At 50.4% G+C, this 283980-nt stretch overlaps 8 protein-coding genes and 1 long non-coding RNA gene across 10 annotated transcripts; 7 read left to right on the top strand and 2 right to left on the bottom strand.

The window, feature by feature from the left end:
* Positions 1-2512: 2512 nt before the first annotated feature.
* On the bottom strand, positions 2513-52300 carry PLCB2 (phospholipase C beta 2; the record flags this gene model as incomplete). The annotated part of the gene is made up of 32 exons (XM_082484811.1): positions 2513-2877; positions 3511-3597; positions 10108-10165; positions 11086-11181; positions 13346-13422; positions 14117-14285; positions 14527-14737; positions 16245-16298; positions 17962-18058; positions 18156-18241; positions 19250-19354; positions 19623-19722; positions 20826-20990; positions 21434-21588; positions 22640-22764; positions 23192-23276; positions 24184-24280; positions 25039-25136; positions 25995-26166; positions 27573-27657; positions 28069-28151; positions 30448-30605; positions 30921-31067; positions 31265-31431; positions 32124-32224; positions 32819-32894; positions 35451-35504; positions 36140-36219; positions 36921-37061; positions 45587-45655; positions 48060-48137; positions 52217-52300. 32 exons carry the CDS (start codon positions 52298-52300, stop codon positions 2605-2607), a joined length of 3633 nt encoding a protein of 1210 aa, XP_082340937.1. The 3' UTR covers positions 2513-2604.
* Positions 52301-66954: 14654 nt separating this feature from the next.
* On the top strand, positions 66955-68111 carry INAFM2 (InaF motif containing 2). The gene has a single exon (XM_082485851.1). It carries the CDS (start codon positions 67098-67100, stop codon positions 67533-67535), a length of 438 nt encoding a protein of 145 aa, XP_082341977.1. The 5' UTR covers positions 66955-67097; the 3' UTR covers positions 67536-68111.
* A 7840-nt stretch (positions 68112-75951) lies between these two features.
* On the bottom strand, positions 75952-125384 carry CCDC9B (coiled-coil domain containing 9B). Its single transcript, XM_082485166.1, has 13 exons — positions 125311-125384; positions 120799-120912; positions 119480-119584; positions 118089-118253; positions 108034-108183; positions 98507-98581; positions 95712-95896; positions 94256-94317; positions 93689-93742; positions 93136-93241; positions 86248-86305; positions 85058-85875; positions 75952-76044 (listed from the first exon to the last, which is right to left on the bottom strand). Exons 1-12 carry the CDS (start codon positions 125329-125331, stop codon positions 85090-85092), a joined length of 1881 nt encoding a protein of 626 aa, XP_082341292.1. The 5' UTR covers positions 125332-125384; the 3' UTR covers positions 75952-76044; positions 85058-85089.
* Positions 125385-142242: 16858 nt separating this feature from the next.
* Positions 142243-162735, top strand: DISP2 (dispatched RND transporter family member 2; the record flags this gene model as incomplete). Its single annotated transcript, XM_082485850.1, has 8 exons — positions 142243-142322; positions 150797-151243; positions 153647-153676; positions 155797-155920; positions 156915-157030; positions 157502-157620; positions 158588-158685; positions 159316-162735. 8 exons carry the CDS (start codon positions 142243-142245, stop codon positions 162733-162735), a joined length of 4434 nt encoding a protein of 1477 aa, XP_082341976.1.
* A 1825-nt stretch (positions 162736-164560) lies between these two features.
* On the top strand, positions 164561-170268 carry KNSTRN (kinetochore localized astrin (SPAG5) binding protein; the record flags this gene model as incomplete). The annotated part of the gene is made up of 8 exons (XM_082485800.1): positions 164561-164624; positions 165702-165834; positions 166170-166226; positions 166456-166555; positions 168253-168367; positions 168680-168741; positions 168885-168959; positions 169854-170268. The coding sequence occupies 8 exons, from the start codon at positions 164561-164563 to the stop codon at positions 169983-169985; spliced, it is 738 nt and encodes a 245-aa protein (XP_082341926.1). The 3' UTR covers positions 169986-170268.
* A 162-nt stretch (positions 170269-170430) lies between these two features.
* IVD (isovaleryl-CoA dehydrogenase) lies at positions 170431-188246 on the top strand. 2 transcript variants are annotated; one of them, XR_014269294.1, is made up of 13 exons: positions 170431-170580; positions 172869-172958; positions 175034-175085; positions 177873-178042; positions 179522-179615; positions 180082-180218; positions 180464-180560; positions 183144-183237; positions 184453-184534; positions 184920-185024; positions 185668-185740; positions 185872-187723; positions 187757-188246. XR_014269294.1 is itself a non-coding variant. In XM_082484854.1 (12 exons), the coding sequence occupies exons 1-12, from the start codon at positions 170434-170436 to the stop codon at positions 186003-186005; spliced, it is 1275 nt and encodes a 424-aa protein (XP_082340980.1). In that variant the 5' UTR covers positions 170431-170433; the 3' UTR covers positions 186006-188246. The 2 variants fall into 2 exon arrangements, 1 of the variants encoding a protein (XP_082340980.1); XM_082484854.1 differs by having other exon boundaries at positions 185872-188246.
* Positions 188247-239812: 51566 nt separating this feature from the next.
* On the top strand, positions 239813-252707 carry BAHD1 (bromo adjacent homology domain containing 1). Its single transcript, XM_082485338.1, has 6 exons — positions 239813-241457; positions 244894-245255; positions 247223-247382; positions 248389-248465; positions 250863-250954; positions 252299-252707. The coding sequence occupies exons 1-6, from the start codon at positions 239822-239824 to the stop codon at positions 252486-252488; spliced, it is 2517 nt and encodes an 838-aa protein (XP_082341464.1). The 5' UTR covers positions 239813-239821; the 3' UTR covers positions 252489-252707.
* An 8389-nt stretch (positions 252708-261096) lies between these two features.
* LOC309673621 lies at positions 261097-263009 on the top strand. Its single transcript, XR_014269328.1, has 3 exons — positions 261097-261156; positions 262429-262510; positions 262955-263009. It is a non-coding gene; the product is annotated as an uncharacterized lncRNA (long non-coding RNA).
* Positions 263010-267913: 4904 nt separating this feature from the next.
* Positions 267914-270121, top strand: CHST14 (carbohydrate sulfotransferase 14; the record flags this gene model as incomplete). Its single annotated transcript, XM_082485528.1, has 1 exon — positions 267914-270121. The coding sequence occupies one exon, from the start codon at positions 267914-267916 to the stop codon at positions 269006-269008; it is 1095 nt and encodes a 364-aa protein (XP_082341654.1). The 3' UTR covers positions 269009-270121.
* Between the last annotated feature and the right edge of the window lie 13859 nt (positions 270122-283980).

The raw sequence follows: 283980 nt of genomic DNA, 5'->3' as shown, positions 1-283980 counted from the left end.
TTTAAAGATGCTCTGCCCTCTGCAGCGCTGTAAGGCAGCACCATGAGGCGGCTCGAACGGCCAAATAAACACCCTGAGGGTTTCATCAGTGCAAGGTTCGTCTCAAGGCGGCTGGTGGGAAGACTTGCAGTTGTCGTAGATCAATTGCAGGCTGAGGTTTGGGGGTCCCGCCCCCTTTGGCTTCAGCAGGTTTAGGGGGTTTTGTTGTAGTTTTCTTTGTTGTTTTCTTAAAACAATATGGAAGATTTAACCTAGAGTATCTTATCTCTAGGATAAGCATTTGTAATAGAACAGTTGCAGTTCCCATTCTCTTTTGTATCCCTTTCACCTCTTTTACTGAAATCTTGCTGTTTACAAATGTCTGACTGGAGAGGGTTGACTGTTGATGTGTTTTTGTGGGGTGGGGGCAGTAGTGAAATTGTGAAATCTGGTGACCACAAGTGCCCAGTTTGGCAGCTCCCTGTGACCGGGTGCCAGTACACTTTGGCAGGACAAACGCCAGCTCCTGGGCTAACGGTATTTCAGGATGTGATAGGAGGAATGCCAGGATGTGGCTACTCTGTACTGAATTATTGCTATTTCCTGCTTTTTAGGATCCGTAAGCAAAGTCTGTCTTAAATGCTGCTAGGAAAAGAGTTGGACCATATGTTTCCAGTTCCTTCCTTCTGGATAAGTGAAAATGTGCTGTGTCAAAGCTGTTCAGTGCACAAGGTCATACAGCAGGTGAGAGAAAGTATGTATGGAGGCAGAGGAGCATCGATGCAAGTTCTGCAGTCCCAAAACAAGGCTCTGCTGCCCTAGAAAGTGCAAGTGTAAAGATGCTAAGAGGAACCTGCCCCTCCTCTGTTGCAAGACAAGACCAAGACAGTGGGACCCGGGACCTCCTGGCGTGCTTGGCTGGCGGGGTTTGGGTTGGTGCAGCCAGGCAGCAGTGTATGCGCTATGGCGCAAAGAGGCTGAGGGCCATTCGCCCTTCGAAGCGGTGTGGCCAGGCAATTTTCAGTAGCATTTGGCAGTGGAATGACACTCACTTCTTATGCCACCGAAGCAGGGGGCTGCTGTTAATTACAGGTGGACATACTGCACAGAGAAATGAGGAGTGACCAAAGCTTTGAGTTATGCCGTACTCCTGCAATGGGAGAGCAGAGTGTAGTCTTCCCCCCCTCAAGGTCCTACAGAACATGGATATTTGAGCAATTATTTGCTTTTCCCAGCAGCAAGGAACAGATTCTACAGATCACTGCTAAGCTCTCTGTTGTCATTAACTGGCATGGCAGCACGTTTAAAAAACAAAACAAAACAAAACCCCAACCCAACTCAAGAGAACTATTCTCTGCTATTTGAATTGATAATTCAATGTGTTTTCTTATGAGCTGTACTCAACTTTCTGTGTAAGGGTATTTTACAGCCAGTGTAACTACCTGGCGCCGTATTTGAGCAACAAAATTACTTTCAAACAGTTCAGGAATTTTGTTAACTGTTGTTATCCTAAGCCCGTAATATGGACCTAATTTAGCTTCATGAGAAAAAGTTTCAGTAAAGCTCTAAAAATGTCAAATTGCTTTAGATAAGAACTGTGCAAGTGTTTTTGTAATAGCTGGAACAATTGATGGGGCTCTTCAGGTCGTTGTAGTATGCATTATAACTGCCCGAGGAGCCTGCTCAAGACTGGCAGGGTCTTCAGGAGATATGGATCCAGATCTGAGAACATGCCTGAAGGCCTGTGAGAGTCAAAGTTAGACTTGAGAGTGAGAGTCAGCCCCTGGGAATAAGGGGAGGTTAGAAAGAAAAGAAAGAAGAAACACTACCGTGCAGGTAATGCCCATTTCCAGAGATGCAAGCGTTGGTTTATGTTGTGTGGATACCTGTGTACTGAAAGCTGTCCTCACCTCGCTGGGGGGGGATCAATTAAAAAGCTAACATTATTTGTGTCAGGAAGTGGCACACTGACAAAAAAATGGTATGAGGTTCTATCAGACTGACTGCCTATAACCAGAGGCTGTGACTGCATTAGCAGGTAGTGGTGCCAGAAGGAACACCGCTTTAGAAGACAACAGTTTTTGTGGAGCATCTGCCACCCACACTTACACGTATTTCAGTAGGGTTTATTCTGGGGTAGCTCTCAGCTGGTAGGAGCATATTGGGTGGGCTACCGGAGAGTGTCTTGCAGTTAAACTTCATTCAAATGGGGTCTAGTGCTGAGAGCACTCTCAAGTGATGTGTGTGATAAATGATGAGGGGAACTTATTCTAAAAACCGAAGTCTGAATCCAGACTAAAGTATTAATGTAGATGCTGCTGTGAATGCCAACAACGAGCTTGTCTCCAGCCACAGGCCCTTCCACGCTGCTTAAATACCTCAGTGCGAAGGCTGTGGAAGACAGAGAGCAAAGCACTCTCTGAAGGGTGATCTCTTCAGACTGCTTCCGATGTCTAATAACATCAGTTATTAGACCGATGTAATAATAAAGTAGTACAGTCCTGAGGGATTTCAGGAGTTCCCCAGAGTGGAAAGGGATAGTAGTAGTTTGTCAAGCTGGTCTTTAACTTCACAATATACCTCCATAAACCTTCTTGAAATGGAACAGTAAGTAAGGGAAGCATCTCATAATACGCTTTCTTCAATCTCGACATCTGCTTCAGCTCCTGGGGGCTCCAGCGTGGCTATTGTAAGCCTCGACACCTCTGCCACTGGGATCTTTTCTTCCAGTTGTTCTGTAGAGCTTTGTTGTCCCTCAGGAACACTCTGAACTGCTTCCTTCTGGGTCTCTGGCTCTCCAGGAAAGCCTGCTTTGGCATAGTTCTTCACCACCTCCTGCACCTCCATATTCAGACCTCTCAACTTCTCCTCATACTCTGCCAGTGCCTCCTGCTGGAGCTGCAAACAGAGACCTCAAATCATTCTCCAAACACAGGTGTCAGGCTGAGAATGGTATAAAAACTGCTCTGAGACATTAATAATGAAATGTTAGCACTTCACAATTTTGGTCTCAACCCTATATTGAATGACTTGGCTCTAACCCCTGGGCAGTCTTTGGCTTCCCTGAAGATGTAAATCAGCAATAGTCTCCGCTTTCATTAATCTGATTTGCACCACAGTTTGCTGAATTGGGACTGCACGTTTGCCGCGTATCAACCCTGAAAGAGCACGAGTGCGTTTTGAGAGTTTGAGGACCTCAGGGATGAGATTCATCTCCTCTAAAAATGCATTTCCACCACACTTTAAATTTAGGGGCTTTTGTATGCTCAGATGAATGCTAGTGCTGGCACAGGGAGTGTAGGAGTGCAGCACCTCTGACTTAGAGCTGTGTAGGCTCCTGTAGAACCACCTTCCAAGTCATTCATTTTCTCAGCATACTGAGGAGTGGGCGTCTGAAGCGCGCGCGTGAGTGTTTGGAGGATGAGTGTAGCATCAATTACAGAATGCGCACGGAAGACTGATCCCCTGCAGCGTTTTGGATTTACTGTGCTGAGAAACAGCATTGACCCCAAACTTCATCTTTGCCTTTACCTGACTTTCTTTCTCCTTGATTGTTCTCAGATTATCTGCCTGCTTCTCTTCCAGTTTCTGCTGATACCTGGCTGTCTTTTCTGTCACCTTTAAAAAGAACAAATTAAAAAAACCCACTCATATTTAAGTTTTTATCAACAAATGCTTTAGCCATCCCCAGCTTGTAACGGCAAGGCACAGGGTTATAGAGCACACGCCAAAGTATCCCCCTCATTCCCAATTCGGAACAGTTTCTGCTGGCTCCAAGTTATTTGTGCAGTACTTGCGACTCTGAACTCCAGTGCTAAGGAAGCACTGCGAGATTGCACACAGACACGCATGGACACGCACACAGACACGCACGCACAGACAGACGCCCACAGACCTGCACGCACACGGACACACACGCATGTAGACACAGACAGACGCACACAGACACACACGCATGTAGACACAGACAGACGCACACAGACACACGCATGTAGACACAGACAGACGCACACAGACACACACGCATGTAGACACAGACAGACGCACACAGACACACACGCATGTAGACACAGACAGACGCACACAGACACACACGCATGTAGACACAGACAGACGCACACAGACACACACGCATGTAGACACAGACAGACGCACACAGACACACACGCATGTAGACACAGACAGACGCACACAGACACACACGCATGTAGACACAGACAGACGCACACAGACACACACGCATGTAGACACAGACAGACGCACACAGACACACGCATGTAGACACAGACGCACACAGACACACACGCATGTAGACACAGACAGACGCACACAGACACACACGCATGTAGACACAGACGCACACAGACACACGCATGTAGACACAGACGCACACAGACACACGCATGTAGACACAGACAGACGCACACAGACACACACGCATGTAGACACAGACGCACACAGACACACACGCATGTAGACACAGACAGACGCACACAGACACACACGCATGTAGACACAGACGCACACAGACACACGCATGTAGACACAGACAGACGCACACAGACACACACGCATGTAGACACAGACGCACACAGACACACACGCATGTAGACACAGACAGACGCACACAGACACACACGCATGTAGACACAGACAGACGCACACAGACACACACGCATGTAGACACAGACGCACACAGACACACACGCATGTAGACACAGACGCACACAGACACACACGCATGTAGACACAGACGCACACAGACACACACGCATGTAGACACAGACGCACACAGACACACACGCATGTAGACACAGACGCACACAGACACACACGCATGTAGACACAGACGCACACAGACACACACGCATGTAGACACAGACGCACACAGACACACACGCATGTAGACACAGACGCACACAGACACACACGCATGTAGACACAGACGCACACAGACACACACGCATGTAGACACAGACGCACACAGACACACACGCATGTAGACACAGACGCACACAGACACACACGCATGTAGACACAGACGCACACAGACACACACGCATGTAGACACAGACGCACACAGACACACACGCATGTAGACACAGACGCACACAGACACACACGCATGTAGACACAGACGCACACAGACACACACGCATGTAGACACAGACGCACACAGACACACACGCATGTAGACACAGACGCACACAGACACACACGCATGTAGACACAGACGCACACAGACACACACGCATGTAGACACAGACGCACACAGACACACACGCATGTAGACACAGACGCACACAGACACACACGCATGTAGACACAGACAGACGCACACAGACACACACGCATGTAGACACAGACAGACGCACACAGACACACACGCATGTAGACACAGACGCACACAGACACACACGCATGTAGACACAGACAGACGCACACAGACACACACGCATGTAGACACAGACAGACGCACACAGACACACACGCATGTAGACACAGACAGACGCACACAGACACACACGCATGTAGACACAGACAGACGCACACAGACACACACGCATGTAGACACAGACAGACGCACACAGACACACACGCATGTAGACACAGACAGACGCACACAGACACACACGCATGTAGACACAGACAGACGCACACAGACACACACGCATGTAGACACAGACAGACGCACACAGACACACACGCATGTAGACACAGACAGACGCACACAGACACACACGCATGTAGACACAGACAGACAGACGCACACAGACACACACGCATGTAGACACAGACAGACAGACGCACACAGACACACACGCATGTAGACACAGACAGACAGACGCACACAGACACACACGCATGTAGACACAGACAGACAGACGCACACAGACACACACGCATGTAGACACAGACAGACAGACGCACACATAGATGCCCACGGACACGCACACGCAGACACGCACGCCCACAGACATACACACACAGGCAGACACACACACACATAGATGCCCACGGACACGCACACGCAGACACGCACGCCCACAGACATACACACAGGCACACAGGTAGACACACACACACAGACAGACGCCCACGGACGGACACGCACACGCAGACATACACACACGCACACAGGTAGACACACACACACAGACAGACGCCCACGGACGGACACGCACACGCAGACATACACACACGCACACAGGTAGACACACACACATAGACAGACGCCCACGGACGGACGCAGACACGCACGCCCACAGACATACACACACGCACACAGGTAGACACACACACATAGACAGACGCCCACGGACGGACGCAGACACGCAGACACGCACGCCCACAGACATACACACACGCACACAGGTAGACACACACACATAGACAGACGCCCACGGACGGACACGCACACGCAGACACGCACGCCCACAGACATACACACAGGCACACAGGTAGACACACACACACAGACAGATGCCCATGGACGGACACGCACACGCATGCCCACAGACATACACACAGGCACACAGGTATACACACACACACACACAGACGCCCATGGACACGCAGACACGCACGCCCACAGACACACACACACGCACACAGGTAGACACACACACAGAGACAGACGCCCATGGACACGCAGACACGCACGCCCACAGACATACACACACGCACACAGGTAGACACACACACAGAGACAGACGCCCACGGACGGACACGCACACGCAGACACGCACGCCCACAGACATACACACACGCACACAGGTAGACACACACACAGAGACAGACGCCCACGGACGGACACGCACACGCAGACACGCACGCCCACAGACATACACACAGGCACACAGGTAGACACACACACACAGACAGACGCCCATGGACGGACACGCACACGCATGCCCACAGACATACACACAGGCACACAGGTAGACACACACACACACACAGACGCCCATGGACACGCAGACACGCACGCCCACAGACACACACACACGCACACAGGTAGACACACACACAGAGACAGACGCCCATGGACACGCAGACACGCACGCCCACAGACATACACACACGCACACAGGTAGACACACACAGAGAGACAGACGCCCATGGACACACACACGCAGACACGCACGCCCACAGACATACACACACGCACACAGGTAGACACACACATAGACAGACGCCCACAGACATACACACACGCAGTCACGCACGCCCACAGACATACACACACACATAGACAGACGCACAGATGCACACAGACACACGCCTGCACACAAACATACATGCACACAAACATACATGCACACAGACACACATGGACAGACACCCGCAGACACGCATGCCCACAGGCATGCATGCACGCAGACATGCACGCATACAGATGCACGCACAGACACGCACCTGCAGACACGCACGCGCACAGATGCGGAGACAGATGCGCAGGTGCGCACACAGACACGCACGCGCACACAGACATGCACGCGCACAGACACGTGCACGGACACGCACGCACACAGATGCGCAGAGACACGCATGCACAGAGACATGCACGCACAGACAGATGCGCACAGACACGCACGCGCACAGACACGCACGCAGACATGCACGCAGAGACACACGCACAGACACGCAGGTACAGACATGCACACGGACACGCACGCACAGACACACATGGTCAGACAGATGCATGCACAGACACACGCACACAGACACATGCACGCAGATGAGCACGCACAGACATATGCACACGGACAGACGCACACAGACAGACGCACACACACGCACACACACTGACATGCAGATGCGCATGCACGCGCACACACGCACACACATGCACGCACTGACATGCAGACGCGCATGCACGCACACACACGCGCATACAGACATGCACGCACTGACATGCAGACGTGCACGCGCACACAGACATGCACACACTGACATGCAGACGCACACGCACGCACACGTGCACACAGACATGCACACACTGACATGCAGGCACGCACGCACACGCGCACACAGACATGCACACACTGACATGCAGGCACGCACGCACACGCGCACACAGACATGCACACACTGACATGCAGACGCGCACGCACGCACGCGCGCACACAGACATGCACACACTGACATGCAGACGCGCATGCACGCACACACACAGACATGCACACACCGACATGCAGACGCGCATGCACACACATGCATGCACTGACATGCAGATGCGCATGCACGCGCACACACGCACACAGACATGCACGCACTGACATGCAGATGCGCATGCACGCACACGCGCACACAGACATGCACGCACTGACATGCAGACGCGCATGCACGCACGCACACGCGCACACAGACATGCACGCACTGACATGCAGACGCGCATGCACGCACACACACGCGCATACAGACATGCACGCACTGACATGCAGACGCGCACGCACGCACACGCGCACACAGACATGCACACACTGACATGCAGACGCGCACGCACACACACGCGCACACAGACATGCACACACTGACATGCAGGCACGCACGCACACGCGCACACAGACATGCACACACTGACATGCAGATGCGCATGCACGCACACACACGCACACACACAGACATGCACACACCGACATGCAGACGCGCATGCACGCACACACTGACATGCAGACGCGCATGCACACACACGCACACACTGACATGCAGACACGCATGCACGCACACACGCACACACTGCCATGCAGACGCACATGCACGCACACACTGACATGCAGACGCGCATGCACGCACACACGCACACACTGACATGCAGACGCGCATGCACGCACACACTGACATGCAGACGCGAATGCACGCACACACACGCACACACACAGCCATACACACACTGACATGCAGACGCGCATGCACGCACACATGCACACACTGACATGCAGACGCGCATGCACGCACACGCACACACTGACATGCAGACGCGCATGCACGCACACACACGCACACACTGACATGCAGACGCGCATGCACGCACACACGCACACACTGCCATGCAGACGCACATGCACGCACACACTGACATGCAGACGCGCATGCACGCACACACGCACACACTGACATGCAGACGCGAATGCACGCACACACACGCACACACACAGCCATACACACACTGACACGCAGACGCGCATGCACGCACACACTGACATGCAGACGCGCATGCACGCACACACACGCACACACTGACATGCCGACGCGCATGCACGCACACACACGCACACACTGACATGCAGACGCGCATGCACGCACACACGCACACACTGACATGCAGACGCGAATGCACGCACACAGACATACACACACTGACATGCAGACGCGCATGCATGCACACACACACACACTGACATGCAGACGCGCATGCACGCACACACTGACATGCAGACGCGCATGCACGCACACACACACTGACATGCAGACGCGCATGCGCACACACACGCACACACTGACATGCAGACGCGCATGCACACACACACGCACACACTGACATGCAGACGCGCATGCACGCACACGCACACAGACGCACGCACGCAGACACACACACAGAGACACACACAGAGACATGCACACAGACGCACGCACGCAGACACACACACAGACACGCATGGACAGACAGATGCACACGGACAGACACGGACGCACAGACACACACGCACAAACATGCGCAGTCTGCTCCCCAAGGGGATGGCTCTCTGAAGGGCAGAGATGAGAGCCTTAGGGTCTCTTCTTTTGCAAAATTTTGCAGTGGGGGTACACTGCTTCAAAAAAATCCCTGCCTTAGAAACGCAAAATATTCTGGACAGCTCTGTTTGCAGTGCATCTCTGACCAGGTGGGAGGATGGACTAGACCCTTACGGACCTGCGGGATTTTAGTAAGGGTAGTAGCTGTCTTCTGCTGCACTTTGGCTGTCTGGATTACACACTCAGCGTCCTCGATGCAGTAGCCATTTAATGGGCTGTAAATGCTTCAGAGCACTCGTGCTCTGTCTGAGACATGCTGATGATGTACACCAGACACTCCTACTTTGCAGAAACAGAGATGCTGTGGCAGATTGTCACAGGAGAACTTACCAATTTGATTGTTTGCACCACTTCCTGAATGTGAGAGTTATTAATTTCTTTCTTCAACCTTTAAAGAAAGGAAATGTAAAAAAACCTATAATCCATCTGTTACCTTTATATAAAACCTGTTTATCAATACTGATAAAGTGCCATACAGTAAGCCAAGACTGCCCGTACCCACACAGACAGCTAAGTGTGTTACATTCTCATAGCGTCCTCCCACATTGAGAGGGTGCTATAATTTTAGGAAAGGCAAATAAACACTATTCAAATCGGACTGAGACATAAGCCAACTAATTGAATGCAAAATTCTATTTTTTTCCCCGCTTTACAGCAGCAAAAACCCCTTGCTATGAGCTGGAAGCAAAGGCGGTAGCATACCCTCTTCTGTACCCTTGAACACGTGAAGCTGTTGCAACTGACTCATATCATGCAGTACTTGAGGACACAGGCTCAGTACCCCACTATTAGTTTTATAACAATGTGAATGGGAAGGAAGGCTGCAGCCATTATATGCCTAAACACAACCTCTTAAGCGAGAGGACTGCTGAAACAGATCACCCCAGATTTTAGAGAGGCCGGGGAAGACCTGCCTTTGATTCTCGGGGGAGATAAATACCCACCAAGGCATAAGGGTAGGCAGGAAGTATTTGGAAGTGCTCTTAGGCTTCAGCTGAAGGGACTGAAAGGTGTATCGTCACATCAGTAAGACGCTTACATACAACATAAGAGAGCCAAAGAGATGGGTGCATGGGAGGTTTGTCTTCAAGATACAACTTCTCCATCTCTAATAACCTCCCCCTGCATTTCCATATAAGCTCCTACTCCCTGTGGCGGGGCAGGGGGCATTTCTAAGGCACTACTCCTCTCAGGCTATTCCAAAGTCCAGTAAGTGAAACCAATCTTGCAGACTGCCTTACCCAAACAAACGAAGCCTATGGAGAAAGCTCCAGAAGCCACCAAGCCTATTAACATCTACCCCAGTACCTCTCTTGAGCAGCCTTGTCACTAGTATTCCGCATCATGGTTTGGATTCGGTCCACTCTCTTTGCCTCCAGCTTCTTCTTAATGTCTTTAATATTGCTGTGGAGAGAAAAGAGTGCTGTGAGCGACAGGACTGATTACAAACCCCAGAGACTGAAACAGTGCTCCACATTTACTCTCTGGAGTGCTCTATGCTCCAGAAGAGCAAAGTTTGAGTGATTGTGCAGAAGAAAGCCCTAAGTCTTGAGAATATTTTAAGTCCTGTAACATTTTCTTTTTTTTTTTTTTTTTTTTTTAAGTGAGTCATAACAAAAGCACAGGAGAAAATAGATGGTATACACGTGTTATATAATTAGGTTGTACTGTGTACCTACATTGGGTTCCTCTGGACCAGCAGGAGATGTGCTGAAAGTACTTAGGCTGCTAAATGAAAAAGAAAAAAAAAGAAAAAAGAAGGAACTACATGGCTGTATAGGAGAGCTAAGAAGAAGACCTGAAGCAAGCAGAAAGGCGCATACCTATGGGATGTGACTTGCAAAGCAGAAACCATAAACACTTAAAAGGCATTTGATCAATTAATAGGAAAGATGAAAGACCAAAATCCAGAAAACCTCAGCACTGTGTGCCCCTGACTGAGGCATACGGAGCCATCAAACATGCTAACTGCAGGCCAGAGAACGTGCCAAGACAGCCGGAGGAAGGTGTTGGCGCCAGAGCACAGGAGGCTGCTGGCACACTGCCACTGCTTCACCCTGGCCAGCCACGAACCAAGTGATTACCACAGCACAGCTCCTGAGGCCGATGTAAGACTGGCCGTGGCATTGCGGCCCGTCGCTCTGCTGTCCTGCCTCCAACAGTGGAAGGACCACATGCTTAAGTGAAGCGTAAGAAAGACCAAGCATAGGGTAATTTTTCCCTCCTCCACCTTCCCAGTTTCCCACCTATCCTCCAGCTCTACTTTTGGACTTCCCAGCTCCTTGCCCTGAGAGGAAAAGAACTGAATTGAGATGCTGTGTGACAGAAGTACTCCCCAAGAACTTCACTGGCTGCCCCACATATCTTCTCTTGCGAAAAACAGTAATCGTATCTCTATTCTTCTTCTCCATACCATTCATGATTTTACACACTCCTGTCACATCCCCCTCAATCATCTGTTCTCCAAGCTGAGTCCTATTTAATTTCTTTTCTTACTCCTCACTGCTGACGCTCCTTGCCACCCCCTCCTTGCTCTTTCAAAGCTTGGTGTTCGATGGCATACTGAAAAGGTGACTGCACTATGGGATAGGTCTAGTGGCATAATGCTGACTTTGAATCTTTCTTTTTCCATACAATTCCAAAAATTCTGTTTGCCACTTTAGGCACTGCAGAACTGTGGATGATGAGCTGTTTCAGAGAAGTACAGCAGCTGAAGATCTCTTTCCTGAGTGACAATAGCTCATCCCTGTGTACAGTTGAGCTATGGTGGGTTTTTTCCATTCACATTATTTTGGATTTATTCATACTGAATTTAACTGCTATTTTATTGCCTGTTGCTCAAGATCTTTAAATCTTTCTGGAGCTCCTCAAAGCCAGCTGTGACTGTACTAAATGACATGGTATTGTTAGCAAACCATTACCTAGCTACTCCACCTGTTTTTCTTAGTCTTGTCTGAATATGCAGATCTGCTGAGAGAAACAATCTGTCTTGATGGAGGACATGAAAAGAGGAAGTTTTGCCTGACTTAGCAACTAAAAGCTGAGAGAGGATTTAATAGGAAGGAGGAATGAGTGAGGATTTTAGCTTCAGGACAATGTTACTGAAAGAACAAATGGATAAATGCCTGGCTAGAAATTGGTGAATTGATTCTGCCAGTTTAAGTACCGGAGCCAAGATGCTCAATTCACTTGGAAGACTGAGCTGATCGGTCCCTGGAAGGGATTACGTGATGTACTGACTACAGCACATAGTGATGACATCCAGTGACCAGCAGCCTTCTCAATCTTTCTGAATTAGTCAGTTGAGGCTACTTACTGCAGCTTGAGCGCTAGTACCCTGTTTGGTGCCTCGTGGCATGAACGCTGTTCTGGAGATCGCAAGACAAGAGGTGTCTTCCCACCACTGCCACTGTGTGAGACGCTCTGTCGCATCTCACCGAAGTAAAAGAAACGCTTCTCTTCCCCTGTATTTGCTCGCTGTCTGTAGTACAGTGCTTTGAGATCTAGCAGAAAATGCTAACCCCAGATAACAGCTACACATTATTAGTTATTCAAATATTAAGCTTACCTTTCTGATGACTCCTTCAGTGCCTTCAGCTCAGCTGTCTGCCTCTCTCTGGCTAGCTCTATTATCTTGGTAATTTGCTGTTCAAGGGATGAAAGCACGATCAAAACCAAATAAACCAAGATGAGACACAGCACACCATCCGTATCTAATTAGCACCAGATTCACCTGTCTCTTGCAAAGCTTGTATTTTATCAGCCTGGATGCGGGAACGGCTGCTCTGTTCCCACACTCATCTGTCCTGGATGAATGACAGCTCTGAGCCTGGTTGCCCCTACAGCATGTCTTTAACGATGGTTGCCACTGGTGAACCTGCGGGGCTTCCACATACCTGTGTGTCACCCTAGCTCTGACGGTACAGCATCGACCAGGGAGCCGTGAGAAGCGTGGTACAGCCTCATGTACCCAGTGCTCCTAGAGAGCTGGCACCTGGCAGCACACGAAGCCGATAAACGCCGTGTTAACCCCAAGCTAAGCTATCGGAAGAGTTTAAGCAGATGGAGCCTGATGTGCTCCAGGACTGCTTCTCAATTTTTTTCAAATTGCAGACCTTTAAAAAAAACATTTCTGCTGGATTTTTATAGCTTCTAACAAATAAGCATCACTGTCTACATTCTCAATTATCTTGCACGGACCTGACAATTGCTCTGAGGGGTGTTTTCTGCCCTATGGCCACAATTCCAGTCTCACAGTTTAGTGGGGAACTTGGTTTTCCAGGCTGTCCTTGCAGGGCTCTCCTAGACTACGTTTTCTGTTGACACTTGCAGTCCTTACCTCTGTGGCGTGCTGCTCTTTCTTTCTTCGAATCCCGTCATGGTGTTCCTCCCCCAGTTGGATGAGGTCCATCTCCAGCCTCTCCCTCAGTTCCGTAACTCGGCTATCAATGCTTTCTGCCATTTCTACAGGATTTGCACATGTACCAATGTCACCTGTTGTCAAACTCCTGCAGAACAGATACAGCAGCTGTGCTGCTTCTAGAGATGCTGAAACAATCCTGACCTTCCTACCCACCCCTCAGTGGGAACATCCGACACTGTATAAACCCAGGGAGACGTGGATGCCTGCACCACTCCATGCTTCCTTCAGAGAAGGGCAGCCCGTGTTTCTCTTGGGGATCCCTCTGCTTTGGGCAGGGGAGGTGACCCATGGGGCAGGCCCTGCTGGAGACCCTGTGCCATATTTACCTCTTCTTCTGGGTTTTCCTAGCATGCAGCATCCTTTTCTTGCCTCCATAGAAGCCAGGCTCCAAAAACAGCACAGAATATTTCTGCAGCAGCTCCTCCCTCCGTTTACTTCCTTTCCGCTCCAGCTCCCTCAGTTCCTTCTCCTGCCTCTTCAGCAGCTTCAGAAAGACCTTAATCTGCTGCAGTTCTTCAAGGCTGGCTGTCTGAGGCTCTAAAATACAAAATAAAGAGAGGCTTTTTTCTCTCACCCAACATTTCTCAACCTGCTGCGATGCCTTTTGGGGTCAGACAGATTTTTTCAGAGCTTCATTCAGCTTTTCATCCCTCTTTTCAGCATCACACGCAGCTCAGTTCACCATCTGGTGGATGCCTGGCATGGGGATGGCCAAAATTGCTGCCCTGTGGTATTTTGGCCAGAGGAACGCACCAGTGATGATGTGCCAGTCTGTCTGTCTTGTGCCTTGCACCCTTTTCCGCAATTCTAAGTATCCCAAAGATAGCACAATTGTTAAGCTAGTTGGCAGCTCTAATCATAAGGGAAAAGCTTTTTTATTTCATTACTGATTTTTTTTCAAAACTGAGTTACAATGACAGGTGCTTTCATCCCTTCCAGGTGTAACGCCTGGCACTTATTCAGTTGTGAGGAATAAATGAAAGGGCTTTTGAGGCAGATGAAAATGAGAGGGGAAGGATGCCCGTGAACTGTTGGGAGAACTTGTTATCTGGCAGTAGCGAGTCAGTCAGATGTGGTTATCTGTAGCAGAAACACTACAGGGAGTTATCTTCTCAGGAGAAGTAACTTTTTTTTTTTGGCTTGGAATGGGTAAAAATTAACAGAACTTGTGGGTGTGCCTGCAACACAATGCTGTGCTGTGCCGGATCAACTCCTTCCAAAAGGCTCATACTGAGGAAATACAAGGAACGGCTTAAATGCAAGTCTAGACTCTCAAACCAGAGCCCATTGTGCTTCCATATTATGTGATGCTTTTTACCAGAATACATATTTAAAGTAATCATAGCTCTGTCTGGGGGAACATTTTTCTTCAGGAATAACTTTTAAAAACAAAACTTTGGCAACCTATCCTGAGTGCAACAGGTTTACTCTTGTGCCTTCAGTTTTGTTGTATAATTAGGCACGCTGGTTATTAGTGTTTTGTATTGATTTGTATCACGCTGCATTAAGACACAGAGAAGCAGGTGCACAATACATTCTTACAGAGGGTGCACATGTGCTCAAGACTCCCTGTGGCCACATCACCTCTGGTTTAGTCACGGTAAAGGAACCATCCAATCTGGCCAGAGCAGACTTGCTGCAGTGTTGCTGCAACCACTGGCCGCAGAGGGCTAAATCTGGAGCAGACCAAAGCTCTTCTGACCTACCTGTGCAGATGACAGTGCCTCAGCTTCTGTAATGCACAGACCATGGCAACTTCAAGCCGGTTTACTCCTTGAGACCTGCTGTGAGCTCAATCCCGGCCTGAGAGCTCGCCACACACTGTGGCAATTGTCAAAATGGGCAAATGGTGCCACAGGCAGGGAAACTGGGTCCCTGAGCCCAAAGATTCATGTGGTTTGTCTTTAGTGCTGGCTACAACAGGCAGGGTTGGGTCAGGTCTTTTTTAATTTGCAAAACAGGCTTCATCTCTATTGCAGAGAACAATTGGGCAGAGAGGGATCGTAAGACGACTGACAGCCCATGTGAACAGCACGAGAGTTACCTGCAATCTGCATCACTTCTATCACATTTTCATCCTTGGCGAAAGCTGCTGCTCCTGAAATCACAAAAGATGTTTCTGTTTATGTTCTATCTTGGATCTTCAGGTTGAAGACAGACAGTAGAGAGTTCATCGAGAACACGGGCCACATGAAGGATGCTGGTGTGAATATGAAGGAATTAATTAAGCTGCTGAGATGCTTAAGTGCTTGGGAACTTTGTTAACAGGCACAGTAGAAAGGCAAGAGGATTCTTTGCCTTGCCAGAGAAAAAGGACATTTGCTTTGTATTAGCTGAATATTGCTAGTGAAGATTTGGCACACGTAAACTTGTTTTGATTAGGTGAGAAGGACGTTCTGGTCTGAAATTTGAGAAAACTGATTGTTTTGATAGCAACATATTTGAAAGGACACTAATCACGTTGATACAATTAATACAGAAGAAACACTAATTAGCTGTCAATTACTATAAAACACAAGAGAGGAGAATGAGGTTATCTAAGTGTGTGGTAGGGGACATGCTCTTACCTAACCTGAAATTGTTTTATCAGTTACTTTGGATTAGCAGCACGTTTGAGGAACATTCCTTCTGGCATTTGCACCAATACCACACATTTAACGTTTGTTGGCTCTCTTGTTTTGTAAGGCCAAGAAAGTGTCAGTATGAAAGGAACAAACATACTGTTAGGAAGATCTTTCTCTGCTAGAGCTTCTTTAAACCTAGGAATAAATGCTGACTTTGTCTTTTGATTTCTATTAAAGCAAATCCATAACTTTTTTTCAACTCGTGACTGGTCATAGTTAAGTAGCCCTTATTACGTTAATGGTCAAAACACAGGACTGTGCTTCGTTCCCGCTCTTGTAGAATGCCAAATGTGGGATCTGTTCACTCTGAAATTGTAATGGATCTTATAACGAGTTTAGTGTTCATCTGAGCTGATGAATATAATTACTAATCTTTAAAGCTCCCAAGTATTATACAACTGGACACTGGTACAAGCACAGTTTCATAAGACACAGAGTTTTCAGGGGGATCTAAACATACTTAAAATGTCAGGAATCAACAGCAATCTACAGAAAGAGACCCTTGAAAAGAACAACAAAGAGCAGTGAGGTATTATGGGATAAAGCCAAGCCAGATCTTAAAACCTTTGCCTCTCAAATACCCAGAATTATCGTGTCTTTGACCAAAATCAATATCCAACCTCCAATTTCACACTTAAGATGAGAGACTACATCTCTGCCACAGGCCACTTTGTCCTTGGAGAGTGGTTTCCTCTTATTGTAGTTATCTCCTGGGAACTCTGTGCTGAACTTGGAAAACTGAGGTCACCTACAGAGTCCTCAGCAGATGTGCAAGACAGTCCAGGAAACAGCAGCACTACCCCAATACGTTAGCCCTGCCTTGGAGGGGAAAGACGATGTTCATGCCAGTTGGGCCTTCAGCTTGCTTCCTCGTATTCTCAGCAGATAACCGAAGCTACTTGCCTGTTGTGGAGTAAAAGCAGCGTGCACATCACACTCACTCCAGCCCAAGAGTCAGGGGATAACTACAACTTTTGCCATTAACGACAAGCACCAAAATTTAAGTTGGTGACTTGGCCTGAGAGGTTCTGACCCCACTACTGAGGATCTTCAGCCTCCAGCACTGTCTCTTTCCAGCCTTTTGAGTGTACAGGCTTTCCCTTCTACTTTTAGCTCAACCCATGCCCACAGCTTTACCTGCAGGCCCATTAGAAAGAGGAGCGCTGAATTTCCCAGTGGAGTCTGGTATCCCGTTAGTTTCAGCAGATGGGAAGTTCCTCTGCGTGCCAAACCTCTAAAACAAAGATCAGAGATAAAGCAAAGCTCTATTATTTCAGGCTGAATTCATGCAACATCTTCTAAAGACAATGACAGAACTGGGAAAAACTTACCTCCACCGAGCCATCTTTCAGCTTAACTGATCTCTTGTCTTGCAGACTGAAGAACTTAATGGGGTTGGAGAGAGCAATAGTCAGATCTAGAAACAAAGAGGAGATCTTTACTCAGATTATCAAATAACTCATTGCACTCTGATTTTCCTTGCCTTCTGCTTTCCTTCCTGGCCTAGGACAGGAAATTGTGGAGAAGGGATATTTTGTATTCTCGACTTCTAACAACAAAAGGAGGGGACCGTCTTTACCTCAGTCCCTTTCTGAGGCGATGGCTCACAGCTGATGCTCAGGGCAGCTCTATGAAGCTGAAAAGAGCATACTTCTCCCAAAATCCAAAGCCAGGTTAAGACTTCCCTAACCTGCACAGCTCCTTGCTCCAATTCCAGTCCAATGCTGTATAAACTTCGTCTTTTTTACAAGTATGTGTTAAAACCGTCAATTTCACAGGATTTCCCCCATGAATGAGGTTCATTTGTATGAACACAGGGGAAGAGAGAGTAAACATGAGAAGTATTCAGGAGAACTTGTGTGGCTGATGCTGTTACATTCTGCATGGCTTTGTTCATGATCATTAAAAAGTTCTGTTGTTAATACCTCCAGTGGGGCTTCTTTCCTGATTCATCTCTTGCTGTTTGACCATCCCCTTTTTAAAGGAAGATCACCATTATCTCAGTACCAGCAAGAATCTCCCTCTCTTCACACGGGGAAGAGGAAAACTCCTGTGCTCCCTAAAACCCTATTCTTGTCAGTCCCTGATAGTTATCACCTCTTTGCTCACAGAAACCTCTCCCTGCCTCTGAATAAAAGTAGTAAAAAGACTGACCCATTCCAAACCAGAGAGACAGTTACATCTGCACTGCAGGTCAGGCGTGTGTGCCTCGGCCCATATGGGGAACCAGTCACACTTACAGTGCATGCATCCGCTCTTCTGGTGAAAGCAAGGGTGTGACAGGATGCTGGCGTGTGCTCATGTCCCACCCTGACGAGGAATTGAGGGTGCAGCAGGAAAGCACCCCCCGGGCTGGAAAAATGCTTCTGGATCACAGTTTGGACAAAGCCAGAGCACCCCCCACGCACACTGCAATGCGTACTACCTGCCCAAGCATCAGGAACGTAGTCCTTTATTTCCAGGTACACAAACAGAGAAGGCATGGTGAGCGGCATGTTACTTTCGCTGCGGAGACAAATGTGGTGATAGCCTGAAAACAAAGCAGAAGAGGTAAGCTGACAGAATCTGTCCTTTCTTGTCTGTGTTCCAACAGTAAAACAAAGTCTCTCTTTACAGGAGGGAATGGTGAACATATTATGGAATTAAGCTAAGGCTATAACAAGATGAATTTGAAGGCTCCACTGCCTACAGGAATGGAGATTATGTAACAAAATATGCAGATGTTTGTATCTTCTTCACAGCTTCCAATGCATAGGTCTCAAGGGCACAAAAGCTGAAGGGATTTCCACAAAATTTACCTGAGTGCACTGCAATAACGGGAATGACACGATGACCGATGAACTTCCCTCCTTCCTCCCAAGCCACAATTTTGAGAGACGCCAACTCAGGCATCATGATCTAAGGAAAAAAAAGAGTAAGGCACCAGGGTCCTCACCTCTTAACTCCTAACAGCATACTGGCTTCACTAAGTAGAACTTTACTCTCTCCGCCTTCCACCAAAACAACAATACCATCTCTCTAAGGGAGTCACTGTCTATTTCTGCATCTTGTAAATTAAGGCTACAGTTTATCACAGACACAAATGAATTGACAGAAACGCCACAAAACACAGGCTTCCCAGAGGAGAGATTGCAAGGGATCACAAGAGGGCAGTCCACCTAAAGAAAAAACGGGGCAACAATCCCCCAAACCACAGCTTCCATGAAGCAGTTCACCAGAGCAGGGATTGAACTCGGCAGGATAATTTAGGAAGAGTGGTAACTTTGCCATAAGGGCTCTTGCCTTCCTTCTTACCCGTTTTCTTCTGCCATAAAATGAACTAAAAATTATTCTGCCAGAACTGCAGCCTGAAAAGTGTTTTCTGAAATGAGGATAATATTTATCTACCACATTGCAAGGAGGCTGAAAATATCTGCTATTTCACAGTGTGCTTGACAGAGGTGAATTGTGTAATGTATTTTTTTGCTCCTGCAGAAAGGCCAAACATTACTATCACCTTTGTCTTAACTTCCCCGTACCCTGTAGCTGGATTAGTGACCACTGAATTCTTGTGGACAAACAGAACAGCTTTCTGTATTCTGGCACAACTGAAAACCTCCCTCTGGTCCTATTACTTCTTCAGTTCGTCTGTTTCTCATTTACAATTTAACCACAGACATACAGTTCCTTTCTGCTTCCTGGTGCTTGAAATTTTCAAAGCTGATTAGTCAATTCAGTCTGAAGTGCATCACAAATGGGAGACTTTTGATGCCTGTTATTTCCAGAAATGTTCCCAGCTACTTCTTGTCTGTTCAGGGAAATATTGATGGAGAGTTGTTTTGGATATTGTTGTTTGGATGTTATCTGAGAAAGCAACACCTAATGCTTTGTGTGTCTAAAGCCATGACCAAGATCTCCAGAAGGGAGTCCCTTTTGTTGTCGCTGACCTCTCAAGAGGCAGTGCTTATGGCCAACAGGATCTTTAAGGATCCTCTGTCTAAATTACTATCAAATGTTATTACCTTTTCAAAAACAAAAGCCTCCTCTTTCCATACAGGGTTAATGGAATTGGCAGTGGAAGTCAGTTTGGTTCTGTATTTGCGTTTCGTGTCCCTTGGCAACCCAAACAGCTCTACTTCCACATATGTCTTCACACTGCGGTCTGAGAGGAACTGACCAGAGAGTATCTATGAACAAGCAGAAATGTAATTAGAAACTGCTGAAAAGAATAAAAGAGAAGAACACACCCATACCTTCACCCCAAAGTCACTCTCCCACCCCAAAACATCTTTTCCGCTGCAGCTTCCAACCCACAACAGGCTTTTTCTTTTACCTCCACCCATGTTTCTTGCTTCAGCACTTCCTCCAACCTCCTCCCTCCCCACCATCGCAGCCTTGGCTTCTTCTGTGTGGCAGATGCTAATTTTCCATTTTCATGCGATTATGATTAATTTAAAATAGTGAAAAGACTGGGAGTCGCCATGGTAACGCTCTCCCACAGGACTCTCGGGGTTCATTTGCCACTAAGAACCCTACTGGGTAATAAATAGCGGGGACATAGATGCCAGTTATATACATGGTGCCAGGAACTGGCTGTCAGGGGAGGAACAGCACCGTGGTTTGTACTTGCCGTGACAGACAGGGTACTTGCCACCACCACATCAATGCGGTCCACAGAGAAGGGGTCAAACTGCTTGTCTGGACGCCGCATGAATTCATGCTTAAGCAGATAGCCACACTGTCCGTTGAACTCAAACAGAGCCATGTTCTGCTGCATGGGGACATCTGAGAGAGGAACACAATAAGAAAAATTTCTGTGGGACCTCATCAGGTGGCTTGTGTGCCACAAGTGAGCTGAAAGATGCTGTACTTTCACAGTCCCTGCTAGCCAAAGGCTCACAAAGCCATCTCAAAAACTAATTAAGCCTCTCAGCACCCTACAGGGAAAAATATTACAGCAGCTGTTGTAAGAAAGGTAAGTCGTTTGCTTATGATTGCACCATAAGTCATGAGTAGAACTAAATTAAAACCTACTTTAAGAAGTACCTATTTTTGGGTGTGAAATAAATCGTTGTCTGAACCCCTCTACTCCCCCCTTTCATTTTGGGTCTCCTCTCAGTCCATCTTCTCCTCTGCCACTTCTCTTGAAAACATGGTCTTGTGGTTTCTGCACCTGTCTTCAGTATGATATCCTCTTCATAACCAATCTCTCACTCTCTCTCTTTTTTAAGTTGTTTCTTTTTTTCTCCTACTGATCCTACAGCTAGTCTCCCACACTCTCTATACCTAAGGCACAGAGGAAGGAAGAGGGGTAAGGAATGGCTTTCTCTAGAGGCTTTTCTTTGTCTCCTTCTCATGCTGGTTGTGCCACAAGGAAAGGCCCTCCTTCCCTGTTCAGGTCAAAATACTGGAAATAATAGCATAGAGGGGCTGGTCCTGCAGCCAGATGGAGCTCTGCCCGCTGCCCTGCCGAAGAGGAAGCAGCTCAGGGAAAGCAGGAGCTTCTGATGCATTTGTGCTCATTATTTAGCCCGACACCACGTTACTGGACAGGCAGAGATGGTACCCAGACACTGGGTGACAGCAAGTCCACGTGTGTGCACAGAGGTGTAGGACTGGCATCCCGGACTCTGTGTGCCAGGTTTGTGCTGGGCCTAGAAAAGTGCTTCTGGTCTGGGGGAGACTAAGTAAAAGAACACCACCCCTTTGGGAGAAGGCACGTGGAATAAATGCATACAGGGAAACAGCAGTGGTAGGAAATAGCAGCGAAGGAAGAGAGTGAACATGAGCACACAGCCTCAGCCACTCAGAAGCTGGAGGACAATGTGACACTCACCCATGGTCTGGAAGTTGAGTGCCACCATCTGACAGCCGACATTCCAGAACATCTGGGGCATGTAATTAGAGGAGTCCATCCGGGTGCCTTTGGGGTAAATCCGGCTCATCTGTCGCTTGTTATATCTACAGTTGCTGTATTGGAAACAAGTCTGGAGCACTCCTTGTGTACCCTGGGGCGAGCTCACATATTCAGATTATGAAAATTGTTTAAGCTCTGCTACCAAATGCTCAGAGCCTTCCAGACAAGAAGTAAGAGAGGCCCTGGCAGCAACAGGCTCCTTTCCCATACCCTTTCCACTTAAGGACAGGCATCTGTCAGCCTTGGCGTTCACCACAGTAGGGTGCAGCCTGTCAAGAATCTCTGTGAACAGCCCCCAAGCCACCCTGGAAGATGCCACGTCCCACCCGCACACTTATATCTCTGATGAAGAGCCTACTAGGTCCTGAAACCAGAAGGCAGTTGGATATGCCTCAGCCATACCCATGCTTCGGATTAGCTCTTGTACTCCATACAACCAACTGCACTGGACAAAGGTCGCCAAAAGGATACTCTACAAACTGCACAGGGAACTTGGTTAGCAGATCGTAAGCCTTCAACTCAGTGAAGGAAGAGATGACATAACTGCGGTTCTTCTCTAGAAACAGAAGATAAGAAAGCATTTAGAAGAAAGGCATGCCCAGCCCCCACTTTGTGTGCAGGGCCTGATGGCCCGAAGCAGCACTTGGGCTCTTTATTCCCACTTTCTACCAGGTGCTGTTTTCTATCAAGGCAATTTACCTTTCTCCGGTCCCTTGAAAAGGGACTGAAAAATAATACTCCATAAAAGGTGATCTGTTTCTACCAGGGAGACAATGGTTGTGCACTACAGGACAGGAACTTCATGGAGTACAGACAGGATGGGCTCACAAAGCTTCAATGGCAATAATTTTGCCCATATATTCCTGGATTTCAGTGACATTTAGAGAATAGCTCCTGCCTGAAGTTTTAGTTCCAAGTGAATCCAAATATTCAAAGTCTTGCACAAAGTTCTTTATTTTGTCAAGTTTCCCTTTCTTCACTCCCCTATTTTTTTATTTTTCTTTTCTTTCTTTCAAACCAGTACACTCAAAGCTAGACCCAAATGTGGGAACTGTTTAGAGGAACCTCTTGTGTATAAAGAAATTGCGTGCATTTTCAGCATTAGAGATGCTTCTCTTTCCAGTCACCACAGGAGAGGAAGGCCAGTCACATACATTAAGAATAGCTGGGCATGCCCACAGAGATGTCACTAGCCTCTAGGCTGTTTCCTTTCATCCTTACAGGTATAACTGGGAGCAGTATCTGACATAGCCCTGTCTTCTCCTTACCAATTCCTTACTACAGGCAGGAGGACAGAAGGGAAGTGTACGAGACATCCCACGTGTTGTGGGAGAGAGAGAACACAACAGAAAATGGGTGAAAGGAAGTCACAAAGGCAGGTGGAGAACAGCAGCAGCTGAAAGCACCACTCTCCTGGCCATACAGAAATACTTGGGATTTTGAAAGGACTGGGTTTGACTTACGGGCAGAGACTTCAAAGGAGTCAAATTTGATAGGCTGTATGTAATTAACTAGGCTGGACATTTCCTCATACGCTGTCACCTCCAAACCAGCAGTGCCCTGAGCAGAAAACAAAATCCAAGAGAAAACAGATGGTGAGACCTTTCCTAGAGATGAAACAAAACACACTTGGGCTTCACAATCACAGAACTCTGGTGGCTGCTCCGACCAGAGCACACCGGTTTCTTTGGCTTCCCGGTCCTACAATTACATTGTGGGCAGTGTAGTCAGGGGCACAGAGTTTCTAAGTAGCTTGGAAACAAAACGAAACTGAGGCATATGGAATGGTACCAGTATGTAAGAAGCCCAGGACCTCTTTAACCTCTCAAGGCATGGAGTCTGGGACAAACCAGGAACATTGTTTTCCCTCCTCTCTGAGTGATACTAGGAGATGGAAATGGGAAATGCATTTTTTTTTTATTATTTAAGGTAATGCTGATCTCCTCCTTCCCCCTTCAGCGGCAGCACTTCATGTTTCAGTAACAACTTTTATCAGACTAAGGCTAAGCCTCTCCAAACACCCTGAAGGCAAACAATTATCTCCAAATCATGCAGAATATCAAAGGCAGAGCCAGAAATAATAACTGTTCTGCCATATTCTCTATGCTTGCAACATAATTTCTCTTATTCAATTTCTCCTGCAAAAGTCGTGTTGCATGGGGGAAGGAAAGCCATAGCTGGTCATAGCACTGTTCACTCCCCTTTGCATTTTGGGTTCATCTCTATTCAATATGGTGAGGCCCTGGAGAAAACTGGAGGCCAGAAAAAAAAAAAAAAAAAACAAACTAGAAAAGGAACAGAAACAAGAGTGACAGTACCTCATCTGACTGCATCTTTTTAATTTCCTCTTCATCCAGGTTTCCAAGATGTTCATACTCTTCCTCTGGTTCCTCTTCAGCCACATCACCTGCCCATACTAAGCACACACAGCCCTCATCAGCAGTACGTAGCAGCAGCACACTGAGACAAGACACTGAAGATTGCTGGCAAGGGAGAGCTCTGCAAATCCTCAGCATCAAGTCATGCAGGAATGAGAAGTGGAAAAATCATACAATTTTATTAGCCAAATCCAAATACGAACTAGCACACTCTGGACTAGCACACTCAAGGGACCGAATCATTCCTCCTGCAGGCTTCCCTCATACCCCAAGAGTGACAATCACAGCGCTGTTTACCCCACCAAGGTCGCACACATTCATGGGAATAAATGTCCATTTTTAGGTGCTCTGTAGCGGCGCTCACCTTGTCTTCATATCACTTCATGTGCTCCTACCATGACAGGGACTGAAAATTCACTGTTCTACCATAGGTTCCCCGAGCCCAAGAGGTGACAGCCTTGAGACTGGAGGAGGGGAGGAGAGTGGGGCTGAAGGTTCTATAAACCTTCAAGAACCTCACAGTGAAGAAATAGGCCATGATGAATTTGTGGTTATCAGAGAGCTACAAGCAGTAAAAAATTATCCACTCTTCCACGAAACAAATAGCCACTGTGTATCAATGAATTACCAACTTGTGCAGCCACATGCCTCAGAGGAGGCAGAAGAGCTGACTGATGGGCAGGGCATAAGTTGATTGTCTTTTTTGGTTGGAATGAAGAGTATGAAAATATTCTGAAGATTTAATTGCTCTTCAAAGCTTAAGCTGCTTCTTGAGATAACCGAATTAATGACTGGTATTGGCTTGCCTCAAGCTAGTATTGGGTGATTTGGAAGGTCTCCAGTGGGCCAGACTTGCTCATCTAGCTATACTAGTCCCATTTTCCCTTCAGACATACCAGTATCTTCAACATCCGTTGGCATTGGCTGCTCGATGATTTCTGGTTCCACATTCCTCCCTTTCTTCAAAGAGTTCTGCCTCTTCCCAGATATAGATTGGTTCTTTTTGTTCTTAATCAAGATTTTCCCTAAGAGATCCTTAGGACTCGGCAAAGGAACTCCTGGCTTCAGCTGCAACAGATAAACTTCATACTAAATTTGCATGACAAAGACAGAATTCAAACACTCATCTCTCCTGTCTCTCCCAGTACCATTCCTCTGGCCACTTACTGGTGCATGAACACATCTCTCACCCATTGTATACTTTAATTTCTCCATCTGCCAGCGTACCCCACTCTATCTACATGACTTTTTTCTACGTCTTCAGTTTCATTTCAGGCTTTTTGCACCTCTCAGCCCTCTCATGTTCTGCTGCCTGCACATGCCATCCTGTTCTCAGCCACCCATCCTGCACCACAGCTAAAAAAACCATCTACATGGCCCGAAGGCATCCACACACCTCTGGTTTTCACATTCCACCTATTCCACCTACTTCTCTCATTATCCCAGAGCCCCAGTCCTAGATCAGCACTCAGGCCATATTTAAACACTCTGCCTGCAGCAGATTTGAAAAAAAGATCCCAGAGTAGGTGGCTCAAGACAAGGATGTGTGACTCAGACTGCTTCTCGACCTACACTCCCCCTGTAACAGATAGCATCAGGCCTATTAATAATTTAGATAATACCCTGAACTGTTTCTCCTCACCCACCCTCCCTGTTTCTCCCCATTGCCTGGACAAGGAGAATTTGGACAGCTTTGGACAGTGGGCCACTGCTCATTTGCTCACTGCTTCCTTTCACCTCTTCTTTTGATCTCAGTGCCTGAAAATAGATGCTTGGGCTAGGTGTCTCAGCTCCCCTCTCCACTACGTATGCTAAGGAACTGCCTCATGCTTTGCAGAACCCAGACACTGTCTGTTATTTGTAAATCAGTGTCCATTAACACGGCAGCTGAAGTTGCAGCGTGCATGGGGATCACCAAAGACGTCATTGTGTCCACAAAAAACATGCTTGTACAAATAAGCTCTTGACTAGGGACAAGCAGATGGGGACCTTTACTCAGCTACTCTCGAGCACAAAGCTGTGCGTGTCACTGGCCTGCCCATCTGTGCCTGGAAGGGAGTATTTCCAGGTCGGTAACAGGAATTGAGATGCACTGATAGGAAGAGCCTGAAATGCTACTAAGCCCTTGTTCCTGTTTCTTTCCAACGCCAATGCTGGCAGACAGATTTGAAACAGTACTGTGTACAAAAATACACTGACGACTTGGTTACCTAGAGCTCCATTTCCAAAGCCACTCAGGTCGCATAGCGTTAAATAAGAGCAGAGTCAGAGAAGTGCTTAGAAAAACCTCTGCGACTGAGAGGTCTTCCATCCACTTACTATGTTGCGCACCCCTACGAACCAGACTTATTTGTCCATGGCATCACCTTCTCTTTCACAGTCCTTGTATCTGTTGTGGCATCTCCTAGCACCAGGAGTGAACATTTTTTTCAGAAAGACCTCTCCACCAGCCTCCTTACCCAACTTCCACTTACTGGGTATTTTTCCAGCGGCTCTGTCAGCAGCATATCTCCAAATATGGTTCGGCAGTACTCGGCCATCTTCGCCTGCTGCTTGGGCCTAACAAAAAAAGGGATCAAGCAGGAGTGATCAGGAAACCAGATGACCAAATCCAGAACTTAGCATGAACAACCATCTCGAGATCTATGTACTCGAGTTGGAAAACCATCTCTTGCCTTCACCCAGACAGCTATGCAGATCTTGAAGTCCCTTCCCAGGCCAACTCCCGTTTGTTCATACTCTGCCATCCCGAGCTAAAAGGCTGCACAATTGTGGTCACTCTCACTCTGCAGCTTATGGCTCATCTTTCAGCTCTGACCCACCTTCGGTTGCTTCAGAAATGTCAACTGATGTTTCATTTCAGCTCAGGCACTCATTGAAACCCCAGCAGCACGTGCCTGCATACTTTCTGCTCTGGACAACAGAGAACACACTTCTCCCACATCTGGTCCCCAGTCACCAGATACTCACGAGTCCACATGGTTCTCAAAGGACAGGATGACAGGGTAGAGAGATGTTTTAAAAGCACTTTCTGCAATGGCCTCAATGGCATCCTAAAGGAGAAGCATAAAGGAGAAGCAATGGTCAGAGAATAGATCAGCACTTGTTAGTAAGAGCCATGCAGCTGACCTCCCACTGAATGGACCCCCAGGTTTCAGATCTCCAAAATGATCATCATCAGGGGCTTCTCTTTGAAGTGACTAATCTTCTTTTTCATACCCGCCCAGATTTCCAGCTCCAGAGGATACAACATGCAGCTAAACTCAGTAGCTTGCATAAAAAAGGAAGCTGAAGATGTAGGAATATGAGTTTTTATTTTTCTTACATAGTTCAGTGTATACATAAATGAATGTGAAATCATCTAGTCATAAAGGCAAGTCACTGTCCCGTGCACTTTAAATTGGTAGAGAAAGGTGTATGCAGCACCAGATTAAACTGCTTCAAACTTTATTTATATCTACCTCCGAACCTGTCTGATTTTCTGTCATTTCACCTGCTTATGAAATCCTTCTGTCTAGCAGCAGAGAAAACTGGAATGTTCAGTAACCAGCAGTGCTGACATTTCAAATGCAAATACCATGGAAACGTTCTCAGCATTAACGATGTAAGAAAAAATAATTGTATTTTCCCCAAGTCCCTGTTAAACTGCCACAAACTTTCCACTATTTTCTTTTCTGGTGCTGCTAATTGACATGGTAAAGAAATGTCATTTGCTCCTTAGCGATGACAGTCCCTTACTCCCCCCAAAATCCTGGTTCAGTGTGACCTTAGCGCTGAGGGAGGCTGCCACAGCTGCTCCTCCATGGACCACTTGAACTTTCGATCACAGAAACCTGCAAGGTTCAGAGGAGGAAAAGCTACAGGAAAAGCTACTAAAAGGCTACAGGCAATGGCAGAAAAGGGAGAGAGGTATGGAAGGAAAGATCTACGTATTATGTAAAACTAAAACCTGGGCACATGCTGCGTTAACAGGTTATAATTTCCTTGAGGTACCGTCACATGCTTTAGCAGAACTCTGCAATTACAGCAGCTACAGCCGTCATTATTTCTGCTATCTGTAGTGAACTGCTGTGCAAAAAGCAGCAGTGGTACTACAGGATTTGGGAAATTACTAACACGGAATATGACAATATCTCTGATCTTAAGGATTGGGTTTTCTTTTTTGCCCCCACATAAATATTTTAGTAACAGTGAAGCATGGGAACTGGGGTAAGATATGGAATAAGAATAAATAGCTTTAAAAAGAATCTAAAGTGCGTCTGCCTGTTGGCAGCAGCTGTGTAAAGGAGCGTGGAAAAATAAGTGTGATGCATTGATTTTTAACCTGCAAGCTGTTTATAACTTCTGTGGTTAAATGCCCTGTATTTCCAAGGGAGAAGTAGGCTTTGCACTGTGCTTTGGATGCCTGGGAGCCGAATCCTGAGGGAAGCCATCTGCCCAGTGTGCTAGAGGGCAGCTGCTCCACTGAACACATTCCACACACTCATGTAATTAGGAAGGACTGAAACCTATTCCTCCAAAGCACCACGTGAGGCTGTAAGCACAGAAACCTGCTGTAGACCACTTAGAAGATAAACTAATTTTAACTGTTTGTTTTCTAAAAGTCATCTTGTTTGTTTCTCCGATACACCCATCCATAAATGGACCATCCTCATGCATCCTCTGTCTATACATCCATCTTGCTGCACAGCCCTGTGTAAGCAGGCACATCTACTCAGCCATCTCTCCATCGCTTCTACCCGACTGCCCGCATTTCCCTCATTCATTCATTCATCTTCATCCACCTAACAACCTCTCTTCTGGTCTTCCCACTCCAAAAATGTACACAAACTCCAACCTATTGCATATTTGTTCATAGAATCATAGAATAGTTTGGGTAGGAAGGGACCTTTAAAGGTCACCTAGTCCAACCCCCATGCAATGAGCATGGAATGTTCTCAGATAGGAGGGAGCAAAAGGTATGCTGAAGCTGAGTCAAGATGATGGCCTTGGGAGGAGCCACTGAAGACCAAGGATCCTTCCTGATGACTACTGTGAACCTCTGTGGTCTAGCGCAACCTGCAGCCCCCAGCCAGGGCAGCACTTTCAGAGACAGAACATGCTTCCTCCTGCAGTACCTGTGAGTTACCTCAGCATCTCTGATTCCCACTGTCAGCGTCTGGGTGTCAGCTTTCATTCTGTCTACACATTCATTCACTTGTCATCTTGCCATCAATCTTTCCTCTCAAACATCTTTGCCCTCAGCCCACCCGTGTGACAATTCCCTCAGCCAGCCTCCTCAGACAGACGTTGGTCTAAAACCAAGCAGGGGAAAGCACGTGTGGAGAAAACTCAAAACTCTTTCCATACCTTGAAGAGGATCTCAGTTGTCATGGTGAACCCGTGAGTGATGATCGGTTCCTCATCCGGGGGACGGCCCTTCCAGCAATCCAGCTCCACGCAGCGGCAGCCAGCCAGCAGCGTCTGGCGGTACATTTCAGGAGACGAGATACCAGAAAACTGACCAGCTGGAGGAGAGCAGGAGGGAGGCTCGACGTTAGCTATTCATGTGGGACACTTTCTGCATAAACAGGAGCAACAGAACTCTCTGCCATCCTTGAGCAGGTTTAAGTGCAGACCGACAAGATGTTTTAGGTTACAGGGTGACATTTCTTTTCCTACATAGCATTTAAGTGCAAAGCCCCTCGGAGTGCATTACAGCCCTCAGCCCTCCAAACTTCAGGGCAGATACATCTGCCCGACTGATTGCCGGTATCATTCATCCACCGCTGGTGGTGGTACCTGCGTGTTGGAGCTGAGGCAGACTCTGGGACTGCCCATACCTGTTAAATACGTATTGTGCGATGAATTGATGAAGTAGTGTGAGAGCGGCTGGGTCATGTCCTGGTACAGCACCAATTTGTCCAGTGCTATGACATTGTTCTCAGGGCCACAGAGAAACCAGACCATCCCCTCTGGAGACAACTGCCCTACATGGAAAACAAAGCTGTTGATAGTACCAAAGCAAAATGGTTCTGGCACCTCCTTGCCAGTGCATTGCAGCACAGGGACCTGAGAGAACACGGTGACTGCTCCCCTGGGAACGTAAGGGTAGCAGAACATGCAAGATCCTCTGCTATTTTCATACTACCTCTATAGCAAGACTTTTGGGCTGAAGACGACTCACCTCTCTGGATGTTAATCCCGCTGGGCTCATACTTCTCTATCAGGCTCTGCACCTGCTCAGGTTTGGCTGGTGGGAAAAGGATGTCATTGAGGCGAGAGTCTCGCTGCTTCTTGTTGATAAACTTTGCCAAGTGCTCCTTGGTCATGTAGGGCTTTGCTTTTAAATGGCTGAGGTGAGAGAGTTACAGAGGAGCAGAGGTAAGGCCTGTGTGTTACACAGAAAACGTTTGCACAAAAGAGAGGTTGGTCCTTCCTCAGGTTAGCAATGGGTGTCCACCTCCCTGCGCCCACAAATTTCTGTTTTGTCTACATTTCTTCCTGTAAACAATGCTTCCCACTACGGCCTTTCTTCTTCCTAACTAATTCAGTACTGTGAAAAGGTTGTGCTGAGCACCAAGCATATTTTGAGCCTCTGACCTGAACTCTAAAAGGACCTAAATTTCAGAGCACACAGAACGCTTGCCCTGTGAGATAACGCCCATTTAAGAAGTCCCAGATTTAGCTACTTGAAAAAAAAGGCACTGGCTACTCATGAGGATCTATGGTTCTCACGCTGTACCTGGCCTTGTCTGGGGCTAGGCACAAGCACTATCACATTAGCGTGACCTATTGCTGACCTGGAATCGCCCCCCGGGTGGTGACAGTTAAGAGTCTCTGCAGCACAGGGAGGTCTCATCTTTTTATTTGGGCTGTAAGCGAAAGTGTTAAGTGCGCGGGCACTGTTTCAAGACCTGGGTTCTTGCCCTTCTAAGGCTTGAGATCAGACAAACCACATAGCATAAAGTCCCCTTGCCTCTCCTTTTTGCCTTTCTTTTGCCACAAAAGATCAAGTTCTCTGCTGTGGCTTGAGGGAAACTTACTGTGAGGTAAATATCTCATCAATCTCAGGCCGTGGACACAGATTCATGAGGAAAGTTTTATACACGGTCTCAGGGAAGTCCTCTGGGTTGATGGCATCATTCTGAGAATGCAATAAAGACACGTCAGCATCACAAACCCATGACGGCTTTTACCCACAGCCCAGCACTTGTTTGTGACAATGCAAGTAAGCGGCTGCAACACCTGGAAAGGTGTTTAGGAAAGATCAGATGGAGTGCAGAAGCACCATGATGCCCTATTTCAGAATGGACAGTTATTTAAACTTTCCCTCGGTGCCTCTTGTGTGATGGAATAAAGTTAAAGCTTGATGCAGTGGGAGGAGCTCTCAGAGGCCTGGATTGTACTCTGTGGGTTGGCAGAAGCACCAAGATGTTTAACCATCAGATCTGTTGCTTCAAAGAGCAGACAGTGAAAAAGGCGGCAGGGAACGTGCGGCTTCTTGTGCCGCACAGTGCAAGTGATGGAGTTCCAAGCGTTACTGTAATACAAACAGTAAGAATTGATCCTAGCAGGCGTGCAGTTAGGGCATGGCAGGTAGTGGTAAGGAAAAGGTTTTACAGCAACTAAGAGCAACTGGGCTAATGATTTTTTCATAGCCAAGGGCATCACAGTCAGGGTAGGCAAAATGATCATTCTCAAACTAGCGAGACCTTTGGCTACCTAGCGAAACCCTTACCTTGCCCTTTGGAAGATGACAAGCGCTTAATGCTGCTTCCACCCTCTTCCTGTCTGCAGGAAACATCTGGAAAATACTGACCAGACAGGGAAAAAAGAAATCACCAGTGTAGCAGGATTGAAGTCAGAAAGCCTGGGTTTGGGTGGCTGGGTGCTGCAGCCAGAGTGCACGACGCTCAAAATGCAGAGTGAAGGAGACTGACAAGAAGACCGTAAACTTGAAGCAGAGAAGACAGTGTTTCTCCAAGGGAGTAACTGATCTACCAAGTCTTATAAACCTACACCGGATTTTTCGACTGCTGCCTTAATACAGAAATTCTGTATTTCTGCTATGGGCTCTGTAAGAGCCCGGTCACTAACCTGCATCAGCTTACTCTTGAAATCCCTCTTCATTGTCTTTCCCCTGCCCCTCTTGGAGGTGCCCCTGCAGTAGCAGACCTCGTGCCACAAATTCCCCAGGTCGCTTCCCCCCACAAGACACTATCCCATGGCTACCGCTGGCATTAGCAAGGAATAACGTTGTAGTCAAGACAACATTCAAAAAAAGCAAACAAATATTGTGCACATTTGCTGCTTTAAAAGAAGGCAAAATTTTCTGGAACAAAAAGCTTTCCGTGAATTCAGGGAACAAACTCATTACACAGGCAAAGAAGCTATACTACATGATGGAACCACAAAAGTCTGCTGCTGCAGAAACCAAAGCTCCAATTTTGAAAGCTGGGTACTGGTCTGCAGGGCAAAATTAACTTGGTTAAGCCTTCAGCTTAAAGCAGCCTCTTTACTGCACTGTGGAATAGTAACAATAACGGAACTCTCCTTACTTTCAGAATATCCCAGTCAGCAGCAGTGAGGTCTCCTCCGTGGATAAATTTAGATGTCAGCTCTATTAAGCTCCTGGCATCACAGGTGCTCACAGCCAAAAAGGGGAACAAAAAGTGCCAAATGTGTTGATAGGTGGAAAAGTGTTCAGTGGGAGCTGCAGCAGACTTATGCAAACTCAGTGCATATTGGTTCCCAAACTGCCCTTTGCAAGGCAAAAACTGCAGCAGCCTTGTTATGATTCAAAAGGGATTTAAATGGCTAAAGAGAAAGCAGATGCTCAGTGGAATTTTCAGAAGAATTCAGTCATGGAGTTTTTAAAGCCTTACACATACCTGCACCTGAAGATGCTGAATATTTTTATAAATCTGGCTCTTAATCTGGACTATTTAATGGTCTAATGCTTTACACAATAAAGCATTTTTACCACTCTAAGAAAAGCAGACCAGGGCATTGAAAAGAGGTACAACCTGTACCAGGTATTTTTTCTAGCTTATTTCAGAATAAGCTGTTTTCCCCCTGCAATAATGCTACCTTGCTTGCATTTTAAAGATCAATTCAAAGTACTCTTCCCTAGTGTGAGTTATTCATTAAAGACCTATACATTTTTAAAAGCCCTTTGATGAATACACTGTTTCTGACAAAATGAAATTCTGCTGGTTGGTGGTTTAGAAAACAAACAACAAAAATGTTTATTGTTGAATAATGATCAGCCATCCAGGAGCCCATTTAGCCAGCACAGACTTAATCTAGAATCGTTATGCAATATAACACGCAGTAGGCAGCATATTTATTACAGGTGATTAGCGCTTGCCTCTTGTGATGCCATAACACAGCATAAACCTAGAAGCAGAGTGGTTCAAAACTTCCCAGTGAATACCCAGAAATGCGCTATCTGCAGGTCCTTATTCTTAAAACAAATTATGCCCCCAAAAGGGAATTCAACTGCAGCCTTTTGTCACTCTATGAGTTGAATCAACATGGAGGAGCCATAGGATCAGCCACGGAGCGATTTTACTAGGGAAGACACTGAGCGGGACAAAATCACTTCTAGATTCATGCCATGCAGCACAAGGGAGAAGTAATAGGCCAGTCTTCACTTCAGCAAAGCAACCTTGGCTTATTCTAATGGCAGTCCTACCCTGATGCACAAGGCCAACCCTGGAGACAGTGAAGGGCAAATCTCCACTGTTCTGTACTTGAACCAGCATTAACACTGGTCCAGGGGTCTGCCCTCAAAGGCAGTTTCCCCTCTCATGCCCATCCAGAGTAAAGCCTGAGGGCAGCAGAATTACACCAGTGGAGAACAGCTGTAGTGGTCACACATGAAGAAAGGAGACAAGTGAAAGCACCGGACCCCTACCTTCAGGTTAGCTGAGGAGTCAAGTAAAAAAGTTCTCCAAATACAGGACTCCTTATATGAAAGATAAAATAAGTCCTACACCTCATCCACCTTTCAACTGAGGTTTGCAAAACAATCTGATATCAGAATTTTACTGAAGTTGCTGGGTTTTGTTGATTATTTCTTGGCAACAGCCAGGAAGTGAAATCCATGGCTGTTTAATGCAATTTCTTGCTGTAGATGAAGCCCACAAAAGGTCTCCTTTGCAGACCCAAATTACGTCCCAGGCGCTTCCTTGGGAGGAACATAGGTGCAGTAGGAGTCCTCTCAGGGCCTGAATCCAGAGGGAATGATCTCCAACTCTTAGGTACAGAAAGAGCAGGCAGCTGAAGCCATTGGGCAGCCATCCCCTTACCAGCTGCTCTGCCTTTAGTCTGACTGAGCACCCAATAAAACAAATATCCATACTTACTTCCTGACAGGAATCTTTCCCTCTGCGTTAAGCTGCATCTTCAGCTTCACCAGGCTGTGGAAAAACCACAAGATTATGAAAATGCACCTGTACAATCTTAGAGGTCCTATTAAGTAAGGAGAAAGAAAAAATATGCAATTGGGAAAACAATCTAACAGTTAACTGAAAAATCACAGTCTTACAGACCACCAGCTTAACCTCAGACAGAACCTGTTCCTGTTTCTTTGGAAGGAGAAGCAAGCAAATAATAAGAGCTTAGACATCAGTAAGATTATGCTGAAACATAAAATACAGATGAGATAATGATATCTAATATGATTTAGTATTCCCTCAGCGATCCCAGGTTGCCAACCAAACAATATTACAGAGCAAAGAAAAAGAGGCAGCACTTTGTTGAAGTGAGTGCTGTGACTGCGGTGGGAGACACATTTGAGGCTCAGAATTTCAGTTTGTGTAATACCACGTGTGTGCTTGACCAGCTCAAGCACTTCTGTGCCAGTCAGTAGTCACGCAACATATGGCCCAACTGCCAACCCCCTGCCTGTGCCCTGGGGCTCCTGTGCTGACACAGGACTTGTTTCGGAGGCTGCCAAAGGACCTGGATGCTAAGAAGCCTTTTCTTTATAGTACAGACAGAAAGAGCAGCACAGGAATGTTTCAGAGAACAACATTTGTCAGAAATCACTTACATTTTCTCTAGGAAGGTGTACCGAGAAGCGTTGTATGTGAGGGGATTCCGAACAATGGCCATAATATCCTCAGCCCAGCTCTGGGAACAAAGGTACAAACAAGGCAGAGGCAGTTGGGCATTATGGAACTGCACCAAGAAGTACACAGCAACAAACATGGAAAGGGCATAGAACCATAGAATGGTTTGGGTTGGAAGGGACCTTTAAAGATCATCTAGTCCAGTCCCCTGCCCTGGGCAGGGACACCTTCCAGCAGCCCAGGTTGCTCCAAGCCCTGTCCAACCTGGCCTTGAACACCACAGCTTCTCTGGGCAACCTGGGCCAGGGGCTCACCACCCTCAGAGTGAAAAATTTCTTCCTTACATCCACTCTGAATCTACCCTTTTTCAATTATAAAACCATTACCCCTTGTCCTGTCACTACAGGCCTTGGTAAAAAGGCCTGTCCCAGTAATGCTGTATCACGTTCCTACTGCCTGTACATACTAGCAGCTAAAACTGTTCCACCGAGTCTTCTCAGCTGTCTGTTTATCCATACAAAGCACATGAAGGACAAAAATGACATATTCAATTTCTTCCACTGGTCCTCCTCCATGCAGGGCAGAAATTTCTAGAATTATGGAGGTACCGCAGCTTACTGGAACATAAACCCACTTGTTTATAACTTTACCAGTAACACTGACAGGGTTCAGTTCCCTGTCTCCCTCTCTCCTTTCCCGCTCCCCCTTTAATGCCCCAATCCCTAGTGTTCCCCAGTGCCTCCTTGCCCTCAGACTCAGTACCTTGCCAACATTCTCCTTGTAGGACACAAAGTTATGGAAAGTGAGGTCCACCATGTCAGGGCCAGATACAATAGTCAGAGTCTTAAGCAGGAAGGTGCTGTGAGGGTAATCCAAGTTAAAAACCTCTCGGAGCTTCTGGCACTGCAAAAGAAACAGAACAGATGGGGATGAAGGGAGAATGAGGCAAACTGCACTTGGAAAAAAACAGAACCCAATCCAAACATTGACCCAAATTCACAGCAAGCTTTTCAAGGGTTGCAAAATTGTTTAATGTGATCTTCCTTTTCTTGGCTTTCCTTATTTTTCATCTTTATTCTGGAGCCTGCATTACCCGGATGCTCTACGGAATAAAACATTGTGACTAACATCACTGCACAAACATGCCATTTTGGTCTGAAAAAAGTAAAAGTTGGAGACTGCTCTTAAAGAAATGCCTTCTGAAACTTCAGCCTGAGCTTGCAGACAAGCAGATGACTATTTGGCCTGCTCATACCAGAGGTGCATAACCAGGTTATTGCAGCCATCCGTTTGTCAATACACACGCTAAGAAGGTGTGATATCTTTTGCTGTAACCTCCCTCCACCACAAGAAAGATGTTGTTTGGGACCCAGAAGGTCTACCAGCTTTAGACCTGATTACCGGAGGGATGGACTCTCTCCCTCCCAGTCACATTTTCTGCCGGTTGTCAGTTGCTAGAAGTGTTTTTTTCCATAGCAATTGCAGTATCCTATAGCAATGGCTCACCAGAGATTTGTTTTGTTAAGTATAAGGCTCATCTGATTAGTCATGCTTGGATTTCATCACCATATGAAAGTATTTATAGAATCTCTTTAAATTATTTAGCATTTTCTGCATTCCTATGTAAGGCGTCACTAAGCCAAGGTATCCTGGAGTTGCACTGATGGTCACTATTTATAATGAAGAGATAAAATTCCCACGTCCTAGAATAAAGCACAGCAATTCATTATCTAAAGTGCAGGATAAATGCATACTAAAGCATACTGGGAGGCTGTGAGAACATCTGCTCCTTCAGAAACTAAGGGCAAAATTCATGATGTGGGATTGTTGGCAGAGCAGGTCAGACTCGGAAGTTTAACTGGAGCTGGATTGTGAGCTCTCGCTGTAGGCACAAACCTGTAGTTAGACACATGGCTGAGTTACTGCCTTTCAACAAGTTAAAACATCGGTAACACCACAACACATTAGATATCACATTAACTTCAGCAGAAGAGGTTTTAACTAAATTACCTTTGTGTTTGCTATAAACTTAGAGCACGTACAAAGTCAGTCGCTGCAGTTCAGCTCGTGTGTAGTGACTGGTTAAGCTGGTGCTAACTAGACAATGTCTGAATCCTTGCAAGTTGAAGAAAGCAAACTCCCTGATCCAAGACTTCCACGGACCTCAATTTAGCCCAAACCAACTAAAAACCCCTGTATGTAATCATCTGTTTGCATCCCATTGTGATTCAAATGGAAGCAATTCCATTTCTGCCGCAGAATTTCTCTTTACATTTGGACTGCAATAGCAGAAACTCCAAACCAGCTCAGCTTCAGGCATTCTTCTGTGTCTGCACCATGTCACACACACAGCTGCATATATATTTCGTAAGGAGCTCTGCAGACTTTTTTCCACTGCATTTTTCTAAATTTCTGGAGCATTTGCAATTTTAACACATCTGTAGCAAACAGGCATCTTTAGGAAAAACAGGATGGGCTGGATTAGAACTCAAGATCTGACTGCTGTCTCTCACTTCATAAAAGCAACTCTCTGCAAGGGTAACTGAGACCTGTACAATCCGGGAGCGTTTGGAGGGAAAGAAGGGGAAAAGCCGTCAGCCACCCAGATTTTCCTATTTTCTGATAGCTAGGGAATTTCTAAAATGCCTCATTTTTGCTTCGCAAGCAATTTTCTTTCGCAGAAGCGAGCAGCACCCGCATACCCACACCTCCTTTCCATGCTCACAGCAACTCCATGATGGATTTTAACTTTTCATTACGAGTGGCAAAGTGTTAGGATTTTAACTTCAAATTTAACCTCATCTTGCAAACCCACTGGCATTTGTTCAGCTTCCTTACCTCTAGTGTTGTAAATTATATGAAGTTAAGACAATAGAGAACTTGTGGTTTATGCTGAACTCATTTCCTGTATTTGTTACAGCCCAGCTCCTCCCAGCCCTTCCTTCTCAACACTCTGGTGTCATCTGGCTTTCCAGCAGCACGCTCTGTTCATGCTATGTCCCTCACAAGCTGAATGCCGCATCAGAGCTTCTGCCTTTACCTAGCTGCGCTCCGCCACACAAACCTGACACACACAGTGTGTGGCAACGGCCTGATATCTGATCACCTTCTCGGAAGCTGTTCTTCATGGTTAGCCTTAGCCTGCACAGCTTTTAAATGCCATGCCCTTTATCAGTGTTAACTCACGACACCTCCCAACACCTTGGTGAAGTTGATAGCTTCATTTTATGAGAAGCAAACAGCAGCAGGGAGAAGAAAGGGTGATCTTGTCAGGGATCTAAACTGGGTCGTATTTTCCCAGTGACTGACTCCCTGCCTGGCCATAAACAAGGCACTCGCTTACTTTGTGCTGCCTGCGTTACATGGGGATTATCTCCCTCACAGGAAAAATGCAGGGATGTCGGCATAGCACTGAATGAAGATGGTCAGAGAAGACCAGAGACTGTGTCCAAGGGCATAGAACCTGATGCCACAGCTCCTTTATAACCTGCACTCCCTTCGCACCTTGTGCTGCAGCATCACTACATTATTACTTGGTGTCACGTTGCAGGTGGCCATAGAGGAAAAATAGGAATTGCTCCATGAAAAGCAGGACGACCGTATTAACCATGCAAATTAGAGGAAGGGAAACGTGCTTAGGAAATCCACTTAAAAAAACCCAAACAAACAAACAGAAAACAACCCACCAGCAGAGTGGCTGAAATACAGATTCAGCTTGCATTTCACTTCCCTCCCTCCTGATTTCCCTAAAATCCTCATCTGTGCAAACCAGATTCATAGTCCAGAGAAAAGCAAATTCTCATGCAAATATAAACAAAGAGGCAAGCCTAACGCAAGAGACGGAGAGAGACAGAACTTTACTTGAAACGGGATACAGCTGAATGATAGCCAGGATTTACCACAGCTGCACGCACACACTGCACTGACAATTTAGTATCTTCACGAACCACGCTACACGATGCAGCGCTTGTGGTATTAGAAGACAGCACTTGACAACGAGTCTTCTCTTTAAGAGAAGAAAGGTCTTGTTTGGTTGCCAGAAGGGGAGCACCAAAGATTATTCAAATGCCTTCGGCTCTGCAGATAATGCTCATGTCCTCGTTAGCAGCACTGCTGCATCGTGGGATTCAGGAACCAGACCGATCCGATGGCTGTGAAGGGGGGAGAGCTGTCCTGCCACCGTCTGCACCGCAGGGCCAGCCCGCCTCTGCTCCAAGCTTCGCAGTGAGACGAGGCAGAAAACAAATACGCAGATGAAGCACTCTCCGCTCTCATTGCTGTCTTATCTAAAGGAACCGGAAAATGCAGCAGCACACAGATTCACATGGCACAAAATAACCCGCGGCATTCTGGAATTGAGCAGGAACAGACTGTGAGGGAGAGATGCAGACTGCATCCTCAGTAACTTCTGTCCCTGTGGTCTAAGAGCTTAGAGATGGAAGAGGCAGAAGGAGGGCCCAGCATGGCAAAAAAAGCCATTATTCAGATGTGACTGTTTCCTTGCTCAGCCCCTGCTCCACTATTTATAAATCCTTTGCAAGCCACAGGCTTCTACCCGCTTTTCTCCTGCATGCACACATATCAGTTTGTCTCCATACAGCTTCTTGTGATCACTCTTATTTGGAGGCCTGAACCTCAGACTCTGGTTAGTTCCACCCTGTGCTCAGCCCCATTGCCGAATCCCCACCGCAGAGCTGAGATGATGCTCAAATCCCCAGAGCTGCCGCCTTCCCCCCCATGATGCAGCAGAACAACTGCCCACCCACGATGTGTTTATAGTCCACAGCTCAGCCCTCTGCTCAGCTCCGAGTGCAACGTGAGTGCTCCCTGCACTGGTGGTTCCTAAACATGCCTCATTCCTACTTTATCATCTTAAAATACAATGTGTGAAATACAAGGGAGAAAATTGTACCAAGGTATGTGTTCAGTTCAGAGTCTGCATCTCTGGGTTCAGTAACAACAAAATGAGTATGGAGGATGAAAGTGTTTTATAATCATGACAATCAGAAAATACAGCTTCTGTTTTTATGAAAAATTATGCTTGTTTCAAAGCCAATGCCTGCTGAACTGTCTAAACAAAACCCAAGATGAAGCCAACAGCCCAGCAGTCTGGCTCAAAGCATCATGTATTTTGGTCCTAATTATTACATTCTCTGTCAGTGTTCTGGGGTCTTGGTGCGTCAGAAAAAAAAAAAAAAAAAACTAAACCAAAAAGGAGCAGCCGTTATTGTTCCTTGTTACTCAAAGGAAAACACAGAATTGCACTGTAAATAACATCTTGATCTGCTTCGGCATGCTGCTGAACTACATTCAATAGCTTTTTATCTTGTCTCATTTATGTTCAAAGTCCCTGATAATTCTTATCTTTATTACTCTTGAACATGTGCCAAAGTTAATTCTGCCCTGTCTGTAAAAAAAAAAATTCCATCAAGAAAAAACACTGCAGAACACCAAGTAGCTCTCAAAGAAAGTAAAGCAAAGGGGAAGAGAAGGGGAAACCTGCACACACACAGAAGTCATGGGAGGACTGTAAGGCTGTGTGCATGCTTATGTGCTAACATGCCAAGGGGCGAGCACTGGGAGGGGGGCAGAAGAGAGGAGAGTGTTTCTTACAGGGAGCACACTGTCCCTCACCTTCAGCCAGGCTCAGTTCCAGGAATCCTTTCTTTCTGGGGCAAACAGCAGTGGCCCTTCTCATTGGAGGTGGCTCCTACTGCTGCCAGCCCTTAGCGACTCGTCCCTTTTTCAATGCCAGGCTTACTGCGCTGGGCACCACAGGCCGCCTACTCCCTAAACACTAGGCAGTGGCAGGAAGGGGTCCCACCAGTCCCTGCCTGCCGGCTTGCAGGGACAATGCTGAGACCTGTACTGGCAAGGGAGTGTGTATGACAGCAGGGCTTTTCAGAAGTGGTTTCTGCATGGGCGCTTTGGTGTTATTCTTGCTGTGCATAGAGCTTTCTGCATTCCTTTGAGCAAATTCTGTTCTCAGGAAAGCCACCTGAACATGCAGCAGAGGGCTTTAAGCAAGCCCTATTGAAGCATCGGGGATAGTACAGCCATGTGGAAATAAGAAATTCCCAGGACTGATGGCACATCTCTCCCACCATTTTGGTTCAATGGCCATTTCAGTGCCCACACAAGACTCCCCATCATCCCATAAGAGAAAGGCAGATAAGGAGCCAGCCTAGTGCCTTTTACTACGTGTTGTCATAGAAGTGTCAGAAAATGTCCTGAAATAAAAAGATGACTTATATTAAATAGGTCTCTGTGAAATGCAGAATTCAAAAAGCACAGCAGAGGTTGTCATGAAATGCATCGCTTCTGCCTGTTGAGAATACTTAATAAATCACTTGGTGCTTGACCTTTGCTCCTTTGTAAAAAATGAGCTGTAGCCAGTTCCCAGGACTGTAAAACGCTGTCTCTGGCCTATTACAATGGTTAGAATACACCAGGTCAGACCACAGATCCATCCAGATGCCTGGGGAAAAGTAGAACAGGGCAAATGCAACGATACTTCCCCGACACATTTCTGCAGCTTCCAGCAATTTATGATTCAGCAAATTCCTAAACCAGAGGCATTAGCTTGCATTTAATAACTCTCAAAGGGCATTTCCTTCTTGTCCTGACTTTTTAAACTCGCCTATGTTTTCATGACTTGTGCAGGAAGGTATCCCACAGCGCAGCAACATGACATGTAACAGCAGCACCTCCTTCTGCTGGTACTGAACCTGCCTTTGGAAAATTCCACTTGAATCACACTGGGAGAAACACTGAGCAACCGCTTTGTGCTCATCTTCTCCATTCAGCTCCCGATTTTACAGCACTCCACGATACCCCTCACATCCCACTCATCTTTTTTTTTGGCCAGACTACAGTCCCTGCCTGCTCACATGCTCCTCCTACAGCAGCCATTTCATTCTTTTATTAATCTTGCTGCTCTTCTCTAGCGTCTCCAGGTCTTTGTCTCATTTGAGATGAGGACACTGGAAATGCACAGAAATATGGGTGCATTCAGGGTGTACACAGTGGCATGATTTCCTAATTCTTTTCTTGTAATTCCTAACACAACTTTTTTGAGCAAATATTACTGATTGGTGCATTGGTATTTTACCATACCCTCACGATCTTTTTTCTGAGTAGCAATAGTCAACTCAGAGCCTGTTATTACAGAAAATTAGGATCTTTTTTTTTCCTTCTGTGTGCATTGCTAATTTTTATCTGTACTAAATTTTATCACTTATTAGATCATCCAGTCAATTGGCAATTCAAGGTCTTTCTGCAAATCAGCCCTTATTTTATTACCCCAAATAACTTGGAACCATTGGCAAACTTTGTGTTGTCTCCATACGCCTGTTACGCAGGTCACGTATGAACACACAGTATGTCACAGGCCCAAGCATGGATCTTTCTGGGAGTCTACTGGTTCTCTTCTCCCAAGAGACCTTTTTCTTATCCTCCAGCAGCAGTTTTTCCATGTAAAGATGTCCTCTCTTATTCTGTTTTTTAAGAGCCTTCCCTTATTATGGGACTCACACAGGCTGCTCTCCAATTTTATTGGAAAGATTTTTAAAGCTAATTATTGGAACATAGTCACTGCTTCCCTCTCCTCTTCTGCTTTTTGCTAGCCTGGTACTGCTCATGAATTTCCTCATTCTTTTCACAAACTTCTTTGCGTTTTCATTAAAAATCTCTTCTAAAAGGAGTCTTTAGTTTTTCTCTGGATATGGAATGTGGTCATCCCAAAACTGTACTGTGAATTACTCTTAAAAACCTGCAGTTGGCCTTGTTTCCAGAGCAATTCCTTGTTTGTGAGCAGGGGCTCATTACAGAAAGATGCTATTTGAGTAGAAATTCCTTTTGTCTAGCAGCAACTCTGACACTGCACTTGTGCTGGCATGTTTCTCCTGGTACTCTCCAATTAGTCTTCCTTAACTAATTACTAAAATCGAGGACATTTTTCTCCTGCCTGCTGCCACTAGGAGGACATCCACCTACAGCCTCAGTACTTAACACCATCAATTTATAATCTATATCAAAGCTGAATTCATTTTGTAAACAGGTTATTCCTGAAGTTTATCACCCTGTATCTCATGCCTCTCCTTTAAGTTGGCCTTTTCCTTAGTGAATTCTGTCTGGAGTGCAGCACCCAGCTCTACCAGTGCCAAATACTTCACTCTCTTAAAAAAAAAAGCTTTTTTTTTTTTTTTTTTTCAAAAAGAGCTTTTTTTTCAAACAATATTCCCATAAAAAAAGTTACAAAGTTCTAGGCTTGTTGAAAACTCAAATACATTTCATTCTAGTGAATTTCCAAGAAGAAACAGTTTCTCAGAAGTAATTACAATTTTTAAGAATTGTGCGTGATAGGTACTGTTCTACAGAGCTCTGCTGTGCCTTTAGCACCCACTTCATTACGTTCTTTTGAGAAACATCAGTCTTGGGGAGCTCTGAACAGACATTTTCAGAGCAGTAGTAAGAAAACAGCCGTACTACTTACGCAAAGAGGCTGCTCGAGTCTCTCAGTATATATTGCAAAATCTTCCCCTTTTGCGTTAGTCTGAGGATCACCTATGTTACCACATGGAGCCATTATCTTTACTCCTTTGTTTCCTTTTCACATTCTAGCTTTACTTCAATTTTCTTCTTGCCTTTCCCATACATGGAAAAGTTAAAAACAAACAAAAAACAGACCCCCCAAAAAAGTCCTAACAAGGACAACTTTGCTGCAGGAAGCTTAAATTATGACTGAAACCAAGAACAAAGCCATAATCATGCGCTTCCCTTAGTCTGCCACCCTGCAAGGAGACAATTTAAAATAATTTAGGAAAAAAAAAAAAAAACCCACTATTTTTTCTGCAACTACATTTTCTTTCCTTTAAAGGGAAAAAACTCCACCACACCGCATTGGAATCTGACTGTAACGACAGGTTTGTAGCTGCCTTGACCCAGCCTGTGCGTCTTTGCACAGGGGAGCAGCTCCAGTGACTCAGTACAGCAGCACCACCAGTCCCCTGCAGGACCTCCCTTTCTTGCTCAGTGAACATAGGGGCCAGGCCAGGATTAAAGCCAGCCAGATGCACAGCAGAGGGGAGAACCCAGCCACTGTGCACAACAGAAAGTGGGCCTTTTGCAGGGCACCTCAAAGGGGAATTGTTGTTTCCCTAGCTTTCTGGCACGTTCTTTCCAACAAGCTCATGTACCATAGTCTGGACGTGCCTTTCTTTTGGGAGCACAGAGGACTCCTGGGGAGTTCAGGGACAAGAGTAAAGAGGGCTTTTCTATATTTACATAGTTGTGATGTAAGGAGACGGGGTCCTCTCCACTGTCTTGTAACAGAAAGCCAGGGTAAACCACCTCAGCTTATGCCAAAGCCCTAGGCAGCCTTGACTTTCCCATATAAACAACCAGCAGAAATGAAGCTATGCACTCACCTTGGGGATTTTGGCAAATCGCCCTACTCTGGTATCTCGGATGCTGGTTATATCCAAAATTTCAATTTCCTACAACAGAACAAGAACAAGGAAGGTGAAGAAAAGAGTAAGGAAAGAAATCCATTGCAGAGCCCCCAGAAGCTGCAAAGCAGGTCTCTACCAGTGCCCTTCACTGGGGAAGGGCTCTCCCACCAGGAACAACGCAGACAGGGAAACATCGGCTGCTGATACGCCAAGCGGCAGGCTGGCTGGTGTGGCGGTGGTCTATAGCACTGTGCTCTTCGGGCAAGGTCAGAGGCTCAGTGGGTTTGCTATGAGAGGGAGTGTATGATATGCATACAGGTTTCTATGGGGAAACTCTACCCCAGTTACAGTCCATGCATTAATACAACCCACTGGTGTTCTCAGCCTGCCTTCTGCCTCCATGCATTCAATACAGAGCAGCTGAGCTGGAAGGCAGGCAGGACCACCTCTCCCCAGGTCACTCCCAGCAGACCTTCACCTAATCTGTTCTGAAGCAATTTCCACAGAGGACATTCCACAACCTTCTCTAGGCAGCCCACTCCATGTCCTCACTACTGGCTAGTTGTCATGTTTATTTTGTTTGTTCTTTTAATATCCAGCATGAATTTCCTTCCTCCGTTACTAATTTGCCTGCTCACTATGGATCTGGAGAACAAATTATACTTGTTGCAGCAGATAATATTACTTTCCAAGACCACAACAAGGAACAACGTGGATACCATGTCTTCTGGCTGTATCCCCATTTTATTGTCAAGCGGGATGGAACTTTTACTCCTAATCCCACTCCTTTCTGAAACCCTAGCACAAACACAGTGCAGTTTTTCTTCCTTGCTGTTCATGACAAGCAGATCTTAAGGAGTCAGCCAAAGATTAGTAAGCCACACAAATTCAACAAACTACTGACCATACCCCACCATGCTCTGTATCAGCCCATCTCTTGACCCTGGTTGCTGTGCTCATGACAGCCTGCACATGACCTTCGTGAGCCTGCCCCAGCTCCCTCTGACAGCCAGTATTTGCCTACCACCCTTCTCGCCAGCTCACACTGTCTGCAGCTTCCCTCAGAGAACAGGGAAGATGCCAGACAAGTGCTTCCCCAAGGATGTAAACCAGGCTGTTGCTCCACCATGGCTCTCAAATTTGTTTAGTTTATTTTAGGTGCTAATCAATGGCATTTTCCAGGAATATGAGACACCCCCCTAGTCTGGGTTTCCTCATGTCAGCTATGCTTCCTTACCCCAGCCCCTTTCCCAGGTAATTAAATCCCTCGTGCCACTAACCCAGTGAAATATCTCACTTTCAATGGGCAATAACAGCTCCCCTTGCCCCATTTTGTGCACCTCCTCCTGTGCTACCACTTCTTCCTGCTGTCTGGCTGGAACCCTTACAGCAAAAATTCTACTGCCAGGAGCGGACCTTGGAAGGGGAACGAGTGTGACTGAGATGGCTGGAAGGAGAGCACATCTCCTAGAGGAATGCGAATTTCCTGTCAACCTCATAACACTATGTTCTTGGATGATATGGCTGTGTGGCAGTGCCTTTCCCCCACTGGCACTGGGGCACAATCTTCTGAGAAGGCAGAGCTCACCAAAACACATCAGGTCTCTTGGCCAGGACACGCTGTGCAGGACTACGGTCTCTGTCTCTTTATCTACCATGCCTCTTCAGCATGTAGGTCACGAGGAGGAAGTAGAGCTGAACCACAGCTCTGCTCTGGAAAGCAGAAGTAAGCCCAGCCTTCCACCTCCAGTCAGCCAGATCTCTCCACCCCTTGGTGCTACTCATCAGTGGGGAACTGAATTCTCTTTCCTAAATTTGTTGCCTCTCTCTCTGCTCCAGCAGCCAGCATCCTGCTGTTTGCTTCCAGCAATGTGCACACATCACCCTGGCCCGAGAGGACCACAACTCACTCTCCAGACTTGATGCAGTCTCTACATCGCTACGGTCACTGCTCTTTATTATTAAAATCTCCAAAACATCAATAAGTCAGTTAATTACAACACAGGCTGCACATAAGGTATGCGTTAGCTGAAGCTGCATACATTTAATTGCATACATCCAGCCATTTTCTTTCCAACTGCACCGTTACACTGGTTGGGATAATCTTTTAGCTTGCTCAGTAACAGGGATATCAATACCATTGCTCTCTGTGAAGTCCTTTGAAGCACATCTCATGAACTTTGCAGGTATAAGACTGCCAGCGTGACAAGCTCAAAAAGGTCATGCTTATCTCTGGCATGTTTGCAGCTTAATTTCCTGCTCTTTTCTGGAACTCTGAAGACAAATCTACCATTGAATAAGCATGAGACTCCCAGGTGCTTTGCAGACAGTTTCTTGCTAAGTGGAATGCATGTGGTAGCTTGCAGAATTTGAGCACCTACGGTGTTTTAATCTCGCGCAAACTTGAACTGGCTATTTGAAGACCAAGCAGTGAACTCTTAGCACTCACCTTACTCTGATATGTCCAGTATAAGTAAAAGCCCTTTGGATCCACTCGAAGAATCACAGGAGAAGCACTTGCTGTTTCCTGACCAAAAAAACAACAACAACAAAACCAAACAAACAAAAAAAAAAACCAAAAAAACACAGAAGAAAGAAGGTTAGCACCTTACATGACTTGGAGAACCCATCATGGGACATAAGGTTCCCAGTTCAAATATAGACCCAGTCGGGTGAATCATCCTCTATGATTTATGGAAATGAACCAGATGACTTAGTACATCTCCAGAGTAACAGTGTGAGGCTAGGGAAGACGATCTCTGCTGAAGCCTGGGTCTCACCTAACACTGTGCATTTGGTTGGAACAACTCTCCTGGAGCTTCTATACAATGAATTAAGAGAAGAAAGTACCTGTAGATGGATGCAATTGTTTGTTTCCTTCCAAGGCACCTACTTTGTTCTGTGAGCTCCAGAAGGAGCCTAGGCCAAGCAGAGACAGCATTCATCCCTGGCATCTACCATCCGGGAGCCTATACTCATGCCAGTCATCTGGGCTCTCTTTATAGAGAATGTGGCCTAGCTGGGAAGGTTCAAGGAGGTGTCCATCAAATACAGCAGATGAGCCTGCTTTAGGTGGTGATTCTTAAAACTCCATGGACTAGCTCTACACAGACTATAAAAAGAAGCAGCTACTTAACACCAATGCTACAGGCACAAAGTTAACATGAAATAATTTGAGGCTGATCCTGAACTGCATACAACAGGGGGACCCTCCAGCTCAGAACCAAGGTGTACGCTGCAGAGGAGACACGGGCTGCTGTGAGGCTGTGTACGTCGCCTCTGCGTAATTACACTGCTTCTGCATTTTCAGTTAAGGACAACTTCACAGACATTTTCAAGACAACATCCATTCCCATCTCACATGCAAGCCTGTGCTAAGAGATGAATTAGCATGAGCTCTTTGGAGACAGAGATAAAGAATGCTTGGTGCCTCTGCTTGGGCACCAGCCCATTTGCTCATTCAGTCTAGATGACTCCTCGCTGCACTTGACCTCGGGTGCCGCAGAAGATAGGATCATAAGGCCTATCAGCCATTTCCAGGAAGGCTTCAAATTCAATTCAGGAAGTTGAAATACCCAGCTACTGAAATGAAACCAGTAATGGAATTTGGAAGTTGTATTTGTCACTTGGCCTTGAGTTCTTCAGTTTGTTATTGAACTGATACTTCACTCCAGTGTGTCTGTATTTCCAGATTCAGTATTCTTCATTACAGTAAACTGCCCATGCCACAGTGCATTGTATGTTCTCCTTTTACTCACTACTGCCTTTCTAACACTGTACTAGGGACAACGCTGATCTGCACAGCATCATGCCCATGTTCCCAGAGCTCTCGGTTAGCTCCCTGACCACTTGCCACAAGCAATGAAAAGCAAAACAGGTACCGTAGTACTACTACTGAGTATTGTGCCATGTTTCTAGAAAAACTTTATCTCCTCCGAAGCAGCTTTCTTGAAAGCTAGCTGAGGCTGCAATACGGCCTGCTAACAGCTGGCCTCCTGATCAGGGACATGGACAGCCACGGGGTGTAGGCAGACTTTCCTAAGGGGTGGCTCCTTGCAACAAGTGCGATGGTGAATTCCACAGAAGATGGTCTGGCAGCCAAACTGGCTGCTGCTCACACTATGGAGTTCAATTCCAGGGCAGAAAGCAAGTGTTGTCTGGTAAAATCCTGTAATACATAACCTTTCAAGGATAGAAAACATTTTTGCTTGTACTTAGAGGGTTAAGAGTCAGCACAGAGCCAGATCCATAGGCATCTGCTCAGCTTAAGAGGTCAGCTGCAATGTTGTGCCCTACCTGAGGTTTCGAAAGGGTTCCCAAGCCAGTTCTCAAAATGAACTATCATCCATGTAGTAGGACTTAACCTCCTTAGTCTGGCTGGCAGCCCCAGCTTGCTGGATGCTAAACAAAGCACAGCAGAGAGTTGCTCTTTACCCCAAGATGTTGTAAGTAACTCAGTGGGACAGTTCAGAACCGTGCAGCCTGTCAGAGATGCCACTGCACTCCCCTCTAGACAATACATTACAAATGCTGAACACAGTGCAGGCACTACAGAAAAAGTGTGGTTTTGCTTTACTCAAAAAAACTGTTGGGTACAGTGAAGGGCACAGTCCAGCCCCAAACTATACAGTGATGTAAGGAGCTAATCTGATCTACCTTCATTCCTTTGCCTCAAATATTGTGGAAGGAGTTCAAAACTATTACCAACAGCATGGCCAGGTCAATTCAAAGAGTGAGACAAAAAAAAAAAAAATAAAATGCAGGACCACGACCTCCGAAGAACTGCTTTTACCCTGACCCTCCACTAACAATGCTGCAGCCTGGAGCTCTTGCCATCGTCCTTTGCAGCCTGCTCTTACTGCGGAGTGGGAAAGTACGATGAGACGGAACAGTGTGACCAGAACAGCCCACTTGTGGAGGAGGCTTTCATTACTGTTGGAGGTCAAGTCTGTAAACTACTTAGTAGTTACAGGCAACCTTTTAGGAATGTTTACAAATATGTAAACCTTCGGAACAGGGAAAAGTCCACACAGGACTTCAGCTCCCTGACTCCTATGGTTGCAGCAGCAAATAAACACTCGGTGGGCCTTGGAAGCCCAGCTGGATTCATCTTGGGTTTCAAGGGAACCTAACTATCCCAGGAATTTCCAATGAAGTACTTAAAAGCTTCAAGTTTGGGGGAAAAGGGGTCTCCAAGGACTGAGTATGGAAAGTCAGCAGCAATTTTAAACAAGTTTGGCTACTGTTATTCTCAGAAACCAAATCCCTGTTCAAATTCAAAGACGACATGGGCATTCTGCAGTCAGTGGCCCCACTGGAAAGAATGGGAAGGCTGCGCTTTCCAGCATACCCCCAGGTCATCCTCCTGTTTACGTACAGCTAGTACAGTAACTGCCCAGTCATGACCCAACCTGTATTCCTCAGCATCCATCCTTTCCATCAGCTGTATATTACACTGCTTTCTCATTCTCAGTGCCACTGGACCACCCCTGCTTGTGCTGCACACAAGGGATCTACCTCCCCAGCACACACCGCCTTGGGACTTAAAACTGTTCCAGCTTTACGCCCACAAAAGGAAGAACTGATCCCTCCTGCATTGCTGCTGGAGGCTCCTTCTAATGTGTCTCATTTGCGATACCACATCAAATGTTTCCCCCAGATCTTGGTGAATAATCATAACCCAGCCTGCCCCCTGTTTTATGAACAATCATGCTCGATAGCAGACAATTCCGACTCCAGACAAAATGGATGAGCAGCTGCTGTCCTCTTGCTCAGGTATGTGGGTATTAGAAGGAATACTCTTTTGTCGTCTTAGAAACTGAGGAAAGGGGCTATCGCACTCAAATTAACCTCTCCTCTTCTGCTGTTCCACACTTTCTTCCCCTTACAATGAAAGGCAGAGGCTGCAAACCAGGTGTTTTGAAGATACAAGAGGACACCGAGTTGGAGAGAGAAAAGTAGCTTTCTGCAGCACCCTGCACAGCTCGGCACTGTTAAAGCACAGGCCCCTCACTGCTCGGGCACTGCTGGCTTGGTAGCTCACAGACCCACAAGCGGGCAGGCGTGGGAGGGCATGGCTCACCCTCTGATCCACTCCAGCAACAAGGCCATAAGAGGAAGCGACTTGGAGCCTGGTTTCCTCTCCATCTGCAGAGCACAGAGTCTGCTCGGCTCTGGAGTAAATCCTGCCCCTCACACTCCTCCAGACATGTCCGAATGCAGCGCGTGCCTCTTGCCCCAAGCTGGCTGCCAGCAGTGACTGCCTTCCTGAGGGCTGGCTCACAGAGACAGGACCCCCAGGTCCTACACCAGAGAAGCTGCGACACAGACCAAGTGGCACACTCCATTTACTTCCAGCCTCCACAATAACAAGAGGTGCAGAAGCCACATCACCAACCCCTAACAATAAGCCCTTTGTTTTTAGCCCTCAGCTCTTCTCAGTTCACTCTCCCTATCCAGACATCGCTGCTCTCAGGTATGACGCACAATGTTCTATCCCTCCCACCAAACACATGCTCCCAGCCTCCCCACAAACCCTGACCAAAACACGGTATCTGCCCTGCCACCACGCATACAATCTAGCAAAGCAAAAACCCCGGTACTCACATCATCCCATTTGATGAAGCGCTCACCCTTGGATAGATACTCCTTCACCTCCGGGGGCTGCAGGACAGGGGTAAGCATTGACATTCTGTCCCGCAGATGCACTCCTCAGCTACCAGAAGCAATAGCAGCTGCAAAGCTTGCTCCTCCTTGGCCCCCTCTCCTCTATCTCTGCCTCTCACATGGTAGGGCTCTCTGCCATTGCCACTGTTGGCATCAGAAAGCAAACAGCCTCTTATATCCCAGCCAAATTTAGGAGGGGCAGGGACAGGCAGGCGAGGACCGATGAATCTGCATTGTAAATCAACAGGTCTCCAAGCAAGCACGAGAAGCTCAGCCCAAGGTCACCTAGAGGAAAGCTTGCGATGGGTTGAGATGCCCGCGTGGGCAGTCATGCACACACGCCGTCTCTCCAGGAGGGACCTACTCCTCGGAGTCGTACTTGTGAAGCGCAGGGTTCGTAGCACTTCCGCAACTGAACTTCCTTAAATGTTCTCTTTGACGAAGTGCAGGCATTGCCAGCCGACACTCAAACTATTTCAGCAGATGTGGTTACGGAACAGCTCAGGCTTTGGCTACAAGCAGACTGCCCCCTTCATGCGACAGGCCAAATACCACATAAAATAAACTTATTCCTTGCTCCGGACAGACTCCATTTCTGGGGCCACTTGCTGCACTGTCCAGTCTAACTTTTTTCCCTTCTCTTATGGGTTCTTCTGAATGTGAACCTCAAAAGTGAGACAGACCAGCAGAGCAGATGGAAATTCCACAGACAGATGAAATAAAACATTCACAAGAATCTTTCTGAACTGCAATACTCTCCAGATTCACTTAGGTCTACTGCAGATGCTCTGGGAACACAGAATGAGAGACGTGCAAGGTGGGGGATTACAATGATGAAGCCACAGGGAAGTGACAGAAAGCAGAGCAGAAGGTTAATGGCAAACAGTGAAAACAGCTCCCTGCTCCTGACCTTGGAATGAAGGCATTACATGTGGACAGCAGAGGAGAAAAGGAGCTCTGGTGGCAGAGCTCCTTTAGTCTGAGGGTGGTGAGCCCCTGGCGCAGGTTGCCCAGAGAAGCTGTGGCTGCCCCATCCCTGGAGGTGTTCAAGGCCAGGTTGGATGGGGCTTGGAGCAACCTGGGCTGGGGGGAAGTGTCCCTGCCCAGGGCAGGGGGTTGAAACTAGATGAGCTTTAAGGTCCCTTCCAACTCTAACCATTCTGTGATCTATGTGCACTGGCTAACCAGGAGAGTGGCTTGTGAAAGACATTGGCAAGGTTAATTTTAGTCAAAAACACAGAGCCCCACAACTAATTAGAAGTAGAGATAACTGCGCTACACTTGCTATAATATGATTCCCAGCCACACAGTGGGAATTCATCCTTGTGGTCTCCTATGAAAGTCAAGGTGTGGCACTTGCCATGGCTCAAGAAGGACAAGACGCTGTCAATAGTAGTACAGGTTCTCTGAGAAGGGTGGTCAAAGAAACTCCCACTGCACAAAGGGAGCCAGCTGTGTGGTTTTGTTGCTTCTTTCCCACCTCTGACTTACCCAGTTTGATAAGGCCCGCATTTCAAAGCGGTTTGGACAGTCAGGGGAAGGAATCCTAAGGGCATTCTCAAATGTCAGTGGCATGAGGCAGGAGAGATTAAGTGGACCTGTAGCAACTGCTCTAGCTGTAAAAAAATCAAAGATGGCAGCAATTATCAGCGGGATGCCTGCTGCAGAAACAGAGAACCCTGAACAAACCTAACATCCTTTGTACATGTCTTTCAAGAGTTTATCTGCCTGGCAAACTGGAAGTAAGAGAGCTTCTACATTTCCAGCTACCACCAAGTTTTCTGCATTTACTAAATTGTTTTGTAAGGCACCGTGCTTTCTAAGAATTAGCTAGCAAGCTAAGGCTGTTGGCTCTATTTTACTAGGGCAGCAAGCTGAGGTGGCTTACGTGTAGCTGTGCTTACTCAGTATCAGGGCTGAGACCAGGGACACAGGAATCTATCACCTCCAGTCTCATAACAAAGCCACATGTGTGGTATTAAGCTTCCTTTGCACGTGCAAAGTGAGAGGTGCTTCTCAGGCAGCCCGCTGACAGAGCACTGGAGTACTCCAGGCCCAGCCAAGACAGTACCACCAGGACCCCCCCAGAAAACGCTGTTACTCTCAAGCGGCAGATGACAGGGTCTGCCCAGGTCCCAAAGCCTCAGCTGGAAGCGCTGAGGGATTTCAGGAACAGCCTGGGACTTGGCACAAATACCAGTGAAACTCCAGGCACTGCTAGATGGGTTTTGTCCTGTGCTCTTGTAAGCAGCTTAGGAACAGACCCTGAGGCCTGTTATATAGAGAAAGCCCATGGGAGCATAGGAGGCTGCAGTGAGGAGTGAAAGTTTTCTCTTCTCTCACCTGATCCCTTCTCTGCAAGGCCAGAGTGGTTTCAAGGCTGCTTAACTTAGGGAGCAGCTGTGAAAAGGATAAAGAGCATCGATCCTGCTCAGAAGTACTGCAGCCCTCCTGCCTGCTGCAACCCAGAACGCACTGAAGGAAGGCCTTGAGGATCCCAGCGGTGAAGAAGCAAAAGGTGGGACGAGCTTTGCCACATGGTACTGCCAAGAGCAGAGGGACTGCAGGTGAGATCAGGCAGTCACAGCTATTGGTTCCAGTGGCCCATCTGGTATTTACGGCAGTTATTATAGCTTCATGAGCCATGTCTGCATCCTGCCAGAACCAGGGCCTCATGGAAAGGCTGCATTCTGTCCTGCATTCTCTCAGATCTGGATATTTAATGGATTTGTCTCATCAACAAACCTAAAGTAAGTAAGAATCCTACCACAGCTTTACTTGCTTGTCACTTGAGGTCAGCTTTCCCCAAGAGACAAAACAATAAATTAAAAAAAAACTGAAAAAATGAAGAGCAGCGCCCAAGCTAGCAGCTGTCCTGTGAGGCTGTTGATGTTGTGCAGCACTATGCAGCCAAGATCCCCACTTGCATAAAGATGGTCACAAAAGCTGAAGCTCACTTCCTTTTGCATAACCCAACCTCCTTATCTTTCATTTCACACTCCTTGTCTATGTGGGAGCTTCTGTCCTTTGCATGAAGAGATGGCTGATTGAACAGCGATAGAATAAAGCAGCAGTCCTGCCCTCTGCTGAAAGCTCTGGTATCAGAGCAGGCAGAAGCAGCAGCACTTTCAGCAGTATTTATGCCAACCACCTTTTATTTTCTTTTTCCTCCAAGGCCCATCACCCAGTGTATACTTATCCTACATCCCTTCTGTTCAGGGTCCCCTGCCTTCTTTGCTTTCATCCCTCACCTTCACCACTGTACGTCCCACCACCCAAAAGTTTTGATATGCAAAAGTTTCCTTTTTTTTTTTTGCTGGAGGCTCTTCCTTATCTCCATGTCCTATCTATTCAGCAGTCTCAGCCTCCCACAAAGTGCATGCAAAGCAAGGTAGCTAGCATTACCCTTCCATGATTTTACAAGATAGGGTCTGTAGACAGTGATTTAAGCCACACTGTCTATTAAACCACCTTGACTGGATGGCTCCCGAGGTCTAGCAAATTACTTTCTAGCCTCAACCCCAACCTATTCCTAGCACACACAAAATCTGTAAGAAATCTATTCCAGCATTGTTCCATTATAATTATACTTTGCAATGTGTAATACTGTCCTCTAGTGAACAGCTATGATATTGCACACAGCCTAAATTTAGCATTGCCAAACACCAGTAATAAATTCACAGCTAAGCAAAACTGAGTCCATCCTGCTGCTCCCTTTCCTACTCTGCCCTCTGAGCCCTGGAAATCCTGAAGGGATTAATGACGCTGTCAGGACCACAAAGGTCCTCACCACCCCTGGAGAGAACTGCTGCGTGTGTGTGCTGGGGCATGTTTTGTGTCCTACTTTAAGCCCAAACCACAAAAGCCGAGGATTCGTGACAGCTCTCTGCTGACAGCATGACTCTTCAACTTGATCTGCAAAACTCAGAGGGCAGCGCACTGCAGCACAGGAAGACAAGTGGCCACGGATGCCACCATACCATAAAAGCAGTGAGGTCTGGTGTAAAAAAACCCAGAAAACAATCTGACCAACCACTGAGACATTGTCAGGTCCACAATTAACTGTTCCCTGGGCAGAAATATGCAGCAGGAATATGTTACCCTTACAGCGCTCTGCTGGCTTTCTGCGTATTTCCAAACTGCAGAGCTGAGTGCTGCAAGCAGGCTCACACACTGTTTAAACATCTTATACATTCCTGCAGTACAAAAATAATCGCTATACAGGGATGACTGAACCATGTGATTCCTGATTGCTAGCAAAAGAATGAAACTTTCCAAGACGGGTCATTAACAGAAGAGCAAGGAGGATGAAGAACAGCAGCACACCAGACAGAACATGCCCATCTCCTGTTATCTTGCAGTAATGGAGCAGAAAGAACAGGAAAGCAAATTCTACCAAATCTGGAGGTGAATCCATCTAATCGCCCCACTTAGTACTACTGCAATACTTCTGCCATACTGACATCCCCATTGCTTCCGCTTCTCACACTCAGGCTACTAGACCAGAATATTTCAGTGGGAAAGCGACCTGCAGCAATCATCTAGTGCAACTGACTGAGCAACTGAGGGCTGACCAGAAGTTAAAGCATATTATTAAGGCCATTGTCCAAATGCCTCTTAAACACTGACAGGCATGGGGCATCGACCACCTCTCTAGGAAGCCTGTTGCAGTTCTACAACCTGGACTTTACTCAACTTCCCTTGGTTGAGCATAAATTTTTTTCAACTTGTGAGAAGGTCAGATCCTAAAGCACATTTTACAAGTGCCATCTTCTATGGAAGGTCCAAAGCAGCAAACCCAGCTGCCACAGTAACTGCGTCTGCCTGGTGAGTCAAGTCCAGAAGAGCACAGTCCCCTCGGTCAGATCACAGAGAACAAGGTATTACTTCAGCTGCAGCTCAGGGGGCTTTGAAGATCAAGGTCAACTTCTTAAACTGACATACCATGGAGATAGTACCTGGGGCAAGACACAAACCTAATAAATTATTATTCCTGAAGCATCAGCCCTCATTGTGAAAAAGAATGAAGAGCGAGCTCTCCGATACACAACAGCTTTGACTCAAAGCATTCAGGGTGTAGGAAAAAACAAGATCCACTGGAGAGCGGAACATTTCTTGCCCCATCCAGATAAGAGCCCAACCCAGAGCCTGGGTGCAGACAAAGGCAGTAAGCATGCTTTGACTTTTCCCCTTGAGAGAGCTCTGAGGCAGGACCATCTTAATCCTCTTAATGCAGGATTTCCAGGGTAAAGTAGCAGATTAATCCAGTCTTCAGGGCAGAACTGAGTCCCCGCTTCCCCGAGAGCGGGCATGTCTGCATGTGTGGGTCCAGAAAGATGAGAGCTCTTTAGCTGAGAAGCAAAGGCTATCAGCTTGGTTCCAGCATCCAGCTAGGGCAGGTAATGTGGCCTTCAGCCCACAGATGGCTTTTTGTCAGCACAAATGCATAGTTTTCTATGTGGATTTAGACAACTGCATCCATACGTGTAAGCCCCAATGCACTGACTTTAAAAGCCAAAGCATCCCAATGAATCCTATTCAAGAGACAGAGGCTCCCATCCCACACTACCTCCTGGTGCAGCACTATTCAGACTCAAGCATGAAAAAACAATAATAAAAAAACCAACCCTATAAACCTTCTTTGCACTGCCCCTACCAGCTAATTCCAAGTTAAAGCAATCTCAGGCTGCTACCCCAAAATCACTCTGCCTACCCAGCTAATGGAGCTGAACAGGTTTCTGCCATGATCTTCCCTGGCCCATTCATAAACTTCAGTTCTCTACACACTAGACCAAAAATCTGCTGTAGCGATACCCAGCCTCCACCTTCCACTATTCCCCTCCTCACCACAAAGGCCTTTGCACACTATATTCCAAACCCTTCACCTCCTTGAAGTGAAATAAGCTTGTGAAGCAATGACATATTCAAGTTTAGTCCTGCAGGAAGGAATGCATTTTCCATCAGAGGCTGTAAAGGGAAAGTCTGGTAGGTTCGCAGCCTCTACTGTTTTAAGTGAATAGTGCAAAATCAGAGATTCACAAGCTTTTTGGGCCTTGGACCACTTTCAGCCTGCACAAATTTCTCACTAACCACCACCTAGATAGTTGAAGCTGTTGGAAAAAAAAAAAAGTCTCAAAAGGCACAATGGCTCCTCAGCCCCTGGAAGCCATCAAGTGAAGCTGATTTACACCAGTAACACCCCCGGCAACTGTAAGGATGAAGCTAAAGGTGTCTGAAGTGGCAAAACCTCATCCAGGCACTGTCCCTTTGATAACCACCTGTGGATGGGAAGAGGGTTTTACATCAGATCCTAAAGAGATGAGACCCATTTTGTTCACTTCTGCAGAGAGGTTTGCTGTCTTGACACATCACTGCTGCCCATAACACTGCTGTGTACACAGGCAGATCATGGACTCAGCCCAGTGCCATTAACTAATGAGCGCATGAATACACACACAGCATGGCCATCGCTTCCTTCCATTGCTGCTCTCCAAGAGACTGCCTTACCAGGAACTGCCCTTCTTTTTACCTTGTTTATTGTTATTTGTGCTTTTTACACAGCTTTTCTAGCTCTGATGTGTACAATCAGTACAGTATATTTTAAATCATCTCCTGTCTTTCAAGAGGTCAAAATTAAATCTTGAAAACGATTTTTTATTTCATCACATTATCAAACAGTGAACAAACAACATGCAAACACACAAAATGACTGCAGTTTTCTTGGAAAAGAGCTCTCTAGGAAACATTTAACACTGTGTGCAACTCCAGCCACGCTTTCTTTGTAAGTCAGATAACCATGGGAACAGGAAAGAGCAGCAAGTGGAATGGAAATCACTACCAGAGCACAAGGACGGTCTCGTACTAGGTCATTCTGTGGCATTCATGGTGTATGAGTGGCCAAAGGCAGTGGCCCGTTCGTGAACTACACTGACAAATACCAGGCTGGGGGTACTGGTGGGAACAGTGAAGGCTCAAGGTGTATCAGAGGCGGCTTCTGTCTAATGAGATATGTTCACCAAAAGCATTGCAGCTTCCCAGATATAAACACCAGCTCTCACACGTGCCACCTTGTTAGTACTCAGGGCACACACAAGTGGGTTAGAAGTTATGTTTGGTTCATTCTACAGTTCCCACTTTGTGGTCTTTGAAATCCCAGTAAACAAGCCACAGTTGGTCCCCAGGCTTTCACGACCTCCATAGGATTTTTCAGCTGACAAAGATGCATGCATTGTGGTCCATGGAAAATTGAGGAATAATATTGCTACATAACCAACACCATTTGGACACCTCTGCTGGAAATGTATACACCCAGAAGAGTGGATGGTTATCAAACCACCAGATCTGGAAGAAGCATTTTCCAGACCAGAACGGCCAGTGGTTTGTAATACAAGATTTAAAGATTTATCTGAAGACAACACAGCATTAATATGGAATCCCACTTAAGCTCATTGCCAACAAATCTTCTCGCTTTCCACAGGTGTACAACATAACATAGCAGGACTGAATTTTCTGCTGACATTTTCCATGCTTTCTGCTCCTGGAAGCATCAGAACAGCCTCTCTCCTAGGACCTTATAGCTCCATTTCCAGTCACAGCCTGAACCAGGATGGCAGCAGTGTGAAAGCAGTAAGATGTACCGAGTAAGAATCAGCTCCAGCAGCACCGGGAGAGGTTTCAGGCTGCTATTTTAATTCAGTTAAATAACCCTCCCTTGCACAGGGTTATCAACATGAGTCCAGCACACTTTCCTCATTCAGCTACCAAAGCCAAGCACACAGAAACAGAGAAAGTTAAAAAGTAACTGCTGCTTTTGATCTTTTTTTTTCCTGCAAGGAAAAGCTACTGTGAGATCAGGGAGCATTATCACATTCAAAGCTATGTTATTTTAACTAGGGTGAAAACCCATGATGACCTCATATGTAAAAGAATCTTCTTGGATCTTTAAAGCAGTTAAAGTTTCATGTTGCCTTACTGTAACTCAGCAAGGACCCAAAGTTAAGCTAAGTCAAGCTAACTTTGAAGAACGGGCAAGCTGTTTGGTCTAACCAGGAGCTTGGCTGCATTAAGAGCCAGCCCCAGAGATGGCTGGAACCATCATGCACAGTGAACTACTGAAAAAGCACCCTTCTCCATCCTGGGAAAAAAACCCCAAACTATCCCAGATTGAAACAGCAGTGACCCAGGCTAAACCAGGATCACTTCAGCTCCAGGGCTGCATCATGAGATCGTGCATAAGGCTTTCCAAGAAAATCCTGTTCCAGTGCTTGCAGAGGCAATCACAAGTTGGTGCAACTCTGAATAGTGCTGTGATTCTGCAAACGTTATAGGTTCTATTTTCAGACAACCTATGTCAGTGCTCTCTCATACATACATGTGAGCAAATACTATACATGTATGTATATCTGCATGCAGCAGGGAGAAGCACAAGTCATACACATTAATTCTCCACACATAAAGGTGGGCAAGTTCAGCTCCTTCAGACCATGAAAATCAGAGGCAAAGAAGCACAGTCAGATTACATGACCATTAATCATCACTGTCCTATTGCTTGAAAAGTGGTGGTTATTTTTGAAATACAGCCCTTGGGACCTTGTTCAGATGTTAAGTGTGTGGGGGTGTGTGTACATGCACGTTTCTTCCTTGCAAATTGAGCAGTGAAGCGCTGTTTTTTGACACTAGGTTCCTGCGCAGATACAGTCACAACCAACACAGACAGCACAGGTTCACACCCAAAGAGAAACTTTTTAAATAGAAGCCCCCAACATTCACCCTCTTAGAGTCCTAAACCTAGTGAAATGAGGGCAACTTTCCTCTCCACAGACTGATGTGTGAAACCTACAGCTCAGAGCACTGGGAACCTCTGGGACCAGAGCTTCACCTTCCAGCAAATGGCAAGGTTCTCGTTTCAGTGAATGCCCAGGGCACTGTCAAGACCTTGTCAGCCTTTTCTCAGTTTCAGAAACATGTCATGGGAACAACAGGCCAAAGACAATTCAGGTTAACAGAACTCTCTGCCTCCAGAAAGCTGACTGAGATCAGTCTCCACTCAGCAGTGCACCAAACCTCAAGTTACACCAAATAAAAGCAGAGCTTCCAAAATACTGTTAACAGCTCTGCCGTAAAGCTTGCCAGGTGGTTGTCCCCACCCCAGAGTCAGAACCACTGCCTACATACAGAAGTTTCTAAACATTAAAACAAACCAATAAATCCTTTTCAGACATACTTTTCACTCTCTCAGGATTTTTCCCACCAAGGAAACACTCACTGTCCAAGGCTCTCTCGCATGTAGGACATACTCTTCATACCATGCAGACAGTTCGCAGGATAATAAAATGGCTCAACATGGGCCTCATCAAGTTGATGATACAAGGTTGAAGCTGCTGATGCATCGCTACCCCGAGCTACCAGCTTTCTGCCCAAGGCCTCTTATCCTGAGCAAAACCAGACCTCTTGCTGTTGTATCTCAAATTCAGCATCACTTCTACCATCTTCCCACCCACCCTGTAACCTCTGCAGATCACTTTTCAAGTCAGCGCAAGACAGTGGGTTGTGCAAATTTCACTTACCACAGCTAAATCAGAAGCTGAAGGAATTAAAAGAACATCCCCAGCCTCCCCCCATCTGTTACTGGATTAACAAGAGAGACAGCACCTTCCCACATAAGACAGAGGAGATTTTGAAGTGTAAGAGAAAAATGCCAGAGAACAGAATCTGATTCCCTGCAGGCTCCAAACAAGAGACAGAACAACAGTGTGAAATAAGACATATTTCCTTTAGAATAGCAGAAAACAGAGCATGAAAGATTGTCCCCCGTCAAGAGTAGAGACATTCTCTATGACAGAAGGCTCAAGCCGAGCAAAATATTTGCTCAAGGACTTCAGCCAAGAAAAAGAGATTAAATTAAACATATCTATTCCATCCTCTAAACATTAGGAGGCAGGTAGAAAGACCTCATCCATCTCTCCCTTCACAATGTGCTCACAAATGTGACCAAGGAGACAGTATAAAGTTTAAAAAGCAACACGGCCAATAAAAAAAAGTTGCAATTCTTTAGGAAGCCTATAATCTGCCTGCAGAAGTTGTGCTGCCAGGGCGGACACCATGAACAAAAACCAGGGCCAGGGTTCAGACAAGAGAGTATACAACATCACAGTAGTGAATGATGATTTTAGAATTACACAGACTAACTAGGCAGGGTAATGAAGCTGCACACCTGACAGAATAAGCCATCATTTGTACAGTGTTGCATCAGATTGCCTCCTAATGACAGGGCACAGGAAGGAAAGGCAGAGTAGCTGCCTTTGCTGAATCAAAAGCACGGGGGCAACGGAACTGTGGGAAGCCATCCAGCCCTTGTCCTGGGGCAGGATCAGCTGTGACATTTTTCAGCTCTGACAGACAGTAGTTCAGGGAGCTTCAGGAGGCCTCCGTTAACAGTGGAGGCTCAACCACCTCCCAGGCAATGCAATCCAGTGTTTCACTATTCTCAGAAGCAAGGTCTGTACAGAGGTAATATCTTAGGCCAATAATCTTCCCTTAATTAAGTCCTCTCTGTCCTGAAGCACTAGATACTATCCACTGACTCTGAACATGGGAAATCAATAATACAAGTTTATTTAGCTACATCCTTCAGGGGCCCTTGGAGAGCAAACAAACATCCCACTGCAACAGGTAGCAGCAGAATTCAAGCAATGCTGTTCAGTCAGGTAGGTGGAACACCCGATCTTCAACAATCTGTCTCAGCACTCGGGTTTTCAACTAAACACAGGCATAAGGCAGTAAGTAACAGGGTCACAAGTAAACAAGTTTCCTAGTGGACCCTCAGGCAAGAGAAGTAAAAACATTAGAGAAGCTTATAAACCATAGGACCCTGAAGAGTACGGTGCTTGGACTGTCCCGGGAGAAAGGCTTGATGCTCAAGGGCTACACTCCGCTGGCAGGTCCTGTCCCAGGGCACATCACATGCCCTTGACTCCATTTGTCTTGGGCAAGGGATCTCTTTTGATATTTTTGCCTAAAGAACACAGAGAGAACTAATTTGCAAGCTTTGTCTAGTGTCTGACACATTCACTGACTTTACAAGACCTCTGAGCTCTGCACCCCAGAGCTCTATTTCTGCACCACAGAAGCCTGCTCAACGCACAGCTTGGTATTTCTGCTAAAACCCAGCAGACAAAGAAAATACCATTATTGCAGCTCTGGTCTCCTGGCTCTCATCTGCCTTTATGGGTGGTTGTTAGCAAGGAACTAAGTTTAGGAACAGAAGGCACACGCCTTCTGGCAGCTGCCTGCACTTGAACAAAAGGACCTGGAGAGAAACTCACACCCATTTATTTGTTCACAGTAAAAATTGGGAAGGCAGGAAAGAGTAACTCATGCCAAATTATCTACTGCCACATTTTCTAGCTGGAGCAGCTTTAGTTGCTCCTAGAATCTACATTCAAATGACACAAGGTGTAGTGGGATCTCAACCACACCACACTCGCTACCTTTGCTAGGACTGCTTCTACAACCTTAGTCAATCCAGTCTGCCAAGACCTCCGCTGATAGAAAAGGAGTGCTATTAACCATTGGATTTATAAACGGAGCTTTGGTCAGCAGAGGGGAAAAAAAAAAAACCAAAACAAAACAGCAGCAGTAAAAGAGCAGCCAATCATTTGCACAGAGATTAAGAAGGATAGGTTTACTTCCCAGCAGAGGGGAAAACTAATTTGGGGGACATAGGACTAAGATACACAGCTATAACTGCTTTTTATTACATTGATCCCTCCCATCTCACTGTTACCTTCTGTGCCTATTTCCTGTATAACCTGCTGACTCTTTTAAACACCATTTATCAAACTCAACAGAATATACAGTTGAATACCTAGCAACACCAGGGCTCTGATTTTTGGCTACCCTCTTCTAGAGACTACAACGGGGTTGAGTTAAGCAATAACGTAGCATGTAGCATCTCCAAGGCCAGACTTAAAATGCAGGAAGGCAACATGGACTAGACAAGCATCAGGCAAAAACGGTCAGGGTCTCATTCAGCCTCAAAGGAACTGCCTGTGTATGTCAATCATCTCCCCTAAAGTTCCAGCAATGGAATTAAGGAAGAGCACAGGGAAAAGTCTTGTGATAGACAGTAATTCATCATCCTTTCACCAGAGGAAATGATAAATTGTATATCGGTAGCAACAACAGATATCACAGACAGCGTAAGGCTTTGGAATGAACCAATTTCTGCACAGGTGATTTGAGGAAGAACTGTGAGTGGACACAGACAAAAGCCCAGTGAGGCTTTGCCTCTGCCCATCTTTGCAACATTCAATAGCAGGAAGACAAAGGCCAGCGAGAACGTGAGTACAGATCAGTTGGATTAAAAAACAAGCTGAAGGTCTAAGAAATCATGCTAGACAAAAAAGGTCCAATCTCAATCTTAAAATACTCTGTAGCACAGAAACCAAAAATCTCTGGCCTCAAAATAAAAAGCTTGGTGACATATGTAAAGCAGAGTAAAGGTGTGCTCAAGTCCTCATCAAGTTACAGAATTATTCTCTTAACTGCAAAGAAAAGATGGAGCAGCAGACAGCTACTGAATGAAATATGAGAAGCAAAGGGAGAAGGGATTGGAGCAAACCCATCACCGAGAGAAAACAGCCTGAAAAATTAGTAGAAAATCCATTTTGTAGGAATTGCTATAAATCCAAACATACCTATTAACTTAAAACATATACAGCCCTAGACAATTTGTGTATAGAATCTATAGAATTCTGAAGATGTATTTCTATGACTCTGGAAAGCTTTGTCAGGAGGATGCCATCAGTTCATACTATTCAGGTGTGCAAAATTTGACTTCAAGAGGAAGAATGAAGCCAGGTGTAATAAATCAGGGCAAGAACAAGAAGGGGGCCCACAGAAGAGTCATAATACCCACCAACAAATTTTTCCTAGACATACTGGGTTACAGCAACATTTCATGAAAATTAAATATTTCACAAGGATAGAGCATGTCATTAGCTGTAGAATCACAGAATCACTTGGGTTAGAAGGGACCTTTAAAAATCATCTAGTCCAATCCCACTGCCACAGGCAATAAGCCCCCTCTGCCCTGAAGGGGCAGTGAAATCACCGCTTCCCTTGCCATTGCTGCCAAGGCAGCCACAGTGGGATCCGCTCACTTCTGTATCTATGCTGCATAGCCATGATTTATATTACTGATTATATATGATTTATACTGCTGAGGCCAAAAGACAGAGCTGGTAGCACACCATCACACCCTTTAGCCCTTCCCTCCAGGCAAGGGCAGGGTCTGGATACAGAACATCTCATGTCTGCATAGCTGCTCTCTCCCCAAAAAAGTTTAGTCCTTAAAATTCCTTTACCCTTGTAAGAATAATCAGGCAGAGTGCCCAGCCACTCCTCTCTGAGGGGCTTCCCAGCCCCCTTCAGAAGGCTCCCTTTGCTGCTGGACACCAGGAGCTCCCTGCCATGCTCAGCTGAGGGTCACTGTGCACAGATCATCACTGCAGTGCCAACTTCCACCTGCATACAGCAGCCCTGCAGCTTTTAGTCAACAGAATCCACCACTTTTCCAAGAATTCCAGTTATTCTGAAGTTGCTCCATTTTATTCCCTAACATATTTTCTGCTCCAGTAGTCTTCCTCAGAGCTGCAAGCTTCATACAAAACCTCAGGAGGTTTTCCCTTTCTCTCCCAACCATCCACATTGTTCCTGCTATCGAGTGCACAAATAAAATGCTACTATTAATTCAAAACTCACTCACTTCTGATGCCTTTCTGGCCAACAGTCACTTCTCCAGCTGCTGTGAGCCTCTCTCAGTGCTGCAGCTCCTTGTTTACAAGAGGTTTTTTGCTGCAACACACCTGACTGACCTAAGATTTAAGGGAGAGAGAAAGTGACGGTAAGAGGAGCAACTGAGTCATTCTCAAAAGTAACCATCTTGCACCATAAAGAAAAAAATTTAAGAGACTAACCCATACCCTTGAACAGTGTTTCAGCTCTCTTCACACTAACACAATATAATACTTTTGTAAGGGCCTAACATATGGGGAATCAGGTCAATCCAAACCCCAACAGCAATAACGTGGCTTTGGAATACCTCAGTAGGTTTGGGATCAGCCCGGTTTGACGGGAACTAAATGGCTCTCTCTCCAAAAACTGCTGCTTAGCCAGGGAATCCCCCAAGCTGCACAGGAGGCGCAGGCAGCACCACGTACCTGCAGGTGGGGAGCGAGGGAGGCCCGAGGAGCGACCACCAGCGCGGAGAGAAAGCAGAGAGGCCATTCCCGGCCCTCTCTCCCCTCACGTCTCTGCCAGGAGCCTTCCTCGCGCTCACCCCTCCTCTGCTCACGGAGCCCCGAACCTCAGCCCGGCCGGGGGGGGATGCCGCCCGCCCGCCCCACAGGCCCCGCAGGGCAGGGGGGCTCCGGCGGGCGGGCAGAGCCGCCGGGGTGAGGAGGACAGCACCCCGCCGCCATGGCCGCCTCACGCCCCCTCAGCGGCGCCCAACGGCCGCGCACGCGCAGCGACCCCACCCCGCTCCCCTGGCGCGAGGAGGGGCGGGGGAAGTAGCGCAGGGGGCCATCGCCCCTTTAACCAGCGCCCTCGCCAACCCCCGCCGGGCGGCGTTGCCCCTTTAAGCTCCGCCCCTCGCCCCCGCCCGCGGCCGGCGGAGCCGCCGGAGCAGCGCGGGCCGCGGCGCGAGGCGGCGGCGGGCAGCGGCATGTCCTGAGGCGGCGGCGGCGGCGGCGGCGGGAGCCGGGGCGGGCCCACCACGGAGGGGTCGGTAGAGCAGCGGGCCAAGGGCCGGGCCCCCATGAAGGAGAAGGAGGCGGGGGCGGAGCGGGGCAAGCCCGCCACTTACACCGGGGACAAGAAGGCGCGCATGGCGGCCAAGACCAACAAGAAGTGGGTGCGCCTGGCCACCGTGCTGGCCTACGTCCTCTCCGTCTCGCTGGCCGCCATCGTCCTCGCCGTCTACTACAGCCTCATCTGGCAGCCGGTGCGCGGCGGCGGCGGCGGCTCCTCCGGCTCCGGCCCGGCCGCCGCCACCTCGCAGCCCCGCGCCGCGCCGCCGCCGGGCCCTGCAGCCGCCCAGCCGCCCGCCGGACCGGCGCAGGAGGCGCCGCCGCCGACGGGCCCCGACCCCGACCCCGGCCTCGCCGACACCGACCCCGACCGCCCGGACGTATCGCCGCCGCCGGGGGCCGATTCGGGCGCCGCCGCGCTGCGCCGGGTGCGGGGCAGCCCCTGAGGCGGCCGGCAGCCATCGCCCCCCGTCCCCCGGCCGGGCGGGAAGACGGGCCCGGCGGACTGCGGGGAGAGGGGGGGCGGGGGAGACCGGCGCCGCCCCGGGGGCTCTGCCGGGGCCCGGAGGAGGGCGATGCGGCGGCGGGGGACGGCGACGAGGCGGCCCCGGCGCGGAGGAGCCCCGAAGAGCTCCGGCTGGAGACTGAGCCGGTCCCGGGGGTCGGCGGGGGAAGGAAACGTGCGGACTTGGTAGAACTGCGGTATCTTCCTCCCCCACCCCACCCCCCGTTTTTCCTAGAAAAGGGAATTCTGTGGCTTCGTTTTTCTCCTCACCAGGGCTAGCTTCTCCCTGCATTGAATTCCTGCGCTATTTATGCCCGTCTGTTACCTATAAAAGGATATCGGTGTCCAAAAATCCTCACTATTTACAGGATCAGCTGGGAACAATAAGAATTTAGAGGCTGTAATCCATTGTTTAGGTAAAACCGGTTTTGTTTAACAATGAGCATAAACTTATTTAAAAACATGTGAAAGGTAAATTGACTTGTTTACTATATTAAAATATTTTCCCAATATGAAAGTCTCGGTAACACAGTATATTCTCTTTGGTGGTGGGAAGAGGATTTGGGCAGAATGTCGAAGTGGAAGGGCTCTCTGGGTAGCAGAAATGGTTTGCCCGCTGTAATGGGCGACTGTGGCATATAACGTTGATTATTTGTCGTTGGTCTCCTTAGGTGAGGCTGGAGAAACCTCCATACATGCCTGATTCCCATTAATCGGGGCAGCTAAGCGTTGGTGGTCAAAGGTGTGATCTTCCCTGAGAGAAGCGGTGGGTGCCCATGGGCGGCCGTGGCCGTGTGCTGCCAGGTGCTTCGTGCCTTGTCCGTTTGTGTGGGACGGCTGAGCAGACAGACCCTCACGGTACCATCGGGAGGTAGGTCTGTGCCAGCCACCTCGAGGTGTGCCCTGGGCAGGCTCTCCTCCCAGCTTGATGTTTTCCTGCCCTGTAGTCTTCCGACGTGTTCCGCATGGCTCTGCTCATTGATGAGCTGTGCAAAATCGTGTCCTCTAATGACTGTAGGATGTGGGCTGTCAACTAGGAAACTGTAAGACCTCTGTCATTCTAAGCAGCTGCTTCTCAGATTGATGGTGTCGGTTGAACGCCTTAACTGTGAGGCTGCCGGGCTATTCCGCATCCCTGTGAAATGATCCTAGGAGTTCAGATTTCCTCTGCTGAGGGATAAAAATGCACTCTAATGTGGTGTACGTAATTCAGTTGTCCAAATCACAAAGGTACTGTAAAATATGGAACTTTACTTTTTTAAAGTTGGGAGGCAAAATAGCTGTTTCATAGCTAAATCAGTGTGCTTTGGACTGGTGGCGTTGCGTTAAGCCTGTGTCAGCTGCGCATTCCTTTACAGCTGCTGTTAAAGGTAGAAACCAGGAGCAGAGGGCTTCCAGAAAGGAATTAGGCAAAAGGAGGGAGCAGTTTGGGTGTGATCTTCCACTCTCCTTTTCCATTTTCTGGAGAGCATGCAGGGAAGTCCGTATGTTGTTAATGCACTAAAAGAGAAGGCGAGCTGGTGGGAAAGGAAGAAGACCATGCTTAGTCATTTTAGCCAAAAGCATGCATAGGGTCATTTGCACCTTTCTGCAGGGCAGGTGGAAGAGCTGCTGAAGGAGCCGAAAGCCTGGCGCTGCTGTAGCAGGCGGCTGCCCTGCCACCCTGTCACCTCCTGAGCTGCTTCTAGGGCTGAGGGTGTCCTGGCAGCAGCACCAGGTCGTGGCTTTGGCCACAGGGTTGGCTGGGTTTAGCCCTGCCTGTGTCCGTTCTGTAGCAGCGGGTGATGTGGGTCCCGCGGCAGTTCTGCCTGCAGTATGCCAATACCTGTTCGTGGGGCTGCTGCACGCACTCGGTAGCTCTGCGCCCTGGTGATAACGATGCTGTTTGCTCTCCTTCGTATACAGCTGTGGTTGTAGAGGGAAGGGCTTTCTGCAGCTCTCTGACGGAGGAATGAGTAAAAGAGAAACAAAATAGGCTCACTGTTTGGTGCTAGTTGAGTTTAGGCTGTTTCTTGGCTCCGGTGCTAAACGCAGAACCAGTTGGGAAGCGTCTCTGGGAGGGAGCATGTGTTTAACTTTTTAAATCTTTGAAGATAAATAAAAGCTGGGTGGAATTACACAGAGGCTGGGATTTTTCTGATCCTGGCCTGCAGCTCAGAACTGGTGAATCTGTAGTGGCTTTGAACAGTTTGTCCGACGTTTGCTGGATGTACCCGGCCTCCTGGCATTTTTCACTTTAAATATAATTGCTCTCAGAAGACTAATAGAGCATGGCTGCGTAGAGCAGATGGAAGAGGAAGTGAATTGAATTAAATGGGCTGCATGGCCCTCTTCCAGCCTGTCATGTAACTGCGGAGAGACGCCTCGTATTCGGGAGCAGGAACAACTTAAAGCTCTTCACCTGGTTTGTGGTTTTGTGGTGAAGGATCTTTGGGGCAGCGACAGCGACAGCGTTCAGATCCGCTTCCTCAGTGGAAATAGACCCATTGCTGATGGTTGCCTCCCTTTCTGGTGCTAAAAATAGCTGATGAGCCAGTGCTAAGATGGTTGTGGCTGTCTTCATTCCTGTAGGAAAGTGCAGGCTTGATGATGAGTTCCCAGACTGTGTTTTTGCATCTTCTCCTCTGCTGACAAATTGAGATGCAAGTGAAACGCTTCTATTTCTGTCCCTCTTACAACTGCCTTTGGAGCATCCTCTTACTTCACTACTGTCGTACTAAGCGTGCAAGGGTGGGGGGAAGCTCTGGCTTGTAAAGATGGAGCATGGACCACTGGCCTGATGGCCAGGAAGCTTTTGCGATTTGAGCAGCTGTTTTCCAAAGCCCTTTTGGACCGAGATTCTTCAGCTAAAATCTCTTCTACCTCCTTTTCCTAGCCAGGAATCATTGTTCTCCAGAGGGAAACATGTTCCCCGTGAGATACTACTGTTGCCAGCCTGCAATGAGCCAGGCTCTGTGCTTCTCTTTGTGGCAGGCTGTCCAAGGAATCAGTGACTAAGTGCATTTTGCAAATACTTCTAGGAACAAAAGTGGCTCGTCTGGACTGGTTTCTAGGTGTAAGCTAACTTTTTAAAATTCAGGGTATTCAGGATTTCTCGGGAAGTAGGTTGGCTGCAACAGATAACAGCTGGATTGTCACCTTGGACTGTGAATTTTTGCATTATGTTGCCATCGTTGTACTGAGACAGGCATCTGCATCTGAACATAATTTTTTAGTGCCCTAAAATGGTGTGGTCACTACTCCTGGGTAAAGCTGAGGTTTAAAAGGCAGACTGTCTTGTTATCTGTTGTGTTACTTCAGCTCCGATTCAGTCTTTCCCTTCATTGCTCCTCAAAGAAAAAAAAAAATCAGTTCACTTAGTGTAATTGTATCAGGCAAGATAAGGCACAGGCTTCTGTGTTGCTTCCTAGATAGAAATCGCTGTAACCTTGTGATTTGTAACGTTATTTCGTTAGAATTGCTGGAGAGGGCTGTTCCCTTTACACAGATGCTGTCCTGCATGGTACTTGCAGACAGAACTGTGTCGTATTTCCAGTGTGTGCAGATCTGTGTGAAAGGGAGTTGTCTGGAATTCAGGTTGGACGAAGAAGATAGACACAAGTGAAGTGTTGGGCCCTTTGCTTTAGTCATATAAGGCAGTTAAAGTCAAAATCTGGAACTGTGGGATGCTCCTGTAAAAGCATGATGGTTGGAATAGGGGTGTCTGTGCTGGGTTTTTTTTTTTTGTTTTACTTCTATTTTTATTGATTAAACATGCTAATAATCCTGTAAGGCCAGCTTTCCTCCAAGCTTTGAGTCTCTGTATTATTTAGGGCCCGAGTTCCATATTTTTGTCCTCTAAGAGCCTTTAAAAAATGATGGCACAGAGCACAGAAGTCACGATACATTTGTGCTTCAGGTGCAGCTTAGTTCTGAAACGCGGTGACAGAATGCATCGTTGCCCAGTGTCAAGGGAAGGTAAATACCACAGTAGCGTTGATTTTCCAGTTCCTAATCACAGTAATCGCTTAAGAGGATGGAGAGAAGACCAGATCATGTTCTGCTTTTCCTTTCTGACTGAGAAGAGTCTCATGAGGGAGGAATCGAACTTCTTGTGAGAAAATTTCTGCTAATCCTGCCTTGCCCGGCTCTTAGTGGTGACCTTCCAGCACTGCATAACACTGCCTCTGCCGAGATCCTTACTGAAGGGTCTGAACTGCAGGCTCTGTCAAATGGAAGCGCTCCCTAAAAGGAGGGGGAATAAGTGAAGAATTATTAATGATGTCCAGTCAAAGGTGTATCTAGATCGGAGGGTGTTTTTTGAACCTTCTTGGTTCCTTCCTTGCACATGGGTGCCTCTGGCCTTACATCTCTTTACTGATGTATAATACTTGCCCTCTGCCTGTACACGCTGGTCTTGTCCTATTGAGCTCAATTTGTTCAAGGAGAGCACGTTTGGTGTAACTCACGTGCTGAGGGACCAGAGGGAAGAGAAATAGCTGGAAAAAAAGTTACTGGAGCATGTAATAAGCTCCAGCAGCCGGCTCACATTTTCATCTTCTAAAAGCTACCTTTTCCCTACGTGTCTTCTCTCGTGCTCTCAGCTGAGGTAACGCATGCATCTTACCCCGTGTTCCTGGGACAGGGTGGTGTTTCTGACAAGGGAGGTGGTGTTATTTTTACTCCAGATCTCAGCTTCATTCACAAGTGTAACCGAAAAGCAGTCTTGCGGTGTAGTGCTGGTAACAAAACCAGTGGCTGCTTCTGGGTATCGGGGATCTCCTTCAGAGGAGTCAAAACTAATCTCAGTGGGCTGCTCTGGAGAGGGGAATGGTGTAAGAAACAGCCGTACCTGAGCTGGAGCATAAAGCTGGGAAGGCGAAGCTTGAGTTCTTGCTATGCCACATGTGTTTGGAGGCGGTTTTGGGAGAGCCTCGTCTCTGGTCAGCTGTTGTGTGGCTGCACTAAGCTGGTGTGATCGGGAAATGGCTGCGGACCTGCTGACGCGTTAGCTTTGCCTGCCGGTACCTGCGGGGTGTGCGAGCCTGTGAACTGGGCGAGTGGCTGTGGTACCACCTTTCTGGGGGGAGGCAGCAGGTGGTGTTTGGAACTTCATAGCAGTGCCGGACCCTGCTCCTCCTCGGGGCTTCTGATCGATTTAAAAAGCTTTCCACATAACTTAAAAAGCACTAACTACTGTATTACACACTTGAAATACAAACATTTCTGACTAAATGCCAGTTTAGCTTCAGGCTCCTATGCCATTTCCAACCAATTTATCTGGAAGGGAACTGGTGTGGAACATCGGTGACTGTTTCTGTTACTTCTAGTTCTAGACTCTGCATAGGGGCGGTACTTGTTTGCGATCTGTGGGGTGTGCTCCCGCCGGAGGTATTCGACTTGTTGAGATGGGAACAGAGAGACGGAACTTCTGTCAAGATTTTATGTTGTTGCCTCCTGCAGTAATTGGGCTCAGGAAAGCTTTGGAAACTCCACCTTTATCCAGATGTACTTTTTTGTCCTTGGCTTAAAGTTTTTAAACTGATCTCTCTGTACAAGAGCTGATTCACTACTCTGAAATCAATTTTGATAGGAATTTTAGCTACAGAGTGGCTGTGTTGAAATGGATGGTAAATTTTGCCAACTAGCAGAGTGTCTGGTGGCAAGCTGTTGCTTTGGCTTAAAGAAAAGGTGTTCTGCCTGAGGAGTCACTGCTGCTTTCCGGTTGTCTGGAAGAGCTAGAATAACTTTCACAAAATCCCTGCTGGGAGGAAACAGGTACCTCTACAGGAGGTGACTTTGCGCTCTCTGAGCTGCCATCACGTTTACTTGCAAGAAAAGTGCTGTGGCAATGAGGCAGCTGTGATGCCCCTGAAAAAGTGAGCCTTGTGTTACGATGCATGCTGTCGTCCCGGCGGTGAGCTTTGCAGGCGAGTTAGCTCAGCTTGCCCAAGAGTTAAGCGCTTTCCTAAGGAGTAGGCAATCTGAATTGGAGCTGTTGCTCTAAAAAGCAGAGATCACTGATTCAATTCAGAAAACTCTGCATATGGGACTGAGAAACGAAGAAACTGGAGCTTTGTCCTCATTACAACTTTTATTTCATATAAATAATCCCCCTACATCAGATTTTTCAACTTGTCAGTCTTTTCTCTCGCTGTAAAGAAGAAACAGCTAGCCACAGTTTTGTGAAAAATTGCAATCCAGGCACCAAGCAAAGTGCGTTCGAGCAAAGTGTTAATGAGCAGGAAAAAATTACACTTTAGAACAGGCACTATCTGTACAGTCCATCCCTGGAGCTTGGTACAGGCTCAGTCCTTCCTGAGCATCATTAAATGCAAAGTTACTTGGATATGCGGGAGAAAAAGGAGGGAATAGGGAAAAGTGATGGTTTTCCTTTCAAAAAGGAGTCTAGGGCATAAGATACAGAAACAATTGTAGTTGGGCTTTTTATCTCTACCACTAAGTGCTGGACCAGGGGCACTGAGAAAGGCTCTGTCTGCCTGGCTGTGCTGAGGTCCGCAGCTCCTGATCTGAGCCCCTTCCACGCAGACCGTGAGGCAAGGCAGTTCCTGGTATGTGCTGGTAATGACTCAGTCTGACGGGACCAAGATTGAGGTCAGAGACCTGATGTAAAAAAAAATAATAAATTAAAAAAATTAAACCATTGTGAGCAGGTTTTTGAGCCAGTCAGATAAGGAACACCAGCCTTTCACAGTGATGGAGAATCTCCAGGACCTGGAGCAGTTTTACGATCTGGCTTTTATCTATCTGTTCTTTTATCTGTTGGATAAGTCCAAATAAACCCATTGTGAGCTTTGGTGGGGTGAAGATGTTTCTACTGATAAAACATGAAAGCTGCACGCTCTGTTTCTTGATAATACCTCGTCTGAAGCCAGTAAACTCTCTTGAATTTGGCATGTAGAGGAAGCTCCCAGGCTTGTCCTTCAGGAGATAGGTGCTGTGGATCTAAGTTACGTGGAAAAACAAAATGTTTATCTGTGCAAATATTAGTTTATTAAACCAGCGTACAGTATTTCAGTCCACACATGCCAACCTTATCACCAAGGCAGTCTGCCGTTTTGGTTAGCGAATGCATCCTGCAATGAAATCCGACAAATCTCCACGCATACATGTCTGCACATACGTTTACTCCTGCATCCAGTTTTAGAGCAGTGCTTCCAAATGAGGGTGATATCCTCTCTGCTCTGTCATTCAGAAGTCAGAAATTATGTTGTGTTATTCCTTGTGCTTGCTTTCTGCCTTCTCCTTAATTGGTAGCCCTATTTCAGCTCAGTCCTAGTTTGCTGTGAATCTCTTAGCTGCTCGGAAGCCCAAGCAGCTGGGATTCTTGCACGTTTATGCTTGTAAATGCTCATCCAGATCCTCGATTTGAAAGGTGTCTTTAAGGCCAGGTCAGAATGTCTGTGTGGCAGCTTCCAGGGGAACTGCTGCCCTCTTATTCAAGCACAAGGCTATGAAAGGCACAACCAGGGAGGTGAAAGCGCTTGATAGGAAGCCTTCAACCTTCAGCTCCCATTTGGCCTGGGTCCTGCTGCCAACGCCGTTGTGCAGTGTGGTGGAGAAGGAAGATTATTGCATTTGTGCTGTCCTCCTCCTTGGTAAATACAGCTGCAAGTATCTCCAGTTACTGTAGCCTTAGGAAGCGGGCACGGTGTTTTGCGGAGCTGCATATGTACTGGCTCAGCCTAGTAGCCCCCTTCCTTAGAAAAAAGCACAGCTGATGGCTGATTCAACCTCTGCTGCTTGTGCCCTACTACATCTAACAGGAGGAGGAAGCAAGCTTTTAAAGGGTGAAATGCTGTGGTTGATGTGTGCTTGTCAAAAGCACCCGCGCCCCACAATGTGACTCAAGACTGCTCCATCCCCTTTGCGCCCCGCAACCCATGCAACTACCATACCTCTCTGCCAACACATCAACCACATACAAACCTCTTGCACAGGAGCTGCTCTGAACGCTGCTTTTTCATCCACCTACTGAACTACAACGTAACGCCTCTCACCCTCTCTCCTACTGCTCTGGCACAGCCCCTGCTGCCCTCGCGGCACGGTTCCTCCCCGGCCTCTGGGGGAGGGAACGGGAGGGGGGTGCCCAGAAACCAAAATCTTAACTTTAAACAGAATTAGTTATTAAATAAAATAAAGTGCATCCAGTAGACATTTCATTGGCTTGCCACACAGCTGCAATATTGGCAAAACAAATGCAAAAGATAAGTGACGGTGTTTTCTTTGTAGGTTGGGAGTGTGTGTAGCCTCCCCCGTCCTTCGGCATAGGGAAGGGTGATGCCAAACCTGTGAGCAGGAAAGGGGGTGGTGACGGGGACCCCACGTGTTGTGAGTGGGTGCTGAAGGGTACGGGGTGGGTGCTGAAAGCTGATTTCATAGAAGGTCAAAGAGCGAGGATGAGCTTGTGCTCCTCTTCTCCTCTCATCCACCACCTTCAGCACATTATCCTGTGGAAGGAGCAGAGACAGCAGAGGGATTATCAGTCTTTAGGGACCTGCTGAGCAGTAAATTAAAAATGTCTGCTGAGTTTCAACCTGACCTTCCTGCACGGCTTGGGCTGCTTGGGGGGGTGCTGCCAAGGCATAACCCACATACCTGTCTGCTAAACCCCATGGGAGCAATGCCGGGGCTCCGCGGTCCGGGGGATGAACAGAACCTATGAGTCTGGATGAAACACACTCCCAATCCTCCTCTGGGTTAGGTGAGGCTACTTCACTCTCTTCTTTTGTCTCAAGAATGATAGCTTTCACATGCTTTTGTGTGTGCTTGCACAGCACCTGGAGCAACAAGAGGCGGGGCTGATTTTGGGCAGGGCTTTGTGTCCCTCTTGTGAAAGCCGCCTGGGGGTGCAGCGCTTGTGTTGGCCAAGGGCAGAAGGGTCTAGCGGCTTTCCTGGAGAGAAACACTAACCCGCGAGTGGAGCCTGCTGTCCTGTAGCTGCCTCCAGACCAAGATATGTTGATTTTAATCGAGAAAGGCAGACTTTTTTTTCTTTTCCCTGCAGTTGCCAGATGCTTGGATGCTGCTCAGAATTGCTGAGCTGGCATTTTCCTGCCTCCATGTTTAAATCCACAGATCCACCTTTTGCTGGTGGAGATTTCAGCACCGAAAGCTCACAAGAAAGGGCAGAAGGGGGATATGAAAAGAAGAACAGATGAAAAACCACGAAGGCAGGGGAAGCGATAGTAAGCTAGGCTCACACGAAAAGGAAACTTCTAAACGAATCATTTAAGGACACAGCCACGGATGTCTAATAAGGAACGGCACTGAAATCACACCCGAGGTACAGAAATAATCGATGCGATGTACAGTGGAAAGGAGATTCTAAGACTTACTGGAGACATTTTTCATTGTCCTGTATGTGTGCAAGGGATGGGGCTGGCCGTATCCTGCGGCCGAGGGGGGGCTCGGTGCTGCAGCAGCACACTTCTGGGATTTAACACTATTGGGAAGGGCTGGGAAGCAGATTTTCAGAGTTGTGCCTGGTGGTGCAAATATTGTAAAATCTGTTTTTGCAAGTCTGAACTGACTCCAGAGCTAGCTCTGTTTATCGTTAATCTATTTTATTATTAATGGTTTTGAAAGTCTCTTTGACAGCCCTGTGCTGTTAGTGCTGGTAGACGATTCTGTTTCCCATTGTGCAATATTATCCTTTCAATACAGACACCTTCCTTCTGTGCATGAGCGAGTCTTTACAGCCAAGACACCGGTGGGCTTTAAAGTCATTACTTCTTGGAGTAATTAGGCATAGTGATTAGCATTTCTCTCATTTCACACTGGATCCGCTTTTCCATGCATAACTGAAGGGCCAATGGGAGATCGACAGGCTGTGGGCTGGTATGACTGTTGGGAGTCGGGGCGCAGGAGAGTGGTGCTGCCTTTCACCCTGCCATCGGCAGCGAGGGGGTGCAGTGCCACGTTCCCTCCCTGTGTCACGGTCACAGGAGAGGATGGATGCAGGTAGGTGGTCTGTCTCAAAAGCCCCATCCGCCTCACATTTCCCAGCCCGGCAGTGGGACGTCACTGGGATGGTTGTCACAGCCAAGCCAACAACAGTCCGTTGCAGGAGGTACTGGGTAAAGCTGCCGTGGGGGTGGATGTACGCGCAGTCCCTGCAGACTGCAGCTGACTGGAGCTGATGAAAGGGAAATTTGGGCCTTCTTCCTTCAGCTGAGATTAGCACTATCCATCCTCTGCTTGGGTTGGACGATGCAATTTTGTTGGGTCTCTCCTGGGGCAGGCCCAGTGTTCCCAGAGACAATTTTGTTCTTAGTGTATCACTCAGACGGTCTTATGACGTACCACACGACAAACCAGGACATGACGTGTAAGGACCTGCTGTTAGACATCGTTACACCAGATCTTCTCACTTAGCTTTTTTTAAATTGATATATATATCTGCTGTTCCAACACACAGTAAGGCCAGAAAAAGACTGGTAGGATCATGAGACGTCTTCTCCTACCTAGCACAGGCCACCGGACATCCTTGAATTAATTCCCATTTGAACTAGAACTGATGGATTTAAGGAGGGGGGGAAATCCTAATCCTGTCTATATTTGCCACTGGTAGAAAAATTATCCCTGCAACCCTTGATGAGTTTAAATATGTAAAGACAGTCTTTGGTGGAGATTCCTGTTGGAGCGGTTTAAGATCTTACCATTCTCTACAGTCTACCTGTTCTGAGCAGCAAAGCAGGCAGAAGGGAGGGCGCCTGTGTCCCTTGCAGGGCAGACCACCACGCAGTGTATTTATCTCTAACTCCTTTTCATCTGGGGTTTACATTAAGGGGGTTAACACAAGCGGATGAGGTATGGGCACACACTCCCTTCTGCCAGCTCTGCGGTAACAGCAACAACCCCAGGCTACAAGACGCGGTGAGCGGCTCCGTTTTCAGTGTTCAGAATGGCAACAGAGCCGTGAATTGCGTTCAGCCTTGTTACGCTTCAGTAAGTAGCCCTAAGGAAGTATAGGTGCTTCTGTCTGTGACTCTCAATGCTTTAACAGCTTCTAATAGTTCCTTCTCTCCAGAAGTCACCGTGATAAACCAAAAAACACACAGAAGCTCTTGCAAAATGCCAGGGAAATTCAGGAGTAAAAAGGGGTTTCCAGATGGGCTGGGTGCGCTAATTCTGTCGGGTGTCAGTGAAAGCATCTGTGTTGACAGTGGTCACCAACTTTGACAGAAGCATACACAACTCTGTCATCAGACTCGTGCTGCTGCTGTCACAAGCACCACATTACCTAATCCCTGCCAGAAGCGTGCTGGTCAGGCCAGCCTCAAAGGTGACAAGTGTCCCTGCTTCAACCACAGCACGCTTCCAAGTCATCTCTCCTCTGACGGGTAGTAGCCTTTCTCCAATTTTCCCATATTTATTCACGGGCTTCCTCAATACATTGATTCTTGCACCAGCATTGTTTTCTGGCTTGGATGTTTCTTCTCCTTCACTGGTGTTTACTACTCCACTGTATTTATAGAGATCACAACTCCATCACTTTCTGCCTTCAATTTACTAGACTAAACAACAATTCCCTGAACATCCCAGGAGTCCTTCCCTGTGCTTCTTCAGTCCGAGTACATTTCTCCTGAACCATTCTCATATAATCCCTGTGTTTTCCCATGTTAATAGTATTTTCCCATGTCGTGCCACGGGAAAGGCTTTCCATAACCACAGAGGTATGAAGATAACTGTGTCAAGTCCTGTATCTACCGCTCCCTAATTCTGCATGAGGACTAAACTCTCCACTTTGGTAGCAGATGTTACTAAGATGTGCTCTGGGAATGTGAAATGCCCATAGCGTGACGGTGGGCTCCAGAGGGTGGTGTGGGAATGTGTAATGCCCATAGCGTGACGGTGGGCTCCAGAGGGTGGTGTGGGCTGCAGGAAGGACCAGGGAGGCCAATGCTATTCAAGTCAAGTCCTTGAGACCTCAGCCTGCCAGTCCTAGGCCAACGCCCAAGACGTAACAGATGGTATCTTCTTGTCTCTTGAACCTTGGGGAAACTGGTATGTGTTCCGGTAGTTCCGTAACTGCATGGAGAAGTGTTGGTTTCTGCTTGTACTGCTTCCTGCACCAACCTTTAGCGCTGGTTTGCATCAGAAAGCCGACCCCTTCTGACCTCCTCGATCCTGCAGCACACAGGCCCTGCCTGCCCCACTCCTGTTTACGTCAGCCGGAGCTGCGAGGTCAGAAGTTCCCTGGAGCTGCTCTGGAAATCTACCCCCAGCTGCATTTTCTCTAAAGATGTTAAGATTAATTTTCTCAAGAGAATTCAGGGAAAAGCTTCTGTGGTTTTTGTGCATGGTTTACTTCTCTGGGACTTGTTGGACATTCTCCAGGGATTCCAGTCCTGCACTTCGGGTAAATATTTACTCCTTGTTATTTGAAGCAAAGGATGAAAGCCCCACCACCACCACACTTTGCACAGCATCTCCAGCTAGTTTGAAGGTGCTGGAGATTTTTTGTGCCATAAATAGACATTAGCGGTGGAAGCTGTGAAACCTGCATGGCGGCTGCTTGCTGCAAGGGGCTGCTCTTCTGCAGAAATGGATGGGCAGCGAAATCTGCACATTAATGTGTGTGGGACATGGGCCCCCCAAAGCCCAGCAGCAGGGCACGTGGAGAGGATATTGTTACCCATTACTGATGTTTACTACCACCACAGATACCTGCCTTGCTTTGGGACGTGCAAGATCCATGATCAGAGGGCACGTCCCTGCCATCAGGTGAAGTGACCTGGTACAGGATTTTCTACTTAATGGAAATTCCACAATATAAACTTTTTAATGGAATGATATTTTTACATTCCTTTCGGGGTTGATAGGTTGTATTTTGCAAAATCACACCATCTGTTTCAACACTGATTTTCCAAAAATTGCACCGTATCAAAACTGAATCACCAGTATTTAAAAACATAACATTAAAATTTTCTGTTTTGAAAAGGTTTAACGAGGGCTCCAGTTTGGGTTTTATGAAATACAAAATGTTGAAGCAGAGACATTTCTGGTACACGCATAGCATTTGTCAAACCTGCATTTTCACAAAAATCCCATCTCACTGGGAAGTTACCTGCTACCTCCTGGCAGGAAATTATTGCCCGGTCTTGATAACCCATGACAGTGCATCCCTCCAGATGCTTCTCCTTAAGGATGGTCGGATCACGTGGGTCCTGGTTACAATAATCATCTTCCTTTTTTTGCTACAAACTCTCTGTCCTCCAAGACAGCAGTCATTCAGACTCTGTATAATTTGGATTCTCGGCACAGACTTGGCTCTGTTTTCTACCAGGCACTTCAGGGCATTCCCCAGTACAACGTCCACTAGTTACATGGACACCAAACACAGTAAAGGCTTCCTGCTGGCCTGGATTTACCAAGACAGAGCTGCTCAGTACCTCCTGGAGCCCTGCACAACAACCACCCATTTACCTTCCCACATGAAGGCCTTCATCTGCAGACAACTTGTGTTACCATTGTTCACGCACCGCGGGGTGAGAAACACCCCCCCTTCCTCTGCTGCAGTGGGATAATCTTGTAATTGTCTTGGCCTGACCCCAGATCAGCACTAGACACAAAAGGAATAAATGAACTTTTAATTTTGCGTTCTAACAAGAAGGTGCAGCTCTTGGTTTAACGCTTGATCTTATTGCTCTTTCAGCTTCCTGAACGATGGTCTTTCCCTGGTTCGTGCCAAACCTAGCTCTGCCCGGTAATGCTGCACTTTATATTAGGCTGAAAAAGGCAGAATCATTAACCTGCCACGTGCGGTCACATTCATGAAGGGACTCCAGCTGATGCAGCAATGTTTCCCTCCAGGATGGCCACACCTATTAAGTCCCTTTGTGGGCCATATGCAATGGCTTTGCTGAATGCAGGTTTCCCGTGGGTCGCATTTTGGGCAATCCGTGCCCTAGAGCATCGTCTGGAGTCAGCTGCAGGCATCAGGCTCAAGCCAAAAAACCAAATAGAAAACCCCGCCAAGGGTTCAAACACATCTCAAACGGGGCCAATCCTGAAGGATCTGGTTCCACAGAATTGCTGTGAAATAACACTTCAGGGACAATTACATGAAAATAAAGTAGAGCTTTGCAGCTTTTTATACATACCGTGTAAAACTAACTAAAACTAATCTGTCTGTAGAGCACTAGGAAACAGAAGCCAAGGGAGAAGGGAAGGGACTGTTACCAGCCGGCGGTTATTTATGACTGCCATCTGTGTCATTACGCAGCCTGTCATGTTGATTTGGGAACTTCAAAGCAACAGCAGGAATAGACACGAGACCTTTTCGCTCCAAACACACTGACAACTTAACCGACTTGAGCCAAGTGAGCTTTTGCTTTTTTGGTTGTTGTTGTTGTGGTTGTCATTGTTGCTATTTTGTTGCTCCTAGGAGCCCTGCTGTCACGCCATGCAGATGAACTGTCCTGGTTGTGCTGAGCTAGTGCTAGAGAAATCCAGGTCTCGCGGGGCTTTTTTGTCTGCCAAGGGATGTACCGGACAAACTGGACACAGGGAGCAGACAGTTAAAGACAGGTCCCTCTGTCTTCCTCTCGGCTCTTCTCCCCACTACAAATAAATCATGGCAGAATTCACTCTGTCTGCAAGTGATCTTGTTTGGGAAAGCCAACCCTGACAGTGGTCTGTCACTGGTGCAAAGGGAGAGGTCAAATTGCTTTGTGGTGACTTCAGCGGATGGGAGGTGACAATGATGCCTGAGAACATCATTAAAGACTATCAGCCAAGCAGCACTCATGCGCTCATTCCCTAAATGCTCCTGCAGTCAATGCAATGAAAAAAAAAACCAACAGAAGAACCCCATTGCTGAGATGAGGGATACAGAATCTGCTGCACTGGCTCACCCCAGCACCTCCGTGGGTGCCCTGCCAGCGAGAACGGCTTAACCATTAGGGAAAACTTCTCCACTGAAAGGGTTATCAAAGATTGGGACAGGCTGCCCAGGGAAGTGATTGAATTGCCATCCTTGGATGTGTTTAAAAGCCATCTAGATATGGTGCTGAGGGACGTGGTTTAGAATTGGGTCCGGTAGAGTTAGGTAACGGTTGGACTTGATGATCTTAAAGGTCTTTTCCACCATAATGATTCTGTGATTCTATAAAAGTCAGAGGCTCGAGAGGAAAGTGCAAGAAACCTTCAGATGAAACAATCACAGACCAGTGTGCTCAAAGAGATTAAGTCATTTATGTCTTTGCTGTGAATTAGTGATTGTTTTAAGGACTAAAAAGAATGAAAATGCATCCTCTTGGTGTAAGATTTGATGTGGCTGTGCCTATTCCTGTGATGCTACCACAGGTCAGTGCTGCCACTTTTGGCTAAAGGCCGACTCTCCCCAAGTGACCTGCTGTCATATCCTGCACAGGGCTCACCTGGAATCTGAAGCATCTGCTAAATTACAGGAAATAACAGAAAAGGAAACCATCTTGCTTTAATTTCTCTGCATCAAAAGGTGGTATCTGATGCTAAGCGCTGGAAATTCACCTTAAACTGTTTGGGAAAGAGGACAGTGAGGCAGGAACATGCTCTTTTGGGGGGCATGATCAGGCAAGGGGAAATGGTCATTGCAGACAGGAGGGAGACAGATGGGAAGGCAGGCAGGATGAAATGGTACATGGTAACTGGGGCACCAGTTAGCCCCTCCTTTTTCCCCAGCATCACTACACTTGGTGTTTCCCAAGCAATAAATACTTCCAGAGAGCAATACCAGTCTCAAGTTCCAGCTTAGCCAAGCAGAAACGTGAGTGCTTAAGTGCAAACACCAGTTTAAGTCGCCTTCTCTTCTCCAAGGCATAACGCTATGTTTATAATTAAGCCTGCCTTAATGAATTCAGTGAGGAGTGATGGAGTGAAGAGCCATGCTGAAGTGGACTCAGCAAAAAACCATAGGAATCTCCATTGCTGAAAATGGACTACTGTAATTTATTGTTTCCTCTTAGCAGGTGTCTAATTAATGACTACTTTTCTCACTCGGGATAACTTTAATTCCTTCATCCTCTACTTTGGGGGGGATTTTTGGTGGATTGGAGAGGCATGGCCTGGACAGTAAACTCCTGCTATGTGCATCCAAGTGTCTCAACATTTTCCTAAATGCTGTTGGAATTAATTTCTCTCACTTGAAGGAATTTTAGTTCAAACACAGAACCAGCTCCTGCTGGTTCTTGGTGTTTTGTCTTCTTTCAATAGCTGTAACGCTTGCGCTTCTCCATGCCTTTTGTATAGTATTGGATTATAGCGAAAGTCTTTTTGTTAGCAGCTTAACCGCTTCATCCCTAAGCTCATTTGTGCCTCTGGGATGAATACTAAGCAATACCCGGTGACAAGCTGCTGGGTCAGGGTCTGAAGAAAAGCCTGCTGGAATCGGGGAAAGGCGCTTGGTGGGGCGATCTGCCTGCCTAGCTTTAAGCAGCTAATTGCCTGAAGTGCCTACTTATGGAATATAGCTGCTGCCTCTCTGCTTAAAAGATCAAGCCAGGAGTATCCCGAGAGCATTTCAGGCGTTAGGCAAGCAGGACTGCGATCTGGAAGTGCTCATCTCTCTCCTTTGAAGAGAAACAGAGCTCAGATCTTAGGTTAGGTGCTTCTGAGCTCAGACTGAATGAGGTGGGGTGAATTGCAACCTTACTGCCTAACCTGGTGGTAGGATCACATCCTGACTTACTGGTCTGATCCAGCACCTGTGGTATGATATCCTCATCTGTGTGTGACTGCCTGGAAAAACATGTCTTGCAAAGGAAACTGCCAAAGAGCCCCTACACTCTCTCTTTGCCCCTTCCTCCTAATTTCTACCTTATTTTTCTGCCTATCATACTTTGTTCTTTCTCCTGGCTGTTCTTGTCGTGCATTTGCCTTTCTGGAAGAAACTTCTTTGTTGAGTAAAACCTGGAGCATTGCTACATAACCAGATCTGTTCTTCCTCCTTTCTGTTTGGTTCATAGGCCTTTTCAACAGGAACCATCTCACCCTTTGTATTTATATGCTGCCTTGCACGTTAGTGTTACCACATGTATCATTCAAAGTGTAGTGTTCACAGATCTACTGGGAAGAGAATCCTTCTTCAAACTATTGTCCACAAGGTGGGCCTCTATAGCTTTGCAAGTGTTTTGGGAAAGGGACTATGCTGACCTCAAGTTATTCTAGTTGCCATCACCCCAGAGACAGAAATAAATTCATCCTGCTATCCTTGCTGATAGTTTGTGCCCTAATTAATGCATGTCACCAACCAGACTCAGCAGTCCAGTTTTCTGTCCAAATTTTCCTGTCTGACTTTCCACTGCTTCCCCATCCGCTCCAGGGCAGGTCTTTGTGATGCCCAGACTACCTGAGGGATCCATCTCACTGTTAATGAACACTTCTGGATAGTTATCTGGTATGATGCTGTGACGTACTATGGCTGAGAGCATTAACGGGATAACAAACACACCATGGGGAGCAGGGTCAGGAACTCACCTTCTGTCTCAGGCAAGCCGGTGCAATCTTTGCTAGTTGAGAGTGTCCCCACTGTCCTTGTCCTTGCAATCCTCAGGCTGGTCCCCTTCTCTGGACTGTGATTTTGCTGTGTCCTGCTCAGACACAACAGTCTTGTCAGAGTTGGCTTTCCCTGGGGGCAAAGGCTCTCCTCTGTGTTCAGTGCCTTCAGCATCTTCACCTCCTTTCAGTGCAAGTGTTTGCCCCTGAAGGGCAGTGTCTTGGGTCACTTCCTCCCCTCTTTTTCTCACCAGCTGTCCTTGACCTGCATCCAGTCTGTCTCCCGCTGCTGCGTCAAGCTTTCCTCCATGGCCGTTTGAGGACTGCTCAGTGGATTCCTGTTCTGAAGCTGTGTTTTTCTCTAAGCCAGCTCCATCTAAATTCGCCCCCTTGGGCGATGACAAGGTCTCCTCGCTGCCGTGCCTGGTGGCTTGCACAGTGCTTGGAAGGCTGCTCTGTGAAGCAGTGCTGTTAGTGCTCTCCTTCTCCTGGGAGATGTCAGCAGTGCCAGGCTTCCCAATGGCATCTTCCCCAATGCTTTTCTTACTTGGCTTGGGCCCTGGCTCCGAGTCACCTGTGCTGGCCACAGACACCTCCATGCTGAAGCCCTTCACTCCTCTCTGCTCCTCCTTCTGGCCATTGTGGGCAGACTGGACCTTTCTGCTTTGTAGCCTTTGTGATGAGGAGGCCCCATGATCTTGGAGGCTTGGCTGTTTCACCTTCTCCTCCAGCTCATCTGTGCAGTTCTCTTCCACCCCTTCCTCACCTCTGCTCTTCCGCTTGTCCATACCAAAGCTCCTCTGAGAAAAGGAGGAGATATTTAGTTCAGCTTATTAAAATATTAGTACATGGTATTCCTTGTCTATGACAGTTCCCAAACCTTGGGGAAAAAATTTTGGAGGCCGTTAAAGGAAGAATAAGGATGTAGATGGAGAAGAGAAGTGTTCAGGGACCAGAATAAGTGGGGTTGTGCTGACAGAGGGCCAGTGCAAGAAGTGAAGTTGCTCTTACATCATGCCGTGAGATCTGGTTGGTGACTCTCCATCACTCTGGAGAGTGCTAATGGGGTCCATTTACCCCAACACAGCTCTGCACTGGCTGAGAGCCTCCAACTTTCCTGATAGCGCATATTCGAGAAAAGTCAGCAGCCAGCCTTGACCTCATGAACTCACCTGGCTGTCAAGGTCATCCTTCAGAAAAGACATGTCCTCGCCTTCTTTTGCATCCCATCTGTCAAGAAAAAAAAATATCAGAATGTAGGCCTTCAAGTTCTCACATGGCAAAGCCACCCTCCCTGCCTGACACCTGGGTAGGAATTTCTACTAGGGCCACACATTCCTCATCTGAGCCCCTTGGCCAGGCAACGAGAGATAAAGGTGGCAGACATAACTGGTCCAGTTTGTTTTGGCATCTGCAAAGCACTCAGCCCATCCAGAGACACTCATCTAAGACCACTAAATCTTAATGAACTGGTTGTTATAATTCTAAATATAATGAAAACATAAAATCCAATTGCCAGAACAGACATTTGTCATTAGATTAATAAGATATACGGTTTTCTTATGCTGATGTCCGCCTCACTCCTGTCCTGCTTGCCCAAGCGTCCCAGATCTCCCCAATGGCAGACATAGAGGCAGATGGTGAAGGATAAAATTGCTCAGAAGTAGTCTGGGAGATTGGAGACATTGGCACGTGCAAGCAGACTGCAAGAATGGCCATAAGGATCAGACTGAAGGTCCAGCTAGCCCAGGCTCTCTTCCCCTCTCAGCAACACTAGCAGATGCTTAGGGTAGAGGGCAAATGCATTTAACACCCCACCCCCACCCCCCCCCAGTACCCTACCCAGCTTCCAGAAATGTGCAGCTCTGGGATTTCCCGAGCCTGAGATGGTATCTCTGTGTTGAGTCATGCTTAGTAGACAGTCTCTTCCAAGGATTTGTGTAAGTGCATTTTGGCCCCATAATAAGTTTGCAGCAGCTACAACATCCTGTGCCAAAGAGGGCTTAGTTAAAGGCTGCATGACGAACTGCTTTCTTTCACTTGTTTGAATTTGCTAGGGTGAATATAAATCTGAATTTGTCCATGCAGTGCTGCTGGGCAGGGAGGGGTCTTAGTAACCCTCACCTTCTCGTATGTGTGCTTGGTGATTACATTCCCTCCCCTTCCCCAACATTTTATATATATACACACATATACAGACACACACACATATATAAAATATACACGTATTTCTCCCTCTCCTATGCTCTTAAAACACAACATGTGCAAAGGTGTGTGAGATTTAATTCTTCTCTAGACACGTGCTGCTGGGCTTACCAGCCTCTTCATTTGGCAAATTCGTGCCAAGATACAAAAAATGAAACAGCACATTGAGGTGACTGCAGACTCAGGTGTTTCCAGAAGCAAATGTTTTACAGTGACCCCATATGCCCTTGTGAAAATCGTGTGGTAATTACCACCAAGGCTCCACCATACAATCACACTAAGCTGCTTCACGCTGTCTTTTTATCTAGCAAAGTCCTTAGGGCAGAAGTGAACTGCATTTCTAAGCGCCTCAAGGCTCTCTCAGAGTGTAGAGTTGGGTACAGTGTCTGTAATAAGCCAGAGGGTGAAGCAGCTTGGAGCAGTCCTATAGGGCTTGGTGACAGACCCAGTGCCCAAACCACAGCCTTGTCCTGAATGCAAGGTAGGTCCCCGCCACCAGCTGTGCCAGCTCCAACCGCACCAGGGCCCCTTTTCCTGGAAGCAGCCCCCACCACTGGGCTTGTATTTTCAGGGGTGCCCTGTGAGCGCCCTGAAAGTCAGGCTGTATGGGTAGAGCTCATCATACATAGTCAACCATGTTAAATTTCAGCATGTGCTGCCCTCATGATCAATTCCCCTCTGCCTGTGGGGCCAATGACTGCTTTCCCCAGACAGATACCTAAACAGAGGAATGACTTGCTGACTGGAGGTTTCTGTGTATTAATCACTAAGCTGCAACGAAAATACTCAGCTCATTCCCTAGCATGGCTAGTTCTATCCATGATAGATGTTCATCAGGAACTTGGCTCCAAAGTCTTTACTGGGTAAGGTGCTGATGGAAGTCACCACCAGATGCTCCAAGCGGATTTTAACCACTGTTGTTGGGTTGCTTGGACTTCAATGGGAGAGGAGTCTCTAAGTGATAAAGGGCAGATACAAGCAAAGGTAAGGAATATTCAGCACCACAAAGGCTCCCTGAGCTGAGGTTTGAAATAAGAGGAAAAGCTTCCGGAATGGCTCTTCCCAAAGAGAAGCAGTGGAGCAAAGGATGCTCTCCCAGCTTCAGAGACAAGATTACATGACCAGAGAGTCACAGAATCCCTTCTATATCAACACAGGACACAAAGATGCAATGAAGAGGAGATAAGAAAAATAAAAGTCCATGAGGAGAGGTGGATGGGCAGAAGGAGAGCTATTCTAAAGTGATTCTGGCAGGATGGAGCAACTGGATAGTGCTGAGGGAGGTGTCTGTGCTGCAGCAGATAAATGTTCGGCTTCCTCATTTCCCCTGATATTCCCAGGTACACAGGTGAAGGTGAGGACTTCCTGGCATGACTCCGTGTTCCAGCTACTCACATCAGTAGTGTTTAAGATATTTCTTTGTAGTTTTAAATGAACCATGATTTTCCAGTCTAGTAGCTGATAAATATGAAGTACTGAAGCACAGCAAACAAGAATGAAAAAAAAAAATAAAAATCATTAATCAAGACACCTTCTAGCCTTATTTCTAATGGAGGATGTTCAGGGAGCAGTACGATATATTGTTTCACTGTGAGACAAAATGAGAAAAAAAAATAAAAAGAACAAGAATAAAGAATGTCTCTGTGGCGATAATAGTATATAACATTTTATAATTTCATCAGCAAGAGAATTTAGGCATCTAAAAAGGATTCTAGCACCAGCCATTCTGTAACCTTAAAGCCTTTAAATGGATATGAATAATATCCTGCTTGAACCCAGCAGCCCTAGAGGAGTTAGATGCACTAAAAAGCCCCCAAGCCTCTGCACTGGAGACACCAACATGTACTGGCAAATATACCTTCTGTTGTTGTCAGAGAAGGAACAGGCTGCGGAAGCCTATGACACGCCAGGCATCCTCCCTGCAACACATCCTCCCTGCAACACATCCTCCCTGCAACACATCCTCCAGGCTTCCCAACAGACGGTGCTAAACCCCGCTGTGTAACCTGGCTAGCTGACCTTCCCTTCTCCCCAGATAAAGAATGGATCCCAGACACCACTGTCACTTTGAACTGGTTGACGTCGCTGCTGTGCTTTGAATTCTGATATGCTTCAAGCAGGCGTGTCTGAGGCACAAGGGATCGTAAGTGTGCTGGACCCACTGCATGAATCTCCTGCTAATGGGGTGAGGAGACAAAAGCAAGGGAATCCTACTATGTTATTACAGCAGGTAAAAGTGCTGATACCCAGGTATAACCCTAGTCGGTTTGAAATGATGCTAACCGTCCTAGCTGCTGGCAGAGAGGAGGCTGCCTTCAGTGGCCTCTCCAAGCTCTGGAGCAGAAGAGGCAGAGACCACTGCAGGAAGAGACTCCGAGGGCTGCTAATCAGGGGCAGCCCAACGAGAAGTCATCAAACAGCGCTCCAAGCTGGCCAGTCAGAGGCTCTGAGGCAGTCTGTACAAAACATTAAGTCCCAGCCCAATATTATTTCTTTGAATTTCTGCCATAAGACAGCTAGCCAAAGCATTCCTTCTGGGCATGGCTGAGAGCTCAGCATAGAAGGAAAAAGAAATGGCTCAAGACCCTGTTACGATTTCTGGAAACTAGTCAGCATCTGCCTGTCACAGGCACACTTTGGGGCATAAGTCAACCTTTGCCAAGGAGGAGGAGAGGAGATGGATATAAGGGAGTGGGCAGGCTCTCACCCCTTCCCCTGGGTCTGAGCAGGGCAGAGAGGGAGCGCTGGACTCTGACCCATGGGCTGTGGTGAGGAGGGAGCAGATCATCGCATGATCCATCTGTCCACACTGCCTATAAAAGGGAAGCAACAAACTCTTTGTCCATTCCAAGAAGCCGCTCAAAATCAGCACTGCTCTTCCGTTTACAGTCTATTCCCAGCACACTCTTAACCAGCCATATGCATCCAAACTGTTCAGCTAAAACATCCACGGAGCAGAAAAGGATGACTGCGTTAGGATTAAACTTTAAGATTAAACTCTGGAAAGCATGAGGTTTATCATCTCATTAAGTCTTTCTATCATCATCATTGTTTTCTGAAGCCTCTCCTTATATTTTGCTGCTTGGGAGGAAGCACAGGGGTGGGTCACATCTGGATGAGATAACTTGCTTATACACCTGACTCTCCCTGAATGGCCCTGAGATGCATCCCAGCTCTCGTGGTGAGACTGGGCACGGCCAACAGCTGAAGATGTGACCAAGACATGAGAAACCAGACACGCCACCACCTGAAGCTCCCAAGGAAACCTCCTCTGCGCCTTCCCACCTCCCCAGGCCCTGAAATGCAGGGAAACAAAAGACTCCAGTAGGAAGGAGAGAAAAAGGAAGAAAATGATCTTTGCAGTGGGTATAACTCACGTTTCCAGCAAACACTGACATAAACCATGAGTTGCTTGTTCTGTGTGATTTCTTCCAGCCCTTGGGAGCACTAAGCATCTCTCCCACAATGAGACACAATCTGCTCTGCAGCAATAAGGTGTCCCATGAACCCTTCTCAAAGCAGAGGGGATGGCACGAGATGTGCATTTTAAAGGAACAGATGGATCAAAGTCCAAAGGAAATGTGTCTCGGGAAACGGTGTTCTCTGATTAGCTTGGAGGAGACCTAGGCAACTAGTAATAATGATCCAGTTCAGTTCAGAGGGAAGTAGAGACAGCAATGCTGCATCAGTAGCCTTCCCCTTAAATCCAGTTTAGCCCAGAACTGATGTGTGATTTTAGCAAAGCTGTATTCCAAAAGAAGTACTATCTTTTAGAAAGGATGAGGTCCTAAAGTCAGGTCATTTGTGGCCATTACAAATCTTACAACCAGCGCCAGGGTAGTAGTGTCTGCCCAACAGCTGCCTGTGCTTTAACTTCTTACATATAGTATCAGGTGGATATATTTTTTTCCTTTTGTTTCTCTTCTCCAGTGCAGCTGTTGAAGTAATTCCTGTGCATAAATTTTCTTTCTATGTCTCTCTCTGTCCCCCTCCCTGTCCTCATTTTTTAGTTCTTCCCTCAGTGCTTTGTAGCCCATCACTTTTAAAATTTTATTCTTGTTTCCCTCTGTCCAGCTCCTTGTCTCTGTTTTTTCAAATTCTTCCCTCTCTGCCCTGTAGCCTGTTGATTTTAAATTTTATTTCTGCATGTCTCTCTGGCCAGCTCCCTGTTCCTCTTGTTACTATCGCAAAACCCCAAATTTCAGTGGCAAACCTCAGAAGCAGAGCCACACTTATTCCTGAGGGTAGCTGTTGAGGTCTGGGAGTTTGGTTTGGCCCTAATGGGTTGGCAGCTTCAAGTGGGGCAGAACCGTGTAATCACTGCATCTTTCATAGTTTTGAACAGCAACGTTCAGCCTGCAGTCTGAAGCCTTCTAAGGTATTCATCAAAAGCAACAACATAAAGCAAATCTATTGGCATGCCCATCCTGCACATCGTCTGGGAACTGCTGTAATTCCGTGGTGCTGCAGCCAGCAGCTGGGGGAGAGCGAGCATGAGCACAGCTCCTCATCAGCTTTTCTTTACCGAGTATGTTTTATTTGGTATGGAGCTGAAGAATGGAAAGGGGTGGAATGTAACTTACAAACAAAGCTAACTTGATTATTTGCATCTGTTGAGCCCATTCTTCATCAATTTATCAGATTTAAATTTAATTTTAAAAAGTATGATTAACTAACGGGGCTTAGGAAGACAGAAGATAACCCATCTTTATGCTGTAAGTAGATTCCCAGTCCACAGCTTAACTAGCTGAGAGTTACGGCTGCTCAGGTGCATTTCCTCAAAGCACAGCCACTGCAAACAAAAGCAACGTCAAAAAAAACCTCCAGGCTCAATACAGTGCCAGGCTCTGCGTATTAGACCTACTACTGTCCTGGCACAGCAGAATCCTGCACACGCAGCCCCTGCCTAACACTCTTCACTTCAGCCAAGTAACAGCAAGCAGCAGCTGACCTCCAACTAACTAATTTCTTCTGGGTAATGCTGTGAGTACCCCTGTGAAACACGTATCTGTTTATGCGGCTGTTTAACTGTGTGGTCATAACTGACCTGGATGGTTGAAGAATGCTAACATTAAAAGCTACCAGAATGGTTTTGTGTTCTGGATAAATGAAGAGGCTTGGGGTATGTAATCAACTCCTCATTCTTCTGTTGCCCGCTAAAGGGCATGGCAGTGCTGTGAAGACGATTAGTGTTATTAAACCGTCAGTGTGGCTCCAGGAAACTGGAGACTGCACTGAAATTTAATTATGGAGAGCAGCAGGGGAGGGGGGGGGCCCTGGGAGGATGTGGGCGAACCTGTAAAATGCACTTAGTTTTGCTGATATTCTGAAATTACTTCTGTGCAAATTACCGTATTGCTGCGTGCTGCCCACAGCTGGCAGGAGCAGGCCACTTCCCTCCTCACATCTTTAAGAACAGTCATTTAAGAAGAAAAGACCTCTGTAGTACAGTATCAATCCTAATGACTGTTTGTTCGGTTGGGAACTATCTTTGGAGCCTGCTCCTCCGTATCAGCAGTACCTGGAGGTCGGATAAGATGTGTTCAAAAGCTTGCCGGGGCATGTGCCGGCGCTACCCAAACCTGGTCACAGAGTCACCCTGCCCCCCCGGGCTGTTCCGCAGAGAGCTGATGCAGCGGCACAGTACAGCGATGATGCACCCCACAAGTGCCACAAACCCCACTAAGTAAAGTCCTGCCAGACATGGTCCCAGCCAACGTGAACTTCTCTGAAAAGACAGCGTTGTGGAACCATACTTCTTTTTTGTCTGTCCCTCTTCACAGTCAGGCAAGGAATGAGACCTGGGCATGTATATCACAAGCACTAGTTGGTGGCACTGCTGCCAGCCTCCTTACCTTCTGGCTCTGCCCGTCAGTCTGTCCTTTCCTTTGGCTCGGCTGCTCACAGCAGGTACTGCTTTCGCACCAGGATCGCTCACATTCACTCCATGCTGTCCTCCACCTAGAAGACAGGTTGGCAATGCCATGCAAGAGCAGGCAGAACCAGTTGATGGACCACTGGAGGGGCCAACATCCTTCTATCACTGGAAAGTACGTCTGAAGGGGAAGCCTCTGAAGCTGTATGCATACTGTATGTATATTTTCTAAAGTAATAAATACAAATTGAGAATGTAGGGGTGTTTCTCCTGCATTTTTTATTCCAATTATAACTTTAAATCTTATTCCTTGGATACTGTCTCCCTTGTGCTGTTCTTAGAAGACTTGTTCTTGTTCCCCCTTGCCAGACAGCACAGACCGTACCACACAGCTATGACAGCAGCCAGGCGGTATGTCCCCAAAAGGCACTGCAAATCTGCCAGAGTGCCTGGAGAGAAATCTGTCCGTGAGGGCATATCAGAAGTGCTGACGTTTAGTGGGGAAACGCAACCGAGTCGTGTGGTTTACTCACCTCTCCCGTCGGGAGGAAAGGACCTGTGCTGGAATTTCCTTGCATTTCTTCCCCCTGGAAGAACAAAGCAAAGCATGCATGAAAGTAAGTGAGGTTCTGTAAGAGACAAGCAGCAGAAAGCCTGACGTTCAAATAGGGTGTCACAAGGGAAAGCTTTGTTCTGCCAGTCCATCTCCTGAGAAACAGGAGTCATGATGGACTTATGCTAGTAAAGAAGCCAGCATGTGCCACAGGGATCAGAGATGATGAGCTCTGGAATAGGATTGCCTCTCAAACCAGTGTTTGGGAACGGAGGCAGTGCTGAGCCTCCATATTGTGTCGTACAAGGTTACAGAAGCCACTGCTCTCCCTGGGAAGGTAAAAAGCACTAGCACCCAAATGCTCGAATCCCATCCCTTGAGCGCTCTGCAAGGCACAGAGGGCTGAGGCCCCAACACTGCGCTCAGAGGCGTTTGCCCAGGAAAGCACAGCTTCACAACTGACAGCCACGACAGCTGCTGTGGCACTGGGATGCACACGATCAGCATTCACTAGCGTCAGGACAAAGTCTAGGTGTCCCTTGCCAACCTTTCTTATTGCTGGGATTATCCAAGGCTGGCTCCCCATCCTTAACAAAGTCCTCTTCAAACCTGCAGGTTAAAAACAGGCATTGTCAGACCTGACGGTTCTCCTCCAGTGTGCAAAAGCGTGGGCAGGAGACCTTGAGACGACGCAGGCTCCAGCCTTCGGCCCTTCTGCACCTGCCCACTGGCAAATATGTGCAGGTCTATCAGCAGGAGCTGAAACTGCATGCACTAACCAGGAGAAATGAGGCTGTGAGGCAATTCTACCCCAAAGGAGAACCTCTAAAACCTTTACATCAGTACCCATATGTATACATATAATTCTATGAACATCCACGAAGCCTATAGATGCCTGTAGTGTAGCCGTACCATGCTCAGATGCAGCTTTCCCAAGCTTCTAAACACATTCTGAAGTAGTTTCAGGACTTGTGATCTCAGATTAGATCTGTGCATCAGACTCGTTTGGTTGGTTTCTAATCCTGCTTGTTTTGTAATATGGCTTTTCTTTTAAAAATTGGTATACAGGAGAACAGTAGGGCTCAGAGCTGTCTTGCCAGCAAAACTCAGCACCCACGTAAGTCAATTCACCTCTAATTACTGGGGTCTCAGTGACTGAAAATCTATGTATTTGGTTCCATTCCTCAGCCAAAAGATTGTCCCATACATCTGCCCTGTACAAACTCTTTTATCAGCAAACCTATTTAACACCCCCTACCATCACACCCTATAAACCCTTATCCTGCTGCAGGTGCTAAGTGATCCTCCAAGGCTGGTGTGACCCAGCCGAACAAGCACAGTTAGAGGGACAGTGTTTAAAGCAGGGAAGTGTCAGACTCCATTAAGAGCTCTCCCACATTGCTGTCCCCAGCATTTCCCCCACATCATATAGGGTGGCCCTTTGAAGTGATCCTCTAACACCACAGTGCCTGAACGGGCTGAATTTGAGGTTTGGAGGATTTAGGCATGTTGGCCCATCCTGTGATCGAAAAAGAGAAACAAGCAGGGCAGTGAGAAAACCTGTGCACTAGCAACACAAGTTTGTCCATCCCTGTCTTTAGAGGAGCACCTGCACCCTCCTGCCATTGGATTTGTCCATGTGGAGATGGAGGTGTGGAGATGGAGAGGATCCTCCAGATGTAGACTGAGCAGTGATTCACACTCCCCTCCCTCCCACAGTCCATGTCCTGCTAGGAACAAAGGCAGGCAACCTTTGTCAGCACACAGTATCTCCTATCAGGTAGGAGACCTCACGTCAGAAAGAAAATAGGAGAATCACTCTAATATCTGGTCCCACTGATAGACACGATCCGGAGGAGAAAGAGACAGCAATGTGGATTTGGTCAGGGAGAGGCACATGACAGCATGGGATTTGATCAGCAGTACATATCTGCACAGGATCCCATCACTGGCTTTAGATGGCCTGCTGCAGACAAACCACCCCAGGACTGTGGAAGACCTACATGTGCTCTGACTTCTCCACATCCCAAGCCCGGCGCCACTCGCCCTTCGCGTTCTTGTGACGTGCCAGTCGTTCCAGGTCAATCTGATCTCGCTCCCTCTTCCAGCGTATGTATTCTGAGCGTTCCCGTCCAGTCATGGGGAAACTCAGGTCTCCAGGGTTCTTCTGGACTGACTTCCCACCATCCTAGGGGAGGCAAAAGAGCTTACTGTTAATAAAAATGTCTGAAATGGCTGCATTCAGCGTACTTTGTACTGTCACCACCAGAAATGCTCAGTAATAGTTGAAAACAACTTGGAGCAAGGTTAGCTTGTCTCTCTCAAGTGATGTGCACATAGAAGGGCTCTGCTTTACCCATAGCCTAAATACACTGGTCCCAGAGTTGGCTGACTTTAAGAGAGGGAACCTGAGGCAGGAAGAATTACACGGCTTCCTTGGAGCCACACCGTAAACCCACGGCTGGATCAGAACAAGCAACCATTCCCTCTCAGGGATATTCAATAATGATAATTTGTGGCAACATATTTCTGAAAAGTTGTTGCACTTCATCCAGACTACATGAATAGTGTTACATTTCAAAGGATTAACACTGCTTCCACCTAACCCCCTGGATTTTGCCATCTAGATACAGCTCTCTTGCCTTAATGAGATGGGGCTTCACTGCTGTTTCCCCAACCTGAACCACAATGTTTCTTTGGTTCTTGTAGTAATTTCTAACCTCCTCATCTATGAAGCAGCTGCCATAAGATGTAACTTTTCATTCTAGACATTCAGTACCCGATTACAAACTTTTGAAGCATGCCCCTGTAAATCTGTGTGCAAATGGCCACTGGATTGATTTGCCTCATTTGAACTTGCAGTCGTTCTAACTGCAGGCATAAATTAGACAGCAGCTTTTACCTGCTGTGTTCCTGCTCACCTGAAGGTTTTAAAACCAAACGTGCTCAATTTTTCCTGGAAGAGGCACTTTGCTAAAGCTTACTTATGGCACATAGTTAGTTCCTGGAGTGCTTGCAACATCTCCCAACAGAGTTTGAAAGGTCGAACTCTCATAAAAGATGCACCGGGCTGATAAATCCCCCCACCTGAAGACTTTGGGGCACTTTAATCAAAGTTATGCCTATGAAATCCTTCACACTGACAGGGTCAAGAAGGAAGACAGCCTTCTGGGACCACCAGGCCTCCACAGGAGCCCACGGTCACAGGGCAAGTATCAAGAGCAGCATCCTTGGAGTGAAGGGGCTCTTCACTTTCATTGCTTTCAGCCTCTTGGTTTATCACTCCTCCTCATGATGAGCTAGTTAAGGGCTGCCACTGTTCAAAAATTTAAAGCTGAATGAAAAGATAGTTCAGAGCTGATGGAGCATGTGAAGAGGGAGAGGTGGGTAAGCCAGCTGTCAGGTTAGCGGACACGGTGGAAACAGGAGCCAACTGGCTGTGGTATGTCGTCAAGCAACGCTGCGTAGCGAATAGCTTAGTGCAGAGCTGAGTCCTGGGGTGCTAATTACCAGCAGATAATTCATCACTTCATACACGTGCCCTTCCACACCAGCCAACCTCACCCCTTCCCCAAACAGGAATTAACTCCTCAGCATTGCACTGCTGTTAAAAGCAGAGCAGCGGGGAAGGAGTGACTGAAAGCCCCGTTACCAAGGAGACTCACCTACGTGGGCCGGAGATGGGGTGGCAGTAATTGCTCCTCCATTCGTTAGCTGGCAGGAGCTGGGGAACCTGAGACTGCATCCTCAAGAAGGGAGAGATGAGGTCCACAAAAAGGTAAGGCACACCAGGGGAAAGCAAGGACAAGCACTGGTCCATGGGTTGGGGCACAGGCCTGGAGATGCCCCCTACAGCTTCCAGCCCCATGGCACAGCAAGGCAGCGTGGGTTCTGCCACGATGGATCCTGATGCACCCATAGGTGAGCAGCTTGCCAGAGCTGAGCAGCACACAGCTTGTGAGAGCAGGGTTCAGCCTCCAGAGCTTGAGGATAAGGAAAGCGCCCTGCCCCGCTACCTTCACCCTTTGCAAAGGGGAAGCCAAAGGTGAGGAAAAGACTGAGGCTGGTGCCCGTGCTCTTGCGTGGGTAGATGCAGAGGTAGAGCAGAGGGAGCTGGTCCCCAACCAGGGACTCAGCTCAGTTGCAGTATAGCTGCAGTTAGCTGGACCAGAAGGCTATTGTACTCCCTCTTTTCTGCTCTGAGGGGGGGCTCAGCTGGAATTAAGATTTAAAAGCCCATCTGTGTCCTCCTAATGAATCATGTTGAGGTGGGGCTATTCAATTTGTGCTTCATTAATTAACAGCATCTGCAGGCTCGAGGGAGCCAGCATGTCCTCCAGGGTTTGCATTAAACAGTCAGTGGGAAGGCCTGTGCTTTAATTTACCTCCATCCTATTCACCTCCTGCTGGATCGAGGAGCTGTAGCTAATATGACCTGAGCCTTTCAACCCACAAGGAAATGTTTTTGGGAGAGAAACCAGCTAGGGCTCTGCTGCAGCGAGGGTGAGCATGTGTTACCCCTTGTAACATCCCTGCTGCTGTGCTAGGGACTTAAGCAGCCAGGACAAGGTGAGAAGGGCAGGTCCCTGTCACCCCTTTCCAGAGCTGCTTTGCTTCAGGTGTGTTAGCTGCTCAGCAAAGCTTTGGATGACAAGAGGGATGAACGGTGAGGATCAAATCAGAGCACATTGCTGCTTCCTTTAGGACTGAGGCAACTCTTACTGGTGGGGAGGCACACCTTACTGGTTTCTTCTTCCAAGACAAGGCTCCCCCTAAAGGCACGCAGGGCCAAACTCACCTTCCGGCTGTGCTCGTTTTCTGGGCCTCTGTCGCTGTCTGATCTCCTCTTCTCTGCTGTTCTCCTCTCCTCTGCCTGCAACAGCACAGACACAGGAATTATGTCAAGGATTAAGCAAGGACTCCTGCCAGGGGAGTCAGTGCCTGACCCTGTGCCCACCAGAACATATAAGAACTGCCTAGAAAATGTCAGCAAAAGAGGAAAGATTGTTTTTTGGGACCCTCAATCAAACTGATGCGGGGAAAAAAACAGAAGTCAGAAAGTAAGGGAAGTAGAGAAAAGCAAGAAAAACGGATGTGTTCCCACAGGTCCCTCCTCCTCCCAAGGCAGAGGTGTCCTGTACAGTCCCATTTCTTTCCAAGGCAGACCAGGTTTCAGGTACCTTTTCAGATTGGGGCCAAGGACTCAGCTGAGCATTCACCTGTACAAGAGCCGGGAGCCTGTATAGGATGCAGCTAAAAGCCAGCAAGGTAAAGTTGGGGGTGATTTTTGTCCCTGTCAAACACAGTGCCCTTCTACCAAGGTCCCTCCCCACTTCCACTGGGTTTAGCCATGCTGCCACCACAATGGCAAGCTCTGCTCTAGTGTTGATATCCCCCTGCCTGGTAGGAGGTGAAAATTAGCCCTTCTGTCCTAATGAACTACAGACACTAAACACAAGGCATGCCATGGGCCAGGCATTTCTCTGCCCCTATGTGAGACTGATAATACAGACACAGCCATGTCCAACAGAGTGGGATCACAGTGGGTCTCAGCAAAATAGCCTGCAGAGCGTAAGTATCTTTTAAGAAAGGCTTTCTGCCCTGGTTAGACAGTATTGTCGGGGCATCACCGGGAGGGCTTTGCGCTGTTGCATGTGCCAGGCAGATGAGGGCAGGGTACCAGCCTGCCCCCCACGCTGCTGAGCCCCTTAGGGCAGGGGTTGGTGCTTGCTCAGGGCTCGGCCACTTGTCCCACTCCCACCCAGACGCTGCCATAGCACGTGATTTGCAGCACGGCGGCTGCCAAGTGGCACAGCATTTATCACAGCTGCCTCCCCCTGTTTTGTAACCGTACATGGCAGCCCTGGGGCTGCCTCGCACAAGCACTGCCACGAGCGGTGAGTGGAGAGGCCCCAGCGTGCTGCAGCCCAGCCAGGGCATCCCCAAATTCCCGTCCCTGCTGAACCACTACAGGGCCGGGGAGCATGTGGGGCTGAGATTATCATGCTACCGTTCTGCACTGCCAAGCAAAACTGAAATACAAAGAGGAAAGTCAGCACAAACTGCCAGGTCAGCCGTTCGAGAAAGCGTCAGTGTGGTGAGGTCCAACCCAGGCTGGAAACAGGACTTTTATTCCAGTCATTTGCCAGCCTCAGGTTTAGCCCAGCATTAGGTGGCTGGATGTGTGAAACTTGGGATATGAGTCTCAATACCCACCAGCTCTGCTCAACCTCCCAAAGCAACTCATCCCCGCTGCAGCCTGCTCCCACGTACCCGGTGGGATTGTGCAGGGAGTTGGGGGTGGTCTTTTTGGGGACTGTCCACATATGCTAAATCTGAAGCAGGTGGGAAGCGTGATCATATAGGCAGTACTCATGGATGCTGCCCTCAGTGCACAACAGCTTCCCTGGTCTGACTGGTGTGAAGTTGGTGTAGCTCCAGTACAGGTGGAAGTTCATGTTAACAGATCCTGGGAAATAGTGAGGAAGATGTTAGCTATATTGTCTTAGGATTTCTCAGCAAACATTTGGGAAAAAATGCAGAGGGATATGTGCCCAGAGAAGCCACCCCTCACCATAACCTGGCTTGTTGCAAAACAGCGCAGGATATGGTGAAAGATGATACTGGGTATTTATTTTGAAAGGTTGCTGCAAAAACTTATGTAACCAGAAAATGCTCCCTTCAGGCTCAAAGACGACTGCTCGTGCATCACCATTTGAAGAATCTAGTAGCCAGAGTTCTAACAAGTCTCCGCAGCCCCAAACTGAGACCTTGTGTTTACGGAGAGATTAAAACAGCAGAAACCTGCTGTTTTAAGTCTGCTTATTTGAGGAGGCTGGCTGGGGAGCGAGGTGCAGACGGATGTTAGCCTTTACAGCAGCTGTACAAGAAACTCGCCATTTTAGAAAGAGTACAAAGGAGCCAGCTGCTGCAGAAGAGCTGGAGCCCCTTCGTCCCTGGGGGAAACCTCGTGTGGGAGGAGAGACAGGAGAGAAGGAGCACGGATTGCCTCAGAAATGCTAAAGACAGCTCATAACTGATGGGGAAACTGAGGCAGGGAGCTGCATGGGTGTGCTTATTGTTTCATCTGAGTCTGCATACTTCTCATGCAGGCTCATGCAAAGAATGATTCAGTCTGGAGCCTTTACAATGCCAGACTGTGTCCCTGAAGACGGGAACCGGAAAGCCAGAGCATCTGCACAGCCGGAGCGCTGAGCCAGGGTGTGCATAAGCTGCAGGGGGGGAGCAGTGTGCCTCTGCCTGCCTGCAGCCCAGCGCAGCTTGACTTCAGCCCTGCCTCCGCCAAGCCTAGAGCGAGCCTGCGCCCAGGAAACGTGCTGGGACGGCCTGGCTGAGGGACTGTGCTGCAGCTCGCGAGACGCAGGAGAAGACGTAGCTCTTGCATGGCTGACCAGTGCCGGAGACCTGCAACCCAGAGCCTGTCCTGTTTTGGGCACCAGCTCTTCGGTGCACACGACTCATCGCTCTGTCACAGGGACACTGTACAGCTCTCCATCCTTTTACACCCCTCACTCAAAGCCAGGCTGCCTTTTTCCTTAGTCTGCTTCTATTTTTGCCTCTCAAAGGGCACTGTCGAAAAGACAGAGGACCAAAAAAATCCGGTTCTCTTCTCCCAGGAAAGCAGGTCTGAACTGTGCAGTTAAGAAAACATGGTTAGCTTTGCTTTTGCACTGGCGCAGGAGCAGATTTTTCGCAGTTGCTCCGTGCTGCCCCAGAGCTGCTGTTAGCCTGTTATGACACACCCAGGGCCATAGGGAAGCAAAACATGTTTTTCTCCTCCTTCCTCCTCTCCGCCCCCAAAATTATGAAATATGACAATGACATTATCATCTCGTAGTTTAACTGTTCCTGCACAGCAGGGGAAGAGATGTGAGGAAGGAACAGAAACCTAAAGTAGGCAGAGAAGATTACGTTTGTTTATCATGAGATTCATGCAAGGATTTCTCTGTTTCTGAGACACAGAATGGTCCAGGCCAGGGGAGGGCAGAGCCTGCTCCTAACCAGGATACGGCCCTGGGATCCCAAATGCTTTCTGCTGCTGGGTTTGTCTGACCTCCCGAGGTACATATACTCAGCTAATGTTAATGTGCAATGGTGATGATGCTGATGCCATTATCCAGCCATGTTAAGCATTGTTTTGTACGAACAGTTCTCCAAACAAAAAGCTTTGACAGGCTTCGATATCTCTGAGCTACTTCATTGTCGTCTTATTTTAAAAATAAGTACCAACAGATGTGTTAAATTAATCATTTGGTACCCACTTCTCCAGGCACCAGAACTGGCATGTTGGCACCAGAACTGGCATTTCTTCTGCAGGAGGAGATTTTGTAAGAGCTTAAGGCTGGTTTTCCAGTGCTCGGATCCTCCACTGGGCAGGATTTTTGAAACTAGTACATGAGAAGATATTTTTTTCTAACTCTTGAAAAATCTGCCTACTAATTGTGCTGCCTGAAGGGAGCTAAAGACTTTTCAGACACCTTTTCTGCCTATCTTCCCCTCCCATCTGCAGTGTAAAAGCAAGTGTTTCTCCTGCCACAGGTTTGGTTCCTCTCCCATGTGAGCACCGGAGTAAACTCATCTGTGTAAGTCCCTGAAAACAGCTTTTGTGTCTCTTGATTACAAACAGTCATTTCTGATATACCATCCTGGGAAACTCTGTTAATAAAAGGACAATTTAAAAGCCCTGAAGCCCTATCAACTGTCCATTTAAAAGATGATTTGTAACCTGCTAATTAACCATTGTACTCCACTGGTCCAGGGCTGCCAGCTTGCAGCTCTAATGCATTAATGATCCTGAAACATTGCCAGAGCATGGAGTGGCTTTTTAGGAAAACTGGTGCTAAACATTAGGCATTATCCCCGGCCCTGCTTGCAGATTTAGGGGCAGCCAGGCAGAGGTGGGAAGAAAGGTCCCAGAAGTGGCACCTCCAAGCCAGCAGCAGCGCTGGAGGGTGTGAAGTTGCATGAGTAGAGCGATGTGCTCAGGCTAATTCATGCTGCAAGGAGAGAGGATAATTTCGTCCCTCTAGCCCTCTGTGCTAACACAGAGTGAAAGAGTCTTTCACTGGGTAGAAAAAACCAGGCTGCAAGATGACACGGTGATATAAGGCACTGGGGCTGTTTTGGAAAAGAAAATCATGAGAACAGCTTTTTTTTTACCTTGTGTTTCCTCTTGGCAACCTCTGCCACAGCTGTGTGCTGCCAGCTGCGATATGGTCTGGGACTGACAGCATGGTGCTCGCTAGAAGCACCAAGGGCAGCAAGAAGGGGAGTAATTTTTTTTTTTTTCAATTGAACTTCATCATGAATAACAGTAGAGAAAAATGTGGGATAAAAAGAATGCCCATCAAATGTTCTAATAGGATAAATTTAGCAAGTGTGGAGAGGAGGACGCAATTTTGACAGTGGCCAGGCTACGGGATGTTACCAAAGGGGGAATGATGGATGTGATCCTCTCTCCTCGGCACCACAGGCTTCTGGGGGGGGGGGGGAGGACACAAATAACCCAGCACGAGCAGGGAACCAGCTGGGGCACGAGGTGAAAAAACCCAAAGGATGGACCATGCTGGGCTAATAAGGGAGGCTGATAGCTAATGCTTGAATTGGGGATCTCAGCTCAGGTTCTAACACACAGCTTCTCAGATGACAAAGTGATATCCCATCAGGCTCTCCCAGTAGTTGATCAATTTGGGGATAAAACCGAAGTTTCTCTTTTGGATTAACAACTAATTAAAGGATAGAAAACAAAAAGTGGCAAGTAAATGCCAGTTTCCACAGTAGAAGATTAGCAGGGGTGTGCCACTGGAACATGTGCTGCTCAACATGCTCATAAATGGTCTGGAAAAGGAGCTGAATAGAGAGATGACAGTTTGCTGATGATACTAAATCATCCAGGGCAAAGAATGTAATTTGCCAGGAAAGAGCCGCAAAAGATCTCTTGACATTGAATGCCTGCATCATAAAATTACAGATGAAATTCAATATCAATAATACAAAATAACTCACATGGAGAAAAATGCCCCCTCTTATATATACACACACAGTAATGAAGCCTGAACTATGATTAACGCTCAGGAATGAAATTTTGGTGTTATTGTGACTAGTTCTCTGAAAATGTTAGCTCAATTATTTAGAAAAATAGCAAAGAAAATGTGAAGTTGTTGGGAGAAGAATAGAGAACAAGCCAGAAACATTGTTATGTCACTGAGTACATCCACAAGAGCCCACAGCTTGAATACCATGTACAGTTCTGGTCTTCTTGTATTAAAAGAATATAGTAAAAATAACAAAGGCACAAACGAGGACAAAGACAGTGATCAAAAACACAGAACTACTTCCTCACCACACACGTCTCAATAGGGTCAGTCTCTTAAGCCTGCAGAAGACATGGCTGAGGGGAGATGTGAAGTGGGTCGATAAAATCATTTGTGCTTTGGGAAAGTGACCAGGGGATGATCGATGCACCGCTTCCCGTGACGCAGAAACAAGTGGAGTTATCAGGTAACAAGTTTGAAGAAAAAGAAGGGATGCACATTTCAACACAGCACGTCACTTAACATTGCAGCTCCTGGCTGGAGATGTTGTGGGGAATAAAGTTTAGATGGACTCAAAAAACCCCAAAAAAGACTAGAATTCAGGCAATGAAAAGCCTGTCAAGGAGAAAGATGCTGTTCTTGGCAGAAGAGGTCCCTAACTTGGGGGCCGGTGAGTATAGGAGGGGAGGGATGACTGCAGGCTTCCCTGGTCTTCTGCTCTTTCCCTGACGCTGTGCTGCTGGCTGCTGCTGCAGACACTTGGTGTTAGTGCAAACTGCTGCACTGACACTCTTGCTAGTGCACGGCCCTCACTGGGCAGGTCCCAGCTCGCCTGCAGTGCTGGGGTGGCTTTGGGTTGCAGAGCCCACCAGGGAAGGTTTCCCTGTTTGCCAGCTTTCCTGGAGTGATGCAGCACGGAGCCACTCAGCATTGCTCACGTGCTTGTTGGCACCACAGCTAGGAGGGCAGAGGCATGCTGTAACCTTGTCTGGGGGGGGAACTGAAGCCCAGGGCTGCCAGGGTTTGTGGATGCTGTGACCCCAACAGTGCTGGTGGGATTTGGCCTCCATTTCCAAAAGAAATCGCTGCATTCAACATCCCTGTGACACACATGGAGTTCTGCAGACTAAAATTATTTAATACAGCATTTTACATATTTTTGTATTAGTAACTCTGATGTGCTCTCTGCACTGCAGTCTTCCAGTGCCTCTTGGAGAAACACATCGCTCAGAGGCACAGCACGTGAGACAGACTTGCCTGGTTTCAATTTTTCAAGCACTATCACTACCAGTAAAAAGAAGCACTTGTTTAAAACACTAATCCTTAACGCAGCTTGGGAACAGCTGAAGTGACAGGGTGGGCCAGACCAAATCTCCCTTGACTCAACCAGCCCAAGCTGGCATGACGTGTGAGATGCCAATGTGACCTGTCACTTCAGGCCCCATCTGCTTCTGTCACTGATCCTGAGAAAAGGTTGACCGAGTGTGGATGGAAGAAAGTAGCTTGCAGAGGTGACCGTGAAATCCAACCATTTAACTCTCTTACAGCCACATCCTTTGAGTCATGTTGTAAGGTCCCTGTGTGCTGAGCGCTGGTTTTTGGCCTGTCTGTTGTAGCTGTTGTCTGAAGTTACACAATTAAAATAGTAATACGAAGATAGCTTCATTAACTAGGGATGGAACAGGACATGGTCAGTCTAGAGAAAGCACCAGGAACAAGGAAGCCTCCTGAGCTCAGCTGGACTCTGAAACATATCCAGCTGGTAACAGGTATTGGAAACTAGAGTTTCAAACACTTTTATATCTTTTTCTAAATTGTAAGAGGAATCCAAAGAACAACAACAAATACTCCCATGAAAGCCCATTTTTAAAATAAGCTCATGAACACGCTCTTCCAGCCCCTCCATTTCCCAGCCGTGGGAGGTGTGCTCTGTGGCAGCCCCTGTGCTTGCTCCCTGCCCCCTGTGCAGGCTGGGCGAGCACGTGGTCCCGAAAGCACCCTGCCTCCCATTCTGCTCTCTGTGAGCTTCCAAGAGGCTGGGGGAGGTATGCTTCAAAGCTCAGTAACAGAAAGCAGGGGACAGTTTTTCTGTGCCAGCAAGAAGCACAATGCTATCGCTAAATGGGTCTTGCCAGCGATGTTAGTCCAAGACTGCTGTTGAGCCAGGCTATCTGTCCAGCCAGAAGACCTGGTGATCAAGCAAAACCAGTCTTTCTTTTCAGTCTTAAGTAATACTGAGGGCATATACTGCTCCTCGGTAGTGTTATTCGATAGCTAGAGTTCCATGAAGCCTCTGTGGCTTTCCTGTGCTACTGACAGAGATCCTTCTCTCATTCAGCCAAGGTGTGAAGGCACCAAATGGCTCTGCACAGTCCTTCTCCCTGTGGACATCAGCACCAGCAGGCTCTTGTCCAGCACCTAGGAGCCCTCCCTCGCAGCCCCCTGCTGCTAGAAGAGTGCCTGAGCTTCAGTCCAACCCTCTGCCAACTGAGCGACTGGGTTTGGACTAAACAATAAAGAAAAACGGGAAGACTTTAAATGAATTTGGTATCTGAGGAGGAGCAGCATAGAGTTGTTGCATTCCTTGGAATTATCAGGATTAGCTTCTAGCCCAAGCTGTGTGAAGGAGACCACTGTGGTTATGTACAATTGAGGAAAGGAGGGCTGACAGGGTGATGCAAGCTCCTTGCACTGCTGTATGGAGGTAATTGCATTCATTGGGAATGAGTCTAAATGAATGAGCTTAAATGAATGGCAGCACAGTGGGAGCTGAAAGTAGCACGAGAAAGACCCAAGACACCAACCTCTGCTGAATCACCAAAATCAAAACTGCCAGGCATTAGGGACTTCACACCCTCTTTGCCAGCCTACAATTCAAAGCATCAGATCTTCAGTGGTTCATGTGAAAAGGTGTAGGCAGATATGACTTTAAGCCAGCACAGCTGTAGGCCTGTTCTCATACACACTCTGAATCTAACTGCTGCAGGGCCCATATGAGCAAGGCATCACCAAAACCACACACGTGAACCCTCAGTCTCAGATTTAATGTTCTATAATAAAAGCATATGAGGTATTAGCGTTTCCAGGGCTGTCCGTACACCTTTAAAACAGGGCTCAGCATCTGAAGCCAAAATCTAGGCGCTCCTCCTGCTGTTCTCTCCTAGCACAGACCCAGCCTTGATGACCTCAGAGATAAGTACTTAAACAAGCCCAGCAAGAGCAGAAGTGGAGACACTTGCCCTGCACAGGACAGAATTATATTGACAGCCTCAAGGACACCTACAGCACAGGCATGGTCAGGCCACTCTCATCCCACCATCACGTCTAGGTGTGTCCGTGATGCCTAGACTGAAACGGGCAACATCTGCCACATGAACCTCTGGTGAATGGATAGTGGCCCAATCAGGCAGCCTATATGGGGCATTTTATGGCATTCAAAAAACTGCTTGGTAGCCATGAGAAAGGAGCACACAGGCTTTCAGAGCCTGGGTAAACTCTGGAGAGCAGGAAAAGCTGAAGATTAACGTGGGCAGTTAGCAGATGGTTGGCTGCTGTCCCGGAGAGGGTGCTGCATAGGTCTCCCAGCGCTCCTGGGTGTGTTTGGCAGCTACACTAAGTGTTGTTTTCCTTCACAGTCTTTGCTGACCCTGTTTGCTGCCGGCATTCTTACTTATCTGTGCAAACTCTCAAATAGGAAAATATCACATGCCGCCGTGTGTGTAAAGAGGAAGGTATTTGCAAAGAAGTATTTGAAATATGTTTCAAAGATTAACAAAGTTCAGCCAGCTCACCCAGTAGGTTATGGCCAGGCACAGCAGAATTTGGGTTCAGAAGCAGATATTGCCCAGCACTGCTAACTTTTAAGTCATGCAGTGCATCAAGAGGATAGCGCTCCTGACTCAACCTGCTGTATGGCCACAAAATGAAGTTGGTAGGAGACAGGAGGTGAGATTCGTGACCCATATCTGGCAGTGCTTTCATCGATCCTTCCAAAACAGCATCTGATACTTCTTATGGACCCAGTACGTTTAAGAGCCTGCTAGCTCTAGCTAGGATCACAGAGAAGGGAAAAGATTGTAGCCTTTCCTCTTCCACAGTGATGGAAGCCAGAGAATTTTATGGTGATAAGCTCCACACTATTAATATATAGTCTCTCCCAATGTTCTATCACTGGGCTAGCTCCTAATCTGTCCCCATGGCCATTCTTATGCCAGCAGAACTAGTGGATGCTACTGATACAATGCAGTCCGGTCATTCGCAATGAACTTACTTTTTCCTTGTTATCCATGGTGATGGCAATCTGCATTCTTCTCCCCCGGCGGAAAGCCACCAAATGGTCTGTCTCTTCTTCACTCAGGTCTGGCACTCTGCCTGGGCCAGGGAAGCACTCGGTGCGTTTCTCACTGACAATCCGCTTGCCCTGGAAAGGACAGCATGGGTTAATGATACCTCCACTAGCCCTGTGAAGTGCCTTTCCGAGGAGAGTGGCCATCCCCAAATTGCACAGGACTTTGGTCTGGCAGAACAGAAACACGACCCAGATAGTTTATAAAGCCTTGGTTTATAAAGCTGCCAGCCTAGATACTTTAAGGGACATGTAATATTACATAGGCACATTTAACCGAGAACAACTTAGGTAGGGTGGGATTTGCCCTGTTCAGATGCTTTGCAGCATGAACACCGATTGACGTTTTATTTTAGACAGGCGAACCATCTTGCATTTGTGTCTTTGAAATAAACGCGAACTTGTCCTTTCACCAAACAACATGTCCCAATAAAACGTGAGGCTACAGTGGAGCAGAAGCCTAGAGGGTGAAAGAGAAGGGAAACAGCGGTGTTCTCTCCAGCCTTGCCCACAAAGCAGTTACTACCTTGAACTGTATTAATACTTGATAATGTATCATCTTCATAGTCATTGTGCGTTCATATTTCTGGAATGATTTATTCCACAGTGGAATAGTTTAGAAAAACTGATACATAAACTCCTCGAACAAGGGCAGTTTACCCCTTTCAGATATTATTTCCAGCTGTCTGTATCAGTTCATGACTTTACTGCATGGATTTTCATCTGGTTCTTATTTTGTTAATTAGCTTTGTTGCTGGCTGAGCTCCTGCCAGTGCCCTCAGCCGTCACTTCCATAAAATGAGCACATCTTTTGTACAAAAATACATACTTTTTCTCATTTAAAAGTATCATCTTTCACTTCCATCATGTGCCTTTTTATTTTTGCCTTACAAGGAAATGGGAGACATAATAAGTCATCTCCATCTCTATTTCTGATCTTTTTCTTTTCTCTTCATCTGTACGATCCCTCTGCTCATTTTTACCAGGGATGAACAAACCTCAGAAGCTTCCCTCTCTAAAGGATGGTGTATTTTCCTCTGTTTTTCTCCCTGGACTTCCACACATACTGGAGTCTCGATTTCAAAGGAGCTCAAAATCTCCAAGTAAACTTCAGTGAAACTTGGGAACACAGCACACACTGACCTTTCATTTGTATGGAAGTTTTGCAAGCATCAGTGAATTTGCCATGACATACGATATCAAGATGTCTCGCATTAGCCTCATCTTCACTCGGCTCTGCCAGAAGTGCAGATGTTAGTCTGGAGGGAGACTTGCTGTAGACAACCTCCGTCAGCAAGACCTTTTTTATCACTTGTCCAGTCATCGAGCTTCCTAACACATGATAAATGTTTTAGGAGGTACTGGAGTATTTCCAGCCTCAGACCTTCGGTCTCTGGTTTACTCTTCTTTCACATCTGTGTAATTTTGCTGTCTCAGCAGAGACAGTTCTTGAGTTAGTCTGATGCATGCTAGAGGAGGAGTGGGTCCCTGCACTGCTGTTGGTTCCGTCAGCCACAGCTGTGGGACGTGGTGGGAACCTTTTTATACATTGCCTTGTGTATGTATAGCTCTGGGTTTAGGTTTCAGCTGTAGCTCCTAACAAGTTTTGCTGCCCTTAGTAGGACCCTTGCTATTTCTGCTTTTCTTGAAATAAGTGAAGCCACATGTTGTGTTCAAAGCAAGGATCTGCTGCCAATCTGTTCAATGCCATTCTAGTACTTTCCCTGTTGTTCTCTATGTTTGTGTCAATGCAGCCTCCTACTTTGACTGCTGCTGAGGACCAACATCTGTGAGCCATCCCCAGAGATGTCAAGATCTTTTTCCTGAGAGAGTAAAATCTAATAGTCAAGAGAATAGGCAATCATTTAAATATGGAGTACAACTGTCTTGGCATCTACCACAGCCAGACATTTAGGTGTGCTTTTACCTGCCACCAGGATATATGTCCTGGAAAAGTCCACATACCTGTAAACTGTGAGCTGTTTTAAAGGCTTTAGTCTATGTATCTGTCTTAAGAAGGATATAATTTTATCAGAGACTAGGCAGAGCCAGAAAGTTCAAAGCAGAATCTAAAGTGCTCTGAAATCCTAGTTTTACTCCCCCTCCATGAATAGGGAATGCTACGCTGTCCTTAATTACCCATCCCACTGCAGTCACAACATTACAAGTAATTGCATTACTGCTCTGTTCCTAAAATAAAGTCAGAAGTGGTTGAAGATGTGAAGGTCAATGGCAGTTTTGGCAGCAGTGACCAGAAGAGAGTGGATTTTAGGAGCCTGAGAGCAGTAAGGAAGGCAAGCAGCAGACTAAAGACCATGGCCTTCAGGAGAGCAGGTGTCGACTTGTTCAGGGAACTGGTAGGCAGGATCCTGTGGGAAGCTGTCTTGCAGGGGGAAGGATCCCAGGATTCAATCAATCCCTGGTTGATTTTCATGGAGAAGGCACAAGAACATAAGGAAGGACTTCCTGTTGCACAAGAAGATGAGCAGGTGTGGAAAGAGGCCAGCTTGGCTGAGCAGGGAGCTCCTGGTTGAACTTAAATGCAAAAAGGGAGCGTGTGGGAGGTGGAAAGGGACAGGCTCTCAAGGAAGTTTACAGCAGCAGGACCTGGGCATGCAGGGATGGAGTGAGGAAAGCCAAAGCTCAGGTGGAGTTGAAACAAGTGAGAGACGTGAAGGTCAGCAAGAAAGACTTCTGTGGATACATTAGCAGCAAAGAAAGTTGAAGAAAGCTGTAGGCCTGCTGCTGAATGGGGTGACACAGTGCATGGAAAAGACTGCTTACTCCATGCCTTCTTTGCCTTGGTCTTTTACTGGCAATGTCTGCTCTCTACCTCCCAAGTCCCTAACCTAGCGGCAGAGTCAGAAATGCTTCACTCACTCCCTCTGCACCCTGGAAGATTCAATTAGGGACTGTTTAAATAAAGTAAGAAGGTGGGACTAGGTGGGCTGCATCCAGGGGTGCTGAGGGTGTAGGCTGATAGCACCGTCAGGCTGCTTTCTACTGCTTAACATCTTCTTTGGTGATCTGGATAATAGCACAGACTACACCTCTGTCAAGTTCATGGGTGACACCAAGCTGATACGCTGGAGGATGGTACTGTCGTTCAGAAGGATCTTGACAAGGTGGAGGAGGGTTAACAAAAATAAATGACAAGTCCTGTACCTGGGACAAAAGAACCCCGAAGAATCCCATGCCTCGCTACAGGCAGGGGCCCAGCTGGCTGGGAGCAGCCCTACAGAAGTACTTTGGGAGCCTGGTGGGCAAGAACTTGACCATAAGTAAAGAGAGAGGAAGGCTTGTTCCTCACTTGGTTCCATTAGCACAAGGACAGACATCAGGTTGAGGGAAGCGATTATTTCCCTCTGTCTGGGCCACACTTGAAGCATTGTGTCCCATTTCCCTTCAACGCAAGATGAGAGAGGTATAAACAAATTGGAAAGAGTCTAGCGGAGAGTAACCGAGATGGTTACAGGGCTGGAGCACAGGATGCACATGGTGAGGCTGCATTTGTTAAGTCTGAAGAGAGGAGAAAAGGCAAAGAGGGAACCTAATTACAGTATTCCTCCATCTGAAAAGGTGTTATGAAGAGAACAGAGTCCAACTCCTCTTGGAGGTACACAGACACAACCTGCCACAAGGCGAAGTACAATGGGAATTAAGGGAAAAAAAAGTCACAATGGTGGTAGTCAAACACTTGAAAAGAGGTGCCCAAAAAGGCTGTGAAATCTCCATCACCAGAGATTTTAAGAACTGGATTGGACTCAGCCCTGAGCAACCTGAGATAACTGAAGGTAACTTTTTAGCAGGGGATCAGAATAGATGTCCTCCAGAGGTCCCATCCCACCTCAGCTATTTTATGATTCTATTATCATGCCCAAGGCTGCAGCCTGCTTCAACCATGAAGTAAAACTTATTCAGGTTTTACATCTGTATATGTGTGTGTATATGCACACATGCATGTGAGAAGATGTATGCAAGTAATGGGTTTAATACACAAGTATGAATTTAGTGATTTTGCATGTTTTCTGCAGCTCTGGCTTTTACACACCTAGAACTGGGTAGTACAGACCAGAATTCAGGATTAGTCAGCCACGAAGCTCAGGAGCACCTAGGTCTTGGCTTTTAAGTGGCACCTGCTTCCGAATGACTGAATCACATCAGGTCCAAAGGTAACATATTTCCATTGCCAGAATTATTAGCCAATGCAAACACAGGATGTTTTAAAATGAAAAGAATATTTCAAATCCTGTTTATGTTCTATGATTCATACATTTTATTCTTAAATTTCACCAAAACTGGAGACTGGCATTAGAATGGTCAGCATAGGATTCCTGCTTGCAGTCGAAGAAACCAATGTGTTTTTTCTTTATGTCAGTGCAAATCAATATTAATGGATGTGGGTGGAAGAAAAATTAACCTTGTGAATAGACTATCTTGTTTAGTATTTCAGACCACAGAGCTGCGCTGGATAATTTGAAGCTGCAAATTTCTCCTGCCATCCCCTCTGGGTTCATGGGGCAACGTCTGTGGCCACAAGAGTATCCTCTGGTCTCATTCATGTTGGCAGTTATGCTGAGATGATCTAGTAGCTCAGAGATACAGTATTAATATGGTCATTTTAGGAAGTTACTGTGTATCGGCACTAGCAGGCCACGCTGGTGCTCTTACCTTGTGATAAACACAGGAAGATTCAGTTTTATTTAACTCTTCCATTAAAGACTATGCAAATAGACACCTCTTATAGGGTAGCTTGCAAAGTTATGCTAACAGAATCACGTGCCTTCCAGATATGGGAACAAACACTTCCCATTGTGATGAAGAGGTAGTGAAAACCACAATCTCGTCAGCCACTCTGAAAACCTGAGCCTTCCTATTTAAACTTTCTCCCACAGCTAGAAAGGACGAAGTGATACGCATCATTGTGTGTGCTTCACAGTTCCCCTTTATACGGAAAACTAAACTCTTTCTTATGCCTGGAGACATGGAAGAAAAGGGCTTAGCAGTTTTTTGAGGCCCTCTACACATCATGGGCCTGTGACTTAACCCTAAAAATGTCAGTGGAGTCACACAAGGGACAAATACAGCCTCCTTGTTTTGGAGTTGGTGTATGCAAGACTGCACCTCTCCTCTTTCTCTCCCCACACTAGCCTCTCCTCTTATGAAAACCTGTTCCTCGTTCATGTCTTTTGGGGAGGAGGGCTCCGTAAAGCAATCTGGGCAATTGCCCAAAGTAATCTGTAAAGCAATTTTCCAGGAAAGAATCTCTTTCTTTTCCGCAGCACCTGTCTCCCTGGCAGCAAGCCCCCAGCCGAGGAGGCTGCCTGCTGCCACCCGGGAACTCTGCAGCCCAAGCAAGGCACTGCTGTTTCCTCAACACACAGTCCCCACAAAGGACAGTGTTCTCCCACTGTAAGAGCCAAGCTCTTGGGAATCGCGGGAATGACTCAAATTAGACCCTCCTGTACAGGGTCCAGTCCTGCATGACTGTAGTATATTTGGGGAAGAGCTGAGATCTGCTGACATCCTCTGAAGGCAGCCGGACACAGTATGCCTGGCAGAATAGGCTCTTCACTGCTTGCTGTCCTGTCTCCCTGCTCTATTTGTAGCATCATTCAGAGGCTGAAAATATGGTCTGGCTTTGCTTTGGGACTACTGAATCGCTCGAGCCCGGTAGATACTTCGGTGCTGAAGCTGTACATTGCTTTGCTCTTCAATGGTTATAATTCCCAGGAATTATATTTGCTCCAGGGATAATCCTGAGTTTCCTGGGATATTCAAGGCACTAAATCTTCCCTCCTTTAAGCCCTGAGCAGGCACGTACAGTAATCCTAGGGGGTACTGCTGAGGTTAGTTAATGAACTGGAGAGCTGGGCTCGCTCTGCCCTAAAGAGAGCACCAATACAAGGTGTTTAGCATTCTAGTTAATATTTTTTTTAATTATGAAAGTAAGCCCAGAGATGACTTAACAAGGTAATAGCAAGCTATTAATCCATAACTTGTACATCAAACATTAATTCTAGCTTAAGTCAACAGCTGTTCCCTAGAGTTCTTCACTGTTTAGGTGGTGACGGCCTGTCCTTTAGACAAATAACATGGTCACAAATAACTTTTGCTGGGGGGGCCCAGCACCAGGGGGGTATGTTTGGAAGACGACTTCATTGCTTACTATCTCAGAAAGTCCTTCCTGAGGAGGTACGTGGCCCCTGAGTCAAAGCAACAGCAAAACCACTACCTGAAAGCCTGAAAACCAATGCAGAGGACCTTGTACCCACATACCATGAGCAGGACGAAAGCCTTAAAGAGCACTAGTAGATTTACAAGGAGGCGGCACCTTCCTTGGGCCATTAGATGCTAAACGCCACAGTGGGAAGGCTGGCACATTGGCAAAGCCATTAATCCCTGCAGTTTATTGAGCAGATGGCAAGGAAGACTCAGAGGCTGATGCAGGAAATAACTATTTAGCAGAGCTGTGATAGCTAGACCCGTACAGGCTGGGAGACCACCAGCTTTCCTAGGCAGTACCCTCTTTCCCTCCCTCCCTCCCCATATTGCTTCTGGCTAAGATGCAACGCCTGAAGGCACATTCTGCTTAATGTGCTGTCCTGGTTTGAGATAGAACAGAATCAATTTTCTTTCCAGTGATTTTACTTTTCAGTTAAGTCTCTTCTAACTAACCGCCCTCTCTGAAACTAAGGACACATTTTTCCATGACATGTGCTGACATGTGTCTACTTTTGCTTGTTTATTGTTTTAAGAATATCAGTGATTTCCTAGATTGCTCATCCCACATTGGGAAATCCTGGCCCTCGGTGGGCTAGCTCCCGAAGCGAGGGATGGCAGATGAGGAGAGTGCCCATGAAGAGCCAACGGGAACAGAGAGCGGGGCCCAACCAGCTGGCAGTGCTGGCAGAGCCACCTCTTCCCCGCCACAGGGCCTGTCCTGGCTCACTCACTGCCCGCAGGAGATGTGAGACTGGCACTGGCTATTTAGCTGCAGTCAGACAAACCTTCACTGCTTCCCTTGTCGCATTTCACTGAGAAACTGTCAACTGAAAAGTGCCCACCTTCTGTCTGAGGCATACCCCAGACTGCAAAGGTAGCCTTAAAAATGCCCATCTGAGGAGCGTCAGGAAAAAGAACATGGGGAACAAAGGAAAACCCTAAACTTCTGTCTAGTTCATGCCATTTCCCAGCTGTCTTTCCTTTTGGGCTTCTCCCTGCAGTGATTTGTGATATTTAGGATTGAATGTGAATGGTTTTCTGCACAGCCCAGCTACTCTGTTGCTTGAGCCTTGGAACAGTCATAGGAAGGATGGTGATGGCCCGTTTAGTCATCTCAGTATCACCGAGCAAGTCTCTTCAGGGACGCCTGGTGAATCCTTGCTCACTGGGAAGCTGAAGCAAATTATCTGCCTTCTCTTTTAATCTTCAGCAGCCCAGGGGATGCCTTAACAGGGCAGCAGCAACAAATAAGCTTGTATTTCATGTGATATCAAATACAATTTTGTCCAAAATCCTAACAATTTTTCCCTCTCACCCATTAGTCCCATGCTTTTCCTACTCATCCATTTAGAGAACTATATTTAAAGTAACTAAAGGAAGGTTCTGGATTGATGCTACTGGAACATTCACCAATAAATCAGTTTTCCTCTGTCATCAAGTCAGGCTGCTGGGTTGTGCTTTACACTAACACTCGGGAGACCTTGCAGGGCTGCTACAGCCTGTGAAAGGTGTTTAATGCAAGCAAATTCATATATACCATACAACAGGGAACTTATGGAGAGTTTCCATGGAGGTCTGTATTTCCAGCAGAAAAATCTGAGAGGTCTATTAATTGGCCATGCTGAAAAACCCTGGCACAGAGTTTAAGACAGCAATGCAATTTAGCTGCCAGTGCTTTGCGCTAATACAAATCCCCATCCAGGACTTGAATTCTGAGCTACAGATCACGGAAACGGCTCCAGGGGACACAGCCTGCCTGCGAGAGCCACTCACTCTGCAAATGGAATTGCTTCAAATATAAGCCCCCCATGCAGAGCTGCATAGCTATGAGAAACCTTGGAGAAGACTCTCAAATATCTCATTGGTAATAAGTTCAGTCAGTAATGAGGACGGTTAGATGTCTATGTAACCTCTATTCTAAGAAAAAACAGATTTTTTCCCCTTACATCAGGAGGTTGGTTGGTTATGCTGGAATGAGATTACATCTGAAGGGGATGTTTGCGCTACCGGTAATCTATCTGGAACAAAGGAAATAAGAAGCCTCGGTCCCTTTCTCCTGAAAAATCATTCTGAAAGGTGCATTATTTCCTAAATGATTCAGTTCCTTCAAGGTAACATATAATGACTTTATAATGGCAGTGATTGTGGCCTATTTCTTCATGGAAAGAAAGGGTAACTAGGTCACAGAGAAACAGAAATGAAAAGGCATTCGAGGCACAAAATCAGAAAAATATTTCCAAGCTTTCTCAGAGGGAGAAATGTCTTTTTTCCTTTGTTTACAGCCAAGGTTTTCAGCACTCCTACCCCAAAGCGCCAGGGTAGCAGGAAGGATGGGGTTTTGCTTCATTACCCTGGGGAATGTCTTTGGCTTGGACCTCAGTTCAAAAAAGTCCATTCTCATTTTGTGGGCCAAGCACGTTGCTGTGCCTAAAAGGGGACCCAGGGGAGCACCATTTGCTGCCACCGTTTCCTTTTCCCAGTGCTGCTGTGGTGGAGTCAGGCGCTGACCTTGTCCGCTCCAATGTCTCAGCGAGGTGCAGGGCCAGCTGAGGCTTTCTGCCTCTGTCACATTGGCACGGTCAGCGCAAAGGGGCTGTGCTCATCTGGGTGTTGTGTCTCCCATTGGCTCACTGGTGTCTCATTAGTCTTAATAAATAGATAAGATTGCCTCTTGTATTCTTTTGAAACATATTCAACAGCAAGAAATATCATCTGCAGCAATAATCTCCCTCCAGAGACTCACTAACTGGAGAGCTTCTCTGTGCTCCCATACAGGTGAATCTGTGCACGCAGATACTATGTTGTTTCCAAAGAAGGTGGCACCTCTGACCTTTGTTCCTATTTTTTTCAGTGGTCAAACTCACAGACTCCAGTAAGAATAAGATCAGTCCCCTGGGATATACTCCAAGTGAAGAAAACAGGAGCGTGAAACTCATACAGGCACGTACTTCCTTGGACATGGTGCCAATACCAACTGCCAAAGTTTTATCAAACCCTTCTTGGCAAATAACTCCCGACATGCTAAAGCTGCCACGAGGATGCTTTGATCATTATATCTAGATGCCCAGACTCCACAAGGGACAGGGTAGCGCCCAGGAGGGGATGCTTTGGGATTTAAAAAATGAAGTAGCATTTCCAATTACTTTTGCTGTTTTGCAGAATTTTTAATTAAGTCTGCAAATACTGTGTCTCACTTTCTGCTCATCACATTGGCAACCGCAATAGATACCCACGTCACTCTGTTCTTTTTTCTGTGTTTAGGACTTTCTGGAATACAGCATCAGGGAGAAATGATGCTGGTTTTACCACCAAACATCACTGCCTCCCTGGGAATAGCTGAGGAGCAACATAGCTAAATCTGTCCAAGCTCCCACTTATTTCCATCCCCTTTCCAGGCACAGCGACACAGTTTAACAAACCCGCTGGTGGACCAGGAGGGCAATAAGGTGACTGATCTTTCAGAAAGGGAACTGGATACACATGGCTGGATGGAGCCGCTGGGAGGTTTAGCGAGCCTGGGGGCTGGTTCCTGTGAATCAGACACGGGGAGGAAAGTGCGTGGCAACTCGAGATGAAGACTGACGCTGTGCTGAAGGATTGACAAATGAGAGAAAAGGAGCGAGAAGGGAACTATTCCCTTTGGAGATGAGACACCGGGGGACACGCTGAGCAGAAAGCTCAACTGAGAGGCAGAACAGCAGCTCCTTTGTAAGTCAAGAGGCTGCAGTGTAAGAGGAATCCTCTTCCCTGCTCACCTTAGCTTTGTTGTCCATGGTAACAGCCAGCTGCATCCTCTTCCCCATCCTGAACGTGAACATATGATCTGCTTCTTCCTCCTCCTCCTCTTCCTCACTGCCAATGCCAAACCCAGGGCTCGTAGGACAGGGACTCCCCCATTTCTCGCTCACAATCCTTTTGTCCTGGAAAACGAATCACTTCTGTCAGCAAATCCAGGCACCTCGGCTCACCAATGCGATTCCCTTCCCCAAACACACCTGCACGCGAGGAGGGAGGCCAGCTACAGAAAAGGCAGGCCTTGCCCCAAGGAAGCTTTCTGTGCCCGGCGCAGTGCCATGACATTCCTAGGGAACAAGGGTCTCGTTGTCTGCTCAGCAGCAAAACCCTCAATTACAGCGGGTCTGGAAAATCCTTTGCACTTACAAATCTGACATTTCAGACTAAAATGCCAGAGTTATAGGAAACAAATGTTATCCTCATCTCTTTCTGCAGCACTCTGAGTTAGATCAGGAAAGCCTAAGTCCTGATGGAGATGGCCTTGGAAGCCAAGTGGATGGCTCCTGAGGGTGGTGCTCACCATCGAGAGGGCTGGGCTATCTTGTCCATAGTGTTCAGTCTGGGTAATTGCATCTTTCAGGTCCTGTATGAGAGAAAAACGTGTGCAACAGAGCACCTCCAGAGAAAAGCAAGGGCCGGGGCATGGTTGAGATGTGAGCAATGCACTAGCCTGGATCTAACAACCCATGCTGACTGCATGGAAGGAGGGTGAGCTGGCTTAGCAAGCTCCGCACTTGCTCTGGCAGCGGACTTCACCCAAGGGTTAAAGCAGGACTGGCTGGGTGGTTTACCAAGCCGCACTCTGCCAGGAGGGGTGGACAGGGCTTGTCAGACACAGATTTGGTCCAGTTAGGAAGGAAGCCTGGGATTTGCAGCATTTTCCCCAGTTGTAGGAAGCCCCAAAGCAACCAAGGGCTACTTGCTTTGCTCACTCACAAAGCCTAAGGAGACCATGACTTTGCCCAGCCTACAGGCATCCTCAGAGGCATTCCTGATGCCTCCAATGACACTCATACACCTGATAGGTTCTGCCTATGTATTTGCTGCAATATTCACACGTGGGACCCATCCAGGGCCAAATGTGCCTGTTCACACATTCATTTATTTGTCTGTTAATTCTGCCTGCTTGGGTACAGGCGCCTGGGCACAGCTGGAAAACTATGTTGATCAGTTAAAATCACTTTGAGCACACATCTCTGCAGAGTTTTTACATCCTTTTTTGAGGGCTTAGGAACTATGTCCCATGCCTGAAAAAGCTTTGCTGTAAAGGCTGTTCCTTTCAGAAATGTCACTTAGCTGAGACAGGACTGGAGTGAGAGCTGGCCAGTGGTGAAGGAGAGGCAGCACTTACGTTGTGAGCCTTGGTGATAGTAATAGTGAGTCCATCTTGCTTGGGTCTCCTGGAGGTAACAGCCATTCCCTCTTGCTCAGCTCGCTTTTTGTCCTCTTCTATTTCCTGAAACACATATATCCTCATCATCAGCTGGTACCTGGATGTCTACAGATGTTGTCCGGTTTTCTGTTTAGGATTTCTCCCAAATGAGCCCACTTATAAGGGGGACCGACTTGTGTCCCATCCATGTGCCCTTGGAAGGGGTCACAGGCAGCTGTGACCTGTATTACCTGTCCCTCTGCCACAGGCACCTTAGTAAATCTCTTGTTGACTCAGAGTGTCCACTGTGGTCTCAGCACACGCAATGCGAAGCAAGCACAGAGTACAGGGGTCCCTTTCTGACAGGCAGGGAAGATGATCAGTTTGAGGTTCATGAAAGATTGGGTATAGGACATGTGGAGAGGCTGGAAGACACACCAGGCCTGCAGAAAGGGAGGGCTGTGCATGGGAGCCATGGTCCCTGTGCCAGTCTGGGGTGCCAAGGGAAGGTGGCTGAGATCTGGCTATTTACTAGGCAGCTTCTTCTAGAAGCCAAGTGGTGGTGGCAGGGAGGTAGCATTTCACACAGGGGTGAGAGTTCCTCTCCCCAGCTGCTGGTGGCATTCAACCTTTCTCATAGCTTTCCACTATGTACCATTTTTTGCTGCCACCAGCAAAGGTCCAAAATGGCATCAATGGTATGAAAGGAACTGCCTTCTAAGCAAGACCCAGCCCAGAGCACTACTCAGTCTTTCAGCTCTGGATCCAAGACACAAAGTGTGCCCTGGCTCTTTGTCAAACTCAAGACTGCCTACCCAGTGGCAAATGTTAAAGAGCCCCTAAAACCAAGTGGCCTTGGGCACAGGCAGGAGAGTAACCCAGACAAGCCAAGCGGGACCCTTCTTCCCTGATAGGGAAGATAAACCTATCAAATGTCCTGAAGATGCAACCTCCTACGCATCCAAGAGGATAAGCACGAGGCACTGGGAAGGACAGATGGGGAAAACGTCGGGAGAATATGGGGTGAAAGGGTGGGAAAGGTGTGGTGCAGACAGAGGAAGATGGTAGGGCAAGAGGAGATGCTGCAGCAGGAAGGTAAGCATCAGCGAGCCTGCTTTCCAACGCAATTCAGGAGCCCTAGCTAAAGGCAGAACCCTGCCCACCTGCTCCGAATGATTTCTGAGGTTAAAATGTTATCTACGTAACAAAGTCACTCCGACACTGCTCACCATTTTCTTTACACTGCAAGTTGAGGACTCCAAAATGGAGCTGGGGAAGGTCAGAACCTGCAGACTCACCTGGTATCTTCGTATGAGTGCTTCATTCTTTTTCCGCAAAGCCAGGATTTTCTTATCAAGTTCAACATCTTTCTGCTCTTTCTTCCTTAACACTGCATCATCCACAGCAGCATCCTGAAAACAGAAGGAGCAAAGATCTTCTCAGACATTGCACCAACAGGAGGAAAACTGCTCCTGTTTGGACAGGGTGGGAAGCGAAGAGTCTTTCCCCACCATTTCTCCCCTTGGTCCTCCATTAAAAAGAATACTGTATCTTGTGAACTGATTTTTTCCTGACAGAATTGACCTTTTCTTTTCTTACAATTTTTGTTCAGCAATGAGGTAGTTAGAGCAAAAAGCTGATGTCTCACTTTGATGGCTGTCGGTAGGCTTCAGAGTTAACATGCTGCTTAGTTCCATGCAGTAAATGACACCTCTCTCTACTGTTGGTTCAGGTGTTCTCAGGCACATCAGTTCCCCTCCATTTACATTCAGAGAACACCTTGGTTACCACAGGGGATATCAAATTGGATTTTTAGAATTCTAGTGACAGCAGTGTCTCGTGAAAATTAATGCTGAGGAGTATCAACTCACTGCAGCAAGCTGATCCATATCGTCTAGACTGCCTGGTATTTGCATGAAGAGCAAGGTGGCAAGGCTAAGATCTCCTAGGCACTACAGGTTTATTTTTAAACAGCATTTTTGTGCTCTCTTTGTCAGCATGGCATCTGCATGCTGCAGAGATCTCATATTCCCTCTCCTCCGCTCACCCAGAGAGCTGGATGAGACAAAGTGAGACTGGGGAGGGGAGGAAAGGAACCCCAAATCTCTGAGCAGGCATTGCATGCTTGGATATCTGTTTTGCTGGGATTGCAACTCTAACCACCTACAGGCTACCCCCAGCCTGCCGCCTTTGACAGTTGGCCCTGTGCAGTAAGTCTGCCACAGGAGCACTACAGCAAATCCAGCTGCCGTGCATGATGCATATTGCCCACAGTGACGGCAAAGTTTGGAGGAATCGAGAAGCAAATGGAGCAAAATCATCACCCATCTCACTACAACTAGATGTTGCTCCTGCAGGTGACCCTCAGGGTTGTGTCCCTGTGAAGTGCAAACAGCCAGCGCACGGCGGAAAGGCATATTGATGGTCCCCAAGGGCTCGCAAAGAGGTTCACGTGTGCCAACGTCCTCTGCGGTGCTGCACATGCCCATCCTGGCCCCATCCTTGCCCTGGACCTGTCGAGGTCTCTGGGGCTGGTGTCAGACCCTGCTTCAGGGCACCTCAGCCCCCAGCCGTACCCCAGGGCAGGGAGAGGGACTTGCCCGGGAAAAGCTGCGCCCCACCTCCAACCCCTCTGCCAGCGCCCACCCGGTGCTAACCTGACAGCCGCTACAGGCAGGAGCGGTTTTTCCTTCATTAATCATGACATAGCAGGTGTGACCTCCTTCGGGGAAGGATACGTCAGGGGCCAGCCACGGCAGCTGGGGACACGGGATCTGGGTCTGACGCCCGCCGTGCCCTGGGTGCCTTCCTGCTGGTGGTGAGCCAGGCAACCAGGCTCCCCAGGGTCCAGCCTTCAGTGGTAGCCAACGGGCTTGCAAAGCCCTTCTCCTGGGAAGGAAGGGTTTGTCCTGGAGCTGCCTTTTGCCTGGTCCTAATGAGGTCACCAGAGGAAAAACTGGAGCAGTGGAGGTCTGGAGGAGGGGATGGAGAGGTGCTGGCTAACACAGCCCTTCTGAAACCGAGCAAACATGCAGCGAGAAGCCCAAGGCTTGAAGGCAAAGAGTAAAACCAGAGATGCTATAGCCCAGGGTAAGGAAAGCCTTTAACTCTGCAACGTGTTCCCAGCTATGTTTGTGAACTCTACCCAGTGACGTAGAGGGGCTCCAGCCTCCTGAAGATGTATATGTTTATAGTGTGCCAGTGCATTAAATGAGGCAGAATTCAGGTGTTGTGAAACTTGATTTTTGTGCGTCATGTAGCTTTTTGCCAGGGTGGGAATATCCTGCCTATCTGAAAGCACGGGATTTTAGATGAGCTGTAGGAATTACCTCCTTAACATGGGAAAGATTCCAGCTACCTGGGTGCTGGGCACCAAGTAAGAATGTGGGCACGTTTGATCAGCTGGCCCTTCGGAAAATACTTTATGGAAATTCAGCCAGGGGTGAGCATCACTGCTCTTCCAAAAGTGTCACAGGCCTCCTGGGAACCAGGGCTGCAAACGTCCCCAGTGTGCATGGCCAGCGCTCATCTTCAAAGGAAGGGATCCAGCTGCTGAATCACCGCACATCCCTGCAACACTAGATCTTCCTTTCAAGAGCCTCACATGAAAAAACACCCCAAAGCTAACTACATTTTGGCTCTGATGAAGCAGATCTGTGCTTGATCTGCAAATAACAGGGCCATGGATGGGGGAAGAAGTCTGCATACATAATGTTCTTTGGAGAAAAGGGACTAAAGGTTGAAAACGTGCTGCCATCACAGAGGTGTGCTGGATGTCAGGAACCAGAGAGGGGAAAGGCAGGAGAACCAGTTTGCTAAAGCAGACCTCAGATCCTGCACAAGCGCATCTTCACTCCTATCCCCAGGGAGGGGTATTTTATCAGTGCTGATTTAACAGCCCTTGCCGAGGGCCGCTCTGCCAGGACACAGGCACGCATTTGTGTTCAGGTGCAACAACAGGGACATTTAAACCGCCTCTGCACATTCTCCTGCTGGACAATGGGATTTTGTCAAGGTCTGCGGGAGAGTGAAACATGCATTTCCATTGCCATCAATCAACTGGGTATGCGACATGTGAGTATATTGTATATGTGGGTGGATACACTTTCATGGCCATTTTGCAAGGCTGATTAAAGCTGAATTCGGTGTTTACCTGAACAGAAGCTATTCTGTGAGCACTAAATTGGCAGGTTCGCTGTTTGCCAAGTGCTGGGGTGTTGGCTGCTTGAGGGTGGGATCAAAGTGGTGCATGCCCTCAAAAACACCCCTTTCATCTTCACATTCCTTTGAAGGAGGACTGACAGAGCTGCCGGCTCAGGAAGAATTTAAAAATTCCTGCAGAGTTCGTGTTTGTGCTCTTCTCTTTTCAGAGGCAAAAGATGGAAAAGACCTGTCAGGCCGTTCTCCCTCTCCGCACAAGACTGCACATTTGTCAGCATTTTGTCTACATTGCGCCACAGCTAGTGTGTGTGGGGGGAGGGGGTCCTTCCATTTCCAGCTGGAAACAAGTCACTGGAAGGAAAGTTTTGCTGGTACTCAGCACTTCTCCTCCCCTTTATTAATGAAGCCATTAACGTATTTGTCTCTGCACGACCTGTTTGAGCAAGCGCTGGGGAGCTGTGGACGAGAGGTGCTCCCTTGCCCACCCAGTCCGGGGCCACAGAGCAGCCCCGCTGCGCGCAGAAGCGCCGAGCGGTGTTTCGAGCCCCCGCACTGGCTTGCAGGGACTCACCCATTGTACGGTTAAGCCAAGTCAGCGTTTGCTTGTCAGCTACCGCTCCGAGCCAGCCGATAACAGGGGGACGTGCCCTCTCCTCTGCTTCTGGAATGAATCTGCCACCCCAGCCCATGCTGAAGCTGATGCTCAGGATGAAAAGTGGCTATACTGTGCCCTCCCCAGAGTCAAGCTCTTCCGGGGAGCCAAGGTGCCCGTATGTCACAGCGACGGGAGAGTTATAAATGGCTTTGGCAGAACAAACGTGCGATGGCTTTGAATCAGAAAGCAGCTGAGCCCGATGCCTCCCAGATAGCAAGGCAGAGCGACGAAGCCGCAGAACGAGAGGCCTCTTTCTATCGCAAATAAAAATGTCACAAAAGGAGAAATGAAAAGCGAGCAGCTTCGTGCTTCAATTAAATGACAGCATCTCGTTCTGTCATACCCCCCACTCCTAAGTGGCACACACACTTGCTACGCAGCTCATCGGGGGCTGGAGGGACGCCTCGCCCCAGACTGTCTCTGCACGCAGTGTTTTCCCGCATACTTCTACGATCGCCTGCTTCTACAGCGAGAGACCTCGGAGGCAGCAGGGTTGGAAAAGCGAGAAAGACAGAAGGTGGGGGGGGAGGGAAGAGGAGAGAGGAGTGGGGCCCTGAGCTAACACTCCTCTGCGTAAGCAAACGCATCTGCTCTTTTTAAGAAATATCCTCTGGCTTGACAGCTGCAGCTGAAACCCTTGGGATAGGCAACATCCAGCAGAGCCTGGGTTTCTGTTTGTTACCTACCCCGGTCTCCCACCCTCCCGGCAGGCACATTGTCCTGAGCCAGCCACTGCAACCTGCCCTGGCGATGGACAGGCAAACCTCGGCACCCAAAATCCACCCTCCCCAGCACCCCCCCCTTCCCCCCCCGATGCCGTACGGCTTGTTTGCTCCCCGTGCCTGCTGGCAGCCAGGCGAGGAAAAAAACAACAAAGCGACAACCACGGGAAGGCCACCCTGAAGGAAGCGAGTGCACATCCTTTCGTGGCCTTTTTGGGTGAGGGACCCCTCCGCCCCGCGCCCCTCCCAGGCCCCACAAAGGCAGCACTCACAGCTCGGTGCATGTTGGACATCGGCGGCGAAGCCCGGCGGATTCCAGAGCAGAGCTAAAAGAGGAGAGCCATCAGACGGCCTTTCTCAGCACTGGTTGCACAGCATACAAGATCATGTTTTGATTACAAAAGCCTCGTCTGGGCTCCCAGCCAAGAGCACTGGCTGCCTAATATACCAAGCACAGACAGGGTTTTGAGTGCCTGTGTCCTCCTCTCCAATCTCACTCTCTTTTTAAAAGAAACACTCCCCCTTTTCCCCCCTCCTGACTCCTTTTAACTTCCTGATGCCACAAGCCTGCGTTCAAAGTGGGAAAAGCCGGGCGAACAATGAAAAATGGATCAGGGAAACAGCTTGACTTCACTTCATGGCCATTCATGGGGTGGTGTTGTTTGTTATGCACGGCTAGTTGCACGCCTGGCGGGGGACCGGGAAAATATCTGGGGTCCTGAATGTCTTGTAAGTGCAAGTATGTGCATGAGCCTTCATGGGAAAACAAGTGCCGGATTTGCCTTTTTCTGCTTAATTTCAATATTCCCCGGGAATGATTTCCCTGCTTTTAAACCGTGCCTTCCTTTCAGGGAGGGAGCAGAAGCAATGCTGTGGGGTCAGCATTACCATCCGGCACTATGACTAGCAGAAAGCCCATAGGGAAAGGAGAGGGCCCCCCAGCAAGCACTCAGTCTGGAAGCTGCCAAAATGACCCCCAGAAGAGTCACAAATAGAGGAGCTTGGAGAAAACAGGCAGCATTTGTCTGCTGCGCTCTCAGGTTGCCACACTTGAACCTTTATCTCAGCACCATGTCCCGGCTGGGTGCTATGTCCTCCCTCAATGCAGGTCCTCCGAGGGACCCAGATCAGGCAAAAGGCAAACAGGAGATGGAAGCACACAGGGGAATGTTTTGTTGCCCAAGGATGGATGCACAACCCAACCTTAATGAGGGCCCTCTATGTTTGTACGTTAAAAAACCAAGCAGGCCCACTGCTGGTACCTATTCCCTCTAAGACCTTTGAGCAGTTCAGCCACTCACAAAATCCAAAAAGTTCAACCCCAAATCCAGCACAGTTCAAGGGAAGCCTTCAAAAGCCTTTGAAGAACTCTGAATCTGGCCCCTCCTCTGCGCTATTGGATATCAGGCCCCTCCTCTAGCTATTGGATATCAGGGATGAGGCACTAAAGGAGCTGGAAGCATGGCTTAGTAAAAGCGCTTAGAGGGAAAGACTGACCTATGTTAATTAGTAGATATTCAAATGATGAAAGGAAATTGAAACAGGCAGTTCCTCTGCATTCAGGCTGAGGAAGGAAATGAAGACTGCTGTGGATGGAAACTTGGCAAAAAGACACAAGAGCTTTGCTAGAGCCCAGGTGCTCGTCAAGAGGTTTGTGATGGACAAGCCTGGGCAGGAGGTGCGGAGTGGAGCCGTGTGCGGCTTTTCCTTGCCCTGGGAACACCGGGGAGCTGGCAGGATGGTGCTGCCTTGGGTTTCCAAGCTGGCACAGTCCCTTGTGAGGGTGGAGAGATGGCCCATTTTTGGTTGGGCTGGTGGCTGCAGGGACAAGAAAAGCCTTGGGAGATGCTGCCAGGCTGAGTCACGGAGTCAGTGTTCATGGAAACACTTTCCAGCAACAGTGTATTATCCTGTTTGTGTGGTGGCCATGTTCCTGGGCTGAAGGATCTGCACATGCTGCTAACACCCAGGTCCAGGTTACCACATAGACCCACACCATTATCCCAAATACCAATTTCTTTGCACAGGGCAGGGTAACCACCATGTGCAGCAGGGTCCATTGTGCTACCCATGGATTGCAGTAGCTACAGGACCATGTCATGACTACGTTGTCAAAGCATAAGCTAAGTGCTTGCAAGGAGTTTCTACAGACCTCATAGCCACGGCATCCTAGGCCCCTGCTGTTATCAATGGTGTGGCCAAGCTCTTCCAGCAACGAGCAGTGCCATGAGCACGCATGAAGAGCCCCAAAATAACTTTGCCTTTGCTAATGTCTCTGGAGAGCTGCAGTTCCCTCCAGGGCAGCGTCGACTACTCCACTGCCCTCAACAGAAACAGCTGACATTTCTCAGTTGTCCTTTACTGTGTCTGAGTGGCATAAATGACAAGCATCTCCTTCCACATCATCATCTGAGACTGATGAGAAGATGAATGCTCAGTTAGCGCTGCAGAAACCCAGGGGCAAAAGGGCCCAGTCAAGGGAGCAGCATCTGCAGTTTCAGCAGCGGGGCAGAACAGGTTGGTTTGGGGACCTGTTTGGGTTCTTGGGACTCTCACAGGATGCATAAAGCAGAATCTTATAAATATGCTGAGATTTATGGGGTTATATGCATGCACATATGTTTGCTTATACCTGGTGTCACAGCCAGAAAGGGTTGCAGTAACACCAAGGCTGCCCTCAACTTGAGGGCTTGCTCTGAACTGCCAAAAACTCTGATTTGCTCTTAAGTCCCAACACTAGTACTGCCTTCCCATGGGGTGTGTGCCTACCTCCAGGACCATCATCCTGGCACCAGGGAGCACCAATGCCCAGAGGTCTGCCACTTGGGAAGGAGAGGAGTCAAAGATGGTCCCCAGTCTCCTGCTCCAGTGAGAAGGGCGTGTTGGCTGCACGACATTTTGGGGGTCCTGCAGGACCTCAGGACACACTGAATCCTTTTCACATGAGCACCCCCACCTCGGTGGCTGAAGCACATCAATACTGCTTTCTCAGGCTGTTGGTGGCAGCTATTTCCCAGCATGCAGCAACTCGACACAGTACTTCAGCCAGCGAGTGTATATTACATCCGTGTGCAACAGGAAGGATGTTTGGAGAAACCAGCTTAATTACTCACCCAGGAATTTGTCCACCACCCCCAGAGTTAATCTCTTTATTCTTCTAAAATCACCAGAAGACCTTTAATAAGCAGGCTGTCCTGATTCTGGGCTCTTTATTGTGCTCTGGCTGCTGCAGACTGGCTTGTGCCATCTCTGAAGCCCGCTTGGCGCAGCGGGGGCGTACCCAGGGTAGATACTCCAGTCTGGGTCTGCAGTTTCTGCCTTACAGAAAGAGGATTTATGAGCTCTTGCTAACTATTGGCAGCCCCTGAAGGAGCAGTCCCTGGAGTGGACAGCAGCTTGCTTTCAGGAAAGCCTGAAAGCTAGAGGAATCAAGAGGACACAAGAGGATTTTTGCTGCATTGCCCCACTGGGGCTGAGCTACACAGAGCCTCGGCTGACCTCCCTTAGGCACAGCCTCCAGCTGCCTACTCGGAGCCCCTGCTCTCCACTCAGGGCAAAGTTTGCTGGAAATTTTTCTGGGGCAAAGGAAGAAAATGAGAGCATAGACCTGTCCATTTTGCGCTCGTGACGGTGAAACAGTCCCTTTCTCTAGCTGTGCGCTGCAAAGCCTCTCCTTCACCAGTTTCCTCACAAAGAACTCCTCACAAGAACTCCTCTGACAGGAGTCTACAACCTCCCTGCTCCAGGACAGCATTCAGCAGCTTGCAGAAAGTACTGCCCCACATTTTAACAGCAAAACTATATGTTTCTTCTCTGTCTCTGCCTTACACAAAGGCTGAAGGAAAGGATCAGGTCCCTCAATAAACCCAAACATGACTGCCCCGAGAAGCATTCCTGGCTTCCCTTCATCAGCCTTTCCACCAGCAGGAACCGCCTTGGCTTGAAACCCTCCTTCCTTTGCCTTTTGCACTCTGTGAAACTCCTCCAAAGCCACTCAGTCCCATGCTGCCACTTTCCCCAAATGTACTTCACCCATCTTCATGTTGGCGCCTCTCCCTTTTTTGCAGGGCCGCTATTTAGTCAACAGATGGCACTCGGGAACCGCAGGGAGAAGCTGGGAGCCAGCTGCCAAAAAGCCCACTGCAGAACGAGCTCGGAGTCTGGCTGTTTTGGGAGGCTGCTTTTATATCGTGTATCGGGACTGTAGATAAGACGCATGGCCGAGTTTCAGAGGCTCTCCTGCACACTGCTGTATGCAGCAATGAACTCACAGATCACGCTGCCCGAGGCTCCTGAGCAGAACTAGCAACCCATCTCCGGGCCTGTCGGACAGAGGGAGGGATGGGAACATGCAGTGTATCAAAGAAGAGTTTCCCGGCGGCCTGGAGGCATCTTTTGTATCAACCACAGAGCAAACTTCCCTGCAATAAGCAAACTCCTTTGCCTCCCTTGCTTACCCCCTCTCTGATCCTTCGGCCAGCTGCAACTGCAGGATAAAAGGGCGTCTGAGGCGTTTCCTCCAGCCAGGAGAAAGGTCAGCATATCCCCTAGACTGGGAGGAGGGACCAGCCAGAAACCTTAAACAGGCTTTAGCTGGAGAGACTCATAGGGATCAAAGGACTGCCGAGACATAAATTTTTAAATGTATCAATATACAATTAAGAGGAAAACTACCACAGCTTCTTAAAGGACATAATGGCAGCTCGGTCCTGCTTAAAATCAGTGAAGATCATAGCTACCCGTTGGTACCAAGGGGCTGCCTTCTCACAGCGACACCAATCATAGAGCCAGCACAGAAACCTCTCGGACATGCAGAGCAGCCCTGTTCCTGTTGGAGGACAAGTCTGTCCCCTCTTTTCCCCTTCCTTTCACATCATCCCAGCCTGCAGGTTCTTGCCCCAAGTCCTGTGGGTGAGATCTGTGCCGACCCGCGTTTAATGTCACCTTGAATAACTCATGTTCTCATCACCTCACCTGACATTTTCCTCTCCTGAAAATCTTGTAATTCTAGTGTAGGGCCTCTGAAGCTGAGTGAATGATAAGAGGATCTGTCCTCTTAGTTCTTCCCGCTTCCAGACATGCACAGCAGGGCCAAATGCAGGTTTGCTGACCCCATTTGCCAGCCCAGCCTTCAGATGTAGGACACACGATCCAGCCTTGGGAAGGGTGCCAGGCTGTGGAGAGTGGCCGGGACAGCCAGTCAGGCAGGTTCTTTTCATCTTTTATGGAAATGCAGTCCTTGGGGAAAGCATGGAGAGCTGCAGGCAGTAACTGGTTCGCCCTGGGTGAAAGCTGTCATCAGCAGGGGCCAAGGGAGGTTCCCCATTCCAGCCCATGGCTTCAGCCCAGATCCAGGAGGACGTGGGCAGCCTGATGGCCTGTAACTTGTCGTTCACAAGCTGCAAATGAGCATGCCAAGAGCCAGCTGGCTCTTGACACAGTCATGTGCCCCTTGTGAACTACAAAAAGACAAAATTATTCGACACAGGGCTGCTTTGGGGCTACACCAGTGGCAACATGACCCACTTTCAGTCTGATGCAGGAAGAAAGAATTGGCAAACTCAGCGGCTGTTCTCCAGGCCCATGAGTGCCTCTCATCCCAACCAAGCTCAATTAAAACCTAACAAACCATTTCACCTTCCCTTTGCCAGCAGAACTCAAAAGCAAATTCCAGAGACCAACCTTGGCTTCAGGGTCTAAACCAGACTGGAGAGTCTTCATGGACTCCAACGGCGTCACATCGTACCAATGCTGCATGGGTTCGGTTTGGGCTCAGCTCGCAGGGAGACAGGCTTTTCTTGCACAGAGGGTTAAGGTGAGGAGCTGATTTGGAGGCCAAGCGCCGGGAAAGTGCAAGGGCCAGCCTGCAAGAGGCACAGAGACGCCTGAGAAGGGAGGAGATGAAAAGGGGAGTCAAGGTGGCAATTAAATATTAAAGGACCAGTTCAACAATAATTAATACTTGAGTGGAGAGAAAGGGTGGAGATGCATGAAGCGCTTGCAGACACTTGCTGCGCTGTGCCCGGCTGGCTGAGTACTTCACTCAAGTGGCAGAAAACTCTTGAAATTGCAAATAATCCATGCTCCAGCAGCATGGAAATCATGATTCAAGAGGGTGAATTAAAACCCAGCAGGACACACTGGTCCTTCTCCCAGCTATGGTCAGAATTTGAGCCACATTGGCCTTATTTCAACACTTGAAAAAGCTGAGGAGGCTCAGCTTGTGATAAATTTATATCACGTTTACCAAAGCCCAAGACGAGACCACACAATTACTCCTGGGAGGTTTCCTAACTGGACACGTCACATCACACTCAGAAAATCCCCTGCAAAAGACCATCATATGCACTTGCCCTGTTCTTACTTTTCCCTGGGCATCCATTTCAGGTCTCTGCGTGAGCTCCTGAGCGAGCTGGCCCTCCAGTGGGACTGTGGACATTTTGTTGGTCCTTCTGACTTGGTCCCTGCAGCGTGGACAAGCATGTTGCTCAGGGCTGGGGGGCTGTGCAGCCCAAACGCATGGGATTAGCGTGGGCTAAAATGCAGGGTTTAGAATTGGGTTTGTAAAAAGGAAACACTCCATTTCCCTTCTCCCTGGAATACTGCATTTCCTTCAGTACCTTCAGAAGGAACTGGTTAAATAACACTCTTCTTTTGACCTGTTGTTATTTAAATGGGTGGGAAAAATTTAAAAATGCCTTTTTCTGGAAGCAACAGCTGAAATTTTTTGAGCATTTCTGAAGCTCAGTTTCTAACCAAAAAAAGCAGAAACATTTCAACAATTTGAGAGATGAAGCCTTCCCCCTCCACTCTCCTACTTGCTTTTAAGCCAAAACAACTGCTTTTCATCCCCCTGTGGCTCTGAACCTCTTGAAATGGGCTATTTTGGCCAATTTCCTTTCCAAAATGCCAACTGGGTCATCCCTGGACGACACTGACTCACTGGCACTGACGCCACTGGGACAGAAGAGTTTGGTTCTTGCTGAATCCTGCAAGTCCTGTGGGACTGAGGTGAGACTGGCCCAGGCAGGGATCAGCAGTTTATGGCCAGCTCTGCTCGCTCCAGTGTTCCTCCCATTGCAGGGGACTGTGTAGGAGCCAGACCAGCTGTAATCTTGCTGGATCCAGCTGTAAAGCTAGTATTTATGGTATGAGTAGGGTAAGGTTGTTATTATGAAGTAAAAGGGGCAAATTCACAGCTGAATACAGGTTTGAGGGATTGGTTCATGGTTAATTCTTTGGTTGTGGTGGCCCTGGGCACGCAATGAATTGGGTCTGGGCTGGTACCAGCTGCCGCCCGTGTTACATCAATGAAGGCTCAGAGGACTAAGGAAATTGCTTGTGCCAGCAGCACTAAGTAGCTTGTAGGAGGAAAGTTAACAGTAGCTCAGCTCTGATCAGCAATTAAAACAATGATCAGGAATGGGGCTGGCAGCTCAGCCCCGCAAGGACGGGATGTCTCAATCTTCTGTCAGGATCTGCCAGCCGTGCACAGGCAGAAGGCGTTTCTCTGGCATAGAGGAAGATCTTGTTAGTGCTACGTTTAACAGCCAGGGTTAAGGTTGTGTTTCAGCATAGTTCTTCTGTCCTTCATTATACCCGGTCCTATTCCCCGCTGCAGCGTTGATCATCGCCTTCACAACAGTCCAGAAACTTGCCAGAACCACAAACCTGATTTTAGGGAAACCACCCCTGCTAGCACTAGATTTTCCCAACTAGCATTTGTGGTTGGAATTTAAACTTGTGCTTGGCAAGACTGTAATATTCCTATTTTGAAGGTGTTGTGGCAAAGCTTAGATTCACCAAGGTAAAGAATGACACAATAAGGTTGTAAAATAAAAAGCTCTCCCCATGTTAAAACTTCCTAGCTGACACCACTGGTCATTCATCTGATTTTCTTTTCCTCAGCGTGGACAGACTCACACAGGCTGAGACTTAAATCTGTTAGCACTGCCTTAACACACCCAAATGAGCAAGGGGAGAGCAGGAACCCTTTAAATAAGCCTTGCCACAACAGAAACAGAACAGTCCTCTCCTCACAGGGCTGGAGCAGGAGGGCAGACAATCAAATACTCACTGGAGCTCTCAGGCAAACTTCCCTACTGAAAAATTAGATTAGCAAGGCTGAAAGTCTCCTGGTAACTGATACCTCGGCTGTGTTTGCCGAGCAGTGATAACAGGTCGTATCAGCCTGCAAAGCTACCAGACAAAACCAGGGGAGCCAGCAGTGCTTCTAACCTCCTGCGAGCAACACTGCTAATGAAGCAAGCGAGTTCTGGGGAGGAGGGACCTCCATGGCAGGAGGGAGACACCAGAACTGTGTGCACTGTGGAGCATCACGCGGCTGCCTTTGGAGGAGGCTCCACAGAAACATTTTGAATGCAAACACTTTGCTGACACGGAAGGGCTGTATGCAAAGCAGGGGACATAAGTGTCCAAGGGCACATCTACCTGCATCTAACAATACTTCAGGTAGTTGGAGGGTTTTTATAAGATTTGTTTTTTTTCCCATTGGGGAAATGTCAGTTCAGAAAAACAGACTTTTTTTCCCATGGAAAGCCCTGTGTTAGCAAATCTCCTGTTCAAAAAAAAATCAGTATTCTGAAAACTTGGACCTGTGGCCCTTTTTGTGCTTCCGGAGCACCCAGACCTACAGACAGCAGAAATGAGCTCATCTCTCACCTGTGTGTTCTTCAGCATCAGTCAAAATACTTCTTTTGTGCAAAGCTGCGCCACTGTACAGCTTAGAGGCCTATGGTATTGCCAGCAAATGGTGTCCCCCGGTGTACTCCTTGTCACGTTTATTAATGACCGGTCCTTCTGGAATGAAAACTTGATGCCTGAGACTCACTGACCAGCAATACACCCTTTTCAGCAACAATCCACCAGCACTGAGCCAGGAGCAGATAAAATCTGAGAAAAGCAGGGTGTGCAGAGACGCAATAGGTACAGCAGAAAATTTGTGACTTGCTTCTTTCTCTATCAGGATGGCATCAGGAGTCTCAGGAGTCCTGCTTCTTCTCACAGCTTCATACCAAGAGGGTTGTGAACATTTATTCCCTTTGAGAGTTCAGGTCTCTTGGATCTGCTGGGCTTTGCTTCAAAAACTCCATAGGCTCTTCATGTTCTCCTTCAGGGTCTCTACAGAGGCTATGGCTAGCTTGCTGCTCTCACCTGGAGCTGAGAGAATCGAAGGCTGTGTTAGCAATACAGGTCACACACTGCACACAGCATCCTCTCCACCTGTAGCAGACAGACCTCCTGTGTGTGTGAACCATAACTGATGGGAAAAACTCCCGTTTCTGGGACGGGTGCAGGATGTACAGAGTGTGACTGACACCATACCAGGGCTTTCCTGAAGACTCAACCCCTTCCAGATATGTGGTCCCACACCTTTATTTATCCTTAATGTTAAAAAAGAGAGTGTTTGCCCCATTCAGCACATTCTCATGACCAGATCTCCTTTCCTGCACTCCAGAGACATGGGTATTTCAATGCCAGGCTTTAGTGTGCTGTGGGACACTTGGGTATAGCATATTTTGCAGAATCAAGCTTGAACTGCGGGAGTCTAGGACAGGGGATGGCTGGTTTTGAAGTGTTTGATCTTATACGAGTATTTGGCCAAGTCCTGGCAGGACCACACTGTGCAGGCTGTTTGCAAGATCCTCAGTTCCACTAAAAGTCATCCGTGATTTTCGAACCTTTTTGAAGCTAAAGAAGGTATTGTAACAGACACAGTTAGTCAAAGTATGTTGATATACCCCAACATCTTCTCTGGCCTTCCCCAGGCTGAGAACTTATGCCCCAAATCCTCATGAGAAGAATATTTACACGCAAAGGATCAGTCAGCCTGGGATATCTTGGGATGCTCTGAGGGAACTGGCTCACTGTCAATCATGCTGGGAAATGGTGCGAACATATGGGCTGCTTCAGAGCAAATGTGGCTGCGCTCCCAGCACAAGGCACCGCAGAAAATGGTACAATATATCTACAGTGAGATTTTCCCTGCCAAGACAACGCTGAATTGGGTCTCCATGGGCCTCCTGCCCCTTCAAACACACAGCAAACTCATCACATCTCTTATTTGCTTCAGTTTGCAATGTGCTGGTGCCCAGAAACATAATTGCCGTATGCCTGGTACCTTCTCAGCCCATGGTATTGTGTCAACAGCCACTCAAAGGTTTCCAGCACTGCAGGAACCTCGCAGTCACCCTGAGAAGCAGAGAGGGGCCCTGCATGGACCTTCCGGTGCCGTGTGTGGGCTGTGCTCCAGCACACACCCTGGGCGCATGTGCTGGACAGAAATAATAACTGGCCATTTAAATTGCCCTGCGAGCCTGATTCCTCAGTCTCTTTGAAATCTTGTACCTTATACTGATGCACATGTTGTGCAGGATGCTTCCCATAAGCCCAGACAACTTTGCGCAAATTCTGGAAGGTGACAGCTCCTCCAAGCCCATCCCAGGACAGAGTAGTCACAAATAGCTTAGAGTAAATAGGCATTAAATCTTATTTTTTCAGTAGTTACATTTCTAAGAATTCACAGCATCAGTGCACCTACAGTGCACCTTCTGATTGCCAGAAAAAGGCAATCACAGACCAGTTCATGTGACTCACGTAAATGGAGTTGCAAGGAAGAAAAAGATGGGCTCTGTTGAGTGCAAATGTCTGCAGAGACATACGTCCTGCTGTGCACAACAGCATTGTTCGTGCCGTGATGCCGGTGCAGCATATCGGCAGCAAATCAGACCGGCTCTATAAGGGCGAGCAAACATGTATCTCGGCCTTTCTCTCTAGGCACCCAGCGCCGATGTTTTTGGCATAAGTGTCATCCTAAATGTAAGTGGTTGTTCAGATAAACAGGTCTGACTCAGGTCTTGGCATTCAAACTGTGACTAAAGCGCATTTCTATCTCTAAATTAACCCTCCTGAAGTTGCAGAAGGTGGGTAGCTACATTCACCTGTAAAATGAGCTCTGTCCAGTGAAGGTGAGTGGGGCTGGATTTGCTAACACAGCACCAGCCCTGCCACGGACCTGTACTCTGGCTAAGGAAGCAATTTCACAGGCTGAGACAACAGGAGGTTTATGAAGCAGAAGAGGCCAGGACTGCTGCTGCTGTACCCATGGAAATCTTCCAGCACGGGAGGTGTCTGGCACGCTGTCGCTGGCTTTGAGGAGCAAAAATACCCTTGCTATTTTATTGCTCCAGTGAGCAGTGACAGGCCAGGGCTTGAACGTAGCTGGCTGCAGATCTGCGAGACATTGCACATTGCCTGGAAACAGGCAGCCTGCTGCAAACTGAAGCAGCTCCACAGGAATCTCCAGCCTTGCCTTGACCACAGTGATTCCGAGGGCTTGGCTGTCCACAAAACTCATAACATGAGTGATTTTGCATTGTCCAAAACATCATGGTAGTGTCACCGCTGCAAGCAATCAGCTTTGAGCATGTTTTTTCTGATACCCAGGGTAGCACTGCCTGCAGCAAGTGAGGCAGGGACACATCCCCTTCCAAAGAGCCTGATCCAGCCCACTCTGCCTCCATCCTGCTGACTCACCCATCGTGGTCTGCCAGGCACTGTGGGAGAAAACATTCCTCTAGAAGAAGGATGCTCTCAGCTTGAAGGACTTGTCTTCTGGGCATCGTTTATGTTCCTAAAACAGTTTGGGAGCCCCATTTGCTCATCCTTTCTGCTCACTCTTCTGTAAGGGGATGAAATCTTGGGACCAGCACATGCCTCCCCTAGAATGGCAATGATATCTCCTCTACCAGTCTCAAACTGGCCAAGAACAGAGAGGCTGCAGAGTGGCAATATCCTGAGTGACAATGGCAACAGGCACTGGGAACAGCATCAGCTTCTGGCCAATGGTGTGTGCTGATGGGCACAGGCAGCTCCTCCCCTGCTGCAGTGCAGGGGCAAGAGCCAGGCAGATTTTGAAGGAAGGGACTCCCAGCTTCCAGGAGTTTGGCCACCACAGCCGCTCCCTCCCAGCAGTGACTGCTGGTGGGTGCAAGCCCAAGCAGTGGTTCCAGGCAAAGGTCTAGGAAGAGCTCCTGCTCCATGCCAGCCCCCTCCTTGGATGCGGATGGCACGGCATGAAGGTAGCCGTATTTGCAGCAGTCTGTTCATATCAGTTGCCAGAAGGACTGCAGGACTTGCTGTTTCTTTCTCTGTGCTGGCACTGGCGGCTCACAAAGCCAGACGCACACGGCAGAGTGGGGAAGCAGCAGAACGCGGGTGTCTGGCCAGAAAGGCAGGGGCTTGTTTTGGAGCATTACTCTGCAACGTGGCTGCACCGGCTGGTGAAAATGCCTCAGCTGGGGGATAAGCATGTGGTGTGTACACTTTCGTGCTGCTTGTTGTGAATCGCTTCAATCAGGGAAGCAAAACCCTGAGGATTTACCCTAACTGGAAGAAGCACCAGTGTGTAGGTAATACTTCCGTCTCATCTTCCTGCCCCAGGTGCTTGGGGTGTCCACCAAACCACCAAAATGGCTATTTTAAAGCCCCAGGGCCCTAAGCGAATTGGTGCCAGGAGAGCACTGCTTGCTGACCAGCAGAGCTTTTGCCTGCCTTGCAGCTCAGGTGACTGACAGGTGATGGGAGCTCTGCTCAGAGCTGGGCAGCACCCATGTGTATGTCTCCGGTGCAGCAGCTCCCAGGTTTACCAACACTATGGCAGAAATATGATGGTCTGTGTTGTAAAGGAGTGAGATGACCATCACAGCTCTCTTTGGTTTTAAAGTCCAGCCACGTGCTTGTGCACAGCTTGGTGATGTTTTCGTGAACAGGAGTCTCTTCGCATACAGGACCTGCTTTGGTGTAGAGCATTTAGTGATAGTCACAGGCACACATGAGGGCTGAGAAAGAGACGTCTTCAACTGCAATAAAAGCAGCTTCATTTTTCATTCCCTTCGCCTTATTTTTATTTTTCTTTATTGGTCACCTCCTGCATTGAACAACCCATTTCAGGTTCAGGTAAGGGCTCCTTTGGCTGTTACTGAGAAGCATTCAGGTTTTGCCCAAGATCTGGCTTTCTCTGCAGGCTGCTGCTGATGCTGTATTTTTGTTTCTGTCCTACTCTGAGGGAGCCAAATGTCAGAAAGAGACTAAAAATGACTGGCAGCCATGGCAAGAAGAGCACATGTAGCTCCGAGGGCAGGTATCATCTTTGCTCACTGTGCCATCCCAGGGACGCCAGCCAGTGTTCTCTCTTTAACAGTAGTTATAAAGCTTAGAACCACAAAATAGCCTGGCCTGTGCTTCCAAAGGGGCCGAACCCCGAATCATCTCCTGAGGCAGCAAGAGGGACAAACAGATGCCAAAATCAACGCCCAAGATGCCACAGCAGGTTGTAGGTCCACCTTGCTAAAAAGAGGTCAAGGCCTTATATTAAATGAATCTATTTGCAGTGCAGCAAGAGGGATTCTGGAGGCTCGGAGACCCATGATGTCAGTCCTAGAGACACAGCTATCTCCGAGGGCAATGCTAGCACTGCATAAGTAGCAAAAGTGGGTTATCTGGAGCTGATATCCCCTGATCTGTGTGAACATGTCGCTGCCTGTTCCTGACGATCCAAAGACGAACAGGAGCGAAAGCAGAAAGGGCAAAGCACATTGGGGATTGTCTTGTGACAGCATCAGTGGAGATGAACCAAAGTGATCTGAGCCAAAATAGCCAATGGCAAATGTTAGCAGTCAGCCAAGAGACTGCAAAACATCGTGAGTCTGGGACCGCCATGCTCCAGCACCCTGCCCTGCCGGGTGCTGCGTGGGCTCTGCCGAGCCAACCGTGACTGGTGTGCAAAAACGCTGAGCGCTGCTAACGGGAGTCAGGACATCGTGAATCAAGCTAAATTCTGCTTGGGGAAATGATGATTTACGGTGAAGGAAAACAAATTGTGCTGAAAGTGACCATGCTAAGATAGGGCACCGTGAAATGAGCCATGCTGAACTGTGACTGTAATGCAAAGCAAATCCATTGGGAAGTGCTCTTGGTCACGACTGCTGGCCCATCAGGTTAAAGCCTCATTCTGCCTTCTTAGACATCTCTAAGGATATGCCCAGCTTGTACTGCTAAAGATAAAGGGGGCTTTCTTAGTGATGTTGGTGGGAGAGGGAGGAACCTCCAAACTAGGAGGGGGGAGACTTCGCACACACAGTGTAGTGTAGTGTTCACTTCTGACTCTGACTTCTCTCGAGACAGAGGAGAGCTGCAGAGACAATGTTTTGCTTTTTGTTTGTGAAGGAAATGCAAGTGGATGGTGAGCAGGAGGGCTAGGAGAAGCGATAAGTTGTACAAAATGAAGAAAAGAGATGCTTCAAGTAAAAAATGTTTCAAAGCTCAAATGTGAAGTTTTTTTATCTTACCTCTTTCACAGGTCAAGCAGGAAAGCTAAGAAATCGGTCTTCAATTGCCACAAATACTAATTAGTGTCAAAAATACCCAACTCCGCTCCCCGGGGCACTGTTACACAGTACCCTTGGCAACCTTTCTACCTCACCCTGCCTCCTGTGGAGACAACCGGTTTGAGGCGGAGAGATGTTTGCCCTGGCTCTCCCGGGAGTGGTGCAGAAGAGATGTTTGCCCTGGCTCTCCCGGGAGCAGTGCTTTCTGACCTTTTCCCATGTGTCAATACCTAAGCCTTTTACCAGCAGAGGTTTTGAGCCCTGTGTGGGGAGCTCATGCCCCGAGCCAGCAGGCTTTCTGCTCTTGGATACTTCTAATGAAATGAAGCATAGTTGATGGATCTCCTAAGTTTCTCAGAGTCAGCAGCCGAAAATTGCTGTCTTGGGTGACAGAGGGTTTTTTGCAGCTTCATAAACCTGCCTCACCCCTCAGCCCCCTCTTACATCACCCACAGTCCATCTTTGCATCCCATTCACCTGCTTGTGTATTTTCTCTCTCCTTTCCCTCCCTCCCCCTTTCTCTGCTCACCAGCTTTTTTCTCTTTTCCACACATACCCATTACTGTCTGTCGGCTTTTTTAATATTCCTGACCTTAAATCTCCCTTTTTTGCTATTTTTATCTTTGCTTCTACTTTTTCTTTTTGGTCATGTCTTGCTCTGTCCCTCTCACTCACCCTCCTCCGCCTTCCTTCATGTCGGAGGGACACCAGGGACCAGCTGGACCTGTCTGATGCAGGCAGGTCTCAGAGGTGGGTTGCCATGGCAAAGAGCCAGCTCCCGCACTGCCGAAGAGTGAAAAAAAGCCAACGTGACTTACTGACCAATGGCTCCAGCCCCGGCCGTGCAACAGCAGCCCCAGGAGGGACGTGGGCAGCCCCAATGCCTGTCTTGCGCAGTGCTTCACAGCTAGCTGGGAGCATGAGCGGTGCTGTAGTCCCTGGGTAAGGACAATTACAAAAAATTAATCTGTGTGTCCAATACCTTGCAGGCCACAGGGGAAACGTGTCAAGCTGTGGGAGTGAGGAAGTGTGATCCCCCCCAACTTCACAGACAAGGAGTTCACACATCGGGCTGAGCCAAACTAAAAGCTGTGAGATGCGACTGTCTGTCAGAAGCAGTGGGCTGTTTGCAATCCAGCCTATTCCCACCATCCTTTTCTGCTCTCATGGCTTTATTATTATCATTACTGTCGCAAGTATTATTATTTAGTATCAGGAAGAAAGAAACGGAAATAGCACCCATGTCCTTGTCATCACATTAATGCTAGCCAATCTTTTCAGCAGATACCAGGTTTCAGTCTTTCCTGCTGGGCCACATAATGCAAGCCACTCTGTAGCTGCTCCTCACAGCGTATCTGATCCTACCAGGCAAGCAACATTTCTGTGGCTAAGGCTCAGAAAAGAGGGCTGGTCCTCTGGGTGTGAGCAGCACCCTACAGCCCAGCCCAGCAGGGATCATCACACTGGGATTCCTTGGGTGCAGGCAGCACCCTACAGCCCAGCCCAGCAGGGATCGTGGCGCTGAGACACTGGCACTGCCTGCAGCCTGTCCTCAGAAACTCCCTCTTGATGGGTTGGGAGAGGCGTCAGCCTACAGTCCGAGAGAGTCACCCACCCTGGCATTAGGAAAAGCTTTTTGTTCTTTAAACTGTCTTGGGCATTTAAATCATTAAGGCAGGAAGGGCTTATTCTAAGCAGCTAGAGGATTAGTGGGAATTATAAGATACTCTCTGGTCTAATACTGTCCCTTTTCCCTTCAGCTTTTCTGTGGCACATGAAGGAAAAAGGATGCCACCCTCATGAGAAAGGTCACTGCCACACTAAGGGCCACAGTCATGGCCATGAGGAAGGAGAATGTCAGAGCCATCACCATGGCCACACACAGGATGATGAGAAGGGAGGTCACTGCCACTCCCATGGCTGTACGCATGGTCATGAGAAAGGCCCAAGCCCTTCTGCACAGGAGAGGTTGCAGAAGGAGCAGCCACCCTGAATTTTCCACAGGCTCCATGGGAAGCTCTACCCTTGGCACAAGAGGACATGAGTGGCTACCATGCAGCTCAGAGCAATTTTGTGGTATCAATAGACAGTGTTAGCAGGACCCTGCTAGGAGGGGCACATGTCTGACCTCCTTGTGTCCTCCGTGCTATTTCAACAAATTGCTTACTTATTTAATGCTGCTAAAATCCAGAGGGTGAACCCACACACTTCAAAATGCTGCCCTGCACCAGGCAGATCTGGGAGTGCTTCTGGGAGCTTTCCCAGCTTGGGCCAATGCAGGAGCACCACCACTGAGATGAGGGCCCTGCCACCCAAGGGGACTTGTGCACTGTCTGAGCCTGCAGTCCCCCTCGCTGCACCCTCACCAGGCATCTTTCCTCAGGAACTGTGCGCTGCTCGGGGTGAGGACGGGAAGGGGATTTGGGGGCCGGGGGAGGCAGGTTTGCTCCATCTCCGGGCTTGGAGAAGCCCCTGCTTCCTCACCGCCATGTGCCCCGGAGCTCCTACCCCGCACCCTGGACGGAGCGGGGCAGACCCCGGGGGCAGAAGGAAGCGCCGGGAGACTGGGGTTCGGTGCTCAACTGCCCACCCCCTGCCTCCCCCGCAGCCCCCGCCGCGCTCCCAGGTCAGCGGCAGCGCCGGGCCCGCGCCCGCCCCGTGGCTATTGGCCGCCCGCGCCGGGCCCGCCTCCGCGCCCGCGCAAGCGCCGCGCCGGGGCGCTGCCGCCGCCGCCACAGCCGCCGCCGGCAGCGTTCAGCACCGCGGGCTGTGGACAGCGCCCCGCCGCCGCCGGCCATGGAGGCCGAGCCGGGCTCGCCGCGACGGGAGCAGCGGCCCGAGGGGACCCGCCGCGGCCGCGGCCCCGCCTCGCCCAGGTAGGAGCGCGGGTCCCGGCGCGGCGCTGCGGGGGAACGGGACGCCGGGACCGGTGGCGGGGGCGCGGGGGTTTCCCTCCCTTCGCGGGCGGGGCAGCCGGCGGGGCCCGGCTGTGCCCGGTGCAGCGGGGCCGAGCCGGTGGCCCGGCGGGTGGGAGATGCCGCCCTGCCGCCGCCCCCGGCTGTGTGGGTGAGGAGGTGGCCGGTGCCACCGGGGTGTCCCCGGAGCTGGGCACAGCCCCCCAGCCCCACTGAGGTGCGTCCTGTCCTCCCACCAGGACAGCAGGCAAAGCCCCTCTGCCTGCCGGGCTGCCCACCCCCTGGTCTGGGGCTGGGAGGTGGGTGCTGCCTGGCCGCTGCCCCCGCTGTTCCGAGCACACCATGTGGAGCCCACCGTGTTGGGGGTGACAGCCTGGCTTGGCCTCCCTGGCAGGTTTTTATCCTGCAACATGGTGACTTCTCCCTTCTGCAGCAAAGGGTGTGCTATTGTTGGTGAAGCTCAGCATGTTTCAGGCAATCGTCCTCATTGCGCTAGGCTAGGGGCAAGCATGGGTTTCACTCCAAAGATCTCTTCTATAAAACCCTGCAGCCCTCATCTTCTCCCTGCTGTGCCATATGCTCCCTTACCTGGTGTCTTAAACCAGGCTGGCAGCCACAAGCACTGTCATTTTCTGGAAATGTCAACAAGCCCATAATCACGGGCAAGAAGCCATCCCCAAATTTGCAAGCACATTGCCATTTGTTAGACCAGAGGCAACACATCTTCTCAGCTCTACAGATTCTGTTTGACCAGAGCACACCCCGAGGTCAACAGCACACAAATTCCTTCTGAAAGCCAAAGAGTATCACTTTGGTTTGGTACAGGCTATTCCTGCTGAGACATCCCCGCCTGCTTGAGGGAACCAACGGGGCGGTCACTTCTCTTTAGACAGCTCTGAAGAGCTCAGACAGAGGCTGACATGCTTTTGGGTGTCGGTGCCCCCCGAGTGACTGTTACACAATCCAGCACGGGTTTAACTCTTGGGCATTCGATGGGGTCAGACCTGTCACCGGAGCCCTGTTAGCTTTGCTTGCCTGAATAATCCTTGCTCACTCAAACAGGTGTTTTGAAATGAATGCGGCAGCCTGTAAGAGTTAAGTACAGAGATGAATTAAGCCATCTGAAACAGGTGTATTTTTAATTTCACTCAGGCTGCTCACTCAGAAACTAAAATTCATGGCAATAAAGTACAAGAAGATAGCTCTCACTCCTGAGCATGCGTGTACATAAATACTTCTTTATGCAAGGCTCTTCACAGAGCCGCTAAGGGGTTAGCTCTGTAGTCCCCATCCCCTGGCCCTAGCTGATGCTCTTTATCATCAATGCTCAATTCATCATCAGAAAAATGCAGATGTTTGAAAACACCACCCTCCATCTGGCCCTTTTCAGACTGGGATAGCAAAGTGTTGTTGTCCTTTCTCTTCGTGTCTCATTTCTTTTAGTTTCTTTTTTCTTCAAAACAAGGCTAAGCAAACACGATTTTACCAGTGCATTGCACATGGCCAGTGGACAGAGCAAACTGCATCCAGCCCTCTGCTGGCACTGGAGACTGGGTGGGGATCTGGAGCCCTTTGTGCCACTCATACCCCATCCCACGTACCTGCACCGCAGCAGCAGCCGCTGCCTTGGGTAAAGGTATGGCTGTTCAGATGAGTCAATGGAAAGGATTATAAAACTAAACTTTTCTTGGCAGACTATGTGGGAAGCAGTGTTTTGCCATCTCATTAATTTTTCATGATGATTTAACATACTCAGGAGTCTCATTAACAAAAAGATTGTAAGTCTTCTCAAGGATACGTACTATCCTGCTGCTAGACCGAAAAAGCAAAACAAATAGCAACTACACAGGAATTTTTCAGTGCACGAGGATTTGACCCAGCCTGAGGAGGAGATGAATTGCTCGGGAGGTGTCTCTCCCTGTCAGCGAGACAGGGGAGCTAGATAACGAGGCGAGAGTGAAACGCAGTGAACCCTTCCCTAATCTCTGGAAAAGGGCACTCTTAGCTCCACAGGAAACACAAGCAAAGAAGCTCTTTTTTTCTCAAGAGCTCCACTGCTGTTATCCTGTGGTATGTTCAAAGAGAAAACCTCTGTTTAAATTCCATTATAAACCCCTGTTCTTAAAAAGTCATTTACAGCTCTCAAAGAAAAAAACATTAATCTAGATGGAAGCTGACCTATAGCTCACGGTTTTAATTCAGAAATAATTTATACTTTTTTTTTTTCATTTAGGAAATCTTGTACAGCTGATACGCAAGCAAAACCTTGCTAGAGTAAGAAAAAAAGGGAAAGAACATAAAACTAGCTTCTTTCACTAGCTTCTTTTTTTATGAACGGATTTTTGCAGTGCTTAATGTCTTACTGAGCAAAGGTTCCTGAGGAGAAAGGGCTCTGGTCGTAGTCAAGACACAGACTCTTGCCCTTTCTCTAGCTTGTTTTTATTCTCCCTTGAGGTTCTTCTGTCAACAGGAGTTGTAGTTTGACTCAGGCATCAGACAGCTCCATTCACTTGGTAGGTGTTTCCCCCCTTTCATATGCAAAGTGCTTCTTTCCTGATCCTCTCCTCAGTATGCAGAGTATGAGATAATCTCTCTATTAAAGAAAAAAAAAAAAAAAAGTGCTTATAGAAATGGTCTTGGGGATGAGAGTGGAATTAAGCAGACCAATAAAGAAGCCATTCCTTCAAAACATGGAATATTTTTGGTCCATTTCTGCTCTCTCAGAGACACATGCACTCTGCTGCTGCATGGCTCCGTGTCCTGTTGACACCTTTTGCAGGGCAGTGTCTGAGCTTCATAGCAGGACGCTGTCTCTGGAGGGAGGGAGATAGCCCACGCCTGGGGGTGGGCTCACAGCATTCAGCCCTTGGCTCCTGCCACGGGCTCTGCAATGCCTGCCACTGCTCTGCGTCCCAGCAGAGGTGGAATGGCAGAAAGCTCTCTCCTTAGAAATCTTGACTTATCTTGCCTGTTTTCTTTTGGGAAGAAGCTTCAGTCCTTTTGCCGGTTCCCCCACATGCAGTAGGCTGCCTGTGCCCTGGTACGTGTCTCAGAAAAGCACTGCTGCACTCAAAGTGGCTCGATTAGTTTCATAAATTGGATTATTATACTGTCTAGACATCTCAAAGGAAGAGATGGGGAAGCAAATAGCGTGAGAAACACAACTCATTGCCGTGGGTAACCAGAGCAGTTAACTCCAGTCTGTCCCTTGCCCTACACCTCCTTGTTCCCTCTTTTCCCAGTAGCTCTTTGGTTGCATCCAGCTGAGCTTGAAGAAGCAAATGGAGGCTGTCAGGCTGTCTCTGTGGGCTTTTCTGTGGCTGGGACACCATTTCTGCCCACTCAGTCCCAAAGATGTCAAGTATCTGTCACGACCCAGACTGGGAATGAACATTTTAAAAAAATGTTTCTCTTCCCCTGATGTTAGTCTTTGCTAGTCTCAACGTGGCAAGCAGGGTCCAGTGCAGTGCTCTGCCGACCTCTTCTGCCTGACAGTGAACAGGTATCAGAAACTCCCCACAACCATTTTTCTAGCATAGTTCAGGGTCCTGCGGGCCCAGAAAAGTAATAGTGACATGGTTGCAGGCAAACAAGGACCAGCCTATATCTCTGGTGCAGAGCTCAGCATATCAAACATGAAGCCTGCCAGCACTGTGGCTAATTGGGAGTGTAGCAAGTGAAGACTGGAATTCTGCAGAATTGCCAGCAGTGATTATCCAAACCGATCATTATTTGTGAGCTCCAGGTTTCCCTGGAGATTTTGGATAACCAAGGTCACAGCGTCATGGAGTTGGAGAGAGGCAAGCATAAGGCAACTCATATCCGGAGGGTGATTGACAGAACTGTAATTGTTTAGTCTGAAAAGGAGATAATGAAGAAGAGTCACGAGTGAATTATTTGAACTAGCCAAAGTTATTCTAAAATATGAAGTCACTGAGCAGGCAGGGGATTGAGTTGAGAGACAACATGCGGGGGAAGGACGTAACTTGACAGTGTTTCACAGCAAAGATGGTAAACAAGAAGAATGGGCTTTCGTGTGAAATATTACCATCACATACATTAACGTATGTGCATAAAAACTGGAGGCAATCCGCACTAGCCAAGAGTTTGTCATCTGCTTTCCCCACCAGGAGGTTTTGTAGCTGAGGGTGTTTTGGAGGAGGAATTTTTCATTGCATGCTTCCCACATCTCCCTGACCATCTTCAAAGTGTATTTAGTGAAAGCCTTTTTGTTCTGTCCAGTGTTACACATTCACCATCAGATGAGGCAGACGTGGCAGTACAGCTGTCAGACTAATTTAGTTACGAAAAGCCTCTGGTCCCAATCTCCTATACAGATCCATTAGTTTAAATGAAAAATAGTTTTGTTTTTGCTTTGGAAAAAAGAAAACAAATACTGTACAGATGTGGGAATATCAAAAGCACAAGCTGTCATGCAGCAGTGTCTCTGTGAATTATTATGCATTGTAGGAAACCAACACCTATTTAAAGTACACAAAAATTATGAAAAACGAAAGGATCAAGGTAGAGGGAAAACAGTAACTTAGGGGCATCAAAAAGGGAGTAAGAAAAGGTCTAGACCTTGCCAAAGCATAACATTACCACAAACCCAGCTCTGATGAATATTCCCTGATCCAGGACTATTAGTACAAAACTACCAACCCCACATAAGATGCACCTGCATGTCTGTCCCTGGACGCCGGGGAAGAGTGAGAAGAACACTAAAGCACCAGTATAGGTTAGGGGCAGACCTGCTGGGAAGTAGCTCTGAGGAGAAGGATCTGGGGGTCCTGGTAGACAGTAAATTATCCATGACCCAGCAATGTGCCCTTGTTGCCAAAAAGGCCAATGGAATCCTGGGCTGCATAGGGAAGAGTGTGGCCAGTAGGTCGAGGGAGGTCATTCTCCCCCTCTACTCTGCACTGGTGAGGCCACAGCTGGAATATTGTGTCCAGTTTTGGGCTCCCCAGTTCAAGAGGGACAGGGAACTGCTGGAGCGAGTCCAGCGAAGGGCAACTAAGATGATGAAGGGATTGGAGCATCTCCCTTATGAGGAAAGGCTGAGGGTGCTGGGACTCGTTAGCCTGGAGAAGAGAAGGCTGAGGGGAGACCTTATTATGGAGGACAAGTATCTAAAGGGTGGGTTGAAGGAGGATGGAGCCAGGCTCTTTTCAATGGTTCCCAGTGACAAGACGAGGGGTAATGGGCACAAGTTAGAACATAGGAAGGTTCCGTTCAAATACACGGAAAAACTTCTTTATGGTGAGGGTGACAGAGCACTGGCACAGGCTGCCCAGGGAGGGGAGGGAGTCCCCTTCTCTGGAGATTTTCAAGACCCGCCTGGATGCAGTCCTGAGTGATGTGCTCTGGGCAATCCTGCTTTGGCAGGGGAGTGGGGCTGGATGGTCTCTGGAGGTCCCTTCCAACTCTGAAAATTCCGTGATTCCGTGAATTACACTTTGAGCCTGAGACAGGGAACTGAGGGACTCTCCAGGTCAGCTCTCCCAAACAAACTCCGTGTGTTGGGGATGGAATGGTTAGCACCTCCCAGTCAGGCTGGTTCTATAATTAGTATAGATGGGCAATGACTAATTAAAGATGTCACTTTACATGTTGCCTACCATAGACAGTAATCTTTCTTTTGCCTGTCTGCAGTGCACCTGCCCTGTGCTGCACCAGTACAGCTCAACCTGATTCCCTCCCAGTGCAGGGATGACACTGATGAGGCTATAACAACTCCAGACAAGAATTTAGATGACCTCTCATGAACAGCTTTTCTGGCATGTGGTTTATAATCTCATGTATTGCATTCATATACCCCAATGACAAATTTGTAGTCTTCTGTTGTAAACTATCTTTACATAGAGCTATAACACAAATGACTTGCTTGAAAGGCTGGGTAATCCTGCTGCTAATCCATCTGTGACAGGAGAGCAAGGACTTCCTGCAATGTGGTTGATATTATTTGTTTTGACAAATTCTGTGGGTGAATGGGATATCATTGTCACAATCTGTTCAAGAGCTCCTGCTTTGGCCAACAGCACTCTCTCTGGCTGCGTTGGACTAGCTCAAGGCTTACTGGTACTTTGGGTTGCAGAGCAGAGGCAACCAAGCACTGGAACTGCTGGGTACAACCTGTCAAGCTTGTCTCAATGAGGTGTGCACACATCTGTCTGCTGTTTTTCTGGTACCTGCTTCAGCACAAACTTTGACTCTTTCCCATCACTTTGTATATCTATTGTCATAGTGAAAGTTAATGATCTTGCAGATTCTGTCTGATGTTGCTTTCTTCGGGTGTACGGCCTCATCCAAGGATGCAAAGAAGCCCACTTACACAGATATGGGTATTTGCATACTATTTTAATATTATTTTGCCATTTCCTCTCTCCTTCCTTGGCCACTACCAAAAAATATTCAGCAAAGGAATTTGATGACCCAAAATAAAATCCCCCATGTAGTTCCCCCCTCCTGCATGGACTAAGCTTCAGAAAATCTGCATTTGAACATCAGTTACTACTTCTGAGGTCAGTGTCATTGTAATGAGGACTCATGAACATGCCATCTGTGAATGTAACTATGCTGCAGCTCTCTTCTGGCTTAAACGCTAAAATTAGCATTGGATGGTATCTAATCAGTTGAGATTTCTTTGTTACTAGTCCCTGGACTGGTCCACTGTGCAAGTAGAGCTGTGTGTCGTCTGTGCCATTGAGTCTCCACTGGTATAACTGCTACCACAAACAGTACTCTGTTGTAATGATTTTAGTTAAATAAGCCTATTTTGTACAGTCATGAAATATAGATTCTCAGTGTTGATAAACTCAATTGGTGTTGGAAAGTACATAGCACAAGCTGCCAAGGCCAATATGTCCTTCTTTCTGGAAAAAATACGAATTTTCAAGCAATACTGAGCTAATGGTATTCTTCAAATCCCTTTTGTCATCGATATTACCATGCCATTTAACTTTGGGTGCAATTCCAGAGACTAGTAATTGCTAAAATTCCATCTTTTTATGTGGCTGTCTGAAAAAGAAAGGAGAGGCACTCTGCAAATTTTCAGAAATATTCCCTTCTCAAACATTTTGCCTTCATTTTTTCCCACATCGCATCAGGTGCCTCAGGCTAAAGTTCATCTCGCTGTAGTCTTGCACCAGCACTCATAATTCTTTGATGACTTGAGACACTTTGTGATTCTATCTGGCCCGAATCATTTGTCACACTTAATCCTTGATGCCAGACACTAGGGCAAGACACATAAGTCACCTGTAGACACCATGGCACGTGCTCTGAACAAGGACCAGAGACTACTGGTCTTTCCATATTGTGTATTCTTTTTGAGCTCCAGATTGCAGGGTGCTGCTGGAACTCCCTGACACCTTAGCCAGCTGCATCTTTGAGACAGCAATTCCTAAGGCATTTTTGGGGTCAGTGTGATCTCAGTCTATTGTGTGTGAAGGTGGTTTTGGTGTCACACAGACTAACCAGTCCCTCAAAGTATTATTCAGACTTTCTCCAAGTTAGCAAAATCTCTCAGGTTCCATAAATCCAGAACTGTAGGAATATAACAATTTTTTAAATTCCTTGGAGAGAAGACAGCGTATCCTGCAGAGACCTCATTACTTGGGAACTGAAGTCTGCAAATGCTTTGTCTCAGTAAACTGAGCAGTCAGAGGAAAGTCAAGCTTCAAAAGATCTTGAGAGATCCTAGTCTATCCCCTTCCTACATACCAAGACCAATAATATTTGTTACTGACATCCTTGGGAGATGTATGGCTAAAATGATCCTGAAGAGCCCAGTGGAGTCTGCAGGACATGGGAGCTGTTAGGGCATGTGCCAGGCTGGAGGCTGAAGCACCTTTTACACTGTCACAGCCATCAGTTGTGTTCACTGAACAGTTCAATGTTCAGGTTTTTTAGTGCCAGGAATGATTCACTCTCCTACTGTCCCTGTGTGGAGCAGAGCCAGTCCTTCTGCAGAGCAATCAAACAAATTCATCTTCCTAAGAAGCACAGATAATTGAGTGTCGTCTTCACATGCAGTGTCCTTTGGTTTCCATTTCCCCAGATCACTGTAGTCACTCTGTGGTCCTGAGTTAGCAGCCTTCCATGAGCACCAGCCAGTGTGTTCTGCCCCCTTCACAGTGAAATATCTTGGAGAACTGTTTGAGGGGATGTTACCCAACTTTTCAAAATTTTGGAGCTACACGCACAAAGATGTGATGGGTTCTCCATGAGCTGGAGTGAATGAGTCATGGATGTCTTCATAAAACGCATAATCCAGCTCCGCCCTGAGACCGGCTCTTGGTACAGCAAATAGTCGGTGGTTTTACATCTTGTGTTATGAGGCCTGTGAGAGTCTCCAGTTTGCAGGATGCACTTCCCCTATGTAGCCTTTCTACTGCTCTGCTGGTTTACCATACCTTTGTTTTCTCTCATAGAGAAAAACAAAATGCAGGACCTTGCCAGACCTGTCTCGCCATGCCAGAGATTGGGAACACTGAGCCCAGCTACAGTGGCACTTCCTGGGAAAGAATCTGCCCTGTCCATCACTGCCCAATTCCTGCATCCCCCAGGCTTGGGGGAGACCACCTGCCCTCCTCCAGCCACACGCTTGGGCCAGTCTCCACCCAGTCCAATGGCCAGGTGCCATCGAGCTCCCAGGACTCGCAGCAGCATCACCTGTATTACCCCTGCAACCAGCAGGAGCCCCGAGACAGCTACAGCCTGCCCCCGCTCCCTGGGCACGGCGAGAGGCCCATGTTGTGTTCCCACCTTTCCAGCAGTGATCCTGCGCCAGCTTCCCTCCAGGAGGCCTCGGAAACCCCCTGGAAACAGTGGTCCCCCGGGCAGCGACGGCCAGTGCAGCATCACGTTATAACAGTCAGGTAAGAGGCACATGGAAAGCAGCTCAGGGGCTTTCAAAAAGCATCTCCTGAACTTTGGGGTGGGAAGTGGGAGGGGATGAGAAGGGTTTGAGTGGGGATGCATGAAACGTGGTTTTGCTCTTCAGTTTGGGACAGCAGCTGCCCCACAATGCCTTGAGGTATCCAGTCTGCTCCCTCCAACCCTGTGGAGGGCGTACAGAGAGCTGCCATTCCCACAGCAGGGAGAGGCAGGATTTGCTTCTCAAGGTGACTCGTTGGATAAAGCCAAGGTTGCTCCTAGATCATGCAGCTGTGATTATGCCCATCTTCTGTGATCTTTGTATTTTCTCCTTTTGCACTGCAAGACATCCAGCTGGCTAATCTTTTATCTTGGCAGAGTTTCTCACTAATATGAGCACAGTTAATTTCTTTTGCTGCCTCTGCTGAAGCTGCCGCCTGTGCTGGAAGGGAGAGGCAGCTGAGGATAAGCACTGGCTACAGATGAGCAGTGAGAAATACAAAAGTGGGGAAGATTATTTGGTTTTCCAGGTTGGGCAGCAGCACAGGTGTAAATTCTGTATTGTCCATGACAGAATCAGGCAAACTCCATTTGTGTGCAGAGCGCCCCAGCAACTTGCTTGGGTGGTGGATGTTTCTCGGGCAGTGTGGTAAGGATGCAAACAGGACGGGTATCCCCAAAAGCCTGAGCTACAACCTCTGCCCCTTCCAGCCAGCACCATCCATCCTTGCTGCATGTGCCTTTTGGAGTCCCCTGTTGGCACTAAAGACCATGATCCCTTTGCTACCACAGCAGTAGCCACCAAAATCTGATAAAGGATGGCACAGGATTCCTTCCTTGCCTTTGCACAGCAGTGCAGGGTTAGGCACAAAAGCCCTTTATGGTCTCATTTTCTAGCCATTAACAGGATTTAATTTGCTTGTGTTTGCAGTGTAGAGCAATTGCAGGCAGAAGAGTGGAGCCTGGATCTGTTTTCGCTCATACGCTATCAACAAAATTGTCAACTACGTTCTCCGTAACAGGTTATTTAAGTAGGAAACGCAGCTGGATTGCAAATCCCTGGCAGAATGTGCAGCACTAGTAGACAGAAAAGTGATAACATAATAATGCTAGAATGGGGTTTTTAATCCAAGCAAATCTGCTTGAAAAGCTATTGTGAGAGAATTAGCACAGGATGGGCACTGTGCTGCCAGAGAAAGACCTCTCTTTAATAATCTGGTGAGGATTTTTCTTTGCTCCTCTCTCTCCCAAATCTACAGAGCATTAGTGTGATGAGGAAAACACAATACAATTTATTACATGTGCCACCGAGAATGACTTTTCTGTGTGGAACTCTCCTCCATTGCTTTTTCATTTCTTCCATCCATAACAACCTGCCAGGAAGGATGAGCTGCCACAAGGTCACCAGTTGGCTGCCCGGGAATGGAGCAGGGCCATCTGCCCCATGCAGACGTCAGAGTGCAGCAGCACCTTCTCCCAGTTTAAGCCAAGAGCGTAGGAGGAGGGCGAAGGGAGGAGGGAGCGCTCACTGAGCTGAACTTGGCATGGCTCTGGAGAGGGGAGGAAGCCACGGCTGGGAGCAGTTTGCTGGAGGCTGCATTGGGACCCAAGGCTGTGCCGGGCTGGGGCATATTTCAATGGGACATTTCAGTGGCAAGCAGAGTGGAGAGCAGAGTGAAAGGTCCTTCAGATACGGTGACCCACTGAGGTGCAGCCTTTGTGTTGTCAGTGGAAAGCTTGCCCTCAGGGATTCAGTAGCAAACATAACCTTGCATCTCCTGGGGAAGGCTTCTTTAGTTCCTCAGAGCCCTACAAGTAGGAATCACAAATGCTCCTCTTTGAAAGAAACGCCAGTAAAATGTTTTGAGCAGCTCCACTGGCCTTCTGCTCTAGTCTGGACAAATGCTGTCTTTGAAAGGGCCTGGGAAACAAATGAGAGCCACCTTTTTGGAGAATCATGGCTGAGCTGAACAGGAAATAAAAACTATCTACAGGCATTGCTAGCCCAACAAATGATGTATGCTCTTGTCAAGAAATAATTTAAAAATTCAGTAGGAAAGTTCTTAAAACAGATAGATTTTCATGGATAGCGTTGTGGTGCGATTTCTATGGGATTACATTGCTAATGTCTGTTACTTTCCACAGGGTTTCCTTAGAGGGGCAAAAATGAGGAGTGACTACACGTCTTCCCGTCCTGTTTGGTTAAAATGCCAACGGGAGAGGAAAAGACTCTGTTATTCATTAGACTAATTCATGTAGTGCCAGTACTCTTGCAGCACTGGCTCAGCTCTACAGCCCCTGAAAGGGTTACCTTGCTCAGGAACAGCCCAGCACTGTGCTTCCTAGGAAAATAATAAATGAGCACATCTTTTTTTTTTTTTTTTTCTTTCCTTTCCTGTTTGCAGACATGACAAAGCTTTCAGGATGCCAAAAAGGTATGTTTAATATCAAAAGCTTCCAGTCCTTCTACCCTATTATCATTGCTCTCCCACCCTGCTATTAGGAAATGCAGAGCATTATTGCTGGTGACGTCCCTGGCAGGCCCAGCTTCAGAGGCAAGGTCAGCGCTCCACACTCAGGGCTTCCCATCTGCTTGGAAAAACCTCAGTTTGCTTGTGAGATCAATTTAGCCTGCATTAATGAATAGCAACACTGTCTTGGTAGCTGTTCTTGGGGCAGGTGCCCAGCTCTAGTCCATACATGATACACGTTTGATACATATATAATAATCCTGTATGTATGTATGTGTCTACATATATAGAGAGAGAGGATTAATCCAGCTTGCCCACCAGATAAGCAATCAGGAGGATAGCCCATCCATGAAATAAGTTCACCTTTTCAAAAGACAGAGGATTTTTAATACATTTCTCAAAATTAAAATAATTTGATTGCTTTCAACTTCAGTTTAAAAGCTGATTTTTGCAAACTATTTTTTCTGGAAGGTTTGGGTAAGTGTCTTCCATCAACAGACACCGCAGCTGATTCTTTTTTTTTCTTTTTTTTTTTTTTTTGTAATTGGACATGGAATCACCGAAAGCAGCCTCCAGAAATTAGGTACTCTCACGTGTAAAGGGCAATTTTTGTTCCCTTTCATGGCAAAGACTTCATCTATGAAAACAAATTTGATAAAGCAGTCTTAAATTGAAAAAAATACCAGGCCTGACCAAAAGTTATGTGAAAAGCTATATGAAGGGCTTGTGATGATTTCTAATTATGAGGAATAGCTGCATTAATTGAGTCAGTGAAGTCGGAGGCAAGAGAAGGGAAAGAGCAGGTAAGGGGGAACATTACACCTCAAGGCTGATACGCACTGGTGCAGCCGCTCTAACGTTCATAAATATTTCACTTCCCCATGAAGCTCAAATATTTGTCAACTACTGTTGAACAAAGAATTTCCTGTATTTCAGAAATACACCAGAATGCAGAAGAACTACCTAGAATCTGCCAAAGCAGAGCAGGAACCCATTCCGATATCTTGTATCTCAACAGATATTTTTGAGGAAGATAAAAATCTTGAGGCAGTAAAACCTGCACTGGTAAAAATCTGTGATATAGTAACTCAGATAAATTATCCCATAGGAGAGAGTTTCTCCCAAAAGAAAAATAGACCTTGGATGGAAAATTTTAGACCAGCTCTTAAGAACAAAAGTAATTGGCAAGAGTTTTGGCCAGAATAAGCTGCTTCTCTGGAAGGGTTTTGTTTGTATAGAAATGTCATTAAAAATGTGTGTGCCGCCATACCATACTGATACACATTCCAGGCACAGCCCTGACCTGTGGGCTTGCATGTGTTCTCCAGACCCTGAAGGAAAACTGGTCTGCTGCATTTGCAATGCCTTTGTTGTAGGTTCAGCGTTTGGTTTTGAGGCTGATACCAGGGTGAGATTCACTCATCCTGTGGATGCAGAAGCCTCTTGTCCGCTCTGTGAATGCTGCTGGCAATCCTAACGTTGGTTACACATCAGACTGATGCTTTCCATCCTTTTTTGCTGTGCAGATGTCCATACATTTCCCAACAGTAAGGCAGGCCCCTATACAGTGAGTGAATTTAGACCAATGACAATGGACTTGCTTGAGTTAGTTATTTTTAGGGGACCCTTCAGAATAGCCCAAAGACTTCTCAGGGTCCACAGGCTGAAAACCTGCAGGCCAAACTGTTAGGCAGCTACTAACTTACATTGCACAATGGGGGAAAAAGGAAGAAGCTCTTTATAAATGCAAGCTTTTAAGTTAAATATTTATAGCTTCATTTTGCCCTAGGATGCAAGAGTCTGGGTTTTATTATTTCTGATTGAAAAAGCAGGAAAACGTAAGAAGGCAAAATGTAATTACCCGAGTTAATTAGAATTGCCTGCAAACATCCAGTTGGAGGTATAATGTGTTCATTAATAGCTGTACTAGAGCCTCTAAGCTTTTCAATAAATAAATGCTCAAACCAGAAAGCCCTAATTCTTTTACTTCCTTTTACTAACACTTCATTGGTTCAACAGCAGGTTTCGTGCTAATAGCAGAAGCGCCTTAACAGCTGCATTTTTTCTCCTCCCTTTGATTCCAGTTATTCTCAAATGATTGCGGAGTGGCCTGTAGCCGTCCTGGTGCTGTGCTCAGTGATAGCTGTGGTTTGCACTTTAGCTGGCCTGCTTGTTGGAAATTTGCCTGACTTTTCAGAACCCTTAATGGTAAGTCCCTACAGACAATATGTCAACATGAACATAAGGAAAATCCACGAGCCAAACGGTGATATATTCTTTCTGCCATATAAAATGAGCCTATGCTGCCTTCCTTCTCTGCAGATAGAGGCAGCAAGGCAGGACAGTAAATCAGTAAATCAAGGAGGACATTAAAGCCACTAGCAAAAATTACTGTGTTTATCAGTGATCTGCTGCCCTTAACCCACATCTTCGCAGTGTGCAACCAAAGCAAGATTCCTTCAGGATGAACATAATGTGCCAGAGTAATGCACAGTATTTGCTGTTTCTGTGCCACCACAGCAAGAGCCCAGCCTATGCCAGTGGCAGCCACCAGCCCACCTCTCAGCAGTGTTGTAGACTCGCACTAGTGCCCTCACCCCGGTGCGGAGACACTGCCAGCACAAATCGGGATTGCTCCTTTTGCTCCCCTTCCACTGCTGGAAGGCTGGGGTTGCCCAAAAGGATGAGCTAGCCTGGGTGGAGGTTGGATGGAGGATCTGGCATTGGCTCCTACAGCCTGTGTGTGAGGCTCTTGAAATGGAGACACTGCCCCGTTTTGAGCATGGCTGCACAAGGTCCTGTTTTCTGTGCAGGATCCCACATCTCCTAAAGTCATCCCTGTCTCTTGTTAACAGAAAAATCCTGAGAAAATAAGAATAGGCTAGAGTTTGTCCAGGAAGAGGAAAATTATTCCCATTTCTGTAAGTGACTATTTTACTTGAAGAGGAGGAGAAGAGTCTTATGAGATCAGGGAGAGAGAATTGTAGCCATCCTTGCACAAAATGGAAAGGAAAGGAAAGGTGAATTTTTTTTTTTTTTCTGTCAGCTCTGGGATACAGTATTTCCAGGGAAAATTAGATTTGTGTATCTCTCCAAGATGCAGTAATAATCTCATATAGTTTCTGTGTCTAGGAGAAGGATTAAGGAACGCTAAGCTAAACCAAAATGCAAGCTGATGACAAACCCTTTTGCTTGGCTGCAGGGTTTCGAGCCACGAGATACTGACATTGGCAGAAAGCTCGTTGTGTGGAAGAATGTAGAGAGCCATACAGGCTACAAGAAGACCTTTTCCCTTTCTCCCTATGCCGAGAAGAAAAGGTATTTGAGTTTGGTTTGGGGTTTTTGAGGAAGATGTTGGCTGTAAAGTTATAGATTCAATGCTCTATGATATCTATATGAATTACAACATATATGCTACAGTTAAAAGCGATCAAGGCACTGGAGAGTTTAGTTTGTTTGCCTGAAATGGACTTGGGGTCCCTATTCTTGAAGCCAGGAATTAGGCTCTAAACCCTTCGTGCATTTACTTCACTATTTACCTTCAAGTGACTGCAGAGGCAACTCAGTGTGTCTGCACAAGGGGATGTCGTTTCTCACTTAAGTCTCATGCAGTTCCCTGAAAAGGGGCGCAGTCAACCCAGCACTGAAAAGCTCCCATCCAAGCTCTTTTCAGACTATGACAACTCTTATTGCTGCAGCAGTGTTATGTGTGGCACCAGAGCCTTGTCAGTGAACGTAACTCATAGCCAGATGATCTCTAGTTACACAAATAATCTGATCTCTTGCTAGCTATGATGACATTGGCATTAGCAGAGGACAGAAGGCTGCTCAGGGAGAACAGGAAGCAAGGACACGGAGAATGGTGGAACAAATCTACAGAGCAGATGGTTTCTTTTGTGGTCCCCCAGGTGAGTGAAATCTTGATGGAGCAATAAGTATTACACACCCAGAACTCAACAGCATACCGAATTGTCAAAGTGGTTTAGGTCATGGGAAACTGTTCTGAAAGTGCTCTAAGAAAGCAATATGTACAACACCACCCTGTGAAACCTATGCCACCTTTTGGACAGTGATCTTCCAGCACTTCATAACTGAGTGGTTAGAAAAACCTTGTTCTGAAATTCTGGAGAAGAGTTGTTTCTCCTTAACTTTCTGCCATACTTCTTTTTTCCCCTTTAGAAATACACCTTAAAAGCACCAGTAAAAGGACTACTGTTTTTACCATTTACCCATATCAAAAGTGATACTCTGAAAAAGTGGCATATGCCCCACACCCTCTCTGTTCCCACTCCCTCCCTGTTCCTTCTTTTCTTCTTGAAAAATGTAAGTGGCAGTAAAAGCTGGAGAGGAAAACGAGGAAAACTCCAAGACACCCCAAATTTGTCTCAAAATGGACACTAGTCAGTAGAAGAAAGAGGAACTGCATACAGGTATTTTTACTCCCTTCCCCACCTCTACCCCACCTCTGAAACCGGTCAAACACCAAACCCTCAGGTCCTTGGGAGTTTCTGGCTGAACCCAAGCCCCTCACTTTGTAACAGAGGTGCAGAACCAGATGCCAACCCTCACTAAAAGCATGCTGACCACAGACAGTGTATTTTGAAAATGCCCCAATGCTGCTCTCCTGCTGCTGACAGATGGGTGAGGAACAGAGGTCAGATCACACAAAGCAGATGGTACCACTCACGACAAGCTACTGTCTTTGTGATCTTCGCTTCATCCCTTCAGGGAGTCCTCCATAGCAGTCGTATAGACAGCAATATATATATATTTTATTTTTTTTTCCACGCATAGAGTCTACTCCAAACAGCCTGGCTGGTTGACTTTCATTACCTAACCCTTTTTCTAAAGTTTTTGTCTTCTTCTTTATTTCAGAAAAGAGCTATTCCCAGCTGGTATTTATGTCCACAACTGCTGGGAGCTTATGGAACTTGCAAGCTATTCAGTCCATGTGTCAAATTGAACAAGACAAGGTTAGTAATGTCAGGAAGAACATATATACATGCTGACTCTTTACCAATTGCCGTAATCTTTACTCTCTAACTGAAACAAAGCTAGACAAAAAATAATGGAAGCTACAGAACGCGTTTCAGCCTAGAGGACTCCAAAGCATTTTACCTACTTAGCAATACACAGAGGATTCCACCTGTCACTAAAGTCCAGCTGCAAAGTAGCAGCTGCCATTAAACAAGAATAAATGGACACTGAACAAAAGCTTGGTCCAGAAGCCAAAGGTGTCCATCAGAAGCTGCTGAGAATTTTGGGCAGCAGACCCTAATTACCGAAATGGAGCTATTGTCTTGAATACTGTGACGGCAAGTTTTGTAAATGGGAAGTTTAATTGGATTAACTGTGTTTGTCATAGGATCCAAATTTTCAAATCAGAGGGTATAAAATATAAATAATGGACAGGGCTTAATTTTTGCAAAAGGCTAGCATGTTTCAATAGCTTTAGGACTTGTAATTTGTCACTGGGAGGATGGCAAGCCATGGCTTGTATGCCTGGAGGGGAATATTACTGCACAGAGCAAGGAAGACTATGGGGCTGCGAGACAAAGTGTGCAGAGAGGGCCTGACATGATGGTCCCTCATCTGTTTTTCAGATACGCTCACATGTTCATTTTAGAGACCTCTGCCAACGTACTGAAGCCAACGAATGCTGCCCAAGCTGGTCTCTGGGGAACTACATTGCTGTCCTGTACAACAGATCGTCTTGTTTGGAGATAACCCAGGGAGACATCTCCCATACCCTGGCCCTACTTCGTGCCTGTGCTCCAGACTACCACAAAGGTATCCTCACACCATCTTGCATAGGCCCTGAATCTGTGAGACAGAAACACTCTCAGTGTGCCAAAGTCCCAGAAAAATGTACCCGATTCAATGCCATTTACCAGCTTCTTCACTTCTTGGTGGACAGAGACTTTCTTAGTCCCCAGACAATGGAGTACCAAGTGCCATCTCTCAAATACAGCCTGCTGTTTTTGCCTACAAGGAAAGGTGCATCTATGATGGGGATCTACTTAGACAATCTTGAATCCTGGGATCTGTTTGATAACTATACATCTATCACTGGAATGGACCTGGGCCTTAAACAGAAACTATTCCAGCACTATCTTTTACTGGATACTAAGTATCCAGTCCTGGCAATATTAGCTATTTTTCTAAGCATTTCTTTTTATTTACGCTCCGTCTTTGTTACCTTGATGGTCCTGCTCGCTGTTGTCAGTTCTTTAATGATCTCCTACTTCTTGTACAAGGTGGCCTTCAGATTCACCTATTTCCCTTTCGTAAACCTGACAGCAGTCGTCATTCTCAGCAGCATTTGTGCCAACCACACCTTTGTCTTCTTTGACCTCTGGAACCTCAGCAAGAGCCAGAACCCTTCTGCTGGGCTTTCTCAGTGGGTGAGTCAAACCATGCACCATTTTGCATATCTCACGCTGGCATCTTGCTTCACAACGGGTGCTGCCTTCTATGCCAGTTACATTAGCAATATAATAGCCATCCGCTGCTTTGCTATTTACATGGGCACCTCCGTGCTGGTGAATCTGGTATTCATGATGACTTGGCTTCCTTCTTCGGCTGTGCTGTACGAGCGCTACATAGCAACAACCTGCATTTACAAGCCAGAAGACTACTGGAACAATGCTGGCCATAAGAGAGTCGCTTTCTCCCTCCATTACATTCTCAGGGGTGTGCAGAACACGCTGTCTGAAACCTCCAAGCTGCTGTTTGAAAAGCTTCTGCCTTGTGGGGTCATCAAGTTTCGGTACATCTGGATCTGCTGGTTTGCTGCCTTAGCAATAGGAGGTGCCTACATTTCCTGTTCCAACCCCAAACTCAAACTCCCCACTCTGGAGACGTCATCTGTCCAGGTGTTTAGGTTGAGCCACCCCTTTGAGAGGTACGATTCTGAATACTGCCACCAGTTCATGTTTGAGAGGCTGGAGCATGGAGAAGGGCAGCGTATGCCTGTCACGATAGTCTGGGGCATTCTGCCAGTGGATAATGGGGACCATTTCAATCCAAAAAGCAATGGCACCCTAGTGACAGACGTGACCTTCACAATCCAAAACCCTGATGCCCAGAAGTGGCTCCTTGAATTCTGCCAAAAAGTGAAGAACAAAACCTTCTATTACACTGACGCAGAGCAGAAATCTACTGTGTGTTTCATGGAGGAGTTCCTCAGGTGGATGGACAGTCGCCAGTGCTCCCAGCGAGACCACAGCTTCAACCTTTGCTGTAACCAGTTCTCCTTCCCTTATGGAAGCGAAGTCTTCCTACACTGCATCAAAATGATGCTCCTGGAACAAGGCAGGGAAGGGGCAGAAACGTATGATCTGGGCCTCAGGTTTGACGGGGAGGGAAATCTCGCTGCCTTAGTGCTGCAGTTTCAAACTATTTATCACTATAGCTTCAACTACAGCAAAGCCAAACAATTCTACGAGGAAATCAACCTCTGGGTAACAGAGGAAATGAAAACTGCCCCCGTGGGGCTTCAGAATGGATGGTTTACCAGTAAACTAGACCTATACAACCTCCAGCACAGTCTCAGCACAGAAACAATGGTGGTCATGGGGCTCTCCATAGCCATTTCCTTCGTAGTGCTGCTGCTCACTACCTGGAACGTTCTCCTTAGCGTTTTTTCTGTTACTGCCATCGCGGGCACTGTCCTGGTAACCGTTGGCCTTTTGGTCCTCTTGGAGTGGCAGCTCAACGCAGTGGAGTCTCTCTTCATTTCAGCTGCAGTAGGTCTCTCTGTTGACTTTACCGTCAACTACTGCATCTCCTATCATCTGTGCCCCCATTCTGACCGCCTGAGCCGAGTGGCCTTTTCCCTGAAGCAGATGAGCTGTGCCACAGCCATGGCAGCTTCTGCTCTCTTCTCTGCAGGGGTCATTATGTTGCCTGCGACAGTCCTGGCATATAGGAAGTTGGGGATATTCATCATGATGATCAAGTGTATCAGCTGTGGGTTTGCCAGCTTCTTCTTCCAGTCACTGTGCTGCTTCTTTGGCCCAGAGAAGAACTGTGGGCAGATACTTTGGCCTTGTGCCCACACCATGAAAGACTACACTGATGACTCTGGGCTGAACGGAAGCTTCGCCTGTGGGGGGAGCGAGAAGCAAAACCGGTTGCGGAAGGTCCAGGAGTCCAACACTGCAAACGAGCAATACGAGCTCCAGCCCTTGTCCAGAAAACTCAGCGACAGTTTTGACAACAGCACTTCCACAAGCAAGCTGTCCAACCGGCCGTCAGTGCTCTCTGAAGACACACAAGTTGAAGACAACAGATGCCCCAGAACAGGAATGCACCCCTCCCTTGAAAGAGAGAGACAGAATCTGCAGGAAACCCTTGGAGACCAGCAGGTTGGCCTGTGCCAGTGTCCTGCCTTGCAAACTTCCTCTCCATACAAGCACAGCAGCTCAGGAGCAGAAATTCACAAGGAGAGACTCTGCCGAGATTGTCGATGTCGAAAGTATGGTCCGAAAGCTTGGGACCAGTCTGGGCTGGACCATATCCAGCCGGCTGGCATAAAAGAAGAAGGGCAGCTCAATAAATCACAGTGCTCTAGTGACACTGCCCAGCAGCAGTCGGATTATACCTCAGACAACAGCCATCTCCCTGCTGCTGACATCTACAAAATTCACAGATGCCTTTGTTCTCTTGGCAGCTCCTTTGACATGCTCAACATCTCCAGTGAGACGTCAATTAGTGATTTTGAGCAAGGCCTAAAGCTTGCTGAATCAGCCAGTTCTTGTCCGGATGTCTTAGAACTGTCTGATTCGTATAGTCAAACAGAGAGAGGTTACTTGAACGGGAAGAGAGATACCCTGCGGCTGGACCTGAGGGAGACTGTCTTTGATATCTCTCCGGCAGCATCACAGCAGAACAGCTCTTCATGGAAAAATCGATTTGGATTAGGGAGCGAAGGTCCGGTTGTGTTACCGAACAGCCAACCAGACATGCCTGATGTTTGGATCAAACGATCTAGTGCACAAAGTTCTGGTTACAACAGTTGAAACACTGCAGGAAACAAAATTGTACTGCTAGGGAAAGGGGAAGGCGAAATCTCCTTGGAACTGTAAATATATTTTTTTTCCTCCCACCTCTCCTAGAGCTGAGACTACTTCTTAGTATTTCAGCTGTGCAAATACCTGTGTTTCCACAGAACCAGCAAATCTAGCACTAGTGAGAGGATGTGACATCAATCTTGATGGAGTACAAGCCCTTCGACCTTCCAGTGTCTGGTACCATATTCACAGCTGTTCTGCAAAACTTATCGAGTAAACTTGTTTTGTCATTTCCTACAAGGTTATTAGATTTTGTTTTCTTGTCAAGGTCACAGAGGAGAGAAATAATGAGGTGAATCTCCCCAGATATTTAACGAGAGAAAAAGAGCTCATGTAAAAAAAAATAAATATCCAAACCCACAACTACTGAAAATCTAGATATCAAGTGAAGAGTGTATTGTTAATAAAAAAAAGAAAGTCTTTCCTTTTCTACTGAATCAGAAACTGCTTTATGTGAAGTCCAGGTTCACAGATCTCATCAAAATAGTTCAAATATTGTAAAAAAATCCTATCGGGACTTTTGATACAGTCTCTTGGAGGCGGCTGCAGAATCCATCCCAAATCTATTTTCAGTAACAATTTCTCTTTGTTTTATCAGAAGAAATTCTAGTACTGCCAAAGATTTTCAGTGTGAGATTTCCCCTTTGAGAAAAGTGTCCTCATCCCCTCAGTGACTTGGGTGCTTTGCGTGTCATTTTCATGGCTTGTTTCCACTCAAGACATTCCCCACAAACAAGTAACTTTTTAAAATTTGCGTATCTGGTGAATCTTGAATTTTACTTTTTCTCTACCAGAAACGAACAGGAAAACAAACACTTCCTTGCCTTTATCTGTTGAAAAAGAGAAAACATTCTCTATACAAGTTGACGTAAAATAAATGCTTATGACAAACTTTCCTAAAACTGAGTGATGCTTCTTTTTCACTAAGAACACTGTAGCTCATTTTCTTCAAGTCCCTGATGTATTTTCCAATATAACCAGCAAAAGGAAAGTACGCATCTTAAAAAGATTCTCTCCCTCTGACACCCACAAGTAGTTTTCTCAGCTCTCTGGGAGATGGGCCACAGCTGCCCCATGTAATTGAACACTAGTAACAATGCTTGAAATATACAACCTAGTTCAGGTTTGCGTTTTCATAGTGCAGGTCTGGTGCTGGGCGCTGAGGCGGGTGTTTCGGCAAGCAGGGCCCCCCTTGGCCTGCGAGCCCACGCTGACTGACATCCTCCCCACACGGGAGCCGCGTCCATTACGCTTTGGGGGGACTTCTCACCCATTGGGAAAACTGGGCGGGAAAAGGCTGCAAAAACATCTAATGAAGTCGGGAAACATTTTATACAGATGCCTCCTTTCCCCATGCAGAATGGAAAGGCAATTTTAACTGCCTCAAACGCCAGCGGCAGCACCGGAGCCATGAGGGCACAGCAGGGAGGCCGCACAGCCCACAGAGTTGTCCCCGCCATAGGCCGCAGAGGCCTTCAGGGCTCCGGCCCTCGAGTGCCGAAACCGCAGGGCGAGGCAGCGGGAAGCAGGCAGGACCCTCCCAGCCGTCTCTCGGCTCCCCTGAGGGCAGCTTCGAGGGGAAACAGCGTCCCCTCAGCCTGAGAAGCCCACCATGCCCACAACGCCTCCCCTGAGGGAACGGGCGGGAGGGGGGTAGAAAGGGCGCGCGCCGCCGCCAGGCGCCCACTGCGCCTGCGCGCTGCCGGCGCGTGCGCATGCGCAGGGCCGCCCAACCGTTTGGCGGCGGGTTCGATTCAAATCGGCGGCGGCGAAGATGGAGGGGGCGTCCTCCCGCATTCCCGTCTACGGCGTGCCTCACCGCCCCGGCCCGCCCGCGGGTGCGTACCTTCTCCGGGAGCCAGGGCGAGAGTGAGGACTGTGCTCCGCCCGGGGGGCAGCGGGGCGCGGCGGGCCGGCGGCCGCGTTAGGCCGGAGCGGGGCGGCGGTGCCTGTTAGGGAGCGCCGGTGCTGCCTCGCTCTGTGGTGGCCGTTCCTCAGTGTAATTACACGCTTTATTCAACTGTTTTATCTCTAAGACTTCGGTTAACGCTCTTTTTTTTTTTTTTTTTTTTTTGGCTAAACGGGCGCCTCTGGGCAGGGCGGGTGGGTGCCCGGTGAGGCGTGCGCCTGTGCTGGGCCTAAGGGCCCGTCTCTCCCGCTTGCTGAGGGAAACGGTGCTTTCCTTCAGGGGCTCCTACTTCTCTAAGTCTTTTGGCATTGCTTACAACATTTTTGAAACGTGAGGCACCCAGGCTTAACGTTTAAAATGTGAGAGCTAGTCTGTGTCTGTGGGAACTGCCATGTTATTGTGGTATAAATGTGCTTATGGGTATGTCATTTGAAAAAAACTTGGCGGGGGGGGAGAGTAGCTTCCAAAACCTGCTATGTGAACAAAGCTTTATATACTCAAACAGCTGTGGTTTAAAGCCAAATAAGCTTTATGTAGAAAGCTAGTTCTCTATAGTGTTATTTTAGAAGCATGAATTGAAATATTCTTAAGAGAATTCTTAAGAGAATTGAAGTTCTCTTAACTGAGAGTGTCAAGTGGGCTGTGTTTGTTTTGCTTCCAGTACTAAATAACTTTGCTTGGAACCCTGTGGTATGCTGCCTGCTTGATGTTGAGACCTCCTTTATTATCATGCCTGTGTTATTATTTACAAACTTCCATTAGTACTGGCCTGGTAACTATGTTTTAACACTGTCTACCATCTGAACTATCTGTGGCTTGTTCTGGACCTTTAATCCTGGGTAAAGTTTGAAGACTGCCCTTAGTTGTCACTACCTTAAAGTCTTCACTCTAGCCAGATGTAATTGTGATTTACCTCAAATTGAACACTTAAGAAACCCACTAACTCAGCATATTATGGTGATCTCTTGTAGACTGTAGTGTTTTCATTGTTGTCTTTTTCTTGCAGAAATGCAAATGGTTTTTCCTTCAAAGAAACAATGCGTCAGCAAAACAGCAGATCTAGAGTTCAACAAAGATCCCAATTTTAACTTTAGCTCAAACATTCCAGCAGATGGTGTCTTCAAAGCTACAAACCAAGGGTAAATGAAAGTGAAATATCGATGGATTTATTACTTGGCAAATGTCCTAAAAATGGTGTAGTGTTTTGGAGTTTTTGTCAAACTAACAGACTTGGTAATCACAGACTGGCAGGGGTTAGAAAGGGCCTCTGGAGATCATCCAGTCTAACCCCCTGCCAAAGCAGGATCACCTAGAGCAGGTTGCACAGGAACACGTCCAGGCGGGTTTTGAATATCTCCAGAGAAGGAGACTCCACAGCCTCTCTGGGCAGCCTGTGCCAGTGCTCTGCCATACTCACAGTAACCTGCAAGAATGCAGTGATCTTCTGATAACTGTATTTTACCTGTCTTTTAAGGTTGCCTAAATCTGCCAAGAAAGTGGAACCGCTTTCAAAGAAGACAGCTACAAGAGGGTATGTTTCCTCATATTTCTATTAGTTGCCCTCATGCAGTAATGTTCCCTCTCAGAGGGTTATGATGAACTCTCACCCATGTACAGCTTTCTTGCCAAGTTTGCTGTTTAAAGCTCTTGGTCAGAAACAAGAGCAAATGTTTCAAAAAAGGGCGTGTTTATGGAGGTGAAAGAAAAGGTGTCTAATACTGATGTTTTTGCCCCTAAATCTGTGATGTTTGACTCTACAGACCTCTCAACAGATACAAGCTAGAAGCAGAGCTGAAGACCAAGAATCAGCTGTTAGAAACAGCCAAACAACAGCTACACTCCAGACTAACAGGAGCACAGGTAAGGAAAGGGGAGGGAAAAATAAATAAATCATTGAGTAATTCTTATATTCTGATCCCTACAGGGTCAGATCAAAGGATTGTCTTGCTCATTTTCCTGTCTCCATCAGAAGTCAGGAGTGTTTGAGTGGGCTGGGTTTTCTCCTCTGACACCTGTGTTATCTCTAGAACCTGGAAATCAGTGGAACTGCAGATGTGTTTGGATGGATAGTGCATCCAGATTACTTAAATAGTCATCAGAGCTCTAATTCCATTTTAAACTTATTGTGGGAGGATATTTCAAGTTCACAACGATACACTCGCATGAAATGTTAATAAAACAACCTCGATATTGCCAGATGCTTCCTAGCTACATCAAGAGAAACCGTAAATTATCACTTGCCACTGATGGTTTGAGGTCTACTAATTCTCTTTCTTCTGTAGCTCCTAACATATGCTAGATAAGCTATTCAATTTTCTTGTTCCTTTTGCCCAATCTCTCCTAGCTTTATTAACCCATCGTGCAGTGTGGTATGAAAGTACATACAGTATTGAAGATGTGAGTTTGGGAATGTGTACAGTCTCATTTTAGTAATGAAGAACACTCTACTTGAATTTTGGTCACTGCTGTGCACTAAGTTTGAGGGACAATGACCTCTCTCTCTTCTGAGTATTTAACACTGAGCTCAGTTTATATAAGCTCATGTTTCTTCATGCGCTACTGTGTCATATTGCTGCCTAATTTTTTAGTGTCTTTGTATTCTTCTGTAAGTTTTTTCCTGTCTGCTCAGCACTGGTGAGGCCAAACTTGGAATATTGTGTCCAGTTCTGGGCTCCTGGTACAAGAGAGACACAGACATACTAGAGAGAGTCCAGCAAAGGGCCAGTAAGATGATTAAGGGACTGGAGGAAAGGCTGAGAGAGCTGGGACTGTTCAGTGGGTTCAAACAGATTAAACTTTCTTGAATCAAGTTTAGATTTAAGAATTGGCACCTCATTGTTCACCACCTCTTATAGATGACTCTAAGACACACCACAATTTCTGTCATGTGCGAGAGGCCCTATGGGTAACCTTCAGTTGAAAAGCTCACTTTATTTCCTGGTTCTCAACCAGTTAATAATCTGCAAGATGATCATTCCTCTTATCTGACAGCTTGATTTCTTTAAGAGTCTTTGAGACCTCCTATGAAATGTTTAAAAAGCTTCTGACACTATCAGCTGGATCACCCTAATCCGCGTGCTTATTGATTCTTTTGGAGAATTGCATTCCACTTGTGAGGTTGATCAGCTTATCCGATTGCCTGGTAATATCTGAACTGTGTAGGGAATAATGCTGTGGCTTAAAGCTTCTAAGATGCCCTTTCCTCCTAATGTTCATATGCTGTTCAATGCATCAAACTCTTGAAATATTTATATATATGAGAGGGAGCACATGAAAAGAGATGCTGGGATTGCCTGAAAGGAATTTATCTCTAGGATCAAATTTTTCTAGTAATTGCTATGACACGTGGATGTGATAAATGTATTAATCCTGTCAAGAAGCAGGAGGAAGGCTCCGCAGCAGACAAATTTGCTGTGGTGGTAGAGACAGAAGGGCAAGATGTGATTCTTGGTGCTAGTGGAGCACTTGTTAAGCCATTAGTGTCACACCCAGTATCACTGAGTAATGAGAAGATCTCCTTGGCAACTTGATTCACTTACAACCTGTGTTAACAACAGGGCGCTATAAAGGAGTTAAAGGAGGAGAATGAAGGCCTGGTACGAGAAGTTGAGAAGCTCAAGAAATTTCAGCAGACTTGCATGGTGATTTTAGAAAGCAGAAACATTGATCCTGGTAAGGACTATGCACTTCTCATACCATTCCAGTACTTATTCTTTAGAACACTTTTTTGTCTCCCCTGTTGTGACTGTTCATAAGATATTTGGACTCTGCTTCCTCATTAAGGAAATACTGCTGTCACTCCAGTGGATTTCATTTTTTCTAGCTTAAGAGAAAAAGCTGTTTCCTGTAGTAGGCCCTGTCCTGGATAAACTTTGAAAATAATTTTGTCTTTCTTGCTGTGGAAAGTTACTTTGAAAAGCTGTTAGTTCTTACAAGCAAAGTTATCTGTATATTAGGGGTTCACTAATGCATCTCATAAATCAGTTACAGGCAGCAATATTTTGGAGGAGGAAGAAAAGACACAAGAATACCAGAAGCAAACAACGGTAAGAAAACTTTGAAATAGTGACAGGAGTTAAATGGGCTTGGAGAAGTCTGTGCAACTGCCCTTTCCTACTGCTGTGGGAACAGCTGCTGAGACTCTCATCTATTGGTGTGACATTAAACTGTTTTCCTTTTGGCTCTTCAGCTGTTAACCGAGAAGCTCATAGACGAATTGAGGCAATTTAATCAAACAGCCACAACAGAAAAGGAGGAGCTTCAGGTAAGGCTGTGACTTTGTTTCTGACTCAAACAGGTAATGAGCGCCTGGGGCTGAGTGAAATTCTGAAGGTTATTTTGCTCCTCCCAGTGCCACTGTAGTCTACAAACGACCTAGGCAGTGAAAGCCTGCAGTATCGCTCGACTCGTTAGATGTGCGCTAAGGAAACTGTATGGGTTACTCCCCTTCCAAATAGAGGGCTCAAAGCAAAGTTTGTGGTGGGGCAATGTTAATTTTCATCTCGGTCATTTCAAGTTGAATCGTATACAAGTGAGCTTGAAACAAGGTCAAAGAGGAAAGCAAGATTAATGACTGAGAGCTTTCGAGTTAGACTGAATCAGTTCCCAAGTAATGACGGATGTCAGTACTGGAGACAGAGCTGCCCCTGCTTACACCAGCTCCTCTCAAGAGAGAGTTCTCCAGACTGTTGCAGGAGGTGGTAACCGCCGCTGGTAGAACACTGATCCCCTGGTCAGGCTGTCACACTGCACGTCAGGAGATTTGCTCTAAATTGCAAACTGCTGCAGACCAGTGCCCTCGGGTACTCTCTCTGGGAGCTGGGGAGTACGCAAGCTCAAGCAGCTTCAGTAATATTGTCTGTATACTGACCAAAATAGTCATTAAATTACAGTTCTACCATTCTTGGTAAGAAGCTTACAAGCAAATTAATAAAATTACTATTACATAAAACTTCCTAAACTTTGGTCACAGATAAATTGCCCTTTTCTTCAAGGAACCAAGGTAGAAGACATCCCAGTCAGGCCAGACTAATCCCAGCAGGACTAATCCCCTGCTGAGGAGTTGAAATGTTTTAGTTGGAGCTGCTTTAGAACTTAGCTTTGCTATTCAGAGCTTTGGTGTTAGTAAAGTGTTGTGTACTGTGACTTCTCCACACAGACAGCGATGGTCAAGTGGAAGTCGGCAGAAGAAGGGAGACACCAATCCCTGGAGAAGCATTCCTCCTTTCAAGCAGAAATTAAGGAGTGTTCAGCAATACTTGATGAGTTGGAGCAGCTCCTGGCTATGTGAGGCACAAGGATGGACTGTACTGTTTTGGGGGTTTTCTTTGGATGTTTTTTGAAGTAGTCTCTACTTTGCAAACCCAATTCTCGTGTTTGGTGGTCTGAAACCCCGAGCAGGTCACTGCTCCGGTGGGACACCAGCGGCTGGCTGCCTGCGTGCCCAGCGCTCCTGCTGCTCTTCCTGGTCCTGCCGGGGCCGTGCCTGCCCTCCCCCGCCGCTCCCCGTGCTGGCGCCGGTCCCTCCGCTCCTCTCCGTTGTAACTATTCCCGGTTTTTAACCCATTAAAAGTGCTGGAAGGACGCGGACGTGCGCTGTTACTGTCCCCGCAGCGCCACCAAGCAGCCCCCCTCCCCTCCGCCTCCTCCCAAGCCCCGCCGCAGGGGCGGGCGGCGGGGCGGAGCGCTCCCCCGGGGCCAGGCCGCGCCTGCGCGCTGGGGCCGGTGGCGGGGCAGCCATGGCGGCGGCGGTGATCGGGCGGGCGGCGGTATGCGTGGGGCTGCGCGGAGCGCGGCGGCGTCAGACCATGGGGTTGCTACGGCGGGGCTGCGCGGGGCTGGCGGTGGATGACACGGTGAACGGGCTGAGCGAGGAGCAGCGGCAGGTACGGGCCCGGCCGCGGCGGGGGGCGGCCGCCGTGCTGGGTGGGGGACGGGAGCGCGGCCCCGGGCGCTGGAGGCGCGCCGTCCCGCCTCGCCGGGGGTGTGGCGGGGGTGGCGGGCGGTGATTGGCCGTCGCCCTGGGGAGCCGGCCTATCCCCGGGCGCGCAGAGGGGGCGTGGCGCGGCCCCCGGCGGCGGGGGCGTGCCCCGGACACGTGCGCGCCGTGGCCGTCGGGAGCCTTCCGCGGAGCGGCGGGGAGCGACCGCCCCAACAGGGGGAGGCGCCTCTCCGCGATAAACACCGCACAACGGAGCACTGCGTGAAAAAAAAAAAAAAAAAAAAAAAAAAACCAACCCAAATAAAAAGGCCGCTACATTCCCATTGGGCCTGTTTGATCAGAAATACGATCACCAAAGAAACAAATTAATTGGGTCTCATCAAATCCTCTCAAAAGAAGTGTAGCTCTTCCAGCTTGTTCTCTTGCCCAATGGGCAGGATGGATGAAAAGGACCTGGGGGTGTTAGTCGACAGATGGCTTAATGATCTAGCAGTGTGCCCAGGTGGCCAAGAAGGCCAACAGCATCCTGGCCTGTATCAGGAACAGTGTGGCCAGCAGGACTGGGGCAGTAATCATCCCCCTGTGCTCGGCACTGGTGAGGCCCCACCTCGAGTACTGCGTTCAGTTTTGGGCCCCTCAACTACAAGAAGGGCATTGAGGTGTTGGAGCGTGTCCAGAGAAGGGCAACAGAGCTGGTGAGGGGTCTGGAGCACATGTCTGGTGAGGAGCAGCTGAGGGAACTGGGGGTGTTCAGCCTGGAGAAGAGGAGGCTGAGGGGACACCTTATCGTTCTCTACAGGTCCCTGAAAGGAGGGGGTAGCGAGGGGGGGTGGTCTCTTCTCCCAAGTAGCAGGTGATAGAACAAGAGGAAATGGCCTCAAGTTGTGCCAGGGGAGGTTTAGATTGGATATTAGGAAAAATTTCTTCATTTCTTGATGTCTGTGATGTTTCTTTGCGGTTTTACATTCGGCAGGTGTTAAAGGAGGAAGATACTAATGTAGTTCATATCAGTCTGGTAGCAAAGCTGAAAAAAACATCAGAACTAAATCTTCAGTAATGCTAGTGAAGCTGTGAATTAAGAGCTCTGTAACTTACAAACTGCCTTGGACTATCAGGGATGTCTGTCTGAATCTATCCCTCAAGTCTCTAATTGATTACAAGATTATTTCTTTTTATTATGGTTTCAAGCTTTTTTCTTTTAAGCTTTATGCTCAAGTTTCCTGCTGTCAACTTTGTAACAATGGAAACATGCCTAATGTTTAAAAAAATGTAAAAAAAAAAAAATCGACGGGGGGGAAACCTTTTTGGTGATACACCTGTTTGGTGATCCAGGGTCCGTGTAGCCACGGAAGCTAGCATATCTTTTTAATTGTAAAAAAACAGGCTGCTTTGGTTGTGGGGTTGAAAAAGGGCAGAGAAGCCTGGATGTATTTTGATTTGTTGATTCTGTGCCTTCTACAGGTTCTGGTTAAGCAGCAGAGGCTTTCAATCTCTAAGACTGTTCCTTCACCAGCATTAGTTTGTAGGAATAAAGAACCAAAAGGAAAAATGATATTATTAAGCACTACCATAATATCTAGACAAAGTTTTAAAATCTTCATGTTAAAAACACTTAAGATATTGTATATATTTTCTCGGTATGCATATAGGCTTCTACAGAATACATGTATGTAAGTATTCAGATTTTAAAATTTAGAAAAAGATTTTGAGATTTTTAACACTTGGAACAGCAAGCATACCTGACTTTATCAGATTTCCCCTCTGAAGAAAACAGTAGGATAGCTAATGTAGTTCCAGTTTGGTACACTAACACATTTTAATTAGTATGCATGCTTATTACAGGCATCTGCATATAATTAAATGAAACCGTAAGCAGCTGCTGGATGGGGATAATGCATCATAAGCTCTGTTCATCAGCTTTCAAAGTTTCCTGCCCAAAAACATCCCCTGAAGCCCCAGTACAGACAGCAGTTTGGTAATGTTCTCTCATGATAGGATAAGATTGTTAAGGTTTAATGCTGAGAGGAACTTAAGTACATCAGTATCTTCTGTTTAAAAGGCTAAAGGGCCTTTCATATGGTCTTTCAGCCAGTAACCTGAGACCTCGATTTCCTTATGGTCTTTTGCTTCTGGGTTTAGGATCCTGGAGTCGCCTGGCAGTACCCTAGGGAAGCGCATGACGGTATACTGATGAGATGTAATGTATGTGTTTCTCCTTATCTCTTTCTTCAGCTTAGACAGACCATGACAAAGTTCTGTCAAGAGCATTTGGCTCCGAAGGCCCAACAGATTGACCAGGAAAATGAATTCAAAGACATGCGGGCAAGTATTTCATGCGTGCATTTAAAATAGATGGTAGTGAAAGCCTGTCTGTGCTTTGATCTGTATGTTAGTCTGGACGAAGAATCTCAGTCCACACCACTGGAACATATGCGTTAACCGTTCAAACTTGAGAGCCATAGAGAAAACATTTTTTTCATTTCCTGTTTTATCTTTTCTTAACAACTTTCAGCAACCTGGGGCAGAACCCAGCCAGCAGGCAATTAAAAAAAAAAAAAAAAGAAAAAGGATTGATAATGGTCTTGTTTGGATTCTCACAGTGGTATTTCTGCTTGGCTCTGTTCTGACTCCTACTCCGATATCTGCTTTGCATTCTCCTAGCTTAGGACCCTTTCTTGGACATCTGAGTTTCCTCTCAAATTTGTTGTGAAAACGTTGTGTGCAAATGCTGAAATGTAGGGTGGTTTGACTGTCGAGCTGGAACTTGCCTTCATTATAAAAACAACAAATTCTGTGCAACGGGATAGTTTGATTGATGAAAAAGAGAGATATAACTATTGGTTTTCATAAGCTCCACAGGACTTAAAGCTCAGAACATCTGCTAGGATTTCCCAGAGCTCTGATGTTGACATTTTCAGGGATATATGCACAGCTTTGAAGTTAAGTATATAAATTTAGTCTGGCACACCAGATGTCATCCAGAGCTATTGAATAACACTTTTTGAAGGCTCTGGAGACTATTCACTGATAATTATCTTATCGCTGGACACTGAGGCGGTGTGGCGAGCATTCACCTGCGTGTCCCTTGTGGTGGAGGAGAGGCTGCAGGCTGAAGCGGCAGCAAAGAGCTGGCCCCTCCGGCGTGCGTGCGGTCCTCATTGGTGACATCCTTTGCTGCTGCATTATGTCATGCCTTCCCTCTTGCCCTGTGATGCCGTGTGCCGGGCAGAGCTGATGGGTACGTCTCGAGCCAGGCGGCAGCTCTGTGCCTCGAATCATGTGGCTGTCACTTGAGCAGTGGCATTGCCAGGGTGACGAATCTGGGTAACAGGCAAAGGGAGGAGTTGGCTCAGGGAGAACAACTTGTCCTCTGGCAGATGAACTTCGTAGCCTGCGTGTCACACCGTGCAAAGCTCAGCAATGCTGTCCAGTCCCCACGTGTGTCTGGTGTCCTGGCAGTCTTAAAAACCTGCAGGTTAGATACTTGAGCAGTGCCCGTGGATTCAGCTCCTTCAGCTTCCCAAGTCTGAAGTGTTCACAAGTTTCTCTGCTGTCACCTTTGTAACTTTTCTAGTGCCGCCTGTGGGGTGGGCAGCCTGCCCCAGCTGTAACGTTCCCTTCTCTTTAATCCCTCCCAAGGAGGCTTCCTTGGCTTTACTTACCAGTTTCTGTTTTACTAGAAGAGTTTTAAAGTGTCGGCTAATAGCAACTCCTCTACGTGTTTCCAGGGCGCGGTCATGGATAGCTTATCCCTGGAGGCCTTCAAGGCCAGGCTGGACGTGGCCTTGGGCAACCAGGTCTAGTGGGAGGTGTCCCTGCCTATGGCAGGGAGGTTGGAACTCGATGATCTTCAAGGTCCTTTCCAACCTAAACCGTTCTATGATTGTCCTGACCGCTGTGTGGGGCAACCACAGCCCGCCAGGCCTGCGCAGTGCTGCCAGAGCACAGGGACAGGGATGCATGAGGCATGCATAAATTTAAGACAAGCATAAATTTAAGTCGTAACACCCTAAATAATCCTTAGGAAGAGATAGTATATGAAAGCCTAGAAGTGCAGTTTTTTAAATTAATGGGAAGTTTTAAGTCATTAAAAATTCTCCTTAAACTGGGCATTGAGGTAAATCTTGGGCCCTGTCCTTCCAGAATTAAACTTAGGTTGTGAATTTTTGCTGAATTCAACAGACTGCTCCCATCCCATGTGTAGTATAACTAACGTCCTTAAGTCTGGCTGGGTTCTTAGTCCAAAGGATGGGGGTGCTGCTGCAGGAGGAATAGGTATTGGTGTATTTATCTCTGAGATATCACAAGAATAACGGAAATCGATGTGTCCTGGGAAGACTTCTCACACTGGTGCCCTGACTGCGAGTCTGGACTGATTGCTCGTTCTGTATTTGTAGGAGTTTTGGAAGAAACTCGGGGAATTGGGAGTTCTGGGGATCACAGCTCCTGGTAAGTCTGTTCCCACCTTTTACCCTCAGCTGGGTGATTCTTCAAACAAAAGAGACACTTCTTAAACTCACGCTTTCCAGTTCATAACAACCTTGTCTGTGATGCGACATCCGTCTTGCCCAGAAGCTCCCATCTTCGTGTTTTTAAACTCTTTCGCAACTTTTGTTATTCTTCACTGACTCAGCATCCTTTTTCCTTGTTAGACTTCTGGACAATTACAAAATGCCTTTTACAGCTTAAACATACTGTGCAGAAATGGTTTCTTCAAGTATAACATAGGCAACTCGAACATGTTTGCACTTCCCTAATATGAAGCATTTGCTGCAAGTTCTGAAGAACGAGAGCTATAGATAAAAGTATCCTAGAACAAACATCCATCTCTAATAGGAGAAGTTAAAGGGTATAAAACAATGCTCTGAAAAGCTGTGATAACTAATGGAGAGCTGACCACATCCAACCAGTCAGAAAAAATCAGGGTAAATCTTATTCAGCCTTGTCCAGGTTAGTTGAAAAGTGTTTTGATTAATGTTATAGATTACTGAGGCCGCTATGGGCGTGCTGAATGCGCTAACGCAGTGTAATGAGGAGAAGCCCTTAGTGGAGAAAAGCAGCCGATGGGGCCTTTATTTCCCCATCGTAAAGTCTGTGTTTCTGGATGTGCGTGTGCAAAGGCTTCTGCAGAAGCACGCTGAATAGCAATGCCTTGAAATAATGCCTCTGCATTTCTTTCAGTGGCGCTGAGTCTGCTTGAAAGAGTCTGTATTTCTGCTTTCTTTCTCTTTACTCTTCCCAATTTACTGCTGCTCCTGTTTTTTCTCACTCTTACCTTCTTTCTTCTTTGATGTTGTGCCTGAGGCTTACAGCAGTTTCCCACACTATAAATAAGCCGTCCCCTCATGAGTCCTGTCCTTTTTGATTTCCTCAAAGATTTACCTCTAAACCCCTCCTATGCCCAGATTTTTTTGCCTTATTTTTGATTGTATGGTTGTGTGCGCTTTCTTTATTGGCAGTGGTTTTGTTGTAGGAGGTGGAGACTGGGATTTTGGATGTGAAGGTAAGGTGAAATTTTATTAGGGCATATGCTCAATTAAATGGCAAGTTTGGGCCCCAATGGATCAAGTCTATTAAGGGAGCAGCTGAAATAACAGTGCCTTTTGTTTTCTTCTTAAAACAAGAAAACTATGTTAGTTTGATGTAATTTTCCACTTATTTTATAAAGACCTAACTTAAGAAATACAAATACGTAGCTACCGTGGAATGATAATAGAGGCATGTGATATATAAAGAGTAATTTTGAAAGGGCAGCATCATTCTAAATCACACTATGGTTTGTATTATACGCAAAGTTGTCTGGCAGGGTAACTTTCTCTTGTGGTACAAAGCGATCATGGGCCAGTACTGCTTACAGCAGCCTGTTACCTTTCCGTTCTTGAGGCAAAGCACCAGACGCATCCGCTCCATAGGAATGAACAGAAAACTCTCTTGTTTGGGCATAGATGAGAAATTGTTAACCCCATGTTTTAGGCTATCGGTAGTAAAACCCTACACTGATTTGTGGTAGAGAGAGGTGGTTTCAGAGGGTAAAGAGCCCTGCGGACAGGGACAGGAGTCAGAATGAGTGACATGGGAGGAAAGGCTGCGCTAATGCCAGTGGCTATGGTGTTAATTTGATGAGTTAGGGGCAGTAGCCCTCTTCGAGCCCAGCCATGCACTCGGCTCGTTGGCCACTCTGAGCGTACAAACGCATTTGCTGTTACCGCTGTTGCTGCTTGCTTACAGCATTCCTGCTGATGACAAGTGCGTGCTTCCAGATTACCTCCCTGACTGCTTTGCGGTGTTTGTGTCCTCCTGTTTGAGTTCTTCTCTTAGCGGCGCGATCACTTGCTTCTTGCCTGTAGAACAAAGCTTTTACATTGGGATGTGGCTCTATTTGTGTGTATATAAATGTGTGTGTACGTATATGTATGTGTTTATGTATATACGTAGGCTGTCAGCCGCTGAGGCCATTATGCATTTCTCAGCCTTCTCTTTTTCCTGCCTTGTCTCTCCCTGTTCTACCGTGCACCTTTCATCTTTACCACGGGTTTTAGACTCAGCTCAGTGTGCCTAGCTAGATTCCCAGTTACAACGATCGTGCTGCTCTCGCTCACTTCATCCTCTCCTGAAATCCACATTCTTGCCACTGATGAATTACAGCACTTACATTCATGGATCATTCTTATTCTGATTCGGCCACCCATCAAAATGCTGGTCTCCTGCTCATTTGGGGGCTTAGAAAGGTCCCCAGTGCCCCACTTTTTAAGCAGTTTGAGGATTCCTCACTTGTTTAGGGATCCTTGTTATGACAAACACGTGTGGACTTTACAAACTTTGCCTGTGTTCCTTTGTCCTCTCACCCAACACAAGTTGCCCCTTTGTGATTTAATCTTCTTGTTAATATTAAGGTTGCACTTAAGGATGGTTGACAAGAAGGACTCGCTATTTTGCCAGTGTCAGCAGCATGTTTTAGATGTATCCTTATGCATGTTATATGTATAGAACTATGCTGTGCAAATAAATAATTGATTATGCTGAAGAAGTAATATCACTGTGCCTTTAAGTTAAAACTGAAATTCAGAGGGGATGGGGAAGGCCAGAGGTGCCCAGCTCAGGGACAGTGTCACTCAAAACCAGAAGCTCTCTCGTGAGTGTCTCGGATCTCATTCAAGACTGAGCCTGACCCTGGGACCTTGTGTGTGTGTGATGTACTCCATAGTGGCTCACGTGAGGTTTTGCTTCTCTTTTCAGCGGAATATGGTGGATCTGCTTTGGGGTATCTGGACCACGTGCTGGTGATGGAGGAAATTTCTCGTGCGTCAGCAGCTGTTGGGCTTAGTTACGGTGCCCACTCAAACCTTTGTATCAACCAGCTGGTGCGTAACGGCAACGAGGCCCAGAAAAACAAGTACTTGCCCAAGGTACGTGACTGGAAGAGGGGGAAACTGGAAAGCGTTTGGGTTTTGGCTGCGTGCAAGGATGAGTGTCTCTCACGGTGTGTAGCATTTAAGCACTAGCCAATTTCAGTGACCCAACCTTTAGGAAATATTGTATTTGCCAAACTTGCCCTTCTCGAACTTGTTAATTTTTGTCCTGTTAATTCGTATTGACCTCAGCCTGTGCCGAAGTCCGTGTCTGTAGGCAGCACTGTCCAGCTCTCTGGAGCGGTGTTCCTAAATGAGGCTTTGTGGTGACACTGGATGATAATCTTCCAAGTTCCCAAATCATTTATAGATTTCTGAATGAAAGTCACTGCTTTCCTGTTTTATGTCTTCCATTCCTCACTGCCCGAACTCTTGGTTTGCCTATGCTACTTAACCACGTGTGAGACTTCATCATTTGGGGGCATTGATGTTTGTGACTCAAAAGCATGTTAAACAGATTTCAGTATTTAAATACATGGAAAAACTTAACTAGTACATTGAATCCAGCTACCGACATTATCAGTGAAATTATCAGCGCAAGAAACTTGATTTAAACCACATGCAAAGTACAGTGTCACTTCCTCAAAGCGTTGTGCAGCCTGCTAATATGTAACCCTGAATTGTCCTCATTGCTGCTCAGGTGTATTTTAATGCCCTCATTCGCTGCCTTTCAATGAGATGTGCAATCTCTTTAGTTCTTGTCTTGGTTCGTGACAGAGTACTTAATGGTACTTAACTAGTTTTGAGCAGATCGTGAAGACTTCTGTAGAAATGCACCGATGGCTTGAATTGGTTGAACATACATCTTAAGCATTGAGTCTGTTTTTAAAAAAAAAAAAAAAAGAGAGCTCAAAAGGAGAAGACAGATAAAAGTACACAGGGAGGGAAAAAAAAAAAAGCAAGGAGAAAAGGGCAGGATGAAAGGAACAGTGAAGAGGAAGCAACAGCTGTGCCAGAGCCTGGTATGAGCAGGCACAGAAGGGGGAATGTCCATCTGCTATTGCAGTGCGGGTGTGTGTGGGGGGACCAGGCTAGGAGAACATTGCTAAGAACTTTGCAATCTCTTTTCATCCCCCTCATTGGCCTTTTGTGTGTAACAACTCTTGTTTATGTCAAAGGGCAGTCGTAAAGTGCAGAACAAGGAGCTTGGGAAAGGCATATGGCTGCCTGCGTGGTTTTTTGGCACCTTCCTGGAGGTGGTGTTTTATAAGCAGGGCTGTACTCATCAAACTCAGACACGAGTTGAGTCATCGTCCTCATCCCACTGTGCTTTGGTTCTGTTCCCTCAGGGCAGCAGCTCAAGGGAGGTCCCCGCTAGGACTCTGCCAGGAACAGCCGCTCTCGTTTGTGGTTCTCGCATAGAACAGCTGCTGTGGGGATTCAGTGCGGGGGGGGAAAAAAGGAGTCGGGCTAAAGAGGGAACAGAAACAATGCTACTATTCTTCCTCCCTTTCTTATATTTGCCTTTTCTTCCAGCTAATCAGCGGGGAGCACATTGGAGCCTTAGCAATGAGCGAACCCAATGCTGGGTCTGATGTTGTGTCCATGAAACTGAAAGCAGATAAGAAAGGTAAAGCCTGTCATGTCCTGCCTGGATAGAGAACCGCTGTAAATAATGTCTCCTCTAAACTTAGACTAACCTCCCCAACACCACTGAGATACACTGCTTAGTCTTGGGTACACCAGGCCACATTTGCAGGCGTGCGCTGCTTCCCAGGAGGTTCAACGTGTGATAGACACAGGTAGTGAAGGCACAAGGTGGATGGGTGAAGGTCTAAAAGTGGACTTCTGATTGTGGTGGTGGAAGTTGGTGGTATGATGGGACCAGCGGTAGGTGCCTTAGTTGGTCAGGCGTTTGTTAAACTGTCTTTGGACTCTGGAAATTAAGGAAATGAGTTTTCTTGAACTTTTTTGTGCACGATGGTCTGTGTGTGTGTCTTAAAGAGCATCCTTGGAAGCTTGTTCTGAAATAAACGGAGTGAAGATATAGGTGTTGCTGTGTCATGAGCTAACAGAGCGCAGCTCTTTGCTTCTAGGAGACTACTTTGTTTTGAATGGGAACAAGTTTTGGATCACCAATGGGCCAGATGCAGACGTTCTCATCGTTTATGCTAAAACCGACGTTAACGCTGTTCCAGCCTCCCGAGGTATAACTGCGTTCATTGTGGAGAGGGTAGGTTTAATAATTCTCACGGGTTTATTGTAGTGTGGTTTTTAAAGCTAACTCCTTCACCCTGACCGGCTCGGTTAGAAGCCAGCTAGTTGTCTTTCTATAATTCTCGGCTCCTTGCTCAAAAAAACCCTACTTTCTGCCTGAATTTTCCAAACCCATGAGATTTGTGCTCTGCACTGTTGGCTGGGCACTCCTGGGTTTGCTTTTGAGATTTGAAATGTATTTTTACTGTCTCAACTTTGCAGGGAATGCCGGGTTTCAGCACAGCCCAGAAGCTCGATAAGCTGGGAATGAGAGGGTCCAACACCTGTGAACTGATCTTCGAAAACTGCAAGATCCCCGGTGAGCTGCGTCCAAACCACGGCAGTATGCGTGTGCTGGTTTCCTCTCTTCTTGATCAGATAAATTGGATTGCTAATTACATGCGTGTTCAGACTGTGACCTAGAGGGCTTTGCAGATGGTTATCCGCTCTTTGGCAGCCTCGCAAGAGAACTGGTGAAACTGGGGAAGTGCAATCTGCTGGATTGCAGCGACTCCCTCGTTAGGTCACCCCTTTTCACCCTCGTGGACCCAACTCTTACCCGCTGCTTCTGCACAGCCCGGGTGAGGCTTCCAAAGAAACTTGTTTGTTGCAGTTAGAGCTCCCCATCTTGTATATAGGAGAGCTTATTTGCCTTGAATTTATTTTTTTTTCCTCCAAAATCACTGGAGACTATCCAACAGACTTCTGGTTTGCTTGTAACATTTCTGAGTTCTTTTGGGGTCAGGGCCTGAAAATGGACATCCTGTCCCTCGTTAGTTAGTACAGCAGGGGCTACTGGAATGGCCATTTTTGTTACTCCAGTGGCTATTTTTGTTGATAGAAAAATTCCAGCCTGTATTATAGCAAGTGGAGGAGACGCCCTGTCTGAACTCATGAAAGTCCTAATTGCGTATCCGCAAAGCAAGTAACTCTCCTGCTCCCCATGAGTCACCGAAAGCTGCTTTGCAGTAAGTGGAAGAGTTTCAGCTGAAATCTGACATTTCTAACTTCCTTGGATCCCTCCGCTCTGAAATCGGAAAGGCCAGTGCCCCAGTCTTCAGATCATCTCCTGGGTAATCATCCGTACCAAACGGCGTGTTCTCATGGTAACGGGATTTCCATTTTCTGATAACTCAGAGAAGCACATCACTGCGGTGTTGGAAGTTCACACACTTTGCACTCTGGCCATTAATGCTGCTTCTCATCTTCTGCCTTGGAAGCTGAACCGGTTTGATGCCGTTTCCTATGTCTGCAGGATCTTTCTCTCAGATCAAGATGTCCTCTAGCACTGCAATTCCATCCACTTTAAAATACGTGGGTTTCATTGTCAGCCATGCTCCACTGAGTGGCTGCTGACTTTCTCCTAGGAAGTGTTGTCCGTGGATTCATTTGGCTGTATTGCATTGGTAAAAGTTGGTTCAGAGCCCCAACGTTTTATTTTTTTGCTGCGATACGCAGCCAGCAGGTCTGCCCTCCCTGTGCAGTCAGCACGCGTGTCCTTCAGCTCACCGCATACCTATTCGTCTGTTTTCCCTGGACGTACAGGGCAGTGTTCAGGCTATTCAGTCCTTTCTTAGCGGTGAGATGTCATCACTCAATAAAGTGACAAAGCCGTTCATATTACTGATGCTGGCATTTGTGTTCTGTTCTTCAAAGTAATGTTCGCCGTTAGTATTTTTCTTTCTTGTCTGTGGGGCTTTTGAGCTTTTTCTCTGAAAGCCGAGCTTCATTCTTCTTCCTCTTTCTGGCTTCAATATCATGGTGATGGCCCTGCAGAGGCTGCACTTCTCCATGCGCTACATCAGTGTGCTTTTCAATAAGCAGAAGACAATGCGGTGCACGAGCTTCTGCCACTGAAAAACAGATTATTAATTTCAGGAGACTATCTGCGTGTGTCCAAGTCCTGTCTCATTTTCACTTTGCATATCACGCCTCTCAGATCTCTTGTGATCAAAGCCTGAAGTACGTGTCAGTTCTCCTATACGGTGTAATCAGTGGATAATCTGTCCGTCTACAAAGCACAGTTATTAGGCTTTAAGTTCTGTTGTGATTGTAAGCGTACAGCCTTGCTGAGATGAGTTTTTTTGGTCCTGCTACTTTTTTTTTATACTTGTTAACATCAGCACGTGCTTTAGATTGTCCCAAAGTGAAACGGTTTCTTGAGATTTTTTTTTCTCAGCCCATTATCGAGTGTGGCTATTTTCCTGTTCTGTTTTCACAGAAATAATACTTGTCTTTCTTTTTAAAAACGTTTGTTTATAACAACTGCAATGTTCTGTTCAGCCCCCCTCGCAGAAGGGCGGACAATGACTGTATTCTCCAGTCTCACACGACTAATACACCTCGCTCCAGCGTGTGATGAGCGGTGCGCTTGGGCTGCCTGCCCGCGGCAGCTTTGGTTCCTGCGCTGGGAACGCTCAGAGGTGACCCAGGCAGAGCAGACCAGCATTTGCATTCATTTCAAACCCACGCTCGGTAGACATCGGGTGGTAATGCTGTCAGTTTGGGTTAAACGCAAACTAATGGGACGGTGAAGGGAGCTCCCAATTTGTCCTCCCAGTCTCCTGTTGGTACGAATGCCGAGCTGGAAGATCACTGGAGAGCCCCTTACTCTTTAGAAAACAGGCAAGAGGATAGCCGTGATTGTAGATGCACTTTGTAACCCTTTACTGCCTTTTCCTTTTTGGCTTTGCTTGGATTGAAAAGACATTTCAGGGGCAGGGAGTATATGTATCAAAGCTCAGCACCAGTCTAGCTCATCCTGAATGTTTGCGTCTCAAGCTAGAGAGAAGGGTGAATGGGACTGAAAGTTTGAATCCTGTCCCCAGCGAACACAGGCCCTCAGGCAACAGCGCATCTTAGTTTTGCACATAATTAAATCACTTCCCTTTGCTGATTGCAGCTGAAAATGTCTTGGGGACGCTGAGCAAAGGAGTCTACGTTCTGATGAGCGGATTGGACCTGGAGAGACTCGTGCTGTCTGGTGGGCCGCTTGGGTAAGGGTTTGCCATCTTTTATGGAAGGATCCTTCAGGATCACCTCGCCCCACGGGTCTCCAGCTGGGGTCGCAGCTCCCAGTGGGATGCATCTTGCGTGGAGAACTGGGATAGATCCTGGCGCGGCTTCTGAGAGAAGAGGACAGGCTGGGAGGAGGTGGCTGGGTCAGAGCGGTGGGAAGGAAGCAAGGCGCAGCGGAGGCGGGAGCGGGGGGAGCCCGTAGCTGCCGGGTTCTCTGGCTACGTCGGAGCTGCTGGCTGCTCTAGTGGACTCCTGCTGGAGGGTGCTCAGCTCGGCACTCCGTGCAGCCAGCGCTCGCTCTGCGGCCGCTCCACCTTCTCCTTCGGCTCTCTTCACCTCTCCGCTCCTCGTGCAGTTTTTTGCAGTTTGAAAGCATCTGCGTGGAACACCTTCTGAGGGAGAAGGGATAGAAGCAGCAATGCCAGGGAGAAAGTTTGTTAATCTCTGCCTGCCGGTGTAGCACAGAGCCGCCAGAGAATGCTTTTGACAATATCAGTCTTAACGTAAACATTTCCAGAGATGGGAAGTCTGCCTCGGTCCCCGATTGCTTGCTTGTGTATCCCCGCAGTGTATATTTCTCTGGGAATAACCAGCTCGTTTGCGTTACTGATTCCTTACAATCTAAACCACTGTCCAGACTGTCACACAGAAGGATCACTGGACTGGGTAAAGGGTTTGTTCTTCACTTGTTCAGTCCTTAAGCTCCCCAGTAATTATTTTTTACCCTACAGTCCTTTTGTCCTCCCAAGTGGTGTCTCTGTACTAATCCTCATGTGGAAAGACCATCTTCCACAAAGCAGAAGGACGTTTCGCCCTTCTCGTTCTTGCCTGCGCTTTTTTACGGTACTGGTTAGTACCCCTTGAGTTGGTGCTCTCTAGAGGTGCAAGGCACCCAACCTCTCCTGGCTACACGTGTAAGGAAGCTCTTCAACTCTGCGTCTCAGTCACCTGAATTAAGAAGGTAAGACCTTACCACAAGACGTCCCAAATGAGCAGTATGTAGAGCACTAGGGAGAAAAATGGAACCTTTGGATCCTGTTCTTAGCACTGTTTGAGCGGAGCTAGAGGAAGGCAGCAGCATATCGTTTTAGGTACGAGAACCCTTTTGCCTTAGATTGCGCTTCCGAGGTTTAGTTATTATTAATTAATAGTTTTGTTGTTTTCCTTTTCCTGCGTATCCGTGCTTTTCTTAGGCTCATGCAAGCTGTTCTTGACCACGCAATCCCATACCTACACGTGAGAGAAGCGTTTGGACAGAAAATTGGCCACTTCCAGGTAAGGCAGAAAAGGAATCAGAAATTTTTGTCATCTTGCTTTTTTTTTTTTTTTTTCTTTAAAAACGAGAAGATGAGGAGCTCTGTCGTGGGAGGTCTTTGCGTGGAGGTTGCCCGGAGCCTGTGCTGGGGCTGCCTGCTGTAGCGATGTGGCGAGAAGGTGAAAGGGTCTCTGAGCCTGTTTGCCCGAGGCCACTGGTGGTGGGGAGGGGCCGGGGCTGACCCGCGGGAGTCTGTGAATTCACAGGACCTGCAGCCCCCTCGTGCGTGTCTGCTGAACCCACCGCCTCTCGTTTGTCTAGTTTCCTTGAGATAGGGGTGCTCACGCAGAAAACGATCTTCCCCTCCCTCACGTTAATGTCTCTCTCGTCTCGGGCGCCGCGCAGCTCATGCAGGGCAAAATGGCGGATATGTACACCCGGCTGATGGCCTGTCGGCAGTACGTCTACAACGTGGCGAAGGCCTGCGACCAGGGACACTTCAACGCGAAGGTGAGCTCGCTGCCGCCGGGGGAGTCCCTTTCCCTTTGGTGCCTGATCCTGAGCAGGGTGGAGGTTCGGGACTGGGGCTTAAAATGACTCGCTCGCAGCCCTGAGTGCTTTCTTTCCCCCCTAAAGAAAAAGAAAGCCTGGTTCTACAGGGTGGCAGACTTAGCAGCACCAGCAGGTGTTTATTGGAAGCCCAAAGACAATACCCTGGCTATTGTGAGGGGCTGTAGCCGTCATTCCGAGGTGTTATCATCTCCACAACCGGCGCTGTCACCACACCTCTGTCAAAGGAGGGGACCGAGTGTTCCCAAATCAAATCGCATCGGTCTCCTGTGGGGCTGACATGCGGTTGTGAGAGACCACCTCCCCTGGTGCACTCTTTTTCTTTTCTTTTTTTTTTTTTTTTAATGATTACTTCATTTTTCTGTCTTCATGTGGCCTTCGCAGACCTGACACAAGCGTCGTGTAGTGACAGAAAGACCACCGCAGCTTCTTGCTCGGGGGGGGATGAGTGCTGTGCCTTTGCGATCGAGCAGTTCAGGCTTGTTAGTGGGTGTTTGCGGAGTGATGGGGAGGTCAGAGCAACGCGGAGACTGGAGACGGGCAGGTGTCGCCTCTCCTGACTGTCACTGTGACCCTCCTTTAGGACTGCGCTGGAGTGATCCTGTACTCAGCAGAGTGCGCTACGCAGGTGGCTCTGGATGGGATTCAGTGTCTGGGTAAGTCACTGGCGGCGTGTGTTTCTTTGAGCGAGTGCTGGAGAGAGCCAAGAGCAGCTCTCTGTCCCGTCCCACCCTCAGCCCCTGAAATCAGAGAGGAGAAATGACTTGTGACTCCTTTTTGATTGCAGGGGGGAACGGTTACATCAACGACTATCCGATGGGGCGTTTCCTGCGTGACGCCAAGCTCTACGAGATAGGGGCCGGCACCAGTGAAGTGCGCAGACTTATCATTGGCAGGGCCTTTAACGCCACTTTTAAGTAACGTCCGCAAGTGGAGAGGCAGCACCCCGACCACCGCGAGGCCTTTGCCCATAGAGGCTGAAGCGCACAACTCTCCTATTCTTTTTTTTTTTTCTTCCTGCTTATGATTCTGGGATCGTCACTTGTGGCCTCTCTTGTGCCCGCTCTGCGAACGCGTGCTGCCGGACTGGGCTTTGACAAAATGAATCAGATAGTACCATGGAAGGAAGAGTGTTTTTTCCTCTTCTCATGATCATCCTGATTCATCCCGCTCGTAAGCCATCCTGATTCTCGGCGCCACAGGGCTGAGGTTCATCCAGGGGATGTATCGCTGGTGAGCAGCCATTGCTCAACCCAACCTACCCCCCCTAAAAAAAAAAAAAAAAAAAAGGACAACTAGGGAACAATTTTGTTCTTTTTTTAAAAAAAAAAAAAGAGTGCCATTAAATAGCTAGCATTTAGCATATTGTTAGCGGAAGGTGAAATTTCCCACTGTGACCTTCTGATGGGATTAATAACTTCCACTTTGGGAACTCAACGCCAGCCACATTGCGGGGGTGGCTGTCACAAACACTCGAGAGTCATCAATGCACAAGCAGTATTTTAGGTGATGATGCCTAAAACCTCGTTAAAATACCACATCTGTTTCTTTGCATACTCCCTTTCCTATTCCTGCTGCTTCTCAAGATATTTCAGCGCAGCCCCACGTCTTTGCTGCTCTGATTGACTGCCTCCTGCTGTGTTATTCATTCCGAGGTGTCACCATCCATCATTCTGGGAACAGTTAAAGCGTCAGACCTGCATTGTGACATCCATGAATGAAGCAGGCAGGAGGAGGTTGACTTTTTGGGCTGGGGTTATTTGTGGTTGTGTTTTTTTTTTCTGAAGGTAGTTCTTTTGGCAAAAGCACGTACTCGCACTCCACCTTCGGTTGGTTAGAGAAGGCACAGCGGGCGCAGCGGTATTTGTGGGTGTTTTCAGTGCATATTATACAGCAAATTGAAGTTTACCTAGCTTTACTAAAGAAAATTGCACATTATACTGCCAGCCTTAAAGAGTGAATCACAAAGAAAAATTGGATGTTGTAAATATGACAGAACAATTAATTAAACAGTTGCCATGTAGGCAACCTCCCAGCAGTTTTAACAAAAGAGAGCTTAAAGTTTTGTGTGGTTTTTTGGTTGTAGTTGACATCTGTCTATACTAGGTGACAGTAGACTAATGTAGAATTTTAAAATGCCACAGATTGGAGAAAAATTCTCCTTCTTGGATCGCCAGGTAGGCCACCAAATGTTTTTATAAAAAAGTTATAAAGCTTCACTTTATCCAGAGCTAGAAACAGCTTCTGAAATCACGTTGGCAGCACCTTCCTCCTAAACTTCGTGTTTATTCAGCTGCGGTGGATGGCTGTCACTTCAGGTGTCCCAGGGTTTCAGTTTCAACCTTGGTCTCTGGATGGAGGTAGCCCAGAGTGGACAGAGGTGCCCTGTCAAGAACATCTTGTTGGGCTGCCCCTGAAAATGCTTTGGAAATGAGCCTTGAAGCACAGGTGGAGTGCGCTTCACGTGTGAAACACTGCGTGCGTTTCTGTACATCAATGTAAGAGTTTATTTATGTGGCCAGACATTCATATTTTATCACAGAATAATTACAGGTGTTGCCTTCTCCTGTACGGGCAAATCCCCAAACCGCTGCAGTCACTACACCCCGATCTGCCCCGCAGAAGACCGAGGGCAGGAGGTTCCCGCTTTGCCCGAGTGGTTTGGGCAGCAGAACCCCGCGGCTGCCTGCGGTTCCCAGGCAGGCTGGGACCAGGGCAGGGATGCTGCAGAGTGCAGCCGCTCTCTGCGGTACCCACAGTTTCTGTGTCCCAGTAAAACGGCAAAGCTAACCGGGGAGAGGTGCTGGGAGCACTCGCAGGGGCGGTGAGGAGCTCAGGCACAGCGTCTCCAACGCGTGTCGGAAACTCGTACTTCACCTGTGTCTTCTTCAGCTCTTTAATATGGGAATGAATCACGGCAGTTTCCCTTGGAGGCTCTCAAAAGAACAGAGGAACTGAATCACTGTGCCATCTCCAGCCAGAGGAGCTTCTCTAACGAGCGTTAGAGCCACGTCAGGATGTTGTGAGATTCTGATTGCTAAAAAATAGGTTTTCGAAGGTGGAAGGGACCCGCAGATTTTTAAAGCTGTCCTCTAACATTGGAGAGGTCTATTTTTTAATGCACATAATAAATAAAGCCTTCACTTTCTAGGCTGATCAGCACCTCGGAGCTAAAGGTAAAATGAATCGATGTCTCACGCTTCACGGGATGGGTGGAGGGAAAGATTCAGAAATCTTAAGCAGGGCTGCGTTAACCAAACCCCGTGTGGTTCCGCAGCATGCCCGCACGGCTGCCATGGGAAAGGGCTGCCTTCTCTCACGCTGAGCGGGTTTCACCGTGGTATAAAAAGAAGGGCTGGGGAGGGCTTTTCAGGGGATACAGGTTTTAATCTTTATACGGTACTACTAAAATAAGCTTTTGCCGGGTGGCCTGTGCTGCCGGGGTGTTTCCCAGCAGAGGGTACGTGCAGAGCATGTCCCGTACCGCGAGCTGGCAGCAGCAATGGCTGCAGCTTTGCTTTTCCCTCGTCGCTCCTGCTTTCTGACCAACCACAGCTTTTTTTTTTTTGCCCCCTAACTCTTTTTTAAGAAAAGCATAGTGATGCAGCTGGGCTGTGCCTCAGGAGCCCTCTGGAGAGCAGCAGAGCTAATGGGGAAGGCGCGCTGTGCCTCCGGACACGGTCTGACCGCTGTCTGCTCCGAATTTGTAATGGGAATCCCGCTGCCCTGGGAAGTGGCCGGCTGACGGCAGGGCAGGGCGAGATGTGCCGCGCCAGCCTGGTTTTTGGGGTACTCGCCCCGTTTGTGGCTACTGAGCAGAGAGAGGCGGTGTGGGGAGCGGAGGGAGTCATTCATGAGGGTAAATGCAGAGTGTGTTTTAGCAGCGTGCGTAAACTGTGGCGATTCTTGAATGGGGCAGGTTCACAAGGAAGCGGCTCGTGGCTTTTTGGGAATCCAGGAACGCTGCCCATCCGGGGAAAGGCAGGACCCAGAACCTGCCGCGGCGGTACCCACCAGCAGAAGGAGCTTTGAGGTACTCCCGCCGTTGGTTTGCGCGTGTCTGGCATCTGTCCCGCAGCAGCGGGGTGGGACGCACCGGTTAGCAGCTCAGTGATGTATTGAAAGAAGAAAAACCACAGCGGGGTGCTGTGCCGAAACTGCCGGCTCCGGGGGCGTCTGCTCTGGGGATGTGTGTCTCACCCTGTGCCATCAGAGCTGCTCTGCAGCTCGTGCCCCGCAGTGGAACACCCGCTGGAAGAACAGCCTGAGCAGAGTCTCCTGAAGGCAGCGGAGCTCTGGCTGGGTCTGATCTCATACGGGTGGATTTTGCAGCTGAAGGCATTCTGCTGAGAAACGGCTACGCCTGGTCCCGGGGCTGCGCTCGCCTCGGGATCTTGGGCAGCTGCTGCGTGCGAGGCCACGGTTCCCACCACACAGAGCAGGTTCTGGGCTGTCTCGGAGCACGGGAAGGGCAGGAGGGTCTGGGTCGTGCCCTCCTGCCCAGCGTTCCTGCCATGGGTGCTGCGGCTCTGCTCTCTTCCAGCTCCTCTGTGCCGCTGTACAACTGAGCTGCGACAAACACTGACAGCATCTGCAGGAGGAAGCTTGTTCTGTGTCCTCAATTGATGCCCCTTTGCTCCACCAGTCCTCTCTGGAGCTGTTTACAGGAAAAAACATCTTGTCATGGAAAAGCGGGGCTCGTGCTGCCCTGGGGCACTGCCAGAGCAGGTACTGAAACATATTTGATGCAGAAACTCATGTCAAAAAGAAAGTAGAAGATGTAGTGGGGAAGATGGGCTGCAACATCTCTGGTCTCCTGCCTTGTGCTTCTCGGGGCAGATGGCAATGTGGCTTCTCCCTTCCAGTCCCTAAAGGGGAGAGCTGGGGAGGACTTTTTCCAGGGGCATGTAGTGATAGGATGAGGGGGAATGGCTTCAGACTGGAAGAGGGGAGATTTAGATGAGATATTGGGAAGAAATGTTTCCCTGTGCGGGCGGTGAGCCCCTGGCGCAGGGTGCCCCGAGAAGCTGTGGCTGCCCCATCCCTGGGGGTGTTCAAGGCCGGGTTGGACGGGGCTGGGAGCAACCTGGGCTGGGGGGTGGAACTCGGTGATCTTCAAGGTCCCTTCCAACCCAAACCATTCTATGGCTCTCCAAGCTGAAACAGTGCTTGCGGGGATGCCCGCAGCGCGAAGGTGGCGTTTGCTTTATAAACATGCCGAGGACATTTGTTTTAAAATATGCCTGCCAGGTAAAAAATCTGCTGCGGGGGGGTTGGCTGCAGCGAGACCAGCTGTGCTTTGTGTCGAAGGCCATTTTGCAACGGGAGCTGCGGCCGCGGTGTGGGGCTGAGCTGCGGGTCATGCAGCGGGACTCACGCCGAGCGGGTCCGGGTACAGGAGACGCCCCGTGTCTGCACAGCATCCCGGGCAGGGCAGGGCAGCGGCTGGCCCCGCTTCTCACCAGGGACCTATGGGGGTTGGTTCCCCCCCCCAAAAAAACCCCACCTCGTGAGTCCCGCAGGCGCCTGCCGGGGCTGCCGGATGGGGTTTCCAGACTGCCGCGTTGCTGTAGGACCACCTGCTCCTTCTCAGCATCTCCCTGCAGAGCCGCAGCCCCTGAGAGCCCCTCTGCTCCCCCCACCCCCGGGGACGGCAGGAACCGTCCCCCCGGCTTCAGGGGCAGCGGGGAGCGGGCGTGCTCGTGTCTCTGCGTGTGTGGGGCAGAGGATGCGGTTTCTTGCCTGTGGGGCTGCTCCAGGGGAAGGGAGGCTTTGGTAACCGGCGTGGAGGATGATGTTTCCCTCCTGGGCCGGGCTTTGCTGTGTAATTTCAGTACAGGATGACACAGAGTGAAAGTGTCATCGAGTCTTGTTTTCACTGTGCAGAGGAGACGCGCTGAGGCCAAGCCCTGCCGTGGTGCCGGAGCATCGCGCGGCACGTTGCCCCGTCCCTCTTCGTGAGCATCCCTCCTGCTCCCCACCCCCCCGTGCAGCCCTGCATCCCAAATCGCCTCTTCCTGGGGCTCTCCCTTCCCTTACAGCCTTCCCCCGGGGCTCCTGGCAGAGTTCCCTGCGGTTAAACGCGGGTGCCGGAGCAGAGCCGTGCCGCTGTGTCACCTCCCGCTTTCCCACACGGGTGTGAGCGGCGTTCTGTGCCGGCGCGGGGGTGAGAGCCCGTGGCTGCCACCCGTGCAGGCGCAGAGGCCGCGGTCCCCCGCGTCCTGCGGCTGTGCCGGGGCCATGTCAGGCAGCTGCCGAGGAGGGAGCAGACCCCCCCTGCACCCCCATGCCCGGCCACGCTCCCCCCTGCGGTGGGGCACCCCCTCTCCCCCAGCCCTGCCCGGGCAGGGAGACTAGCGAGCCGTTTCTTTTCAATATATAAAAGAATCCGCTAACTGTGAAGGGGAGACAAAAACATTCTTGAGCCGAGGGGACAATATTGTGTGGGGTGGGGGGGAGCGGGGATTACTGTCGGGGAGCCCGGGGTCGCCCCGCCTGCACCTGCTGGTGGCTGAAAGGCCGATGCTGAGCGGGCAGCAGCTGATGCTGAGACCCAGTTGTCAGCCTGAATGGGGGGGAAAAAAGGCTGCGCTCAGCGCGCTCGCCAAAGGCGATGGCAGGCGTCCCCTCCGCCACGCTGGAGGAGGGAGCGCCGGCGGCGGCGGGTGGAGGAGACGGTTCCCCATCGGCACATGGAGGGTCTGGGCAGGGCTCGGGGTGCGGGTCCTGCTGGGATTCCTCATTTCGAAGGGATCCAAGAGAAACGGGGCGATCCTCAACCCCTGCAGGGCGTAAGCTCCCCCCAGGGCATCCTGCTCGCTCCGTCCCCACGCTGCCACGGTGAGCAGGGTGGGTGCGACGTGTCCCCCCCAAAGCAAGCTGCAGGACACCCTGTCCTTCGCCACATCCCCATGCAACGCTGGGCTGGGAGAGGAAAGAAATGGCCTTTTGCTACATCAAACAGCCCTGACCCCTGTAAGCGCAGCTCGGTGGAGCTGAGAGGGGGGCGACGGAGGGGGCACAGCCCCACGACCGCAGTGATCAGCCCCCAGCCCTCAGGGCACAGCTTCCCCCCCCCCAGGCTGGGGGGCACGGAGCTCCTGAGCCTTGCACGGAGGAGCCCAGTGTGTGATTAACGAGTAAGCGTGGCGGCTGTGGCGGCGGTGGCGCTTTTCCCGTTTGTGCGGGTCATGCCCCTCGTGCTGCGGTTCCTTTCCGCATCCATGAGCTGCAGAGACAAAATCCCGGCTGGTGAAGCAGCGCGGTGCTGAGCCGGGTCCTGCGGCCGGGCACCCAGCCCCTCCGGGGACCGTCACCAGCATCGCCGCCCCTCTGGACACCCAAAGAGCTGGGTCAGCCTTGGGCTGCCTCTGCCCCCAGCCCTGTTTGGGTCTTCCCGGCGGTGCCGGTGAGACATCAGTGCAATCCAGGCAATATTCCCACGGGTGTAGCTTGGACCCAGCCCCGAGCAGGGCTGGTGGTAGAGCTCAGTCCCTGAGCTGACAGCACTGTCCGGCTCTGCACACGCAAAGCAGAAATGAGCACATCCACTTTGTTATGTTATTCATTAACGTTCATCACCCAGAGGCTTCCCGAGGCTGTGCACAGGGAAATCCCGCTGTGAGACCACTGAGGCATCACCTGTGTTTCGGGGAGCCCCGGAGCCCTTTAATAGCAGGATTCTGTAAGCATCGCCCCGGGAAGTGTCCCTAATCCTTGTCCTCATACGCATCCACCGCTGGGAACAGGCCGCCAGGACAGACGGACGTTTGCCCCGGCCTCGTGCAGCCTCGCCTGTTCCCTCAGCCTCCCCCCCCCCCCCACCGCAACGTTTGGGGTCTGTCTTTAAACTCGTATGAGAGGAGAGGGGCAAACCCTGACCTGAACGTGAATCTGGAGCGTGTTTCCAGGGACAAGAGGGTGTTAAGGGCGGTTTCTTTCCTGGATATTTACAGGGACCGTCTCCCCTTCCCCGTGCGGGTGCAGTCACGGCTCCCTTGTCCCCGCTGAGACGCGACGCCGGTCCCTCCGCAGGGATTGCTGTGCCCGTGGGAGCAGCCGGTATCCACCCGGGACTCGGTACCCTTTCCTCCCCGGAGGCGGCGCAGGCAGAGGTACCCACCCTCCTTTACGCTGACTCAGTGCAATTTGGAAAACCAGCTATCACCGGCAGCAGAGAATTCCCCCAGCAGCTTTCCACCCGGCTGCTTTTGTTATTAAAAACCCTCTTTCATCTCCGTATGTCTATTTTCTTCATCGCAGCATCACCTGGGAGCCAGAGGCAGGATCAAGCCCTTTTCACCTGGTGTCCTTTGCGCACAAATCTAAATCCCCGAACCCATGAATGCCCCGGACCTGCTGCCGGCAGCAAGTCGTGTCCCCCCCTCCTCTGCCTCTGGTCCCGGCGGGAGGTGACGGTCCCCAGCGGCCTTTGAGCGATCCCCAGGTGTCGGAGCCCTTCGGTTCCCGCTTTGCTTTATTGAGTTTCCTCCCCGAGAGAGGGGTCGGCGCAGGGCGGGTTCGCTCGGCTGCGGCTCTCCTTGCCAGCAAGCCGTCAGGAGGCACAGACAAGGCGGTGATTAAAAAGCCGACGCGCCGCAGCAGGGCTTGTTTCAGAGCTGCAAAAACGCTGTTTTCTGGAAAGTGCAAAAAATGCCGGCAGTTCAGCCACATCCCCCGTCCGGGCGGTTATTGGCAAGGGCAGGGGCGGCATCGAGCCCCCAGCCTGGGGCTGCTTGGAGGGCACGGGGCAGGACGAGCCCGGGCGCCGCAGCATCCGTCGGGGACAGAGCGCTCGTGGGGCAGCGAGCTCTCGGCATCCCGGGGAATCATTAACTCCATGGCAGCCGCGGGTTTGCCACACTAATCTATTTAACCCCACCAGGGCAACGCCTGTACCCGTCGGAAGAGACTGAGCCGTGCTGAAAGGTTAACGATCCCTCCCCAGGACCGTCGCAGTTGTCTGCAGCGGAGCAAAAATACCTGTGAGCTCCCAAGTCACGGTCATTTCTTCCCCGTCCTCTGGGTAAAAACACCAGCTTGGTGTCCAGCCATCGGTTCCTCTTACGCCTTTCTCTGTCAAATTAAAAAGCTCTTTAATGCTTAATATATTCCCCTCTGCGGGTACTCACACACTGCCATCAAACCCCCTCCCAGCGCTCCGGCTGGTTTGGGGGAACCCAAACGGGTCGATCTCCGGAAGCATCTCACGACGGAGCTTTTTCTCCGGCACCAAAACCATTTCTGCACTTTGTCTCCGCAGTTCCCCCCTTCCCTCTCGTCCCGTCCCGCGCTCCCGAAGCACCCGCGGCAGGGCCAGCCCCGGGCCGCTACCGCCGGACCAACACCAAAATCAGCCTCATTTTCTTCTCCCTCCCCGACTGAGGTGGGATGAAGAGGCAGAAAACCTGCAGAGCTGCCAAAAAAAAAATAAAATAGGCTGAGCAGGGCTTGCACGCGGGCAAATTGTTGCTGTCATTAGACCAGTATCTTTAATTGCTGCGTCTCTTATTCCGCCTGTGCCCAAAGAGCTAATCCCAACTGATTACAATGGACAATGTCATTTAAATCAATTATCTCTCCATTCAGAGCCATCCAGCCTCTCCTTCCCTCACTGTACATCCACGAGCCACATAATTTATTCATCCGAGGCTGCACTTAAACATCTGCTCCGGTGCCATTTGAGTTTGGCGGAGCATTAGCTTTAAAATTTCATGAAACATAGTGCAGGTGGCAAAATCAGAAATTAAGGATTATAATCACGGCAAAGAAGGGCTGATGAGCGGGACTCGGCCGCGCTCCTCCCTTCGGCTCAGGAGGAGACACGAGGAAACCTCCCGGGGATTTAACGCCCGTCAGGGGCGCGAATCGCATATTTTTTTCCCCATTCTCCCACTTCTGAACCACAGGTCGGGGGGATCTTCACATCCTCGCCGCCCCTGGGAGCGCGGCACCCGTGTGGGGGCTCGAAGGAGCATCTTGCGCTCGCTGGTTCTGTCGCTTTGTCATTGCTGCGGCAGAAGCCTCCTGGCACGGGGATTATTGTCGGCAGGCGAGCTGCCTGTGAAGAAGACACCTTTTCCTTTTTCCCCACCAAAATGAAATTAGCAGGCTTTTAATTAAATGCTCCATCCCAGCCGTGCTAATGGGAGGAAGGAAAGCGCGCTGGAGCCGTGTCACGGTTGCCTCTCTATCCCTGGACGTGGGGATGTGGCTGCTGGAGCGATGCTGGGCACAAACCGCCCCCTGCGCAGGGAAAGCCCCGTCTTCTCCAGCACCACGTGCCCCTTTTTGCCCGCGAGTGCTTCCACCCCACCAAAAACCAACAATAAAACCGGGAGTCTCTTGTGAGCATCGTCTCCCCTGGCGCTCCTCCGCCGTCGGAGGCAGCCAGAGCCGCTGCCCTCCTCTCTCACCCCATCAGAGGCCGTACCGGGAGAGACACCAGCGCGGCAGCGCTATTGCTGTAGAGAAGGCTCTGCCTGAAGGGAAAGGTCTTGAGCATCCTTTTCGGGATGCGGTGGAGAGCGGCGGTGTTTTCTTCCCGTTCCCTCCCCTCCCCGGTTTTCCTCTCCTTATTCCAAGCAGCTCTAATCTCATCAGCTTCTTCCCAGGCTATTAGTGCAGATACTAAACGAGCACCAAAGCTGTGCCCGAACCCTGCGGGACCGTTCTCGTTTCTTTCCGCAGGTGCCTGCAAACCCCTGGCTTGTTTCCCGGGACAGGGAGGGATGCTCGCGGGCTGCCGGCACCGTCCGCCCGGGTTTCCCCGCTTTGCCCGGCCGCCGCGGGAGATGCTGTGTGCTGGGATCCATGTGCCGCAGATTACCGTCAATTTGGGATGCTCTTGCTGGGCCGAAAGGTCAGGAGGCCTGATATGGTCCGCCGCTAATGATTTGCTCCTAAAATAACAGAAAATCAGAGATCTGTCTGTGTCCCCAAATTCCTGCTCTCACCGCAGAGCTACAACCCTCTTTAAAACACATCTACTCTACGCAGCGGTTCCCTGCGTTTGTAGCTAACGGACAGAGCTTTGGAAAGAAAATATTTGCTTTGGCAATTCCTCTTTCATCTGTTAACCCCCTTCGCATCGCCGGCTCGGTGGGAGCGAGCAGCGGGAGGGGGCGGTCGGAGGGGGTCGGGGGCCCTGCACGCCGTGCCGCCGCCGGGGCCGGTGCTGCCCAAGGGCGTAAGGAGCCGGCGATTCCCGACCCGTCGGCATCCCGACCCGCGGCCGGGGAGAGGAGAAGGGCCGCTCCGCTCCTACTCCTCTGCCCAAGTGCAAAGAGGAGGACCAGGGGGGTTATAAACCGCTCGGCTGTTCTTTGGTGCCTGGAAAGCTGCCGGAGCACGGGGGGGTTAAATCTATTCAATCACGGGGAAGAAAACACGGTGATAAAACGCAGCCAGCGTGGGTTTGTCAAGGAGAGATGACACCCGACCTCTCTGGTTTCCCTCTTTGACGAGGGAAGTGGCCGAGCGGATGAGGAAGAAGCCACGAATGGGACGTATTGCGACTTGAGGAAGGCTTTAGACCTGCTCTGGCGTCACATTTTGGGAAGGAAACGGCCGTCTGGGCTGTCCGCGATCCCCGCCGTGCAGCGCAGCGCAGCGCAGCCCGCCCAAACCTTCTCTCCCGCAGAGCGGCGACGGAGGGGCCCCGCAGGCGAGGGGGATATTTCGCAGGCGCTCCCGCGGGGACGTGCCCCGGGAAAAGGTGACGGCGGCTTTGTCACGCCGCCCGCCGGGACACAGCACACCCTCCGCCCTTCCGCACGAACCCGGAGCGGCCCGAAGCAGCCGGGAGCGCTCATGTGCGGCGCTGCCGCTCTCCAGCTCTGGTAACACGCCGTGCAGTACGTGGCACGGTGCGGGGTGGGAAGGGCTGGGCCGGGGCGGCCGCTGGCTCCCTCCATCCCTCCCGGTGCCGGAGCGCCAGGACGCGGCGCTGGTGGCAGGCGGGCATCCGACGGCGCCCAGCGCAGAGCTCCAGCCTTCCGCAGAGCCGCACAGCATCTTCCCCCCGCTGCAGCATCCCGTGCCGGTGCCCGGCCTCCAGTCTCCTTGCATAGAGGACACCGTTTTAAAGAAACCCGCTGTTTCCCCAAATCCCAGCCCGGGCAGCAGAAGGGATTCCCCCGGGCAGCAGCAAACCTCATTGCTGGGGCGAGGGGGCACCGATTCAGGCGGTCCGAGGCTGCGCGGGCTTTGATGTGCCGGAGAACGGCACGATGAGGCTCCGTACAGAGCAGGTCTGCGTGTTCAGACCCAAATTCAGGGCGAGGGATGGGACTGCACATGCGTCGACGTGATTTTCAGGTTACGGTTTGAGGCACCAAGGAGAGGAGGGAGGAAGGAGCCGCCTTCGCCCCCTCCAGCTCTCTGGGCGCGTTCGAGCACTCGACTAACATTCATGGCCGTGGGCAAAGCGTGCCGGCCGGGCAGGGCAGCCCTGCGGCCGCAGCCTTGCCAGGTTTTTGAAGGGTTCTGGTCTTCTTCTTTCTGCTTCTCATTGAAAAGTGGTCGTCTTGTGTTTCTGCCCCCGGCTGCTCGCGGCAGGGCGCTGGCGGGGCCCGAGAGCAGCCCTGCGCCCAAGTCCCGCCGTTGCCAAAGGTTTGGGGCCTCCCTCGGTTTTATGGTTGTTTTCCAGAAGCCAAACAGGAGGGGGAGAAAGGAAGGGAAAGGAGCGGATCTCTGCTGTATTTCAGGGGGATCCCGCAGAGCCCCAGAGCTCTGCAGCAAAACAGAAACCCGGAGAGGTACCGGGAGAGCTCAGGCTGCCCTGAGGGGCTGCTGCACCGGCTCTGCCCGGCACCGGCTCTGCCCGGCACCGGCTATCCAGCAAAAATGAGTATTGCTTCACATATCTGCCATCGCCCGTCATTGGGCGTTCGCTCTTCTCCTGGTTTGAAAAGTTCTGTTCGGCCGTTGCAGGAGCAGCAGCAAACGCGGGGGAGCGAGGCGGCGCGGGGGCAGGGAGAGCCCCGCCAGCCTGCGCCCCCCGGCCCCCGCCACCGCCGACCGCTGCCGGAGGGAGCTGGAGAGACGGGCTAAATTCTCCGGCTGCCCGAGGGGAATAACCCGGGGTACAACGGACTTCCAAACTCGGAAGCGTTTACAGCACAGACGTGGAAGTGATTGTCTTTGCTGGTACCTTCATTACTTTTAAGCAGTTTTATCCCCCCCCTCCCGGGTTTGGACAATTCCGCCGTCAGGACCAGCTTCGCCCCCCATTTTACCTCTGAAAACTCATCTGGCCCCGAGTTCCTGGGTGCAAAACGGAATTTTACACCCTAAGCAACACCTTTTAGCAACTTTTCCTCCAGTGAACTCAGAAAGATGCTTTCACGGGACGGGGGCTGGCCGAGACCCGCACCAGCATCCCAAGCGCCCCAGTCCCCCCGGTTCTCGGGGATGAGGCAGGTCTGGCAGCCGCCGCTTGCCGCGGTAATGAAACGGAGGAGGATTTACCGGTGTCACAGCTCTCCGGTGCGGTTTGCGCGTGCTGCCTGGGCAGAAGTTACCCCACCAGCCCCTCGCACCCAGATGCGTCCTCAGCATCCCCAGGGGTTATTTTCAAGGGGGTTTTTGCACTTCAAAGGTCTCCTCCAGACCCCGTTTGAGCGCAGGCGCAGGTCTGCACGGAGCCGAGGGGTGAGCCCCCGGGCAGGCGCCTGCGCGGGGGACTCCGCTGGGAACCGCCGGATGGGACCTGCAACGGGAGGAGTGGGGACGGCTGCAAAGGGGGCAAACCCAGCAGGAGAACTGCAGAGCCTGAGGACCCCAACCTACAGACCCCGGCGCCTTCAGGTGCCTCCAGCCGAGCCAGGCTTGCTCGCCTCTCCATTTACAATTCAGAAAGCAGGTCTGGTTTCAATCTGGTGTTCCCTCCAGGGCCCTCTCCCCTCTGGAAAGCGTCTTCTCCCACCTGCGGCGGCAGGAGAGCGGCAGGGCTGAACGGGGGACACGGCGTCATTCCCATGGCAACAGCCTGGGAGGCTGCAAAAGCCGAGTTATGACTCTCTTCCCTGTTCTGGCACGAGGAGAAGCCGGGCTTTACGGGATTAGGCAGATCCCAGCTCAAACATCCAGGGTAACACTGGAGGGAATAATGAATAGTAATAGCGGAATAAATGGCTTTTGATATAAGGCTCTGTCCAAACAGTGCTAACAACCCACTGTGTTTAAACTTGGCCGATGCTGACACAGTTTCCATGCTAAGTGTGAACCCTTTGGGGTCTTTTGAGCTCGTCAAACGGTGTGCGTGTCCCCAAACCGGCATTTGGCACGGCTTTCTGAAAGCAATTCCCGACCGCTCCGGTCAGGACTATTGCCCTAACCCGCACCATCCAACCCAAAATGTTCCGCTCATCACGAGCGCTCTGACGCTGCAAGGATGGTTTTGCCAAAAGAGAGGATCCGCGATTAGTTTGCAAGGTGGGGCTTCTCCAACACGATCACCCCGCGGCCGTGCGGCGCAGCATCTCACCGGCGCCGGGGCCGCCCGTGCCAGCCCTTGCCGATGGCCGGAGCCCGCGGGCCGTGACCGGGCACTCTGCTCAGCGGGCAGTGGGAACCCCCGCCGGGAACCGGCGACGGAGGAGACGGCAAAAAGCGGCTCCGGACTGAGAAACACAAGTGGCCCTCTGATTCCTCCGGTTTGGGAGGGAAGCAAGGCTACGCCGCCGAGCACACCTCGCAGACACTTCGGAGGAATAAACAGGTCGTTAATTTGCGGCCAGGAGCGATCGTTATCGTCCAGTATCTCCCTGAGGAGGGACCTTTACCCACAGACTCCAGCACTAAGTCCATCTCTGATGGCTGAACTCGCGCCTTGGCATCGAGGCTCCTCGCCCTGGGGAACAAACCCCCTCTTTACTTTAATTTTGTTGATAAACAATTGCTCTGGCTGCTGAGAGCTTGTGGTTCACTGTCCGAGACAGCTCCACTTGCATCCCCCATCCCCTGCATCCCTCATCCCCTGCATCCTGCATCTCCAGCCTCCCACATTCCCTGCATCCCTGATCCCCTGCATCCCTCATCCCCTGCATCCCTCATCCCCTGCATCCCACATCCCCTGCATCCCACATCTCCCACATCCCACATTCCCTGCATCCCTCATCCCCTGCATCCCTCATCCCCTGCATCCCACATTCCCTGCATCCCTCATCCCCTGCATCCTGCATCTCCAGCATCCCCCACATCCCCCATCTCCTGCATCCCGCACTTGCTACATCCCACACCCCCCTGCATCCTGCACCCCCCGCATCCCCCATCCCCCGCATCCCCCATCCCCAGCGTTCCACACGCCCCACACCCCACATCCCGACCCACGGGGAGATGCCGCTTTCAGACACGTGGAAAGGACCTCAACATCGGTGGCCGTAGCAGCTCTGATGGTTTCCCGGCTTTTCGAGGCGCTGCGTTTCCTCCCCTGCCGCGGTGTCTCCGCGCTGGGACGTCCCCGTGCTCACACCGCCATGCGAGCACGCCCTCGCGCAGCCCTTCCCCTGCCGGCCCCCGTCGCTGGCGGCGCCATCAGGTAACACCTCCGCGACACCGGTGCCGATGCCTCCCTGGGAAACGTCATGCACTTGCAACGAGCTGAGAAAACCCGCTCAGCTCATCCCTCTCGCTTCTTCCCTGGCCGAATCACGGAGCGGACCAGCCCCGTTTTCCCCCGACTTCCCATTTTCCCCCCAGAAAATCCCTTTTTGCGCAGCTGTGCAGCGTTAGCATCTCACGCAGCCCTCACCACGGCTCCTCCGGCCTTCGCTGCAGTCGCTGTTGCATTTCCTCGGGTTCTCTGCAGGGAGCCCGGTGCTGCCTGTGGTTTCTTCACAGCCCAACGCATTTCCCGAGGAACAGGAGGGCGGTGAAGGAGCGGGAGCCCGGCTCCGCTCTTTACAACTCACCCTTGTCCATCCCTCCCACCACGGACGCCTCATTCCCGGGCAGTAAAGCTGCAATGGTTTTCCTTTTCCCACGGGATCAAGACCGATCCCGATGCTGGCATGTGTTTCAAAGCCTGGGAGGAAATGGCAGGTTGCCCCTTCTTTTTTTTTCATTCTTTTTTCTCTCTCATTGTAATAAAACAACAATCAGGAAAGCTGTGGCCGGGGAAATTAAAGAGAAGCCTGGTGCCTTTCCCAAAGACACCCGCTGAACGCCGGGTGCGCATCCCTGCTGGAATGTGTCGGCACGGGATGCGTGGCCGTGTGCTGAGAATTACGGTCCTTGGGTTTAAACCAAAAGAAAGGAGAGAAATGGGAAGTGAACTGGAGATCCAGTCTGCTGCGCCGCTGCCTCCTGCTTCGACCCGGGATAACCGGCTCCGTGTGTCACATCCAACCAAAACCGCCGGAATACCGTGCTTCTGGGGTCGGTAGTGAGGTGCGGGTTTCTCTTTTCCCTCTCTTCTGCGGGCACAGGCTTGCTCCGATCATCCCCCAGGGACAGCACACGAGCGGGACTGGTGGGACACCACGCTGTCCTTGCAAGCCCCAGAGGTCTGTGGGTCCCAGCCGGGTTTGCACCGCCCGTCCCCTCCGCTCTGGGGCGAGGGGACAGCCCCATCCCGGGGTCGCCGCTGCAGACGTGCGAGGAGGGAGATGGGTACCCCCATCCCCGGTCACCGCTGGCTCAGGAGAGCTTTGTTCTTGCCCGGTGCTATGCCAAGACTGGATCTTCTTGGGAGCCCAGGGCAGAACATCTCGGCGGCTGCCCAAACCCAGCCAGCCCCTCACATTCCCCCCTTTCCCCTCCTCTTCCAGGTTCGACTCTCCCCGCTCCCTTTCCCTCTCCCGCTCCTTCCCCCGCCCAAATCCTCCTCTCGTGCCGCTTTTCTCCTCTGCTCCTCACATAAAGCTCCTTCCCCTCACTTTTACTTTCCCCCCTCTATTCTCTCGCTGTTTCGGGCCGTGCTCACCCCCTGCCCGCCCCTCTTGCGTCCCCCCAGGATACGGGGCACTGCTGCTGCCCGCCTGGGGCGCATCGTTTGCCCCGGCTAATTGCACACCCTCCGGATCCGCCGCCAGCGCTGACCGAAATGACTCTCTGCGGCACCACGGCAGCCCCAAATCCCCCCGCGCCGCCTGACCTACCTCCCGCAGGAGCCACCGTCCCCGGACAAACCTTCCTCCGCTCCCGACTCTCCCTTTCCGAGTACTTGGTGATCTGAGCCCGCCCCTCGGGGTTCGATTCCTGTGCAGAACGCAAGGATTTAGCCATACAGCGGGTGTTAATGCTAATAGGATTTGTACAGCTAAACTCCAAGCCTCCCTCTAAAACTTACTGCCCCGTTGTTATCTTAACTCTTCTGCGGCTCGCCAGGTACCTGACCTGCGGCCACCAGAGGATGGAGGTGCAGATGCTCCCCAGCATCCACACAAGCTTCAAAATGTGGGGGCTGAGCCCTAATTCATCCCTGCGACCCGTGGGATTAACCACTGGTTAATAGGTGACATTAGATATAAACGATATAATAATAATAGATGATATTAGATAACCACTGGTCAATAGATGTGTATTTTCCTTCCCCAGTGAGGAGTTGTCGTTGTCTTAATGAGGCTTTTGGAGCTTTTTTTTTCTGATGTCTCCACCAAAAGCCCACGGAGGTGTTGCTCCTTCCGTGTGCTGCTCTGACCTCAAACTGCTGAGAATAAGGAGTAAAAAACAACCCTCGGGGCCGAAAACAGCTCCAAGTGGGACGCTGGGTGCTGGGCATCTTTGGGAGCTTGGGGACAAGATGAGAATCAAGCATCCAGCGGTGACATTTGTTTCACATTAAAGAAATAAATGAACAAATGGTCACGACTCTGCCAAACCTTCCCGACTGGGGGACTCAACGGGTGCTGTGGGGTTTCCCAGGGGTCTGCGGGGGGGCTCCACCGAGCAGAGGGGGCGGGTGGTTTGGGATGCTCACTGGCCACCAGCCGACATTGCCCCGACGGGTGTCGGGACAACCGAGTGTGGGGACAACCGGCGGGACCCGGTGCCGCCCGCCGGGAAAACCCACCCGAGAGCCCACCGGGGCCGCCCCAGGAGGCACCCGGGAGACTTCCACTCCCCCCAAAACGGGGAAGATATTTAGAAAAGAAACTTTTTTTTTCTGGCCGATCTGTTGGGGTAACAGACACCCCATCCGCCCACCCCGATCCTCCCCCGGGAGGGAGCGCAGCCGCCGCTCCCCGCACCCGCTCCCGCCCCGCTCCCGGCCGCCGGGGGGGCGACCCCCCCCCCCCCCGGATCCGGTTCCGCCCCTTCCCCTCTTTGTCCCCGCTCTCCCCGCCCCGGGCCCCGACACCTCCCCCGGGCCCTTCCCGGCGGCTGCACCGGCACCGCGGGGCCCGTCCTCCCGCCAGCATCCTCCCCGCCTCCCCCCCAGCATCCTCCCCCGTACCCCCCAGCATCCTCCCCGCCTCCCCCCCAGCATCCTCCCCCGTCCCCCCCAGCATCTTCCTGTCATCCCCCCCGGCATCCTCGCCCCGTCCCCCCTCCGAGCATCCTCCCCCATCCCCCCGAGCATCCTCGCCCCGTCCCCCCTCCGAGCATCCTCCCCCGTACCCCCCAGCATCTTCCCCTCTCCCCCAGCATCCTCCCCTCTCCCCCAGCATCCTCCCCTCATCCACCCCAGCATCCTCCCCCCGTCCCCCCCAGCATCCTCCCCCCGTCCCCCCCAGCATCCTCCCCTCGTCTCCCCACCATCCTCGCCCCGTCTCCCCCAGCAATCTCTCCGCACCCCCCCCAGCACCCTCGCCCCCGTTGCAGCGGGGAGGGGGCAGAGATGGGGGTGAGCCCCTTTGGGCGGAGGGGAGCAGGAGAGAGCCGGCGGGAGTGATGAGCCTTTGCTGAGCACATTTATTTCAACTCCTCGGTCAGAATTTGTTTTATTTGTCATTGTTATATATACACACACAACCGAAATTATGTATATATAATATTATTGAAACTATATATATATAAACCCACACGTTTTGCATGCCACACTCGCCAGCGCAGCTCAGCTCGGAGACCCAGAGTGAAGCTGGACCCGTCCATCTACGCTGCCAAATCTTCTGCGTTTAAGATTTCGTTCTAGTAGTTGAGCAGCCGAAGCCAGAGCAGGGCCCCGCGCTGCCCCGGAGCCCGTTGGCTGCGTGGGGCGCAGCTCACGCGTAGGGGCAAAGACAGGCAGTAGGGTAATCAGCGGGGAAAGAGCACCCCCGGCTCCGAACACACACACAGTGAATACACCGATCACATTTTCAAAGGCAAATATCCCGTCAGAGTTGCGTATCACCCCATATTTAAGCGGCACATACTTCATTCATGTTTTATTTTAATTTTACGGTGGATTTTTTTTTTCTTAAAAAGCCTTAAGGTGGCCTGCAAAAGCTCTGTTTAGCATTTTCCTCATTTGTTACATACGAAACCGTTTCAGAAGCGCTCTAATCTCATTGTTTCACGTTTTCTCTCTGTTAAAAAAAAAAAAAAAAGGAGGAAAGCAGATTCCTTAGCGGGTCCTGGACCTTCCTAAGGACACCTCGGGAGTATACTCCTCCTAGACGACCTGCAAGAAAGACTCATTTTTTGCGGAACTGCGTGAGGAAGGAGGTTATACGTACGTTAATTTAAACACCTGGAATAATTTCGAAACAAATGAGTTCAGAAATCACTCGCAGTTCCCGTCTGGGTGAGTGACGGTGTGTGCAAAGGAAGGTGCAGTTTCATACGGAAACGCAAACATGTGGCAAACCCCCTTTCCAATTAAAATAAAACTAAAATTTCTGATAGACCGTAGGCCGACACTCGTTACAGACCAGGACCTGCGCGGGCACAGCCGGCGTTGCCCAGTCTTGGCCTTTGGCAGTAGCGTATTATACACTAAATATTGTATATCCTATTCCTCCATAGCGCGAAAGCAGACGAGCGGGGCCGAGGAAAGTTCGGGGCAGGAATTCCTCAATAAAGCAGAAAAGTGCCCAGAAAGGCGCTGGATGTATTCAGACCCGGGCCGAAACGCGGGTGGGTGTGCTCCGGCACCGCTCCTACCGAAACCGGGGAGTCGGGCGCCTCGGTCGCGGGAATCCGGGACAAATCCTCTGGAAACGGCTTTGCAAGCCTGACCAGCCGGCGATGCCGTCCCCTGGGAGCTGGGAGGGTTTCCCAACTGGGAAAAAAATAACACGGATGGCGTCTCGTGCTGCCCTGCGGTGGCCGTTCCCGCACGAGTTTCCCGTCCCGCCGGGGAGCATCACTCCCCCAGTAAGGGGCTCTGCCCCCGCCCTCGCCCTCCCGCCCCTCACGCTCTGCTCGTGCACGCAGCCCCCAAAACAATGAAAAACTGCAGTTAACACAGAATTTGACTCTGCGGGCTCTGCGGGGGGGTCTCCTGCACACCCTGGCTCCCCCCAGCCTGCCTGGTGTTTTGGGGGTGTTTGGGGTTCCCATACTCACAGTGGGAACCTCCAAGCTCTGACACTAACTCTGGACCCCGAAAATGGTGTTTGTTGTCCCTGGTTTTGTTCCATGGAGGTGTTTAGTGGCACTGGTACCGCTCCCCCACCACGGTCCTCGTGCCCCGCATGGGGTGCCACCTCCCAGCATCCCTGGAAGTGATGGGGGGTTATTTTTTTCATGCCAATGTACCCCCAGGGGCTTTCCGATGCGCCTTTACCTCCAAAGCTTCAGGGCTGAGGTACCTCAAGAGCACCGTTAGAGATGAAGTGCTTCAGGCAGCACCGAGGTGGGGGCACGGGGGGGGGCTGTGCTCCGAAAAGCCTGATATCGTGGAGTCCTGTGTTAATGAGGTCTCAGTAACCAAATCTGCGCAGTTTCCAACCAAATTGCAGTGCGCCCGCTCAAATTAAACCCATGCATCAACGTGCGTGTGTCTAAAGTGCGGTGCGGAGGGGAGAGCGGCAGAGGAGAGTCTGTCCGGTAGGAGAGCCCCGGGCTCACGATAAACCACTTTCAGGGCTGAATTGCTTCGTGAAGGCTGAGCCACCTTCAGCGGGAAAGCCCGAAGAATTAGCCACGAGTAAGAGCGATCTGGAGACAAAGGCATCCCCCGCGTGCTCCGCCGTCTAAGGCTCGGCAGAACCGGTAAGCGTGGGGAAACCGCGTCCCCGGTTCCAACCAACCCACCAGGATTCCTAATGTCACCACACGCGAAACCCCTGAGCGGGTTTCCTTCGAGCCTAATCCCCTCCGTTTCAGGTTTTTAATGTGGTTATCACCCGAGCGCACGCGAAAGGAGCTGTGTACTGCATCCGCTTGGACTTGGCGGGGGGAGATCAGCTCCTGGGCAGGCACCAGCCGAGGGACACCCCACACCGGAGAGGTTTTATTTCAGGTGGCCGTCGAGCAACGAATGCCAGCGGATGCGGAGCGACCGAAAACGAGAAACCGCTTCTAACTAGCAGGGAACCTCCCAGCTCCCCTCCCCGCGACGCTTAAAACGTGCAGAACCCGTCAGGCCCTCCTCACCTTTCCGCGGAGATTTAATAGAGCGAAGTCTCATGTGAGTTGGATTTCATTATTTTCACAACATACGCTACAGACGCCGCGATGAAGTACTATCATAAATAATTCAAACGAAGCTACAAATGATAAAATAAATGAGCAAAGTCCGTTTTGAGAAACATTATCTTCCTTTGTGCCGGGGTTTGCTTCGCTTAGGCGCTAATTCGCAACTCCAGTCGTTGGCAGCTGGATTCGCTGCCAGCTAACGAGGTTCTGCACAACGGCACCTTTCAATGAACCTGAAAATCGGGCTAACGGGAGGGCTGTTTCTGCAGAGGTCACCGAATTCCCGGCCGGCTCGTAATATTTGAGGCGGCTTTTGCGGGTACGAGTCTGGATGGTGATGACCCCCGTGTCGGGTTGGAGAACGTAGCCCGGATTGATGCTGGTGCAAGTCCGAGCAGAAGGATCGAGGAGGGGCGATTTGCCCCAGCAGCTCGGCCCCCTCGGTTGTTACACCGACTATGGCGGCGGGGGGCGGAAGGCACGGTGCTCCTCAGTGCCCCGGTGCCCGTGCAGAAGTGTCCGTGGGGAGAGCAGGGATGCTCCTGACCCCCACGCAACCACGCTCTTCTCCTTTGACTCCCAGGATTTCGCCTTCGCTTGGGCCAGCAGGGTGCTGGGGCTGCGGGTGCCGGGGGGGTTTCGTACCCGGTTCAGCCTCTCCTCCCACTCTCCATTTGCCCGGAGGCTCTCTCGCCTGCCGGAAGGTTCTGCCTGGCCCAGGCAGCAGCGTTAGCACCGTACGTGGATATTCAGCTGGTTGTGCAACACCCCCAGTGAGCAGAACAACACCATCTATGGTGGGACCAGCTCTGGAACCCCCAACATAGGAAAGACGTGGACCTGTTGGAGTGGGGCCAGAGGAGGGCCCGGAGATGCTGGGAGGGCTGGAGCCCCTCTGCTGGGAGGACAGGCTGGGAAAGGTGGGGGGGTCAGCCTGGAGAAGAGAAGGCTCCGGGGACACCTCAGAGCCCCTTCCAGTGCCTAAAGGGGCTCCAGGAGAGCTGGGGAGGGACTTCTTAAAAGGGCATGGAGTGATAGGATGAGGGGGAATGGCTTCAAACTGGAAGAGGGGAGATTTAGATGAGATGTTAGGAAGAAATTTAGCACTGCGAGGGTGGTGCCCCAAGAAGTGGTGGTGGTGCCCCAGCTGTGGCTGCCCCATCCCTGGAGGTGTTCAAGGCCGGGTTGGACGGGGCTGGGAGTGACCTGGGCTGGGGGGAGGTGTCCCTGCCCAGGGCAGGGGGGTGGCACGAAATGGGCTTTAAGGTCCCTTCCAACCTGAACCATCCTATGATTCTGTGATTTTCTGTGTTTTAAGCTCGGGGCACGGGAGCCGCGGTGGCCAGGGTGCCGAGGAGGCAGCTGCAGCGGTGTACAAAGCTGCCACCCCTTTTCCTCCCCGCTTCCCCCCGGGACATCACCTCCCCGGCCGCCCAGCCAGCAAAACAGGTTGGGATAACGCAACCGGCCGGGAGCGTGGAGGAGCAGACGCACATCCCTTCTGCCGCCGGCAGCGACGCCGCGGAGCGTCCGCGTCACGTCCCTGCGCTGGCACGAGCTCCCGTCCACCCGAGGGACACAAAGAGAGGGGGGCTGACGCTTGTACTGGCGATGCAGCTGTTTCCTATGGAAATACAGATTGGCCCGAGCTCGCGCCTTCGGGATTTCTTAGGAGGTTTCCTGTATCAGTCCTGTGCAAGGCAAAAAGCCAACGTTTGGAGCTGCGGACAGAGGGATGGTTCTGTTCCCGCTGCCCGGAGCCCCGCAGCCAGCCGTGGGGCCGTGGGGCCGTGGGGCCACGGGACGGTGCCGGTGGCCGCAGCCCTGCCCGGTGCAGCCACCGCACGCAGCTGCGCCAGCGCTCGCAGCCCACCAAACCCCCAGCCTTCAGCGCCGCCGCGCGCAGATGGTCATATAATTACTGTTTGCTTTCCCATCATGTCTTTTTGGGACATGTGTTTTGCGTTCGGATTTCTCCAGCCTCCCTGTTTTTGTGAATCACACTTCATAAAATAATGGCTACCTCGGGAACGTAAGGCATAACATTTTATTCTTCCCATCCATAGGATTTTTTTTTTTCGCTAGCACTGCCACGATCCAGCCCATAAAGCAGAGCCCTCAGTTTTAATCCTTATTTTGCAATATTCTTAAGCACGCACCTACATTCACCTCTGTCCATGATAACTTAGGTACGTTTTTAACTCTTATTCCTGTGATTGTCTGCTTTAATTTAATCCAGCTCTCGCTTCCTCGCTGTGCTGGTCCCCACCATGCTCATCTCAAGCAGAGCTCATTGTCCCTCCGTTTTTTTCTCTCCGACAATAAATTTGGCTAATGGTGCTTATACATTCCTCAGCAAAGTCTTGAGATGAGAGGTGAAAGAAGAAACATGACACAGCGATCCCCCTTCTTTTGCAGCGCCCATGGGCTGAAGCTCCCCGGCTCTGTTCGTTGGTAACGACAGCGTCTGACATAAGCAGCACGAGCTTTTCTGGAACTGAAAAAAAAAAAAATAAAAAAATTAAACTAAACCTTTATAGCAGTAACAAAGCTAAAAACCTGCAGATGATTCCCGGAGACACAAATCCAGTACTTTTGATTTGCCATTTTCCCCGGTAGGAAATGAGCTCCGGTGCGATACCTCCGTGCTGGCAGACCCCTCTCTTCCAGCCCGAATCCCTCCTGACTTCTTTCGGTGGAAAAGGGGAAATATTTCACCCGACTACGAACGAGGAAAAGCTGATGTTTAAACAGAAATCTCAAAGGAAGCTGCCTATGCAACCACAGCTGGGATGCGGCGTACCTAAATACTGACAGCCAATTTGCTTTTTTGGTGTAATACAATTCCAAGTCAGTCAATAGAGCCCCACCGGGGATTCATCTGGCCTTTCGTATTTACCGGGTTAGCTCCGTGGGGGGGACGAAAAGGAGGAGGACCGCTAAAAACCACCTCTTTTGCCACGAGAGCCGGCGCAGCACAAGCCCTTTTTACACTGAGGCATCGGGCGGGAGGGGATAACTCAGCTGACTGGGATTTGGGGATGCTTCCTGGGTGCCAGCCCATTGCAGGAGGCGCCTGGAAAAGGAGGGAACCACAGGGGCCGCAGCTGACATGTCCTGAAGATTTTCCAACCCAGCCCTGTCGCGGCGGTCGGATCGGAGCCACGTAAAGACGCGACCGCCGGGATGCTGAGCAGACGGGCTCGAGCCCCGCCAGCGGCCACGGAGGCGGTGATCCTCCCACTGGAAGATGCGCCGTGCTCTTCCCCGCAGCCAGGTCCTTCCCCGAGGCCCGAGCGGGGAACCAGTCGGCGCAGGACCCTCCAGACGGCTGCAAGTCGTTGCTTTTAGCGTGTGAGCTTACTGGGTTTATGTCTTCTGCTGAAGTTCCCGTGCCTGTCCCGCAAGCTGCCCGGGGAACGGGAGCATCCCGTTGGCGGCGGGGCAGCTTGCGGGTGCGCATGAAGCTCCCGGGGCCGCGCGTCCATGTCCTTCTCCCCCAGTACCCCCATGTTTAGGGGTGAAATCCTCTTTTCCCTTCCTGTCCCTTTTGGCGCTGGCTCAGTCGCGTGTGTCTCTCCCACCGCAGTAAGCTGAGGGCCGCAATGAGAGAAAATCTGGCCCTTCATCGGCGCTGGTGCCTGGCCCCTGCTGGAGCTGCCCCAGCTCCTCCGACAGCTGTGGGGCTTTGCAGCCTCTTTTGCCGACGGGGACAACCTCAGCGAGTCGCTGCCGTAGCCCAGATAACGAGATGGGGAGTGCGGAACCGGCAGACCCCTCTCCCGCTGCTATCCAGGCAGAAGGTAGCAGAACAGCCCTGGATGCCGTCCCCTCCCCAAAAACCAGGCCAGAAGCCGGGGCAGGAAGATCTTGCGTCGGGGCTTTGGTGGTTTGTTCTTCCTGGTTAGTGAGGGAAGGGAGAAACCAAACCCCGTGTCTCGTCTGTGCTGACAGGTTGAAGAGCAGCAGACACGCAGCCATATTGTTCTGTAATCAGCAATTAGCTTTACTATTTTTTCCCCCCCCCCTCAGACCCTTTGAGAAAGGGACAAGGAAAGGCTCCACTTCAGAAAAAATTGGTCTCCAAAAGGGAGGGAGTCCCGCAGGTGGCTTTGTCGCGCTTTCCCCCCTTGTACAGCTCTAGAGCACGCAGTCCTCCGCCCTCAACCCGGCCACGCTCCAGATGTTCTCCTATTCCAAACACCTGGAAGAGGGGAGGTGGCCTCACCTCCACCATCACCAAAAAGCAGCTGATAAATGTCTGATAGCTATCGTTAAACTCCAGCAGTAATTTTGTCCAATTATTTGCTCCCCGAACGCCGTGAAGCTGCAGGTCTGCTGCTGGTTTGCTGGAGCTGCGGTACGGCTTCAGCCAAGTCCAGCACGGACCTGGCACGGTGGGGGGAGCGGGCTGGGGGCTATTAAAGAACCACTAATTAAAATGGGGGGGGGTCATTCACGTGGCCTGTTTCTTCCTGAAGTGCAAGAGTTCCATGTGTGTGCCAAGGAGGCATTTTACACCTATACCGTTATCCCGCAAAACGCAGGGCTGAGCAGGGAGGATTTTCGGGACGGCTGCAGCAGGCAGCGCGCTGCTGGCCAGGAGCGAGGTCTCCGTGCCCCTCGCTCAGCCTCCCGGGCAGCTTCTCCTCCTCTGCGGAGAGAAAACCTCTGTCCCACCGCAGCCGTTTGATCCCCGGTACGGGCAGGCCTTTTCTGGGGCGGCGGGATGAACCCTCAGGGGAATGTTTTATCCCCAAACCGCCCGTTTCAATCCCACTTGGCTTTTCCTTGCAGCCCCACGGGGGGCAGCTCCACGCAGAAGGATTTTTGGCAGGCTGCTTGTGGCGGTGCTCTGCGGGGCTGCGGTCCTCTTCCCGGGCAAAACCAGCCCTGAGCATCCCTGCTAAATTCTTGTATCTACGCGGTGACCACCACAGCAGCAACATACAGTTCCTGAAACTTCATGATTTACAGTCTTTTTGTTTTCCTGCTCCAAATATAAATCCTGTTTAGCTGAGTCCGAGGCAGTGGGTTTCTGAAGTCACACAAACACGTCTAATGCCCGGACACCAAAATGGAGCTGGCTCTGGCGCTCAGCAGTGCTTTAGTTACCCTCCTGTGGGCCGGGGCTCACGGCAGAGGGGAGCACTCCACTAAAAATGTCATTTTTAGGGGGCCCTTTGGCAGCTTTTCAGGTGGGAAGCGGCGCAGTGCGGCTCCGGTCGGAGGAGAGAGGTAATCCTTTGCGCTTGCGGCGCGGCTCTTGGTGATGCTCGGCTGTGTTAAGCGGAGTCCGGGCAAGGCCCATCCGACGCGGGCATTTCTACATCACAGCCCCTAAGGGGGGCAGCGAAACGGGGAAATAATTAAGGAGAATTGCTAACCCCTTGGGCAAGCGGTGGCGAGCAAGGGGGAGCGTGCAGCACTGAGCAGGCTGCCATGTGCTTTTTGCCACAAACCCACTTGTTTTAAAAAAACAAAACAAAACAAACCAAAACAGTACAGTCCTGCGTGGGGCTGCATCTTTTGCCCCACCAAGTGCTGCTTCGGTGAGAGACTAAACGGAGAGTGTAGCTGCATTGTAAAACGTGGCCACAGCCCCCCGGGACAGCCTCTTTAGTGAAACCCGGGAGACATCCCTATTTTTCCATCTCTTATGTTCTGCTGGGTGTGTAAGGTGTTTGCTCGCTTCTCATTTGATAACGATCTGGTGGTGGTCTCATAAACACTTCCTTGCATGAGTGGTTTCCCGTTTGAATGCTGCCTAAACGGCCGGGAAAGCTTATTGTTCGGTCCTATATGAGTGCACGGGATCACATGGCCAGGACGCTAAAGCAGGGGATCTGCCGCGATGGGACGGTGCAGATGCTGCTGCACACTGCCCTCGCAGCTTCCAGGGTCGGAGCTGTCAAGGTTATTTCTTTTTCTGCTGCATCACCCATGATTGGTATTTGTTTCAGGCAGGCTTCTGGTTTATTTGTATGTCACGCTCAGATGCAGAGCTCGCTGCCGGGGACTCCCGTGCCAAGCCCCGACCCTCCAGACGGGCCTCCTCTTCGCCCAGGGCACTCCAGAAACACTGATGTGAGCCCGATTTATCTGCCCGGCTCACGTTCACCGATACACCATCAGGTACGGTTCGACCAGGCAAGAAAAAAAGTGCTGATCCCTTCTCCTACGTGTGCTACCTCGCTCGAAGTGGGCGCTGCCAAGCCTGTGCTGTCCACAGTGTCACTCGGTCGTCGTGGGGGAGACGCTGCTGCTCGGAGCCCGCAGATCCCGACTGCGGAGAGCGGCTGTATTTATCGCTCATCTTGGACACAGAGGAAGGAGGAGAAACTTCAGCTTCAAACTTCAGCGCTTTTGGAGTCAGTGTCTCCAAATAGCTCAATTTTCCCTCGATATTCTCCTGCGTAGCATCCAGATCCTGCGAAGATCGTACCAGTGGCTGATCTTGCTCTTGCTTGTGAGGTCCTTGTGGACCGAGGGCCACAGGAACAAGGCAGAGAGAGTATTTTAGCCTCCTGGGTTTCCTGCAGTTCGGCTGTATTTCAAGCAGACCCTCAGGGCTTGGCGGGGGTTTAACTCATCGTGTGTGTATTTTTCTCTCCTGGTGCGCTCTGGGTTGCTCATCCCATGTGCTAGTTGCTTGCGTCTCAGAACTTTCCCAGGTTTAAAAGAAATAGGACAAACAAAAAACCCTATTGTGCAACTGGAGAGAGTTCAGTGGTAGGGGACAGCGGTCCTGCCAGAGATACCACATCACTGATTAAATAACTGCCAAAGCTGTTGTATCTCCTATAGGTTTTTAAACGCATTTTTCAGGAGAATACAGAGTTACAGACACTCTCCTGCTTGGGAAGAAGGAGAAATCGCTGCCGTGTCTCAGGTCCGTTGGTGGAGCCCATGTCAACCACGTCCTGGTGAGGACACAATGTGTCCCGGTGGGGAAGCTCTGGGGCACCCAGTAACCCCTGGTTGGCCTTTTCCCCCCTCAAAGGAGCAGGGCTTTTCACCGGGCCGCTCGGGGGGAAGCAACCAGCCAAGGAGGGTCCTCGGCCTTCCACGTACGCCGGTGCCTGCCCTCGGCTCTCCGAGGAAGAGTCAGGTGGGAAGGAGGTGGGCTGTGAGCACTGCCGGAGCCGAGCAGCGCCCGGTGCATCACCCGCAGCGCTGCGTCCTCTGCTCTCGCCCGGTGCAACGCAGCCATGGTGAGCACGCTGTCAAAAGTGCAAAGTTCTCCGGAAAACACTGGCTCGAGCTATTCCTCCTGCCAGAGGAGTTATTTTGAATAACGCACTGGTTCTAGAGCGGCACCACATCATTCAGACCCACATTCGCTTCCATTTCATGGAAACACTGCGATAGTTCATCAGTAAACTGTGCTTGCAGTCACTGCTAAACCAACTTTTATGCCCTCTTAAAAAGATTGCCCAAATTGTTTCGGGTTTCTCTTTGGTGGCTGTGCGCTGCTTCAGGTCTTCCTCACCCGTCAGGGACCCGCTGTAATCCGGGAATAAAAGGAGAGGAGTGGGTTTTGGCTCCCAGCTCCCCCGGCTTGACCTTCCATTCCCGAAACCACCTTGCACAAGCCCCGTTTTCACCTCTCCCATCATCTTCTGGCGAAGAGCGTGCAAGAAAAGCTCCCGTACAACTGATGGATAAAGGCAACGTTAAATATAAACTGTTACTGCTTTTATTAACCCAGCAGCGCCATTATACCCCCAAACCTTCCACCTTTGGCGTCTCTGACTGTCTCCCACCCAGAGCCCTCGCCCTGCCTCTCCTCCGGGGCAGCGGCCCCCCGGCCCTCCGAACTTCCTCAGAGTTGGGGTGCGGGGGGTCGGTTTAACGGGGGACCCCCCCTCATCCCGCTAAGGGCGACGCCGCCGACATCCCCCGCAGGGCCCTGGGGCCCGTCGCCCGCCGGGGCGGCGCTGGGAAGGTCTCCGCGGGGTGCGAAGGCGTCCCGGGGGGCGCAGGCTCCGCGGGGGTGGGACCCGCCGGTGGCCGCCGTTCACTCGCCGCCGGGGCGAGCGCTGCTGACAGGAGAGCGCGGGGCCGCGCCTCACGTTCGGCCGCCGCCGTCCCGTCAGACAACCACCGGCCTCGGGGGCTTCCCCGCCGCCCCCCAGCTCGGCTGGGCCCCCCGGGGATGTGTGTGTGGAGGGGGGGGGCGGCACCCCCGGCTCGGCGGGGCTTCTCCCGGTGCCTCGGGGCGGGCGGGCCGGGGCGCTGAGGGGCGGCCCGGGGGGGGGGGGGGGGGGGGGAGCGGGGCGGTGAAGGGGGGGGGCCGAGGGGCGGGGGCGTGCGCGGCGATTGGCCGGTGGGGGCGGGCAGGAGGGGTCGCGATTGGCCGGCGCGGCGGAGCGAGCGGCGGAGCGGCGGCCGGCGATTGGCTGCGGACGAGGAAGCAGGAAGGAGGACGGAGGGGCTCGCGGCTTGCGGGGAGTTCGGCGGCGGCGAGCGGCGGCGCCTCCTCCTCCTTCTCCTCCCCCCCCTCTCCCCGTTCCCCCCCCCCTTCCCCGCCGCGGCCCCGGCGCCCGCCCCCGCCCGCTCCCGGCCTGTGCGCGGGCCGCGCCGGATCGCGACGCCCTGCGGCGAGGGCGGGCGGCGGCAGCGGCGGCGGCGGGGGCGCCTCATCCCCATCCCGCTGCCGAGGAGGCGGCGCTGACGCAGCAGCGTGGAGCCCGGGACTCGGGCGCTCCGGGAGAGCTCCCGTCGCTGGATCTCTCCCCCTAACCGGGGCCTGCGGCAGCCCCGCGGCGCGGCGGCGCGCCCCGGTGAGTACCCCCACGCGGCCGTACCGCCCGCCCGGAGGAGCCCGCGGCGCCGCTTCGTGTCCACCCCCCCCGTCCGCCCCCGGGAACTCCGGCGGGCCGGGAGCAGGTGCCGCCGCCCCGGGGCGGGGGGGGGGGGGAAGGGGGGGGGGGGAATGGGGTGCGGGGCCACCGGGAACTTTCCTCGCCGGCGGGGGTGGGCGGCTCCGGGGGAGCAGGGCGGGCGGGCGGGCATGGCGGGCGGCCCGGCGCCCCGCGGGGAAGCGGCCTGGGCGGCAGGTGGGCCGGGCCGGGCCGGGCCGCCCTCAGGTGCGGGCGGCGGTTGGGCGCGCGCGGCGGCCGTTAACTCGCCAAGTGCCGGCGGTGCCGGGCCGAACCGGACCCTCCGCCGCCTTCCCCCGGCCCGGCGGGTCCTCCCCCCCCCGGGGCGAGCCCCTCCGGCCCCGGCGGCTCGGCAGGACAAAGGCGGCGGCGCCGCTGACAGGCGGTGCGGGGCGGCGGGGGGGGGGGGGCGGGCCTGCGGGCCGGGGAAGTTGCGGGGGCCGGAACCGGTGCGGGCTCGCCGGGGGGCTTATCGCCCCGCGGGGGGCGGGTGGCGGTGTTGCGCGGCGGGAAGGTGAAGGATGGTCTCGAGATCGCCGGTTTTGAGGCGATTCCCGGGGAAAAGCGGTGGGAGCGTGGGTCGGCGGAGCCGCTCTCCTCCGGCTCCGTGCCGGGGCAGGGGAGGGCGTTTGGGAGCCAAACCAGCTAGAAGTTTGCTCGGGGGGGGGGGGGCGACAGCGGTGGGCTGGTGTGTTTTTCTGGGGGAAGGGGGGGGTTCCCCCACGCCCCAGCGTGGAAATAACCCCCCTCGCCTGGACGGCCGTTAATTCACCGGGCAAGTTCATCGACTTTGTGGTCGTTGGCCGTTGCGGTATCGGCGACGCCGCGCAGGTCGCGAGCGGTGGATGGAGGTGAGCGCAGGTGGCAGCCGGCCGCTTTGGGGGGCGGCGGAGGAGTTTTAATTTCCATCGTGTTTTAACCTCCCCTGGGCTGCACTTGCCGCCCGTTTCCCGTGGCCCTGGACATCTCTCTTTTCCTGTCGGTAGCTCCGGTGGCCGAGAGCTTGTTTCCTCTTCTCCTTTTGTGTAGCGGTAGCTCCTAATGGAGGCAGCTCCGCTGGCTCCCTCTTTTCCAGCTGCTTCTACGAGGCGCAGGAGCCAGCGCATGTGACTGGGCAGATCTCGGCAGCCGAGCGAGCGCTCCCCGGGCTGCAGCTCGACAGACGGCCGCCGAGGCGGGGATGCCCGCGCCCCGGCATGGGGAGCCGTGGGGACCCCCTCTCTTTCCGGAGAGCAGCCGCGAAAACTTGAAAAATATGAGCATTTGGGATCTATTCTGTTTGCTGTCTCTTCCCCCCCCACCACCACTCCCCCCATCCACGAGTGCTTTATCTGAAAGAGGTTCTGGTTTGGTTTTGTTTTTTAAAGAATACAGCTGCCCCTCGTGCTCGCTCTCCATCTGAAGTCATCATTGTCAGGAGCAGGCGAACCTCAAAGCGAAAGGCTTTGCTGGGCTTTTGCTAGCCTGGTTAATTGATCTGTCCATCAGTTTGCCACAATTAGAAAGCACTACGCTCCAGACTGGCGGGCTCTGTGCCGTCTTTGGTGCTGCGGTTGCAGGACTATGTTGTGGGGTCTCGGCTCCCTATTTTAAGGTTTCCAGTCCTTACAGTTGTGAGAGGTAGGGTGACACCAACTCTGTGATAGACTGATGCTTTTGAAATCTTAATGTGGTTTAAATATCAGCACACTGCTGGTCGCTTTAACAGAAATATCCTGCTAACATATTCATCCCGAACCATCCTTCACGTTTGTCATGTCCTGGCTACCTGAATCGTTCTCGAGCTTCAGCTGGAACTGTCTAAATATTTGCTTGCGATAGGAAACTGTGTGTTAGTCTGATTTAACAGGGCATTTTGGATTTAAACATTGATTTCTGTTTGTTTTCCTAATGAATTCAGTGCAGCATTTTAAATGGAGCAGCAGCATAGGCTCTCCAACTGCTGTTCTCCAGCAGAACGGAATTGCTACCACGGGGAAGCGTAGCATCTCTTATAGGTGTAAAAACAGCTGGAAACCACCAAACCTGTGGGTAAAAATAATTCCCTCAACTTTGGGAGAGCTGATCCGTTCTGGATGCTCTGTTTGTTGTGGGCTGATGGTGAGAATTGCACAGAACAACATAATGCTGCTGAGAAATGTAGCGTTTGGGGGGGGAGGAAACCAGGCACGACCTTGGTCCCGCGGCAGAAATGTTGTTATTTCAGAAGCCACTGAGGTTTTCTCATCCAACTGTATCAACTAGTCTAATGTTGGCGTTCTGTCCTTCTTGCCAGTCTTCTGCGTCACCTTTCGGTCTCCAGCTTGACAGCCTTATTCCTTATTTGGGTTTTCAACCTCTCTGGGCAGAATACGTAAACTAACTTTGTTAGCTGTGATGGTGTTAATTGCTACTGTGTGATTCAGGGGCTGTAAGGACCGCGGGACACGTGTGCTGGTACAGTCTGTGACTATCCGATTTAGATAGCGCTTGGCAATTATTTTGGGGGAATACACCCTTCAGCAAATGCTTTTCTAATTCTACCGCAGCGCTGAAAATAAGCCCTTAGCAGCAAACCTATCCAAAGTAAACAATTGAAAAATAATTAGAAATCGTAGGCAAAGGCATGCTCGTTGTTTGGCATTAAGTTCAGATCACGAGAAAATGAATGAATCATTATATTTGGTGTTGCAAAAATAGGAGGGCACGCTCAGATGTGCAAATACTGCCTTGAAAAGGAGCTGGTTTTGCCCCATCTAATACTCAGTTAACCATGGCGATACACCCCATGGAGGTAACGACAGGAGCAACGCCCGCTTCGTGCCCAACCAGCCGAACTAATTAAGTCACAACTATCATGTTGTTCATAATACATGAAACGGCAGTTCGGATAAGTGGGAAATACAAAAACCAAAAAATAAACACCCCAAAAAAGTTGTAAACCTAAAAATAACTTCAAATGGAAGCTGTGTGCTTTATGCCATGGGCTGTCGCGGGCTGGGGGGGTGGGTGGGTTTGGATGGTCCCAGGGGCTTTCTGACCATGGGGGCTGGTCTGGGCTTCCCCTCATGCCCGCCGGCTCACTGGCACCTTACAGGGGACCTGCGAGGGAACGCGTTATATTCACGGCTGCACATTTGGGTCTGTTTCTGGATATTTCCTCTAGTTGTGAAGGCCGGGGAGTGTTTGTAGCTTCTGTTCACAGACTGCATTTAAAGGGCCAAAAGGGGAGGCGTTGGAGGCGGCGTGCAGGAGGGGCCCTTCCCCGGGAGGCTGTAAGGCTTTGGAGGGGGGGGTGTCTGCAGGGATGCTCATAGCTGTCCAGCACCGCCGTCTCCTCTCTCATTTGGACCAAAGGCATGGGTTTTAATGACAAAAAAAAATATTAAAATTCATGGTGAGATTGCTGCTCTGAGTGAATGAGTGCTCTGTAACAAGACCATTACGATTTTACCCTCCAAACTTTCACACTTGCAGTCCCCATCCTGGCAACTGATTTGCTTTAAATGGGGAAAACACACTTAAATGTAATGCTACTGGTTTTATTTCTTAAGAACAAAAGAAATGTGACTGTATGGGACGATGCAATAGGCCTTTATCCAGTTACCATCCAGACTTGATGTTCTAGCATGAAGCTTTATTATAAAAAAGCAGAATAAGATAGGGTCGCAGTGGTATTTCTTGTGAGAGTGAAAGAAATAATCTTCCATTGGAAGAACAGGACAATGGAAATCTTGATGCAAAGTGAAATAAGGGACTGATGTTATCATTAAAAAGTTAAACCAAAGGATGTCATTAAGAAGAATAAATGTAAATCTGATTTAAAGTGACTTAACTTTGCACCTGTTCTCTGTCCCCTGTCAATATTTGCGGCACTGGAATTGAATGTGTCTGTTCCACGTTATTTCTTCTCCTGTGGTGTGGGTGAAAACCCATTCAAAACAGGAGAGGGTATGGAGAGCTGGCAAGAAGATGTAAAAAGTGTGGTTGCTTGAGTGTAGTGAGCACCCTGAACTTCTTTTTAAAATCTCTGAACTATCAAAATTACAGTAATATAATTTCCAAAGAATATTGCAAGTGAAGTTGTAGTGGAAGCCCCTCAACTAAGGACGGCGGTGCTGCTCTCTGCTTCGGGCAAAATGTAGCTGAAAATAAGGATAACTCAGCTGGAGAAGCAGTTATTTTTCCCATATCCAGCTAATTGTTGGTGTACATTAAATTTCATGAAATCTTTTGTAGAGGGTGTGTTTATTAACTCCACGTGAGTCAAAAAGAAGACGGGGGACCCGTCTGATTTTTGCGTGTGTCCTCTATGGTGCGAGCCTGCTCGCTGCTGAGGTGGGCGTTAAACGGCCTCTCGGCGATGGGGGACCGAGTGTCCCCATCCTGGGGCAGTTAAAAAACGTGGGAACACGCAGCGTAATGTGCCGTAAGTCCGGTGGCACCGAGCAATGGCACGCGGTGCCTGAGCTGTGCCGTTGGCAGTGGAGTACAGCAGATGAGCACCTATTCAGATGGGGAAGGAATGTGTCGGCTCAGGCGAGCTCAGCGGGAGCACGGCATGTTCTACGCTTTTCACCCATGGCGTGGCCGGCAGTGCTGCTCTTACCACCTTGTTTTATAAATCCTGGCTTAGATTATAGGTGCATCTCCCTTAACGATGCTCGGTTGCGTTATCGCCGAGGGCTCCTTTCAGTCCTTCGTTTTGCAGTTCTCCTTCCGTTGCTGTTTCAGTTTCCCAGCCTGATTAGAGACTGGCAGCGTGGGCTTTCGCGAGGGGTTTGCTGTGACACGTGTGGCCGCGCACCGTGACGAAGAGGAGTCTGGTGGCATCGGCAGGGCGGCAGCTCGGCGCATTGGGGTGGCTTGGGGCCAGGAGGTGGGGGGGGGAGGACGCTCTCCGTGGAAGGGAGGGTCGTGCAGCCCTGGGGGGGGGGTTCCCCGCTGGAATACTCTGCGCTCCGGGTGTTGTCCTGTGCGTTGGGGATGGAAGCGGTTCTGGAAACGGCACGTGAAGCAGGTGGGCTCCCGTGTGGCTGAACTGGAGTGGGCTTGGCCTTGAAGAGCGTGGGATTTATGTTAAACGTGTCGTGTTTGGGAATAAGATGATGTTTCGGTTCAGAGCTGCCGGTTGATGTATTCCTCGTGTCCCAGTTCTCTCGAACAAAGGTGTGACTAAACAAGAAAATTATGATTTTTATTCCCCCCCTCCTCCCCCCCCTTTGTAAGCCACATCACAGGAGGGCTCTCTGGCACCCATTGTTCTTCAAGCAGTTTTTTGAAGGGCTTTCTCATGCTCAGCTTTGAAACTATACAGCTTGCCCAGCTCAGCAGGCTTGATTGTTATTTTTTTTTAAATAAAAGATCTTGGCTTTTAGTGACTGCATGTGTATCAATATTTCAAATTATTTACGATGCTCTTAGAAATAAAAAGGAGGCATTTTCCTAGCATTGATTTGAATAAAAGTGCTTTGCTGGCAGCTTATTTTTCGGTGTCTGAATTACCGTCCTTTAAATAAAATCGCAGCGCTAGAGAAGCATCGAGATCCGTGGACATCGCTGAACTGTGCTGCTTCATACGTACACCGTGCATGGCCTTCTATTGTTCCTGGCTGTGGCCTGTGTAAAGCACTGAAAATAGCAAGCTTTAGCCTGCCTTCACGCAGTACAGCATTATCCTCTGCCGCTTGTCTTTGTTGTATCTTCGAATGCCTGCGGAATACCTGGAATAGGCTTAAATTGGCGGCTAAGAAGAGAAAGCGGGAGTTAGAGGCGTGCGAGGAGAAGATGGTTGAGTTGAGTTTCGCCGGCTGGAAGGGAGAAGGGGCTGCGGGGAGCGCGGCCGAGCGGCTGCGGCAGCACGGGGCTGGTGGGGCAGCGCACACTGCCCCGGCCGCGGCACCGCGCGCGCCGAGCCCTCGCTGGGGAAGTTCGTTAAACTAGAAGAGCCTTTTAACTAGACCCTAAAATGGAGGGGGCTCGGCGCTTTGCGAGAGCGAGGGTGTTACGTGATCGTTTTGCTGTAAGTATTAGGGCAGTTGGCAGATTGAGCACGTTCTTGCTGCTTTAGGTTTGGGAGTACCGTGAAAAGGAAAAGGGTTTGGTGAGGGGGGGTGAAGAAGAGGCACCGGGGCATCCCCCTCTGCGGAGGGAGGATGGAGAGGCAGCGAGGAGTAAGTAGCAGTGATCACATATTGGGAAACATGGAAGACTTTGAAGGAGGAGGAAAGTGCAGGCTTGTGAAAGAAACCAGTGGGCAGCAGGCAACAAAAACCAAACAAACAAAAAACAAAACAGATGCAAGAGATGTGTTTGGTTTTGTTTCTTTGTTTGTCTAGCTCAGTCAAATTCGGTTCAAGAAAGCAAGGCTGGAGGTGGTTCAGAGTAAGGAGACACAGCAGGTCTCTGTGAGGTGAGTGAGATAGCAAAGGAAAAGGATTTGGCAGCTATAATCGCATATAGACAGAGAAGAGATTTTCTTAAAATGCTGGCTGAAGGCCGGGTGGCAGGACCGGTATGAAAATCCTGAGGACTAGGACAGGTAAATCTCCGGCTGGGAATTCCCTAGATTGCAGCAAACTGCGTGAGTAACAGAGGTGAAGCCGGACTTCTGGGGATTTGTGCCCTAAACAATGACTTAGTAGCCCCAGCTCTCTCGCACGTCCCTCGTTGTCTAGAGGTGCTCCGTACAATAGCTGAGCACGTGCTGGGCAGAGCGCCTGGCGAGGCAGCATGTGTAATGACTGCTGCTGCCCCCCTTTCCCTCACGAGAGCCCTGCCGTCTTGTCTCTCCCTTTCTGAGATGCTGCATTTCATGAAGCATCTCTAGGAATGTAGTTATTTGGGATTTCTACTGTCTTCCTTGCGCTCTGGTTCCAAAGAAGTGAATCTTTTCAGTCCTGTGAGAAGACAGACAGCATGATTGGGAAAGCACTATTTAGCTAGCCTTAAAAAAAAAAAAAAAAAAAAAAAAAAAAAAGCCATTTTCATTTCTTGCCGTTTCTATTTCCTCCCATATAGTGCAAGAAGAGCCAGGGAATAATTCCCGCTTCAGAATAAATTACCAGCTTTGCTGAATTTGCAGTCCTGATACCTCCGGGGCTATAAAGGTGTGATTAAAACCCCTACCCCTCTCGGTGCTGGGGAGGGAGGGGGCTGCAGCTCTGCATGGGGGCTGTGGGGCAGCACCAGTCATTAGGAATAACTTCAGCCTTGGTTTTGATGCGAGTGCCATAATTACGGTGCGGGTAGCGCATCGCTACCTGCGAAAGGCTCTTGTCTGCGCTCAGCGTACGGGTGATTTCCATCAGTTGTCCTGCCTGAAACCACTAATGAGCTTAAGAACTCTTCTGTTTTCTCGGCACTTAGCAAAAATTAAATCCTTCCCTCCAAAGAAAAATGTCGCGTGCTCAGCCCGCTGCTTTCATGCAAGCACAATGGGTAATCGCTGACCTTGCCGGAGATGCCACCTTGAAGCTCATTACTGAATAATTAGGTGATCCTTAACCTTTCCACAAAGTTTTGGGGGGTTGGGGAGCTTGGGGGTGTGTGTGTGTGTTTTGTACTTGATAACATGACATATCCCAAGACTCGGCCTTGAATTTCAGGCACTGGGCTGTTCCAAACTCCATCTGTCCACTAAGTGAATGTCAATCCAATTTAAGCTTGCATATGTTTCCAAGGAAACCATCAGAGGCGATGGTGAGCCATGGGCCGTGGAGGGGCCGGGAAGCCAGCGCAGCGGCAGCGTTTATTACTTTTCAGCGCTTAAACACGATGAAAACCTAGTTAGCTGCGATAACCCTATACACAGCAGTGTTTAGAGTACTTGAAGGTCAGATAGTTCCTCTTGGAGGAGTCTGTGTTGTCTGCAAATGAAACATAGTCAATTTAAAAATACAAAACAAAGAGAAAGTGGCTTCAGGTGCTGCCCCCAAGGTCTCATTCTGGCTCTTAGAGCTTTACACTTTCCCATATAGACTATAGTTTGGTATAGTGCGGTCTTAATTTTCTTTCCTTTCCAGCAGGCTGGCAAACTCACGCAGCCGTATAAAAACCTGTCCAGCCACTCAGCTGCACAAAGCACGCCGTGAATGCTTTCTCCCCGTTCTACCCAAAGGAGTCTTTATATGTATATTTAGACCCCCCCCCCCAAAAAATATAAATAGAAAATGTTTAGGTAAACTGAAGAACAGTGGCCTGGTCACATTAAAAGAGCAACGAAGCATCTTAGTGCTGTGTGCTGGTGTATTTCTGCGCTGTTTTGGAGGGCGGTGGTAGTGATGTGCATTGCCTGAGGAGCAGGAAAGCGGGTGAATATTCAGATATTTGCTTCTGATCACCCAGACCAGCTGAAGGTGCTGCGGTGCCCTGAGGGCTCATCTTTTACCCAAGGCCTGAGAATTTCCCGATGCTTACCAGCTCGAGCCCGCTTCGCCCTTCAGAGACGGGAAAGGACACCCGTGAGGTTGGGCTGAGCGTGAGGCCGCCTGGGTTTGCTGGTGTCTGTTACCTTCTGCAGATCCCACCAGCGAGCCGTGCCCGCCGCAGCAGAGAACCGGCAGGACTCGTGGCGTGTGTGTCCGCGGGGCGCTGAGCGGCATCGCTGCTGCTCCCGGGCTGGCGGCAAAGCTGTGAGCGGGGTTCGGGGGAGAGCAGAGCAGCCTGGAGGCTCAAAGGCAGACTTTGTGCTTGCTTTCTCTTTGGAAGAAGTGAGGGAGGCTTCCCCCCCACTATTTAGAGGAATTCGTCTTTAATTGAGAATTTAAATTCTGCAGAAGCCAGACTTGTAAGTCTGCCTCGCTTTCCGAAGGGAAGTGTATTTCTGCCTGTTAATACAGCCATTAAATAAAATGTTTATCTTGGTTATTGAAATGAGTAGCGAGGTTCTCGCTTTGGAGCTCTAAAACGGGATATTATCTGTCATTTTGGTTTAAAGAATGCTGCTTGCACACTCGGGCTTTAACATGTTTTACTGTGACAAATAGCTGCAGCAGGAGCTGAAGCTCTGGTATCAGGGGGTGTCCTGCGTGGGTATGTTGTATCCTCGCGCGCTGTATCTGCAATACGAGGCAGAAACTCCGCAGCTCAAAGCTCCCTGCAGCTGTTGTCCCGCCTCAGATCCTCTCTTTGGATCAAACCTCCAGAGATTTGGACTGCCAGCGGCAAAACCGGCTCCGGGGAGGTTGGGCGTGCGGCCCCGAGCGCTGGGAGTCGTCCTTGGGGCCGAGACTGCATGGTCGCAGGGTTCTTCTGGCGCAGAGGGGCTTTGCGGCGCGTACCTCCTTATCGCTGTTTACCCTCCCCGCCGGGGCACAGCATGGGAAAGCAGCGCTGGCTGCAGCTCTCTTCTGTCTTCCAGCAGCTCCTGGGAACTCTCTACCCGTCCTTCCGCTGTTTGACCGGTAGCTGCGAGCGTCTCCCGCTGCCACTTTGGCTCCGCTTCAGCTGGCAGCTCCGGCAGCTGCAGGCGTCCCTCCCCGGCCAGATGTACCGTGGTCTGGCTTCGGGTTTTGTCCACTTGTGCCCCAGCCCGCTGGAGTCTGTAGCTCTAAACTCTTTGCGCCTTTTACCCTCCTGCTCTTGTGCCGGCGAGTTGGATGCGTGAGGGCACTTTTCTCTTCCCCATCCACCTGCCCCACGTGTTGAATGACTCAACGTTCAATCGATGTTTTCAAATCCTGTAGCTGACAATGAAGAGGTAACACTGATTATTTTTTTTCCTTCTCTGCTTGTCAGTGCTAGGAGTTCCTCAAAAGTCTTACTCTTTTTTTTACCCATTACAAATATATTCCCCACAAAGGCAGAGTTGGAGGAAGCACAGGGAGTGTCTTCAAAGTGTCAGAGCACTCATTTGGGAAGAGCAGCTCGCGTAGCACTTGTAGGACTCTTGTCCCCAGTACTCAACAGGCTTAGATGTTCTGAAGCCACAGCCTGACTTCAAGGGACCGTCCTGAAAAGCCAGTCGGAGGCACCCACGACATTTCCATAAAAGTAAGCTGAACTGTTTAAAAGCTTTGTGGTTCTCGAGAGGAAGTCGCAATTATGCTCCGTTGCCAGCGATCTGGTGGTTTATCCTCTGCAGTTCGCACTGGCTTCGTGGTGACCTGCGCTGATGTGAAAATGGAAGTCTTCAGAGACTTGTTGCTGGGGTCCCCTTGAGATGAGAGGGTGCGTCTGCCGAAATGGGCCCCTCTCGTAGCCGCGAGTTTGCACGTGAGATGTCCAGGTATGAATAAAGTCAGAGTAACTGTAGGCGAGATTTGCATTGAAGCTGGAAGTCACGTAATGAAACTGGTTTAGTCTCAAAGCAAATTGTAGCTCATGGTGCTCAGGAGTTTATCTGCAGTTTTAATGGAGTTTTAATGCCTGTGCTGTGCGTGAGCTGAACTGCTTCTGGGGGTTCTGTTGCAACGCGGGGTGTGCAGCGTGGTACCGGGTTACCGCAGCGCTGCTCTGGGTTACCCAGCCTCGTCTTTCACTGCGGCCTTATGAGAGGCGCTGCTAGCCCAAAACTGCGGCGCGAGGTGGACGTGGGGAGAGATGCGATGCTGAACACCTGTGCTCTTAAAAATAAATGGTGACGATCGCAATTGAGCTTTAAAGCGCCTTTGCTAGCTGGGTGGCCCCTGTTTGTGTGTACCCCCGTGGCAGTAGCGGGTGTAGAGGAGGAACTTGGAGCGGCTGTAGTCAGCCCTGCCGTGGGGCAGGGGATGAATTGCACCAAAACCTTGCTGACAGGTTCTTCTAACCTTTTTTTTTTTTTTTTTCTTTACCTCAACTTCTTTAGGCAATCTCATGCTTTTACAAGCCCAGTGGGAAGGATGTAGGAAAAGACTTCTAAATCTCCCAAAGTGAGTCCTTTCCTCTCATTCCGTAGAGATGCCCCATCGCCATCTTACATGTTATGAACTTTTCTCTCTGCCCTTTATTTAATCACACGACTAAGCCCCTGCGCCCTCTCCTTGCTGGTCACCCCCAAGTCCTTCGCCCTCGCTCTTCCCCGCCTCGCCCAGGATTGCACGGAGCGGGGGAGGCCGTGGGCCCTCCGGAGCGCGCTCCCGCCTGGGCTCCCTCCTTGCTCTGCATCTGCCCCGGGAGGATGTCTGTGTTTTTCGCGGCAGTGGGATGCTGTCGGCTCATCCAGCTTGTGCTCCTCGAGAAACCCCAGCTGCGTGCAGCAGAGAGCCGCCTCGCTGGCTGCTGCCCGGTTCGCCTTTGGGTGGCTGATGATTCCTGCCTGCCCGGTGTGTAAGCTGTGTGTGTGGCCCTTTTGGTGGGCTCTTTCTTTTATTTTTTTTTTTTTAATGCTTCTCTGGTCCATCAAGATCGTAGGTGAGCCCACAGCTTGTCTTCTGACTCGTTTGCTGTCCCAAGTGTTCCCTGCAGGCGAGACTGGGAGTTACTAATAAAATGCTGTGTGACTCGCTAATAAAGTATTGAATAGTCTCGGGCCTGTCCCCAGGCACCTGCGAGGCCTGCTGTGGTGTTTTGTCACCCAATGGTTAGCTTTGGGGAGGGCTGTGTGGGAGGGTGGCTCCCCTCAGGCCGTACAGCCCTGGCTGGCGCCGGGCGCCGCGGGAGCAGCCCGAGGCTCACCGAGGAGCAGAAACCAGCGCCCCGCTCCCGCTGCACAGCGCTGGACACGGCGAGTGGCAGGAGCCAGGCGGGTCCCACGGGTGGTTCCCAAATCTTTCTCCCTGCAGCCAGCTGCCGTAAGCGGGGTCTGCCCACGCGTCGCTCCTGGGACGCGCTTTCTGCATAAGGTGGTGTGCCGCAGCCGGGGGAGCGAAGCCTCCTGGGGCACCTTCTGCGATCAAAACCCCGCATGGTTCGATCCAGAGCTCTTGGGATTGAGCGTGTGACTTATTCATTGTTCTTAATCATTCCTGATTATTTTTAAGTTTGTTTTTCCTTCCAGCTGTGCAAGATGCAACAAAATTTAAGTAGTACTTTGGTGGGATGTGGTTTAATTGGCTCACCTTGTTGAAAACGTCTTCTCGTACCCATCGCTTTGAAAGCTGAGTGTGTTTAATCGCTCCCTTTCTGAATGGGCAAATAGTGTCACGCATGTGTAGGTAGATAAATGGAAGTTAATGAGTGGATATAAAACAAATCACTCCCAGCACAGGTCCGCAAATGCTGTCCAGTCTATTTAAAGGTGATGTTTGTTGCCATGACTGATCAAACCTGGGGCGCAAGCAAATGTGTGTATTTAAATATGCTTATAACTGTATGGGTAAAGGGTGAAAGAGCCGGGCCAGCTTCTGATGGGAGATAAATGGGCTCTCGTGGAAGCAGGGTTCCAGCGATTGGGCTTCTAGTTGTCAAAAGTGGCTGAATTGCCTATGTTTGACTTGTGGTTTCTGTTATTTTAGTACCACTGAACGGTTCTTGTATAGAGACATATCATGCAACTGTCTGGCTTCGGACTTCTCTCTCTGCATTTCTGACGGCAACATCACGCTGCCGCTGGTCCCTAGAACCGCTCTTCTGGCTCTGCTCAGGACCTTCGGCAGCGCAGGCGCTGAGTCCCTCTGTGTCGCTGGGCCACAGTTACCAGTGTGCAGTTTGCGCGGGGGACAGCGGTCCCTCTGCCTGGGCCGGGAGCGGCGTGGCGGCTGCGGGGTTTGACGGGTGAGTGGTCCCGGGGCGATGCTGGTGTTTCCCCAGCCCGGCCCGGATACTTCGCAGTTCTGGAAGGACCCAGTGCTGGGCACTTAAAACCTTGAAGCGCTAATTGCTTAGTAATGAAAAGTGTAATCACTGAGCAATTAACTTTACGCGCATAGTGGCTGGTGGAGGTTCAGGCTGGTCTGGTGAAGACATTAATAACTTGAGGTTCCAGACTAAAATCTCACCCGTTTCCTGTGTGACGCTGCTTTGGGACTGTCTGCGCTCCACGTCGACCCCCCGAGCCTGGGACTGTCTTCCACCTTTCCACCCGCTGCCTGCCCGCCGCCTGGGTTCCTGTGTGCTGAGTGCCTTCACGGAGAATCAATTAATAAACTGCTCTTTAAGAAACAAAACAACAACCCCCCCACCCTTGTGTGAATTCAGCTGTGGAGGCGAGTGTGTTAGTGCCACCTTAGGAATGAAGCAGCCTGTGCCCTGTGGAGAAAGGAGGAGGTGTTGCAGCACCATTCAGTTCTGCTAAATTTGCTTTGACTGACTTACTGCATTAAAGCAGGTGAGTTGTGAAATTTTGAGAGGAGCTCTTTCGCTCCCCGTGTACTTATTTGCAAATACTGTGCTCTTGCATTAGAAAGGGGGAGGAGAGGTGTGACGGTAAGTTTGAGTTTAGTTGGGCTCGGCAGTTTTCCCTTGGCCGTAACCGTGCCCTAGAAGGTGTGTGAATATACACCTCCAGGTGTGGTGTTGATCGAATCTGTATTTTGTGAAGGAAAAAAATATAATTGTATGTGTATTTTTTCAAGTATTTTGTACAGAAGTTCTCGGGTGGGCTAGCTGCCGGAGGAAACCCGTGTGGGCACCCGCGCGTCTGCAGGTGCCGGGATGGAGATGGATGCCCTGCAGCTTTACTCTCTTCCCTGCGCTGGAGCTCCAAGTTTCCAGACCTGCAGAAGTTCTGCCCAAGTTGATGAGAATATCTTAAGCTTCAGCCGCATCTGAACTTGGATTCCATGAGTTCGAATGCAGCAAAGTCGGCTGCAGATCTAAGCTCCGCTTAGCGTTCAGTGCGGCGCTGTGGTTTATGAGACGTCTGGGGAAGGAGCGTGTTTGGTTACGGGGATTCTGGTGGGAATGCAGGAGTTTTGTAAAGTCTTTCTTGGATGTGAATTCCGGACTGGGGTTGAAGCTCTCGAATGGAAAACTGCTTGGCGTAAGTCGTCTTATGTCACCGGTGCCCTCAGCTGGGGAAGCGCGCGGAGGATGCTGGTGTTCCAAGTGATTGTAGGAAAGGGAGAATAAAGAACTAGAAAGTCTGTTTTCTTTTGGAATGTCTGTTGCACTTTGACTATAAAGAGGGATCAAAACTTAGGATGGAGGAAATCTTTCTGGGATTTCAGGTGTTCTGCTTTATGGACAGCTTGTTTTGTATAGACCCAGCTGAGGTTGAAGTACTGTGATACTTCTTTTAAAACTGCGTAGAAACAACAGATATTTCCAAATGGAAGACAATACTGTCTGAAGGACTTATTCTAGGGCTGCAAATACATTCAGCCTACAGTTTTAGTCTGAAGAGGTAGTTCTGGTCAATGTATTTCAGCTGGGGATGAGTCAGAACACAGGAATCCTTAAGAATATTCAATGAACTTGTTATTTCACATAGCCTTTTTTTGCCTGCCTGGGTTTAAGCCTTCTGTAAATTTAAGTCAAGGTTATAAACATGCCTGTCTGTTAAATTTTAAAGCCCAGTCTTTTTTCTGCACTCCTCTCGCAGACGGTAACTGATGGAGTCGGTACCTGGCGCCGCAGCGCCGGGGATGCAGACGCCGAGGTGGGGCACCGCCCCGTGTTGTCAGGCAGTTTTGAGGGGTGCTCTGAGGTGAGAAAAAAATGATGCAGATTATTTAAAGGAAAAAAAAAGGTTCTTGAAGCTGCGTTTTGGGTCAAATTTTAGGATGGTTAATTAAATGTTATATTGAAGGAATGCCTTGCCCTTCCCTGAATTTCCCGCGTTGCTGTTCTCTCCCCTAAAGCAACTTTGGAGCTAGCTCCGTAGTGACGTGTTGTCTTTGGATCTCAAGAGTGCCGTGCTGACAGTTTCCAGTTGAGAGAGTGAAAGGAGACCTTTGTGGGGGCGGGCGTAGCGGAGAGAGGAGAAGGGGAGCCCGGGTCCGGAGGCAGGACGGCAGCGGCAGCCTCGCGGAAGGGAGAGGAGCTGGCGGGGATGCACCTGCCCTTCTCCTCCCCAGGGGCAGCGCGCTTTTGCAGAGGCACGTGTAATACATGAAATGACGGCGCATCTTGAATTATTTAGAGCGAGCAGCTTGGAGGAAGTTCCTAAAGCGGTTGTGGAAGAGTGTGATTATAATATATAGAAGAGCTTTAATATTTACTATAGAAAAACCTTGCACCTTGTTCTTCAAAGTAAAGTCTTGGAAATAATTTGTTATTCCATTTTGTCTGCACCAGGAATGGTGCCAGAGCTATCTGAGCAAAGTGACATATGATTGATATTTTACCAGACTCAGCCTTCTGCCGTGAAGGAATTTATTTTGCATTTTGCATACATGGAGAATCAGATGAGCAGGGCTTGGTTGGGTTTTTGTGGTGGTGTGGTTTTTTTTTTTTTTTTTTAAACCTTGATTAACTTGATTGGCAAAGCTTGTGCTCCTTCTAAAAACATGACTGTCAAAGCTGTCCTGAAATATTTTTGACTTAGTTTTCTGAACTACTTATAGGCATCTTACAGGGCGTTGTTAGCATAGCTGTCACGTAGGCAGCTTTATGTGGAACCTATTTAAAGTTCTAATAGGCAATTCTTTGTAAACGTGTGGTATTTGATATATGTAGCGTTCTGTGTGTGTGGCAGTAGTAGCGGTTGCTGCTGGTGTTCTATGGGATATTTCAGAAGAATTGCAAAATCTGCATAAACTTTGCCCTTCCCGGGTCTCGGGTGGTCCGGGCTGTGCACCTCCCGTCCTTCCCAGCGCTCGCCTCGCCTCATCTCTCTGCTCTGCCCGGCTGCGTTCCAAGGAGACCTTAATGACTGATTCACCGGGGAGTGATACAGCAAAGGCCAAGTCTCAAAGCGTCTCTTAAGCGCGAGTGCTTTCGTTCAAAGTTGTCAGCCTTGAGACGAGTTAAGCCTGATTTTCACCCCCACCTCCACGTCCTCATCTCCTGCGCTTGCAAATGCCGGGGATTTCCTTTGCCTTACCCGGGCGTTCGGCGCGGCAGCGTGCTTGGGGCTGGCTAGCCACGGTTCTTCCTTTTTTTTTTTTTTTTTTCATTTTCTTTTCTTTTTTCTTTTTCCCACATTGGATCTGAGAGGTGAGAAGCTGCTGGTGGGCTTTGCGCTGCGGGAGTCGTTGCAGTGTTTGCGCTGGCAGAGGAGCGGGTTCTGCGCGGGGAGGAGGTTGGCTCTCTGCGTGTATGCTTGTTTGCTTCGGTCTTTAATGACATGCTTGTGTATTATTTTTCCCTGGAGCCCCTGAACTGCTCGGTGTGCAAACAGATTAGAGTTTAGAGGATAACATCCAATAACACTGGGGCTACTGGCCCCAAATTTTGGAGAGTGGAGAGGCTCTCCTGTAGGAAGCAGGAGCGATGAACACAGCATTGGAACGCTGTTCAGGAGCTGCCCTAGGCTCTCTCACCCTTCAGACATCGATTAGCTCAAAGTTTTGTTCTCCTCCTGGGGCTTCCCTCTCTAACCTGTTGAAATGCAAAAGACACGTGTCCCCGAGTGAGGGAAGAGGGTCATTTTGTCCCTCTGAGCAAACTAAGGGGGCAGGACAAAACCCTCATCTCCGACTGCTTCCCATCCGTCCCGGTCCCGTGGTGAGTTTGGGGCTTTGGGGGGGCGAGGGCGGCTTTGCTGGTGGGTAAGCACAGCTTTTGCGTCCCTTCTCCAGGGAGCCCGTAGGAAACCGTGGCTGTGCCATCGCCTCTAAACTCACCTGGACCCTCTTCACGGGGCTCTCTGGCGAGGCTGTATGCAGCAGCGAAAGCCTCAGAACCTCCTGTGGACGCGCGGAAAAACGCTGCTTTGTGTTCGCATCACAAGCAGAAGGTGTGCGGCCACTACTGGGGGGGGAAATCTTTAGTTCTCGTAGGCCATAGGAAGTGGGGTTTGCAAGTGTTGGTCGTGGCTGTGCAGAGGGATGTCCAGGGAAGGCTCTGCATTCAGAAACTTGGGGTTTGCTTCGGTGCAAGTGCGTACACAGGCTGTGGCTGCAAAGCATGATCGGGTTTTGGTGGCTGATGTTTGAGTTGCTGAGGTCACGCACTACTTCCCACATTTATTTTATACTATAGCATTTACTAAATATTCAGCTTAAGTGACAGCTTTTCACTGAAAATGTAATGCAGTAATATGGCTTATTAGCATCGGTAATGGGGAAAGGAAAACCGATGCCTTTCCAAAAAGGAATGTGCTTTTTCCAGATGTTGCATTAGTCCCCCAAACAACGCCCCTTCTCATCAATTTCAGGGAAATGTCTTCCCACTCTCCCCCAAACCTGTACATCCTTCTTTCCCGCTGGTATTGGAAGAGCTGGCTTTTCTCAACTAGGTGCCTGTTGAATTAAGCGGTTTACTACTGAGTGAAAAAAATTTGGCAAGTGAAGTTAGTTGAGTTGTTGGTACAATCTCTTCCCCGAAAGCGTGTGCCTGCCTTTGCCAAAAGGTGCCAAACCCCGAACCCGACCGTCCCCGTAGCCGGGCGTATCGGCGCAGAGCGAGCTGGGGGCAGCTGTGCCGTGGCCGTGCCGTCGCTCGCCCTCCTTGCCCGTGCGCTGTGCCCCTTGGGCTCCCGAATGGCTTCGGCCAGGGAATTTGGAATTCCACTTTTCGGCTTTTGAGACTGCCGAGGGCCGCTTTCCCCGGGGCCGGCAAACTGTGCCGCGGTGCGGCTGTAGGCGCTGCTTGCGGAGAGGGAGGTGGGAGCCGGGGGGCTCCTGCTCGCCACCGGGGGGCTCCTGCGCTGAGGGTGGGCTTCGGGGGCCCAGCAGCGATTTCTTTTCTATTCTTTTTTTCCCTTTTTGTTTTTGTTTTGGGTTTTTTTTTTTTTTTTTTTCTCTCCCTTGTGAACGCTGCTCGCTGGGGCTGTGGAGAGTGTGAGAACAGCCGGAGAAATGCAATTTTGGCTTTGCTGGAAAGCACTTCAGAGCACTGCCACTAGGCAAGATCTGACAGCAGATACTGGAGGCCGGGCCAGGCCCTGCCGGGAGATGGGCCGGGGCGCCGCTCGGCCGGGGCGCTAGCAGGTCTGGCTGGTGTTTATGCAAGCGGTCAGCCCTGCACGCAGGGACTGCGCCCCGGCGTGTTTCGTTCGCCGCTCGCCACCGCTTTCAGACAGGTATAGCACTTCTGTTTCTAAAGCATCGGATTATAATTGCTGTTGTTTGAGCACTGTAATTTATCACGGCCACCCATGCTCTGCAACACTCCCAGCTATGTGGCTGGAGCACGGGCTTTCGCAACGAAGTGATAATTACTGGTGTTGGCCCAGGGAGTGGAGCGGAGTCCCGGGCAGCTGCCAGAGGTCCTCTCTTGGCTGTGTGAGAGTTGCCCCACATCCCTTTTCGCAAGCCGCCTTGAAGCCGCGGAGGCATGGGCTGTGTCCGCCGGGACGGTGTTCGCGTGGGTTTCGGGAGGTGCGGGCAAATGGTTAGGGCTGTGTTGGTGCGAGAGAGAAACAAGCCTTTCCCGCAGCCTAACGAGCTCTGTATAAACAGTTTTCTCCGGAGCATGTGGATGATGGAGCGTTCGATGGGCCTCCGGAGAAAAATCAGGGCCAGACCCTGGGAAGACAAATTGCAGCCTGCAACAATTACAGTTTTTCTGAATGTTTGAGACTGAGACCGTGCTTCCACTCGTGGGACTGGCGCAGCGTTCCGGTAATTCAGCCTGGGATACCTGATGCTTCTGTGATTTATCCGGATTTCCCAGAGCTCCTGGGAGGCTTCCTTCGTGCAACACGTTCCTTATAGCACCGAGAATTATTCGACTGTAAAAGCAGCAGGGAGAAGGGAGCCAATCCTCCAGATACTTACAGTTATAGTGCTGTTGTCGTAGCATAAGCTGCGCCAATTTAAATGGATGTAACTTCTTCGAGTAGGCGGGGGCTGGGACTCGACAAAACGATGCTGTGCGCAGAGAGGAAGATTCGTGTTGTCGTAACTCTTTGTAGATTACTGAAGTGCCAAATGGATTAGGAGCTTTAAAAGCTTTAAATTTCTGTGCTTTTGGCATCGTCTCCTTGGAACGAGCGTGTCTCCGTAGTGAAGCTTTGGAAAGGAAATGGTGCTTGAACGGGTAGTCCCAGACTAGTTTCTTCTAATTTCACTTGCAATCAAGTGATAGAGAGGGAGAGACAGATGCTGCAGCTGCGTGATTACAGAACATGCAGCTGTTAACACACTTGCTTATTTTCCTACTAATGAGGCAGCAACTCTCTTCTGATTTTGCTGTTTGGGTAGTGGTTTTGTTCTAGCAGAAAATTGGACCAGTGTTGGTTTTTTAAAATCTCTCTTTATTCTGATCTGGTTTGGGTTCAACAGCTGTCCGGACAGTTTTCAGACCTAGTCCGGTTTGAGGAAGGAGGCAGCAATTCCAACTCGCTTTAAAATCCTTGGTGGGCTCTGCGCGCCGCTGGTTAGACCAGGCTGCTGCTTTCAACTCGTTTCGTTTCCGATAGTTACACCTAAATGTCTTCTCACTGTTAATCCAGTTCCTCAGCTGCAAGCAGTAAATGGGAGGTTCTGGCTTAAGTATCTTCACTTTCAGTTCTTCAGATTATCTCGTGACTTCTTGGAGACTTCTGGGCACAGTTGTTTTCTTCTTTGCTTTGTGAAGCAGCACGAAGGTGGGAAGGGGATGGAGAGCCCTCGCGCTCTCCCGTCCCAGCCGAAACGAGTGCGATGCTTGCTGTAAGTAAACTCGGCGTGACTCTGATGTTGGGACCTGATACACTTGACTGTCAGGTGGTTTAGTTTTGAGCAGCGTTGAAAAGCTCCGCTTCTGGGTTACGCTGGGGGAGGAAAAGGGATTGCCAGGTCGCAGTCGAGTCGGCAGCCTTGGCCGCTCGCTGCTGTTTCCCAAGAAGGGAATGAGCGGCAGCACCCCCCTCGCACAGCAGTGCCTGCGACACAGGCGGTTTGGTAGGCAGGGAAGGACTTCGTGGTAGCCCAGCGTGCTAACAATGATTTTTCACTCCACACAGCGATCTCGTAAGACCGTTTGGTGCCGCTTGCTGGATGCGTGCTTGCCGTGTGGCTGAATTGTTGGGTTAGTAGGTTTTTGGTTGTTCTTTTTTTTCCTTCATGCCTATCACAATATCTCTCCAAAACCGGCAGCGACATCACTGTAGCAGCCGTGTAGCAAGGCTTGGGGAGGCTCTTTCTGCACCTGTGTATGACAAATCATGGAGAACAGAAAAATGCGTGAAATTCCCCAGGCTGAGAGGGACCTCTGTGGAGAGGTGGGAGAGTTTCTCCAAAAGAGACGTCAAGGAACAGCCCTAAAATGTTATACTTGGCTTCTGTGGGATCTGGAGCCAGCTGTGGGGGTTTTTTCTCCTCATTGGACACAATGGTTTGTAAGAAATTCGCATTGCGGATGGCTGTGGAATAACAAGATTCATTACAGATGCTAAACGTGGTCGTTCCCACCTCCATTAGAGTATTATGTCAGAAGAGACTGGAGAGGATAAACAAAGCTCCGGCTTCTGCAAACCACTCTGTGGGTCACGGTGGCTGTTTTATTGTGGAGAAGTACCCTGAGTAGAAACTATACCTTTTTAACCACACTTTGTAGCTGATCCACACAAAATTGGTTTATTTCTACCAATAGTATCCTGATAATATTGAGCCGGTGCAAAGCAAATGGGATCCGGTCATGCGTTTGAAGACAACCGGAATTCACCTGACCTTGGACTTCAGGCTCCTGGTGGGGTGCGATCTGGAAGAATGACCTCATCTCGGTCTCCAAACTGAGCGTGGCGGGGAGAAACTTGGCTGGTTTGGGGGTATTGGGGGTTTTTGTTTGTTTGTTTGTTTTTCCCAAGGAATCCACCGTGGAAATTTTTGAGAGAGTGATGCAGACTTCTGCATTTGGTTAAGCTACTTTGATTGTATTTCTGCATGTTGTCCCGTGTTTCTGCGGTAAAGCTGGATTTCGGAGGGTTCACAGTCATGTGGAAGTGTTGCTGTGTTGCTGGTGTTTTCCTTGCTGACACTTAAAGGATTTACTTGGCTATAATGCCAAAATGTGTGGGGCTGGCTTATTTTGTCTTTCCACAAACTTCCAGATATTTAGCTCTTCGCGTGTAGATGAGTGCTTGGTAGCAGTTGAGCAGCTGACCTCCGAGTGGGGGAGAGAGAACTTAAGAGACCAGATGCCAAGGAGGAGATCCATGCAGACGTAACCTCCTTTCATTAAAAAATAAGAAATAAACCCCCAGCTGCCTGTGATTGCTTGATTACTATTGTGCCTGAGAACTTGTCATGTCAAAGGGCTTACGCGACTGAGACTCTTAAAACGGCTCGCATTCAGTCTTGGTGCTCTTCCCGCTTTAATGCGTTTTTGACTCCGATATCTCTATTGTCATCTCTGCGTGTTCAACTCGAGTGTTTCTCTTGCGTTCCCGGTTGCAGCCTGTCAGTGCTGCAAGCCGGGTGAGAGTATTAGCTGTAAGTGCGGTACAACACGGTGAGCCGTCGCTACCTGTTCCGCGCTGGAAGGCCAGTCTGGGGTCCCGGCTCTGGAGGGGGAGGTGGGGTTCTCGCGGACGTAGGAAACGTCTGTAGAAAGAAAAAAAGGCGGAGGAGGGAAGAATCGGTTTTCATTTGGGGTATTGCTACTTAAAGCACTCCTGTGTGTAGGTTCCAGAAAAGATACTTTATTTAAGCTGTTGTTTGTCTTGGCATTCCTTATGCGGTCGAACAGGGAAGACTGTCACTGTGCTGTTAATGACTCTCAACTGCGCTGTTGGAAAAATCCCCTTCGATCTCTACTGGACTTTTTCTGACTGTAGGGGAGACGTGGTATGAACACAGCCGTGTCTGTAGTACTCGGTTTTTTGATTGATACTCTAGCTCATTGGAATACTAACGAGCTATAAAGCCCCAGCGAGTGAAGGATGCGTGGTGAGTGGCCAGAAGGTCAGACCGCTGCTTGCGAAAGCTTGAGGAGAAGGTGGTGGCTGCTGCTGGGTTTTAAGGCAAGCCACAGCTGTTTATTTTGGGTTTTCCACCTCTCTGCTGAGCACCTCTGCCAGGCGCTCCGTCTCTCGGTAGGGACAACAGAAGATAGGATGAGAGTTGCAAAGAACCCACTGGTCCGCATAGCCTGGGAGAAGTTATGCTCCCCAGGGCACGGTTGGGTAGGATGCCTGGTCTACCGCTGCCAAACCCCACTCTGCCCGATTTATTTTTTTAAATTATAGTCCTCTTGCAAACTCCCGAGGTTGTGTGTGGTCAGTTTGACCTCTTGTGCAAGAAGAATTCCAATTTTGGGGGAAACTGTCTGTCTGACTTGATAAGCATCCTCCTAATTTCCAGAACCTGTTGTTCTTATCAGAAAAACATGTGTATACATAAATGTTTGCTCCCCGCGGAGCGCTCCCGTTCGGGCAGTAGCCAGGGGAGGTATCCTGTGTGTAATGGGGTGTAAGGGCTCAGTTACCCCAAACCCTGTCGGGAGGAGCCTGACATCTAGAAAAGCAATATGCAAACCACAGTGCTTTGCAATTCCTAAGTTTCTTTTAGTTAATGTGTATATAAGCAAGTCAATTAAAACACATTGGGCTTATTTCAAATAGATAATCTAATTATCAGCTTGATTAAACCATATCAAATGAACAGTTCTTGTAATTCATTAGCTTTGTTCTAATCACTGCAAAAGCAGTAGTAGCTTTAATTAAGAGCCTCAGAAGTGGCAGACCAGTGTCGATTGTGTCAGTTGAGGAGTGTTCCAGCCAAATACCTGATTGCGGAGAAGATCAAACCGCTCCTGGGTTGATGCTAATATGAAGACCAACTCTTTGGTGCCAATAAAGGGAGTCTGACTATTTCATAAATGCCATTAACTGCAAGCAATCATCCTTTTCTGCTGTTTCTGATGCTCAGATACAGACTTAATTAAATCTATTCCAATATCACTCGATTAGGCTGACTTTTTCTAATGTTTATAGGTCAGACTCACCTACCCGTATCCTTTCTTAGCTGTAGACCTACAGCTTCTTACGTGAATCTGTGCTCCTTCAGGCTGCAAAATTGCTTAATTCCTCAAATACCTCTCACAAGCCCGCTGCAGATCACCTGGTGAAGTTGAGACGCAAGAGTACAAAGATGTGGTAAACCTTCTGCTAAAAATGGAACAGGAGAAATAAAATCAGGTGTAGTTTGCTGGATAACTGAGGAAGCCGACACGTGGCTGAAGGGCTCTCCGGTGGGTGCTGTTCCTCTCCTGCCGCTTGCGTACCTCAGGCTAGGGGGGGCATTTAGTAATAAGCTCCTGCTCGCGGTGTGGTGTGACGGCCCGGGCTGTACCTGCTGCGTGGCGTGGTGAGCACCCAACCTCTGCTCCTGGTGCTTTGGGGGAAGGCGGTCAGCAGTCGCCTCCATTTCTTCTGGGTTCGATGCTTCCTCCCCACCTTTCCACCGAGACCTCTTGTGGTGCCCTCCTCCCGAGGATGTGCCTTCTGCGGTGGCAGGAAAAGTTCCCTCTTAGCGGTAAACCAGAGCCGGACCACTTGTGTAATGCTTTACCTGGCTGGGAAGGTCAGAGGTGCTGAAGCCGTCGGGCCTGCCGGCACCTTCGTTAGGGTGCGGGGTGCTGGTTTAGGGTGCGGGGTGCCGGTTTGCTCAGCCGTGCCTTCAGCGAGGCGGTTCCTGTTCCGCGTGCAGATTCTTATCTCTTTCTTTTAGTAATTTGGGTTGGTTTGGAAGAGTGACTTGACATAGCACCTAGATGAAAAGTCAGGAATGACATACAGCTGAGTAATTCTTTTTCCTCCCATAAATGTATTTTTAGGGCCCCTCTGCCAAACGTGACGATTTGGTTGGTTTAGTGTCCGTAACATTTATAAAATCCAACCGTAGGGAATGACAGCAGCGAGTAGCCAGGTTCTAACCTGCATCGGGATTTGCATCTATTTAATTTATTAATGTTGGCAGATCTCTGCTTAATAGACCAAGTTTACCTTTCACATGAGTAGGTGGACTTTTTTGTTTTTCTTTTGTCTAATTGTTACAGAAAACGCCAATGAAGCAGCCTGCCTGTATCAACACGCAAGCGGCCGAGTACCTGGGATGTGTGGCTGCTGGGCGCCCTGGACCAGTGTTCGCGTCAGCTTTAGTAAATTTGATGAGAATCCGTAACGTGATAGAAACGGCGTCGGTGTAACAGGGACCGTAGTTGCGGCGGGAGCGGGGTGAAGCACCTTCCCGGCCGTACCCTGGTTTTCCCGGCTGCCGTGGCATTTGCCGTCACCGCCTTGCTTTTAATTACTGTCGTGTTCTATGGCTTAATATTAAACCGCATCTCGTCGCATCCTGTCTCTTAATTGGCTTAACTGGCCATCACCCAAAAAGACTCTACTGTGTATAGAAACAAGCTTCCCCAAATATTTCCTAATTGGCAGTTGGTGCTTTGTGAGGAGATGGGTCCCTCTCAGCGATATTAATAGATGTTTTCTTCTGTTCGTTCTCAGGATTGGACATTGATCCTATGACGCATGCCCGGAAGAAACAACTCTTCCTTCTGAAGCATCCGGCTGGTTCTGCTGGCCAAGCTTCATCACCGACGGGCAGCAGGAGGATGGAGAGGACCGACGCAGAGGGCGGCGAGCAGAGAGACGGAGATGCCACCGAGGCTCCGAACTGTCCGAGCGGGTTTGTGGGGACGAACAAAAGCAAGAATTTGCACGAAGTGCGAAAGACGTACCCGCTGCGGAGACGGCTGCTCCCCTCGGTGAACAAAAAGACCTGCAAAGTGCTCCTCACCAGGCTGGAGGATGTGGCTGGATCTCTGTCGAAACAGACCCAGAGCTGTAAAAAAAAGGACCTTCCCAGCTGGATGGAGGGTTTGGGACCTGCTTTGTTCTCCGAACAAGTTCAGCCTGTGGGAGCAGGGAAGAGTGATTCATCTGGGGAAAAGTGCACAATAACTTATCCGGGGACGGAGCAAGACCTTGATACTGCTCCTTCAGAGCCCAGGAAGCGCAGGCTGGCCTCGCTGAACGCGGAGGCCGTGAACAATCTGCTTTTCGAACGGGACGATGGCTTATTATCCGGCAGGCGGTTTCGGAGGGACTCCGTTAAAGCCGGCGGAGACTGTACCGGTAAGAGCTTGCATTGCAAAGCCGGTGACAACTGGCCCGCGCTGGAAAAAACAGCTGTGAAAACAGGTAAAGGAAAAAACCGGCACGAGCCCAGTCAGAAATGCAATAGCTGTGACCACTCACTGGATGAGGTCTTTGATGATGGGGCAAAGAGGGAGGACGGTGCCATCTCCTATCATCCCACCCCAAAGAGACTGGCCAGCCTGAATGCCGTGGCCTTTCTGAAGCTGACCCATGAGAAAGACCAACCCCTGAAGCAGAGGAGTAAATCGGACGGAGAGGGCAAGTTGGAGAACCACTGTTCAAAATCTACGCTCAAATGGGCCAAAGCCGGTAGGAAGAATTGCGTCAAATCCAAGAAGGAAGCGGCTGGCTTAAAGGTGGAAGGTCCGCACGGCTGGCGAGGGCTCGCGCTAGGCGCCCTTGGGAAAGGAGAGCAGCGGGACTCCTCTAGGCTCTACGGGACGACGGAGCCCGTCCCTTACGAGTCGCTGTCTAGCTCCTATGCTAGCACAGAGGGGTTCTACCACAGACTGCCTTTGCTCATGGGTGGCCAAGCTTCCATGAAGCCCGAGTACGGAAGACCCGGAGAGAAATCCCCCACCCCCAAACAGGAGTTTCATCAGCCTTCCTTTCCCGTGCAGCAGTTCCCTCCCTTGCCCGTGCCCGGAAATCACACGGATTGTGGATGTCTCTATGAATCCGCGGATCTGACTCCCTTGAACGGGTTTTACGTTTGTTATGGCCAAAGTGGATACAGTGGCTACTCTCACTGCTCCGTGTACCCCAAGGAGGAGCTTTCCCAGTCTGCTGCCTGTGAGGGGCTCTTGGTATCGCCTGGTTCCTTGCCATCAGGTGCTCACTTCCAGCCACTCCCCTGGTGTAACTCCCCGTACTGTTGTGGAGAAGGAACGGCCATTAACAGCTACAGCGTCTGCGGAGTGGTGCACGTGCCGGAGGGCAGGATCGGCAGCGTGCACGCGGGACGGAACAGCTACCCCTACAAAATGCCTTTTGCAGCAGGTAAGGCGCAAAGTGCGAGCAAGTCTCCTTTGGCCTTCCTAGGAGAAGAGGGCTGGTTCGGCGCGGTGGCTAATGAAGGCATCTCGTTGCCAGGAGGCAAGCTCCCTCCGCGCCCCGTGCCTCGTGCTCTGCCAGCCCCACTGCCGCTCGCTCGGAAGGAATCCGCCTTTCACCTCCCCTTCCCCCGTTGTTAGCCCTGAGGGGTTTTCCCACTGAAGGGTCTTATTGGTGTGGAAAGCGTAGAATCGGTGAAAGGATTTGGGCAGTGAGAAGGTGACTCATGACTTGTCATGCCGGAGCTAACCGCTTAGCTTTGATCTGTGTGAAACGAGTGGGGCTGAGCTCCTACGTGCGCCGCAAGGCTTCTCGCCGTCCTGGGCCGCGCTGAGCGGAGGGTCTAAAGCACATCGGGCTGAGTTACTCCTCCGTTCCCAAAAGCTCGCTCTGGGGACGGAAGCATCCTCGCAGGGCAGAGCGGTGTGAAGAAGCGGGCATCGCCGCGGTCATTAGGCTCCTGGCGCAAGCTGTGTAGGGGATGCAGTCGTTTAAGATCTTACAGATGAGACCTGGCAGGGCTGTGTAATGATTCTGTCCGAGTCTACTCTTTGGGCAGACGCTTGAATTTCAGTGCGGTGATACAAGTGCCGGCTACGCCGTTAGTCTGCTGAGTAGTGGTCCCATCTTTGTTCTTAAACAATGCCTGAAAATGAGGCACTGAAATGAGAAGAGGTGACGGCGCGAGAGGTGCCGTAGTTATTTGCCTGGCGCTCTTCCCTCCCCTGCCTGCTTTTCAGACGTTGTCCTCCAGCCCGCTTTATCCTGAAGCGTTGCCTTTGCTAGTGAAAAATATCTTATGAAATATTTACAAGTGGATTGTTGGGGGGGGGTTATCAGACACCAGTACTTGGTATAAAAGCCATCAAGCTGGAGAGGGCTGCCCTCGGCAAACAGTGCGGTCCGTGGACCGGGCTGCTGCAGCTGCTGGGGCTGGGAGCGGAGCGCCGCTCTCCGTTACCCACGTGTCGGAGTCGGAAGGAGGCACGAGTTACCCACTTAAAACAGATTGGCAGGTAGGCGGATGAAGTCTTGGTTCAGCGCTCCGTTTGAGTGAGGCTTTGTCATCTTCCGTTGTAGGAAGCTGCTGAAACTCGGGAGCGTTTGGTTGAAGTATAATTTCCCTTTTCCCTAAATATCCCCGCTGTCGTGGTGCCGCTGCCTACGGTAGCAGCTAGACAGTGTTCGCTAGTGGCTTTGCTGCTCTGTAAAGTGGAATGCTCGCAAGGCACCCAGCTCAGCAATGTGTTCTTGTCTGACAGCTTTCTCTGTACTGCCCTGGGGTCATGTCAGTCTGCTTTGTTCCTGACATTTTTGCATGCCTGTGCCTCTAACTTCCCGCAACCAGAAGGATGCAGACGGTGCAAACAGAGTATTTCTGGAGTTCAGCCCTCCTTGCGAACTCGGTCGTCCCTCCCGGTGCTGGCAGGGGCTCTAGCGGTGCCGGGGGCACGTATTTACCCCGCTGCTAAGATCTTTCTCAGTGTAGGTTTGTAAGTGGCGAGATAATTTCTTTTTCTAGCAGGTTTTTTGGATGTGGTGCGTTCTGGGTTAAAGCTGACTGTACGTATAAATGCTTCGCTGATTCCGATTCCCTTCCCGTGAGCAACTTTGATTTAAAAGCCTACAACATTGGAATAATTTAGGCTTCGTTTTGTGGATTGAAGTGTATTAAGGAGGTCTCCTAGAGCATTAACAGGGACTTACGCTTTGGAGTTGATTTTTATATAAGCGTGTGCCTCTGAAATCTCATGCTTCCCTAGAGTGGGTTATTTTAGTGAATTAAAGGAGTACTTTGGCTGAAGCAACAGACTCCCATCTGAGAGCACTGGTGCGAGGGGATCCAGCTTGACGTGTCGCATACCTTGTGTAGCATCCGTCTTATTTGGTGTGCTCGAGATGTTCGTATGGAAATACCGGTGTGGGTTTGGTACAAATCGGGGGTCGGGCTGTAACCTTGGGCAGTCGTGGCCTGCCGCGTGTAGGGGACGGGCATCGCTTTCCCGGTCCCGCGGATGGTTCGCAGCGGGCGCTTTGAAAGCAGGGCGGTGGGGATGGGCCGGGCCATGCCTCGTCCCCAGCGCTGGTGGCGCGCTGGCAGCGTGTGCCACCAAGGAGCGAGCCCCGGGCTGCCGGCGAGGGCAGCTCTCCACTGCCCGCCTGAAGTTTAGCAGATACTTTAGTGAAGCTTCACCCTGCTTTAGTTCAAGCTTGAAAACTGCTTTTGTAAGCAAAATACTGAAGAGGTGACTCACTGCCGTATGGGTCCCGTGCCTGCCGAGGCCAGGCAGGGTACCCGAACGCGCGCCCCGACGGCTTGGCTGGCGCGGGGGCTTGCTGCCGCCTTTGCTCCTCGGGTCGGCAGGGACTGGTGCCAGTCCTCAGCGGCGGCTTCGTGTCAGCCCTCTCCGGGAGGGTCAAGCGGGAGACAGGAGGCAATAGTTTACTTTCCTGGTACTGCCGGGGGATCTCGGGAATTGCTCAGCCGGAGCTTGGTGACTTCAGATGCGTTTTCACTTTTTTAGCAGCTCTGCAGCAGCGCGGTCCCACAGATCTGCTGGGACGTGCTCCGGTCCGGGGGGCTTCTCCCGGAGCCGGCCTGGAGCTGCCCTGTCGGTCACCCCAAAAAGAGCAGCTTTCGGACTGAGGGAGTGGGGGTGCTCTGAATGTTGGTCAGGGAGCTTTCTTCCCGCTGACGGTGGGTAATTCAAATCCGACGTGCTCTTCCGTGGGACGCCTTGCCCTGGGTTGAGGGCTTGTTTTGTGGCTCGCGGAGCGGTGGGAGGTGTCCTGGGACGCTGTTGAGAGGCAGCGCCAGCCGACTGACTAACCTGTTGTGGTTAACGCGTCCGCTCGAGGGACACGGTTTTGCTGAAGGCAGCAGCGTGCATCGTCTTACATAGTTCTGTTCCACGCTGTTTCCTGTTTCTGGAGTTAATTCAGAGAATCTTCTCAATTTTCCCTGATTAGTAGAATTTGGCATTTTGAAAGAAGCTGGCGGCTTCTGCTCGTGTGGTTTAATCCTTCCCATCGTTTTGATAAGCCTTTTATTTCTTTTATACATATTGACAGGCTGGAACTGCTTTGGCCACTGGCCAGCCGTATGTGTATTGCTGGCTGGCGCTACTTTGGGGGATTTCAGACGGGTTTCTTGTAGTGCAGTGTCATCGGCAGCAACACATTGGCGCATCGCAGGCTTAGAAATATCTTTGCTTTTAGAATCCAGTGACGGTGCAAAATGAAATTAAAACGGGAAGAGTCTTTACTGCTATAACACAATAAAGGGAATTTTGGGAGAAAGCGGTAGTTTGGGACAGTCTTGATTGTGTAGTCGTCTTGTATTTCAAACGAGATACATGTCTCTCTTCTTCCCTTCTGCTAGAAGGCTGCAAGTCTCTGGACCAGCTGAACCTCACAATCCCTGTGGCAGGGCACCCCGCGTCGCCTGCCCACCCGCTCTCAGGATGTCCTGTACCCAGCGTGCCACCGGCTGCAGAGCCCGTTCCTCATCTGCAGACCCCCAACTCTGACCCTCAGACCATGGCCCGAGAATGTCCGCAGAGCTCAAAGCCTCCCAGCGGCTCCAAATCCGGTCTCCGAAATACCACGGGCTGTCTCCATGCCTCCGACAGCAAAGCGACGGGAGGTCATTCCCACCCAAAGCAGCAGCGCATTAGCAGGCGGAGAGCTACCAATGGCTGGATACCCGTTGGCACCGCCTGCGAGAAGGCCGTCTACGTTGTGGTAGGTGTCTGTGCAGTGCTGGGCTTTGTGTCCGTACAGCTGTACCCATTCGGGCACCTCCAGGGGACGAAGGCTAGAGAGCGTTTTGGGCCTTGCTTCAAGGTGGAGATGGTCACTAGATGCCATCTAGAACCTCTTGGGCAAGCAAATAGTGCCTTTTGGCTGGGCTTCGAGGCCAAGCTACTGTTGGAGTGGTTTTTCTCCTGCACCCTGGTATTACCTTGCACAGCGTGACAGGCTGTTTGGAAAGGAAGGAAAACCTGCCGCTCCCGTGCTGGCATCAGCTGAAACACCGGGATGATGAATGCTTCTGCCTTCGGCGTTTGCAAGGGTGGCACCTGCGCACACGTGAGTCCATCCTACAGAGAGATGGTCCTCCAGCTTCTTCCTCCTGGGCCAGGGCAGACCTCTCTGAGAAAATGAGGGAGGCTTTAGCCTCGTTATAAGCAGCAGTTGTTTAAAGGTAGCTCTGGTACGGTGGTTCTCCTCGCTGATGGTGTCTGTAGCCCAGCGGGATCTCCCAGAGAGCAGAGGACCAAGGCGCTATCCTGGCTCCCAGATGGCATTTTTCTAGCACCCAATGTTGCCCTTCTTGTAACTTACCTGGTGGCACAGCCAGTCGCTCCTTCAAGGATTTCTTGTCTCTACTTTCCCATTTGTTGTGTTCAGGGGCAGGGCCTGGCTCCTGCGAGATGGGAGATTTCCTGCCAGAGAACTTAATTACAGTAACGTCCGCTTCAATTGAGAGAGAAGGCAGTATACTTCACGTTATTAAAACATGAGAGTGGAGACTTGAAACCTGGGCCCGCGTGCTGCCTGGGAAGGTGGGACAAGGCGTTGAAGGGGGCGCAGTAAGCGTCCGCAGCGAGGGGAGCTGTGCTCCGAGCGCGCTCGTCCCTGCTGCCGCTTGCTGCGGTGGTGTCGCCCAGGGCAGGGGCTGTGGCTTCCGCTCTCGGGGCTGTGTACGGGCACCACGGGCTGCGCAGGGCCGAAGCGTGCGAAAGCCAGAGACGGGCCGCTTCCATCCATCGCTCAGACTTTGACGCTTTGAAAGCAGCAGCACAGCGTTAATCTCCTTACGTCCTGGCGCCTAATGCTTCCGACTTCGCCTGGGCGATCTGGCAGGAGGTTAAACCCATCCTGCTCAGGCATTCGGAAATGAGTTTTCAGAGCAAAACTGAAATAAAATACAAAAACCCCAGCTCGCAGGCCAAAAAGAGATCATTTTGTAATGTTAGAGGGTACAAAGGAGATGTTGGCAATCTCGGTAAGGAGAGCTTTCTGCCACGGCCTCCCTGCCGCTCCCTGCCCTGGTTGTGTGAAATATTTCATGTTTTATTTGCTTTCTTACAATATTTGTATCGGAGAAGTGCATAGTATTCAAAATATGCCTAGTTTTCCGTGCCTTTTGAATAGGAAGGAAATGCACACCTACAGGCGGGCACATAAAAGGGTGATTTTTCTGAATGTTGGCTCTCTGCGTGCAGAATTGAAGGAGGATTATTTTTTTTAATTTGAAATAAGGGTAATAATTTCAGAATATGTGTTTTTGAGACTTGCTGTCCCAGTGGTGAGCAGCTCCTTACTGCCAGCGCTACGTAGCAGAAATGAGTTGTTTCGCTTAATTTCAAAACGATGGCCGTGCATGACTTGCGAGCACGTGGATGTTATTCCTCGGTGAACTTTCTTTGCCTATGAATGCCTTACCCATAGAAAAAGTAATTTTGTTTGACCTGATCTTTGTTGTAAGCCAACCTGGTGGGAACAGAGATGCCACGAGTGGTCTCAATGCTGTGTGACTCCTCTCGGAGATGTGTTGGAGTGGAGCCCTTGGCTCTGGGTAGGCTTAGGCAAGTTTTTTAATTTGCAGCAGAACTAAAGGAGTTTTGGACCGGGGTAGCAAACAATAAACCGACTCTTTGCCTGCACACTCAGGTTGCTTTATTTTTTGTGTCCTGATGGTGTAGAATGAACCAGAGCCGGCTGTTCGCAAGAGCTATCAGGCCGTGGAGAGAGATGGGGAGATTATCCGGGTGCGAGACACTGTCCTCTTGAAATCCGGACCCCGGAAGAAATCAATGCCGTACGTTGCGAAGATATCGGCACTGTGGGAAGACCCCAAAACAGGTACTGTGCCAAAAGCATACGCGTTGCCTCTGTGCCTGACAGACGAGGGTGAGCTGGGACCGGGGAGGTGATGGATCTCGGGAGAGCTGCAAGCTTGTTAGGGTACTCCGCTGCTGCCAGACCGGGTGATGAAGAGGAAGAGATTAGCTCCATGGCTTTCATTCAGATTGTTCCAGGAACTGAAACGCTCTTTAATCACTAGCCTGGGACTGGTAATCAAAATCTGTCTGGTCGTGAAAGCACATAATATCTGCCAAGTGCCCGTCTTAGCAACTATCTCCTATATTATTTCATTGCAACAGACGTCTCGGGAGCTGCTGTTTGCTCAACTGCTCTGTCCAGTGTCTGCGCTGGGAGGTGGTGGGGAGCACGGGCTGATCTGCAGCACCTCCAGACGGGTCCCGAGTAGAGGTGGTGACTGGAGCAGTGTGGTTTTGGTGTCAAGGTCCCGTGTCTGACTAGCGACACCTGAGCCAAGGAGGCTGTGCCGAATGCTGCAAAGTACAGGTCTTGCTTAAGACTAAAAAAAGTACCAAAAAACATTACGTGTAAAACAAGTGATCAAGATGTGATGAGGCCCGTCTCGGTCATGTCATCCTGCGACAGCAATTCTGGTGTTAACCCGGGAGTTATTGCTGCCAGTACCGAGCTTTGGAGAGCGTCTTTTCCAGCTTGCAGTCTGGACGGATGCTTTTATCAGATGGAAACATTTGATTTTTGGTTTGGTGTTGGGTTTTTTTTGGTGCCTAACTGACCTCTTTGTGACAAAGTAACACAAGTAGAAGGGGGTGAGGGTGTAACGGAATAGCGACGTGACCGACTTCATGGCTCCTTGCTGTAACAAAAGGACACCTAGTTCAGCATGAAATATTTATCACGGCACAGCTGCCTCTACACGAGTGCTATGGGAATTAAAGGGATGAAGCAGGAGGAGGAAGGTGGGTATTAGTGGGAAAGCGCTACGAGAACACTGAGGCTTGACATATTTTAATAAATCTTCTTGCAGGGGAGCTGATGATGAGCCTCCTGTGGTATTACAGACCGGAGCACACTCAGGGAGGCCGCAACCCCAGTATGCACCAGGTGAGGCATGCCGGCGCGGCGCGCGGCGCGGGCAGCCTGCTGGGTCCCTCTTTCTGCAGCAAGAGGGGCTTCGCCTGAGCATCTCCCTGCTTTCCTGGGGGCCCCAAACGCAGGGGGCCGAGCTGCCGTTTTGAGTCAGACGGAGCTGTCTCTTGGCTGTGCTGCAGCTGTCGCCAGATGTGTTGAGTGGTGGTGTCCTATAGACGGGCTTTTCCCCAATTTATTGTCATCTGTAGAAGCTCTGGGCTGTAACACAAGCTGCTGCCGCCTTTACGTGGCCGCCTCTGTTAAGTTGTAATGTTTCTTCCTTTAATCTGAGAAAATCCTGTGCATTAAGTGAAAAGTTGCTCTGACTGCTGCTACCTTAGGAGTGAGGAAGAGTGAGTTTATACTGAATCAAGATCAGACGCCTTTCCAGAAGGTGCATTCTAATTCACCCAGAAACGCAGAGCTGCACACAAAAGCTCCCGCTGCAGTTCTGCAGGACACCGGCGTACCTATACCACGTGCTGCCTTTTTGTCGTCAATCACTTAACCTGCCGCTTGAACTCCAGAAACTTGTTTGTGTTGTGCAGAAGTGTGGGTGCATCGTCCTCCCCCTGTATCGATCTACGACAGAATTAAAGACTGACTCGAGGATGTTGTGCCAGTATAACAGAGTTTGCTTTTTAAAAGGAAAAAGACGTGTGAATCATTATGACTTCACGCCTTGCTCTGCTTTGCATGGGCTTGTGTTGGGTGACAGAACAAGCTGTTTTTAAACTGGGAATGGAGAATTTACTGCTGCTTTCAACCCACCAAAATACTTGGTGTGTTTTTCCTTTTTTAAATGAAAGGGGAGGGCAGAGGTGAGAGCGGGACGGGGGCACAGCCAGGGAACTGTACCTGCCTGACTTGCAGGGCACAGATGAGTTTCTAAACCAAAATGTGGTACCTTGTCGTTTTCTGGTCTGTAAGTTGAAGCGTGACTGTATCCAGTTGCGTTTTAGTGTGGAGAGAGTCCCGGTAGTCTGGCCGGGAGGAATTAAGCCAGTTTTTTGCACACCTGCTTAATTACACAAGACTTGAACTGAGAGAGTGCCGTTTGGGCTGAGTAGCTGGGATGGGCTTGCCAAAGATGACTCAGACAGTTTTGATTTAAGGAGTAGACCAAAACCCCGCTGTGCAGAAGCGAGGTGTGGCATTTTCCCTTGCTCTGATTAAGCATGTCCCCAAACGGTGACCCTTTTGTGAGTCTTTCCTTCCAGCCTCCTTCCTCGGGGCTGCGAGCAGAAACAAAGCCTGCAGGTAACGCTTCCACACTCGTGCAGAGCATCCTTATTCCCAGAGACGATCTCTGCTGATCTAACCACACCTGAAATTCTTTCAAATGGCTCCGTCTGGGTTGCCCCATATCTGACCAACCCTGCCTGCTGCAGAGCCAAGTTTCCTAAATTACCCTGGGAAAAAAGGCTATTGCTACTTCCCTCACTAAACCAGCCTTTTTAATTGAAGTGGGATGAGGAAAGGGTTGGAGAAGAAGGGATTCCATTAGCTTTGATACAGAGATGGATTGGAAAGACTGGTCGTGTGTCCCAGGGTACTAGTAAGGACAGCAAAGTGCTGTTCAATCTCCATTTACATTTTTAGCTGTACGAATGAATTGGAAGGGGTTCCAGCACAGGAAAGAAACTGAATGTAGAACATCCCTAGGAGCTTGGAGGAATGTGTGGGTGGGGAGTGCTCCGACCTCCTGCCTGCGGGAGCATTGCTCACTGGGTTTTCTGGATGTGGTCTGAAGGCTCCTTCCACGCGGAGTCTGTGCACAGCGTCAGATTTCAGATAAGCCGGCGCAAAAGTACCTCTTGCACGGTTTTTGCTCTCTCTGAGCCTCTGCAGTACCTCCCCTGATCAACTTCCTCCCTCTTACCTGTCTCGTCGTCTTTCCCAGGTATCGCAATAGCGCTTTCAACATGCTGCTTTTAATTTTCCCAGTGCAGCATTGCAAAAGCTCATCTCCTGGGACACGTCTCGGCGGTGGCCACGAGCTCTCCGTCGTCCCCAGGAGGAAGGAGGAGGCTGAGTGGGGTATCTGCTGGTGGCCTCGCTGCCGAAGTGCTTTTGTAATGTGGGCAGTACGTGCGGGATTTGGACACTTGGCCTCACAAAGTGTGCTGGGCGGCGTTAAATGATGGGAGAACTCTTAATGCTTTGCTCACGTGTCGCTGGATAAAATTCTGGTGTACGCTATAAATAGGTCCCAAAACACCTGGGAAGTGTCTGGATTATGGGAAATACTGGCTCCGCTATGAGCGTGCTTTGCTAGACTCCCCTTTAAGGTGATGGGTGAAGGTGTGGAGCCAGCCCTGCCTCCCTGGGGCTCCTGGCCAGCTGGGTGACCTCTTCCTTCTCTTGCAGAATGAGATCTTTGCATCCCGGCATCAGGATGAAAACAGTGTTGCCTGCATAGAGGAGAAATGCTACGTGCTGACCTTTGCAGAGTACTGCAGGTAGGTGGTGCTCTTAACTTGCTGCTCTGCCCGAGACCTTCATCTGTCTCCAGCTCTTGTCACTCTTTCCATTTCCAACCATCACCCAGCAGAACTGTCCCAGCCCCGCAGACTTTGGTCTGGCTGGAACGGGATGAGTGACACTCACTCTACGTCCGAGTTCGGTACCGCAGTCTGCGGGAGCTTCTTCCACTCCAGATTCAGGACGTGTCTGGTTTGTGTAATACAATTGCTTTAAGGGGCTCACAAACGTTTGTACTTGTATGACCTTGGTACCCACAGCGTGTGGAGGAGGGTGCAGGAAAACCCGTAACTCGGAGCTAAAAGCTAAGCGAGGCAGGAAATCATCCTGTACGTCTGTCCCCTGTGGTAGGCAGCTGCCATAGCTAGCCAAAAAGCCGGTGATACGCCTGTGTCGGCGCTGCTCTGAGACAGTAGGGCAGGTGCTCGTGGATCCGGGTGCCTGGGCAGCAGCATCGCTTGGAGCAGTGACTAAGGCTTTTACTGTTAAGCTCTTGCTGATTGAACTGAAACTCTGTCAGTAAGAGCTTCTGAGCGTCCATATTCAGGACTGCCACCCTTTGATGGATGGATGCGAAGGGCAGCATGGAAATAGGGGTTGAACGGACACGCAAATCAATCCATAATGCAAAAGTGCTTTAAATCTCTTCAGTTTTGCTGGCTGCATCTTGTTGACTGTGCAGCCTTACCCCAGAGGGGATGTTTAAGCCCTAATGCACCCTTTGTAGTCCTCCTGCTCCTAGCCTAGGGCTCTGCTGTTTGAACTTCTAAAAAGAAACACTGTTTTACAAACTCTTTATGAGCTGAATTTTGCTCTTTCTTCTGAAAACCCTTAAAAAAAGCAGGCAAACAAACAAAAAAAAGTCTCCACAGAAACCCCTAAGCTTTGGATCCAAACAGCTCGTTGTTCACTTCCTTTCCAGTCCTCTGGAATAGTTGTTGGCAGGAATTTTTTCGTGCTGTTGTGGGTAAGGTCACCTTTGTGAGATGTTCCCTGAGGGCAACCCAAACTCTTCGTTTGCCCGAACAGCAACACCAAAGTGGTAAAAGCAAGGTGGATTAATTGCAGTCATCTTTCGTACTGTACGGCATCCACAAGGATAGACATAGAAACCGTTGTGCTGCTTCCTGCAGTTCAGGGTGGGGTCAAAAGCAATGGCACTTCACGTCTTCCTCTCGAGCAAAGCTCAGGTCTCCTCCACGCTCTTCCCCTTCCACCCCCTCATCCTCGGGCAGCCGCGGTCAGGGCTTCTGCCGAGACAGGCTAATGCCAAGAGTGGAAGACGAAACGAGTCCACGCTAACTCTTCTAATTGCATTGCAGATTTTGTGCCTTGGCAAAGCGTCGAGTCGAAGGGATCCCAGGCAGGAAAACCATTATGGTTCCTCCCTCGGAAGAGTACTCCACACCTCTGCACCGCAAGGTGCCCGAGGACACTGACCCCGAGCTGGTTTTCCTCTGTCGTCACGTCTACGACTTCAGACACGGGCGCATCTTGAAGAACCCGCAGTAGCACCATGCTTCCGTCGGACCAGAGTGGGGATGAGGGGCGCCGGAGAGCTGGCGGCAGGCTGGCGGTCTGGGACATCTCTGCGCTCTCGGCGACTCGCCTTGTGCTGCTTGCAGACGAGAGCGCCCAGCGCTCCTTCCTCGGACTGAAAAGCGTGCGCAGGAGCGGATCCCTGTGGACGAGGAAGGCAGCAGTTGAAAGCACAGCACTTCATTAAAAGCATAAATGAAAATATATACGTATAAAATAAATATATGTATATAGATATAGGTACTTGCATATGTAAATCTATATCTATATATGTATCTAGAGATGCATATATTAGGAGGGGTTTGCAGGGGATAAAAGCCAGTAAACTGAATCCAGAGCCATCGCTGGTGGGAACGGTGGGGAGGTGCAGGAGGGATGCTTTGGGGCATTCCGTGAGTCAAGCTGTGACAGTTCTGTGGTTTTCGCGCCCCGATGTGAAGTGTGAGGACAGACCCGTTCCATGGCAGAGCGCAGGAGAGTCTCCGTGGGCCCGCGGGACAGACTCTGAGGATTCCCGGTGGGTGAGAGCTGCTTTAAAATGCAGGCGGTGCTTTGGAAGCTACCTGCACGCGGAGTGGCCTGGTGTCGTGCTTGAATAGGTTCTGCTCCACCGGGGGAAGAGGTGACCCCTATTTTCCCTTCATCTTTCTCTTCCCCTCACCTCGCTGTCCTCCCATTCGCCGCCCGGACCGGGGCTCGGCAGCCGGGCTTGGAAACCCGCTCCGTCGCAGAGGGGGGGCCGGCAGCGTCGCGGGCCTTCCGTCCCAGCGCGGTGTCTGTGGCGGATGCCCTGACCGTGCCCCGAGGGGTCTCGTGCCCCGTGAAGCGCGGTGCCAGCAGGCGTGCGTCGCTTGGAACCTGGGAGCACACCAAGGGGGCTCCGCTGGCGCGAACCCTGTTTGCTCTTCCGAGTACTGCTCTTCCTCCAAGGGCTTAGGGGGCCGTAGCGGTAGAAGTGGGTTTACTCTTTCTTCCCGGTTTGTTTTCCTGTGCCGTTGTTTACAGTCCCTGTTTTACCCCATACAGCTTCAGTGCAAAGAAGCTAGAGGCTGGAGAGTGAAATGGCAAACCCTTTTCGTGAGAGTTTTGGGTTGTTTGTTTTTTTTTTTTTTTTTTTTTTTTTAATTTTACCCCCCCTGGTGTGACCGTCCTGACCCTGGGCGTCCTGTTGAAGCCATCAGCGGTGCCGTCGCGGCGCTGCCCTGCAGCCTCCCCCCTCCAAGCCCATCCTGGCGCCCGAGCGCGCTCACCAAAGGGGCTCTGCGGCTCCTGAAGGGAACTGAGCGTCGGCGGAGGTTCGCATCGGCAAACGCGACCCGAGTCCCACAGATAGTGCCTCTTGCCTTACGTGTCGAGATCCTAGATAGACGTTAGTTTATCTTGATCCAAACTGTTCGAGTTAATCCTAAAGCAAACCAAAGGACAGCGTAACAGTCCGTCGAGTCACTCGCACCAAGCCGGGAGGCCGCTTCCAGATTGCACTACCGTAAAGGAGGAGAATCGACACCGTCTCGGCCCACGTTGCTGCTGGCCGGAGTCGCTCGGGGAAACGAGGGATCTGCATCTTTCCCGTCTTTTGGGGCTTCTGAACTCGTGTGAAATGGTAGAAGTGCTCATACTGCTTTAATGTTGTTGTCCTGTCCGTGGAAATGGCACTACCTGTACTCCCCGTGGACGTTGGCGCAGTGGGAACGGAGGGCTCGTTGCCTCGCTCCACGGGCTGCGTGCCGGCCTGGCCTGGAGAGGAACCCCCGGCAGCAAATCCCGTACCTGGAAATAGTTGGTTACCGCAGGAGTTCTCCAGAGATGTGCTCTACATACCAAAGAGGGGAAGGTGTCAAGGAGACGATGGCTTGAGAGGAGATGACAAGATCTGGTCCCCAGCAGGGCGAGCGGGGCGCGTGTCTCCCTGCTGCCGGCGGACGGTTCCTGCTCAGCACCGCGGAGGATGCTGACGAGCCCTCTCTGTTCCTGCCCGCGTGGCCCAGGGGGGGACACCCAGCGCCGGGAGGTCCGCTCCCAGGCGTGCAAGCAAGAATTGGCGGGTGAAGCGTCTTATCTCATTTATACCTCAAGATACTGTTAGTGTCAAAGTAATTGCTCAGATTTCTCCGTAACAATTAGCTTGGGCACTGGTGGTCTCTTGGAACGCTGTGGTTGGGCTGCTGATGTGGCACTGCGGTATCGGGGTGGGAGTCGGGAGCGCTTCGGGGGCTCTCGGGTGGAAGTGCCCCCAGGGGGTGCAAGGGGGTGTTAAAAAGTGGTCTGTGGTGCTCCTGGGAGAGGATGTGAAGCAGTTCCCCTCTGCAGCGGGGCGGGAGGATGATGGAGACGCGGAGCTGCTCCTGCCCGTTGTGAAAGGGGTTCATGGCTGCCCGGGAGGGGGACGGAGAGCTACACCCCGGGGTGCTGAGCACCGTGGTGGCATGGAAGGTGATGGGAAGCCCCAAATGCACCCGCTGGACTCGGCAGGGGCTCCTTAGGCACCCAGCCCGGGGCAGGCAAGCTGCCCGCGGCCGCCTTGCCCTAGCGGAAGGGCCACCAGACGCAGGATGCTTCAAAGCCCGCCTGCCCGGCGAACCCTGAGCACCGCTGCACCGTCAGGGAGGGGTTTGAGACCCGGCCCTGGAAACCACAGTAACTCGCTGCAGCTCTGCTTCTGACCCCTCTCCCCCCGGCTCCCACCTTCGTCCTGGCTCCTCTCCGGGTGGAAGAGAAGTTGCGCTCGCCCTGGGTCTGGGCCGGGCTTCGGCCCCGTGTCTGGAGAGGACAAATCCTGACTCTTCTCCTGTTAGAATCTGCTTCAGGCCGAGAACATTGTTCCGAGATTCACGTGGTTGCTTATGCTGTTGTGCAAACAGCATGTAAATGAATTGAAATGTCTTATCCATACTGAAAATATTTCATGCTTTTTTAATCTATTAGATATGGAAATATTTTTTGAAACTGAAAATGCAGTCGGTAGAATTTAAATTGAAACGTAATACATGTAAAATATATTTTAGTTGATAATTTTGTAAAATGCACTTTTTTTGTGTCTCTTCCCTGGTTTCCCAGATCTGTATTTCAGTGTTTACAGATGGAATGAGAACATTCCCTATACCCTCCTTCTGTGAGAAAGATATATTAGAAGTAATTCTTAAAAAATAAATTTGAAAAATTGTATTGATTTAGAAAACAAACCGGTGCTGCGCTGTTCTTCCCTGAATTTTCCCCTGGCCCCGGGGGGTGCCGGGGTGGGAGCAGGTTTGGGCGCTCGGGGTGAGCGGTGCGGAGGCCGCCCAGAGGTGAGCTGCTCTTGGGTTTTCTGGTGGGAACGGAGCACGTGGAAGGAGGATCGGAGCGGGGCTGACTCTTAATTTAATTTTTTTTTTTTTTCTTTTTTCCAATCTGCCCTTGGCAGCGCCTGTCACAGCGATGTTTACGTCTCTGCCTTTGGGGCAGGGACGGTGGTGGGGACAGGGCTGCTCTCGGCAAGGCTTTCGCCGCCTTCTCCATGAGCGAAAAGGCTTTTTCGGGGTTTCCCTGGCGGCACTGGGTGGATGTGGGGAGTTCACCGAGGAATTGCTCCTCTTAATGATCCAACAGCTGCGTTCCCCCCGGCCCTGCGCCCGTGGCCCTCCTTAGCGCTCTCTTTTCACCGCCTTATCTGTCTTCTGCAGCGCTAACTGAAGGCGTAACGATTTCCAGTTACCTCCCAGTTTCCAGGAAAGGCTCCTCTTGAGCTCTCACGATTTTCCCCTCCCTGCTGGGGTGGTGTTTGCCGTCCTGGGGCTGGGGGCTGTGGCCCCTCTGCTGCCCTCGCCTGTGCTGGTGCCGCCGTGGGCTGCTCCGCCGGGGCATCGCCGGATTCTCCCCCAAACCGCGGTGGCCCCGGTAAGGGCTCGGCGCCCTTCCTGCCACACCTGGGGGGAGGCCGAGGGGCGGCTGGCCCTTGGAATCGCCTATTTCTATAATTAATGTCGTGTATTAATTAGAGCTGGACCCCTGCGTGCCTGGGGAAGGGAGAGAAGGAGTTCTGGGAACAAAATGAGCAGGAAGGAAAAAATAATGTCCGTTACCGAGGCTGAATTAGCTCCTAATTATAGAGAGGGGAGCGCCAGGCGAGCGGGGCTGGTGGGGCGAACGCGGACGGGCTGCGCACGGTAACCGCATCCCCAGCGGGCGCCGCGGATGCGGGCTGCCCCCCCGGGGAGCCCCACGGCAGCGCAACCGGGTGTTGCGGCAGCTTTCGCTCCCGCGGTGCCTTGGACGGGAGGCTTTGAGGCTGTCCCGTCGGGGGAGCGGGGCGGGGGGCTGGGACGTCCCCGTCACCCACCGGCACCACAGCCCGCTTCTGTTTGAGTTCCCGGTTGGACTTCTTGGTGGGATGAGGGCTTTTGCTGGAGGGTCTCCGCCTGTCGCCTTCTGCGCCCGTTGGGTGTAATGAGGAGCCGCGTTGCCCGCAGGGAACTGGGCACAAACCTGGAGGAGGGGATAAAAGCGGGAGAATTCAGGCTGAAAAAGGAAACCCTCTTGATAATGAGGTGTATTAAGCTCTTCCCAAAGGGATTATGGAGCTCGTCCTGTGACGTTAAAATTTGCACGCCGCTGTGGGGTCAGCGGGTGTGATATTTCTGACCCCACAGAGTTGGATTTTTGCTAAAGAGCAATTTGAAATTTTGCACTTGTCTTTAATGGGACATCGGTGATGTGGGTGCCAGAAACGGAGCGGGAACCTGCGCCCCACGTGTGCCCCGCGCCTCTGCCCAGCTCCGGCGCTTTGCCGGACGGGGACGGTCTCTCCTGGGGCTCAATTAAACAGAAAACTGGGAAAAAACTTTTCTGTCACAGCTCCTCCCGCGTGGCGAGCCGTCCTCAAAAGGATAATCTGCAGCGGGCTGAAAAGTTGGGATTAATGTCAAACGAAATTGGATTTACTGTTGAAATCTGCTGGGCGGGGGAGCTGCGCGGAGTGGCATCCAGCTCTCCTGCACCCGGCGCTCACCAGGCTCCTGCTCTCCCACCACGTCCGACGCTGGCAGGGACCTCCCGCGGCCACGCTGACCGCGTCCCGCAGGGTCGTCCCCGGAGGTGCCGCCGCGCGTCGGCAGAGGTGGGCTCACCCAGCTCTAAAGCACCGCGGTGTCTCGGCACCTGAATCCCGCACCGCTTTGCCCGGCTGAGGAGCTCGTGGTGGCTCCGCGTCTGGTTCCGATGACCCAACGGTGATTTCAGGTAACCGGTAGAGCCGCCCGGCGGCGCCGCGTCTCCCCTCGTTGCCACGTGCAGTGCCTGGAGGCGGCAGAGCCTCCCCAGCCTTGCGGGAACTGGGGGGAAGGCGGCACTTGGGGTGCCGGGAAGGAGCCGTCGGGGCTGCAGGCACCTGCGGAGGCTTCGGGGAAGGTTCGGGCGCTGGGACGAGCACGCTGGACGGGTGGGAGATGTTGAAAAGCGCGTCCTGAGCTTTGGGAATTCCATCCTTTGAGAAGCACTGGACGGCTCCTCCGGATTACAGCAGCCTCGTGGGTGCTGCTGCGGCGCTTCGCTCCGTGTTGGCGTAGCCCCTTCGGGCAGGAAGCTGCCGGCTGGGCTCCCGGCACGCGCCGCGTCCCCGGGGGTCTCCCACCGCGCTCCGCGCTCCCCCCAGCTCCCAGCCAAGCGCGCCCGACGCGGCGTTCAGGACTCGCGCCCCTTCCCGAAGTGTCTTCCCACCCGCAGCACAAGCCACGAGCTCCTCGTTACATTTAACTGCCGCTTTAATGCCGCTAATTATAATTGACTGTAATCGTGCCAAAATCCATCCCAGCCAAGAGACGGGAGCGATTTGGACTGTCATATTAAGGTGATGGAGCACTCAGTCACTCTCCCGTTTGGTCCCTTTAAAGCGGCTGCTGATAAATGAGCTGTGCTGCAGCGGCGCACGTGTCTGCGTGAGGTCCCTCACAGTGCCGGGGCAGGATCGGCCCCTGCCAGCGCCGGTGCCGCCCGGGGAGAGGGGATGCACCTCCCCTTATTCGCCCGCTGTCCCCCGGGGCCCGAAGCCCGGGCGCTTCCCCCCCCGTCGATGGAGGAGCAAGGCTTGGCCGACCGGGTTGGGGGTTTTGGGGGAAGACAGCGTACGCTGTGATCGCTGGGTGCTGGTGGTGGCCGTGGCGCGGCGCGGGAAGCGCGGCCCCCAACGCTCCAGCAGCAGCAGCGAGACACCGGCTCCGCTCGCCGCGGGCTCCACCTGATGGGAAAACATCCGCAGCCTCTCGGAGCCACTTTTTGTACTGCTCCTGCGCTGCCTCTTTCATTTGAAGCGGAACAAAAACGAGGTTAAGCTTTTTAAAAACGTTCGTCTCCGGCTGCTGCGTCCCTGTGCCCACGCTGCCGGCACCGCTTCCTCGCTGCGGCCTCGGGCTGTGGGGGCTGCGGAAAGCCGCGGGTCCCCCTGCACGGCACCGTCGTTCCTGCAATAGCAAGCTGTGTGTGCCCGGAGGCCGCCGCCTGCGAGAGAGGGGTCAGCCGGACGGGGATTCCCTCCGGCCCCGGGAAGGAGCTGCGCTGGCAACCTGCGTGGTGGGCAGCGGCCGGGACCACACCGCCCCGGGCTCCTGCAAACCCCCGAAATCCACCGAAACCGGCCCTTTCCACGTGAATTCTCCCTGTGACGCCACGAGGGTGTTTCACCGCGGGGCTGAAGGAACGTTCCTCCGAACATCAGCCCGAAACGCGGGTCGGGAGCTCGGCGGGTCCCACGCAACGCGTCGGGGCCGGACGCCGGCAGCGGCAACTTCCAGGGCCAACGCGAGGGGCTGCTGCGGGCGCAGCCGGGAAAGAAGGAGGACGGCTCTCGAGAAAAAAGGACAGCAGCGAACCCCAGGTGAGGGGAGCGGAGGAGAACGCCGGCCGGCGCTGCCTGCCTCGCCGGGAGACGCCGAGACCCGCCACCCACACCGGGAACGCCGGTGGCAGGTGGTGCCGGTGCTGCCCGTTAGGTACCGGCGCCAGCGGGGTCGTTAATCGGGGGCGATGCTGTAATGGCGGTAATTGAATCGGGCCGAGGTAGCGGCTGGGCAGAGGGCCCGGCGTGGCGGCGAGGGGTGCGCGCGTGTGACGCGTTGCTATAGAGATGAGATGGCTTTTCCGTCAGAGCCGCCGGCGAGAGCAGTTAATCCATTTTTAAGAGGAAAGGATATTTAATAAAGGAAACAATTTAAACTGGATTTACAAGACACGCCGAATGGAAGCACCATTTATTCTGCGGCTTCATTTTTAATTTTAATATCTCTATAAACCTCTCCAGAGTGTTCTGCAAAAACAAGCTGGAGTTGGGAGCGGGTTCGGCCGCCCAATAATTCTTAAAAGCAAATCAATTTAACATCGCTGACAAAAGCCTGCATCTCCATGAATATTTTTTTCCTCTCTCCGTAGCGGCAGGAGCGCCGGAATACGCCTGTTAGAAAACAAACAAACCGTTCCAACGGAGAGGTGTTTTGGGAAGGATGGCGAGCAAATCCTGGGCAACGCGGGGCCGGGAGAGCCCGGGGTCAGTGGCAGGCGGTGCCAAACTCCTCCTCTGATAGCTGTGCCAGATTTCGGGGCAGATTTACGACAAAGCAAGACAGCAAACGAGACGATGCTTTGCTGTCCCCAGCGTCTCTGCCAATCCCCGCGGCACCTCGTCCCCCGGCAAAGGGCTGCCGGCGCCTCCCGCACGCTGTGCCCGTTCCCCGGCGCCGTGCCGAGGGCGCAGCCTGTGCCCCGCGAGACCCTTCCGAGCGCCAAACGGGGGGGGGGGGGGATCTCCTCCCGCCCTTCGTCTGCCGCTTTGTGTTTGCCCAACGGGGGAAGCGCGTGCGTACGGCACTCCATACGCAAGGCAGGAACGCCGGGGGGGAGTGGCGGTTCTCCGGGTCCCAGCCGACTCCCGTGTCAAATCAATTCACTCTTTTGGATGTCGGAGAGGTGTGTGGCGAACGCCGGCACAGGCGATGCCGCGCTTTTCTGCGCAGACATCGCAGCACGCGGGCAGAGCACAGCCGCACGACGCTGGCCCCCGGGCAAGCGCTCGAGAAACACCGCCCCACGGTTAGGAGGAGTTTTCTTCATTGCTCCGAGTTTTCTCTGTATCCATAAATAATATAGTTCATAATATAATAATTTAATCAGTAATCCATCTTATTTTCATAGCTGTGCTCGCTGCTAATCCCGCGTTGCGGTTGGAGCGGGGATGCGGCGCTGGTCCTCTGCCGGGAGGAGGGAGAAGCCCGTCGGGAAGCCGGGATGGGGACGGCGGCGCCCGGCAGCGTTTAGCACTTGAGAAATTAGAAAGTTATGGAAACTCAGCAGGATTTCCCGCTGGGAAGCGGTTTGTGACTCTTCCCAGAGCGTTACTGCTTCCCCTTCCTCCCAGAAGGTAAATTCTCCCCGTTCCTCGGTGCCACGGCGGGGGCGCAAGGGCAGAGGCGATGGGTTTCCCCCCGTCCCTTCAACACACTGATTTTTATTTCTTTTTTTAACGTGTCGAGACTGAACAGCACAAAATCCGGCTGCGGAGGTTCTTCTGCTGGAAGCGCTCGACAGCCCTTTGGCGGTCCTCGAAGCCCAATTTACAGAGCAGAGCGTGGCGTGCTCCGCGCTCTCCAGCTGGTCGGCAAAAGCAGCGGCCAGAGCGGTAAGGAGCAGCGGTTTGTGCCTTCAGATGCCCCTTGCCTTTACTTCAGCCCCCTTTTTCCTCTTTTTCCTCTTTTTCCTCTTTTTTCTCTTTTTTCTCTTTTTCCTCTTTTTCCTCTTTTTATTCCCTCCTTTTTCCCCTTCCCCCCTTTCCTTCCTTTTCCCCTTTTTTCCCCTTTCCCTCCATTTTCCTCTTTTTTCCCCTCCTTTTTCCATTTTTTCCTCCTTTTTTCTCTTTTTTCCCTCCCTTTTCCATTTTTTCCCTCCTTTTTCCATTTTTTTTCCCTCCTTTTTCCGCTTTTTTCCCCTGCTTTCTCCTCTTTTTTTTTTCCCCTCTTTTTTCACACACGCACACAATACAAGGCAGGGGAACCAGCCATCCTCTGCCATCGATGGGGCCGCAGACATTAATTTCTCGCAGAGGGGACTCTAACTTGCCCAGAGCGCGGGTGATTTAGCCATTAACTGTTTTTCCCCGGTGCCGGCCGGGGGATGTGCGTCCGTCACCGAGCGCAGCCCTCTGCCGCGCGGCAGCCAAAGCACAGCCGACGAGGAGGGTTGCATTCATACCGCGTCGGGTAATTACAGTCTATAAAAAGGGAATTATATGGCATATTAGTGCCATTCATTTCCCGCAGCCGCCGTTTCCGCGCAGGCAGAGGAGCGCGGGCGGGTTCTGCTCTCGCCTCCCCGGCGGCCGACAGCCGAGACACCCGCGGGAGCTGATTTCCCGCAGGGATCGCCCTCTCTCGGGAACACCGCGAGTCGCTTTAACGCCCCGGGACGGGAACCCCGCAGGCGTGTGTGGGTCTGGAACACCCACCCCATTTCTAAGGACTTCATCCAACTGGGAGAAGACACTGCTTGCTCCCAACTGATTTTTTTTTTTCCTAGAGAAATTTGAGAAAATTCACTCATAATCTCACCATCCTCCTTTGCAGGGGGTTTCATTAGAATTTGTGGTCTCCAGGCGATGGCTGGGGCCTGGCTGGAGAGTAAACCCCCTTCCCGCTCCCTGACGGTCCCAGGGGAGGTGGTGTTGAGCTTTGCCGTGTCCCGCAGCGCTGGCGGGGCAACACGGGGCAGAACAGCCCCGCCGGGCACGCTCCGGGGCAGGACCGGTGCCGCGGGAAGGGATGGGTATAACCGCGTAATAACCCTGGGGGGGAGAGGATTGCCGTGCTAAAGGGTCAGACCAACAGTCCTTTATCTGCTGCTGTGAGAACTGCAACACCTGGCTCAGAATCCTAACTAGTTTTCTTCTAAAATCTAGAAAGAATGCAGCTTTACTTATAGATGGGGAGGAAAAAAAACCCTTTCCAGGGCTTTTCTGCAGCAAGACGCATTCCTCCATGGTAAGGAAGAAAGAGGAGGTGGATTTACTTCTTTATTTTATTTGTCTTGATGTTTATTTTAAATTAATCCTGTTGGGACAGGTGTCAGACTGGAATTCTTGCTCAAGCTGCTTCCCTTATTGATTTAATTAACGATGCCGCATGTTTTATAACAACTCATTTTTCATGAGGGGTGGGATTTGCTTGTTCTTTTCTGTTTCCCTTTACCTAGATCCTGAGTTTCCTCCCCGATTTTCTTCTCCTCAGTGCTCGTTTTCAAAACCACCTTTATGCCGATACATTTAAGGCTTGAAAACATTGGAAACACCTTTCCAAATACGCTGTTTGTAGAAACATTGTGATTAACCACATATGTTTAGTCATTTAAAAACAAACCCCACAAAAATCAACCCTTGCGTGCAGCATCTCACTTTGGACCCGGATTTGCCCACCACCTCTTCACAGGGCAGCGATTTGTGTTCGACCCCGTGGTGACAGCAGGGTCTCAGCACGCCGAGGATGTCACCGTGATGCCGCAGCCCCCGGAGAGCCCCAGGCTCGCTCGGCGCCCCGGGTCGAGCTGTCGGGGTGGATGGCTGCGCTGGCACCAGGGAGCTGCGTCGCAGAGATCCAGCTGGGGCTGCCATCTGCTGCTGGTTTTCTTCCTCGCTTCCACTGCCACCCTCCCTGTCACCCCAAACGACACCTGTAAGTCACCTATCCCGTGTGAAATCCCGGCATTTTTCTTAGCGAGCGCATTTCTCACTTCACTGACACAGATCGTCATCACCCGAGCGCTGATTAATCAGCAGCGTGAGGCTGCAAGGAGATCCCCCATGGCACGCAGAGACCGGGGCGGTGCGGGAGGAGCGCGGCGTGCTCTCGGCCAGCCTCCACCCCATGGCCAGGGACATCCCGACCCTTTGGTGGCAGGTACCGGCTGAGACATCCCGCTCGCCCTGTCCCTGCCTGCCCCAAGGCCACCTGAGTGCCCATGGGGTGCGACGGAGGAAAGGCTGTGTTTATTTCCTAACCCAACCCTTTCCCCCGTGGCCGCAGCCCGGCTCCAAAAGGGAACACACCTGAGAGGTGAACAAGGTGCCGCCTGACAGGAGGTTGCAGGGGAACAGCTGAATAACGCTCACGGTGGGATGCCCCGCCGAGCCTGTGGGGATGGGCTCCAGGCAGGGGGCACCTCTTCTCCAGGCAACCCCCCCTGTCACCGGACCATCCTCTCCAGGACGGGTTCCTCCTCGTTTCCAGCCGGAGCCTCTCTCTTTCAGCTTAGACGCATAACCTTCCAGCGTCCATCCACCGCTGGTCTCCAACCCCCCCTCCAACAGATTTCCTGGGGCAAAGCCTGTACCTTGCAGGTTATTTATTGCTCCCAACGAACGGAAGGATATCACAAAAGTAAACAGGGCTGAGCCCGAAGGTTAATTATCAGTCCCTTTCCGCGCACCACTCTTTTTTGCCTTGTGCTGGTGTCAGAGACGAGGTGCTGCAGGTTTTGGAGGCGTTGGAGCGGATTCAGTCCTCATTCTGCTGCCTGTGAAATTAAGTGGGTCACAAAAACATTAGTTGGACAAATTCAAGCAGCAAACAGCATAAAACGCATTGGTGCTGCGGGGAGGTCGTACTGGCGAAGCACCCTCGACCTGCTGGCCACGCTCTTCTTGATGCACCCCAGCGTGCCCCGCGCAAACCGTGCCGGGACACCAGCTCAGAGTAACATATATCATATTATAATGACTATAATAGTAATACATTTTAATGTTGCTTTTCCGCTCACCTGAGTTAGGATCCTTGTTAGTATCAGCGGGACACCCACAGACGCTCTCCTCACCAGGCCGCCTCTTCCCACGTGCGTCTCCCGCGCCGCTCCTGTAACTGGGGCAGAGCCAGAGTACGTACGTACTCGGCCAAAACGAGAGGGTTTGCCTTTAGCTGTTCGGAATAAAGTGACAAAGGTAAATGGCGGGGTTTGAAAGCACCTTGAAAAGGGCTGTGACTTATAAAAATCCTCCTCATGTATCTGTAAGAAAGAACCGAACACTTCCATCACTTCTGGTGTGTAGTATACACGTGTAGGCAAACCGCAGTAGCCCAAAGCTGGGTTCCCTCAGTGACATGTTATTTTCTAAATGTGCCTTTTCTGAAGAAAGGGATCTCTGCGAAATATGTTCCTGTAGTCTTGCACGTTCTGCACATAAGGCTTCTTTTAACTGCTTTGAAAACCAAATTAATTAACATCCGGAGTGAGCAATAGGCACGTTCAACAGAACCACAGTTAAGTCTCTTCAGTGGTGCGGGGCAAACGAACAAACCGCCCCCCCCAGCCCCGTATTCGCTTGGCTGTGTGCTTCCTATAGAGACCTGTGCTACTCAGACCAGCCCTGAAATAAAAGGTCCTTTGCATACCCGGGAGAAAAATAAACCCACTGACATCACGGGCAGTCTTCTGTTTCTAGCAGCCTGGGATATACTTTAAGAACCTCTCTGTTATCATATATAACTACTCTACACCTATAGATATTAGGAGTGAATAGAAACGAGAGGACAAGCAGTGCCAGACTAACATGCCTTCTAAGAAATAAAATTCTCCTTTGGCTGCTTTGGCACTAGTATTAGTGTCTGTGCTGGAGTTTACTGTAATCTGAGTCTTTTTCTCGAAGACGAGGGCTTTTCCAGGGAGTCCCGATTCTCGTCTCGGTGCCACAGGTTATACACATTGGTGCAGCTTCGGTTTATGGTGGTGTTGAGATCAAGGTCAGACCCTTGGACCTGCCCTCTGATATCAGAGCAGAAACCTGGTAGCGCTACAGAGCGTGCAGATTTACAGCCGTGCCCTTGTGGCAGGGTAGAATATACCACCTCTTTCTACAGCTAATGCTATATTTACATCAAAATAAACCTGTAAAATGTAAAATAATCTAGCTGCAGGCTCCCGCACTTCACTATGAATACTTTGTCTGCCTCGGCTGACAAAATGTTCTTGGCTTCTGATCAAAAGAAAACTTAAGTGGAAGCTGTTTTTCTCTTGATGTTAAGAAAGCTTTTGACAGAGAGAGTCCCTGCAAGACTAGCTATGCCGCACAAGCCCCGTGGTGCGCTCTGAAAATGCACTGAGGGAAAACATGCAGAAAAATCACAGAATGGTTTGGGTTGGAAGGGACCTTAAAGCCCATCTCGTTCCATCCCCCTGCCCTGGGCAGGGACACCTCCCCCCAGCCCAGGTTGCTCCCAGCCCCGTCCAACCTGGCCTTGAACACCCCCAGGGATGGGGCAGCCACAGCTTCTCAGGGCACCCTGCGCCAGGGGCTCACCGCCCTCACAGGAAAGAATTTCTTTCTCATATCTCATCTAAATCTCCCCTCTTTCAGTGTAAAACCGTTCCCTCTCGTCCCACGGCTCCCCTCCCTGATCCAGAGTCCCTCCCCAGCTCTCCTGGAGCCCCTTCAGGCACCGGAAGGGGCTCTGAGGTCTCCCCGGAGCCTTCTCTTCTCCAGGCTGAACCCCCCCCACCTCTCCCAGCCTCTCCTCCCAGCAGAGGGGCTCCAGCCCTCCCAGCATCTTGGGGGCCTCCTCTGGCCCCGCTCCGACAGCTCCATGTCTCTCCTGTGCTGAGGCCCCTGAGCTGGAGGCAGCACTGTGGGGGGGTCTCCCCAGAGCAGAGCGCAGCAGAGGGGCAGAATCCCCCCCTTGCCCTGCTGGCCACGCTGCTGGGGATGCAGCCCAGGGTGCCAGGGGCTCGCTGGGCTGCCAGCACACATTGCCAGCTCCTGTTGAGCTTCTCATGCACCAACACCCCGAAGTTCTCCTCCCCAGGGCTGCTCTCCATCCATTCTCCACCCAGCCTGGATTTGTGCTGGGGATTGCCCCGACCCACATGCAGGACCTTGTGCTTGGCCTTGTTGAACTCCATGAGGTTCACACAGGCCAACTCCTCAAGCCTGTCCAGGTCCCTCTGGATGGCATCCCTCCCCTCCAGCGTGTTGACTGCTCCACACAGCTTGGTGTCATCAGCAAACTTGCTGAGGGTGCACTCAATCTCACTGTGTTGCCAACAAAGATGCTGAACAGCACCGGTCTCTGTACCAACCTCTGAGGAACGCCACTCATAACTGGTTGCCACTTGGACATCGAGCCATTGACCGCAACCCTTTGAGTGTGACCATCCAGCCAGCTCCTTCTCCACCGAGTGGTCCATCCATCAGATCCATGTCTGTTCAATTTAGAGACCAGGATGTCACGCGGGACAGTGTCAGATGCTTTGCACAAGTCCAGGCAGGTGATGTCTGTCACTCTCCCCTTATCCACCAACGCCGTAACCCCCTTGTAGGCGGCCACCAAATTTGTCAGGCATGACTTGCCCTTAGCGAAACCACATCGGCTCTCACCGATCACTTCCTTATTTTCCACGTGCCTTATTTTCCCAGGATGCCGGTATGAAACGATTTCTGCTCCGCAAAGGGCTGTACGTAGAAATGGCATCCCTACGGCTGCCCAAGCTCCGGGCTTCCCCGGGCCGCCTGCCCAGCTCCAACGGCACGCCGCTGGCTATGGCTTGTTGCTACTTTGGCTGGCCGAAGCCTCGAGCCGCGGTTGCCTTGAGCAGAGGTGGTGGTAGGAGAACGTCAGCTGGAGCCATTGGAACGCGGCGGCTTGGGGGAAATACCTACAGATTTTTAGAAATCTGTCAGGGGGTGGCACAGCCGTCCCCATCCCCGTCGCCGCTGTGGGCTCCGCTCCCCAGGCCACTTGCATCTCCCTCTCCTCTCGGCTGCCAAATAAACACGCAATAAAGCGCGGCACAGCTACTAATTACGGCTAGTTTGGCCTAGCGCTGCAGGAAACCGCTGCAGCCACTGAACCAAAGCCCGTACCGCCGCAGGTCGCCGCAGAAGGGCCCAACACCAGTGGGGAAGCACCGGGCTCCAAAGGGTGCTGCCGGCAGCAGCCCGTATCGCAGCGCAATGCCCGCGGGGTTTTTATTTTAAGTTAGGTTTGACACGTATTTTGGGGAGCGGGGGGGGGGGGGGCTGTGCCTCAGACCCCCCCCAGGCGGCGGCGCTGCCTGACAGGGCCGCGGCCTGACGGGAAACGCGGCGGCGGCTTCGTGCCGGTCCTCCCCTCCCGGAGCCGCCGGGCCAGGCGGGGGTCGGTCTTTCGGCCTCCCTTCCGAACGGCAACGGCGGCGGCGGCGGCGGGAGGGGGCGGGCGGCCCCGCCGCGAAATGGCCGCCGCCTCCCGCGGCCCCCTCGGGCCGCCCTCCGCCGCCGTCACTGCCGGCCGCCGCCCCGCCCCGCTCCCCTCACGGCGCCGGCAGCCGGGCCGGGAGCCACCGCCGGTCCTTCCCCGCTCCCCTGCGTCCCCGGTATGCGGCGCGGCGGCTGAGGCGGCGGCGCCAGCCCCGGCCAGGCCATGCTGCCCCGTCCCCCCTTCCCCGGGGAGGTGCGGCGGGCGGCCGCCTCGGGCCGCAGCCGGTCCCGCCCGCGGGGCGCCGGCGGCGGTACGGTGCTGCTGCCCGCCATGCTGATGTTCGGCGTGATCCTGGCCTCCAGCGGGCTGCTCCTCATGATCGAGAAGGGCATCTTGGCCGAGGTGAAGCCGCTGCCGCTGCACCCGGCGGGGGAAGGGGAGCGCTCCCGGCGAGGCGATGGGGGCGGCCAGGAGGCCGCCGGCGACCTGGAGTCCCGGGTGCTGCGGGACGTCCGCAACCGCACCATCCGCGCCGTCTGCGGGCAGCGGGCCATGCCCCGCAGCGTCTGGGAGCTGCCGGCCGGCCAGCGGCGCACCGTCCTCCGGCACCTCCTGGTCAGCGACAAGTACCGCTTCTTGTACTGCTACGTGCCCAAGGTGGCCTGCTCCAACTGGAAGCGCATCCTGAAGGTGCTGGACGGGGCGCTGGAGAGCGTCGACGTCAAGCTGAAGATGGACCACAAGAGCGACCTGGTGTTCCTGGCGGACATGAAGCCGGACGAGATCAGCTACCGCCTGAAGAACTACTACAAGTTCCTCTTCGTGCGGAACCCCATGGAGAGGCTGCTCTCGGCCTACAGGAACAAGTTTGGGGAGATCAAGGAGTACCAGCAGAAGTACGGGGTGGAGATCGTCAGGCGGTATCGCAAGAACGGGGGGAGCTCGGCCGGCGACGACGTCACCTTCTCCGAGTTTCTGCAGTACCTGCTGGACGAGGAGGCGGAGAGGATGAACGAGCACTGGATGCCCATCTACAACCTGTGCCAGCCCTGCGCCGTCAGGTACGACTTCATCGGCTCCTACGAGCGGCTGAACGCCGACGCCAACTACGTCCTCCAGCGAGTCCAGTCGCCCTCCTTCGTCCGCTTCCCCGAGCGGCAGTGGTGGTACAAGCCCGTGACGGCAGAAACGCTCCACTACTACCTGTGCAGCACCCAGCGCCGGCTGATCAAAGAGCTGTTGCCAAAATACATCCTGGATTTCTCCCTCTTTGCCTACCCGCTTCCCAACATAACCAGCGAATTCTGCCGGCAGTGAGTCCTTCCTTCGGGGATCTGGCGTGAATTCTGCTGGCGCTGCGGGGGTTTGCTAACGCAGCCATTGCCGTGGATAACGCGCAGCTGCAGGGCCTGTGAAACACGCTCTTCTATGCATTATTTCCTAATTTTATACTTTTCAAACACGGTTTGTATAAAAGATTATATACCGCCTTTGCTACTAGAATACTTTTTGTATTGGGGTTTTAACGTGTACATACGCCGCTGACTTGAGCACAGTATCTTTTGTATATCTATTTTGCTTTAAACTCTTTTTTACGGCACGACACAGAAAACATCTTTGAGGAAATTGAGAAATTGATATATTTTAAGTATTTTTTCCTCCGTTTTTTTTGTGTTTTGTACTAAATAGTATGTGGCTGAATTGCAATCATAATATAGCGGTTGGTACGCTAGTAAAAATATAGCGGTTGCCGCGCTAAAAATTAGCGCTGGTAAAACTGGTCCTAGATCAGACAGGAGATGGTTTTTTGGGTATGAGTAGGAGAAAAGGCCTTTATAAACTCGGCCCTATTTATCCTTTATATTCTCATCTGTAGATGGTGGTTAAATGAGGCGGGTCTTTTTTTCTGTGACAGTAGTACCTCTGTTTTTTATTATTATTGTTAATTTCTATTATTATTGTTTACCATTGAAATAAACTAATGGTAGCATAATATTCATTTTTGTGCGATTTTAAGATTTGAAAGTACCAACTATTTAACCCAGCACAGCGTATCGGATGCCATATCAAGCCATAACAATTTGCTCCTCTCTCTCTCTCTCTCTGAATTAAAGCAATACAGACTTCTGGTAGGATCAGAACCCGTCCTGGTTCCTGGGACAGAGAGCAACCAGAACGCGCGCCAGCTCGCAGCCGCGCTGCATCTCTGCGTGCCCGCGTGCGTGCAAGCCGCCCTGGCAAAACGCTTTCTCCGGCCATGTTTGAAACAATGGTGGTTTGAGGGTTAGCTCTCCTCCTTTTATAGGCGTGCACGCCGTTTTCGTAGCTACTTATATTTAATTATGACCCTTAAATTGCAGAAGTTTGGGAAATAACGTATGATGCTGTTCCTGGGAGGTTGCGTCCTCATTTCGAATAAAGTTTTTGTATGAGTGAGTCTGTTGCTTAGTGCTTTTCCTTCGATGGTGGTGTTTATTTGTATTCTTGGAGAGGCCCTCTGCCCCTCGTGCTAAGCCACGGCATGAAAGTATGATGAATGGGCAGTTCCTTCCTTGATTAATTTGTGTTTTAAGTGCCAGAGCAGCGGAAACAAGTGGGGAAAGAAATGCATCCGAGCCGAACGACGAGGCGATTACGCGACATGGACAATTGGATGAAAAGCAGCAGTCAGCGGCAAAATAGGCGCCTAATTGCTGTGGAATTGATACAAAGCAGTGGGGCTGGATTATAGATACTGCGGGGAGCTGGTGGTTTCCTGGGATTAGTCTCTCAAAAAGGGGGGAAGGAAAATTAAGGTGTTTTCTGTAGGATTTGTGAAATTGTCTAAAAGAAGGGTATGGAGCCACATACAAGCGAACTCAAAGCGGTGGGATGAAAAATCCTGCCTCGGGCATGACTTAAGTGAGTTAATAGATGTATGGTATCTATAAACTCCCGGCACAATCTCTGTCTCCCTCTGTTGCTGTCGGTAGCCGAGCAGAGTTTGGGTTGAGTGACTTTTACCGTTGGGCAGGGGCTGGTGGCTGGGCAGGAGAGCTGTCCCGCTGCCTTCACGGGCTCCGGCTCCCGGCTGCGTCCTCCCCCCGGTGCGAAAAACGGGTGGGAAATTGGCTTTGCTCCCCTTGGGGCCTGGCTGAAACCTGCAAAATTTCTCTCTCTTCCCAGCGATTTTGGCGACTGTGTGGTGCCCGCTGTGGGAAGAGCCGGAGATGCGTCTTGTTCTCCAGCCGAAGGCCCTGGGTGCCAGCTGGGAATCGGATTTTAGTTTGTAAAACAGGTGCCCGTGGTGGGGCGGTCTGAGTTTTAATTAAGCCCAACTGGTTCAGGTCCTGCTAACTAGGAATAAGCCGGTTGGACTTCACTATCTTTTTCTGCTTCGCTGAAGCCGAGGGAACGTTTCCAGCTTGTTTAGTGATTGGGTATTTAATTAAATGCTTATTTCTCAGTAGCTTTGAAGGTTTGTACTGCCTGTTTGTTTATCTGCTGCAGCTTCTGTTCTCTGGATTAAATTTTTTTGACTCTTGCCCTCTTACTCTAATTTATTGCACACAGGAGGATTTTGCTTTTCTTTGGCTGTCTCTTACTCCTTTACTGGATATCGTTGGTCGCCTTTTTCTCTTTAAATAAAAGCAAATGGCCTCCCGCCTCCTTGTGCCCTCCTGTAAGGGGGGCTTAATGCAGGCAAAGCACTCCGCTCACAGGAGTCATCCCGCCAGGTTTCTACGGTGCCAGTGAGCTCGCAGCCTTGGAGGCACGCACACATCTCTAGCTCCTCCTGATTGTTCCCCACGCTCCGTGTGCTTGCCTGGAGGCACTTCAGCCGTGTTTGAAGCAGTGGAGTTACTCAAAACCAGGCCCCTTCGGGTTAATGAATAATCTGTCCAGCAACGCTCCCCTTCTTCGAGAAATTGTGTGAAGAAACTGGAAAACGAGGGCGGATTCGTGGCTAAAGCTCTTGCCTGCCGGTGTGTGGTGTCCACCCGCTGGGTTTGGCGGAGGACCGTGAGGTGTTGGCCTCGCCGTACCGGTGCAGTGCTTACAAACGGGCAGTGAGCCCGGCAGAGCAAACCAGTACATACCCTGTCTCTGGGAGTGGCTCCCCGGGGAAATCACACATCCTAAAACCAGTTTAAGTGCTAGCATTTCCAAGAGCGACCACTGGGCGGTCGGAAAAGGGGATGGGAGGCCGTGGATCCAAGGCTGGCAGTCATGGGCTTCCCGTTCCCGGTGGCGTTTACCCGTATATTTGTTGGGATTTGGACTCGAGGTGAAAGCATTCTGGATTTTAGGACTGAGTGCCTCAGAGGGAGCTCGGCCTTCCCCAGGTTGGCATTGAGTAAGAAACGACAATGGTGGTTTCACGTGAGGGGTAAATTTGGGATTAGGTGGTGACGTGCAGCTCCTGGAGCAGGCCTCAGCGAGCAGCCTTTTCTTCTGAAGAATTTCATCGTTCAGATGCAGCACGATTGCATCGAGGCCGAGTTAGCTGTGAGCCTCAGGTTGCGGCAACCTGGGGAACTGGGCCTGTGCCGCTGCCAGCGCGCAGAGAGGGGCGGGCGGCCCTGGGGTTAACGGCTCTGCTTATGGATCGGTTTACTACACCAGCTCCCAAATGTGTGACATTCGGGGGGAAGAAAGACACTATCCGGTGCCCCTGATCCCTCGTAACCCCTCACGCAAGGAATTAGAGGGTTTGGCTTTGCTGCAGGTAGTTGCCAGGCAGCCCAAAAAGGTACCTGTGGGGCTGCGGCTTTGAGGGAGGGGACTCTACCCGCCATGTTTAGTCGGAGGGGTCACATCTTTCCACGGCCCTGTGGGGCTCAGGGATGGGAAAAAAGGCTCTTTTACCCCCTGGGATGGGTTTCCTGAAGGTGGAGGGGGAACAGAAAGGAGGGCTGCGGCTGAGCTGGAGAGGGCAGGGTGGCACAAAGCCACCTCTCGCCTTGATGCCGGGAGGAAGAGATCGGCAAAGCACCCCCGGAGGTGCTAAAGGAAAGGAGAGGTGCTGAGGTCCGGGGGAGGAGGTGCGGGAGGTACGGGAGGTACGGGAGGCCGTACGGAGGAGAGGGAATTCACATTGCACGCACACTTCCTATGTACCCCAGGGCAGCCGCGACAAACTCTGCTTTTTTGGCCGCCTGCGAGAGAAATAGCCGACTCACAGCAAGAAAGGGGGGGTCGGGGGTGGGGGGTGTGTTTTAAAAATAGTAATAATAAAAAAAACCCCGCTGGTTAAACCCACACCTGCTGCTCCTCGCAGCTCGTTTTGAACGGCTTGCTGACCATCAGCAATTAGCGCTTGGGTGTCAATGGCCAAACGAGGCAATTAGGAAGGAGCAGGAGTGTTAAAGCTTCGGCCAGAGAGTTTAATGGGGTGGGAGATGGGTTCAGGCAGGGAGAGCTGCCCGCCGGGGGCCACCAGCAGTGCCAGCCAGCGGAGAGACGTGGCGTGCTTCCCGGTAAGTGGTGTCTGAAGAGATTGCTCTTAATTATCGTCTCTGTCCCAGCGGGAGAGATCAATGGGAGGTGGTTGTCGCACCACCTCCCGCGCGTCCCCCGGCAAAGGGCTTTTCATCAATGCCGGGAAGGGATGTTGGAGGACCGGCACCGCCCAGGGCAGCCTTGCTGCGTTGCAGCGCTCCGGGTCCGATCCAGCTCTGCAAAGCAAACGGGGGACTTTTCAGATTCTTTGAATAAATCGGTGAGCTGTTGAAGCGGCTTTTAAGCAACCAAATGACCACCTGGAGTCTTGAAACGAAGCTGGAGTAGAGGCGCTGCCGCAGGACGGGCACCTTCTTGGCTGGCCGGCTGCTCCCAGCTTTTCTCCCAGTTGCGTGCGGAAAAAGTACATGGGGGATTCGGGTGTCGCGCCCGGGGGTGCCCGGCGCTCCTGCCCCAGGTATTTAGTAGTGCCCCGGGAGGCATTTTGTAGGGGCGATCCCGTGTGTAGGGCGGGAGCGGCTCTGCCGACCCCCTCAGCTCCCGGATTTTCCCCTCTCCACACTGCACGAACAGGCAGGAGGGTGATTTTTTTCTCCATCCCTCCGAACTTCCTCGGCGCTGCCAGCACGTGCCCCATTCCCCAAAAGACTCCAGCCAGCCTGCCCCGCTGGCGTCACCGGCTGTTGCAAAGAATAAGAGAGCAGCAGCTTGTGGGGAAAGAGCTGTGACACCTCCGAGGCTCCCAGTGAGGCTGCAGCCCGGAGGGGTTCCCGCAGCCGGCGTGTTTTGCTGCACCAAACAGCTCTTTTTTGGGTTTGGTGGTTTTTTCCCCCCCCCTCATTTCTCGTTGCGGCATGGGCAGGCTGCAGAGCCCCCGCGGCGCTCGGCTGCAGCGCCGCTCAGTGAAGGCACTTTGGGTACGCGGATGCTGCAGCTCAGAGACGTCCACCTCCGCTGGGAACGGCCGCGCGGCTCAGCACGGGGAAACTCCCACCCAGAGCTTGGTGGAACCGGCCCGAGCGCTCCCCGTGGGCTGCCCGCCCCTGCCTTCCTCCCGAAAATAAATCACTGCAGACCGATCCTGGCATCCGGCACGTCCGCCCCTCGCCGGTGGGGCTTTACGCTTCATCGTCGGCTGCTGGCGAGTGCTGCCGGCGCTTTGGCGATGCATGAGCCAAAAAAAAAAAAAAATCTCTATTCTCCCTGAAACTGCGAGGCGGGTGCGCGGAGCTGAGCGGGCGGCGGAAAGGGCGGCAGTGCAGAGCCGCAGCAGCACCCCAAAGTTTTCACAAATCGCTTTGCCAGAGCGGTAGCAGAAATTTAAGGGGGGGCTGGGTTATCTCGGCTCTGAATCGGGCCCGCTGCAGCGAGGTCGCGGGAAGCCGCAGTGGTATGACGCCCCGCGTGTCGCCGTGCCTTTTGGCCGCAGGTTGGTCGCGTGTCCGGGTTTAACCCCATCCGGCAGCTGGAGCCGCGCAGCCGCTCGCTCTCCCCCTAGCCCCAGGGGGAAAAAGGACGGGAAAGGGAGGAAAAAACCCAACCCTCGTGGCTTGAGATAAACGCAGTTTAATAGAAATAATAACAGGAAAGGAAAAATAATAATGATTACACAGGTCGCTCTCATCGCCCGGTGAATTGGCACCATCCGGAGCGGCGATTGTGGATGCTCACCCCCCCCTCCGCTAACCTACATCCATACCCTGAGCATGGGGTCTATGGTGCGGAATATTCCTTTGGCTGCTCCGTCCCTCTGCCGATGCTTCTATGGGAAGCTGACAAAAGTCCTTGAATACCGCAAACACCGCTTAGCGACAGCGGAAACCGACAGCGCTTTTCACAGCAATCGCTGAAAAGAAAACCAACTCTTTCCCAGCTGAACGCAGGACATCGGGAAAGCGAAAAACTTGACGTAGATACCAGCAGAAGTATTTGGCGAATCAAGCAGAACGGTGCTCGCAGCTATTTGCGCCCGAGGAAGTGCGTGCTGCAAACACAGGCGTGGGATCCCCCGCGCTTTGGCGGGGGGCGCGCGGGGCTGTCGGGAGCAGCAGCGGAGAGGTCCCCCCGGGTGCCCCGGGGTCCGCGGGCAGGAGCGCGCCTGCATCCCTCGCGCAGGGCACGTGTGGGAGGAGGATGCTCTTCGGTCCTGGAGGTAGAACCCTCCCTGCTGCAGCAGAGGGACACGGATGGATGGACGGACAGACAGACGTCAGCTCGCCGGGGGTGAGGAGCTGCTTTCAGACCCCACGGAGCCCGTCCCGCCGTGGCAACGCCCGTCGGGAAAACCGAGGGATTTGCATGGGGGAGGGCGATGCCTGAGCGGGCGTTAGGGCGGCTGCGGGGGCCGGCGCGGGGTTGGAGGCGCCGGCTGTAGGAGGCGGCAGCAGGGCCCGGCTGCCTCGTGGCGCGCCCTCGCATCGCGGCTGTGCGAAAAAAGCTCTGGTTAAAAACGCCGCAAGGTTCTCCCAAATGGGGTGCTTTGCCCCCGCGCTGGGGCGGCCGGAGGCGGGAGGAGGCTCGCCGGGCTCGCTGCTGGCGGCCAAACCTCCCCTCCAGCTGCGCCGTGTGAAGCTCTTTGCCCCGAGGCCGTTTTCCAGCCCTCCCCGCGTGCCTGAGGGACCTGCCCGGTGCGGGGGCTGCTTTTCGCCCTCCTTAGGGTCACCCCCCTCTCCCTCCTCAGCGATTTCGCCCCCTCTGTAGATCCCTGCCTCCCCGCCACATCCCAGCTGCCTCTCCCCATCCCTTCTCCGTCCCCCTCTGCCAGAGCGACAATTAACGGCCACCTCACCGGTGGCCCCGACGACCCCTGTGCGATGGGTCCTGCGGCTGCTGCGCGTCGCCCCCCGGGGCCGCTGCCGGTTCCACCAGGTCATCGCCAGCGCCGCTGCGGGTTTTACCAGACCACGGCACGTTTTACCAGGTCACCGTCGCGGCGTTTGTTTTTTTTTTTGTTTTGTTTTTTTTTTTAGGGGGGCTGCCACGTAATTTGTCGGGGCTATTGCATGTCTTATCCAAACAATTGCGCCTTTTACCGGGGTCGCTCTGTGTTTTACCAGGTCGCGGTGCGTTTTGCCGGGCTGCCGTGTGCCTTACTGGCATCCCGGCGGATTTTTTCCCCGGGGCCGCTGCAGGTTTTATCGGGGGTCCCGGCACGTCTCGCCAGAGCCGCTCCGCGCTTTACCGGGGCTCTTGCGCGCTTTAGCGGGGTCGCTTTGCGTTTCACCAGGTCGCTGCGTGTTTCACTGCGGTCGCCGCATATTTTGCGGGGGCTGTCGCCTCTTTTGTCAGAGTTACCGCACGTTTTGCAAAAGCCCCAGCACGTTTTACCGAGGCGCTGCGCATCTCACTGGGATCGGCGCGTATTTTGCTGGGGCTGCTGCAGATTTGACCCAGGGCTATCGCACGTTGCCGGTTTGCTTCGTGTTTTACCAGCCCACCGCACGCTTTGCCAGGCTTCGCTGCAGGCTTGAGCAGGACCACCGCCGGTTTTTCTAAGGGTTCCGCACATTTTACCAGTTCACTGCATTTTTTTTTTTTAATTTTTTTTTTTTTTTTTTTTTTTTCCACGTTCCCACCTCAAGTTTTGCCGAGCTGCTGCGCGTTTTCCCGGGCCGGTGCATTTTTCCCGGGCCGCTTCCCACGGATGCTGGGCGCACCATCCCTGCGCCCCCTCGGCTCTCCCAGGGCGCGGACCCGCCAGGCTGCAAACGTGTTTGACGCCGAGGCGCTGCCCTCCCCGTGGCTCCGAGCTGCCCAACGTGCGGCTGCGTTTGCCCTATGATTTTTCGGAGGGCGAGCGGAGCGCGGGGGCTGGGGGGGGGCTGCTCCCTCGGATACACGCACAGCCCCCGGAGGGCTCGGCAAAATTCGCCGTCCCGCAGGGACCGCTGGCAGGAGGCAGTCTGGCAGGCAACGTCTTCAACGGAGACTAATGTCTCGGAGCCGCTGAACCATTTAATTGCCAATAAACACAGCCCACGTGTAAATAATTACGGAGACCCAGAAACTGTGTGGTCTCCGGCGAGCGGGAGGAGCTGGCAGGCCGACAACTCCCCGTGGCAAGCGTATAAATGAAGATTTCTTGTTAACACGGGAGGACGGAGCATCAGTAAACCTGCCCGGAGGGCTCCCGGCGTTGCTCCGGGCGGCCCTGGAGGGTGACGGTCCCTGCGGGGGTGCGGAGGACCAGGCTCTGCCTTTGGCTGAGTTTGAGGGCAAATCTTAAAAAATCCCTCCTTTTGCCAGATCAAGCGTCGTCCGGGCTCTCCCTGCACCCCGGCGTGATTTTTACACCACCTTCTTTGCAGTGTTTTTGGGGGACAAAGAGCCGCACGGACCTCAGTCCAAAGCTTCGGACCTGTATCAGCCCCCCGTACGCGTGGCAGCAAATGCAGACTTGCCCTCCCGAGCCCCGGCAAAACCCGCAGCGCCCCTTCGTCCCCCTGCCGAGATACTGATGTCCCCACCTCTCGTGCTGCAGTCACGTTTCTCTTTCAAATCCTCCTTTTTCGGGACACTGAAGGAAGCGTTACCGGCGCTGGGCTTGCTGGTGAGCTGACCCCAGCGCCTGGGCTGCTCCTCTTCCATCACTCTTTTTCACCTTTTCGCTTAAATTTGCCCTGCTCGGGGCCAGATGCAAGCAAACAAGCTGGATTTTGGCAAGTTTGGGGGGTAGATGCTTTTTTTCCTTGTCTGTGCGTGCCAGGACAGGACCGTAAGCGCTGCTCTGGTGTGTGGCAGGATGGGGGCGCGTGTTGCCAGCCTTGTGCCCCACGGGGGTACCGCCGTCCGCTAGCGTCACCCCGGGGGGGTTCACCAGACCTTCACACCCCGAAAACGCACCGGGACGGTGGGCCGTGTCCGGCACCTTGCCCAGTTGGTGGCATCTCGCGTGCCCGGATTGCCATAATTTTTATTAAATGCACCCTTGCATCCCATCGATTCCCTAATTTCAGGCACACCAGCGGTTAGGAGGGATATGTGCACCTGCATTATATATATATATATTTTTTTTATTTATTTTTTTTTTCCCGATGGGCGGTGGGAATTGGCAGAGCCGCCAAATTCTCATCCAGATGTCGGTCTCGGATCTGAGGTCGGCGTGGCAGTGGGGCTCCGCGCCCCAGTTCCCGCCCCATCTTGGCTCTCCCCAGTCTGTCGCAGTTCACCACAGACCCCGGTGCGGGGGGGGGGGAGGGGGGAAGAGGAGGTTTTCCCAACCTGAGCGCTGCGGGAAGGCGGGAGGTCGCATCCGTTGCAGAGCAGAACGCTCCCGAACATCGGCAATTTCGGGGGCTTCTCCGGGCTCCGACCGCCGGGGGTGTTTGCGGGACGAGTTCCGCGTCCGCACCGATGTGTGTGGGGTGGCGACGGTGAAAACGTGCCACGAGCGGGACCGGAGCTTTGTACCCACAGAGTCTTTGTATTTGCTGGAACATCAGGTTGTTCTTTAAGGGTTTTCCTTTAAAGCAGCTTTATGCTTCGTGAATTTAGTTTCAGTTGAATACGTGATGATGCAGAGCTTTTTCTCCCTTAGCCGCTTCATCCTTATCGCTTCCATTAGGCTCTGACCTCGTTTATCACGCCGCTCCAGTTTCCTTTCATTCTGGCACCGGAGCTCGCAGGAGAACACCGGCGCGCTGCGGGCCGGAGAGCAGCGTCCGCCACCTCCAGTTCACCCTCCCACCTCTTCGTGTTCAGCGGATGAGCACTGTATTGGACATCTAAAAAAAAAAAAAAAAAATACCCCCAAACCGCATCGGCTTGTTCAGGCTGCGACTCCGCGTGCGGGGAGTGGCGCTCCCAAGCAGTCTGCGGCACGTCGCTGGGCGGACTGGGAGTGCTGGAGCCGCTGCTGGGAGGCAACACGGCTCTCTGCCTGAGCGGAGGAAGGGGAATCGGAGACCCAGGGCAGGGAAAGAGCGGATTTTGGAGAGCTGAGCTTCATCCTGGCTCTGCCCCATCCTGTGTCTCCACCGCGGGGACGTCTCTGTGCTTTAGGTGCCTCCTCCGCTCCCACTCATCCTCTGCCGCGTCCGGAGGGGTCGCAGGGGAACGGGGACTATCCCGCCCAGAACGGGAATGGATTTCGAGGAATTGTAGGTGGTTACAAGGGAGGGGGACGGCTCTCCGCAGCCCTTTTGTGGCCCACAGAAGTAGGCAGCTCCAGAGCACAACATCTGGGCAGGTTTAGACACCCAGAGCTGAGGCTGCTTCCAACGGGGAGACGAGAGCTCAAGCCAAGCGCCTTCCAGCGATGCTAAAATTTGGAGAGAGGGGGTGTGTGCTGCTGTGCAAGTAGGAGCTCTGCGGTGGAGCTGCTGCCGTGGAGCCGCAGCAGGGCTCAGGGCAGCGCCGGAAGAACCTCCGCACCGCCGCGGGTCGCCTCCCCACGGGGCCCTGGTGCCCTTCCCGCACCAGGAGGGGCGTCACCGCAGGAGACCCCGCTGCCACCGCCAAGGGGCCGCCTCGGTCCGGCAATTTGGCTTTTTCCCCCCGGGGTTGATGGGTTCCTATGGCAACGGAGAGCCGCTCGCCGCGGCGGTTACCTTTATGACAATAAAAGAGGGCTCAGACTCATCTTCTGACATTAGCGCCGGTCACCCTGCGCGCGGCGGGGCCGCCTGCGTGTCGCCAACATGATTAGCCTCAGCAGCAGCCGGTACATCGCCTGGGCCGGGGCAGAGCGGAGGCGGAAGCAGTTAACCCCCACCCGGGACCCCACGGAGGGGCGTCTGCCCCGTTGCCATAGGATCACCCCACGTTCACCACTGGCAGCGACAGCAAACCAGGGGCTGCGGGACACCCCCGTCCCCGCGGCACTAAACGCCCGGGTGTTATTATCCCCCTCCCCCCCCCCAAAAGGGGGTTATTACAGTGCAGTAAAAGCGATGCTTTGGTTGCGGGGTATTTTTTGGGGAGCATCCCCCAGCGCGGCTCCATCCTCGGTGCGTGGGAGAGCCCCCGGCGGCCGTACCGAGCCAGGAGGGCTTTGGGTGACGCGGCTGTAGGTTTTTGGGGACTGGCACACGGCACCCCATCTCTCATCGCCAGCTTGGGGAACTAATGTAGATTTAAGTATGGCAAACGCCAGATTTTGCTCTGAGAGAGGACGTGGTGACCGCGGAGCATAATTAAGGAGCTTCTTGCCATCTGCTGTGGGAGCTGAATGAAGGGTAAACTAACTGAATGGAAAGTAAACTGGGCTTTAAGACATCTTCATTAATTTGCTGCAGCAAGAGCTTGCTGTGCTAAAAGAAATTAAAATGTGAGCTCTCGAAACCGTCTTGGGGCGAGCTGAGGAGGGGGAGACGCCGAGGGAATACGCGGCGAGGCGGAGACGGGTACATTCATAAATCAGCTGCGGCACTTCCAGTAATCCCCCACTGCTGAGGGGTCCGGCGGCGCGCGGAGAGGGATCGTCCCCGCGGAGACATTGCGTTTGCCTGATCCGGCGGGGTGCTGGGCGCTTCCCCCCCCCCCCCCGCCCGCTCTGCGCCGCGGGGGTGGAGCGGGATTCGGTGCGCGGGGCCGCGGATGAGGCTGTCTGACATCGGGGGGGACCACGCGCCCCGCTGGGAATTGCCGCCCGCCGAGTTAGCAGCAGCGTCCTCGGTTCCAGCCCTCAGAGGGGTTATCGGCGTTGGCTCGCATCTTTGAGTGAAGCAGAATCCTTTGTTTGAGCTAAGCAAAATAATTGCCGTTGGAAATCGGGCTTGGCAGCCTCGGCAGGGGCAGCAGGGGCGAGGAGGAGCGTGGGCTGGAGGAAGGCTGTGCCGCACGGCAGCAGCAGCGGTTCAGGGAATAAAGACAGGCGGTTCTACGCATTGTTTTAAACCAAGGCGAGTATTTGGATGCCGTGATGCTGGGGCGGTGTTTTGCCTACCGAGGATAGGTTGAGCTTCACAGGTGGTGACCCGCGAGCGCCGCGTGAGCCCTGCCGTGCTCCCGAGCCCCCCGGGCTGCTGTGGTCCCGAGCCCCCGGTTCACCAGGCGAAATAACGGGGAAGGAGAAGGTGGTGGTAAGGCAGCCCGTCGTTAGAAGGCTGCTCTGTGCTGCCTTTCGCGTGACCCCGTTTTGTTCTCCTTCGGGTACGAGAGGCATGGCGCGGGGTTCGCACGAGCTGCCTTGTTCCTGTCGGTAGAGCCAGTCTCCCCGCGCAGCATCAGCTCTCTCCTGCTGCCGTCCAACCTGCTGCCGTCAGAAAAAGCAACAGTTCATCTGTGTCAGCTCTTTAACCCCATTTCTTTAAAAAAAATAATAATACTATCTATGGCACGGGGTTGGCCCCCGCTGGCTCCGCCGCCTCCTTCGCGAGCGGTGGGGGAAGAGGATGGGGACTTCTGTGAGAGCTGGTGGGACCTGACCTCAGGCGCTGCGTCAACGACATTAATGGTCGGCGGCAAAAAATCCACTACAGCGGAAGGGCCGCGCTGCCTCGTCGTCCCGCCGCGGGCAACGGCGCGCTGGGGACACCCCCGCGCTTGTCCGAGGGCTTTGGAGGACACCCGGAGCGCTTTGCACCGCGTGAGTGCGACAAAGTGACCCCCTTTCTGCGGACGTGCCGAGACCGTGGCTCTAAGCTGTCGCGGAGCTGCCCGGTGATGCTGTAGCCGCAGGTCGGCGCCGCGGGGTCAGCCCTCACGCCTTCGTGCAGTGCCTTCCGTGGGCTGAGCTGCGTGTTGAGGAGCCGTCTCCCCGGGAAAGCCAAACCGGCTTTGGTGGATTCGATGTGCTGTATGTGTGTACACTGCTTATAAAAATTATTATGAATTTTTTTTTTTTCTTTTTTTTTTTTTTTGCCAGGAAATGCTTCTGGCAGTAGGGCTTCCCTAAGCTAAGCATAAGCCGGAGCTCGGAGGACCTCTTTTTTTTTTTTTAGGAGGAGGTATCCCTGCGCCGCTGGACATCCTTCATACCTAAAAAATGTCTTTGTAGCAATTAAACCTCCTCATCTAGTCTCAATAATACTAGAGGAGCACCTTCAAAAAGGGTCCGCTACTTGATAAAGATGCAGGCAAGGATGGGTTTGAAAGACAGAGTGGGTAAGAGAGGCTCTTACCACACCCACCCCCCAAAAAAGCAAAACCCCAGCACAAGTGAAGATGGATCCGGGCTTGGGCTCAGCGAGCTGGAAGCGTTCCTGCTCACGCGGTGAATGAACACCCCCGTGAAGCCGAACCCCCTCGCGCCGCCCCGCCACGTGCCCGCCGGGGGCTGCCCCAGCGGTTTGGGAAACCCCTCAAAACTTTCTCAAAAATAGCGGTGCTGAAGGAGCGGAGCGCTGCGTTCTTGCTTCGCCGCTGCTGCTGCTGCAGCCTGTGCTTTCAGGGCTGTTACCTTTCGCCGAAAACAGACCCGCCGGGGGTCTGCATTAGGTCCCCTGGACAAAAGAAGGCAAGAGGTGGTGTGGCTAAACTGGAAACGTCTCCCTGCTGCTCTGCCCCGTTATCTGTTCAACTTCCATACGGTATGGGGAAAAAAACATCCCCGAAATTCCTGCCTTGCAGGGTCTCCCCAGTGCCACCACCTCTCCCCCCAGGCTTCACCCAAGCAAGTCACCGCCCGTCCCCGTCCCCCGGCACCCCCACCCGTCACCGAGAGTACCCGGAGCCCCCGGGAAGACACGCAGCTCTCGTTGCCCAGAAACGGGCATCTTATAAAGCCGTGGGCATATTTTGAGCTCTTATTTTCACACGCCAAGGCCACGTGGGATGGTCTTTCCACCGCAGGGAGACGCCCCATCGCCTCTCGGCTGTCCCGCAGCCAGCCTTTTCGCAGACCTCCTCCGGGTTTTTGGAGCCGAGCAGCAATTTTGTCAAATTTCCCCTCTTTCAGGCGTATCTATATTTAACTGATTCTGGAGGCGGTTTGACTTTTCCTTCCCGAGCTCCTGGAAATCTAAGATCCCTTCGGCTGAGCCCCAGCAGGTCTCCTTTCTCCTCAGCTGAGCCATTAGCGCGTTATTAACCCGGTGAGGGATAAAACACTTACTCCGTGGAGTTTCAGCGGGAAGCGGTTTTTTGCCTGTTGAACGGTACAAACCACGCGGGAACGCAGAAGGCGGTAACTGTTATTTCTTCCTACAAACTTCAACGTGAGATGAATAAACCCAGTTCCTTGCTGGCTCTTGGCGGAGGTGGGATTTACCGGGTTATGGACCACCCTGGGTGGCGCCGGATGTGGTGCGCCGGGTCTCTGAGCAGCTCTTGGAGGTCCCTCTGGGCCGGAAAGGCAGAAGTAGTCGGGCGCTGAGATTTGAGCGTGATGGCAGTTGGTCATCCCCGAATTACTCCACGTGCTCATCCGGAAGGTGTCGCCTACCCCTGGTGTTCCTGAGTCCTCTTTGTCCCCAGCCTTTAGCTCGGCCTGAAAGCCCAACTGCTTCCTAAGCTTTGCTGGGTCAGGGGGTACCGGTGGGAGACGCTCTTATGGTTTAGTTTATGCGGATTGCAGAAGCAGCGCTGGCCCTTTCGCTGCTCGCCCCGGCAGCGGGAGATGTTGGCTTGCTGCCGAAACGATGACACCGATGATATCGGCGGGGGAAAACGAGGTCTGCGGTCTTAGGATCGAAGATGCGTTAGCATCGATTTGCGAAGCGCGTTGCTCAGTCTGCAGCTTGTTCCTCGTCGTCCTGCGGGGATCTAGGGAGTGAGGAGCCGCGTTGCGCTCTGACAGTTCTGATATTTGGCAGATTCTGATATTTACCCACGTCGGTGGTTCCCAAGGGAAGAGCAGTGACTCCAAGGAGCACCGGGGCAGCTGCCGGTGATGGGGGCCATCGCTGCACGCGCCTGTGGGGCACGTTCGTCCCTCTGCGTCCCCCTTCCGCGGCCCAACGCTGCGT

This window comes from Vanellus vanellus (assembly GCF_965231255.1).
Source record: "Vanellus vanellus genome assembly, chromosome: 6".
NCBI classification, from domain to species: Eukaryota; Metazoa; Chordata; class Aves; order Charadriiformes; family Charadriidae; genus Vanellus; species Vanellus vanellus.
Note: the sequence above shows the minus strand (reverse complement) of the source record. Positions and strands in the feature narration are given on the sequence as shown.

Coding starts and splice junctions, on each gene's coding strand:
- INAFM2 (XM_082485851.1), top strand. CDS start 67,098: ATGAAGGAGAAGGAGGCGGGGGCGGAGCGGGGCAAGCCCGCCACTTAC.
- CCDC9B (XM_082485166.1), bottom strand. CDS start 125,331: ATGTCCAACATGCACCGAGCT. Junction 94,318..95,711: donor GTGGAGAAGTCAGAGCACAT/GTAGGTCTTCCA, acceptor TTTAACCTGCAG/GTTTGAAGAGGACTTTGTTA. Junction 86,306..93,135: donor CTGACGGGCAGAGCCAGAAG/GTAAGGAGGCTG, acceptor TTTTCTTGACAG/ATGGGATGCAAAAGAAGGCG.
- IVD (XM_082484854.1), top strand. CDS start 170,434: ATGGCGGCGGCGGTGATCGGGCGGGCGGCGGTATGCGTGGGGCTGCGC. Junction 179,616..180,081: donor ACTGAAAGCAGATAAGAAAG/GTAAAGCCTGTC, acceptor CTTTGCTTCTAG/GAGACTACTTTGTTTTGAAT. Junction 180,219..180,463: donor CTGCGTTCATTGTGGAGAGG/GTAGGTTTAATA, acceptor TCAACTTTGCAG/GGAATGCCGGGTTTCAGCAC.
- BAHD1 (XM_082485338.1), top strand. CDS start 239,822: ATGACGCATGCCCGGAAGAAACAACTCTTCCTTCTGAAGCATCCGGCT. Junction 247,383..248,388: donor GTGGGAAGACCCCAAAACAG/GTACTGTGCCAA, acceptor ATCTTCTTGCAG/GGGAGCTGATGATGAGCCTC. Junction 250,955..252,298: donor ACCTTTGCAGAGTACTGCAG/GTAGGTGGTGCT, acceptor ATTGCATTGCAG/ATTTTGTGCCTTGGCAAAGC.